General features: G+C 46.2%; 1 protein-coding gene and 1 non-coding gene across 2 annotated transcripts; both read left to right on the plus strand.

Moving 5' to 3' along the window:
- The first annotated feature begins 30226 nt into the window (after window positions 1-30226).
- On the plus strand, window positions 30227-172509 carry LOC144767644 (synapse differentiation-inducing gene protein 1-like). Its single transcript, XM_078651042.1, has 2 exons — window positions 30227-30616; window positions 172198-172509. The coding sequence occupies exons 1-2, from the start codon at window positions 30398-30400 to the stop codon at window positions 172390-172392; spliced, it is 414 nt and encodes a 137-aa protein (XP_078507168.1). The 5' UTR covers window positions 30227-30397; the 3' UTR covers window positions 172393-172509.
- Window positions 88519-88648, plus strand: LOC144771278 (small nucleolar RNA SNORA76). Its single transcript, XR_013599226.1, has one exon. It is a non-coding gene; the product is annotated as a small nucleolar RNA SNORA76 (small nucleolar RNA).
- Window positions 172510-288358: the final 115849 nt, after the last annotated feature.

Raw genomic sequence — 288358 nt, forward strand, 5'->3', positions numbered from 1 at the left:
GTCAATTCTACTCCTGGTCTGTTCGTCCGTGAGGGTCACACAGTCGTGTATAGGGGGCACATCGGGGTCATTTTCAGGCAAGGGCAACAGTGTAGCAGGATTCAAAGTTGTGCATCTCTTCAGAGTGATGTGGGGTGCAAGTAGAGTCAATTCATACCCCGTCAGTCGTGCACTAGTCAGGTGTTGAGTCTTGGTCTGGTTCAAAAGGGTGTCAACTGCGTGGGGTACTAACACCGTGAGAGAGTTCGAAAGTACAATTCCCTCACTCTGACGGATAGAGACAGCAGCGGCGGCTACTGCTCGAAGGCAGGCAGGTAAAGCTCTGGCGACTGGGTCAAGAGTGGCAGAGAAGTAGGCACAAGGGCGTTGTTTGGAGCCGATGGGCTGAGTTAGAACAGATAATGCGCATTCCTCCCTTTCGTGAGTGAAGAGGGAGAAGGGCTTGGAGTAATCTGGTGTTCCTAGGACGGGTGCCGAGCAAAGGGCATCCCGCAACTCCTTAAAGGACGCTTGGCATTCGGGGGTCCAAGGGAGTGGGAAGGGAACATCTTTGGCCAACAGGGAAAGTAGGGGCTTTATAATGAGACTGAAATTTGGTAATCATTGTCGGCAAAAAGAGGTAAGGCCCACCAATGAACGGACTTGCTTCTGTGTCTTTGGGATGGGGGTGTCTAGGATGGTTTGGATTCGGTCGGGCGTAAGTTTCCTCCCTTCTTTGGACAGGAGATGGCCTAGGTATGTCACTTGAGGCTGGCAGAACTGCAGTTTCTTTTTGGAGACTTTGTGGCCATTCTCCCCAAGAAAGTGCAAGAGTTGGATAGTGGCCGTGATTGCAAGTGGAGTGGTGTCGGCCGCCAAAAGGATATCATCGACATATTGGATCAACACCACTCCATCTGGTAGCTGGACGGCATCCAGTTGTCTTTTGAGGGCCTGGCTGTAAATGCTGGGACTTTCAGTGTAGCCCTGGGGAGCTCTACAAAATCGCTACGAACGTTTTTTTATGGTGAAGCCGAAGAGATAACGGCTGTCTGGATGGATGGGGATAGAGAAAAATGCATTCTTGAGATCAATAACGGTGAAGGTGGTGGCAGTGGACGGGATGAGGGTCAGAATGGTGGTGATGTCTGAGACTACGGTGTACTGTGGTACCACCACTTTGTTGACTTCTCGCAGGTCGATGATGAAGCGGTACGCTTTCTCATCTCCCTCACCTTGCTTCTTAACAATGGGTAGGATAGGGCTGTTGCAGACATTACTAACCACTTCCTCTACCACTCCTGCATCTACCAGGGACTGAATAATCGCTACCAATGCCTTCTCGCCTTCGGGCGATATCCGGTACTGTGGGAGTTTCGGGAGTATTGCGTCTGGTCGAACAGTTATGTGCACAGGGTCGATCATCATTCGTCCTACATCCGAGTCGTTTCTGGCCCATAGGTACGGGGGTAGGGTGTTGAGCAAGGATGGGTCAGCATCAGTTATAGAGTACATATGTCGCGCGGGGCGGGATCTGGACATGCTCGGGTTGTCGTACAGGATGACTCGGACTCCATCTGGGGAACACCTAATAGTAGCTCGGAAATGTTTTAGTAAATCAATACCCATAATGGCGTCAGGGGAGTTGGAGGAGAGCAGAAATGTTGTGTCAGTGGGGTTGTTTCCTAGGTCAAAGGAGATAGGTACAGACAGGGGATTAGTGGAGGGCGTTCCATCGAAACCTATCGATGTAATGTGTTAGCCAGACAAGGGTGCCCTTGGAATCAGTCGCTTTGATAATACACTACGTGTCGCTCCAGTGTCTACCAAGAATGGAGACTTTGTACCCAGGACCTTAGCGGTGACGTAAGGACCTTGCTGGTCAACACAGAGCTCGACTGGATCCCTCCCTTGCCCCTGGCAGTCCTATGCGAAGTCGGGAGTGTTCTCACTGTCAGATAGTTGGTACTGGTTCTGTCGGGGACGGTCAAATGTGTTCGATCTTCCTGGTCTGTCGCTGTTGGTGTCGTTTGTGTACCCCCGCCCCTGCCCTCTAGTCCTGGGGCCATTCGTCATGTCCCTCGTTTCTTTATTTTTAATTAGTTCCAGAAGAACCGGACATTGAGACTTCCAATGCCCGAATCCTTTGCAAAATGCACACTGATTATCTTCTATGTCCCTACATCCAGAGTAGGGAGTGGGTGTGCGGTCCTTTGGGGGTGGATTTCTAGGGGCGATTGATTGGTAGCTCCCCCTGTGTAGTTCTTTCCCGACTGCCACCCCTTGTATCTGGGCTATCATCACCCTTTCTTTCAAATCTTTCTTCTTTCTCTCGATTGCCCTATCATTCTCATTCTTTTGGTGTTCGTAGTACTGAGCCATTTGGAGGATAGCGGCGGGTTTGGAGGCCCCCCAACTACTCTCGCTCGTTTGTAACTTTTGGGAAACCTCTCGTGACAGACCCTTTACGTAGTTTTGCACAAATAGGTGTTGTCCGGTTGCGGTGGTCATGTCTTGGCCACTGTAGTCGGAGAACACCGTTTCAAATCGGGAGAAGTATTCTGATACGTCTTCCTGGGGTTTCTGACGGCAAGCCGTGACTATTGAGCAATCTACCTTTTTCTCTGGGATCAAGGTTTTTAGCTTCTGAACTATTTTGTCCGGAAGTTCCAGTATGTCTTTTATCGGTTTCCTTCCGGGCTCTCGTCGTCTATCTAGCTCACTGAGTTGATTCCAGGTATGTCCGAACAGATCTGTGTGATCGGCTTTCCGGATTTGCTTCCACACGTCAGCCGGCAGACATAACCCGAAAAACAAATCAATGTCTGCTAGAGTCATTATCGTTGAGCCCAAGGCTGTGCCTAATTCGGTGTAAAATGCTGTCGGGTTCTTCCTTAAATCAGGCAGGGTTTGCCTAAAGGTTAAAATATCTTGTCGATCCCATGGTTGGTAAACCCAATTGTACACAACCCTCCCTTTTGCATCTGCGTGGTTGATATCGTCGTTTGTTCCCTGACCTCTTGGGGGAACCCAGTAGGGGGCGGCTTCTCCGATAGGCATCATAGTGTTGGCTACTTCTAATGGGGACTCAGCCGTTTCAGGGACTGTGATCTTAACCTCTGGTTTCTGTTCCGTGAGGTGGCGGAAGACTTCAAGCGTTTGCATGAAGAGGTCCGTCACATCGCGCTCAGTCCCATCTCCAACATCGACCTTTCTATATAGAGCCGTCAGCTTAGCAGGACCCTTATTTTGATACTTATCCTCATATGCGTTCAGGGTGTGGTAGCTGAACCGTAAAATGAAATGCCGTCTGTGGCTACCGGCATGTGAATTGTGCATATCCATCGTATATTCTTCGCTCTCCTTCCGTTCTACCAGTGTCTTTGCTATCTTGTCAATCCCATCCCGCTCGTCTTTGCTCAACCTATTTGGTCTGGCTGTTGGTTGCTTGCTAGTCTCGAGTTCATCTGATGTTGTTACCAATGTGGCCGGTGCAAGGCCGTAAGAGCCGGGGCACTAGCGCTAGGGTCACCCTCGCCCGCACTCAGAACTGGTAGGTGCTGTGCTAGAGGCTGGCAGGGGGCATAAGGAGGGGGCATGTAGGTAATCGGAGGACCTAGCAGTAACTCGTCGTTTGCCCGTTGTTTGGAGGGCATCTCCGGGTAGAGCGTAGAGGGGGTCCTAACAGGGCATTGGTCTGCCGACCCTGATTCTTGCGTTTGTCTAACTTCCTCTCTCCTTCTTATTTCTTCATCTAGTTCCTTAGCGGCCAGGTGGGCTGCCTTTCGTAACTCTTTCCCTATTTTTGCTTCTTCTCTTTTCCTTCGTTGCTCTGCTTCTTTGCGCCACATGTCGATACTATCGAGCATGGTGGGCGTTGCCTTATTTGTTCTAACAGCTGCTTCTAACGTTTTTATTTTATGATCATCAAAGAAACCTATCAGTGGCCACTGACTTTCGGGGTCCTTTTTTGTATATTTATGCCATAACTTACTATAAGCTATAGCGACTAGTCCTTGTTTAGTGAACATGTCCTTATTAGGGGTGCCTTCCAATGGAGCTGGATGGTTCATCTCTAATAAGCGGTCCGGGTTGTACCAACTACCAATCAGTGGGGAGAAGACAGGCATGACAGATTACAACGGGGACAAAGGTCCGCACTACCTATCTTTCACTATTTGCAAAGACTAGACAGAATATTGCTATTCTACGTTATTTGCAAGCAGAGAACCTCAAAAGAACTATACTCCAAAACAATCTATGTTCGGACAATCAATCAGTGGGGAGAAAAATAGGTACGGCAGATTACAATGGGGGACAAAAGTCCGCGTTACCTACCCTTCACTATCCGCAAAGGGAGATAGAATATTCCTATTCCTCCCCGTTTGCAGGCAGCGAATATCTCAAAGAGCGACAAAGCAAATACTAGTATTTCAATCAATCAAACAATTAATAAATTCGCAATTCGTCGTGTGTCACGACCTTACCCGGACCGCATGGACAGTTTCTCGTCTTCCGCTTCCAGCGCCCGATCGTCCTCTACTCTCTTGTTGCTACCGCGGCACTCCTGATGGTTCCCAGTCAGGACCGTAGATCATTCGGGAGAGGTCTGCTCTGAACCAGTGAAGTTCGGATGATCGGCTGTCAGACGAGGGTCTATCGGACAGGAGCTCTCCCGATCGTTGCAGTCGTTCACTCTGTCGTCGGGACCTCTCCCACTGGATCCACGTGTCGCTGATGGGCCCCACGTTGGGACGCCAATTGAGGAAAGTCAGAAAAAATGGTCAGGCGATTTAGTCGATGTTTCTTAAGTAATTTTGCCCGGCGTTAAACGCCTCTAATACCATACGAAGTTTATCAAATAAAGAGGCAGGCGCTGGAGACAGGAAGACAGGAAACAAGTTTTATTCCGACGGAGCAGAACACATCAGATCGGACAACAAGGTATCATCTCGAGGTGCTCTCTAACAGCCTCTCTGAGGCCTGGCCTTTTATACACAGGTTTACGACATGTGACCGCTCTTTATTACAATAAAGACATTGTGAAGTAATGACAAATGACATCCCCGGTACCCCCCCAGTTCCGGCTCATTCCAACACGTGACTACAGTAGAGGTCCTCACCCCCCATACAACAGGAGGGGGCTATCACGCAGCTGAGTGTTCCGCCGATTCCTTTGGAATGTGTGCGCCTGATCGAATCTCAGGGGGTGGGGAGGTCATGATCAATAGTAGCTCCTTTGAAGAGGGGCGAGTGCATACAGTAGTGGGCAATAAACTGCATCCTCAGGCCAAGGGATGACCAGCGGTCCGTGCAGACAATCGGGCTCAGAGGAAGGGGTCATCAAAAGAGGGGTATTCATGGAAGGAAAGGAGGTGTTGGTCAGGCGCGGGGTGTGATTCCCAGAGACAGAGTCATGCGGAAGGGGAGGGTTCATGACTTGTGCATGTGAGAGCGGGGGCAGCCAGGGTGCATGGGGGATGCTTGCAGGGTCAGGGAAGTGCGCTGATGATCGATCGTGAACAGGGAGACCATGGTACCTAAAATGGCTGTCGTGTATGTTCATACGTGAGTCTGAGGAATGGGCAAGATGGCGCAGATGATGTTCAGTTCACGAACTAAAATTCCACAGTGGGGTCCTTTTAAGGAAACGCAACGGGAGGACGAGACTCCACCCATCGGTGACGGCACGACGTCAAAAGCAGGAAGTATCGACGGCTCGTCGGACGGCGTTTTCCCCGGAGGCTGTGAATATCGGAGAGGACGGACGGAGAGAGTCGGAGGGGATCGATACCGACAAGCCAGGAGGCCAACGTGACAACTCTTCGCCCAGCCACGTTCCCGCGGGAGGAGCGTGGCTCCAAGAGGTACGGGGCCGGGTAGCGGGTTGGGTCGGGCGGAGGAGGCAGCCCCGAGTGTAAGGAGCACCGCCCTAGAAACCCCCTCCCTCGTCACGAGCACTTCCTCTCACCCCCAGTACGTGAGAAGTGAGCACGGGTGCACAGTTGTTAACTTCCTCACTCCCGGTCCTGTTTGTTCCCAGAGCCTTACACGTACCTGACCACATTTTCCTTTATTTTTGGGAACGGTGTGGAACCAAGAGGAAGAAGGTCCCTGGGACAGACGAAGACCACGCCTGTCAAGACAGCGGGACTACAAAAGCTGAAGAAAGCCTTCTTTATTTTGGACCCGGTTATATTTACGAGAAAAGGGACTGCCACATTAATGAAAAAGACATATATCCCCATTAAACCCTCTTTAAAAGCATTATTGAAGGCGCCTGTGTTTTTGTCTTAGCCCCTACTCCTTCTGTCAGTACAGGGATCGAACTCCCCCACATCCCGACCCCATCGGGACACCCACCCGCTCGAAAGGGGTGCTCACCACTGGAAAGGGTTGGAGGGGTGCCTTCAACTTCATTCCAGTCTTGCCACTGGCTTGACAGGTTTGGCAAGACCTACAAAAGGAACCGACGTGCTTCCTCATCTGGGGCCAGTGCAAGTGGGTGACTAGCCGGTTTAGGGTCTTGTCTTGCCCCATATGTCCTGCAAGAGGCACGTCATGAGCCAGACCCATTAGGAAGTTTCTGAAGCGCTCGGGTACCACCAGCACACGGGCTGCACCGGGCTCAGCAAACTTAGGCTCACTATACAATAAGTCATCTTCCCAGTAGATAAAGTGATCTCTGGCTGCTCCACCTGCTGCCTGATCTACAGCCTGTTGCCGCAGACCAATGAGGGAAGGGCATTCTTTCTGCGCCTGGCAGAATTCCTCCCTGGAGGGACCACCTTCCTGCTGCCAATGGGTCAGCTCAGGCAGGTCCCCCAGTTTGGCCACCTGTTCCCCTGTAGGTTCCAGGGCATCCCCCTCAGGTTCTGCTCCTTCCTGGACCGTGGGAACTGCTGGGGCGGGTTTCCTGCGCCCCCTGCCTCTTCCTCTCCTGGCAGGTCTCTGGGCCACTGTTTCAGGCTCCAGATCTGCTGGGTTACCCTTACTGGCCGCCATAGCACGCGTGGTCACACAGATCCATGCAGGCAACCCCAACATCTCCAAGTGAGTTCTGTGTTCTACCTCCTTCCATGGAGAACTCTCCAGGTCGTTACCTAACAGACAGTCTACAGGCAAGGCATCACTGACAACTACTTCCAAAAGACCAGAGACTCCCCCCCATTCAAAGGGAACACACGCCAACTTGCAGAGGCGCACTGAGCTGTCAGCTGCCACTACATTGCGGAGTACATCAGGGATGATTTGCTCTTCAGACACCCACTGACACCTCACGGATGTCACGCTGGCTCCTGTGTCTCTCAGAGCCTCAACCTCCCTCCCATTGATGGTCACCTTCTGCCCATATTTCTTAGTGTTAGAGGGCAGTATGGTTTCCTGGACCATCTCTCGGTCTCCTAGAGAGACAAGGGACATAACTGCTAAGCCCACCTCCCCAGTAGAAATCAAATCCCCGCCCAAAGCTACACTTGCTTACACTGGGGCTGGAGCACCAGTGGGTGCGGGTTTCTTTTTGGGACAGCTAGGAGCTATGTGGCCCACCTCGTTGCAGTGATAGCAGGTAGGTGGACCCCTGTTGTCTCTGTTATCTCTATTGTCCCGCCTGCCCTTAGAGGGCCATGTCTGTATAGGTTTGGGGGGCTGGGATTCCTTTCCCTTGGAATTATTTTGGGGCCCTTGTGAGAACTCCTTTTGGTTACCCTTGTCTCCCCCACTCTTTTGCTGGGGACCCTGCCCACCTTTGGCTGTGGTACCCACAATTCCTCTGTGGACCCTGGTACTGGTCCAGCGGTCCGCCTCCTTAGCAAGCTCAATGGGGTCTGTCAGCTTGCTGTCTAAAAGATGCTGGCGCAGCTCTGGAACACAAAGACTACTCAAGTGCTCCCAACTGATTAAATGCAACAACCCCTTAAAATCAGTTACTTTATTGCCCTTCATCCAACCTTCCAGTGCACGCGAGTACAAATTCACACACTCCATCCAAGTCTCAGACTCTCTCTTCTTAGAGTTTCTAAACTGCAGTCTATACTGCTCTGTGTCTGGAGTAAGGCCATACCTGAGACATAAGGCCTCCTTCATAATGGGGTAGGTCATGGCACCTGCCATCTCTAAGGGCTCTAGAGCACTCCTCCCAGAAGCCTCAAAATGTTTCCACAGGCCCGCCCCCCAATGCTGTTCAGGCACACCATTCATTCTCAATGCAATCTCATACAAAGTGAACCAGGCATAAATATCCTCACTCCTATGGTAATTCTGCACCAGGTCCTTGGGAATATATACTTTACCCCCATGCACTGGCTGCGCGCTGCCACCATTTGATCTGGCATCCACCTCCTTGGCTTTAAGATCCAGTTCTCTCAAGCTCAACTCATGAGCCAAAAGCAATTTCTTTTCCTCCAAGGCGCGGGCACTTTTGCTCTCCTCCGCCGCCTTTTCTCTCTCTTTATCCATTTCCAATTGCTTCATTTTCATTTTCATGACTTCCAAGTCATATTCCTTCACTCTCTGATTTTCTTGTAACTCTTCTGGGGTGAGGCCCCTGCTGGAATGGTTGCTGCCAGCTCATGAGCCTACTCTGCCCACTGGCAGATCTGTGACTTGAAAACTATTCCCAACATTCACATCATCATTTCCTTCTTGTGCCTCCCAATGGGCCTTCAAGATTCTCTGCAGCTCCTCCTTTCTGTAGGCGCTCTTTATGGGGCACTCAAACTCAAGGCAGAATTTCCTAAGTTGCTCAACTTTGTATGAATACAAATCTCCAATGACAAACTCCAATTCTCCTTCTGCCCCCTCACTGAGTGCCTTTCCTTTCGCAGACATGAAGCTTTGAATAGTTACTCAAAAATAGAATAAAAAATAAAAAAACAGTAGTATGTGGTGGCGTAGTGGTCTGCACTCACTAGTGATGTACACCAATTACTGTGGGTCTAGTACAAATACAAGTTCAATCTGTACCGCTGACCAACAATGTTAGAACTGGGGGTCTCTAGTTGGCAGGGGTAGGTACCACTGTCCAAACAGGGACCCTTGCTTCTAGTCAGGGTAAGGAGGAAACCCTCTGAGATAACCCCTGCTCACCCTCTAGGTAGCTTGGCACGAGCAGTCTAGGCTAACCAGAGGCAATGTGTAAAGTATTTGTACCAACACTCACAGTACACAGTGAAAACACCACAAACTGAATCCACAACAGTTTAGAAAAATAAAGGTATTTAATCTAAACTACACAAGACCAAAACGACAAAAATCCAACATACACAGTTCAAGAATATGGTTTCAAAAGAGTTCTTAAGGTTTGCGATAGAATTCTCTACGTTGCGATAGAATAATCCACAGATGCGTGAAAAGTTCACAGTTGCGTCATGTTTACTCACAGTACCTTTTAGTTGCAACAAAGTTCCAAAAGCAGAAGCTGGTGTGGTGGAAAACAAGCGATGCGTTGCTCCTGAGACCCTGGGGAGGCGATGCGACAACCCCGCTGCAGCAGCGGGTGTGTTGCGACAAATCCGGTCTGTATGGGGAGGAAGGCCACTTGTATGGATTCCGGTGCGTAGGTTCCGTAGGAAGTTTGTTCTTGCAAAGGCACGATGCGACGATCTTGTAGGGGCTGCGACGATCTCCGGGGCGACGATGCGCGAACCAGCGGTGATCCTCTCTCTCGCAGCTCCTCGATGCGATGGCTCTGCGACCACAGCAACGTGATGCGGTCTGCAAGCAAGCGGTGCGGTGCTCTCACCCAGCAACGACAGGCTCTGCGACGACACTCGCAGTGATGTTCGACTTTTCCGCACCGGTCTTGGGCGTCCTGCAAACGAAGGATGCGACGGCTCTGGCAGCGGCAACAGACGCTGCGACGATCTCGACCTTCGTAGCGGCAGGAATCTTCTCGCACTGTCGGGGATGCGCTCCGCAAGCCAGCGATGCAACACTTTTCAAATGCAAAAGTCTCCCAAGCTTAGTTTCAAGCTTCCCAGCACAGGTACAACTTCCAGAGGCCCCACAACTGGATCAAGCACTCTAGGAAGGACAGAACTCTCTCAGCAGAGTTCAGGGAAGTTGGTGGTGAAGTCCTTCTGTTCCTGGGACTTCAGAACAGGGAGCCAGCTCTTCTCAGGCCCTAGGAGATTCCTTCAAGACAGGGGACACAGCACAACAGCAAAGTCCTTCCCCTCTCCTTGGCAGCAAAGCAACAGCAGGTCAGTCCAGCAGAGCAACAGCAGGATAGTCTTCCTTCTTCAGAGTGAGCTTTCTCCTTGGCAGAGGTTCCTTCTTGATTCCAGGATGATCTAATTTTCTGTTGTCAGGGTCCTGTACTTATACCCCTAAAAGTCTTTGTTCTCTTTGTGCAAGTGGGCCCTGAGCCCGGCCTGAACCAGTTCTGGGTGTTTCCTGAGTACTTTGTTTTCCTGGCTTCTCCTTTCCTTTCAGAGTGAGGGGCAGGGTCGTCAGCCGCCCAGCAGGAGGTGGAATCAGCATTGTGGAAGGCAGGCACAGCCCTATTCAGGCCCAGGTGCTAACTCCTCCCACCACTCCAGTTGCAAATGCAGTCATTCAGCCTAGGGCTGACTCAGCCAGCCTCCTGGTGAATCCCCAGCCCCTGTCACTCTCAAACTAGACAGCCAATCCACAAACAGGCCAAGGCACACAGAAAGGTCAGACAAGAGAACAGCAACTTTCTAAAAGTGCTGTTCTCAAACACAGGATTTAAAAACAACCTTTACTAAAAGATGTGTTATTACATTCTGAGTTCATGAATACTAGATACTTATGTCCTATCTTGTTCCTATGGGAAGAAATGCTGGAAGCCACTGTAGCCAGCATCCCCCATGTTAATCTATGGAGCAAGATAGCCTTACAATAGTGAAAAACGAAAATGGCTGCCATTCACTATCAGAGCATGTCATCTCCACTAGTACATGCTCTACCTTTTACATACACTGCACCCTGCCCAGGGGGGTACCTTGGGCCTTCCATAGGGGTGACTAATGTGCATGAAAAGGGAAGGGTTAGGCCTGGTCCGTGGGGACACTGACCAGGAGGGCATGGCAGTTTCTAAACTGCACACAGGCACTGCAGTGGCAGGCCTGAGACACCATTTTAGAGCCACTTCTGGGGGTGGCACAATCAGTGCTGCAGGCCCACTAGTAGCATTTGTCATCACCAGTCCTGGCACACCCAGTGCACTTTACTAGGGACATCATGGTGATACAAATATGCCAAACATGTATATCCAATCAGAATAACAATTTACATAGGGAGCACTTACACTCTGGCACTGATCAGCAGTGGCAGAGTGTCCAAAGCATCTAAACCAGCAAAAACGAAATCCAGCACATCATCAAAAATACAGGAGGTAGAGGCAAAAAGATAGGGGAAAACCACGCCAAAGATGCCAGGTCTAACAACCGCCACCACTCCTGGTAATTTCTTGGCTGATTTCAGAATGTACACCTATCTCCGCACCCTAGATCCCTGATAGCCCACACGAAAACCCTCTGTGAAACCCCACTGAATCTTAAACGCTGCCTCCCTGTCCAAGTAACACGAGAGCCACGGGGCCATGGCCTCCACCTTAACTGGTGTAGGCGCCCTTCTGTCCAGTCTGTCCCCTTCCTTTCATGGCTCACCACTGTTCCGAGGGCATGGCCAAGGTAAAGCATTGGGTAAGGGCATGCCGTCCTCCACACTTAGAGCACTCATGCTTGAACTTGCAGGGGTACCGGCAGCAATAGCCCCTGTTGTAACTCCAACACGCACCAGTAGTGCTGGTGCCTGGCTTAGCTGGCTGACCTGTGCTCCCTGTACTGGCGTTAGTCCCTCCCGTCCCACTATGGGTGGGCTGCGTCGGAAAGGACCGGTAAGTGACTGGCAGACCGCTGGCAGTGTGCGTAGATGCAGACGAGTGCGTAGACGCCATCCACTGTATCCACAACTCTTGATCAACCTCCCCCCCAAGGCTTGTCAGGGTTCACACTAATCTGTGCCCGGAACTCCTCATCAAAGCTCACCCAAGCAAAGCATCTAAAGTGCATCTGGGCTTTCCTTATGATATCCATATACTTCAAGAGTGCTATGGCCCTGTCCAGGTGTTTCTCGCAGTAAATACTAGCGTAAATGAGAAACGCAGATGTCCAGTTTCCATGTTCACCGGAACCCTATGTCTCCTCGTCAACTCCCATTCCTCCTCCTTAGAGACCTCCTTTGCTTGTACCTCCCTATGCAACAACTTAAACATGTCCACATATTCGTGTTTCCAAATTCTGTTCCTAGTCTTCTCTGACAAATGTGACCCCAGTAGTCCTACCTGCCCCTTCCGGATTTGTCACCCACACTGGAGCCACCCTGAGGTTGTACCACCACATCCCTCACTGACCCATCACCCAGACCCATCGACCGGCAGGCTTTCTTCCTACCCCCTACCAAGCTGCCCACCATGCCCTCTCACCAGTCAAGGCCGTCTGCACCTCTCCCGACCATCCTTTAGAGCTTCTGGCTTTGGTGGTTTCAGCTTTCTCCTTGCCCTTCGTTGAGTTTGTTCCCTGTAAAACACCAACTCCACTGTTGCTCTTCACCCCACGTCCTGTCATCGTCATCCCTCACCTCTCCTTTTTACAGTTCCTCACTCTATGTATCATAGTCCACCTCCACCACAGGCTCATTCTCCACAGGCGTCCACAGTACCTCATGCACCGCTCTCTTAACACCTTTACACGCCTTCACACCCACACCGCTCCCCCGTGCCACATACAACGCAGCTGCCCGCTCCCATGTTGGAGGGTAGGCCGCCGTGGACCCCCTGCTGCTTCAAGCTGGTGTCCTGAGGCCGTCTTGCACCCCACTGTGCCACCCACACCTCTGCTGACCTCCGCCAGCTTGGGTCCGCCCCATCCCCCAGGTCGCTCCAACCTGGGCGGGCTCCCGCACCATCGGGCCTCAGCCCCGTCCTGGCTCTCCCTACCTTGGGCTGTGACCCCACCTTGCAACCTACCCACTCCTACCTGCCCTTACTCTCCCTATCCCTCTCCTCCTGTTCTGCCCACCTTTCTTCCTCCACGGTGGGCCCCACCGCCTACTCTTTCCAAACTGCCCTGCCCCGGGCAAACATTTAACTCCTCCCAACACGCCTCTGTTTCCTGCACCAGGAGGCGCTACTCCCGTATTCTGTCCTCCAACGTCATGGCCTCCCACCTGGGGGGTAGGGAAGAGCAATACCCACTCTCCCTCACACCCTGCATTGGCACCCAGGGGGCCATCCCAGCAAAATGACTGGTGACCCGTTTCCCCCAACCTCCTCTGCCTCCCTGTGAATTACCACGGCGCACCCCACCTTAACAGGGGTGCTCGCCCGGGGCCCCCTGGAGAGGTCAATGGGAGCGTCTTCCCACTGAATCCCTTCTTCCTCCAATCCAATATTGCCCCCAACAAACCCTGCTGCCAGCAACTCGCCCCTAGGGCCCACCCCCCCTCCCCATTCACATTGTCTTGCTGCTTTGGCCTGCATACGGCCTCCATGCCTGGCAGAGGCCCCGCTCCCTCCCCCTTCTCAACCAACATGGAATCGGGCCTGGTGCCCGGCACCACAGAGTCCCTCCGGGCCGCCTCCGCCTGCACAAGCCGTCCCGCTCGCACACATCCAGACATGGAGGAAGGCTCTTGCGCCGGCCTCCGCGTGCTGCATCTTTTCTCGCCAAGCCCTGCCCCCTCCCAGACGCACCTCTCCTGGGCAGTGGTGGCTCCTCCATACAAGCCACCACTGCTGCCGCAACACCCACCGAGGCCGCCCTCGGTGCCCTAGTTAGCCCCACCCACGCCTCCGATAGAACGCTGGGCCAGAGGAGATCTTCCCAGCCAGCACGACCCAGCACCCTCAGTGCCTCCCTCACCTGCTCTTCCGTGACTTCAGCCATTGCGCTCTCCATTCAGGTTCACTATCCCACATCGCCTCCACCAAGCACCACCGACCAGTGGGCCCTGCCGCAGACGCCACCTACTTCTGACCCTGAAACTACCTAGGCCCTACTCCTTCCCTAACTCCCCTTTGCTAACTCGTCCCTTCCGATGATGCCAGAATGCAGGAAGAGGAAGTCACCATCCTCCCCTGCATTCTTATACCCACCCCCCAAACCCCACCCCTTGACCCCAGCCTGGCCCTCCCTGCGTAAAAGACCCCGGGCAAGAAACGTCTGAGACTTTGCTTACCCCGGGGCCCACCATTATGAGTCCCATATGTTTCTGTAAGTGATTTACCGCTATATGTATCAACAAACCATTTTGCATTTCCTAAATAGCGAATTTTAAGGAATCGCTATTTAGGAAATGCAAAACGGTATGTATGTACAAAATCGCTTTCCAATAGCGATTCCTTAGCATTCCTTAATTTGAGATTAGCAAATTGTCAATCGCAAATTACCCCTTCATTTCCATGGGCCAGGAGGCCCATAGGAATGTAAGTGCAATTTGCAATTAGCAATTTGCTGATCGCAAATTAGGGATGTTTCCAAGGGTGCAGGGGTGTCTCAAGAACACCCTGCTGCACCCCTGAAAAAGACATTTGGGGGCATATGGCGCACATACATGCCCTAAGGGCATGTATGGGCGTCATATGGCACCTTTGGTTATTATCAAAAATGATTTTTGATAAGAATTCGCAAATTACCACCAACTAGAAGTTGGTGGTAATTTGCTAATCCTTAATGGCATTTTTTGCATTTTATTTGTTTGATACATTGCATTTAAGGAATCGCAAAATTTGCAATTCCTTAAGTGCAATCGCAAAATAAGGATTAGCAAATTTTGCTATTCCTTATTTTGCATCAAACTAGTTTGATACATTCCATTTGTCTATTTAGCATTCGCAAAGGCCGAAATTCGCAGAATTTCGGCCTTTGCGAATGCTAAATAGCTTGATACATATAGCGGAAAATGTGTTCTGGAGATCCTGTGCTTGGTTGTCACATGGATGGGGCCTGGCCGACATCCTATATTGATGCTGGGTTAAACAACGCTGTTGGGATGACCGGCGGTGCACCTCTTCAGGGGCTGAGGATAGATGTCAAGAGCATAAAGACACCTATGGCGTAACATGGACGATGAAGGCGCAGATCGATTGGTGTTCCCTGCTTTTCGAAGGTGTTCCTTGTGCATTCCTACCCTGAAAAGAGATTTACTTCTGTCCGGCGAAATAAACAGCGGGCTTTCAGCACCAAAAGTTCCAGTGTGTACTTCTAAAAGGGAAGAAAGATGCACAGGTTTGAGAGGGAGGGACATGGGCCATTCGCAGGTCTTGTAGAGTACAAAATCGTGTACCTAAAATTGTTTCACTCATTTGCCTCTTCTGCCATGTGTGGAACCATTCGTCTGCTTACTAACACTCTCTTGTGCTCACGCGCACTCTGAGCTGGGCCAACATAGTTTTGCTGTCACACCTGATGCTTGAGCTAGAAGTCTGTTGGGGTTAGTTTGGGTGGGGGGGGGGGGGGGGTGCTGCTGCCATGTACCGCTTTTCAGCCAAGCTTATTGAAATCCCCAGCAGGGCCTCGTCGGAAAATAGATCAATCTGTAAAAAAATCACTAAACGTTGCAGAAAGATATATTTGTAATGCCTGCAGCTGGAAATCTTATTGTGTGGAGACAGCAGTCGTTTAAATGCAAATCCCTTATCTGAGCCGTACTCGTCACGCAGATTCCATTTCTGAACGTGACTCCGTTTCGAGAGTACTTCCGCAGGGGGCGGCGTATAAAACTCACTTCCCCTCAACCAACCCTCCCTCTCACCAGGCTCTAAACATGAACAAAATAACTCTCTTCAAAAGATTGTTTTGCTTATCTCTCCTCTTAATCATGAAAAGTCAGTAAGAAAACTCGGTGGGTCTATGCATGTTGACTCCAGGTGTAATGTGAAACTCAAGGCTTCCAGTCCCTGCTGAGATATGTTGATGTTCATCCTTCTGAGGTCGATACAGAATTGTGGCAGGAGTTCGGGTGCCTCAAGAGCCTGAGAAATTACTAGGCTCCTGTCCTTTCTGGTTATGGGGTGACTGGGGTTAAGAGGAGTGTGGGTGCTTTGAGGGCTGCTGCAAGGCGACAGGTCAGCCCTGTTTAGGCACAGAGGCCTTGGAGTTTGCTACCTTTTCCATTACCTAGAAGCCCTGCTGGCCCTCCGCCCCCCTCTCCTCCTACAGATTCCCACTCAGACATCTGCAGGTTTTGTATCCTACAGATTTGTATTCTATGTATATAAAAACAAACAATTGGTTACTGCTTTTGTTACAGATCTTTTTGTTACTTGCAGTTCATAAGCTGTAATTTTGATATAGCACAGTGAGCTATGAACCAGCATCAAGGGTCTTTGGGGCTGGGTGGGCGGCAGGAGGAAGTTCTGCTGTGTGGAAGTACAACTGCTGTGGCACAGGGCTTGGAACACCCCAGTTGCCAAGTGGGGTTAATGTGGGGTCATCTCTGACTGAGCAGGCTTGTTGATAGTGAGTTCATTGGTACATCTTCTCAGGCTTACAGGCGAGCTGCTTTGCAGGCTCATCTCTGGCTGTGCACATTTTGCTCAGGGGGTACACCTCGAGCAGAGGGGGTAGGTGCTGAAAGAGCGACCTCAGTGGAGACTCCCCTGAATGTTCCCGATAGTTCATAGACAGCAGCAGGCATGCTCGCTGTTTGCATGTTTGTGACAGGAAGTCAAAAACATGTTTATATTTTATCCGTGGAGGAGACAGGGGAGAACTGCTTGTATTTACAGCCCCCATCCAGTCTGTGTACACATATGGCCATATTCTCAAGGACTTATCGCCGAGTTATTGGCACTTTATGACAGCCAAAGTTGCGATAAAAGTATCAACCCATTCAAAAGCTGGTGTTAACAGCCCATATCACTAGTTTACCTGCGATAGCATCCGCCAAAAACATTGCCACAGATGACCCCCGCAGCTATCGCTAATGCGATGCAGAGTAGGCGTTCCCGTGCAGAAAGCTGCAACAACACCACTTCGCAATATTCTCAACAACCAGCCAGATCGGCGATATGACCACAAAACATGCGAAAAGGCACGTTAGGAAAAGTCCTGGTCAGCTGCCCAACTGGCCACTTTATCCTTTTGTTTAATTTACCTTTAATTTACATTACCATGCCTCACAAGTATTCTACCTGAGCCGTCTCCCAACACCCCTTCCCCTTCCCACAACACTGCTTTCCCGCCCTCACCACCCTCCGAGATCATTGTTATTTTTTTTTTTATATATAAATGTGTAGAATTATATAGCGTGGGTACGAGGGCAATTAACTGATGTTCCCAGATTCGCAGGATGTTGAGCTGATGCTGAGGCTTGAACACTGATCCCCACTGGTCCCGAGTCAGCAGCTCTGATGCACTTCGCCACTCTGTGCAGGGTAATATTTTTCTGGGTTATATATTTCCTTACTTGTTTTTTTTTTTTTTATTGGAGGCCGTGTTTCTCTAGGAAATTAATATAGGGTATGCTGGTTTTAATCTACATATCTCCCTAAACATCACATTTTTCACAGGAGCTGCAGTGCTTTGTCCTGTGTTTTTTTGGTGGACTTGTGCATGTTTTATTCACAGCGACTCTCCCTGGCCATAACTGTCAGAGACGCGCTTACGGTCTATTTCTCTACTCAATACCACTGAGGATAAATATCTATACTTCTCCATCCCACTTCAATATGCCACCAAATCTCATATAGCTAGAATGACCCCAGTAACACCACTACACTTCGTACGAGCACTTTCGGCATGTCCACCACATTAATGCCACACTCTCGTCCACTGCCTCTGGTACCGCAGAGATATTCAAGGGGCATATGTATCAAGACCTTTTCATATTCGCAAATGGGCCGATTCTCAGAATCGCAAAATTTTCGATTCCCTAATTTGAGATTGCATCTAAGGAATTGCAAATTGCGATTCCTTAAATGCGATGTAGAAGGCACCTAAGTTGTGCGAATTTGGCATTAGAAATCGCAAAATACCACCAACTTACAGTTTGTTGTAATTTGCGAATTCTTTGAAAAAAACACTTTTTTGCTTTTTTCAAAGTGCCATGTGGCACACATACATGCCCTTAAGGCATGTATGTGTGCCACATGTGCACACATGCTCATTTCAAGGGTGAAACAGGGTGTCCTTTTAGAACCCTTGCACCCTTGAAATTGTGTGCGCAATTTCCATTCATTCCTATGGGCCTTTTGGTCCATAGGAATGAATGGGAAGGGATTCCTTAATTGCAAGTCGCAATTTCCAAGTTGCAAATAAAGAATATGAGGGAACCGCAAAATATTTGTGATTTTTTTTATTAAATCTTGTTTTGCGATTTTCAAATAGCGATTCCCTAAAAATTGCAATTTAAAATCGCAAAACCTTTCATTGATACATATGCCCCTTAGTGACTAACTTTGCCATCGTACTCTTATAATTTCAGGTACAATGCCAACAGCTCTAACTTTCAAAAATTTGAAACCGATTGCATTATAAATCCTTGTTTTTAGTAGTCTAGAAGTGAAATGTAAACAAAATCTATTTGATTCTTTTATTTTTAATTCCCATTAAAAATATACTTCGGAAGAGAGTCCTCACACTAAAATATTTGTATGACTCCCTCTTCCAATTTAAAATGACAAATCCAAAACAAATGCAGCTGTTTCCCTTTAGCTTTTTATTTTAAATTATTTTGTTTAATTGCATGGAAGCAGTACAACCATATATCGCAAAATAACAATAAAATATTTAATGCCACTGTTAAAATGGGAATAAATGTAATAATTAAGGTAGCTTCCTCACTAAAATTAACTAAAGCATTAAAAGGGAAGCATTGATGCAAGGGCAAGTAGTTGAACAGCTTAAACTTTACAAATACAAAATGAACTCAAGAAAATAAAATAAAATACACTAGAATGCAAGAAAAGCTGAACATACTGCCAGACTGAAACTAAAATATTACTTTAAAAAGCAGACACACGAAGGTAATGACAATGCTTCTAGAAACAATTATAGGAAAATAACTCACTTAGAATGCAAAATATTTATACTTTTGAAAAAGGCTATGCTTCTGCCTTGCAGGCACGATGCTTGAAAGTTTACAAAAGGCAAAACACAGAAAAGAATGCATAATCTTTAAAACCTTACAAAACACAACACAGGATGACTAACTGAATAAACTTTAATTAGAATTCATAGCGTTTTTACGTTTAAAAAGCCTACAGACGGTCGAACAACAAACTAAAACAAACCAATTATATTGAAAGAAACGTGGCATATGCTGCCAGGGCCGGACTGGCCATAGCGGGCACCGGGCAATCCCCCGGTGTGCCGCATAGCTGCAAAATCAGCGCTGTACCAAAATCGTCCGAAAACCGGCCCCGGCAAACAGCTCAACGGCACCTCCAACCCCCCTTGTTGGGGAGGTGGGCCCGGCCGAGCACTTTGCCAGGGCCAGTTGCGGTTCCCAGTCCGGCCCTGTATGCTGCCAGACAGAAACCAAAGAAATATATTTTAAAAAGGCAACAGACGAACTACAATGCTTCAATAAACACAAGCAGAAAGCAAAGAAACAAATAGTGGCCACAGACAAACCTCCAAGCAATCAAGTGTAAGCCCACAAATAATTTTGCCATGCTGCTTGGGAGGAAAAAACAGACAAAAAGAAAGGCTATCTACATGAGAATAAACCACATACAAGCATGCATTTACAACAGACACTCCAATTAACAAATAGGAAGCAATAGGCGGGCCTTAAGCCCACAGACTATAAACAACATGCCTCGAAGAGACAGCACATGCGCTTTCTGGTTGAGACCTAACAAACTCTTTGCTCCGGCAGAGGCTTGATCACAGTCCAGCCTGGTGCACATTGCACGCTTCAAAAGAAATGATCATCTAAGCAGGATCTTAAACAGGAATCCTTGTGGCTATGCGCCACTCACCCCTGTTTACTTAATGGACCCACTCTGTCAGGGTCTCTGAAGATCACAATGGAGCTGCTAAAACATGCTCTCTGACATATACATCATCAAAAAAATAAATAACATTAAATATTATTAATTAAATATTGCAATATTGTACCTGCCCAAAAAGTTAAAAAGAAAGAAATAGAATGTGGGACATCCTTTTTAAGCAAATTAGCAGAATTAGTTAAGGAAGTCGTCCATTTTAAGGAGAAATTGGAAGCAGCTGGTAGGTTTTACTTGCTTTGTGATTACTTTTGTTCACAGGAGCTCCTACTCATGAGGTAAGGACTCTGGAAAGAAGTCGCCCAGGTCATCCAGCAATAGACATGGAAAAATTGTATCCCAAGATTGTTATTTGGTGGCAAGTTACCTTCATAGGTAAAACATGTTAGACCAGTATGGGAAAAAAATTACATAGGGTGCTCAATTCAACTACCCGCAACAATTAAAATTGTACATGCAATCGTCTCTTATCTATATGTTATGGAGTGGAGTTGGTGTATGCGGTCTGTATTGGAGCTATGTGGGTTGGATTGGAATTGTTGTGGCATTGTGTGGCATGGAATCGTATGGTGTGGAGCGGAATGTGTAGGGGAATTATGTGGCATGCTGTGCAGTTGTAGTATATGGCTAGTAATTTTGTTTTTGAGTGTATCGGAATTATGTGGAGTGGGATTGTGTGTCAAGGAATGTAATGATATGGAATGGTATTTTGTGTTGTGGAGTGTTATGTAGTGGAGTTTAATTATGTGGTGTGTTGTTGAATTTTGTGGTATGATGTAGAATTAGGTGTTATGAATTGGATATATGGGCAGTGTAGTGGAATTGTGTTGTGCCTTTGCAAGTGTACAGTGAGCAGTTTATTTATGTGTGTGCAGGATGTCAGGTGAGCCTATTTTAGTGCAGTGAAAGAGATGTGTTGGTGATCTGTGTGGGAAGTGCAGGGGGTGCATGTCTGCATAAGTGTAGGGTAATAATTGTGGCTGTGTGAGTGAGCATTGTGCGTTTTTAGGTACTGGATCGGTGTATCTGTGTGAATGCGGGTGAGAGGACTGCCTGTGTAAGTGCAGACTGAGAGGGTTTGCTTGTGTAAGTGCAAAGTGGTCAGTGTGAGTGCTAGGGTCAGAGGTGTGCTTGCGTGAGTGAAGCGTGAGCATGATATCGATGTTGTTCTAGAATGAGTGGTGCCCCAGTTGATAAATGCTCAGTGTTGGACTTTGGCCCTTAGGGCAGGTTCACCCCTAGACTTTTTGCTTGAAATGGTGACCTGGAGATGGTGATTTTTGGATACTGCGCACTTTCACTGTGTCCCAGTGGAAAGTGCGTGCGCACTCTGAGTGCATGTGCTGAGCTAGGCCTGCCCGCCCATAGGAATGCATGGGGAATGTATGTGTCCCTGGTAGTTCCTGATGCGTGGGGTGTACATGCTTGAGTCTGGTATGTGTGAACTCGTGAGAGTGAATGCTGCGAGATGGTGTATGCAGCATGTATGTGTCTAGTAGCGAAGCGCCATTTCTAGACATGGCTGTACGTGTGCTGTGAGGGTGCTGGCGTGTGATTGGCTGGAGCTGGCTGGCATGCCAGGCTCCAGGAAGTCTGGATGGGTCTGCCCGGTGGTGAGTGGGAGATTAGCATGAGTGATGTGTGGGAGGAGTGTACCTGTGTCCTGGATGGGCTGGGTTTTCCCCACACAATGCTGGCTCCGCCCCCCTGTGGTGTGTCTGATGACCCTAGCCCTGCCTGTGAATAGAATGGGTGGTTGGGCCATCAACAGTACTCCCAGACCAGCTGCGACTGGTTCTGCCCCCACCCTGCACCTACAGACAAAGGGAAAAGGTGTATAAAAGAGGGGCTGTGACCCCATGAAAATGTTCTTGTTTGCTGCTTGAATCTGCCAGGGGCGTGCTGCTGCTTGGGCTCAGGGATGGCTTGCCTCCCTGAGCCCTGCCCAGCCCCTGGCTTGCTGATGGACCCCTGAAGGACTTGCTGTTGCCCTAGCACCTGGGAGCGCTTTGGATTTCCCCTGTAGCGCTTGGGAGCGCTTTGTTGCCCCTCTAGCGCTGGGAGCGCTGTATTTGCCGTGGTAGCGCTTGGGAGCGCTTTTTGCACAGCCGGTGCCCACCCGGCATTTGCCCGTCTGATTTGCTGATTTCGAAGCCCCTGGCGAGTGCCCACCTCGCCAGGGACCGTGTCGCTATTGTCATGGCAATAGCGAGAGCCCACCTCGCCTTATATTTAAAATAGAAGGTTCACCGCCGCAGCCCGGAGTGTTTTGAAAACGTTGCCGGGCCACTGCCAAGTGCGACCCGGAAGTACCCGCCTCCCTGCTCGGGGCCGCGCTGTCATTGGCGGACACCCGAGGCAGGAAGCCAGGCAAGCTGCAGCGTGACGGGGCCAGGCGGAGAAGCAGGAAGCAGCCTGCACGTCCTGCCGAGGCTCCCGAGTGAGAGGAGAGCCCCGGACCTCTGCCAGCCGCCGGTGAAAAAGATGCTGCTGTCCGGAGGAGCCCCCACCAGAGGAAAGAGACCGGTGAGTGGGGCTCTGATCGAGGCGGTTGGGGGTGTGTGTCGGCACGCTTTCGGTGCCGCCCCCGTGACCTGGGCCCTGTCCTCCCTTTCTGCTGCCCCAGCAGGGCAGCGCTTGGTGTTCAGAGTCCCCCGAGAGGGACTCCAACGGAGTTAGAACACTTTGGGCGGCCCCGGTTGGCAGAGGGCCGCCCCGACTACCTGGGGCATTACTTGCTTCAAGAGCCCCGAGAGGCTCCGGGGGTAGTGTTGATCCTGAGCCCACGGAGGCTCCAACGAAGGGGCATTCTTTGTTGCAAAGAGCCCACGAAGGGCCCAAGGGGCATATCTCTATTTAGAGCCCTGAGAGGCTCTGGGCGCCCATTGTTCTCGAGTCCCCCAGAGGGGGGACTCCCACCAAAAAGGGGCCACAGTTGTATTCAGAGCCCAGTGAGGCTTTTGAGAGACAGTCAGTTGGGCAGAGCCTGCGAGGCTCCAGCGTTGGCCCATTTTTGATGTTGCACCAGTCGCCCAGCACTTTGTGGGCAACTGCCACGTTTAGGCCCTGACCTTGGGACACAGGGACCGCCACAGGTGGTGGCTAATGTGGATTTTGCGCTATTGTGTCTCCTTTTCTTACACCTCTGAATGGGTAGTTTATTCATCATGTGTTCTCTTGTGCTGCACCTCTGAATGTGTTTTTATGCGTCATGTGCTTTGCTTTTACACCTCTGAATGAATGTCATGCATTGCATCATGTGTATGTTCTTACACCCCTACAGGTATTGTGATACATAGGTGGTTGTTTTCTCCCTAGTGCAGGTGGTGCTAGTGAGGTCCTGTTACCAGTAGTTACTGGTTGTGTGCTATTTTGTGCTGAAGTAAATTTATATTCTACCTTCTAAGTGCTATTTCTGAAAGTGCTACTTCTGATTCCTGACAGTGGTCCAGGTGGCCCTGTCTTGTACATATCCCCTGTAAATTCTGCCCGTGCCTCTGGCACATTGTAAAGTGTGTGTTTTATCTAATGTGTTTTGGTGTAATACAAAGGCTATTTTTTATATAACCTTGTGTGGAGTTTCCTTTGTGGTGGGCCTTTGGTTGTTGTTGCTGGGGTGCGTGCGCAAATACTTAGCCTACATCGCCTCCAAGTTTAGCCTTGCTGCTCGCGCCACGTTACCTAGAGGGTGAGTAGGGGTTATCTTGGCGTGTAACTCCCTTGCCCTGACTTGGGTGTGGTGGTCTCTGACTGACTTTGGCGAAAGCCCTGGCCAGCCAGGGATCCCATTTCCAACATTGGCGGCAAGCGGTGGGATAAGGATTTGTGTTTGCGTTGTACCTTAGTAGTAACTGGCCATACCACAAAGCTCTGCATTTTAGATAAAAACATTTTGGGGATTATTGTATGGAATTTGCTAAAAATGTCATTTCTGTGGAAATGTGTTTCTTGTGCACTTTGAGTTAGGTGTCCCTAGCTCGGGAGGGTAGATCATCCCCCTAAGTGCAGTGTGTTTTCTGGATTCACCAGAAGGGTGGGATCCAGTGGTGGCAGCATAAGTGTGTCCAGTGCATGTGTCCCCCCTCCCTGCCCTCGAGTAATGGTACCTGTGTCAAGTGTGGTCAGGTTGAGAAGTCAGGGGTGGTAGAAACTGCCTTACCAGTCTGGGGAGGGGTGTGTGTGGATGAATGGTGTGTGGCACTGGACGTGTTTGTGAGTTCTCTGGATGGGGAGCTTGCTGAATGCTTGTGTACTCTTGTTTTGTTCAGATACCTAAGTCCTGTGTGTTGAACTTTTCCCAAGAACGTCTGCAGATAGTGGAGCCTGCTTTTTGATTTCTGTGGTCTGTTGAGAGACAGAATTTTGGAGTTGGTAATGTTCTGGGAGGAGAGAGGCATAGGGGATGGAGTGATTCCAAAAGGAGTGTCTGAGGTGTCTTCCAGCCCAGCGTGGTGGAAGAGGTTCAGTGTAGCCCAGCTAGGTCTCGGTGTAGGGGCTCACGTCCTGTCTCAAGAGGAGAAGGAGTGGGTGGGACTGCATGTCTCCAGGTGCCCGAAACCCAGTGTCAGGGCCTGGAGTGTTTCTGAAGGGAACATCAGGTCGGGGGCCTAGGCTGTACCAATAGGTCATTTGAGGAGGATCTTCCAGAGTGTCTGGAGAACGTGGAACCTCTGTAACCAGGGTTCCAGTAGTTCTGGTGTCTGGCAGTACCGCTCCAGTTGGGAGGGTGCAGAAGTCCAGATGGAGGGGTGCGAGGGGGATAGGTTCCCCAGTGGAAGAACCAGTGGGTCAGGGGCCAACCAGAAGGGTTGTGTCACCAGGTAGTGACCATGGTGATGCCACTTCTGTCCTGAGTGTCAGGCAGACTTGTACACGACACATTAGTTGTGTCACCCTCAAGGAAGTCCTGGTGCGCCAGGCATCTGACCAAAGGGTACGTCCCTCGGTTGGGGAGCCAGTAGCCGGTGTTTCCGGATCTGGACGTCAGGGCAACTGTATGTAGTGTCCTGAAGTTACAAGAGGGAACTCCTGCCTGATGAGAAGGAACCGGGTAAGCTGTATGGGGTATTGACCTGCAGTGGTTGCCTTGCTGCTGAAGGAGGAGAGAAAGTCTTAGATTTTTGTTTCCAACTTGTAGAAGTCCTGGTGCGCCAGGCATCTAACCAAAGGGTAGCGTCCCTAGGTTAGGGAGCCAGGTTCAGGTGTTGCCTGTCCTGGACGGCAGGGCGACTGTAGCCAGTGTCCTGGCCGGTTTGTCTTCTAGGGGTACCCCTGTGAACACAGGTGGGGCTCATCTTAAGTGAAGAGACCCTGTGTTTCCCAGAAGGGGTGGTACAGGCCTAGCAGGGATCTTTAGGGTTCTTGGCTGAGTGTTGTGGTACTACCCTGAGAGCAGGTGGGGCCTACCTTAAGTGGAGGGACCCTGTTCTACAATGGGAGGGTGCAGAACTCTGGAAGGGGGTCAGAGGAAGTCTGACCCCTGTGCATCCGGTGAATTTGAATCCCAGGTGGTAAACCAGTTAAGGGAGCTGTGACTCAGTCATGACCACCCTGGTGTCCTGTAGGCACCGCACTGAGCAACGTCCCCCTCGAGCAACGCCGCCTCTGCGCTCACCGACGTCGTCTCGACGCCGTCAACGAGCCATAGGATGCACCGCAACTGGGGGGCACCGCGGCGTGCAACGCCTCGCTACACCGTTCTGGTGGTGGTCTGACTGTGGTCACTGCTGCTGAGGAAGACAGGTCCTAAACTGGTGGGAGAGTTGTGTTCTGGAGGGTGCTTCAGAAATAGAGGTAGGGTGGGGCATTCCTGCCCGTGACCTCTGGTCAGCCTGAGGGTGCGGACCCTAGGTTGAAGGATCAGTGGTAGTTTGGAACTAGACTGAGAAAGGGAGTGGAGAATGGCTATTGTAGGCCAGGGGTTACTACCCCCCACTCTGTGGATGGGCATGGACCAGTGGTATCTGGGTGGCCTAGGGCCTGGTCCTGGCCGTGGACAGCTTGGGAGTACCAGTGGGGTAGCCCAGTTGGTCCAGACAGTGTGTTTAGAAGGAATCCCATGGGTTCACCGTGGCGTAGAACAGGAGGGTGTCCCTGCAGTTGCGGGCCTGCGTCCGTGTTCTATCGCCCCAAGCAGGGAAGTCCATCACGGTGGTGATTGGTCTCCCCTGCGTTTTGGCTGGAAGGGGGTTATGTTGGACTTTGGCCCTTAGGGCAGGTTCACCCCTAGACTTTTTGCTTGAAATGGTGACCTGGAGATGGTGATTTTTGGATACTGCGCACTTTCACTGTGTCCCAGTGGAAAGTGCGTGCGCACTCTGAGTGCATGTGCTGAGCTAGGCCTGCCCGCCCATAGGAATGCATGGGGAATGTATGTGTCCCTGGTAGTTCCTGATGCGTGGGGTGTACAGGCTTGAGTCTGGTATGTGTGAACTCGTGAGAGTGAATGCTGCGAGATGGTGTATGCAGCATGTATGTGTCTAGTAGCGAAGCGCCATTTCTAGACATGGCTGTACGTGTGCTGTGAGGGTGCTGGCGTGTGATTGGCTGGAGCTGGCTGGCATGCCAGGCTCCAGGAAGTCTGGATGGGTCTGCCCGGTGGTGAGTGGGAGATTAGCATGAGTGATGTGTGGGAGGAGTGTACCTGTGTCCTGGATGGGCTGGGTTTTCCCCACACAATGCTGGCTCCGCCCCCCTGTGGTGTGTCTGATGACCCTAGCCCTGCCTGTGAATAGAATGGGTGGTTGGGCCATCAACAGTACTCCCAGACCAGCTGCGACTGGTTCTGCCCCCACCCTGCACCTACAGACAAAGGGAAAAGGTGTATAAAAGAGGGGCTGTGACCCCATGAAAATGTTCTTGTTTGCTGCTTGAATCTGCCAGGGGCGTGCTGCTGCTTGGGCTCAGGGATGGCTAGCCTCCCTGAGCCCTGCCCAGCCCCTGGCTTGCTGATGGACCCCTGAAGGACTTGCTGTTGCCCTAGCACCTGGGAGCGCTTTGGATTTCCCCTGTAGCGCTTGGGAGCGCTTTGTTGCCCCTCTAGCGCTGGGAGCGCTGTATTTGCCGTGGTAGCGCTTGGGAGCGCTTTTTGCACAGCCGGTGCCCACCCGGCATTTGCCCGTCTGATTTGCTGATTTCGAAGCCCCTGGCGAGTGCCCACCTCGCCAGGGACCGTGCCGCTATTGTCATGGCAATAGCGAGAGCCCACCTCGCCTTATATTTAAAATAGAAGGTTCACCGCCGCAGCCCGGAGTGTTTTGAAAACGTTGCCGGGCCGCTGCCAAGTGCGACCCGGAAGTACCCGCCTCCCTGCTCGGGGCCGCGCTGTCATTGGCGGACACCCGAGGCAGGAAGCCAGGCAAGCTGCAGCGTGACGGGGCCAGGCGGAGAAGCAGGAAGCAGCCTGCACGTCCTGCCGAGGCTCCCGAGTGAGAGGAGAGCCCCGGACCTCTGCCAGCCGCCGGTGAAAAAGATGCTGCTGTCCGGAGGAGCCCCCACCAGAGGAAAGAGACCGGTGAGTGGGGCTCTGATCGAGGCGGTTGGGGGTGTGTGTCGGCACGCTTTCGGTGCCGCCCCCGTGACCTGGGCCCTGTCCTCCCTTTCTGCTGCCCCAGCAGGGCAGCGCTTGGTGTTCAGAGTCCCCCGAGAGGGACTCCAACGGAGTTAGAACACTTTGGGCGGCCCCGGTTGGCAGAGGGCCGCCCCGACTACCTGGGGCATTACTTGCTTCAAGAGCCCCGAGAGGCTCCGGGGGTAGTGTTGATCCTGAGCCCACGGAGGCTCCAACGAAGGGGCATTCTTTGTTGCAAAGAGCCCACGAAGGGCCCAAGGGGCATATCTCTATTTAGAGCCCTGAGAGGCTCTGGGCGCCCATTGTTCTCGAGTCCCCCAGAGGGGGGACTCCCACCAAAAAGGGGCCACAGTTGTATTCAGAGCCCAGTGAGGCTCTTGAGAGACAGTCAGTTGGGCAGAGCCTGCGAGGCTCCAGCGTTGGCCCATTTTTGATGTTGCACCAGTCGCCCAGCACTTTGTGGGCAACTGCCACGTTTAGGCCCTGACCTTGGGACACAGGGACCGCCACAGGTGGTGGCTAATGTGGATTTTGCGCTATTGTGTCTCCTTTTCTTACACCTCTGAATGGGTAGTTTATTCATCATGTGTTCTCTTGTGCTGCACCTCTGAATGTGTTTTTATGCGTCATGTGCTTTGCTTTTACATCTCTGAATGAATGTCATGCATTGCATCATGTGTATGTTCTTACACCCCTACAGGTATTGTGATACATAGGTGGTTGTTTTCTCCCTAGTGCAGGTGGTGCTAGTGAGGTCCTGTTACCAGTAGTTACTGGTTGTGTGCTATTTTGTGCTGAAGTAAATTTATATTCTACCTTCTAAGTGCTATTTCTGAAAGTGCTACTTCTGATTCCTGACAGTGGTCCAGGTGGCCCTGTCTTGTACATATCCCCTGTAAATTCTGCCCGTGCCTCTGGCACATTGTAAAGTGTGTGTTTTATCTAATGTGTTTTGGTGTAATACAAAGGCTATTTTTTATATAACCTTGTGTGGAGTTTCCTTTGTGGTGGGCCTTTGGTTGTTGTTGCTGGGGTGCGTGCGCAAATACTTAGCCTACATCGCCTCCAAGTTTAGCCTTGCTGCTCGCGCCACGTTACCTAGAGGGTGAGTAGGGGTTATCTTGGCGTGTAACTCCCTTGCCCTGACTTGGGTGTGGTGGTCTCTGACTGACTTTGGCGAAAGCCCTGGCCAGCCAGGGATCCCATTTCCAACACTCAGCAAGCGTGTGTTCCTCTGCCGAGTTGGACCCATTTGTTATGCCCTCCATGCTGAACCCCAGCATTTCCCGTCCTGGTACCATTAGCCTGCCTATGCTTCCCCTTTCCTATGGAGGCAGGCAAGCTACGGCTTCATTTGCAATGGATTGCATCAGGAGTCTATTGTGAGAGGTGTGACTGTATGAGAACAGGGTGAGTCTGCTGGTCCCGACTACAGGCTTTGTCTGTGAGATATGCCTGTGTGAGGGCACGGTGGGAGGGGTATTTGTGTGAATGCCGGGTGAAGGTTGTGCCTGTGAGTGCAAGATGAGAGATGAGCCGGTGTGAGTGCAAGTTGAGGGGTGTGCCTGTCAGAGTACAAAGTGAGCGGTGTGCCATGTCATCCATCTGTTATGCTGTCTGGGCGGCCACCAAACCTGTTCTGGTGCAGTCAGCCCACCTCAGATTCCCCTCCTACTTAGAGGCAAGAAACTTGTTGGCTTCATGTGCTCTCCCGCATCTGGAATCAGCATGACCCCAGGATTTGACCTAGTAGCCCCTAGCATACACTGCCCTGCCCTATATCATGGTCTCAGCACGACAACTGTTAGCCGACCAACCAGCAAGCTCTGCTTTGCAGCTGTCCCTGGCGGCACCACTCACCCTTCTCTGTAATGCTCCCCGCCTGCCTGTCAACAGTGTATCGACTCCAATAGAAGAGGTGTGCTGTGTGTGGTGCGCCTGTATGAGTGCTGGGTGTGCACGGTGCCTGAATGAATGCAGGGTGAGCTGTGTGCCTGCACAAGTCTAGGATATGCCTGTGTGAGTAAAAGGCGAGTATTGTGCGTTTATGAGTGGAGGATTGAGCAGTGCCCCTGTTTGAGTTCAGGGTGAGTAGTGTTGCTAGGAGTGCTGAGTGAGAGATGTGTCTCTGTAAGTGTAACATGAGCATTCTGCCTGTGCAAATGCATAGGTGACCATCGTGCTTGTCTGCAGTGCATAGTGAGCATTCTGTCTGTGTGAATGCGTGGGTGAACACTGTGCCTGTATTGGTGCGGGGGAGCATTGTGCCTGTGTGCACGCCTGGTAGACATTGTGCCTGGTGCAGGATCAGAGATGTGCACATGTTATTGCAGGGTGAGAGGTGTGCCTATGTGAGAGTAGTGTGAGAAGAGGTGTGACTGAGTGCAGGATGAGGTGTGCTTGCTTGAGTTGAGTGCAAGCTGAATGTCAGAGTAGATGCACAGCAGACTAAGGGGGTTACCAGAAAGCCTTAATGGTGCTTTTGAACAGAACCGGAGTGTGGGTCTGGAAGTCTGCACTCCAGAGGCTGGGCCTTACCAGGACCCGAGCGCACAGAGCACGCAGCACGGGCAACCCCGACCTCTGTGCCCGATGTCACAGTGAGGCGGACTCTCCTCCTCAGACCCCCCCTCCCCTCGGCCAGCGCCTACCTGCTCAACAAGTTCCTCGCTACACAGGTTTTTGGGGATTTTTTCAACGAAGACATTCAAATTGACTTAATTACAGCGAACTATTCTTCCTGTTAAACCAGCCACTTGAAGGTAACGCGCTGGCTGCAGAGTAAAGAAGACGCGCGAGGCCCATAGGGACCGAATCCCGAAGAAAGAGATGTGAAGCCAGGGGTCCCTTACGCGAAATCTCTCAGCATGGAGTCCTGGGGGGGCAGCAACGAGTATGCAGTGTCTATTGGTCCAGAGACACCGGCTTGGAGCCCCCCTCGGCGCGCAGGGTACCCCACGGAGACGAGCGACCCCACAGGACAACCACCGCCGCGCCGAGAGCGCGCCCACCTGCTGTACTCCATCCTCACCACGCTCCTATGCTGCCTCCCCATCGGCCTCGGGGCCCTGGTCTACTCCAGAAAGGTAGGTCCAGCGTCGGGTCTCCACAGCTGGGCAGGGGAATCCAGGCAGGCCTAGAAAAGAGGCTGTGTCCAGGGGCGTGGCTGGGGCAATGAGATTTGGGGGTGTCAGTTTCAGATTACCCGACAATCACGCTACAAACTCAGGAGAAGCATGACATGGGAGACTTAAGGGGCAGTAGAAAGAGAGGGGAGGGCAGATTGTTAGGGGGCACCTAAAACATAGCATTTTTCAAACGAATGAATATTTTTTAGGGCCTTCAAAACTGAGACGAGGGAGATTGTGTGCGTGAACATGAACAGTCTGACAAACACTTCACCATACCCAACTAAATGCACTTGTGCCCTACTATTTACTACAGAATGAAATGTTTAGGTGAGAGTAAGACCCCAAACACCTCCCCTAAAGCTACGCCCCTGGCTGTGCTGGGCCACTGATGCTAAGGAGAGGCAGTGGCGTAACGAAACTTGAGGGGGCCCCCCTGCAAACTACATGGACGGGGCCCCCCTCCCATCCTCCGTGCCAGTCTAGAGCTCACAGGCCAGCGACCCGCCATACTGCAGGGGGTGCGGGGCGATTGTTACGCCACTGTCACCAATGCACCCGTTATAAGTAACACTGGATGGTGGAGTCAAAGGTTGGGCTTAGTCTGCCCGCAGGGTATCATAGGTGGTGGTCCATTCATTACAGGGTCCCTGCCATCGGTAGACCGGGGAAGTTTGCCCGAGTTTAGGTGGGTTTCCTGATGCAGACTCCTGCCATGATATACAACATCGGGCCCACTCATTTTGACAAAAGTGCATCGACTGCTCCTTCTCGTTTTCGTTTTAAAACATTAGACAATGCAACAATGCAGTATTTCAAAAGCAGATGTAACTACAAAGAGCAAATTTTCATAATACATTTTTATTAGTAGACAATAGCAATCTTAAGAGGCATTGCATAGCTTCATACACACTTTGACCCCAATTCCATCACAGTCTTTCTCTCTCTCTCAGTGAGTCAGTCTCTCTCTCTCTCTGTCATTCAGTCTCTCTGTCAGTCAGTCTGTCAGTCAGTCAGTCAGTCTGTCAGTCTCTCTCTCTTAGTCTCACTCTTAGTCAGTCAGTCTATCTCTCTCTGTCATTCAGTCTCTCTGTCAGTCAGTCTGTCAGTCAGTCTCTCTCTCTCTCTGTCAGTCTGTCAGTCAGTCTCTCTCTCAGTCAGTCAGTCTATCTCTCTCTGTCATTTAGTCTCTCTCATTCAGTCAGTCTCTCTCAGTTAGTCAGTCTGTCAGTCAGTCAGTCCTCTCTCTCTCTCTCTCTCTCTCTCTGTCAGTCAGTCGGTCTCTCTCGCTCTATCAGTCCCTCTCTCTGTCAGTCTCTCTCTCAGTCAGTCTCTCTCTCAGTCAGTCTCTCTCCCTGTCAGTCCCTCTGTCTGTCAGTCCCCCTGTCTGTCAGTCCCTCTGTCTGTCAGTCTCTCTATCAGTCCCTCTCTCTATCAGTCTCTCTATCTCTCTTTTTCTGTCAGTCTCTCTCAGTTAGTCAGTCTCTCTCAGTTAGTCAGTCTCTCTCTCAGTCAGTCTCTCCCTTTCTGTCAGTCAGTCTCCCACAGTCTCTCTCTGTCAGTTTCTGCCAGTCAGTCAGTCTCTCTCTTTCAGGCAGTCAGTCTCTCTCTATCAGTCAGTCTCTCTCTCTGTCAGCCAGTCTCTCTCTCTGTCAGTCAGTCTCTCTCTGTCTCTCTGTCAGAGTCTCAGTCTCTCTCTGCAAGTCTCTCTCAGTCAGTCTCTCTGAGTCAGTCTCTCTCTGAGTCAGTCTCTCTCTGAGTCAGTCTCTCTCTCTCAATCAGTCTCTCTCAGTCAGTCAGTCTCTCTCTTAGTCAGTCTCTCTCTCTTTTAGTCCCTCTCTCTGGCAGTCTCTCTCTGTCAGTCTCTCTCTAAGTCAGTCTTTCTCTCAGTCAGTCCCTCTTCCTGTCAGTCCCTCTCTCTGTCAGTCCCTCTCTCTCTCAGTCTCTCTGTCAGGCTCTCGCTCTCAGCCTCTCTCTCTCAGTCTCTCTTTCTCTGTCAGTCAGTCTTCCAGACAGTCTCTCTCTCCCTCTGTCAGTCTCTCTCAGTCAGTCATTCTCTCTCTCTCACAGTGAGCCAGTCTCTCTCAGTCAGTCTCTCTCTCTGTCAGTCAGTGACTCTCTCTGTCAGTCAGTCTCTCTCTCTCTCTGTCAGTCAGTCTCTCTCTCTCTCTGTCAGTCTCTCTTTCTCTCTGTTAGTCAGTCTCTCTCTGTGAGTCTCTCTCTCTCTCAGTCAGTTTCTCTCTGTCAGTCAGTCTCTCTGTCGGTCAGTCTCTCTTTTTCTGTCAGTCTCTCTCTCTCAGTCAGTCTCTCTCTCTCTTCGTCTCTCTCTCTCTGTCAGTCAGTCTCTCTCTCTCCCAGTCAGTCTCTCTCTTTCCCAGTGAGTCAGCCTCTCTCAGTCAGTCAGTCTCTCTCTCTCTCTCTCTGTCAGTCTCTCTCTGTCAGTCTCTCTGTCAGTCAATCTCTCTCTCTGTCAGTCAGTATCTCCCTACGTCAGTCAGTCAGTCTCTGTCAGTCAGTTAGTCTCTCTCTATCTCTGTCAGTCAGTCTCACTCTCAATAAGTCTCTCTCTCTGTCAGTCAGTCACTCTCTCAGTCAGCCAATCTCTCTCTCTCTCGGTCAGTTTTTCAGTCAGTCAGTCTCTCGGTCAGTCAGTATTCAGTCTCTGAGTCAGTCAGTCAGTCTCTACTTTTTCCCCACTCTCTCCATTGTCTATCTTCATTCTCTCTCTCAACTCTGTCCACTCTATCTCTACTGTCTCTCTTTCTTTCCACTCTATCTCTACTGTCTCTCTTTCTTTCCACTCTCTATCCACTGTCTCTCTCCACTTTCTCTCTCTACTCTCTCTCCACTCTCTCACTATCTCTCTCTCACCACTCTCTCTCCACTCTCTCCCTCCACTGTCTCCTCCCACTCTCTCTCCACTCTTTCTCTCTCTCTTTTACTCCACTCTCTCTCTCTCTCTCTCTCCACTGTCTCTCTCCACTGTCTCTCTCCACTGTCTCTCTCCGTCTCTCTCTCTTCACCCTCTCTCCCTTCTCTCTCTCTCTCTACTCTCTCTCCACTCTCTCCACTCTCTGTCTCTCTCCACTGTCTCTCTCCACTCTGGCTCTATTCTCTCCCCACTCTCTCTCTCTCCACTCTCTCTCCACTCTCTCTCTCTCTCTCCACTCTCTCTCTCCACTCTCTCTCCAATCTCTCCACTCTTTCCACTCTCTCTCTCCAATCTCTCTCCACTCTCTCTCCACTGTCTCTCCACTTTCTCTCTCTCTCTCTCTCTCTCTCTCTCTCTCTCTCTCCACTCTCTCCCTCCACTGTCTCCCTCCATTGTCTCCCTCCACTCTCTTTCCACTCTCTCTCTCCACCCTCTCTCCCTTCTCTCTCTACTCTCTCTCCACTGTCTCTCCACTGTCTCTCTCCACTCTCTCTCTCTCTCTCCACTGTCTCTCTCTGCTCTCTCTCCTCTCTCTCACTCTCTCCACTCCCTCTTCCAACTCTCCCTCTCTCCACTCTCTCTCTCCACTCCCTATCTCCACTCTCCCTCTCTCCACTCTCCCTCTCTCCACTCTCCCTCTCTCTACTCTCTCCCACTCTCTCTCCACTCTCTCTCTCCACTCTCCCTCTCTCCACTCTCCACTCTCCCCCACTCTCCCTCACTCTCTCCCCCTCCCTACTCCACCTCCGCCTTGCATCCTTTTCTACCTTGCACCATTCTCCCCTCTGCCTTGCAGCATTCTCCCCTCTGCCTTGTACCCTTCACCCCTTTGCCTTGCACCCTTCTCCCCTCTGCCTTGCACCCTTCTCCTCTCTGCCTTGCACCCTTCTCCTCTCTGCCTTGCACCCTACTCCACCTCCGCCTTGCACCCTTTTCTACCTTGCACCAGTCTCCCCTCTGCCTTGCACCATTCTCCCCTCCCCCTTGCACCCTTCTCCTCTCCCCCTTGAACCCTACTCCACCTCCGCCTTGCCCCTTTTCTACCTTGCACCATTCTCCCCTCTGCCTTGCACCATTTTCCCCTCTGCCTTGTACCCTTCTCCCCTCTGCCTTGCACCCTTCTCCTCTCTGCCTTGCACCCTTCCCCACCTCCGCCTTGCACCTTTTCTATCGTGCACCATTCTCCCCTCTGCCTTGCACCATTCTCCCCTCTGCCTTGCACCCTTCTCCCCTCTGCCTTGCACCCTTCTCCCCTCTGCCTTGCACCCTTCTCCTCTCTGCCTTGCACCCTACTCCACCTCCGCCTTGCACCCTTTTCTACCTTGCACCATTCTCCCCTCTGCCTTGTACCTTTCTCCCGTCCGCCTTTCATCCTTCCCTACCTTGCACCTTTCTCCCCTCCGCCTTGCACCCTTCTCCTCTCTGCCTTGCACCCTTCTCCTCTCTGCTTTGCACCCTTCTCCCCTCTGCCTTGCACCCTTCTCCCCTCCGCCTTTCACCCTTCTCTACCTTGCACCCTTCTCCTCTCTGCCTTGCGCCCTTCTCCGCTCTGCCTTGTACCCTTCGCCCCTCTGCCTTGCACCTTTCTCTTCTCTGCCTTGCACCCTTCTCCCCTCTGCCTTTCACCCTTCTCCCCTCTGCCTTGCACCCTTCTCCCCTCTGCCTTGCAGCCTTCTCCCCCTCTGCCTTGCACCCTTCTCCCCTTGCACCCTTCTCCCCTCTGCCTTGCACCCTTCTCCTCTCTGCCGTGCACCCTACTCCACCGCCGCCTTGCACCCTTTTCTACCTTGCACCATTCTCCCCTCTGCCTTGTACCTTTATCCCCTCCGCCTTTCATCCTTCCCTACCTTGCACCTTTCTCCCCTCCGCCTTGCACCCTTCTCCTCTCTGCCTTGCACCCTTCTCCTCTCTGCCTTGCACCCTTCTCCTCTCTGCCTTGCGCCCTTCTCCGCTCTGCCTTGTACCCTTCGCGCCTCTGCCTTGCACCTTTCTCTTCTCTGCCTTGCACCCTTCTCCCCTATACCTTGCACCCTTCTCCTCTCTGCCTTGCACCCTTCTCCTCTCTGCCTTGCGCCCTTCTCCTCTCTGCCTTGCGCCCTTCTCCTCTCTGCCTTGAACCCTTCTCCTCTCTACCTTGCACCCTTCTCCTCTCTACCTTGCACCCTTCTCCACACTGCCTTGCCCCTCCTCCCCCTCCCCGCGGACGCCCATAGTGCTTCTAACAAGAGTGCTTACCTGAGGGCCTCATTTTGCTGCCTCGTCCCTTCTCATATGAGCTTTGCCCTTGAGAATGCTCTCTCTGGGGGCCACCACCCACACCCTTATCAGGGTCCTGACTCTGAGCAGTGCTCTGTGCTGCCTCCTACTCTCTGGGGTCCCCACCCCATGCTTGTCCCCGTCTCTTCTCTTGTGGGGTGGGCTTTGCTTAAGGGGAGGAGAGAGTGGCGGCCGGGCTCTGAGCTGCCTCAGAGGAGCAGTGGAGACTGCTGTCTCTGGGGCCCCCACCCCACCCCATCCTTGTCCCTGTCTCTTCTCTTGTGGGGTGGGGCCCCCACCCCCACCCCCACCGCCATCCTTGTCCCTGTCTCTTCTCTTCTCTTGTGGGGCCCCCACCCGATCCTTGTCCCTGTCTCTTCCCTTGTAGGCCCCCCACCCCATCCTTGTCCCTGTCTCTTCTTTTTTCTTATGGGGTGGGGCCCCACCCCACCTTTGTCCCTGTCTTCTCTTGTGGGGTGGGGGCCCCACCCCATCTTTGTCTGTGTCTTCTCTTGTGGGGTGAAGCCCCCACCCCACCTTTGTCCCTGTCTTCTTTTGTGGGGTGGGGCCCCCACCCCACCTTTGTCCCTGTTTTCTCTTGTGGGGTGGGGCCCCCACCCCACCCCACCTTTGTCCCTGTCTTCTCTTGTGGGGTGGGGCCCCCACCCCACCTTTGTCCCTGTCTTCTCTTGTGGGGTGGGGCCCCACCCCACCTTTGTCCCTGTCTTCTCTTGTGGGGTGGGGCCCCACCCCACCTTTGTCCCTGTCTTCTCTTGTGGGGTGGGGCCCCCACCCCACCTTTGTCCCTGTCTTCTCTTGTGGGGTGGGCTTTGCTTTTGGGGAGGAGAGAGTGGGGAGCCTCAGAGGAGCAGTGGAGACTGCTGTCTCTGGGCCCCCACCCCATCCTTGTCCCGGGCCTGCCTCCGGCTCTGACTGAAGAGAAACAATGTTGATACTTTGTTTCTCTTTAGTCCGAGGGAGGGGGTGAGGGGCTCGGAGCAGGCAGCAGGCTGCACCTGCTTCAGTCACAGAGGGAGAGAGGCTTTGCGTTAGTGCAAGCCTCTCACAGCTTTCAGAAGAGCTGAGGGGGCCGGGCCCCTTAATTAACTGAACAGAGTGTGGCCCCTGAGGAGAGGAGCAGTGCGCGCAACGAAATTCGTTTTATTTATTTAAATGTTTACTTACCTGTAAAACTCTGTAATCCATTCATTACTACCCCCCACACTGCCCCTCCCCCTCCCCACGTCACTGCCCTGCAGGTACTCCCACTGCCGGCCGTGGCTGGTGCCAGGAGAGGTCTCCTTGTCTACACAGCTGGGGGCTTAGAAGAAAGGCTCTACCACTGTCCCAGAGGAGATGTGCTAGGGCAGAATAAACATTACAGGCAAAGCCACATGCCCACTACAGCAGTGAGAATCACAAACTGAACAACATACAGAGAATCACACACATACTTACCACTGCAGAGGGAACCACATACTGTCCACTGCAGGGACAATCGCACACTGAGCACCACACAGAGAATTACACACACTGAGCATCAACACAGAGAAACGCACACAACACACACTGAAGAGTGCAAGGAGAATTATGTGCTCACCATTACAAGGAGAATCACACATAGAACTCCCCAGACAGAATCACACACTCACTACAGCAGGAAGAATCGGACACTCACTGGGTGGAAAATCACATACTAACCAAAGCAGAGAGAATCACACCCACTCACCACTGAGCGAATCACATATTGAATACTGCATGGAGAATTGCACACACTGAACACTGCACAGAGAATCAATCAATCAAACAGTACTTATTGAGCACAGCTAATCACCCTTGGGGTATCCAGGCACTGAGGCCTCTTAGGTCTTTAGTGAAAGAGCCAGGTCTTGAGTCCCTTTCTGAAGTCTGCCAGGGAAGGTTTAGATCATTCCACAACTTGGGAGTGAGGTAGGAGAAGGAACAACTTCAGTCAATGTGGGGAAGGTGGGCGAGGAAGGCAGAGTACAGTAGTGTGGTTGGTTGATAGAAGGTCAGGCAGTAGTTGATGTAGGCTGGTCCCTGGTTATGGAGGGCTTTGTAGGCGTGGGTTAGTATCTTGAATTGAAATCTCTTCTGGAATGGGAGTCAGTTGAGACTTCTGAGGTGTGGGGTGATACTGGTCCATTTGGGGAGGTTGAGGATGAGTGTAGCTGTAGAATTCTGTATGGTCTCAAGTCGCTTGAGGAGTTGGGTGGTGGTGCCGGCATGAAGTGTGTTTCCATGATCCAGTCTGCTGGTGACAAGAGCTTGCATAACTGTTTTCCTGGTGTTGATGGAGATAAATTTGAAGATCTTTTGAAGCATGCAGTGGGTGTGGAAGCAGGCGGGGGATACTGCTTTGACCTGGTGCTTCATGGTGAGTTTGATTTCCAGGATGATGCCAAGGTTGGGGCATGGTCTATGGGGTAGGTATGGGTCAGAGTTCGGGGGGGCCACCAGGTGTTATCGCATGGTGAGATGTTCTACCCGAAGATCAGCACTTCAGTCTTGTCCGTGTTGAGTTTCAAGCAGCTGGACCTCATCCAGTCATAGATGCTAGTCATGGTGTTCTGGAAGTTGGTTCTGGTGGTGGCAGCAGGGGATTAGCTTGGTCAGTAAGATTGGGGGGTGGTGATCATTATATTTCCCGCCCATCAAACTGATATAAAATGTTAAAATATATTATTTGACAAGTAGGGCACATGAGAGGGGCTTAGGAGGCAGTGGAAATGGAGAGGAATACAGATTAATAGGAGTACTAAATGAGAGAAACAATATTTTGTAAACAAAATATTTTTAGCGCTTTCAAAATGAGGGAGAGAGTGTGTGTGTGTGCATGTGTTTTTGTCTGTGTAGAATGCAATCACAGACGAAATCCAACAGACATCTCACAATGCCTGACTGAAAGCACTTGCCCCCAATTATTCATCTAAAAATACATTTATTGGGGGTGTAACACCCCAAAACCTCCCCCTGAAGCTACACCCCTGGGTGGTGTTGTCTTCTGTGAGTCTACTCACATGCTCACCACTGCATAGAGAATCACACACTAAACACCACATCGACAATCATGTAATCACCACTGCAGGGAGAGCCACCTACTCACCACTACAGCGACAATCACATTTTTATCTCTGCAGCAGGGTACCTACACATTGAGAACTGCAGAAAGAATCACTCACTGCCCACCACAGCAAGAAACACACGCTGACCACTGCTCGGAGAATCACTGTTAGAAATCAGGGTTGCTTGTTGGCAGGTTGATACCCTGTCCAAGTTGATGCTGAGGTGCTGTTGTTGGCTGATGAACTGGAGTCGATGGCGCCGGCCTTGGTCGGCCATGGCTGAGGTGCAGGATGGGGACGGTGCATCGGGTAATTTACGGGCAGTGCCTACAAACCACGGTGCAAGCAGCAGCGTCGATGTCGTGGAGCAGCCTCGTTGGGGATACCAGGATGGTGGCATGAAGCAAGGCAGTGCGGTGCCCACAGGTTGTGGTGCAAGCAGCAGCTCGGTGGCGGCATCGGGCAGCAGCGTTAGTGAGACCAGGGATGTGGTGCCCATTGTGGTGCCTTCAGGACACGAACTGCAGCGTTGTTGACTGCACCAGGTTACTTTTCCTTCTGTCGCAGCACCAAAAACACAGTTCCCGGTGCTGGTAGCAGATGAACTTGACATCTTTGCCGTTCCTGAGATTTCTTGAACATGGGGGCAAGGTCTATCTCAATACCTTGGAGAAACTCAAACAAAGAAGTTGCAGAAAGTTCAGTCCAGTCCTTTCTGTGCCCAAGCAGAAGCAGCCACTGCAGGCCAACACAGCAAAGCACACAGCAAAGTGGTAATTCCTCCTCACAGCTTTTCAAGCTCTTCTTCTTGGCAGGTTTCTTGGTCCAAAAGAGTTCGAAATATCTGGGGTCTGGGCCCCAATATTTATACCACATTTCCCTTTGTTCTCTTGTGGTAGAGACTTTCTTTGCTTAGTCCAAACCCGTTCTGTCCTCTCTCATCCAGCTTCCCGGCAGGAGGTGGAGGCAGCATTGTGTAAAGAAGACCAGACCTATTCAGGTACAAGGAAATTTCCTCCCACTATTCTAAATTGAGCCCACGTCTATTCATCCCAGCCTGATTCATCCCGGAAAGGCAGGACACACCTCAACCCCACAGTGGCTGTCATCAGTGACTGCACATCCCCAACCCCTGTCACTCCAAAGCTAGACAGTCAATCCACTACTCAGCAGAGGTCCACAGGATGTTTATACAAGAACATGCCTACTTTCTAAAAGTGGCATTTTCAAACACAATTTAAAAAACATCTTTACTAAACTCAATTTCTCCTATCTTGACCCAATGGAAAGTTGTATTTGTAAGCTATTACAAAGTATATCCTATTCTATCCTATGGGACAGATAGGCTTTCAATAGTAAGACACGAATTACACTGTATTTCACTATCAGGACATGTCACAAACACAGTGCTGCAGGCCCACTAGCACCATTTGATTTACAAGCCCTGGGCACACACAGTGCGCTGTACTAGGGTCTTGACAGGAAATCAAATAAGCCAAACATGGAAACACCAATCCATACACAAAATTTACCATAGGAGCACTTGCACTTTAACACTGATAAGCTGTGAGAAAGTCCACAGAGACACTAAACCAGCAAAAACTAGGAGGTCAGAAAGCAGAAAGTCAGGGGAAGCACCAAAAGAGGCCAGATCTAACAATCACATACTCAACACTGCAGAGAATCAAACGTGCACCATCCCAGTGAAAATTGCACACTTAGCACCACAGCGATATCACATTCACAGAACTCTGCAGAGAGTATGAAACACTTGCCACCAGTGGGAGAGTTGCATAATGACTAACACACTCACCCCCACAGAGAGAACTGAATATTCCCCAATTCAGGGAGAATCACACCCTCCACTAAAGAGAGAGTCATACAAATGAGAAAATCAGACTCACAGCTGCAGAAAGAAACAAACATTCACCATTGCCGATAGGATCACACACTCACCATCACAGAGAGAATCACAGACCGCCAACTTCAGGAACATTCTCTCACACTCGCCACTGCAGAGAGATTTAAACACTAACCACCACAGAGAGATTCACACACTCACGATCACAGTGAGAATTGCAAACTCAGCACCGCAGTGAGTATCAAACAGACACAACACTGCAGCGAGAATCAGTCACTCGCCAACGCAGGAAAGAAGTACGTTGTTGGGTTGGTAAAGTCCCTAGCATGGTAATGGACTTGTACTGTTGCTTGAGTGTCTTAGCTGCAGGGTTATCTGGATTCCTGGTGCTGGTTTTTGTCGTAGATGGACACAGATCATGTATGTGTACTATGTAATTGGCCTGTCTCACTTTGTGTGCTTTTACTTAGTCTGGGAGTGGCAATCAAAGCACTGCGCTTGTGTGATGGAAAATGACTGCTTTCACCTGGAGTTAAGTAGCACCAGTGCGGTGGTGGCAGCATACATTGTCTTAAGTAATATTGAGATCAGTATAGTAAACTGGCCTTTGTGACTGTGTCACAGCAAGGGAGACCGACTGGCCCTCTCATGTAGAATTGAGCTGCTATGTGCTTAACTCATTGGCCTACATTAGAATGGATGCAGTGCAACACAGTCAGTGCATGTCTGTGTATTGGTATGTATGTGTACCTGTCAGTGGTGCAATACACAGAAAACAACACATATTTGCAAGTGTGCACTGGGATGTATGTTTACCTGTGAGTAGTGCAATAGATAAAAGTCAGCATATGTCTGCGTGAGAGCACTGGGTTGTATGTGTGCCTCTGAAGTGGTACTATGCATGGGAGTCTGCACTCATGTGTTGCATGTGCTGGTAGTGCTGGATGTGTGCTTGTGAAGGGCACAATACATGGAATTCTCCAGTTTCCATTTTGTGAGTCCCAGGGTCTGTTGCAGAACTATGTGGAGTTGGATGAGCTTCCCAGACAGAGTTGTGGATTGTTATATTTCTGAGAGATGGTTAAAACACAAACTGGAGGAAGGAAGAGCCAGGCTATACAGTACACTAGGTAGGAGAGGCCTAGATACATCTTAGGATGGAGATAGGGCTGATAACAGAATCTCAAAGAGTAGGACTACAGGCCTTTGTAACCTTTTGATGAACATACATTGGTGAGGCTGATATGTCAAATTGCGATCCTCTAGTCACTCTCATGGTCTGTATTTTGGGGCACTCAAATTTTGAGACAATGCTGCTGTTAGAAAAGGGATTCCTGGCTGGCCTAGGTATGCACCTACCTAGGCCAGGCACACACCATGACTGTACTCAGGGTAAAGTAGATGCACACTAAAAGATAAACTGTGCTCACCCCCTGGTAGGTTGGCACAGACCAATCAGTCTTATCTAAAGAGGTAATGCGTAAAATATTTGTGCAGCACACACAGTAACACAGTGACTACACCACAAAAAGACTCCTCACAGGTTTAGAAAAATAGAAAATATTTATCTGAGCAAAATAAGACAAAAACGAAATAATTAAATCAGTAGAAGTGGAGAGATGAATTTTTAAAGGTTAAACGCAAAAATGGCACTTAGAAGTCACTAGCGGTCAAAAGGTTAATTGAGGTCGTGAGGGACCGGTGCAAACTCAAAGTTCAGGCTGACTGTGATGTAGGATAGGCCAGCAACTGGACCCATGGAGGGCCCACTAATAAGTACCTTAGATGGAGCAAAACATAGATGCTGAGGGCTCGATGCATCAGTCTTTTCCACGCAGTTGGTTGCTGTGTTATCGTCGCGCTTTGTTGAAGTAAAGGCAATGTGTCACCGTTTAGCCACGCAGAGCATTGTCGTTGGGCCGTACAGGCTGAAGAACTGCTGTCATCGAACAGCTCTGCATCAGTGTTGAAGGATGATGCATCAGTTCTGATCGGCGTAGCGGTGACAATGCATCGGTTTTGAAGAAAGCAGCTGCAGAACCCAAGTCTGTGGCACAGAACTTGGAAAGGGCCTTTCAGACGGTATTATGACTCATAGAAGGCAGAGTCAAGCAGCACCAGCAGAATTGCAGGAAGTCTTTTGTGTCTCCGAGACTTCAGAAAACAAGGAGGCAAGGCAGCAAGCCCTTAGACATCACTTGGAGGGAAGGCAGAGTCCACCTCTCCTTCAGCAGAGTCAGGGAGCATCAGCCAGCAGGGTAAAAAGCAGAAAAGCTGTCCTTCCAGATTAGCAGGCTTGTTGAGTCATTTGAGCAGCACAGAAGTCCTCTGACAGAAGTCCAGGTCAGGATCCAGAATTGTAGGATTTTAGGGGTAGACACCCAGTACTTATACCCAAAAGTGTCTTTAATGTAGAAAGTGACTTCAAACAGCTCTCTGACGGGCACAAGAATACCCTTTCAACCCAGACCTGTCTGCCAGGCTGTCTGTGAGGGGTAAATCAGTTATTTGTGTGTGAACAGAAAACTACCTCCTAAAGTGTAAGTGTAAGCCCCTCCCATTCCTCCCTCCCAGGATGACCCACCAGAATGCAGATGAGTGCAAAGAATGCAGATGTGCCTCTCTTTCCTGTACTTGAGATGTCTAGAGGGACTGCATAAAGTTTAGCTGTCACCCAACCTAGACGTGTATTGGAGACAGTCTGTCAGGCACAAAGATAAGTAAGTACAGAGAAATGTCCACTTTCTAAAAGTAGAAGACAAAAAGCCCAGATAAAGTATCCAAGACTACTAAGTGCACTACAACAAGTCACTGAAAGTGTACAACCATTCCAAATAACAGATAGACTAATTGTTAAAGTGAACACAATTCTTCATCCAATGAATCTGAAGTAAGCTCATGAAACCCCGCTTTCCATCAGTAACCAAACTTGAAGAAATGTTCAATAGCTTTTTATTGCCATAAGTTGAAAACAAAGTCGAATAGCGATGAAGAACACTCAAAAGCGCTTCATGTCAGCAGAAGGTTAACAAAATAATTGCTCCCAATGTATTTCAGGCTCTTTCCTAGCCCTTCGTCATGGGAACCTATAATGACCATGCCCGGCTAGATGGCGGGATTTCGGGAGTGTGAGACTCTGGTCCATCGGGACTCGCGAACCAATGGGGCCTTCCATCTGTGTGCGTCGTTTGTGACCCCCAAAACAAGAAGAACGGTCACCCAGGCCCTCGTAAGCAGCAGGCTAGACTACAGTAAAGCCCTCTACGCACAAGCCTCGGCCAAACTCCTGAAATGACTGCAACGCATACAGAACGCCTCGCACACATGATCCTCGACATCCCTCGCTGTAGCCACATCACGCCCCACCTTAAAGACCTGCACTGGCTTCCCATCAATAAGAAGATCACCTTCAAACTCCTCATCCACGCACAGAAAGCACTCCACAACACCCGACCAACATACCTCAATAGCCGACTCACCTTCTACACTCCGAACTGACAGCTCCACGCCGCCGGCCTTGCCCTCGCCACCGTCCCTCGCATCCGAAAAGCAAACACCGGCGGCAGATCATTTTCCCACCTCGCCGCCAAAACCTGGAACACCCTCCCCATCCTCCTAAGGCAGACCCAGGACCTACTCACCCTCAGGGGGCTACTCAAGACCTGGCTTTTCGAGCAGTAGCAGCACCCCTTCCCTCAGTGCCTTGAGAACCTCACGGATGAGTAGTGCGCCTTACAAATGTTATGATTGATTGACCCCAATATGCCAGGTGATGGCAGCAGGGAATCCTGTGGGCCATCACCCTGGTGCAGTGCTGTGAGGAAGATAGAGCCATCGTCCTGTGCAGTGTTGTGACTGCAGAGGGATGCTGTCTTAAGTGTGTGGTTCAGGAACCCCAGTTCTGAGTGGGGGCCGCAGTGAATCTTAAGGGACTTTGTCCTGTTGCAGCATTGTTAGGAAGATCGGGTCAATACCCTCTGCAGTGTTGTGACTTGAAGATGGACACCGCTTTGAGTGCATTGTGCGCTACCTGTGTATGCCAAGTAGGGCATGAGGTGAACATTAAGGGGCAGATTTACGTAACTGGCGCATCCCCAGGGATGCGCCAGTTAATGTGCGCCACAGTGCACCACAGCTCCGCCACCCATGGTGCGCCGCATTTAAAATGCGGCGCACCATGGTGCAAGGCAGGGAAGATGCGTGACGCATCTTTCGGCGGACGGGCGGCGCATTGCTGGAGTCATGTTGCAAGTGCGACATGACTCCTGCAATGCACAGGGGCCACCCCTACATTGCATGGTGCATCACCCTTACGCCTGCTTCAAGCAGGCATAAGGAATTGACGTAGAAAGTGACTCAGTGAAATCTTGTAGATTTCACTGAGTCACTTTCCAGGGGCGTTCCTGCGACGGAACGCCCCCCCCCCTGCACCGGAACACCTACATGAAACCTGACGCAGGTTTCATGTGGCGCAGGGCCTTACACCGTGACGCATCTCCATAGATGCGTCACGTTGTAAATGCCTCGTAGGGATGCGCCACGTTTACGCCGCCTTGCGTGACGCAACAGCGGCGTAAACGTGGTGCAAGGGCCTCATAAATCTGCACCTAAGTGCTGTCATGCTGGTCCACCACTGTGCTGAGAGGGTGTTTGACGCCCTGTTCAGGGTGGTAACATGATGGGGCTTTTGCCTGGTTTTCTGTTGTACACTCACCCCATATGCCAGGGTGGGCACCAACAAAGAGAGAGGGCTGTCACCCTCACAGGATGGTGCAGCCTTGCAGAAGTTGCAGGTTGCGATCGTAAAAGAAGAGCATCGATCAAACCACCCAAACCCAAAGTAACCAAGACCTGTCACCAGATTCAGTGAGATTTACTGCAGGGCTGGAGGAGCATCGTGGATGTCCATAACCTCAATCACAGCATGCAGTCATCTGCTCATCAACAGTGGCGTAGCGAAAGTTGAGGGGGCCCCCGGCTCGGTACATAGAAGGGCCCTTGCTACTGATTTAATCCAGAACTCTCAGGCCAGATAACTGTGCTAAAGGGACCCCCTGCAGCTCAGACCCCCCCGCACCACCGGGGCTGTGGCGGCATGTGTTACGCCACTGCTCATCAACAGGCTGCTGATGTATGCTTGGACTCTCTGAACTGCCACTTCTGCAGGAGCAGGTTAAGACTGAAAATCGAGCTGGCGGGCTCCTCCAGGAACTGACTTAAGTGCTGCGGCGTGAGAACACTTTGACTTTCCAAAAGTCATTGTTGAATTATTAAGAATGGAACTCACTCATGGGTTCTTGCCTGTGTGTTGCCTCATGTGAATGGGGAATAACCGTGATCCTTAAAAGGGGAAGTTGAACAGGAGAGCTGACCAGTGTAACGCTAGTTTACCTGCCTTAAGTAGATTGTGTATATTATTTGTGGAGGGTCATATTTCATTTTGTGCTGGTATGTAAATACTACTTTTACATAAAAGTAATTATCTGAACCACATTTAGTGTGTTTGCTGGATGTATTTTGAGCCTTGAGCCTGTGTTCACCTTACTCTTGCCTTGTCCCTGAGACGTCTTGCACTACCTCACCCATGCTACCAATGAGAGACAAGTGCTGAAAGGGTACATGGCCCAGTTGCTCAGAACTCATCAGAAGTTGGGTCCCAGGACCTCAGGGGTAAATGGCCTCATGCACAACAATTTGGGCCCAGTAGCTTCTGCTTGTATTATGGCCCTCTGAGCAGATACTTGCCACTACTTGGAGAATCACACAGTCGCCATCACTTGGTGAAACATAGTCATACTCACCACTATCACCAGAACTGCACACTAACCACCACAGAAAGAAACAAACTTTCACCATTGCAGGGAGGACTACAAAGTCACCACCACAAAGAGAATCACACACTCTGCACAACTGTGACAATCACACCCACCACTTCAGGGAAAATCTGTCCGGACCAGTTAATGGATTGGCTCTCCCTTATGTTCCTCGAACTCGCCAACAATGAACTCAAGGAACAGATTGCCTATGAAGCGGGGTTCGCATTCATGGACGAGTAACTACGTTCCTGCAGCCACATCTGATTGTCACTCACAGCACAGCTCCCCACACCTTGTTGCGTCTTGGGGGATACTCACATTTGCCACAACAGCAGTGGACATGTCTGCCTTCGCCTGGACTCAGAATGCATGTGCATGGAACTACGTGTGTGTACATACACCTGTGCAAGGTGATGCAGTCCTGTGGGCGGAGCTGCACAGCGTCGTTTGGCAACGTTCCCAATTCGGACATACTGCCTGCGGGAGAGTGCACACATGGCAATGTAGTATGACATGTGATCTTGTAGGACCCTTTCCCCTGCTCACTGTCGGCAGAGCAGACAGTCGGCGCAGTCCGGTGGTACAGCACCATGCAGATCCCATGGGCTGTGAGTCATGTCCCCTGACATGGGTCACTGAGCATACGTCAACCAGCACATGACTCGTCCAGCAAGGCAAGGTGAGGGAGACCGTTGCCATCCTTAATGATTTGAGTTCATGTTGTTCCTCCCCATGTCTTGCAACTCGACATGTTTCTATGCTTCCTGTAAGTGTCTTAAGCATTTCTCTGCATGTTGTTGTCCTTGCCTTGCCTGTACTGACACACAAATGCTAATAAAGCCTACACAACTTCACTTGTGTTCAACTGTAATGAGTGTTGATTAGAATGACAATTGGTGTGCCTCAATTAGCATTGTTTGTACACATGGAGGGTCTGACTGGCACCTGCACAATGAGGGTAGGTCCCTTTTGACAGCTCCACCTTTGTGAGCCAAACATTGTTTTTGGGATAGTTGCTGGCAGGCCTGTTCCCTTACTTGTCTTCAGCAATGTGAATATGGTGTCCGACTTCTGGCCATGTGGGGCAATGTTATCCATCAAAACAGACCGTGTCCAAGAAGATGTGTTTGAGTAGGCACGCATAGAGACATTCTGTTGTCACATGTGATGGGGACACCACTTCTGGCCTGCTACCACTTATATAATTTCCACTCACAGCCCTGTTTAATACATGGACGTGGGGCTATGTTGGGGGGTTGCGAGATTGTTGTTCATGTGTGATGAGACCACAGCTAGTTCACGTCTTCACAGTCATCTAATTGGCCATGTGGTTCAGGGTCCAACATGCCTATTGATATCATTTACCAGGGCGTACCTTTCAGTGCAGTCAATGTCCCTACATTCATCCAAACTTTTACACTTAAATGAACATAGACATAACACATCTGTGTGATTTCGAATGTTTAATTCACATTCTGGGGAATTCCAGGACTGGAGCAGTACATGGGCATGCCAAGCTCACATTACATGCTTGCCCAGTGGTGGTCCAACCAGAGTCCTTTGGGGAATATAAAGTGAATTGGAAGAGGAAGAGTTCAGTCTGCAGATGGTCTCCTGTGTCATTGGTAACCAGAGCAGCTATGGCAGTCCATGTAGGGGTCCAGGTGAATGTTGCAGAGTGTTCCGGGGGACAGTGGGAGGTGTTGTCCCAGGGCATTATGCATGGGGCTGAACTAGGCAAATGTTAAAACCTCCTTCCTCACACAGTCCTTACCCTCCACATCTTACTCCTCTTATATCTCTTCTCTGTCCGGTGTGTCAGGTGTGTGTGGTGGTGTAATGGTTGCATCACTTTGTGCCACTGGCACATCAGGGGGCGGAGGTGATAGTGCTGCATCACTGTGTGCCACTGACACATCAAGGGTCAGAGATGTGTGTGTCGAAGTTCCCGCAGCAATTATCTGGGACAGGCTCAGTGGCAGCAATGGCAAAATGAGGAACTGCAAGGCATGGAAGATCCCGGCTACATCTCTTGGCAGCCATACTTCCAGCCTGCGTCGACACCCACGTATGGCATTGAGTTTGACTGCCACGAGCTTGAAACCCACCCGCTGCTGATCAGCCATCTCCTCCTCACAACCCAACACAGCATTGAAAATCCATGTGTTGGTCGGGATGGTCCTGGGAGACAATCGGGGTGGTGTGTGCTTCAAGCTGTGTGGTCTGTGCAGGGGGTGGGGTCACCTTGAGGCAGCTGGGCTTTCCTGCTTCTGGGTGTGGGGTGTGGGGTGTGGGGTGTGGGGTGCGGAGGTGGAGGCTATCCATTAGCCATTGGAGGGTGTCTGTGCATATGTGCAGGGTGTCCTCGTCATCATCACTGATGAGATGCGTGATCTGCTCTGCAGGAGGTGTTGATTGTCCCTCTGCATTGTGAAGGAGAGATGCAGGTTAATAGTTAGCATTGTAGATGTTTACACACAGACTGCATGACAATGTACATTGTGACTGTTTTGGTGGAGCTGGCTATTTGATGGGAGACAGTGGACATTTCAACTACATGACGGATGTGTGGTTGTACTCGTACCTGATCATCTCACAGTGTCATGCAATGCCAGATATAGGTGGCCAGTTACTAAGCACAAGCGGCACCAGTTGTGTCATCTGTCCTGTGGTGTAAGTGTTACACTTTCTACCACATTGCCATCAATGTAGATGTGCTGTGATTGCTATGTGTGTGTGCTGCATTGTGGGAGAGTCGCCCTTGCAGCTCTGATTTAGCAGCCCCTTATCCCTTTGAGGCGGTGTGCCTTTGACTTGTGTGCTTTTCGGGTGCATGGATGTTTGTTACTTGGGTCATTTGTGCTCTTGGACAGGCAGATTTTGTACTCTTGTGCATTGTTTGTTTGCAGATGTGTTATTGGCGTCATGGGTTGTAGGTGCACGTCGATGTGTCAGAGTGTGACCTGCACCTTTACGGTTGTGATCCACACTGAGCCAACTCAATGTCGACTCATGCACCATGTCAAATATTTTGACTGGAGCCATGCTATCAGTCATGCAGTGTCACTTGCATTGTCAGTGTGACTCATGGAGTCGCTGATTTTCTGGATCCTGCACATGTGCATGGGTAGGCTGTGGCATTGTTGATATGGATGGGGACCATTTACTTCAGGCTTGTAGTGAGCTGTCAATGCCATGGAGGAATATGGAATTTAACATTATTTCAATGATTATGAAGGTTAAAAAACTCAAACCATGACTTTTGACACAGGCTGCTTGCAGGGATGTATGGTAAGAAGAACGATAATGTGAACAAAAAGTCAGCTCAAACTCTATATAATTGTCATTTGTGTGTTAGTAAACTGTATGATTTGCATTCAGTCAAGGCATTAATCAAGGCTTACAATTTCAAGATGTATCAAAGTTCATTTATGGTACTACCTTAATGTTACATTCATTCAATGACCTAGAACCCTCAGTATGTCTTTGGAGGATCAGCAGTTGGATTTGGGTATGAAGTTTTTCAACTAGGATTTTTATATGAACTAAATCACTATCAGGATGTCTGCAAAGCCCTATGCCAGACGATTGTTCTACTGTTTGTAGAGACCTTTTGCAAGCACTGAATGGGCACTCCTATTGACATTTGTGAATTTGTGTCGCTTGTCCAGGACATACATATAAACCTCATAAAGATGCATTGGGTACACATTTTATGAAGTGTATGTATGTCAGAAGAGCAGTCACGTGGCTGCTAACTCTTTGGTTTTCTTTGCTATCCATAACAGTCTTGAGATCCTTTGACATGCTTGTAGGAAATATGTTTTTTCTGCATGGTCACTCTGAATTTGTTTTATCTTTGCTGGACTCTATTTTTGTTTGCTGTCTTTGGAACTCTGTGAACATTACTCCTGCTAACTGATAGAAAGGTGCCTATTATCTCCTTTAAGCATGGTTGAATTGACTTATCCTATTTGGTAAATTTAGCTCTCTAGTATGGTGTACAAAGTGTACACAGGACCTGAAAGTTAAGTGCCACTAGTGGACTGCAGCACCTGTTAAGCCAGTCACTACAGTGGCAGTGTAAGCATGGCCTCATGCCTACTATGTGTAGCCTGATTGCTCTAAAGCGACCAAGTAAAATATTACTCTTTTTAAAAGTAATAACCTACCTTGTTAAATATTGGTAAGTCACCTCTGTGTAAACCATGAATCCCACAAGGTAGTGGGACATGTAGAACATTAATATTATTATGTACCTACAGTGGGAAGGCCCTAAAAGCTATTTTCACTGTTGGAAAAAAACAGAGTACAGACTAAAATACTAATACTTTATCTTGAGAATGGGACTAGCTAGTTATTTGAATCCAATTCAATGGTGAAGTCAGAGTTTTAGTAAATATTAAGGAAAAGTAATGTTTAGAAAGTCAAACTTCACCATCCCGAACTCTCAGAAGGCTAATTAGCATAAGCTCCTGCCAGCTATCACCCTGTGCTCATCCCGGAATAGGTGTGACATAGGTGTGAACAGTCTCACAGGAGCAAACAATAGGCTGGCCCTAATGGACAGATATTACTTTACTGAACACTGCATACAATTCAGATTGGGGGCTGTTGTCATCCTTTTTCACACTGCAGTGTCAAATCCTGCTTAAAGCCATGTGTTGAACAACATGTAACACTTGGGGACTCATGAAAGGCAAACGGGAGAGAACAGAAGGCCAAATCTATTTTTGTGGATCTCTTGTCTGGTTGCTGAAGGGCCCTGCTTTTGTCCTACCAGACATCTCTGCCTGTGGGTTTGTGGTGGATAAAGTGTCTGCCCCAAATTAATTTTTAGTGTTAGATGTGGAAGGGCACTAAGATTTCCTTAGTACACTCCCCACACACACCCAGCCCTCAGATCCCAAGTTGAGTGGGCCCGAAAACATTTGCCATCTGGGATTTGTCATGACACATTCTATTCTGAGCATTCTTACAGTAAAGCAAACAGAAACCACTTAAAACGTAGCTAGGTAAGGGCCTGAGATCTTTTATCTCATCGATTACAGAGAATTCAGGAGTCAAACCCACCCACTAGCTAGTGGGTGGGTTTGACTCCTGTGAAATGTGGCATCTCCAGTCATCAACTTTCTGAGGGTGCAGAAGATGAGAAAGGAACTGGCCCTGTTTTCTCTGACCTCAGAGCAACCCGGAAATACTACATCTTCTCCCTCTTATACCCAAAACAATGAAATGGACTCTCAGGTTAAGTTTGCTGACCTCCTGTGTAGCTACAGACTCATAACAAGGCACTAGAGGTATTTTTCTGGACTGGAAGTATCCAGCTGCCCAGTGGCAATTGGACCAGGACTGCATCCTGCTGTTGACCTCTGCCTGACACCTTTTGAGTTTATACGTGCCCTTCCATGAGATCCTCAGGGTTTTAAAAGAGTACACCTGTGGTGGATTAGGAGATAAACAACTAAGTTATCAGGTAAAATCTTTGACCAGGGCAAACCTGGTTGGTGTATTCAACCCGTCCACCAATGCGCTCGGCCTCAAATCACGTTTAGGTCCTGGTCTACCACGTTCATTGACTATCATTGGTGCTTTGTTCCTTTTTGGAACTGTTTTTACTTTAAGGTTTACAACTTGAAAAAAATAGTTCTCCTTATTGGATTTTTGTAACTTTGGTGTTGTGTTTATTAAAATTAACTAACTTTTTCTCATTCAGTTTGGGATTTTTATTGTTTTGGCATTTTGTCTGTATCACTGTATATTACCCTGCATAAATACACATTGTCTTAAATGAAGGCTGTCTGGTATGTGCTTTAGCTACCAGGGGGTTGTGTACAATTAAATTTAGTGACTTTCAGGCACCCACCTCAAATAATATTCCAATTTTTTCCAGTGCTGTTATATGATGAGACAGAAAAGAGTAGTGGTCATGTAATACTTCCATCCGTCAATAATCGCTTAATGCTATGGATCTTGGTGAATTGAATGCAAGCCATCTATAATTAGGTACTATTGAGACACAAATAAAATATATTGAACTGAGAACTCTTTATGTCAAAGACTTACACATTTTATATACGCTCATAATAGCCTGCCTACCCTATGAGAGCATCTTCTTGATTCCTGCATAGAATTACATACCATGATGTGAAGAAGGCTATAAAAAGTTTAATTTTGAGTGCTTTCATAATCGGTCAGTTACTGGGTCTTGGATCACTCATCCTAAAAAAAAACTAGCCTTTTTATTGGTACTGATTCTAATGCAAATAATGAATATATGGTTTCACTGTGTGAAGTTTACCAGTGTAGAAAACCAAGGCTGCAACCATGTACAAGACTGAGAATTAACACATTATTAGTGTTAATATAATAGCAAGTCATGTAATTAAAAAAAAAATACGGACTCCTGAGTCATAGTAAATGCATAGAGTGGGTGATTTAGACTTAAAATTTATTTAAAACCTTTTTTAGAACTAACCCCCACTTATTAGTAACAGCACATAAAGGAAGAACACTATGCCTAAATTGCAAATAGAGTTTTTTAGCAAGTGAAGGCTGTATGTCATCTATGCTAGATTCTAAGGTATAGTGCAGTTTAGCTTCTAAAAAGGATGATGTAAGTGTGCCTGTCCTGGGGTCACTCAATAATAAATTGAGATGGTGATCCTTAAAAAATGTCATCAAGGCCTTTCTTGATGTTAACAAAGAACTTTCTTCCGGACTATCCCATAGATCTCCCATTCCAATGGATAAGAAGGAATTCTTTATATAGGAGAGCCAAGGTATTTTGCTTGCTCCATTGAGGTTTGCCAACTCCCTCAATTCCTCCTTATACATGGATAACTCTGGGTTGCACCATATACAGCGCCAGTAAAGCAGAGGTCTTAGCGCTACCTCTAGTGCCATTGGGCTAACACCCAGATCCATTCGGAGCGGAGTTAGTGGGGTACTATAGGGAGGTCCCAGCAGTTGTCTAAGAAATGAGTTTTCAATCCTAGCAAATTGTTCCGATGGCCTGTGGCCCCATAGTTCTGTTCCATACTGGGCAGCCCATCTGGCTTGCGCCTTATATATTTCCAACACAGGCCCCAGTGTCTTAAGTACACACTTCCTCTGCTATTTTGCTATGCCCCCTGCCATTTGCGCCAGCTTAAGACAAGCCTTCTTAGTTTGATCATCCCACTCCATTTTCTCATTAAGGGATAATCCCAAATATTCACATAGAGGGACTTTCTCAAAAAATTCCCAGCTAATAGTGGATTGGGTCGTTTTGATTGCCCTGTGTTAAAGACCATATATTTTGTTTTCATGGTGTTGATTTCCAAACCCCTGTTCTTGCAAAATAAATGAAAAATATCCAAGACCCTTTGAATACCCATCGGTGATCTTGACAGCAGGAGGGTATCATCTGCGAACATCAAGGCAGATACCTTGCGGCCCGCTAACTTTGGAGCATCTATGTCCCCTCCCGCTGTCAAGGCTCGCTCTAGGCCAATAATAATAATACAAAAGAGGGTTGGAGCCAAAACACAGCCCTGTCTTACACCTCTCTCTATGGGTATGCAGTCAGTGAGGTCTCCATTCTTTACATATCTAATTTGAGTGTAGTTATTCACATGTAATCTTTTCAAGATCCCGCATAATATGAATAAAATAACCCTTAGTTATTCTCTAGGGACTAAATCGAAAGCCGATTTTAAGTCCACAAAGATCATGTAGAGGCTCCCACCCTCCAAAATCACTGTATTTCAGTGCAATAATTGCAACCTGAAAGCTTGATCTATTGTAGACATTTTTTGTTCGGAAACCGGCATGGCAAGGGCTAAGAATTGAAGACTCCTCCTAGTTTCAAATTGCAAACCACTGTAATTTTCTTATTGCTGTAACCCTTTTTAGTTTTAATAGAGTTTATGTTTTTATAGGTGAACATTTGACACGACTGCACATTAATAGAGCTATTAATCGGTCTTGATTAAGATGGAATAAATTGTGAAACCATCGAAACGCCCAAATCAAATACACAATCTGTTCACCCCACATTGGTTGAATAACAGGAAATATCAATGCTATCTATCAATGCCAGGACTATCTTTTGATAATGGATGCGTAATATATCAAGACTAAGTGAATTGGTCTGATTGTGAAACTCTCTAGTATTTTAATGTCTTTTTTGAAAATTTTGATTGTAAGTGTAATGTGTAGGCTTTGTTTTCAACTTTTATAACTGAAGCTGATTGTTCAGCTGTTTTAATCTTGTGTTTTGGTCGAACTTGGAATCAATAAATGTTTGCGCAACTTAAGTAAATTCAGTGGTCCTCCAGTTATATATGGCACAACCTATTGTGGTATGTTGAATGAAAGGTACTAGTGTGAAGTGTACATGCTGTAAATTAGTGGCTGATACCAATTATCTACTTAGAAATCTACCCCGTGGGATTTCTATATTTCTCTATATGTCTGTCCCTGTCCCTGTCTATGTCTCTATCTCTCTGTCTGTCCCTGTCTGCCCCTGTCTACCTCCCTCTGTCTCCCTCTCCGTCTCTGCCTCTATCTGTCTACCCCTGTCCCTGTCTCTGCCTTGATCTGTCTCTGTCTGTCCCTGTTTCCGTCTGTCTCTGTCTCTATCTCTGTCTGCCTGTCTCCCTCTCTCTGTCTCTCTCCCTCTGTCTCCCTCTCTGTCTCCCTCTCACTCCCTCTCTGTCTCCCTCTCTCTCTGTCTCCCTCTCTCTCCATCTCCCTCCCTCTGTCTCCCTCTAGCTGTCTCCATCTCCCTGCCTCTGTCTACCTCAGACTCCCTCCATCTGTCTCTCTCTCTCTGTCTCCCTCTCTCTCTGTCTCCCACGGTTTCCCTCTCTCTGTCTCCCTCCCTCAGTCTGTCTCTGTCTGTCTCCCTCTCCCTCCCTCTCTCCCTCTGTCTGTCTCCTTCCCTCTGTCGCCCTCCTCCCTCTGTCTGTCTCCATCTGTCTGTCGCCCTCTGCCTCCCTCTCTGTCTCCCTCTAGCTGTCTCCCTCTCCCTCCCTCTGTCTACCCCGGACTCCCTCCATCTGTCTCTCTCCCTCTGTCTCCCTCTCTCTCTGTCTCCCACGGTTTCCCTCTCTCTGTCTCCCTCCTTCAGTCTGTCTCTATCTGTCTCCCTCTCCTTCCCTCTCTCCCTCTGTCTGTCTCCTTCCCTCTGTCGCCCTCCTCTCTCTGTCTGTCTCCATCTGTCTGTCGCCCTCTGCCTCCCTCTCTGTCTCCCTCTGTCTCCGTCCCTCTGTCTCCGCCCCTCTATCTCCGTCCCTCTGTCTCCCTCCCTATGACTCCCTCCCTCTCTCCCTCTTTCTGTCTCCCACCCTCTTTCTCCCTCCCTCTGTTTCCCTCCCTCTGTCTGTCTATTTCCCTCAGTCTGGCTCCCTCTGTCTGTCACCCTCTGCCTCTCTCTCTGTCTCCCTCCCTCTGTTCCTCTCCCTCTGTCTCTCTCTCTCCCTCCTTCCTCTGTCTTCCTCCCTCCGTCTCCCTCTGTCTGTCACCCTCTGTTACCTCACCCCAGCTTCCCGGGCACTTCACAGGTCTTTAAAAGACGATTTACTTGTTAATGAGGCTTTGTTGTGAATCGCCTGGCCCCCATAGAGCAGAGTTTCTAGGAATGCCTCTTAATTAGCAGCAGTGCTTAGTGCCCGTGACACACCCACCATTTGAAAGCGACACAGTACTGTGTCGGGACACACAGTTTGGAAAGCTCTGCTGAAGGGTGTGGAAGGTGCTAGGTCTGTCCTTTAAAGGTGGACTTCTGGTCTTTTGGAATAATGGAAAACAGCGGCATCCTGTCCTCAAAGTGGGGCTGTATCGGTTCGCACCGATTATGAATGTAAGCTGTGAAATGACGATTTTATGTGTTTTTTGTTAAGAGCCTCTCTGCCAATATTTTCTGACATGCCAGCTGTAGAGACTATCTTCTCTTCCACAATCCCTTGTTCAATCTCTGTTACAGTGGCTCACCAGTCTGCCACTATATAGTGTAGTGAAGTCTTGGCATTGTCATGTAAAAGTTCTATTCCCTCCTTTTCAGTGATGGGGATTCCAAAGAGGGCCAGGCAACCCAACTCCTTTCCTGTATGCAGTAAGTGAGTGTTGCCTGTAGTTGCAGAAGATGATGATAACGCACAGGATTATAGTACCTATGATTCATAGCAGCAGAAGATCCTATCGAAACAAAAGAGACACTTTGTAGAAGTAAATTAAAACAGAGAAATTATTTTGAAGGATAAAATGAACTCATGATTGTGAGGATCTGGGCGTACTCTATTATATGGCTGTGGGGCCTTATCATGAAGTACACTCACAGATACCATCCTTGGTCCAGTCAGTATTATTTACTCAACCTAAGCTCAAGCATGGGTAGATGTGGCTGCTAGCAGTAAGGCTTGGCAAAGGAACTTGTGCAAAGCATTTAACAACACCATACAACAGAATAGCAAAATCACACACCAATACAAAAACACAGCAACAATTTATAAAAATAGAGCATATGATTATGGATTCTTGATCATCAGATTTTACAACCTTTTATCACTTTTAAATGCAATTGCAAACAATCAATGGTCAACAAGAAGTTTATAAAAAATTTCAAAAGTTTGGAAAAGTTAGTGCGGGTATCTGGCCAGAGTTGGGTGATTGAATTCAACAGGGACGCAGTCTAGGGGCCAATATGGATACTTTGGCCAGGTATATGGCCACTAGAGTGTTTTTAGAGCAAGTTTCAAAGTCTACAGCACGACTTCAATAGAAGTATATGGAGTGGTCCTGAAGCTGATGGATGCAGGCAAAGATCCTCAAATGTATGCTCCAGTTTTGGTGCAGTCGACGGGGGGTGACTGGTGGTGGTTACTTGGACTACGGGTCTCATGGGGAAAATTTGGACCCAGACATTGGGTCCCTCGAAGTCCTCTAAGTTGCAGTAGTCTGGCAGCCAATGCTGCACTACTGGTCTTGTGGCACTGTGGTTGGATAAAGACTCCTTGTGGGGGCTGATGTCCCTTGGGTGTGATGAATCTGGACTCTGACAGAACTCCTCTGTCCAGCAGAATCTGGTCCACGTTTTGGCTATCTCGGATTGTCTCTTTGTTGTGCCCAGAGACTGGCAGGAGCACAATGTCTGCAGTGGCTACCAACTTGTCTGTTTGGGCGCTTTCAGCTCTTGTTGTCTTGGAGCTGGTTCCAGGAGATCATCAGACTGATTCTCAGAGTCACTGGGCTTGGTGAAGGAGGGAAATCAACCTTTTCCCAGTTGCATGAGCTAGTTGCATGAGCTCCAGGCACAGTCCCAATCTTGCTAGCCCAAACGTGAAGCAGGTGCAGTCTTCAAGATGGTGCAGACTCTCTTTGTTCAGGTAAAAGGCAGCAGGGGAGTTCTCCTTCGATCCTCTTCTCTTCTCATATGTAAACCGAGGAGCAGGGTGCCAGGTGTGCCCTACTTATCCTAGGAAAGTGCCTCGAAGGGACCACGCAGTCCCTAAACAATGGTTTACTGGGTCCCCTCCTCTCTAGTGATTAAGTTCCTGTGATGTGTGGCACCTGGCTATCCCAGAGTGTCCCATTCTTGCTCCCCTTAGTCATTGGGAGCAGGGTAGCCCACCTTAGATGTGTGGCTACCAGTGGGTTACACACCTTGGACACAGGTTCCCTCCTTTAACTCTCTCTCTTAATTATCTTCAGGAAGAAAAGGCATCCTTCTCAGTGATGTTGTCACAAATGGACCTTCAAAGGCAGCTTCACCTTTGTAGCCTGCATTTTGAGCTAACACCCACCACTGATCAGATATGAGAGCAGGCCTTGATTCTGATTTCCGCCAAGACGTGATTTATTGGGTTAAGCATTTACATGTGGTCCATAACCTAAATGCATAGTGGAGTGTCAAGGTCCACTCGCCCGTATTGCGTGCTACAGAGCATAAGGCTACCTCTATGAGCATTTATGGGCCTTCAGTTTGAGTCTTTGTGTGCTTCAGACGCCTTTGTTCCTTTTCTTGGGCCGGAATGAGCATAAAAGGGAGAGGAGTCCTCTGGACTTGTGGAGTCATTAGTCAGTCCTAGCATGTGTGCGGCACAAAGCCTATTGCCGACTGGATGAGTCTTCTGGCTGAGCTGGATTGTGCCTTCAAGGTTGTAGGGTAAACGTTGTTTACAACGCGGTGTTTACACCGCACGACCTTTACCACGCTGCCATTACAATGCAAGTCATTACTACGACTTGCGCTGGATGGCGCTCTTGGTTAAGGAATATTGTGATTTTCTATTCCAACACCTTCCCTACTGTTACGTGGGCTGGAGTTGGAATAGAAAATGATAATAATCCTCAATCCGCGCCCTCCAACGCAAGTCGTTTTAACGACTTGCGTTGTAAGATACGCAATGTATAGTACTGTTGTACTATCATACATCCAGGTTGTAGTGCCTGGGGTAGGAACTGGTGATTCTGCCTCCAGTGCCTTAGATGCAGCGGTAAGGACTGAGTATTGCCCCTACTCAGTTTTGTGTCAAATGTGACCCACCTTATAAATGTGAGGACGAATCTTGCTTCCTTGAATATCGAATGGCTTTTCTTGGCCCTTCCTCCCTGCACCCACTCTGAGTACTCTATCCCAATTGGTTGTTGCAACTGAGAGAGCGCAAACTGACCTAAATGTATGAGTGCATCACACTTACCCGTAGTAAGCACAAATCATGAGGAGAAATGCCATGAGTGCTAGTAGTATCTGCAATTATATTCTGAATGTATAGCTAATGTAGAGATTTAAGTAGAAGTGGAACTAATACAGAAATGTGTGACACTATATGATTTTATTAGATGTGATTATTCTTGAATCCATGTCGTGTAGCTGTTAAAATGTAAGATGGCATGTGGTTAAACGCAGAATGTGGTAGGCCTCAGGGCCAGAGCTAGAAGGGAAGGTGTTTCTTTCCACGACATAGATTGAACTAATGTTTTGGTCATTGCATTAATGGGCCATGATTATAGATGTGTTTACTGAATAATAGAATAAGAGTATTAACATGCTTTAATTAATGAAGAAGTTGAATGCTATAATTATTATGAAAAATGCTGTAGGCCTGAAATGTTTTAACATTGATTTACACATACTGGTCTGGGCCAAGAAATGTTGCGAACCTTTTTGGAAGTCTATGAGAGTTGGGTTCTTGGCTGCAGATGTCTGTCTGCAAGAGAAAAGGGGGAATCCAATTATAAATAATATGAATAGAGGTCTGTTCAGTAGACGGCCCAGACATGGAGGAGGGTTCTGGAATGTTTAAGGGGTATCAGCGGGCCGGAGAAGAGTCTGAGAAGCAAGGTCAACTCCAACGTATGAGGCCCAATACAAAGCAGCATGGAAAAAGCCAGAAGCTACACCACGTGAGGGGCGTCTCGTGAGGGGCGTCTCAAATGTTGTTGACTGTTTTGTATTAGGGACAGCACCCCTGGGTGGAGTTAGAGCAGATGCCTGAGGACCCTTTAGAGAGCGGATGGGTAGGCAGAGAGGGGTCATGACTGGAGAACTATAGGTTTTCACCAAGAGACTAAGAGTGAGTGACTTCCCTTGGGGGTCATTCACTGCTGACACTTTTGTTAGGTTGAGACTTGGTTAAGTAGGGATACCATCTAGAGCAGGGTAGGGACAGCCTAACCTGTGCGTTTTTCCTCCAACTTAAATGAAGGAGAGATCTCAATATGCGTCAATGCTGATAGCTTTATTATTCTTAGAACTTGTGTTAGTAATTTCCGTTGCTCGTCTGAGGGCTTTCAGAGAGCACATGTATGTAGTTGGACCTGTGTATCTCGTGAATCTCATTCTGAGATGCCTGTATTTGCAGCTTATCCTAAGCTTACAATAAACTTTTGAAAGCTAGAAGTTGTTTGTGATCTTTGGGAGCGGAGTCTTTATTGGGTGAACTAACTTGGTAAGAGATGCACTTTCTTCCTCAAAGACAGGCAACAAAGGTTCAGTCGACCAGATCGAGGTTTAGATCAATAGTGATAAGGTATCGATCAAAATCTCGCCCTTCCAGTTGGTAGCTATAGAGGATGGTTGCCTTCTTGAGGACGGTGACCTAGGCCAGGTTAGCTTACCCCAAGGCCCCTAGAAATCGATGATCGGAAGAACCGCCCGCTGAAGAAGATCCGGATGACGTGAGACAGAAAAAGCAGCAGTATCGGTTGAGAGTGAGTATAAAGGGTTATGCGTGTTAGATTGCGGTGTTTTGTATTGTATCTATGTTGTAATGTCTGGCGGAGTTGAATGTCTGTAGAGTGACTGTGGAACAGGTTGTGAGCGCGCGCAACCGGTGGAAATCTTAAGTTCAAGGAGAGCTTAAGTGGTTCGGGTGTATCGGACACCCAGAGTAATTGTCAAACTGGAGTGAAGGGGGTCATGAGGTACCATTGATCACCCGAAAGACCGAGATAGGGGGAACGTAAGAGTGAGTGCGTGAGTAACGGACGCTGGTCGGAGGTTACTGTGTGTGTAAGCAACCTATCAGAGAGACGATAGACATTTCGTCAGTTGTGTTGACAATTACATATAGACTGTGGACGTACAGTCGAGGGAAGTGACCGCTTGGTCGGAAGTAGTCATTTTTCGGTGTATGAATGGGACGCATGCATGACCGGGAGACGAGTTGAGAAAGGAGGGGTGCTGCTGCGAAGCGGAGAAAAGTGACGTCAGGAAGTGTCGCGCAGTGATTGGCTGACCGGAGAAAGACCGCGCTGTGATAGGCCAGCTAGCAAAGACGTCAGAAAGTGTCGCGTTGTGATTGGCTGACCGGAGAAAGACCGCGCCGCGATAGGCCAAGCTAGCAAAGCCGCGTTAGGATTGGTGGATTGTCATCAGGAAGTAAACAGAGTAGCGAGGCTGGATATTGTGCGCATAATTATGAAGTGTTTTAAATGGCTGAGAGCGGCGTTTAAAAAAGAGAAGCGGGGATCGGATGAAGGGGAAGAAGCCCCGCCGGAGGGTACGCCGGCTCGTTACATGGCAGTGAATGTTGGGCTGCATACGATCCTTTGGATATCAGAGTGGAGTAAGATTACGGAAGGAAATGAGGAACTGACGTTCCCGAAGTACGGGACGTTCAGATTAGAGGTGTTACATCGATTAAAATCAGTCATGACCTCAATGAGACCCTTGCCTAGACCGACCCAGTTTGAAGCCCTTGATGCATGGATCAGGGCAGCGCATGAAAAGAATATGAACAGACGACAAGAAAGGGTGAAACGATCGGTAAGGGCAGTGCAGGATGCCAGGTGGGATGCGGATGCTAAAAGATGGAGAGTGCATAACATGGAAGTAAATAAACTGTACCCGGTGTTAGAGGTGCCCGGAAATAAAAGCCCCCTAGAAGAAGATGATGAGAGCGAAACAGAGGACAGCCTGATAAACAGATTATTGACAGACAGGCCACCCCCGTATAATAGAGCAGGGGGGGAGGTCGAGCATAGTGAAAGAGAAAAGGGGGGCAATGCAGGAGAGCATGGACCGCTTCCCAGTTCAGAGTGGGATCCTGAGGCAAAGAAAGAGCTGTCCCAGCCTAGTCAGGTGCAACAGGTAGTCGGGAGGTTTGTGGTACAAAGAGCGCCGGAAACGGAGAGCGCCACATCCTACGCATTACCAGATGCACTACAGGTACCTGTTACCATAGGTCCTATAATATCGATATATGACCAAGAGAGAGCAAGAGGGGAAGAACGGGTACGGAAGGACAGAGAAAGAGCAGGGACGGCAAGGAGGAACGATACGATTAATTCCCCAAGTCAGATGCCGATACCAAGAGAGTGGAGCACCCCGGTGCACCCAGCAGGGGATCCAGGAGGGGATCCTGGGGGCCCTAGATGGCCAGTGGATCTGAGGGGATCTGGACGAAAATCCTTTCAAGAGCTAAATGAGTACATGAAGAAGTGGGATGAGGCAGTGGAGGCTCACAAGAGCATCATAGCTGCAGAAGCTGAAAGGGAAAGTCAGGACAGCAGAGCTCGGACTCACTGCGGGGCTGGGGAGAGCAACCCGGAGTGGGACGGGAGAGAGAGAGATAGTAGGGGAGTCACCCATTGGGCCCGGAGTGGAGATAGAACGGACCTGGAAAACGGGGGCCCCGGGAGTGGAGGGGTGGCGCGCCCAATACTCAGTGAAGGGGAGAGGAGAGCGCAAGAGTACAGGAACAGCTTTAAGTGTCCACACTGTGTGCCCGGCACCAGAGAACTGAATGGGAGTTGTGAGAGGTCGCACCATAGTCCCTGTGATGACGGAAACGAGCGCAGCCCAGGGAATATGGGGAACCAGGAAGGATCGTATCGGATACTGAGCGATACTAGGCAAAGGGAGAGTAGCGACCAGAGGGAAAATAACAGAGAGGAGTACGGTGAAAGGAGAGAAGCAGGAGAGAGTGGGCAGAGCAAGAGTGGGGGTAACAGGCCCGTGTTCCATCACCTTCCAAGATCGGATGGCCGAGCATGGGACCTGGAGAGATGGGAGCAAGGGAGAGCACTCATTAACTCTCCCGAGCCCAAACGTAGAGCTCGGAGTTGGGATGGTAGGGAGACCAGTGAGCCCCCTTCGAAAGACATATTGCGAGCTGAGATAAAAGCTAAGAGACTCGATGTCGCCAGCTTAAGGTCAGACCTGGATGACATGATAGATGGTACCCTGCCTTTAGAAAGAATGGAAATGTATGAGCAGGATGAAATACTGTATATGGCAAAGGACATCACTCGAAAAGCGAGAGCAATCCATGAGAAGTTAGTCGAACTAGCAGGCAAATATATGGTGGACTTGTCAAGAACCAAAGCATTACAGGGTAACCACAGGCTACATTACACAGATCGAGACCTAGATGAGAGGAGAACGATTGGGCTGAAAACGCACATAAGGGAACTGATCACTGGAATAAGGACATGGAGGGCACTAGATAAGTGGGAAGAGAGGTGGTCCAAGAAAGGGACCGTCAGGAGAAGCACGCTTGGTATGACACCAGGAAGGCTGCAGGGAATAGAAGCATACCCTTTGCGTGAAGTCGCAAATGGGAACTATGTGCATGTCCCTTGGAGTAGGGGAGATTTAGCTGCTTTTACCACCTCCTTCCCCAAATTGCGGGAAAGCCCAGTGGAGTGGTACAAGCAAGTTGAGAGATTTGTAAAAATCTCAAAGGTCCTATGGATAGATCTGAACACGCTGTTTGACATTGTAGTACCAGGAGATCTGTGGACAGCATGCAAGATTAGCGCTGAGTGGCCCACAACGGAGCCGGAGAGAGATGCTAAGACTAATGGGCCGTCCGAGATTGTGATGGCAAAATTCGAGAGAGTGATGACTTGGCTGAAAGAGAAAGTGCCAATGCAAGACATAGATTGGGTCAAAATAGACCGAACCAGACAGGAACCCAAAGAGACAGTTCACGAATATTATGAGAGATTGCTGAAGGCGTTTAAACAGTATAGCGGCTTGGATGTAATGGATCCAAAAGACATAGGGCAATTTGTGTCCAAGTTCGTCCTGGGACTGAGACCGGATATTAGTTTAATGATTCAGCAACACTTGATTTGTTGGCAAAATAGACCCCTAGACGAAATACTGAGATATGCCAGGTACTGCTGTGATGAGATAGACTCCAAGGCTAAGAAACTAAAAGAAAAATTGATGGTGGTACAGATGCAGGCAGCAGGGAAGGGGGGACAGCAGCAACAGCAGCAAGGAACAGGTACAGGAGGAAAGAAGCAGTACAGTCAGAACAAGGGCAATGAGGAGAGTTCCACCTTTAGACCCAGAATAGACATAGCTGCCTTGAAGAAAACGACTAGGTGCCACCAGTGTAACGAGGTGGGGCATTGGAAACGCGAGTGTCCCTACAATGTAGAGATAGGAGAACAAGAGGAAGAGGAGGAAGAGGTCCAGAGAGCGCCTACGAGAGGGGTGACGCCATACCAGGGAAAGGTGCTCAAAGGGGGGGGGGCTCCTCCCCGAGCCCAGTTCCCGCAACCTCCCCGAGTAGGGAATATGGGTAAGACCTATAGACAGATGCCCCTGTTTGTAGAAGGAGAAGAGTGCTATTATGTGGACCCATTAACCGGACAGAGAGTGGAAAGAGAAGACTGCACCCTCGGGGCAGCCTTGGAGGTGGACCAGAGGGGACCCTATGTCGAAGCAGAAGTAGCAGGGTGCCCCACGACATTTCTGGTGGACACAGGAGCCACTAGGTCCACGATCAGATCAGCTGCAGTTCCAGACCTGCCCATGTCTGGAGAGACCATACAAGTGGTGGGGGTCGCAAACAGGAGAATAACCAGCCAATTGACAGAACCGGTACAGGTGAAAATAGGGAAGTACAGCGATGAGCACCAGTTTGTGGTTTGCGATTCAAGTCCTGTGTGTCTGCTAGGGAGAGACCTGTTGTGTAAATTGAATTGTACAATATACTGTACACCTCAGGGAGTGGAGGTATTGACCAATGATGATGACGCAGATTTCAAAGTTGCAAACTCAAGAATATGCGTGGAGCTGTACCCTACTTTGACAGTAGATGAGCTCCCCTGGGACTTGAGAGAGACAGTGGCACCAGAAGTATGGGACTTCACTGGGGAAGAGATTGGATTGGTCAAAGGGGTGGACCCAGTGAAAATTGTAGTGAAACCGCATGCTGAGTTCCCAAGAACACCCCAATATAAATTGACTCCAGAAACGATTGCAGGCATAAAACCCGTGATCGAGTCCATGATTAAACAGGGAATACTGAAAGAAATCGTGGGTAGTCCATGCAACTCCCCGATTATGGGTCTGCAGAAACCAAATGGGAAATTCCGGATAGTACAGGACCTTCGAAAGATTAATAACATAGTCGTTTCGTGTTGTCCAGTGGTACCGAATCCATCAGTGATACTGTTTCAGATTCCATTCCAAGCTGAGTGGTTCACTGTGATCGATCTTTGTCAGGCTTTCTTTTCGATCCCTCTGGACGAAGAAAGCCATTTTCTTTTCGCGTTTAAGCTGGAAGGTCGCGTCCTAACATGGTGTCGTATTCCTCAGGGGTATACAGAAAGCCCATCGATCTTCAACCAGCTTTTGAAGAAAAATCTTGAAAGTCTAGTGCTGCCCCAGAAGTCAGTTCTGGTCCAGTACATAGACGACCTCCTCGTGGCGTCAGAAACAGAAGAAGCTTGCAGGGAGGACTCCATTGCTTTGTTAAATCACCTAGCTGCCAATGGGCACAAGGTGTCCCCGGGAAAGTTGCAGTACTGCCTGACAGAAGTGCAGTACTTGGGACACAGAATAGAGAAAGGCAAACGAAAGGTGTCACCAGACAGGATAGAGGCGATCATGAAAATGAATGCGCCTAAGACACAGAGAGAGGTCAGGATGTTCCTAGGGATGGTGGGTTATTGCCGACAGTGGATCGCGAACTTTTCACTGAAAGCAAAGCCCTTGCAAAAACTGACGCATAAGGAGGTGAGCGATCCGGTACCATGGGACAAAGACTGTTTGATGGCATTCTTACAGCTGCGAGAGGACCTGTGTCGTGCTCCGGCATTGGGAATGCCTGATTACAATAAACCATTTTTGCTTTACTGTTGTGAGAGAGAAGGTTGCGCGTTGTCTGTGTTAGTCCAAATCCATGGGAATGCCCGTAGACCAGTTGCTTATTTCTCGGCTACTTTAGACCCAGTAGCCGCAGCGTTGCCCGGATGTCTCAAATCCGTTGCTGCAACGGGTGTCAGCATTGAGAGATGTGAAAATATCGTCATGGGGCACCCGTTAGAGGTGTGCGTGCCCCATTCTGTTGAACTGTTGATGACCAGGACCAAAACACAGCATCTGACCAACAGCAGGCTCACGCGCTATGAGCAAGTTATTCTTGCTGCAGAGAATGTGACCCTCAGGAGATGCTCTGTTTTGAACCCTGCCACCTTGATGCCACTCCCAAATGATATCGAGGATGATGATGAATGTACAGACCATGACTGCCTCGATGTGACTGAACTATGCACCAAACCCAGACCCGACATCGTAGATGAGCCACTGACCGACCCAGACGAAATTTTCTTTGTCGATGGCTCATGTGTAAGAGACGAAGTTGGGCAGTTGAGAGCAGCTTATGCTGTTTGTACAATTACTGGGGTTGTGGAAGCTGGGTGCCTGGAAGGAGTACACTCCGCTCAGGTAGCCGAGATTATTGCCTTGACACGTGCTTGCTTGGCAAGCAATCAAATTCGAGTCACCATATACACCGACAGCCAATATGGTTATGGGGTGGTTCATGATTACGGGCAGTTATGGTCTCAAAGAGGGTTCATGACCTCTTCAGGCTCTCCCATTCGCAATGGAGAGTTTGTGCGCCTGTTGTTAGAGGCGTTGCAATGTCCAGCAGGTATCGCAGTTGTAAAGTGCACCGCACATACCAGAAATGAGGACTTCGTTTCGAAAGGCAATAGATATGCCGATGAAGTTGCGCGGTATTGCGCGGAGCAAGGGTACTCTTTCACAGAGGTGGAAGTGGGTGGAATAAATGTAAGGACTGAATTAGCCATGATATTGGAAACTGTTGATACTTGGGACGAACTGGCAAACATGCAAGAAAATGCTCCTGATTTTGAAAAAGAAACATGGGAAAAGGCAGGATGTGTAGTGGGTGAGTCCCATTTTTGGGTCTCAGCAGACGGCAGAGCAGTGTTGCCCAATGAGATGGTGAGCCCAATGGCCAGACACATACATGGTCCCGTACACCTAGGGAGAGACGCTATGCTGAGAGTGTTTAGACAGACCTGGTACAATCCTAAGTTTAGAATAGCAGCAGAAGCAGTGTGCCAGCGTTGTGTGACCTGTCAGCAGCTGAACGTAGGAAAAAGAACACCAGTTGCACTGAGCCACATAGGAAGGTCTGGAGGTCCATTCAATCGAATGCAGATAGATTTCATTGAAATGCCGAGGTGCAACCGCCTCCGCTATGTCCTGGTGGTTGTTTGTGTATTCTCCAGATGGGTTGAGGCATACCCTACACGTAGGTGCGACACCCTCACAGTGGCCAAGTTACTGCTTAGGGAACTCATTCCGCGCTTCGGGGTGCCGGCCTCTTTGGAATCAGATAGGGGAACGCATTTCAACAGCGAGCTTGTGAAGATGATTTGTGCGGCTCTGAACATAGATCAGAAATTGCATTGCAGTTACCGACCAGAAGCCTCAGGAATTGTGGAGCAGATCAATGGCACGATCAAGGCCAGAATTGCAAAAGTGTGTTCCTCAACGACCCTGAGTTGGCCTGACGCCCTGCCATTGGTCCTCATGAGCCTTCGTAGTACCCCAGACAGAAGAACGGGGTTGTCACCACATGAGGTGTTAATGGGGAGAGCAATGAGGCTGCCATCTGTCCCAACTACTGCACTGTTAAATATCACAGATGATATGATCCTGGACTATTGTAAGGGGCTGTCTGACGCCATTCGTTCTGTGTCCCTTCAGGTGCAGGCTGCCGAGGTTCCATCGTGCCAGGGCCCGTGCCATGACCTGTACCCTGGGGACTGGGTCCTGGTGAAAAAACATGTGAGAAGAAGCTGCCTGGATGTTCGTTGGCGTGGGCCCTTCCAGATCATCCTGATCGCGAATACGGCTGTAAAGGTGGGAGGCCTGCCCAATTGGATCCACGCGTCACATACGCGAAGGGTTCCAGCACCTCGGGAAGAAACAGCTCCTCTCTCGGATAGACGTCCAGCAGAGGACCGAGAAGCCATAGAGGGGGCTAGCCAAGCTGAAGAGGTGCCAGCGGAAGCAGGGAACGAGTCTGACCAAGCTGAGGACGGTCAGTACAACAGCGAAACAGACGACGCTACAGAAGGAGAAAGTAGCTGGGAGTACGAGTCAGACACTGACAGGTCTGACAGAGAGCGAGAACAGACAAGAAGGAGAAGGAGTAGAAGGGCACGTGGAGAAGCTAATTGGCCGCAAAGAAGGAGCTCTAGCCTGAGGTCAACTCCAGAGATAACCCTCCCTCCGATATCAGAAGACTCAGACCCGGAAGAAGGTGCTCAGGGCGCTGAAGCACCGGACCGAAGACGGTCAAGAAGAGTGCGTGTGCCAAGCAGAAGATACTCCACCCCTGAGTGGACATATCTGGCGACAAATGTCTTTGAAACAGGAGACAGGGAGGATTCGAGCGGTGGTGGTGTCCAGTTCTGAGCCCATCGTCACCGTGGAAATACGACTGTTGGTACCCGGAGTCGAACAAGAAGGGTCACTAACATTCATGCTCCCCAGACCTCCCCGCCTCAGCAAGTTAAAACACATGTTTCTCTCAGAATTGCAATTCCCCGACTTTGGTACAACGATAACAGCACATGAAGAGCACAATCTTCGTTTGGAAATACTGAACTTTGCTATCGAAGCTGCAGGCACAAACCTGATAGTAGATGCTTAAAGGACTTTGTAAATAAAGCGAGCAGAAAAAGAAGATTACCTAGCGCCCAGGAAGCAGAGAATATTAGGGAACTTCCCTTGAGTTGATGGAGAAGGGCTAGGGTTGTCTTTATTGAACTGTTAAAGGACTTTTGCGAAGAAGGTTGTCAGCTTCCAGTTGTGTGGATTCTAACGACAAAAGGAGTAAAAAGAGACTGTAAAGGAACGAGAAGAAAGGAACTTTGTGCCAAGATAAGAGAGAGCTATATTGTCTGACGAAATGGAAGCCGGCACCCAGAACCGCAGAGCTAAATGTATAATAGGTACACTAATAGTAGGAGTGATAATATTGATAGCTTTAGTGGTAACAATTTCTTATGTAAAGGGACATGAGGAAGAGGCGAAGGTAACTGATGTGAAATCTGTAGAAACGCTTACACCCACTGTTGCTGGTGAGAAAAGGGAAAACACTCAAGAGAAAGCGTTATTAGCTGCAGAAGCCCGCAGGTTACACGTAGATGAGTCCCAAGGAGACTTTAGGTCAAATGCTTATGCTAAACTTTTATATGAATACGTGGATGCCATGGAGGTTAAGGACTGTTACGTCTGCATGCAGTTGCCGGCGTCTGTAGATGAAGGCATTAGATATCATCACCTCCCGCTGACATATGGCATTACATGTAGCTTATTGCTTAGTATATTTTATGAGAGAGATAGTTTTGAATACTATTTCTCCAACTATGATTCAGTGTTGCCAGAAGTCCCAAATTATAAGCAGATGAACAAATGGGACTACTGGAAGAGTGAAGACAGATTGGCCAAGTTCTTCATTCCTTGGATTACCTTAGATACTTCACATGCCCGTAGAAATAACCTGACATGCAAAGTGTCAGAAGTCGAGAAGAAGTTCATAGGGCAGGTGGATGATCGTTACAGGAGACAAAAGATTTTGAAAAAATCAGGACAATGGAAAACAGATTGGACCGAGGAAGAGAAGGCACACAAGAGAAAGGGTAGTAGTGGTCCAATAGCTTTAGATAAGACGCAGAGAGGAAAGCTATGTCTTCACCGAGCCAAAACGTATTATGAAAATGTATACGTGGGAGAAGTCGACTGTGAACATGCTTTCAATATAGAGTACTATACTAAAGATTTCCTGAAGGGAATGCAAGTGATTCCAAATGTGTATTTTGTATGTGGAAGAAATGCCTACGTGAGACTACCTGACAACTGGTATGGATCATGTTACCTAGCAATTGTCTTCCCCAAAATATATCATGCACAAGACTTAGAGATCATCGAGGGCAAGACATCATCGAGGGGAAGGAGAGATATAGGAGATGCAGAAATGGTTGGAGATGTCTTTGGAGCTATGTTCCCTCTTTTGGGTCTAATCCTTAATGATGTTAAAATTAGACGACTGGCAACAGTCGTCGACAGGTTGTCTGCCAGCACTGCTCAGTCCTTAATGCTGGTAGAAGGAGAGATGCAATCGATAAGGGCTATGGTTCTTCAGAACCGTCTTGCGTTAGATGTCCTACTAGCAAAAGAGGGCGGAGTCTGTAAGGCTTTGAAGGTCCAGGAATGTTGTACTTACATTCCAGACAATTCAAAGCCCCTTGAGAAAGTTATTAGGAACATAACTGATATTCACAAGGAGATCGAAGACTTGAGTAGAGAAAATGTCTGGGAAAAGGTGGGCCACGGAATGAGTGAAGTTGGAGGGTGGATCTCCACCTTAGGCAAAAGCTTTGTGTGGTATATACTGAAACCTATCATCATAATATTGATCTGTGGGATCATATTGTGGGGATTGGTGAGGGTATTCAAATGGTACAGAGCAAAAAGGTCAGAAAGGGCCCAAAGAGAGCAGCTGCAGAGATTGGCTGCCATACAAGATAATCAGTACAGGAGTCTGAGGGCTCTGGAAACGCAGAGACAAGTTATGCTAGCAATAACTGCAGTTTAAATGTTAGTGATGACCCCGAGAGGTCATCAAAGGGGGGAACTGAGAGAGCGCAAACTGACCTAAATGTATGAGTGCATCACACTTACCCGTAGTAAGCACAAATCATGAGGAGAAATGCCATGAGTGCTAGTAGTATCTGCAATTATATTCTGAATGTATAGCTAATGTAGAGATTTAAGTAGAAGTGGAACTAATACAGAAATGTGTGACACTATATGATTTTATTAGATGTGATTATTCTTGAATCCATGTCGTGTAGCTGTTAAAATGTAAGATGGCATGTGGTTAAACGCAGAATGTGGTAGGCCTCAGGGCCAGAGCTAGAAGGGAAGGTGTTTCTTTCCACGACATAGATTGAACTAATGTTTTGGTCATTGCATTAATGGGCCATGATTATAGATGTGTTTACTGAATAATAGAATAAGAGTATTAACATGCTTTAATTAATGAAGAAGTTGAATGCTATAATTATTATGAAAAATGCTGTAGGCCTGAAATGTTTTAACATTGATTTACACATACTGGTCTGGGCCAAGAAATGTTGCGAACCTTTTTGGAAGTCTATGAGAGTTGGGTTCTTGGCTGCAGATGTCTGTCTGCAAGAGAAAAGGGGGAATCCAATTATAAATAATATGAATAGAGGTCTGTTCAGTAGACGGCCCAGACATGGAGGAGGGTTCTGGAATGTTTAAGGGGTATCAGCGGGCCGGAGAAGAGTCTGAGAAGCAAGGTCAACTCCAACGTATGAGGCCCAATACAAAGCAGCATGGAAAAAGCCAGAAGCTACACCACGTGAGGGGCGTCTCGTGAGGGGCGTCTCAAATGTTGTTGACTGTTTTGTATTAGGGACAGCACCCCTGGGTGGAGTTAGAGCAGATGCCTGAGGACCCTTTAGAGAGCGGATGGGTAGGCAGAGAGGGGTCATGACTGGAGAACTATAGGTTTTCACCAAGAGACTAAGAGTGAGTGACTTCCCTTGGGGGTCATTCACTGCTGACACTTTTGTTAGGTTGAGACTTGGTTAAGTAGGGATACCATCTAGAGCAGGGTAGGGACAGCCTAACCTGTGCGTTTTTCCTCCAACTTAAATGAAGGAGAGATCTCAATATGCGTCAATGCTGATAGCTTTATTATTCTTAGAACTTGTGTTAGTAATTTCCGTTGCTCGTCTGAGGGCTTTCAGAGAGCACATGTATGTAGTTGGACCTGTGTATCTCGTGAATCTCATTCTGAGATGCCTGTATTTGCAGCTTATCCTAAGCTTACAATAAACTTTTGAAAGCTAGAAGTTGTTTGTGATCTTTGGGAGCGGAGTCTTTATTGGGTGAACTAACTTGGTAAGAGATGCACTTTCTTCCTCAAAGACAGGCAACAAAGGTTCAGTCGACCAGATCGAGGTTTAGATCAATAGTGATAAGGTATCGATCAAAATCTCGCCCTTCCACATCTCTGTCCTAACAGGCATCTCTGTACCTTCAGTCTCCTGTTGAAGTCCCTCTGCCCACAGCGCGGTGAGCTCTTTGCCTATTCAGGGGACAGCCTGCTCCGGTGTTGTGTGCATTTGGGTGTGTTAGTGCAACCTAGACATCAAAACACTATCCCTCATTCAACCACCCTTTTGGGAATTAACACCGATGGTTTGGGAGACATTTTCAGCCCATGGAACACCGAAGTCAGTAAACTGGTGCTGGGTCTCCCGAGCCTGTCATCAGAAGACGGTCATCTTGAGCATGACGCAGTTTCCCCTTTCCCCTACTATTCACTCTCTACGGATACATACTGGTAACATGTCTCACAGAAACCAAAACATTTCAACAATTAATATGCTCAAATACTGTAGCTTGGCTCTTGAAACAAGTGAAAAGAGAGGAAAAACACAGGACGTAATTAACTATGGCTAAGTTAATGTGAGCATCACTCACTATGGCCAGTTTTAACGTGGAAATCACACTGTGTATTTTTATATGTAAAGGAAATTAAATATGTTAAGCAAAATGAAAAATAGTGACCATGCGTCAACACTCCCTTGTGTCCTTTTTTTTATTACAGTCTTCTTTTTAATTATATGTAAAAACAAGGGGACTTAATTATAGAACAACTTTCTATTTCACTAAATCTCCTGAGGCGGAAGCCGGGAGCGCGACCTGCACATTTTTAAAATTTGAGAGTCACTAATTTTCGTGTGTTTTAACTCACCTTACTCTTCTCTTGGCATCATTCAGGGCACAAGCTCGCTCCTGAACAGCCCGCGCAGCGGATTTTAGCGCTGCCGCGGAATCACAACAAACACACTTCTTGCCGCCATTACCGGCGATCCTCGAGGCCACGCCCCTTTCGAGGCCATGCCCCCCACCCAAACCTATAAAAGACGCTGACTGCAAGCGCCTTGTCAGAATCACTAAATCTCCTGAGGCGGAAGCCGGGAGCATGACCTGCACATTTTTAAAATTTGAGAGTCACTAATTTTCGTGTGTTTTTAACTCACCTTACTCTTCTCTTGGCATCATTCAGGGCACAAGCTCGCTCCTGAACAGCCCGCGCAGTGGATTTTAGCGCTGCCGCGGAATCACAACAAACACACTTCTTGCCGCCATTATCGGCGATCTTTGAGGCCACGCCCTCCGCCCAGACCTATAAAAGACGCTGACTGCAAGCTCCTTGTCAGAATCACTAAATCTCCTGAGGCGGAAGCCGGGAGCGCGACCTGCACATTTTTAAAATTTGAGAGTCACTAATTTTCGTGTGTTTTTAACTCACCTTACTCTTCTCTTGGCATCATTCAGGGCACAAGCTCGCTCCTGAACAGCCCGCACAGCGGATTTTAGCGCTGCCGCGGAATCACAACAAACATACTTCTTGCCGCCATTACCGGCGATCCTCGAGGCCACGCCCCTCCCATCGTCGCCCTCCCGTCCTATTAATCATGTGCATCTTCCGGACGCACAGCGGGCGCGCCTAAGGCAAGCCCGTCTGCGCCCGTCCGCGACTGAACGGGGCTCGGGGCAGGACCCTCTCGCTTACCTGTCCTCTTTGACGCGACGGAATCCGGAACTCCCAGACACAGGACATACTACTCCAGACAAAAACTACTATCCCTACGCCCAAAACTTAACAACAACTGCTACCATGCCTTGTCAGCCGACTCCTTACCTGTCCCTTGCGAGACCAGTAAGTACACGACTCCTCTCCTGAAGAAATATAATAGGCAGACTACTAAATTAAAAATGCTGCTGCTAAATTGCAGATCTATGAAAAAGCATAAAACAGAGATCTATGATCTACTAACGGATAGCACTCCTGATGTACTATTCCTTACCGAGACGTGGCTAGACGATGCTTCGTCGTCTGAAGTCCTCGAAGCCACTCCTCACGGATACTGCCTACTCAGATTAGACAGACCTAAACAGAGAGGTGGAGGATTAGCTCTCATCTATAAGGCTGAGTTAGAGTGCATTTTATTGAAGGCCACGTTACCTAATTGCGAAAGTGGCTTTTTCACCATAAGATCAGGTTCTGCTAATATCATTAACGGACTCCTGATATACCGGCCGCCTGGAGGGGCTGCACAGTTCGGCGAACATCTTACCGAATTGATAACCCAGCCGGCGCTTCGGTACAAAACATTTCTTATCTTAGGTGACCTAATCCTTCACTTTGATAACACAGCTTGTAAAGAGGCCCAGACTGTGATAGAAGCACTCAAATCTCTAGAACTCAACCTCCGATCCAGATCCCCCTCGCACCAACTAGGGCACCTTTTAGACCCAATTTTGTCTAACTGGGAGGGTGTCAATGTCTCCCCCCCCCCGATTACAATAACCTGGTCTGATCATTTCATCATCCCGTTCGAAATAGAAGTCATTTCTCATGACAATAAAACCAACAATCCCCTACCCCGGAAGCGTAGAGATTGGAAAAAGTTCAAGCAGGAGACATTCAAACTTGCCCTACTTAAAAAAACCACCGCCTCCTAGCAATACCCTGCAAGAGGCGTGGAATAATTACGAAAGTTGGATGTCCAATGCCTTAGATAAGGTAGCTCCCTGGACACTTAAACCCACCGCTAGATTGACCAAAACTGCCCCCTGGTTTTCGCAAGAACTTAAACTTGCCAAAGTAAAATGCAAAAATCTTGAAAGACTTTGAAGGAAAAATTACAACCCAGAAAGCAAGTCAAACTACACATCAGAACTTAAAAAATATCACAAATTAGTAAGAGCGGCAAAAAGGGCCTACTTCAAAGGTAGAATAGAATCTGCCGACAACCCCACTAGAGAACTCTTTGCTATTTATAAAGAGTCAACGGTCCCGAACAGACTCGAAGCACAGGACACCTACTCCAGCGAGCTATGTGACTCCATAGCTGACCACTTTGTCAGCAAGGTTGACAAAATATATGCCACTTTTCGGACGGAACTGACTCCTCTAGCACACAGAGGACAGTTAAAAATAGTCCTATTGCCAGATCCCGCTTAACATGCTTTAAAGTACCTGAGAGAAAGGAATTACTGAACATTGCTCAAAGCATACAGTCTGGATCACCCCGCGATGTGTGCCCCCCTAATCGTTGCAAGGGAGTCTTGGAGAGTATGATTGATCAAATCTCTCATATCATCACTCTCTCTCTCCAAGAATGCCACGTTCTCGATACATGGAAAACAGCCCAAGTCATCGCTCTGAAAAAAAAACCTAATGTCCACATTTCCCAACTTCACAACCTTCGGCCCATCTCTCTTCTTCCTTTTGTTGCCAAAATAGCGGAAAAAATGGTTAACGCGCAGCTTATGAAATACTTGGAAGAGAATTCCCTCCTCCACCCCACTCAGTCAGGGTTTAGAGTCGGCTACTCAACTGAGTCCACCGTCCTTTACTCAACTGAGTGTCTCAGACAAATGGCAGACAAAGGACAGACAGCAGCGTTGATTTTATTAGACCTCAGTGCAGCATTTGACACCGTGCTGCACACAACGCTGCTGTCTCGCCTCTCTGACATGGGAGTAGATGGACCTGCCCTTGCCTGGTTAAAATCCTTCCTAGCTAACAGAAGCTTCCAGATGTACGTCCCCCACTCACATCCTCCCTCCGGAAGCTGAGACATGGGGTCCCACAGGGCTCCAGCCTAAGCCCAACTCTGTTCAATCTTTATATGGAACCCCTGGCTCATATAGCTGAAGCTTCCGGGGTGGATATAGTGACCTATGCCGACGACACCCAACTGATGATCAAGTTGTCACTCGACCATACGGAAGATGCCGCTAATTTCTCCAAATGCTTGTCTTCCGTAGCATTATGGATGGACAACAACTGTCTACGCCTTAACGGTGAAAAAACTGAACTATTAATTGTCGGCAAAACTGGGCAATCTTCCCTCCCCCGTGGACTCTGTCAGAAATCTCGGAGTAATGCTTGACTCCGATCTCTCTTTCAGATCTCAGGTCAATAAAGTCACGGGAAGGTGCTTCAGCACATTGAAAACCCTCCGCAAAGCCCTCGACCTTCTCCCCATCAATGCCAGAAAAACACTAGTCCATGCGCTAGTCACACCCCACCTTGACTACGGCAATGTCCTGCTCCTAGGTCTAAGCAAAAAATGCTTACACCAATTGCAGTGCATGCAAAACGCTGCTGCCCGCCTGGTACTCAACCTGCCTCGCAGAGATTCTGGGAAAAACGCCCTAGCAAAGCTGCACTGCCTTCCGGTCAAAGATCGTATTAAATTCAAAGCTTTATGCTTTACGCACCGCATTGCCCAGGGCAAAGGCCCAGGTTATTTGCAAAAACGTCTCACAATTCATCGCCCCACCAAAAACCTGAGATCGTCCGGAGCTATGCTGTTCAAACTCCCTCGCACCAGCAGTCTCAAGATGGGTGGCCGCTCTTTCAGACTTTTGGCCCCCAAGTACTGGAATGAACTACCCTTGGATCTTCGTATGGAACCCTCAGAAATGAGATTCCGAGCCAAACTCAAGACTCATATATATCCAGGCACCTAATCCCCCCTCCCTCTTTTCAACTGTCGCTTCCTTGTTTTTTTCTGTTCTTGAGACTTAGTAGTATTCTAGCGCGGGGACACACTATCTTTAGTGCAGCCAGGCGCTTTAAAAATGGCTTTATTATTATTATTATTATTATTTCATTGAAACAAAAGTCGAACCATAATGGAATCTTTCTTGTCAGCAGTTTTTTATTTGACATAGAAATACAAACAGGACTGTAAGAAATCAAAAAGTACCTTCAATACAGACTCCCTTTTATTTTTTTTTCCAGGTGTTAATGTGCGTCCTCTGCATTCATTTATCATAAGAAACCCATGCTCTTTGGCTTTCCCAGTGCTTGTTTAAACAGAGCACACACGATTCATATGAAGGAAGGGTTGATTTCATTAACTTAAGGTGGTAGCAGCAGGACATGTGTTATTAGACATGCAATTCAAGAAATTGCATTTAGATTGAAGTACTGAAAACTGTTTTTTCTGGCAAGTTGTTTTAACAAACACGGATTAGATTCAAATAATCCAGATAAACTTTTGATCATGAGCAGCCATCTAACATATGCAGGCTTTACTTAGGAGCATAAAGTAAAATGAGAGCTACTCCTGCACTTTTCTCCACATTACAATAGACTGATATATCAACTTCTGTTTAAAACTGACCTAGGCGGCGGCGGAAGCATCATGCTACTGATTACATTTGGTATCCCTATGAGAATTTTTGGGACAAAGACCGTTATCTTGCAAGGTGATGTGCGAAGCCCTGATTGGTTACAGACACCATGACATCATTTTCACCTTCAATTTATGCTCTACTGTTTGCACATTCAATGGGACACCTCTGCTTTGATCCGGACAGGAACCTGGTGTGTATGTCTTGGGAAATGGCAAGAGTGCTAAAAGGGATATCTATGCAAAATTGTTCTAGGATCCTGGTAAGTTATAGATAAGAGAAGTCATATTCAACTGTTTATATAGAGTAGGTGCATGCGCAAGCTAGCCTTGTAGGTTAAGAGGTGGACAGCAAAGAAACAAAATTGCAAAACAAAAAGCCTGTGTTGCACAAATGAGTTAACAAATTAATGGAAAGCCAAAGTTAATCTAGAAACTTTGACCTTCAAGTGTTTAAATGAGCATGCGAAAGAGCAGCCGGAAAGTGATTGCTTTTCCTTTTCTTTGGTCACCTTGTATGTATAAATGCTTCTGGCAAATCTTGCCTTGTAGTTGCAATTCTTCATGGTTAAGAAGAACATCTACACTGTTGACCATTCCTACACCTTCCATCAAAGAATCATCAAAACCCTTCACAACCTTACCCTTGACAGGAAAGGCAGAAGGAAGATGGCGGGTTTATTCCGCCATGAGCCCGGTTCTGCTCTGTGTTTCCTCGCTCTCTGCCACCACCACGAGGCTTGCAGCGGCACCGCACCATCCAATTCCTGCCAATTTTTGTCTTGGTCTCCTGAAATCAACAGATTAGCCAGGTCTCTGCCATATGGTCTCAGATGCTGCAGCTCTACAGACGGAGGGGGCATGCTTTCTGGCTGTTTGCTCCCGTTTGCAGCTTTGGAGAGCTATTGTTCAGCCTTTTCCAATGGCCCCACCAAAGACCAGTTCGTCCCGCAGAGGCCATGAGGTACGAGGCTCAACAAGGCATCATAATTAGGAACTTGCCAGCCACTCAGAAAGAGGAGGCTGAAGGACTCAATTTGGCAGTGATATCCCAGGCTACAGTACCTTCACAAGCGGGACTCTCTATCCTGAAACTGCTCAAAACAGGGCAGTATTAAATCTGATTGAGGCCACATCAAAGGAATCGACCCCGGGAGGAGTATCGCCTCTCGCCGAAAATCTGATGGCAGCAGCTAATACAACGGCAAGTACCCCCCCCCCCCCACACACACTGCCATCACTCCAGGAATGGGATTGGGGCCAGGACTCGGACCAGATTTTGAGAATTGTCTGTAGGGCCGCGGTGGCATCAACTCAATCTTGATCCCTCTACAATCAGTCACCCCCTGCAGCCTGACTCTCTTCCAAACAAGGGTACTATCTGTGGGCAGTGAAGCGTCGGATGTGAAGCCAGCCTCACCAGAGGTTTTACCAGATATGGCACAGTCAATGCATGTAAGTACTGTTTCCCGTATTTCTCAACAGCCCTGGAGGGATATGGGCGCTGACGACCAGCTATGCCAGGTCTATGAGGAAAGTATCGAGGATGATGAGGGCCCATTGTCAGGAGGCAGTCTGGCTGTGTTAAGGTGCCACTCTAAGGGCTGGGGAGAGGCGGATAAAAGGCAGTTTGCTGAGAGTGAAAGCAATCTTCAACCTCCCCCATTAGGCTCGGAGGCTCCATTACTGCAATCTGAGAAAAGCATGCGGCAGGTACCACAAGCAGAGGTTGTTTCTACCCAAGCGACTGTGCCCCCTAAAAAATGGAATACAGCTGTGCAGTCTAAGCAGAATTAAATTGTGGATCAAGCTACTGCTCCGTCTTCGTCTAAATTAACAAAGTATCAGCTGCCTGGCAAGGTTGTGCTCAGGGCATGAACAGCAGCCCACTTAAGAAGTGGGTGACTACTAAGGGGGAAGTTAAGTCAATATTACTCAACTATCAGCTCCTTTCTCAGCCTCTTCTGGCAAGCTACAACACTCTGAGCAACAAATACAATGCCCTCAGCAAACACACTCCACTCCTAACATCGGTTCTCCCTCAGATTTATCTTCAGGGACCTTATCTGATCACTCTCCTGTGTTTATGACTACGGAGCCAGTGTGGGAGAAAGAAGAGGCCGCGCATGAACCATCTTTAAGATCTAATATGTTAGTCCTACAAGAGCAGCGGGTTGAGGCAAAGCCCTATTACACTCTGGCAAGAGCATATCATGCACAGATGCAAAAATCGCTGGAAGTGTTCTCCGGGCAGATCTGTAATCTTATGACAGACGTAAGTGATTTACAGCAAATAGAGGCCTGTAGTGAAGAGACAGCAATGATAACAAATAAGACTGTGGAGAGCCCTGAGAGCCAGCTCAAATCCCTTTAAATGATGATAGAGGACATCGAAAATTGGAATAGGAGAAACAATTGGAGGATTTTCGGGATATCAGATGGCAAGGACGGTGCTGATCCTCAGCAGTAAATGGTGCAATAATGCAGAAGGGCTTTTCTGAATCTGAGTAATTGGGACTGGGATTCACAAATACAGTGTGCTCATCAGCTCCTTCTCGACTGTAATGCCAGTAGTGCTAAGAGGGTACAACCTCGGCGTATGTTGATGTACATTGGGAAATTTCTTCTGAGGCCGGCCATCTCTCTCAATGCTTGTCCAAGATCTCCTGTGTTAGTCGACAATATATCAATTGTTTTTCGGTCAGATTTATGCAGCTCTACAATGGACCAAAGGTGGAGGCTGCATTAGTTTATTGATCCAGTGAAAACCGTTGGCGCACAAGTAGTTCTACAAGAACCTGCCCACCTTAAAATCATTAAAGATGGATGCTCTCAGATGTGCTTCTACGAAGAAGATGCTGCCCAGGTTCTATCTCTCAGATAAAGGGGACAAGTAAGCATACTTGAGAAGATCTGCAGAAGGAAAGGGGCTGGATTCTCGAGGTGTTAGCTGGATGGGGATATCATATAAGGCGGACACACAATGAGCCGGAAATATTATTTGCCCTTTCAATCCCCTTCTCTCTTCTTGGCTTATGACTTTTGTGCTTCTGGTTGCTCTCTGCCCTCTTATTCCCTTTTTTCTCTTTGGTAATTTAGTTTCACTGGGTGGTGTGGCGGTTGACAGTGTTTCTGGGAGTAGACGGGGGCACATTTGTTGGCTGCTTTCCATCAACTGCCTAGATGGGAGTGGTTTCTTCCTCAAGGAATGGGGAGGTCGGGGGCGTCTAGAATGATGGGTGGTGTGGGAGGAAGGGCCAGGTTGGGAATTAAAGAGCATGTTGGGATGCTAAGCCAGCTCATTTTGGGGGGTTGGGATGGGCATGGGGGAGGGGGTGGTAGAAATGTGTTAAAAAAAGTTTTTGAAAAACAAAACACAACCTGATCCTCATTGAGCAAGTGTCCTGTTCAGATGGAAACAGCCTCATCCTTCTCTTTCCCATTACTTCAAAACATCCAAAATACACCATAATTAGATCAAATATTCCTAAGGGCAGCTCTGCACCAATTTGAATGAGAGGACTGAATAGAAGCAGGCATGGCTTCAGAGGAAACATCAATTCAGTGCCATTGACGATAGAGCTACAGATCACATGAATTTCCCACAACCCACCCCCCCCTCAATCTCCACAGACACCTGATCCTCACCCACACTCAATGTATAGTAATCGGCATCAACCAAATAGCCGCCCCCTCAAGCCTTCCAAACCTATGCACAAACATGAGAACAACTCTTTCAGTGGTCTTTACATAATCTACACCAAATGAAAAGGTAGGCTGAATACACAGAAAACATGTAAGATATCCCAAATCCACTGAGACCATAGGAATAAAATATTCAGGTCCATAGACAAAAGCATGATAATGAACATTTTCAGACTTGCACCAAAGTAGCAACCATCCTTCAACAGCCACAATCTGACCTTGTTACTTCTCTTAGATCTCTAAGAGTTAAAGTCTTTTTGTGCTATAAAATTGATCACCTCAATTATGAGCAGGACACTGAGCGCCTATGCCCAATTATATTTCCGTACTTCATGCAAGTGCTCATAAACAACTTGAACATACAGCCGTCTTGGTCCCATTGACCCTGGACGCAGCCTAATTAGTTACTAACGTTTGTAGGAATTTTATTTAAAGTCCTAACAAGGAACACTTACACTACAAATTTCGTAAAGTTTTCATCAACACTTTGCAAGTTTATTATCCTTCACAAACTTTGGAAATTTCTAGTGCTATTAAAAATATCAGCAAATACTGTAAAAGTTGATTTTGCAGAAAGCTACCATTTAAGAGAATTTTTTTCCTGAACCAGTCATCACATAACTTCTGAAAACATTGTGAAGTACAAAGTTGTTGATTTTGACAATGCTTACTGGCAAAATGTAAGTGACGACTAGCAAAGACCCTAACTGGTTTGCCGTGTTCTTGAAACTGACACTCATAGAGTTAAACTAGATTAATTTCAAAACAAAAATAAAATGAGCCATACATTTTGAATGTAAACAGAGGTATTTGTATAGCACGAAGCTATCTAGAGAGGAATGGAGCACTGAACAGCAGGTGTGAGTCCTGGGATATAGTTGATGATCATCACAATCACAAGATGGTTATTTACAAGGAATTGTCATTCTTATTGGTCCTTTCAAACAACTCCAGCGACCTGCTGGTCCGCTTCATCGAACACTGCAGCATAAGCCATGCTGGGAAGCAGATGCTGTACGGGCATGCTAATACTGCAGCCCTGCAGCTAAACCTACAGGCGGTATCAGGGAATAGATATCATTGGCGTATCTCAGCACTCCCATTCCTGGAAGCACCAAAACTGTCTGCATCTTAAAGAAAACGATAAAATCCTACTCATGGGCACTTTTCAACCATCTCCTCATTTCAACCGGCTGGTACCAAAATAACCATAGGGTCTAAACACGTGTTCCAGTCTCTTCGGGCCCAATTCACAGAACTAACTAAAGACAAAATCCTAAACTTACTACCATTTTGGTATTCACAGAAGGCAATTACTCATTTCGGTATTCACAGAAGTTAGGAGTCCTAACTTTAGGACTCCTAAATGCCTTCTGTGAATACCGAAAGTCTTAAAGTTAGGATTTTTCTCACTTTAGGGGTAGTAAAGGTAGGACTCCATTATTGCGGTACCCTTTTTAGAGCTATCCCACTGGCCTTGCCGATGCTTGATGGAATGGACTTAAACATCACTCACTTGTTTGTCGGTGCTCCTTTATGTACACCCAATCGTAACACTATAAACATGCACCAACGATCAAAGGAGAGGACCTGCCACTGGTTCAATGAACCTCTGACATCAAAGTGTGGGTAACAACCGTCAAAGGTCAAGCTCGAAACTCGCTTCTACAGACTGTAACCTATGCTTCCATGATGGAGCAAGCAGAAGGAGAAGACTAATTTTATGAAAGCATGACCTAGCTCTACTAAGCATAGGAGCACCTTCCAGAAGATGTTTATTGTAGAAAGACTATTTGAAACATGAGGTGCTGTGCAAAGGACATTGTGGTGTGTGTGTGGTCTAGTTGAGATCTGGTTACAGAAACCAAGAGGTGAAGGAGAAGGTTGAAAATGGTGGCGATATTTAATTAAGGCACTTTCAACAATCGATGTGTGTATCTTTACTTTGTATATGTTGCCTATCCTGGATTACCAACATACCACACCTGGGGTGACAGGTAAATAACTTCAATGTCCAGCATATCCAGTTAGCACAGAGCAACGTACCAACCACTGTTAATCAAGAACAAAGTAGCAAGGAGCAAATGCCATCTTTGAAAGGTTAACATAACCTTTCCCCCGCCCAACAATCTGTTCTACAGTTTGATCGGAGCTACGTTTGGAGTACAATGCTGTAATGTCTATATAGCTATTTTAATGATACATGCAATGTTTTAGGTGCATGATGAGAAGCAGTTTCAGATTCAGTTTTGGGGAGTGATTCCTGAAATAGCTAAGAGGAGTTTAACTAAAAATGAAACACAACTCAATCAATGGAAAGTAAATGTTGGCATAAACGAATTAGACAGACTTCTAAAAAACACGTATTGGCAGTGCTTATTTTGTGCAAGTGTTTGCCGGTGCCGATCACCAGTACTTATTTACAAACAAGCAACTTATTGTGGCATTAAACCACATGGTGGCTCTGTCTTCTTTTAAGTGTTTCACTGTTCCATATACTTACACATAATGAACTAGCACATCTAATTCAGTCATGAAACTTGAGGTGGCTTGGAATAGTGCAAAATGTCACACTTGTATCAGTGTGATGGCCATTTTCCTTGCTTACTCTAGGGCCCATGTTAGCCTTGCTACGCTATTTTCCTCTGGTATCTTGGCACAAGAAGTCATGACTAGCTAAGAGGCAATGGATAAACTATTTGTGCAGCTCTTCAGTTATAACGTGAAAACTCAACACAAGAAAAACTTCACATCAATATAGAAAAATAGAGCAAAATTTGATATATATCTTTTGTGACAAAAATGACAGAACTCCAATCAGTAGAACCGGAGATATGCGATAATAAAGATTTTAGTGAAAATGGTGCCTAAAAGCACAAAATGCCAACAGCTGTCATCTGGAGCACCGGACCAACACAAAGTCACAAGTTCAGGTTAGCCACAATGGAAAACTGGCTGGATAAAGGGACCAAAGTAGGTCCGCTGAATAAAGTATCATAAATCCTGGTGCCGGAGCATTCAGATATCCCGCCTCAAAGATGCGTTGTTCAGTGGTGGTTCCAGGGAGCCTGAGATGCAATACACAGTCCTGCATTCAGGATACATCATGCAGCTGCAGTTCTGAGGAGCTGCAAGACTGCAATGCGAAGTCCTGCATTGAAGGTGTGTTGCTCAGCTGCGCTTTTGAGAAGCTGCGGGGCTGCGATGTTGAGCTTGTCATCTAGGATGATCCATAGAATTATTGCGTGGTCCGTTAGTGTTGGTCCTAGCTTCAATGGCCACCAGATAAAGTCCCATGGGGAAATCTTGTTGTAGAAGGAGAGTATTTCCCTCTTATTGGAGTTGAGATTCAAGCAGCTGGTTCACATCCAGTCTGCTACCATGGCCTTGCAGTTGGTGAAGTTGGTTCTGGTGGAGATTGTCATGAGAGGGGTAAGCTGGGTGTCATCGATGTAGGAGATGGCAGTGATGTCTTGTGATCAGATGATGTTGGTGAGTGGTGGCATGTATGTTGAAAAGGGTTGGGCCTAAGAAGATTCCCTGTGGGACTCAGCGTATCAGTTTCTTGGTCTCTAATGTGAAGAGTGGCAACCTGACCCTTTGGGTTCTTCCCATGATGAAGGAACAGATCTATTTGAGAGAGGATCCTTGTATACTAATCTCATGAAGTCTTCTCATGAGGGTGTTATAGGAGTCACTGTTGAAGTCTGTGGAGGGGTTGAGCAGGATGAGAGCCACTGTTTATCCTAGGTTTCTTCATGGAGGTGAACTCACACAACTCTCAACACCCCTATATCCAACTCTAACCAAGGCCATACAACTTTAAAGCCAGAAACATCTGTATCTCCAAAGCTTATGGGATCGCTTAGTCATGCCTTCTTGTACTTCTGTTGTAGAAGTTTGTATGCAAAGTGAGAAATTAAGGTCTCTCACTAAAGGACACAAAATCCCTTTTGGACAGTGGGATGAAAAATAGTCACCTTTGTTTCCAATCTTGCTAGAGATGGAACTGGGCAATTATATTTAGGATGACTTCCCCTGGATCTCTTTAGTAAACATGAAATAGAAAATTCTATACTTGTGCATCATTGGATCATGTGTTGGATACCCAAGAGTTCTCTTTAGATTTAGATCTGGAACTTTTCTGCCACCTCCACATCAGGTTGAAAATTGTGAGGATACGGCTCAACTTATTTCTGTGACAGATGGTCAATGTGTGGCTGAATGACTTGCACCACATCACTTTGCATCCCACCCTTCAGCTACCTCAGAGACATTTATATATTTACTGTAATCATAGCTATAAGAACAGCTGGCAGGAAAGCTGCACTAAATATTTATACAAGTTTAAGATAGAGAAATTCTTGTGTAGTTTTGACTTTCTCCAGTAACCTCTTTGATGCTAGTGCTTGTTACTCACTATCAAATTGATCAGAAAACAGCCCATTATCTATAACAGAAAGGATGACCTTTTCTCTAATTCTTCTAACACTAGTAAAATGTTTCTGACTGTCTTAGGACTTATCACTCATACAGGGGCATAGCCTGATCAGTAAGAATGGGGAGTGGCGTGAGCTTCAGATTTTCTGACAATCAGGCTGGCATAAAATGTTTATATACATTATATAAAAAGCAGGGTCCATGAGAGGGGCCTAAGGGGCAGTGAAAAGGGAGAGGAATGTGGATTGGTAGAAGTACTAAAAGAGAAAACACAATCTTTTGAAAAATAAACAATATTTTTAAGGACTTTCAAAACAGAGAGAGAGAGAGGGTATGTGTACTTTTTTGTCTGTGTGTATATAAATATCGCTGGTGAAATCCGACAGACATATCACCATAGTGGACTGAAAGAATCTGTACACAACTATTTATCATAAAATACATTCAAGAGGAGGCAGTACCACCCCAACCACCCTCACCTCTCCCCCCCCCCGAGGCTACGCCCCTGCACGTGTTGTCTGAACCTGCACCTGAACTTGTGTATTACCGGCTTAGTTGCTGAATTTGGAACCTGAAGATCTGCATTCTCCTGGCTGTGGAATGCAGGTCAACCAATGAAAGGTTTGAGGAAGATTTTTCATCTTACTCTACCTGGAATTGTAAATATGTTTATGGTAGAAGAAAACAAGAATGCATTACACTATCCAGTTTGTCACCAATCACCTCATTGACTGATCTTTGCAAGCATTATTCGCCTATCATTCTAGGACAGCACATTGCAGGAAAATCACTGCTGCACACTCAATGCTGGTGGCCTTTTATGATGTACTCCTTAGAGGTTTTTTTTGTTTGGCCAATAACTTTGGAGTTAGATGATGAATCTTCACTAAACTTTCCAAAGAAAAGTTCACCCACCCCAGATCCTACCTGGAAATCTTCGGGATGTTCTGTCAAGTGACTGAACAGCCACACTAAGAAAAACGCTGAACAGAATTACACTAAATTTGACAGACAGTTATTTATTATTTAGTCATACATTGTGCTTTTTGTGACTTGGTGTAAACCTGTTCAGTTTTTAAAATAAATTAAAGTTTTAACTAATAGCAATATCTGTTGCCATTGGAGTCCAGCGGGTAAAAATAAGCAATGTGACAGGCTGGGCGCAACAAAGAAAATGATTGTGCCCACCATTACAGGACTTGGGTACTTGGTACTTGAGTACTGAAACTTTAAATAAAAAACAATATAAGGGGACAGGGTAGGGCAGAGGTCTTCAAACTTTTGTAGGTTTAGCCCCCCCCAGCTGAATTTTTTTTAGATGTTGGGCCCCCCCACCACCTGACAGAAATTTCGCCACGCGCACATTCCAGGCATATTCAGCGAATAACATTCAATAAAATAAGAGTGTTTAGTAAACTGCAGGTTTGGGAGTGGGTGTGGTGAAATGACAGAGGCTTATTACACAGCTCAAAACACCACTTTCCAAGATAAAATGTGTGCAAATTGTTTTTACTAGGATGCTTTGTTTTACACATGACATGGATTAATAATAACACCACCAACATAAATGCGACAGGAGTGCCTTATTTTCAGAGACGGTCAATCTCACATCCTCTGGTTGTGCTCCACATCCAGTCTTGAACGGTACTTAGTCTTTAATTACGCAAGTGCTGAGAACCCAATCTCACATAAATAGGACGAGCTGAAAGGCAAGAGAGTTTTGATAGCAGTTTCTCCCAAAGTGAGGGTTGAGTAGTGTGCTCGTGTGACTGCAGGGTGAGGTACAGGGTGAACAGCGCAAGTGCATTGGGAGTGCAGAGTGATCACTGTGAGTGGAGGGTAAGTGGGTGAATGGTGTGAGATCAAGGTGATTAGTGGGAGTGCAGGTTGAGCGGGTGAATGGTGTGAGTGCATGGTGATCAGTGTGAGCACATTGTGATCGCTGTGAGTGCAGAGTGATCACTGTGAGGGGAGGGTAAGTGGGTGACTGATGTAAGTGCATCGGGATCAGTGTGAGTGCTGGGTGAGAGTGAAGGGTGAGCATGAGGAGTGAGTGGTCTGAATGCAGGGTGCATTCCCAGACACTTGAAGTAACTCAGCATGTTATTGACGGCAGTGTAGGGTTTCAAATGTGTTGAACTTTTGCTATTATGGCAGTAACCAGGGATCAGGGTGGAGGAAATAAATAATGTGCTGATCCCTCAACAAACTTCCAGTCTTATAACTAGGGTTGCCAGCTCATTATTTTGATGTCACAGATAGTATAAAAATAAGCAGTAACCTAAGGCTGTATTTTCAGCACTTGTCTGTGCATACTTTGAACAGCAAATATAAATAGAAAGAACTTTTAATTGTTTTCTAGAGCTGCATGAATGATCCATGACTGATAATAAAAGGGAACACAGATAGAAAAATCACATTACAAATTAATCAACAAAAAGAAGGGGGGACCGGGAGCTCGTTAACATTACAAATGAATACATACTTCTTATTTATAACCATATTTAGCAATTTGCAAGCTGTTTAAACAACACATGACTGGCTGGCATTTTGCGCGCCTGATGTGTAATTTTAAAAGAAACTTTCAGGGACGTTTTAAGGATTTTGGGGCCTGTGGGCCAAAAAACTATTTTTGGGGCCCGTGTTCAGACCAGCTTTGATTTTATGATCCAGTCTCAGCTCTTTCATGCCTTCTTTGGTCAAATACTGAGGGGCAGATTTACAAATCGCTTGCGCCTCCTTTGTGCCGCCGTTGCGTCACTTTTGTGACGCAGCGGGCTGCAAAAGATGCGCCATGGTGCGGGGTATTAACAACGTGACGCATCTGGGAGATGTGTCACGTTGTAAAGCCCTGCCCCATAAGGAGGCGTTCCGGCGCAGGGGGGGCGTACCTGCGCAGGAATGCCTCCTAAAAGTGGCTGAGTGAAATCTACAAGATTTCACTCAGTCACTTTTTGGCCAATGCTGCGTCAAAACCCTGTGCCTGCTTGAAGCAGGCGTAAGGCTTGACGCAGCATTGTCCAGATAGGGCCCCCCAAAGCATTGCTGGAGCTGCGTCGCGCTTGCGATGCAACTCCAGCAATGCACCGCTTTTATGGCACAGATGCGTGACGCATCTGTGCCGTTTTTGCCCCATTATGCGCCGCATTGTAAATGCGGCGCATCATGGGTGGCGGAGCTGCGGCGCACAATTACTGGCGCATCCCTGCTAATTTGCAGGGATGCACCAGTAATTGTAAATCTGCCCCTAAATGTGTGTACATCGGATATTCAGGGATAGTGATATGTGTTTTCAGTATGTAACACAACAGCAGTTCACTAATATTACTGCAAATAATCTGTCACACCCTTCTATTTCTCATATGTGAGGTCATGTATTGATCTAAAATATACTTTTTATATGGATGTCGCATGACACATAACACCTTTTGTCTGCAAAATGTCTGTAATAGACTTTTACACATTAAAAATGAATGATTGAAAAACGCTATTTACAACATTGTGTTTGAAAATGATTCAAGGTCATGATGCAAGACAGTAGAACAGAGCTGGCTCTTTCAACCCCCCCCTACACACACAACCCCCCTTTGAAAGGCTGGGGCCCTGGATCAGACCCCACTTTGCCAATGCCTTAAGCTTCTCTGGAAACGTTGTCTCCGTTCTGAGAAGAGCTAACTCTCCCAGGAGGGGGTTAATTCAAAGAGCTGACAGCTTCAGCTGCAGTGGGAGGCAAGGGGTCTCTTCTGCTAAAACCAAAAGCATGTCTGTTTGTTTTTGTTTTAGCAGAGGAGACTCTTTGCCTCCCACTGCAGCGGAAGCCATCAGCTCTGTAATTAACCCCTTCCTGGGACAGTTAACAAGACAAAAGTACGGGCACCTCGTGCCTCATCGATCTCCCCTCCCTCCCCCTTCCACCCACCGGAGTCCTCCAAGAAGACTTGCAGGGAACAAAGGTCAGATTGGCGTGGAGTGCGCGCCCCCCCCCCTGGGATGGTGTCTCGCCCCCTCAGGGGGGCGCGCCACACAGATTGAAGAACACTGGGGTAGGGATACCTTGATGTCTTAGCTCTTGTGGGAAGTCTCAGAGGGCTCAACATTTAAAATTGAATTATTGGTTGTCATGGACCCGTGGGATTCCCATTGGGCTCCTAAGAAAGCTAGTTCCCGTGGGAGTCTTGAGGGACTAAATTCAAAAAAGAAAAAGGGAGAATGTAGGGTGGTGGGGGGTGGAGTGGGTCTGTGGATGGTTAGCTGCTCATGGGATATGGCCATCCATGAGTGGCTATGTGCATGCTCTGTAGCGGGAGGGTTAAATTCCCCCCCCCAGGGAGGTTAGTCGCAGGGCCTGTGTAGTTATACATAAGTAAGAAAGTAAAAGTTTAACTTACCTAAAATAACAATCTTACAACTTCAGTGAAAAATCAAAGGTTAATGTGGAGTTATGCGTAGGTCTTCTAGTAATAATTAAAAAAAAAACTCCAGTTTTAAAAACTAAAATTAACAGTTCTATGCAGCCGACATAAGTATAACTTGCACAACTATAATGCATTGCTTAAAACTGCACATAATAAATCATTAAAAACATCTGAAATCTATTGTGGTGCAAGTTATACTTATGTTAGTAACAAATAACTGATGAATGTCAGTGTTTTTAGTTTTAAAAAAAGTCGTCGGTTTAAAATATTAGAATACCTACTCATGCCTCTACATTAATCATTTTTTTCCAGTATTTAGGGGAAGCATTTTGCATCTGCCCCCTTCAACCATTTATCTACTTAACTGTAAACTGTTAAAGATGCCAACACTAATTAGTTTTCCACCAGAGCACATTGTGTTTTTTAATTTTTTTTTAATTTGAGGTACATAATCGAAACTAGGGCATAACCGGTCCTGGGTTACTTGTGTGCCGGTTCAGAGAGGATTTGTTTTGACAATTCAGGCTGGACTGTTTCCATTAGAGCAGGGTCAAGGCTGATTTGCATATAGTTGGTTCCTAACTGAGGTGGTATGGTGTGCAAAATAACAATACACTGGAATGCGGCCCGAGTAATAACAGTTGCTGAGATTAATTCAAGCATTCCATCCATCATTTTTCAGTATACTATGGTGAATCACCCTAAGTGGGATGGGTACGCCCTGACGTAGACCCCGTGTGCACTGTCTGCCTGATGAGCTATAACTAGGGCAAACCTGGCCCTGGGTTGCTTGTGTTCCAGTTCTGAGAGGATCAAGCTTGTCGGTTAGGGCTGGGCTGTTTCCCTTGTAGTAGGGTTAAAAATTATTTGCATATGGCTGGGTCCTAATTGAGGTGGCATGGTGTGCAAAATAAAGATGGACTGGGATGTGACTCAGAGTAATTACCAGTGGCTGTGAATGTTTCAAGAATTCCATGTATCTGGTTTTTATATACTTTGGCACATTCGAGACTATAGCTTGTAAATGTTATAATTTGTGTTCACTTTGCATGTGTCCTATTTTCCCCTTTTACTCAATGCATCTTATGAAAAGATGAGTGGAAATTGGTGCTCACTCATAGTATGCTACTATTAAAGTAGCATGTTGGTTTTTTTTTTTTCCAGGATGTAGGGACCACGTTCTTGAGTCCTGTAATGGTGGCTCCAATACTTTTCTTCAAGTTGGAAGCGGTCAGCTAGAGGCATTCATGTCTAGGCAGGGTCAGCTTTACCGCTGGTGGTGCTTGGTGCGACAATCTTTTTTGGCACCCCCAATATGACCCCCTCTTCTGATTCCCTCACTACCACCCAGCAAAAGTGCCCCTCATTTCTTCATAGCACCTCTCTCAATTGCATTTCAATTGTTTAGAAGCACTGGTAAAGTCTGACTTTAACCCACTCAGCTGTCCACATAAAATACAGATCTGTTCTTTGCAGCAGGCATTTTAACCATCTGCGCTATTTTATGGTGAGTTAAAACTGCCACTAGATAAAACTCTGATCTCTCTCTCTCTCTAACAGAAACATTAATCACAAGAGCTATCTTGGCATTTTTATTGCTAGCTGGATGCACAAGGAACTCTGCAGCATGTACTTTTAAATCCTGTGTTATTGCTACACTCAGGACCACCATGAGGTCAGCGCCCCACTCCAGGTCAGTGCCCAGTGCGACCGCACCAGTCGCACCATCCTAGAGCAGACTATGGGTCTAGGCACCCAGCTTTGGGTCCACAGACCTAAAATGGGTAGTGAGAGAAAAATGTTCCTCATCCAGTAGAATCTTAATATTTTTAAAAATTATAATGGTGATGGTCTTGAACCAGAACTCATTGGTACTCTATGGATTAATGGTCCAGACAACTCTAACTTTTTAACCTTTTGAAACCCACATTTTTAAACGCTAATATCTGGACAACATCAGAGTAATAAATAATAATAATCCACATTTGTAAAGCGCGAACAATCACTCGTAAGGGTCTCTAGGCGCTGGGAGCCATCGGGAAGATTAGCAAGCTATTGCCCAGAGTCACATGGTGCTGGGCTAATCTGCTGCCGACGCCGGGGATCGAACCGTGATCCCCACATTCCAGCGTCTGTCGCCCTGGCTGCGGCGCCACACCTCTCCCTTGGAGATTTAAACCAAACCAAAAAAAACACTTCTCTGAGTAAAGTTTTACTTTCATGCCAAGTGAGGTGTAATTCTGTTCAGAGTTTTTTTTTCTCTATTGAAGAGTAAAGAGTCCTATGGTCCCCGTCCTGTGTACGTACTTTGTCAGGTGTGCACACTGCTCACTCAGTACAGTGCCCAGTGTATTTATCCATTCAACACATTGACCACTGCTGCCTCACTCAACACTGCACAGGGCAGCATCCTCCGTACTCCATATCGTATACCCAGTTTCATCTTCAGCCTGCCTGCCCCAGGTATCCACTGTCCATCCTTCTACTTAGATCCGTATGCAGTCTGACCAATGTACACGGCCTGCCCTGTGCAGCTTCCTCCTGTAGACTCACTCACCACTGCAGAAAGCCTCATGCCTTTCCCTCTTACTGCTAAAGGTTCAATCCCCCAACTTTACTCTGTCCCTACACCATGCTATCATTGCATACACTGTATACGTTGTCCTATTGTATCTGCCAAACATTTACAATGAGCTGCGTAGACTACCTCTCTGCACAAGGTAGATAGTGTTGTTGCCAATTTTATCGTGCCACATGGCGTAAACTGCATCGTGCTTCATGTCCAGACGCCGAATGTAGGGTACTGTGCATCCTACCCCGTGTACACGAGTTGTACACAGTGACATCGACTCCATGTTCTAACTATGACCTGGTCACATACGTCTGTGTGCAGTCTGATACGCATGCACAAATGGTTCAGTGTCTAGACTATGCAGCACACACCTATGCAGACTACTCAATCTACACAAGCATGCTGCATGTTCTATGTCCTGTGCAACAACTGCACGGATATTGTGTGCTTGCACATATACAAAATGCACTGTACGACCATAGGGCTCAAGTCCTAAAAAAAGAAGTGGGAGGGACTAACCAAGTTAAGCAGTATGCAAGTGACATCATTAGAGTGACATCGCACATGGCATCAAAGATCTTTGCACCTCAAACATATGCTTAGCAGTTCTATCATGAGTACATATGGATACATTTGAGCACATTACGAGATTTAATAAGTGAGATTTTATGTCAGGGTTGTGCGGTCAGACTGTCGCAACCGCAACACAAAATCTGGGCCTCTAGTTATACATTTTTTTTTTCATTCTGCCACAAAGAAATTGGCAGCAAGGAGAAACGTGGCAGTTTATCTGTTCTGATACATTAATTGCAAAGTCTGCATTTTAATATATCTTATAGAGCTAATTCACCTCCTGCAGAGTTCTTTCTGTGCTCAGTAAGTCTCGCGGAATAAAAATAAGGTAAAATAACTCTGAAGGTTAACATATTTTCAGGAGAGATCTGTGTTTTTCTCTAGCCCCAGTTTTGAATCAAAGTGGCATAGATGGTTAATGTATCTCCTGCAAAGCACATCATGCAAAATGCAGAAGATAGAATTGTATTTTAAGTAGCTAGGTAAGTGGGTTACTGATTTTAACACACATTTCGATTAGTCACTTGCAGTTTATACATGTTATTGCTTCTAATACAGCACCGTGAGCTATGAAGGGCATGCGACTCCTTCACCTTGTAATCCTCACTTTATATCCTGTACATTGATTTACACACATATAATTTATTGTCAATATATAATGTTTAGGTGTGATGTAAGGTGCTCTGACACCCTGCATTGGGATGAGTAGCACTTTAGAAGAAATAAAACGAAATAGTGGTCTTTAAATTGTTATTTGTGTAAATACTGGAACAGACCAACACACCTGACATTTACAGCGCAAGCAGATGTCTTCTATACCGGGAGTTAACAAAGTCAAAAGCATGCCTCTTAAGTACCTACTGAGTGATAAGCTGTGTGCCTTTCTTTCCCTCCATTGCATTTAGATGTGAGACTCCAGATAGCTCCCAGCCAGGATACTCGAACAAAGGGAGGCCTGAAAGCCCCTTAACTGCAGCCTTTGTTTTGTGCCACTGGAATTTAAAATAACAAAGCACCCTCTCCGCCTGCATCGTGCTGCTCCAACCGAAAGCAGACATTGTGCTGGCGCTGCTGAAAGTCGCAGAGGCTGCCGCTACCCCCCCCCGAAGGAGGGGGGGAGAGGCTCAGGGGCTGGCGCCATAACCCACGCCGAGCCCCAGTGGGAGAACCAGTTCTGGGCGCCCAAAAGCAGCAAGAGAGGACACCACCCCTCGCGGGAGCACCACGGTGGTGCCAAAAAAACCCCGGCCAATGGGGGGGCCCTGCTAGGTACAAACTCCCCAATGGGGGGAGAAGCACCTGGGTGGCGGGAAAAGCGAGGGGAGGATATAAACAGCCGCTCCCCCAGATAGCTCCTAACTTCGTGGAGCCGGAAAGCGGCGCACCTTCATTTTCTGGACCCACCCACCCGCACCTAGGAACCAGCAAATGTTGCAGTGCTGGACAGCAACACAAGCGTTGGCGGAAATTGGTACAATGGTGGGCTAAGGAGACACACCGACAGGGCGGTGTGTAGGAAGAAGGCCACTCATTTTGGGATGCCGCACGGCAGGGTGAGGTGGCCGGGCCAAGGAGGGGAGTAGCAAAAGGAGACGGCGCTCGCGGCCCAGACCCGGCCGGACGGCAGGGCACGAAAAGGTATCGAGTTGGGGGCCTAACTCCTTGTAGAAGCTACCCCTCCCTACACGCAGAGGGCGTGGGTGACCAACCAAATGGTGGTCCCAGAAGTAACACAACAAAGAGGACTACCAAGGACTAACAAAAGAACTGGTTTTTGGCGTGCCATTTACGAACTGAATGTACCGCAATATGATCTGCACAGTATGATGATGACATGTATGATTTATGACCCACAATATGATCTGTACAGTATGATGATGACATGTATGATTTATGACCCGGATATGATTTATGACCCAGATATGGCAGTTCGCAAATGACACAATGTGACCAGGGTTCATGCTAACGATGACCGGATAACCAGTTTGTGTATAATCCTAATAAAACTGCGGCCAACAACAACCACAACAGCTACAACTCCCTGTTGGCTACTTTTATTGGGATACCAGGGCGATGGGTTTGGGGAAGATATTTCCCACGGTATGGGCGCAGTGTGGGGGTTATATCATGGTATCTGAAACCTACACCAAGACAAGTTGAGCATATTTCTGTGGGACCCAACCTCTTTGGTAGCGTGGGCGCTGTTCACTCAGTGAAAATAGTAGGTGGATGCCCTCTATCCACAAGTACCCCAGATGTGTGCCCCGGCACTACTATTCAATTTATTTAAGCTGTGCACACGCAGTGCAAACTCTGCCCCAGAATCCTCTTTTTTGTGCTATTATTGCACAAGATCTTCATGTGTGCGACCAATCGCACACCCCGTGCTCCCACCGTCTGTACACGCAGTTAAACATTTTTTGCAAATCCCTCTGTATTGTTCAGCTTGCCTTAAGGGCACTCATTTTGCCAATTCCTAATTGATGCAGCTCTACTCCCTGCCAATTCAGTGCACTGTAGAGTGCACCAACTCTACAGCCACTACCTGCACCATTCAATGTGCAGACCGTATGCATTTCATCAGCACTGACACACTGCCCTGTCTGTCTACACTGGAATTGTTTTTACCTTTATCACGTAGTACAAAATGTATATTAAGTGCATCTATCTTGCAGCAACTGCCTCCTGCATATGGATTAAACTAAGTGTGTGCATGCACGTTTACATTTTATGTATTACCATACGAAGATGCAGATAACACAAACTACGCGCGCATTTGCTCTTCATACACTCCCTGTGCAAAAAACTCTGTGACAATTCACACTCTTTCAGGCCCTAAAGCGATAGGAATAGCTTGGATGCAATCAGGGCTCGAGTCGGGGTACCAGGCGGGTGGACAGAATCCCCCCACTTATGTTACAGGGTGGACGCCGTCCCCCCTGCCAAACAGCTGGACTTCACTCTTTGGCCTCTCTGGGACGAGATTGGAGCTCACAGCACGCTGCCCACACGCTGGCTTCTCAGATGCAATTGCATCTAAGGGGTGAGCGAGGGGAGGCAATGAGCCCGATGGTGTAAGCCACCTTTTGTGACGTCACTTCATGTTGTGACGTCACTTCCGGTGACAGCGTCCAGCCACTTCTTTTTTTAGGACTTGTGCCCTGAATGCAATGTATTAGTCATTCGTAATGTATTTTGAATTAATAAACTTGTGCTCACGTCTAAATCAGACAACAGTGTCACCATGTGGCAGACAGCCATAAGTGCCCGTGTTGACAATTAAGTTAGGGAGCTGAGCACCTGAAACCACTAGCACAAATTAAGCGCTGGTTATCACTGCATTGAAACGAATTTATTAAGGGTGGAGTATTTAAATGTGTATCTAGGTCAGAACCTTAACGTGCTGTACTATCTCAAAAGCTCTGAATGATGGACATTGCTCTTTTTAAATTTAGGTTTATCCTCCACTTTAAATGTCAACTGGGCGAGACAGCTGGTGTGGCTTTTCCAGTTTACAAAAAATCCATAATTTGAGTAAAATTTATGTTTTACTTCCTGCATTAGAGCACTAAGAACTCAAATGTGAAAGCTCTCAGAGCTGTTCTGCGCAACATAAAATATATGCTTAAAAGTTCATAATCACACTGAGTTCAGCGTGTTTATTCCTCGTGTCTTGCCTTCCCTGTATAAAACACTACTCCAAACCCAATATTCATCTTTTTCCAGGTTGGATGCTGTAGCATCCTGCCTTGGATGATGAAGCGTTGGCCGGTCAGTGGTCCATGAGGATTGGCCCAGCACCAGAAACCATGGTAGTGGGTATTGACTCCTGCCCACAGAACCTTATTGTCACTAAGATTCCATGGCGGCCTCCTAGAGGTGACTGTATTGTGCTGAGACAGTTGCTTGGAGGTGGATGTGGTGTGATAATAAACTTAACGTCACTCCTGACTCCTGTGTGACGTTTCTTCTTATACTTACGTACCTAGATAATTTCCCACTGGCGACTACAATGGAATGGGAAGGGCCAGTACATGTCACACCTCTACACGCCAATGGGAAACTTTCATGACAGCTGAACCCCTGAAGATGATGGCCCCCAAGAACTAGGATACACACACTAATGGGAGATTAAGCATACCTGTATCAGGGGATCCGGCCGGTGTCGTGGAAGCACTCATTCTGTGGGGTACCTCTCCTCCCTCATGCCTCTAAATGCAGCTTCCATCTTCCTTCTTTTTTTGTTCATTTCTCTTTGACTGCCACTATGACGTACCTGTCTGCTGATCATCTCCCTCTTTCCTCCATTAGGTCTCCCTCACCCTGGTTTCAGGCTATCTTACTCACTGGAAATCCTTAAGTCATTAGTGGTAACTCTTGACCCTTGGTACCACATTCTCTCTATATTACTTTTTTCTTTCTCTGATTTTCCCTTATTTGTTCTCTCACTTTCTCATAGGCACCTTTTTTTGCCTTTCCTCTTTTATGAGCTGCGTTCTCTCATTTTCTCTCTTCCTTTATCAATCTGCCAACGCTCCTGTCTGTCTCACTCCTCATTATCTCTCTTTATTTCTCTCACTTTCTCTTACTGTCTCTCTCTCTCTCCCAAACATTCTTTAAGACTGTTCGTGTATTACTCGCTCACTGTCCCTAACCAATTTGTCATGCACTGTCCTTTTCAATCTTCTTTCTGTCTCTATTGTTGACTACCATCTCCCATCCTCTTTCCTTCTCTTCCCTGGTTTACATATATTATCACCTTTATGTAACTATTGCTGTACTTCTGCAGTTTTTTAGTTCACAGTGTTAATGTTGTCACTGACCTATTCACCTTACTATAATGTTACTTTAACCTTTGTTTTTCTCAGCTCTAGTTGCTTGGCGCAGAGCAATATGTAAAGCGTTTGCGCAACACACTAAAGAAGAAACACAATGAATACACCACAAAAGAGAGTCTACACAGTTTTATATCAAAATATAGAGTATATTGTACATAGAACATAGACCAAAGAACAGAAACCATAAATAGTGTGCAAACTATGCAAATCCTGAGATAGTACCCGCTATCCTGATAATACAATATACATTAGAAAACATCAGGGCATGAAATGCAGGAGATTATGTAAATGCACATGAATTATCACATGAGGGTCAGTACTGTTAGGTTATTTAGTAACAAAACATGAAAAAAAAACAGATCTTTTTATCACACCAAACTAACGTCGCTTCAACTTTTGCTTTTTTCCGTGACATATATATATATATATATGAATAAACAAACACCCTTGTGCTTCGAGAGGTCACTCGACGATGTGCCTACCATCCGGTTTCTGTCCTCTCAGCTGCTCAACAACCTGCTTCCCATTGTATTGACAACCATGCCCGACGCGTTTCAAGGCCACTACGCCTCTTCCTCATGGGCTCTCTAACAGAAGCATTGATGACTCACCTCAGCATTCATCACTTTTTTATTGATTGAATTCCCGCCCTCAGTGGGCGTGGCTCACTGGTTTACAGGCATGCTGGTATGCGTAGTCCACAGAGGTGAGTATTATTTCATTCCTTGAGTAGGTTCACTGCTTCTGTTACAGTTTAGAGTTCGTTTTTTTGTCCTTTAGTAGGAAAGGGAATCGAAGGCTTGTGAGCTGTCATTTGCATATTGGAACATCGTGCCACATGACGGGAAAGTTTCCATCACAGCCTTTCCATCCTGTTGGAAATGGTGCCCCTCTCCACGGCCAGGGCAGCCATGTTTTTCATAAGAATAAACAAACACCCTTGTGCTTCGAGAGGTCACTCGACGATGTGCCTACCATCTGGTTTCTGGCCTCTCAGCTGCTCAACAACCTGCTTCCCATTGTATTAACAACCATGCCCGACGCGTTTCAAGGCCACTACGCCTCTTCCTCATGGGCTCTCTAACAGAAGCATTGATGACTCACCTCAGCATTCATCACTTTTTTATTGATTTATTTTATTTATTTATTTTTTAGATTTATACAGCGCGTACAATTGCCCGTAGGCGTCTCGGCGCTAGAAACTTTGAATGTATTCCCGAGGTTAGGCCGGTAACTATTCTTGATCAAACAGCCAGGTCTTTATCTTTCTGCGGAAATGCATCAGGGATGGGCTGTCTTTGATGGAAGCTGGCAGGGAATTCCATAATCTGGGAGCTGCCACAAGGAAGCGTCTATCGCCCCAGTTAACTGTTTTTGTTTGTGGTATTTGTAGGATTTTAAGGTTGTTAGATCAGAGCGATCTTATGGAGGACTGGTATCTGAGTTGGGATTTCAGGAAATGTGGGCCACAGTTGTGCAATGCTTTATAGAGTATGCACAGCGCTTTAAACTTGATCCTGTTTCGAATCTTGAGCCAATGCAGGTCCCTTATAGTCTCAGAGATTGGTGAGAACGTTGGGATTCCAGACAGGAGACGGGCTGCAGCATTCTGGATGGTCTGCATTTTGTTGGTCACTCTTGCTTGTGCGTTGATGAATAAGCCGTTACAGTAGTCAAGAGATGACAACACGATGGCGCTTACCAGCGTCTTACCTGCTGAGGTTGGTAGAAACTGCATGATTTTCTTGATCAGCCTGAGTTTATGATGGGCTGTTGCTGCTATTTTGTTTGAGTGGGCCATGAAATTTAATTTATCGTCAAAAATCACCCCCAGATTTCTGACGGTGATGGCTGGTGTAGGTGGTGTTCCGTGCGTAGGGGGCCACCAGGTGTTTGACCATCCGGGGGAGAGATGTCCAAATATGACGACCTCCGTTGTTTCAGCATTTAACTTTAGGCAGTTAGAGGCCATCCACTCACCGATCGCCCGCATGCCCTCTTGGAAGTTTTCGGCTACCTTGTCTCCATTCCCGTTGATTGAATTCCCGCCTGCAGTGGGCGTGGCTCACTGGTTTACAGGCATGCTGCTATGCGTAGTCCACAGAGGTGAGTATTATTTCATTCCTTGAGTAGGTTCACTGCTTCTGTTACAGTTTAAAGTTCGTTTTTTTGTCCTTTAGTAGGAAAGGGAATCGAAGGCTGGTGAGCTGTCATTTGCATATTGGAACATCGTGCCACATGACGGGAAAGTTTCCATCACAGCCTTTCCATCCTGTTGGAAATGGTGCCCCTCTCCACGGCCAGGGCAGCCGTGTTTTTCATAAGAATAAACAAACACCCTTGTGCTTCGAGAGGTCACTCGACGATGTGCCTACCATCCGGTTTCTGGCCTCTCAGCTGCTCAACAACCTGCTTCCCATTGTATTAACAACCATGCCCGACGCGTTTCAAGGCCACTACGCCTCTTCCTCATGGGCTCTCTAACAGAAGCATTGATGACTCACCTCAGCATTCATCACTTTTTTATTGATTGAATTCCCGCCCTCAGTGGGCGTGGCTCACTGGTTTACAGGCATGCTGGTATGCGTAGTCCACAGAGGTGAGTAGTATTTCATTCCTTGAGTAGGTTCACTGCTTCTGTTACAGTTTAGAATTCATTTTTTGTCCTTTAGTAGGAAAGGGAATCGAAGGCTGGTGAGCTGTCATTTGCATATTGGAACATCGTGCCACATGACGGGAAAGTTTCCATCACAGCCTTTCCATCCTGTTGGAAATGGTGCCCCTCTCCACGGCCAGGGCAGCCGTGTTTTTCATAAGAATAAACAAACAACCTTGTGCTTCGAGAGGTCACTCGACGATGTGCCTACCATATGTTTTCTGGCCTCTCAGCTGCTCAACAACCTGCTTCCCATTGTATTAACAACCATGCCCGACGCGTTTTTAAGGCCACTACGCCTCTTCCTCATGGGCTCTCTAACAGAAGCATTGATGACTCACCTCAGCATTCATCACTTTTTTATTGATTGAATTCCCGCCCTCAGTGGGCGTGGCTCACTGGTTTACAGGCATGCTGGTATGCGTAGTCCACAGAGGTGAGTATTATTTCATTCCTTGAGTAGGTTCACTGCTTCTGTTACAGTTTAGAGTTCTTTTTTTGTTCTTTAGTAGGAAAGGGAATCGAAGGCTTGTGAGCTGTCATTTGCATATTGGAACATCGTGCCACATGACGGGAAAGTTTCCATCACAGCCTTTCCATCCTGTTGGAAATGGTGCCCCTCTCCACGGCCAGGGCAGCCGTGTTTTTCATAAGAATAAACAAACACCCTTGTGCTTCGATAGGTCACTCGACGATGTGCCTACCATCCGGTTTCCGGCCTCTCAGCTGCTCAACAACCTGCTTCCCATTGTATTAACAACCATGCCCGACGCGTTTCAAGGCCACTACGCCTCTTCCTCATGGGCTCTCTAACAGAAGCATTGATGACTCACCTCAGCATTCATCACTTTTTTATTGATTGAATTCCCGCCCTCAGTGGGCGTGGCTCACTGGTTTACAGGCATGTTGGTATGCGTAGTCCACAGAGGTGAGTATTATTTCATTCCTTGAGTAGGTTCACTGCTTCTGTTACAGTTTAGAGTTATTTTTTTGTCATTTAGTAGGAAAGGGAATTGAAGGCTGGTGAGCTGTCATTTGCATATTGGAACATCGTGCCACATGTCGGGAAAGTTTCCATCACAGCCTTTCCATCCTGTTGGAAATGGTGCCCCTCTCCACGGCCAGGGCAGCCGTGTTTTTCATAAGAATAAACAAACAACCTTGTGCTTCGAGAGGTCACTCGACGATGTGCCTACCATACGTTTTCTGGCCTCTCAGCTGCTTACCAACCTGCTTCCCATTGTATTAACAACCATGCCCGACGCGTTTCAAGGCCACTACGCCTCTTCCTCATGGGCTCTCTAACAGAAGCATTGATGACTCACCTTAGCATTCATCACTTTTTTATTGATTGAATTCCCGCCCTCAGTGGGCATGGCTCACTGGTTTACAGGCATACTGGTATGCGTAGTCCACAGAGGTATTATTTCATTCCTTGAGTAGGTTCACTGCTTCTGTTACAGATTAGAGTTCGTTTTTTTGTCCTTTAGTAGGAAAGGGAATTGAAGGCTGGTGAGCTGTCATTTGCATATTGGAACATCGTGCCACATGATGGGAAAGTTTCCATCACAGCCTTTCCATCCTGTTGGAAATGGTGCCCCTCTCCACGGCCAGGGCAGCCGTGTTTTTCATAAGAATAAACAAACACCCTTGTGCTTCGAGAGGTCACTCGACGATGTGCCTACCATCCGGTTTCTGGCCTCTCAGCTGCTCAACAACCTGCTTCCCATTGTATTAACAACCATGCCCGACGCGTTTCAAGGCCACTACGCCTCTTCCTCATGGGCTCTCTAACAGAAGCATTGATGACTCACCTCAGCATTCATCACTTTTTTATTGATTGAATTCCCGCCCTCAGTGGGCGTGGCTCACTGGTTTACAGGCATGCTGGTATGCGTAGTCCGCAGAGGTGAAGGCTTGGAAAGGAACTTTTTCTCTCCGTTTAAGCATGCAGCCCCTTGGCAAAATGAAGCCTGCAGTTTGGCAACCAAACCTACTTAAGGACTAAAACAAGCTTTTAATAATTACACAGAGACAATGAACTTTTTGACTAACCTTAGAGACTACATGAACCAGCATGCCATTGTGCAACTCTTGTGTGTAACGCCCAAAGTGGGTGGTGTTCTCAATAAAGCAACTAAAGAGACAACACTGGTGAGTCAGTCATTTCCCCTGTGTAGCAGCCCATGAAGAAGAGGCGATGGCCTCGAAACGCGTCGGGAACAGAGAAGGGAATCCTGAAATGAAATGGATGCAGAAAACTGCAATCAGCCTCGAGCTTTCAGACCGGATGGTAGGAGCTGCATCGTGTGACCTCTGCAAAGCTCAAGGCATTTGGGAGGATATATATATATATATATATATCTACCTTCAAGCATCCTTGGACACCTTCGAGCATTGATATATATATATATATATATATAGATATATATATATATATATATCTATATATATATATATATATATATCTATATAGATATATATATATATATAAAGGCTCCAATTTCCAAAAATACCCAGCCGGGTTTACAGGAAAGCACAGCACTCACACGGGCAGCAGCAGTAAATTAGCAGATCGGTTTATTCAGAAAAATAAAGCAGACGCGTTTCGGGAGTAAAATCCCTTCGTCAGTGTTATCGTCAGAACGCCAACAATTACACCCTTATCTATATTCATGCCAAATACCGACATCAACAAAGGACTAATGCATTTAGAAAAAGGTAGCGCGCCATCTTTAAACGCCTTTGATATTTACATTTCGTCAGCATGGGATATTGCAACGCATAGTATTTACATTGTATTCAGAAACATCAATAAAGACATTGGTGTGTAATTATTTCAAAATCTCGCCGTGTATCGGCAACAGTTATAATGGACACTGAAGTCCCAACAAAGCACGAACCTGAGAAACAAAGCATTACATGTAATGCATATTTCAAGCGAAAAACGCTACCATTCAAAATAAACGCTATATTTTAGCTAAGAATTTGTTACATAATATATGAGTAATCCTATGAAACTGTTTGCAATACCGGTGATGATCTGACTGGATATTATTCTGAAGATGTATATAGTGAATGTATATTTTTTGTTTTTTGGTCATAATGGGATTTATTTGTGGTGTGTTTTTTCTTCACTGACCTGAGAATTTAGCAACCTGATACTGGGTTGCAACTGCCGATCCACGGCAAGATCATGCTAAAATATAGCGTTTATTTTGAATGGTAGCGTTTTTCGCTTGAAATATGCATTACATGTAATGCTTTGTTTCTCAGGTTCGTGCTTTGTTGGGACTTCAGTGTCCATTATAACTGTTGCCGATACACGGCGAGATTTTGAAATAATTACACACCAATGTCTTTATTGATGTTTCTGAATACAATGTAAATACTATGCGTTGCAATATCCCATGCTGACGAAATGTAAATATCAAAGGCGTTTAAAGATGGCGCGCTACCTTTTTCTAAATGCATTAGTCCTTTGTTGATGTCGGTATTTGGCATGAACATAGATAAGGGTGTAATTGTTGGCGTTCTGACGATAACACTGACGAAGGGATTTTACTCCCGAAACGCGTCTGCTTTATTTTTCTGAATAAACCGATCTGCTAATTTACTGCTGCTGCCCGTGTGAGTGCTGTGCTTTCCTGTAAACCCGGCTGGGTATTTTTGGAAATTGGAGCCTTTATATTTTACGCGGACACCACCGCGTTACTCGGCACCCGCCCTGAGAGTGACTCATGCACTTGGTGTTTTGGAGCGTGGATATATATATATATATAGATATAAATTACCTACTGGCGGTCGGCAGTAGATATCTATAGTCAGGATCTAGTTTCCATAGGAAAATCGCAACATACTATTACCAATAACTTTAGTGCCGGATGACGAATCTTCGCGAAATTTTCAAAACTTGTGGGGCGCTTCGGTCCGCTCCTATCTTGAAAGGTTCGGGGTGATTCAGCAAGCGGGGACCAAGAAAAATGTAGGGTCCCAAAACGTGTTTTCTCAATGTTATTTTCCATAGGAAACTTTAGCCACGGCTACATCCCAAACTGCTGAATGGAATTACACCAAATTTGGCAAAAAGTTAGCCCTTGTTTCAGAATGAACTCGTTTTGTTAAATGGTGTAAATCCGTTCAGTAGTTAGCTGAGAAAATCAAAATAAAAAAATATTGATATATAGAGGCACGCAAGATCCGCGCACCCTCCCGATCACGAGCTTCATGCTAATTGGCTGTCAACACTCCAAACCAGGAAGTGTTTGCAGCCATGAGGCGCAAGAAAACAGAAAAATTAAGGCGCAAAACAAGAAAAGTGGGCAGGGTAGAAACACCCTGGCACCCTAGGCCTGCTTAGGGGAACCCCAGGGCCAAAAAATGAATTAAAAAAAGAAATCGTGGGATACGCGGATCCGGCCGCAAAGATGAAAAAGATGAAGCGCGGGCTCGCGCACTTCATTATTAATTAGCCCCCGGGTGGGCCAAGACCGGAGGGCATCTCAAAAATGGATGTATGCCGTTACAGCACATACTTTTACATCGCATGCCTTTACCACGCGGTATTTACTACGAATACCATTACAACGCATAGTGCTTTGGGGCGCTGGATAGTGAATAGTTTAATTTACTATTCCAACTGAGGTTCTGTGATTTTGTGTACTTTTAAAAGTGCACGACTTTCTTTTCTAAACATGGGTTTTTGCCATGCGTCGTGACTGCCATCTGGTGTTGCCTTTTACGTAGGCCTCAGAAGTTAGTCTGCGAGCAAAGCAGTCTGACCTTTTGTGGGTCATGTGTACATTAACTAAGGTTTCCTTCGTGCGCTGGAGTTAATTTCAGAAGCTGGCCTTTCACCTGGAATTGACCCTGCCAAGCCAATTTCCCTGCAAGATCGTTATCCACTTTCCCAATCACCATTCAAGACATTTGTTAACTTTTAAGTTTCTTTACGTTTCTGTTATCTTGCACATTATCTGAAACTACTTTTCTTTACTGTGTCTTCATTTCATGGGTTACGCTTTCAATTAAGGGTTTGTCCGGGCCTTTCAGATTATTATTTAGAGATGCCTAAATATTAACTTGTGGGTTGGGACACTGTAAAATGAGCTTTACTATATGATGCTGTGTGATGTCATGTATTTTCTATTGGTTGAATTTTGGTGCAGGGGCGTGCATTTTAAATGTACCTTTTTGTGTATAAATAGGGATGTCTCGCCTTAGTAAAATTGAGCAGTTTCTTGAGTTGTACATCGTGTTGTATTACTGGGATTTCTGCTACTAGCTGCCGCTAATAAATTTGATCTCTGACGCCACCTAGAAGTATTCCGTGTCTCTGTATACCAAGGCAAGGGAACCCAGAGGACTTTGGGCGTGTCCCTGGCGCCTCTGGGTACTTGAAATCCCAGTTCTTCAGTTGGCGCGGCCAACGTTGGGCGACTTCAGTGGTCCCGGTCCAAGCCCGAAGATTGCGAGGAGCCACGTGTGGAAACTCTGGAGGAGGGCCCCCACTTCATCGACCCCTGCATGTCGACGTGGACCGAAGGTCTTTTCTGCGAGGCTTCCCGCTTTCCAACGGCTACGAAGGACTGCTGCCCTGACTGTCGCCTTGTCTTGGACCCTCCGATTGATGTTTGTAAAGCGAGACGATAGACGGTCTTCTGGTGGCGTGACAGATATTTGGTTAAGTATAAGTGGGTCGCTCCCACAACTTTGTCTGGTTCCTTGGTTTTGATTTGGCTGCTGCAGTACCCAAAGCCGAAGGGCTTGTATATTTACGAGTGTATCATTTTTTGATTCCGTTTGAAGTTTGAAACCAGACTAGTGAGCAAGATGCCTGGTCTTGGTAAATTTGGTAATTGGTTTGTTTGTGGTAGTAACAGGGATTCCCGATTGGAGGATTCATGTCCGATACCTCCGGTTGGAACTCCGACTTATGAGCTCTATTCTAAACACGGAGTGGGTCCCATTACTTATAATGAAGTATGGGTCCGCTACACTAAAAAGGATGCTGTTTTGCAATGGCCCACACATGGTAGTTTTGAAACAGAGATTTTAGACAATCTAGAAGCTATTTAAGAAGAAAGCCCGGCCTGCAATGTTTGACTCTTTCCGCCTTTGGCGTAAGGAAGCCAAACAGAGAGAAAATAAACAAGCAAAGAGAGATAGGAAAGATAAGAATATGTCAGTACTACAAGCTGCTAGACAGTTTAAGGAAGATGGAGAAGAGCGTGCGACTGAAGTTTTAGATAGACAGCGTTGTATGGCCATAGATAAATGTTAGCCGGCCTTGCCGTCTTCTCCTCCAAAAGTGATTGAAGACCTTGAAAAAGATCCTTTGATCTCTCATTTACTGAGATTGCCACCTCCCTATGTACAGGGTGCTACTGCACCTCCATTATCCCCGGTTGTTCCACCCTTTGTTGTTCAACCTCCTGCTGTTGTTCAGCCACCCGGTGCTCCACAGATGGTTTTGCCTCCTCCTGCGCAACCCATTCTAGGGTCGCCAGTCTTGCTACCAGCTTTGCCTCAAACTCCTTTGCCTTCTGCTTCTGCATCTTCGGTTTCTACTGTTCTTGTCCCTACACCTTCTTTGCCTCAAAATACTTATTCTCCTGTTCTTATGTCTGCTTCTTCTCCTTCTGTTCGAAAACGAATGACAGAAACCGTTTCTGATTTGTTGTCACCATTGTTTGGGTCACTGAATATGACCCCTGTTTCGGAGCGTAAGTCAGCTTCCTGGTTCTGAGGAACGGGCTGTGTTGGATTTGTTGGCTCGTAAATGGATTACAAATGGCCCAAGGTATAGTTTGCCAGCGGTTATGGATGTTTTCTTTCAATCAATCAATCATTGACACTTATAAAGCGCGCTACCTACCCGTAGGGTCTCAAGGCGCTGGGGGGGGGGGGGTGCCGCTACTGCTCGAACAGCCAGGTCTTCAGCTTCTTCCTGAAGGAGAGGTGGTCTTGGGTCAGGCGCAGGTCGGTCGGGAGGGAGTTCCAGGTCTTGGCGGCCAGGTGGGAGAAGGACCTTCCTCCTGTAGTCGCTCTTCGGATGCGGGGGACGGCGGCGAGGGCGTGGTTGGCTGATCGGAGGTGGCGTTTGGGAGCGTAGAAGTTGACTCGGCTGTTGAGGTAGCTCGGGCCTTGGTCGTGTAGGGCTTTGTGTGCGTGGGTGAGGAGGCGGAAGGTGATTCTTTTGTTGACGGGGAGCCAGTGAAGGTCTCTCAGGTGCCCGGAGATGTGGCTGGTTCGTGGGATGTCGAGGATGAGTCTGGCTGCCGCGTTCTGGATCCGCTGGAGTCTCTTCTGGAGCTTGGCGGTGGTACCGGCGTAGAGGGCGTTGCCGTAGTCCAGTCGGCTGGTGACGAGGGCCTGGGTGACGGTCTTCCTGGTCTCGGTGGGGATCCACCAGAAGATCTTCCGTAGCATGCGTAGGATGTTGAAGCACGCCGAGGAGACGTTGTTGACTTGCCTGGTCATGGAGAGGGAGGCGTCCAGGATGAAGCCCAGGTTGCGTGCATGGTCTGTCGGTTTGGGTGCGGTGCCCAGGGCGGGGGGCCACCAGGAGTTGTCCCAGGCGGAGGGCGAGGAGCCCAGGATGAGGACCTCCGTCTTGTCCGAGTTCAGTTTCAGGCGGCTGGTCGTCATCCACTCGGCTACCTCTTTCATCCCTTCGTGCAGGTTGGCTCTGGCGGCGGCGGGGTCGTTGGTCAGGGAGAGGATCAGCTGGGTATCGTCGGCGTAGGAGATTATGCTGAGGTTGTGTTTGCGTACGATGGCCGCGAGGGGGCTCATGTAGACGTTGAAGAGGGTGGGGCTCAGAGATGATCCTTGGGGGACGCCGCAGATGACTTCGGAGGCCTCTGACTTGTACGGTGGTAGGCGAACTCTCTGTGTTCTTCCGTCGAGGAAGGAGATGATCCATTCCAGTGCCTTCCCCTGGATTCCGGCGTTGTTGAGACGCTGTACTAGGGTGCGGTGGCAGACCGTGTCGAAAGCCGCGGAGAGGTCTAGGAGGATGAGGGCCGCTGTTTCTCCCTTGTCCATCAGGGCTCGGATGTCATCGGTGGCGATGTTCAAGTTCAAGTTCAAGTTCAAGCATTTGTATAGCGCACTACTCACCCAGAGGGTCTCAAGGCGCTTGGGAAGGGGGTTGTTATTTGTCGAATAGCCATGTTTTAAGTTCTTTTCTGAAGGCGATGTGGTTTTGAGCAAGGCGGAGGTGAGTGGGGAGTGAGTTCCAGGTCTTGGCAGCCAGGAATGAGAATGATCTGCCACCCATGGTGGATCTTCGGATGCGCGGGACAGCGGCGAGGGCTTGAATGGAAGATCTTAGTTGGCGGGTGGGTTTGTAGAATGACAGTCGAGTGTTGAGGCATTCGGGTCCTAGATTATGGAGGGCTTTGTGTGCGTGGGTGAGAAGGCGGAAAGTAATTCTTTTGTTGACGGGAAGCCAGTGAAGGTCTTTTAAGTGTCCTGAGATGTGATCTTGGCGAGGGACGTCTAATATGAGTCTCGCTGATGCGTTTTGGATGCGTTGGAGTTTTTTCTGTAATTTTGCTGTGATTCTGGCGTAGAGGGTGTTTCCATAATCCAGTCTACTCGTGACCAGTGCGTGGGTGACAGTCTTTTTAGTCTCGAGGGGGATCCAGCGGAAGATCTTTTTGAGAATGCAAAGTACGTTGAAGCAGGAGGATGAGACTGCGTTGACTTGTCTGGACATCGAGAGAGAGGAGTCTAGGATGAAGCCAAGGTTACGTGCATGGTCTGTGGGTGTGGGTGCTGTGCCCAGAGCGGAAGGCCACCAAGAGTCGTCCCAGGCAGTGGGGGAAGATCCTAGGATGAGCACCTCCGTTTTGTCTGAGTTGAGCTTTAGGCGGCTATGATTCATCCATTCGGCTACATCTTTCATGCCTTCGTGAAGATTCGTTTTGGCGGTGTTGGAGTCTTTGGTGAGGGAAAGGATAAGCTGGGTGTCGTCAGCGTAAGAGATGATGTTAAGGTTGTGTTGGCGCGCGATAGAAGCGAGTGGACTCATGTAAACGTTGAAGAGGGTGGGACTGAGAGAAGATCCTTGTGGTACGCCACAGATGACTTCGGTGGCTTCAGAGTTGAAAGGGGGAAGTCGGACTCTTTGGGTTCTCCCAGCGAGGAATGAGGTGATCCAGTTCAAGGCTTTTCCTTGTATTCCAATGTTGCTGAGGCGTTGTATAAGGGTACTGTGGCAGACTGTGTCGAAAGCGGCTGAGAGGTCGAGTAGAATGAGGGCCACTGTTTCACCGTTGTCCAGTAGAGTTCGGATGTCGTCAGTAGCTGCAATTAGGGCAGTTTCGGTGTGTTTGGCTCTAAATCCGGATTGGGATGGGTCTAGGGAGTTGTTGGATTCAAGGAAGGCGGCGAGCTGGTTGTTGACGGCTTTCTCGGTGACTTTGGCCGGGAATGGGAGGAGGGAGATGGGCCGGTAGTTTTTAAGTTCAGAGGGGTCTGCTGTGGGTTTCTTCAGGAGGGCGCTGAGTTCGGCGTGTTTCCAGCTTTCTGGAAAGGTGGCTGAGTTGAATGAGCCGTTGATGACATCACGGAGATGGGGTGCGATGATGGAGTCTGCTTTGTTGAAGATGTGGTGGGGGCAGGGATCAGTTGGCGAGCCAGAGTGGATTGAGTTCATTAGACGGATGGTTTCTTCAGTTGTGATTGGGTTCCAGGCGCTAAGGGTGTTAGTTGGTGGGGTTGTATCTGAGGGGGGTGGGGAGGGATGAACGCTGTGAGTGTTCTTAAAGCTGTTGTGGATGTCGGCAATTTTGTTGTAGAAGAAGGAGGATAACGCGTTGCAGAGGTCTTGGGAAGGAGTAATGTCGTTGGATGCTGCGGTGGGGTTGGTGAATTCTTTAACGATGTTGAAGAGTTCCTTGCTGTTGTGGGAGTTGTTGTCGAGGCGATCCTTGAATGCTGATTTCTTGGCGGATCGGATCAGTTGGTGGTTTATTCGGGTGGCTGCCTTAAGTGTGGCCATGTTGTCTATGGTCGGGATTTTTCTCCATGTTTTCTCCAAGGTGCGGCATAGCTTCTTGGATTTTTTAAGGTCATCGTTGAACCAGGGAGCCTTTTTGTTGGTTGATTTGATCTGGTGTTTTTTCAGGGGTGCTAATTCATCAGCACTGTGGGTGATCCATTGCTTGAGATTGGTGGCTGCTTGGTTTGGGTCCAATGAGAGGGTGGGAGGGTTTTGATTGAGTGATGAGAGGAGTTGGTCGGCGGTGATTTTATTCCAGTTTCTCCGAGGAGCGGCTTGTGGGCGGTTGTGGTTTAGGGTGGATTTTTAGCTGAAGTTAACACAGCTGTGGTCAGTCCAGTGGAGGACTGTGGTGTAATTGAAGGAGATGTGCTTGCTGGAGGTGAAGATAGGGTCGAGCGTGTGTCCGGCTGCGTGGGTGGGGGCGTCAACGAGTTGCTTGAGTCCGAGATTGGCCAAGTTGTCCAGAAGCGAGGTGGTGTTGCTGTCGTGTTTGTTTTCAAGGTGGTAGTTGAAGTCGCCTAAAAGAATGTAGTTATCGGAGACGAGGGCATGTGGGCTGACGAAGTCCGTGATGTCATCGTTGAATTGGGTGCGGGTGCCTGGGGGCCTGTAGATGAGGGTGCCTCTAAGTGTGGTCCTAGGGTCTGTGTGGATTTGAAAGTGGAGATGTTCTGCGGATGTGAGATTATCATCGGTGCTGGTCGTGATTTTTATGGTGTTCTTATGGACGATGGCGATGCCTCCTCCTGTTTGGTTGGTGCGATCTTTATGGGTAATCTTGTATCCGTCCGGTATGGCTATGGCGATGTCGGGTGCTGATGATGTGTTCATCCATGTTTCTGTAAGGAAGGCGATGTCAGGTGAAGCAGTGTCGAGTAGGTCCCAGAGTTCCGTAGCGTGTCTGTGGACCGATCGGGTGTTGATTAGGATGCACTTCAGGTTGTTAGCGTCGGGGCGGTGTGTGGCGGAGGAGTGTTTGGTGATGGTCCTGGAGCAATTGAACTTGCAGGAGAGGCAGGTGAATGGACCATGGGTACGTCCTGGGGTGGCTAAGCAGCATTGTGGTGTGCGTCCGGTGTTGAGGGCGAGGAGGGACGCGGCATCATATGTGATTGTAGTGGACTGGGTGCGGCGGGGGCCAGGGGGTCTGGCGCTGGGCGCGGTCCAGGCGCGGACGGGCATAGACGGGCTTACCTTTGGCGCACCTTCGGCGCGACTGGGGCGCGATCGCTGCGCGGAAAGGCATCTGTCATATGTGGATAGTGGGTGGGGAGGGGCGAGGGAGGGTCAGCTGGGAGGCGGGAGCGAGGCTGAGAGGACGGGGCTCCGGATCACAATAACAACAAGATGGCCGCAAAAACAAATCGGGAACAGGAAGGGGCACACAGACAAAAGTGGGATCTGTAAGCACTCTCACAACAAAGCGCTACGATTTTCAATGTATACAAGCGAGCAATGCTTGATTAGGATCAAGGCTATGAGCGCTAGACAATGAGCCTGAGCCTGCGCATAACATTCAGCAGTTAAAATGAAGCACTCGATACATTTTTACAAATGTAGCGCTATGACAAGCAGCCTTCTAACAGTGTAGCGCTATGGCAAGTAGCAGCTGGCGGGCACAATTGCAAAGCGAGAAAGCAGTGGATGCAGCCAACAATACCACAGAGGAGCAGGGATCACGGGAGCGACCGCTTCTGGAAGCGCCAGGACGGTCACAGCGCTACAGAGGGCGGGGGTCAAGTTATGTAGTCAGTGGGAGGGAGGGTCAGCTGGGAGGCGGGAGCGAGGCTGAGAGGACGGGGCTCCGGATCACAATAACAACATGATGGCCGCAAAAACAAATCGGGAACAGGAAGGGGCACACAGACAAAAGTGGGATCTGTAAGCACTCTCACAACAAAGCGCTACGATTTTCAATGTATACAAGCGAGCAATGCTTGATTAGGATCAAGGCTATGAGCGCTAGACAATGAGCCTGAGCCTGCGCATAACATTCAGCAGTTAAAATGAAGCACTCGATAAATTTTTACAAATGTAGCGCTATGACAAGCAGCCTTCTAACAGAGTAGCGCTATGGCAAGTAGCAGCTGGCGGGCACAATTGCAAAGCGAGAAAGCAGTGGATGCAGCCAACAATACCACAGAGGAGCAGGGATCACGGGAGCGACCACTTCTGGAAGCGCCAGGACAGTCACAGCGCTACAGAGGGCGGGGGTCAAGTTATGTAGTCAGTGGGAGGGAGGGTCAGCTGGGAGGCGGGAGCGAGGCTGAGAGGACGGGGCTCCGGATCACAATAACAACAAGATGGCCGCAAAAACAAATCGGGAACAGGAAGGAGCACACAGACAAAAGTGGGATCTGTAAGCACTCTCACAACAAAGCGCTATGATTTTCAATGGGAGCCGCCTAAGCAAAGGTATGTTTTTAATGTGATGTGTATGTTTTTGCGTCAGGAATGGGAAGATAATGATTTGGGTTTGATCCCGCAGGAACTACTTGATGTTCAGTCGGATTTTGCTAAAGGGATGATAGTGGAATCTGATATTACAGATGCCGTAGAGACGATACTGGCTTTTAGATCTAGCCTTCCGCCTCAGACATTGTACGAACCTGATTCCTCTGTTAGAAGAAAAGTGAGACAGTATCCTATGAGAGAAGTTCCTCCGGTATGGAAAGAAGCAGTTCAGGCTAATGTAAATTTGGGTATTCAGGCCGCTCCGGCTCATTTTCAGCGAGTATGGGTACATGTCCCTTGGAAGAGAGCGGAGGTCTTGGCTCTTAAGCAGACCTTACCTGACCCTCGTAAGAATCCTGTTGGTTATTACAAGGAGTTGTCCCAGACAGTTGAAGCCTGTATTATGAATTTAGCTGACATCGATATGTTGATGGTTAATGTAGTCCCCCAACCTTTGTGGGCAAAGATTCGTCATGAGAATCATGCTGCTGAATTAGGTGATACCTGGGCGAATATTGTTGCCGCAGATGGTAGACAGCAGGGAGGTGCTAAACCTGAACCTCTAGTTTCAGAATTACCAGGTAGAATTATTAATCTGATGAAAAAGATGATGCCAGGTTTACGAGTAAATTGGGATAAGTTAGCAGCATGTAAGCAGAAGAGAGACGAGAGTGTATCTGATTTCTTCACTAGGTTTGAAGAGACGTTTATTGATCATAGTGGTCAGGATATGAGTACGGAGGGTGGTCAAAGGTTGTTTGTGGATAAATGTGTCTTTAATTTGCTTCCCGAGCTTTCTAATAAGTTAAAGGACTCTGAGAGTTCATGGGCTGCCTCTTCGTCGGCCCAGATATTGGCTACTGCACAATATTACGAGAATAGGGATAATGATGAGAAGGATAAAGTGGAGAAGAAAACTAAAGAGTTAAAGACGAAAGTTCTTTTGCAGCAAGCGTATCCGCCTCGTCAGAATCAGCCTCAGTTTCAGCAACCTCCACAATTTCAGAGATTGTTACAGAAGCCTGAGCCTTATGTTCAGCGATTCTTTCCTGGCCCTAAACAGTGTGCTTATTGTAGAGAGGAAGGTCATTACAAGAATAGTTGTCCAGCTTTGTTACAGCATGCGAATGGTGTATCTGGTCAGAGAGGTCGTGGTAGTTTTCAGCAAGCTCCTAGGGGTAGGGGACGTGGTGTGATCCCTCAGAATGAGCGTTCCTCTTCCCTACAGAATTCTGCGAATTATTTTGACAGACAGAATGTTCCGAGTGGTCAGTCTGCCCAGTATTATGTTGAGGATTACTATGTCGAAGGTGAGAGTTCTGGTTATAATGATAACTAGGACAGCCAAGGACAAAGAGAGGGAGTAGTGTCAGTTCCAGTAGACCAGAGTGGACCTTATGTTGAAGTGAATACATCAGGTGTGGTAGAACCTTTTCTTTTGGATACTGGTGCGATGAAGAGTTCTATTATGCACTCTAAACTTCCTGGCGCACCTTTGTTTGGCTTGACCAATGTTTCAGTAGGATTTTCAGGCGCCCCAGTTCGTAATCCGGTTTCTAGTCCTTTGTCCCTTACCATTGGCCCTTGTGAATTGGAAGCTCCACTTATTTTAACGACTGGTTGTGGTGAGAATCTGTTGGGTTTGGACTTGCTGAAAAGATTGTATGCGACATTGCATTGTTCTCCTTCGGGAGTACAACTTACCCTTGGTAAGAAAGTGATTTCTCCAATGTATTTGTCTAAAGATTGTTTGCCACTGGAATTGCGTTCGCTTCCTGATACACTTTGGGCTACAGGTCCAAATGATGTTGGTCTTTTGCAGATTCCACCTTATGTTGTCACCCTTAAGTCAAATGTTAGGCTACCTCGTATTCCCCAATACAAGATCTTGAGCGATGGTGAGAGAGCTCTTGTAGCGATTGTCTATGATCTGGTTGAGAAGGGTGTAGTTGAGGAAACTAGAGGTAATGTGTGTAACAGTCCTGTTTTGCCTGTTCTTAAACGTACTGATGCTTCTCAGCCACCTGCGTACAGGTTTGTGATCGACCTTCGAGAGGTCAATAAGATAGTCGTGCCACAGTTTGCTGTGGTACCTGATATCACTGCTTTGTTGACTTTGATTCCTGCTTCGGCAGCTTGGTTTTCTGTCATCGATTTGAAGAATGCTTTCTTCAGTATTCCTATTGCTGAGGAGAGTAGGGATATTTTTGGCTTCTCATTAGGAGGCCGAAGCTTCCGGTTTAACAGAGCTCCCCAAGGTTATTGTGAAAGTCCCTCTATCTATAGTCAAGCGTTGAAAACTCAGCTTGACGGTTTTGTGTTACCTGTTAGTGCTACTCTTATTCAGTACTTCGATGATTTGTTGATTACTGCTGATGATGAAAAGATTTGTTAAGAGGCTACTCTTTCTTTGTTGCGGTATTTGTCTGACCTTCATCATAAAGTGTCACCTTCAAAGTTGCAATATTGTCGCCGAGAAGTGACCTACTTAGGACATCTCTTGTCGAAGGAGGGAAGGAGATTGACCCAAGAACGAATTCAAGCGATTGCACAAATGAATGTGCCATCCACGCAGAGAGAAGTGCGTACCTTTTTAGGTATCACTTCATATTGTAGGCAATGGATCCCCAATTTTTCCTTGATAGCAAAACCACTGTTGGCATTGACTCTGAAAGATACTCCGCATCCTCTTCCTTGGTCTGACGAATGTCAGAAAAGTTATTCTGAACTACGCGATGCATTGTGTTCGGCTCCTGTGTTGGGTACTCCAGATTATTGTAAGCCTTTCACGTTGTACGTGCACGAGAGAGAAGGTTGTGCGTTGTCAGTGTTGACACAACCATTTGGGGACAAGCAGCGTCCATGCGCGTATTTTTCAGCAACGTTAGACCCAGTTGCTAAGGCGTTGCCGAGTTGTCTGAGAGCTACAGCTGCAGCGGCTGTTTCTATTCGACAGTCTGCTGGTTTGGTATTGGACAATACGTTGATTGTGATGGTCCCACATGGAGTGGATACCTTATTGAACAGGACTAAGACACAGCACCTTACTACTGCACGCCTGTCAGGTTACGAGTTGACATTGTTGGCTAGTCATGTTCACATTTAATGATGTAATGTGCTGAATCCAGCTACGTTGTTACCGATCTCTACAGAGACGGATCCTCAGGAACAACATGATTGTTTTCTTAGTACAGAGGAAGAAACGAAAGCTAGAGTTGACCTGAGGGATACTCCCCTTACGGATGTTGATGGTACCCTATGGGTATATGGTTCGTGTTTAAAGCTTCCGAATGGTGAAACGACTGCAGCGTATGCTATTACAACTTAACATACAGTTGTTGAGACGCACGCATACCACAGAATTCTGCGCAAGCAGCAGAGTTGATTGCATTGACGAGAGCGTGCGTGTTGTCAGAAGGAAAGCGAGTGAATGTTTACACCGATAGTCAGAATGCGTTTGGTGTTGCCCATAGTTTTGGGCGTTTGTGGAGAGAGCGTGGGTTCCTTACTTCGCATGGGACAAAAATACAGCATGGGCAGTTGGTGAATGAACTTTTGGAATCTCTCACTCTCCCAAAGCAGATTGCAATTATGAAGTGTAGTGCGCATAAGAAAGTTGTGGACGATGTTGGTCGAGGGAATGCGTTTGCAGATGAAGTTGCGAAGAAAACGGCGAAAGACATGATGAACCGTATGTATGTTGCAGGCCCAGCTAATTGGGTTATGGTTGGTGGAATGTGTGAAGACACAATAGAAAGTGTGAAAACGATTCAGGCTGAAGCGACTGAGAAAGAAGTGAGTGTTTGGAGAGAGACTACGGTTATGTTGGATTCGACAGGTTGGTGGGTTGAGTTGTCAGAACACCAGCGATGGTTGTTGCCTGATGCGTATGTGCTCCCAGTGGTTACAATGGCTCATGGAATGGCTCACATAAGTTCGAAGGGAATATGCAAGTTGTTGGCTCCAGTTTGGCAGAATGCTGGAATTCCGAAATGTGCAGAGAACGTGGTGAAACATTGTATGATTTGTCTGAAGTATAATCCTGGTAACGGAACTCCAATTCCAGCTGGTCATTTTGCTCCTCCAACGTATCCGTTTGAAGTGATACAGTTAGACTACATTCACATGGAGAGATGCAATAATTTGAAGTATGTCCTTGTGGTTGTTTGTGCCTTTTCCAGGTGGATAGAGGAGGCCTACCCCCTAAAAGATAATACTGCCTTGTCTACAGCCAAGATTTTGCTGAGAGAGTACTTCCCTAGGTATGGTTTACCGAGAATTGTATGGTCGGACAATGGGAGTGAATTTGTGGGTCAAATCATGAAGAAAGTGTGTGCTGGATTGGGAATAAATCAAAAGTTTCATGCAGCGAATCACCCCCAGTCTGCTGGACTTGTTGAATGTTACAATGGTACCTTGAAGCTGAAATTAGCTAAGGTACAAGTTAGCACTGGTCTTACATGGCCGGATGCCTTGCCGTTGGCTTTTTTGTCAACAAGGACGACTGTGCATTCTCGAGCGGGACTTAGTCCGTATGGAATTGTGTTTGGTCGTCCTGCGAATGTTTGGGGTGTGCCTCATCCTAAAGAATACAGCAGTATTGAGTACCCTATGTTGGTGGATTACTTACATGACTTGACTGCTAAATTACGTGTTCTCCACCAACAGGTCTATGACAGTCTACCGACAGCAACTGCGGATCCAGGGCACACAATTCAACCCGGCGATTATATTCTCATGAAGAATTTTCAACGAACAAAGAATTTGGAGCCGAGGTGGACTGGACCGCATTTAGTTTTGTTAGTGACTCGAACTGCTGTTAGAGTAGCTGGCAAGAAGAACTGGGTGCATGCCACCCATTGTAAAAAAGTTAAATTGCCCTTACCATATGACAAGTGGGTGAGGGGAGGTATAGCCGATTCTGAATGTGAAAAAACTCCTAGATTTGTTCCATTTAGTGATGCACATTTGACATGGACACGGTCAGAACGTGAGGATGATGATGTTCTGCAAGCTGCTGTGCCTCCTCATCTAAAGATTGACACCACCTATCCAGAACTTTTATTTAAGGATCCAACTGTACCTAATAAAGAACGCTACGATCTAAGACCGCGAAAGACTGTACATATGGACAAATAAAGTTGAAACTGGAAATTTTTTATATAGTGAATTACACCTCGTCAGATCAGGAGACTTTTTTGTTTTGTTTTTTCCTTTTTCGAGTCACCATCCGGACTCAGCTGTAAGGTCGCGGTGTAAAGACTTGGGAGTGCAAGCCGAAGACACAAGGTCGAGGTTCTGGTTAGTCTCAGGGCGTTCCCTGGACTGACAGACGCATTCCTTAGCACGGAACACCCAACCGCCGCGAACAGCACGGTTAGATGATGGAGTCTTTTGGGTTTGAGAAAGGTGTTGAGAAAAGTGGTTTCAAAATGAAAATGTGTACATTGGTTCGTAGCAAATGTTTCTTAATAATGTGTTTCCTTATGCTTGTGAATATTACGTTAGCTTGTGTGGGTTGCATTTTCTATGTCACACAATTGCCGCTTACATCTACCTCCCAACCTACTCTTTCTTTTTCTACTGCATCTCCACATGAGTTTCATACGTTACCTGAACATGAACAGACAAGAAGATCAGAATTTGTGAATATTTTGTTTATACAGATGTTGCATCAGCATCAGCTAGTCATAAATACCAAGAATTGTTGGGTGTGTGGTCTTATGCCACATACTACAGACAAGGGAATGCCATATTTGGTTTTGCCTTTTTCACCTAATGGGTCAGTTTGGGCACTCCAATCGATGTTTATCTATGCGAACGAAGCCTCTCCAGTACGTTCTGTTAATGATAACGTGAGCAAGAATGCTTTGATACGGGGAATAGTTGATATGATTAGAGATATCGATGCGTATAACGCTATCCCTAAAGATGAGGTACGAGCATATGTCGGTTGGAATAAGACTTTTGTATACAGGGAGATAGGTCCTGGGACGTAAGGACAGCTGGACTATATATAAATTTTTGAAGAAAAATAGTGCTGCCCATACATGAAATTTACAATGTCTCCTTATTTAGAGTAACAAATCAACTTTAAATGAAGATTTGTTTGGTATTGTTTATTTATACCTTTTAAATCATTTGTTTTTTGGATAGAAAATAGTTCATACGAAAAGACATACCATATACATACACTTATTCAAAAAAAGGACATACTTCAAATGACTGTACTTCATCACAACAACATTACATAAGACATAAATCAGAACATTTCATATGTACAATATCTGTATTTTCAATACAGTTCAATTCCAATCAAAGAATAAAGAAAAAATCAGGTGGAGAAAAGATAAATCAGTCTGATTTATACTGTGCATGCTATTGAAAAAAAACAAATGATTTAAAAGGTATAAATAAACAATACCAAACAAATCTTCATTTAAAGTTGATTTGTTACTCTACATAAGGAGACATTGTAAATTTCATGTATGGGCACACTATTTTTCTTCAAAAAAAAAAAAAAGGTTGGAATAAGACGACATATAGTGTTAGCTTGACGGAGAAAGAAAGACAGCGAAGGTCTCCTCCTATTTGGATTGTACCCCACCGAGGTCATCTTTGTTTGCAAGGTAATGGTCAGAATCCGAGAGCTCATCTTGGTAAGAGTGTGTGTGTTCACACATACGTTTATACGTCCCAGAAATCTCCTCCGTTCGTGCCAGCCAAAGGCACGTATTTTGTTTGTCTCGATAGAGCAACACATGGTTGCCATCTGATTTTTCCGGCACATGTTATGTAGCGTTTTTGCTTCCCCCTACATACACTGCTGTTTCCGATTACCATAAAACAAGATATGGTAGAGGTGTAATTGATGCGAAAGATACTGTCGCACAAGAAGCTGGAGACTTCTTTAAGGGTTTCCTACCCTTTTGGGGTCCTATGGCTAATAGTAGGAATATTCGTCAGCTTACGAGAGTGGTTGAGGCCACTATAAATGAGACTGTAGGTGCCCTTAGCAATATTACAGCTGAGCTTCAAGCGGATCGCCTTATGACATTACAGAACCGCTTTGTTCTAGATATTATACTTGCAGATAGAGGTGGGGTATGCAAATCGATTAGATCTAGTTGCTGCGTTTTCATACCAGATAATGCCCCGACAGTGTACCAAGCCATCTCTAGACTACATAAGATCTCTGAGTCTATTCATGTGGACGAAGGAGATTGGTCGTTGATGGGATGGTTATGGGAATTGTTGTCCAAATGGGGATGGAAGATTCTGATGTTCCTTGGTATGGCGTTAGCTATCCTTTTCTCGTGTTGTTTATGCATCCAGTGTGGTCCCGCCATTTGTAGTCTTTGTGCTACGATCTGTGTGAGAAGACCAGTCCCGAGAGAAGTGAAGGATAATAAGATGATGTTACAGCAACACCTTGATGACCTGATGAGAATAGATATAGACCTAGATTCAGATTGACATGAGTTTAGGTTATTGCCTACGTAATGGCAAAAGGAGGGACTGAGGTTCTGTGATTTTGTGTACTTTTAAAAGTGCATGACTTTCTTTTCTAAACATGGGGTTTTGCCATGCGTCGTGACTGCCATCTGGTGTTGCCTTTTACGTAGGCCTCAGAAGTTAGTCTGCGAGCAAACCAGTCTGACCTTTTGTGGGTCATGTGTACGTTAACTAAGGTTTCCTTCGTGCGCTGGAGTTAATTTCAGAAGCTGGCCTTTCAGCTGGAATTGACCGTGCCAAGCCAATTTCCCTGCAAGAACGTTATCCACTTTCCCAATCACCATTCAAGACATTTGTTAACTTTTAAGTTTCTTTACGTTTCTGTTATCTTGCACATTATCTGAAACTACTTTTCTTTACTGTTTCTTCATTTCATGGGTTACGCTTTCAATTAAGGGTTTGTCCGGGCCTTTCAGATTATTATTTAGATATGCCTAAATATTAACTTGTGGGTTGGGACACTGTAAAATGAGCTTTACTATATGATGCTGTGTGATGTCATTTATTTTCTATTGGTTGAAGTTTGGTGCAGGGGCGTGCATTTTAAATGTACCTTTTTGTGTATAAATAGGGATGTCTCGCCTTAGTAAAATTGAGCAGTTTCTTGAGTTGTACATCGTGTTGTATTACTGGGATTTCTGCTACTAGCTGCAGCTAATAAATTTGATCTCTGACGCCACCTAGAAGTATTCCGTGTCTCTGTATACCAAGGCAAGGGAACCCAGAGGAGTTTGGGCGTGTCCCTGGCGCCGCTGGGTACTTGAAATCCCAGTTCTTCACAACTCCAGTCCCCGTGGACACTAGGGTAGGTGTTGGACAGTAAATTAAACTTATTCCCTATCCTAGAGCGCCCCCCAGCGCAATGCGTTGTAATGGTTTGCGTTGTAAAAGTTGCGTCGTAAAGGCACTGCGTGGTAAAAGTTGCGTTGTAAAGGATGTTTCCCCTCATGTGCGGGGGCCAAGGGGGACACCCGCAGGCCCGGGGACTGCCACCCCCGGGGCTTTCTAAAAATATTTGGGGGGACACACAGCCCCCACCAGCCCCAGTGACCCCGTCTTGTTTTATTAAATGAGTGGGGGCCTACAAGGCCCCCCAGGGCTTTTCTAAAATATTTGTGTTGGGCTCACGGCCCCCCGCAGCCCTGGGGACCGCCACCCCCTCCTCCCGGTGCTTTAATTTTTTTTTATAAACAAACCTGTGTGGGGGCACTAAGTATGCAAATTGGGGGGGGGTCCGTTACGGACCCCTGAGCCCCGGGGACCACCACCTCTCGGGGCTTTGCTAATTTTGGGTGGGGGGCCTCGCGGTCCTCCTCCTGGAGCCAGTGATGGCCCTGAGGACCGCCAGTTGAGATGTCATCAGTGATGTCATCAGTGATGTCACTGACCATGTCATGAGTGATGTAATATGTGACATCATCAGCAGTGCATTGCGGGCGCGTGAGTTATAGTTAGCTGAACTAACTATAACGGGGAATTTCTATGGTTTTGTACGAGTGAAATGTTCAACTTACTTTTTCAGTGAATATATTTTTATATATTTATAATCAACACACACATATGTAGCTACATAAATTCTCTTGACTGATGCAAAAATGTGAAAGACATTTGTTGGACTAAATGATTCTGTAAGGTGCGGGACATACATTCAGGGCCCTACTATGTAAACCAATCTCATATTGCCAACTTGTTTTTATGTAGCATTTTATACTGCTGTAAATGGCACATTCCTGAGAGATAATATGGAGGTAGTAGACGGCAGCATGTGTTGTAGGGGGGTCCCCTCAGTTTATCATGTGGGCGGTGGGGGCAGGGGCTTTTACGTTTCGTTACGACACTGCCACAAAACATTTCACTTTCGTGCTCCTCAATGCCATATGTCTAATCAGGTGAAAAGTAGTGATTAGCTAACCGAATTTACCGGATTTCATAGTATTGTTTTAGCAGCAATAGCATGTTGGTAAAATATATTTGTACAAGTTAAAGAGAGCAGATTGCAAACGTGTGAGTTCCTAACCCTACACATATGTGATTTACCAATTGCCTACATTTCTTTAATCATACAATTATCGAGTTTCAGAAAATAAAGAAAGTCAACTTTCACAGCAAACACCTAAATATTTCTGTATGAAAAGACACACATTTGAAAGTGCACAGGAGTAGAACAGGGGCAGCGAAATTGCTTTTGATTTAGTGAAAGCCATAACCTCCCCAGATGTTTATACTTTGTGGCATTTTTTTCAGAAATCTTTACAAATCGAGCCCTTTGACATTTCTGCAAATGCTGAGGAAACAACATGAGGCAATAATGTTGCCACCGGTGTTTCCATATTTATTTACAAACGAATTTCCCCTTGTGACAACCAGTCGCAATATTGCAGGAATACAGTATCACTGAAGAGGTATTTCTGTAGGAAGCGGGAAATGTGTGTTAACCCAGTCACCTCACATTCTTACCAATAAATTCCGATACTGCGTCCGTTCTCCCATTTCCAAAGTAAAATCCACTGCAGGCATCATCTGGGGCAGCATTCAGCAGTTTCCCAGCACAATGATTGGGAAAAGCACTGGCAATGCCAATAGGTCTAGCTTTAAAGGAATAGAATATGGTAATGTGAAGCATTACAAGTAAAAAAACAAATAATAGGAATATATATGCATTTGTGTGGAAGCAAAGAACCATAGAATAACATTGGTGTAGGTTAAAAGGTCGTGTGACAGTTGCACCGTCAAGCCAGACCAAAACATTGGTAGAGGTTAATGACTCCCCTCCCATCGGGGCTGCTGCCAGAGAAAAATATCACAAATTATCTAGTTAACTAAGACACTCTAATATCATTAGAATGTCATGTGTGTGCTCCTGAAAATGTAAGCTCAGGCTTAAAGAGCAAGCCCTTTTTTGTGGAAGCACACAATTTCTGCCCAATCAAAACGTACTCCTGGCTCCCATATAGTGGTGGAGCTAAAGTCCCACTCTAGTGATGCTTACATAATTGTCTGGCCACAGCTGCACTGCCAAGCAGTTCCATATAAAAAGCCCAAGTAAGTAAACAGTTGACTAAGGTGATCAACAACTCTACATCTTTTATTTTAATTAATTTTAATGTCAATGTCGATCCTTTCTGCTCACAAGTCTACCTCCCAATGTAAGTTCAGAGAAAAGTAAAAGAAATTCCAGTACATAACAAGCAATTAGTAGTGAATGAAAATAAAATTCTGGTTAAGGGTCCGGGTTGAACAGCATCTTTAAAGTTGGATATCATTCAACTCAGAGGTAATACGGACAGCGCGTCAACATTTTCATATCCGAGGCGGACTGCTCTTACCACCATAAAGGGGAGGCAAAGGTGTAACCTTTAGGGGAATTTGTAATGTGGTTGTCATAGACACAAAGAACACAGAACTGCAGGACCCAACTGTTAAGTAATGCTCAAGGCAAGTGCATTTAAACGTACTTTTATTCTTCGTATAAATGACACACCGGTACGCAAGGCTGCGCTCCGGTCACCAGCTCACAACATGGACCGACCAACACTCATCGTAACTGTCAAAACGGCTGGACTGTCATAGGATCAAAACCCTCTGACGTAACATATGCAAATACAGTAAGTCGCTGGGCAGGGACGGGGGTATGCAGGGGACAATGCGCGATAGGAAAGACTAACAAGGTAACACATCTCCTTCCCTAGAAAAAAAGAAAAAACATGAACTGAAGTAAAACACAAAGGGCCAGATGTAGGTCGGTCGGTAACGGCCAAAAATCGGTATTTTTGGCCGTTACCGACCGGTATGTAAGAATTGGTATGTAGGGGCATTATTTTACAGAATCGCTATTTTTACCGATTCGGTAAATCCCAGATGTAGGTGGGACTCTTCTGAGTCCCAAAGGCCCTACAAATTCGGTATTTTACCACCCAATCCAATTGGGTGTTAAAATACCGAATTCAGGCGTGCATGCACATGTGTGCATGCACACCTAGCCATGTGACAGACAGACATGCCCTTAGGGCATGTCTGTGTGCCAAATGCCGCACATGCCTATTTTTGGGGTGCCAGAGGTTGTCAAAGTGACACCCCCTGCACCTTTGCAAAAATCGGTATTTACCGATTCGGTAATTACTGAATCGGTATTTCCCATTGATTCCCATGGGCTTCACAGCCCATAGGAATCAATAGGGAATACCGATTCGGTATTTACCGAATCGGTAAATACCGAATTCTAACGATTCGGTATTTCAACATCTGGAAATACCTACATCTCCCCCTTCATATTTACCGACTCTTAAATACCGAATCGGTAAATATGAATTACCTACATCTGGCCCAAAGTCCTTGTACTTCATGAACCTGACCACCAGGCGTTCTTGTCAACCATGCGACTGGTTTCTTCCCCGTTGTAATCATTCTTGTTATGTCCCACATCGGCCCTCTCATCGTTCTCTATTCCAGATTCACTGGTGTTGTCCCTGTCGACAGGGTCCATACCATCCAGAATGGCTTCCACCAAGTCCTGATCTTCGTTCAACGTGGGCGATTTAATTCCGCAAAAAAGGTCGGCAGAGTCCTCAGATCCCTTGAACTCGTGCTTCTCCACAGACTCTATTTGCATCCATTTAGCTCCCAATTTCACTTCTGGATGTGGACGCTGTAGGTGTTATTGTGTCTCTTCACTTCCGTTCTCTGACTCCTCATGGTACAACCATTCATAGTAGTCCTTCATGTTGTTGTGCACGAGACTTCTCTTACTCGCACATTCTTCTTCACGCTGGTCTGTGACACTTGCTAAATAATCCTCTTCCTTAGGATACTTCTTGAAACTGGTTACCATCCAATCGTCTACATCTGTCCTCTTGTTGCACTCAGTGCTAGGACCACCGGTGATGTTACTGTCCATAGGATCCATTTAGTCCTTTCTGTGCATTTCGCTCATCCCAATATCAACCTCAGGGTGTAGATGTTGTAAGTGTTCTAGTGTCTCTTCACTCTCATTCTCTGACTCCTCAAAATACAGCCAGTCATAGAAATCCACTTTGTTGTTGCACTCTAGTTCATCCTGATATACGTCCTCTTCTTCCCCCTTGAATTGTGTTGGTATACATTGTCCCTTTTCAACCAGTACACTCTCTTCCACTTTTACACCTTTACCTTCCCTGATCTCACATTCTTTGCTTTCGTGTTTACCGTTGCTTTTTCACTTGTAAGTACCTAGTTTAATTTTGTTGTTTTCCACAGTTGCTTCACCTGTTCTTCCAGCTCTACTTGCAGTTTTTTCCCATTCATCATTGTCCTTAACCTGTGAAGTCCTCTCGCTCAATATCGCGGAATGGTTATACTGATTTCTTTCGTTTTGAACCACCCAACTCACTTGTTGAGAATTGTTGGGATTTAGTGTTATTCCTCATTTACTCTGCTCTTTCCATCCCAGTACCGAAAGGCCTTTTTTAGAGATGTATACCTTACTCCAGGTACTTCTCCCTTGGAAACTCAATTCCATCTCTCTGCATCCAACCAGGTCAATGATTTCACCAGTGTATGTTCTTAGGGTTAAATTTGCTTCCATTAACTCTTCTCCTAGTTCTCTTGCCAATTTGCTTTTCCACACCTTCTTGTTTACAATTGTGCAATCTGACCCAGAATCAGCGACCATGTCAATGTCCACCCCACCTATGGTGATGACACACTCAGGTTTTTTTACATACTCTTCTTCCTTGTCATTGGTATCTCCATCTGTTATGATGAGCACACATACATTGTATTCTGACTCGTCCGAAGATTCTGATTCTTCCTCCTCGCTCACTTCAACATAACTCATTTTCCCCTTAACTCTCCTGTAGCACACCTTCTGAGAATGACCTATCAGTCCACATTGGGTACATTTACTGTTCCTTGCGGGACATTCCCAATTATCTGCCAAGTGTTTTTTGCTCCCACATCTGAAACATTTCAGATCTTTGTGTTTTCTAGTTTCACTTTTTGTATCATTATCTTCCTCCTTCACATACTTCCTTGTTAAGTGCTTCTTACTTCTTCCACTTACTTTAGCTACTATTCCTGTTTCTTCCTTTTTATTCTCGTCTTCTTTTATGACTGCTTTTGCACAACGACCCGTTAATTCTTTTTTCTTTACTATTTCAATTACTTCCTTGAGTGGTTTCTCTCCTTTAGCCCATAATGCGTCCTGTATGTCGGGATTTGCTGCACACATTACAATTTGGTCTCTTATCAGGTCATCATGCATGTTCTCGAATTTGCATGTCAGAGCCAAATTTTTTAATACGGAGACATAGTCTTCTATACCTTCTTCCTTCCCTTGTTTACGCCTATAAAATTTATATCTGTTAACTGCTACACACACAGTTGGCTTGTAATAATTGTCCACGTCTTCCATGGCATTATTGAACACATCTCCTTCATTTACGCCACGTGTTTTATTTGTAATGTTGTTGTACACCTTCAGGCCACCTGCCCCTAAACAGTGTAACAGTATCTTTTTCTTTTCCTCAGGCGGAAAAGCTTCTTCTGCTTTGTCAAAAGTCGTTATGTAATTATTGAAGAACTCTCTCTATTCTTCCCATTTTATTTCCGGTTCCCCTTTACCTTTTAAGAATGATTGTGGGGTGGTAGATTGTATAAGTTGCCTGTTGCCATTATGATATATTTGGGATATTTCCTTAAATGGACTTCTTAAAATCTTGTTCTTATTTTATTTTATCCTAATACAGTCCTTCTTTTTTTTTTCCTCCTTTCCAATGAAGTTTCACAATAAATTTCTTGTTTCAAGTATTCTTACATGTATTTTCTATACACACGTGCTGTTATATATTTTGTTATTAATAAAGAACTGCGCGGTGCTGTTAATGCTTCATTTAAGTTTTACCTCACGCTATTATTTCCCTCACTCACGTAACTGGCTCGGAGACTTCCTGACTCAAAATAGCCCCCAGACGTGAGTTACGTCATCACGTTTACACCGGCTGCGCGCTGGAGATCAGAGGCGAGTTTTTCCTCACACGCTTGGCGCGTCTTCTCAAATCAGTTTCACTCACGGCTGCAGGGTATTAACTGTGTTCCCTCACCGATCACTCAACCTCACCTAGCGTTCACGGCTCACCTCATTTACAATTAAGCAGATGCCAACTTCTTTAGCTTCAGGTCTTCCTCAGTTTTATTTGTTTCCTTCGAACACCCAAAGTTCAATCATTAATCTTGAAGATCCGGTGACAGCACTTTTCCTCTGCTCATAAATCGTTCGTGTATGTCCATACCCTTTCCGATGCCTCGCGCTGCCTCCCTCTTCAGTTTAAATTAATATCCCATAGTGGATTTTTCAGTATGTCATCCCGTCCTCGTCGCAAAATTTGTTAAGTAATGCTCAAGGCGAGTGCATTTAAACGTACTTTTATTCTTCGTATAAATGACACACCGGTACGCAAGGCAGCGCTCCGGTCACCAGCTCACAACATGGACCGACCAACACTCATCGTAACTGTCAAAATGGCTGGACTGTCATAGGATCAAAACCCTCTGACATAACATATGCAAATACAGTAAGTCGCGCCGCAGGGACGGGGGTATGCAGGGGACAATGCGGGATAGGAAAGACTAACAACGTAACACCAGCGTGTGCCTAAAGCATCCAGGTACTAGCCCTCTTGTTGTGTATTGATTTAGATTCCGTATGCATTTCCCGATTCATGCCCTTATATAGGCACATTTCACATTGCCCTTATATAGGCATAGATATCCAGTCCTTATTTAGGCATAGTCCATGCTACCCAAATACAGGCATGGCTACTTCCATCCGTTCATCTACGTCACAACGAGTTCTTGGAAAACCAGACTCTTAAGCCATTATGGACTTCCCCTTGCTTGGATATTGATTTCTCCAAGAACTCATTTATTATGCATGAACATCTATTCCTTAGGGGTTCGTTCATGATGCTCATATGCCCGACTTTACGTCAATACTGGCATTCCTCAACACCTTAAAGTATAAATATGCCTCACTTGCTATGGCAAAGCGCAGTGTGGTTCGGTGCAGTTCGACTACCTACTTGCACGACGCAACTCGCCACAGCAATTCCCGAAGGAAGCCAACTCTCCAGCTGACGCACTGACTATATGCTGTCATCCTCCTGCCGAGAATCCAGCTCCAGGGTTTCTGACTCCCATTGCGGGGTGTTGGGAAATCGAGTCCAGGGAAAGAGATACCAACCTCTCTCATTCTAAGGTATGGAGCTGATTAGAACCTAGAAAAACCTTTGGCAATTCTTGGCAGAACTAAACTATAGCTAAGGCTTTTTAGACGCACCAGTTGAGTATTTCAGCCTGTATGTATTTTTATATGTCATAGCAACAGACAATGCTATTACAGTATTATTTCAAATGACAGTTTACGCATTATACTTCGCACTTTGTCTAACAATTGTAGCAGTTCATATCTCTTGCATGAGAAATAAGACTGTTCAATAAACCCTTTTATTGAAACGCCCATCTCACTATTTCTGTGCAACTCTGTAGAAACAAAGCTTGCACGATTGACTGAATGAAATTGTTATCTATTCTTTTCACGACTCTGGAGATATTGTTTTGATTCTAGGGGAAACAAAGTTGTCATGTTTATACGGGTGTCAGAGACTAATCCCTTCTTGTTTATTCAAGAAAGTTTCTAGTGACCTCTGAGTTAGCTGGCACACACACAATTAAGTTTAATATACTCGATAGAGACATACTGCCCAGCAGTCCTATGTCAAATCTATAGTGTATATTATTCTAATGTGCAGAGTCTATTAGGAATATAGGAACTACACTACACTCTGCACGGCAAGGAAGAAGTTTGTCAGGTAGGGTCAGTGCTTACTTTGTAAAACAAAAAGTGCCAGGGTCCTCGTCAGGAGATCACAGCAGCTTGCACCACCTATTGCTTCTTCCAGGACAACCACTAGCCATCACACTGTTATAAGTGTGACAAGACTATACCTGGCCCCTGAAGCTGTAAGACTGGCTTGGATGGCACGTACAAGTCATTCTTAATGTATATAAAATTAATAAACCACTCTTGTGCTCATCTCTAAATTAGACAGACAACACCACAATGTGGCATAAGTGCCAGTGTAGACAATTAAGTGCAGGTGCTGAACACCAGAAACCACAGGCTCAAATTAAGCACTTGGTAGAGTGATCAGTCAGTTCTCCTGCACGTATAGATGATACACAGACAGACCAGCTCTGAACTCGTTTAATATACAGAGAAACCTTCCTGGCACTCTTTCTGACATCATGCTGTCATGCAGTGCAGTGTGTTGCCAATGGTTAACTGTCCAAGCAGTAAAAGTGGCGTACATTTGTTGAGTGAAGCAGGCCTTGTTCCCCTTTCAGAATGTATTGCATTGTGAAGGCTGGTGCCAACATGGCACTGGGCAGGAACACAATACAGGGAAGGATCTGGTGGAGAATCTTTTGTGGACACTCGAAGCCGATCCTGGTGACAAAGTAATAAACCGGGTACAGGCTGGGCTGTCCCTGCTGCATCTCTTTTGGCAGCCTTCATCCTCCATCAACTCTATAGCAATTGTGTCTGCTGCCAATATAAAGTGGCGAGATAGCGCAGGGGATAATAAGACATTTTTCAAAAAGAATTACCTGATGCTGCTGGCTGCCTCGTGCCTTGGTGCTCCTCTGCTTTCCTGCTTCCGGCAGTCCCTGGGACACCCTCACAGACTCCCCAGCCAATTCAGTAGCACAAGGATTGGCCTAAGTGGGCTGGTTTGATGCTCGCTCAGGCAAAAAGAGTCTGTACCTTTTCTCTACCCAACTGTGGAACACAGCTGGGTTGGAGAAACCTAAGAGAACTTTCATCACCCAGCCATACTATATCAGTCTCACTCTATAACTGTTTGTATTAATTATATGTATGTTGATGTATTATATGTATATGCTGATGTTCAATTAACATTGTTCTGGATTAAGTGCTCACCAATCGTAACTTGTGGTAAATACATTGTATCAGATGTAGTATGCACCTATTTGTAATCTTTTTGATCTCTCTTTGTTTTTTATTATGTCTCAATTTTTAGAAAAATCTCAATAAAGAAAGAATCCTTTATGTTTTAAATAGTTGTTCATCTATTGCACTCAGTCTGGGTTATCCCCCGTCATGTTAAGAGTAGATTAATGTAATTTGAATTGTAGTAACTGCCTAGGAATTTTTCTTCCATTGGAGAAACCTAAGTACACACTTACAGTGCCCACTAATCCTCCTCCCTGCCATGGCCGGGCCCCTTCCCACACACACATGGCTCACAGGCTCAGCCAGTCACTTAAAAAATAAAATGAGAATAAAATAGTTTTATTATCATTTTATTTTTCAACTGCTGGCTTTGAGCAGGGGGGCAACGCTTACCAGCTATTACGGAGGAGCCGTTACTGCTCTATAGCATAAAAATATGTCCACAATATTCTACTCTAGTCTAACTCTACAGTCAAGTGCACTGAAGATTATCTGCACTTGTTCCATGTGAACTATCACTGAAAAGGCAATCTAGAAATGTGTTCACAAACACTCCAATTGAATAAATAGAACCACAAAGGGGGCATTATTTACTTGAGTTTACTGACTTAATTTGCACAAAGAGACTTGCAGGCATCACTCCTATGTACAGTAACTGCACTCCACAATGACAGACTCAGCCTGGGCAAAACTGAGGAGCGTGGGTGGCCCATCAAGATTATATAGGTGGAGTGAGCTTTGGTGCTCTCTGACTTTTGCTACAGCTAAACTATCTCACGTTTCACATTTTACTTTTGCTGCAGGTGGGGCTCACAAGCTGAAAGAGTGAAATAAAGAGGCAGAGTTGAGAGTGGTGGATTAAAGATACTTGAGGTGGAATCAAGATTATATTGTACACCCCAACCATCCGTACTACTGGCCAGGGGTCTTCGGGGGCCCTGGCACTTATTCTTTTATAAATTAAGCACTGGTTGCAATCATATACTTATAATGTAAAATACAGCGGAACACATGCAAAACAACTCATTATTGCTTAAGATCCTCCCACCTAATTTAGGGTAATTTATAATTGCAGATTCATTTAGAGTTTGGCAGATGTGGAGTGTTGGACAGGCCCCACGAAGGGCTCGCTCCCTCCCCGCATGACAGGGCCCAGACACCGGCTCTCCGGGGCCTACCCGCAGAAGCAACCCACAACCCGTCCCCTCCGGGACGCCTGCTCCCGGATATCTCTGTGTCACGGGCCCGGGCCCCCGGCAGCCCCATTGCCCGGCCCAGCCGCCATCTTGGACACTGCACCACGCGGCCGCGTGGCCTCAGCTTGACCCCAACCCTGGGCCTGGCCGGGCCCAGACATCCCGGCACCACCATCCATCCAGGAGGTGAACGGACCACTTGGCAGGCTGATGGGAGAAAGAAGTGTCGATGGCTCTCCCCCGCCAGGTGCCGATCGCCCCCAGCCTCCCCGGGTGCTGGCTCCACCCCCTGCTGGGTGTCTGGACTCCCTCATCCCGGACCTCCCGACCTCCCAGTGCGAGGGTCCGGACATCAAAGGGCGCCAGACCTATAATTGAGGCAGCCCCAGAGCAGGAAGGCAGTTGTATCCGGGAGTCGAGAGACACCGAGAAGAACTCATCCTTGACGGACTGCTGGCGCTGCCGCAGCCCTGCCTTGTGAACTATTGTCCTGCCTGCTGGCGCTGCCGCGGCCTTCTGCAACCTTCATCCTCGTGGGACCTGCTGGCGCTGCCGCGGCCCGTTGTAACCGTCATCCTCGTTGGGACCTGCTGGCGCTGCCGCGGCCCGTTGCCACCTACGACCTCTTCGGGACCTGCTGGCGCTGCCGCGGTCTGACCCGTCCGAACGCCGAGCTCGAGGATTGTGAGCTACCACCGTTTCACCTGAGTGCCTGTAGGTACCAAGACTGTCCCGCTACCCCCTTTCCCTAATAGAGACTAGAATTGAGAGGATCATCGTGTCCTAATCTCCTTGTATCGTACCACCTTACTCAAAGAATTGCCTATAAAAGGTGTTAAGCTGACCTTCGTGTGGTGTCCATCTGTGGGGGGGAAGTTACTCGTCTGTACGATCGCTGGAGACGGCCCTCACCGGAGGCCTCTCCCCTTGTGCTCGGCCGACCCTCCAGGTCCCCGTCTAACATTGGTGGCCAGCGGCGCGATCCGAACCAACGCGTAACCGTACAGAGAGTAACTCACCCTACGACTAATCCACAATAACGACCAGAGAGAGCGGATCTGCAGAGAAATTCCAGATGGAAAAACTGGAAGAGTACAACCACCGAGAGCTAAAACAATTTTGCATAGAACTAGGCATTGCTACCACCGGTCTGAGCACGAAAGAGGACTTCAAACACGCCCTAGAAACCTGGGCAGAGACGAATACCGCCGAAGCCCCGGAACCAAACACCACTCTGACAGAAGAAAGGAGAACGGATCTCTCCCGGGAAGAGATCCGAGAACGAGAGAAAAATAGACTTCACGAGTTAGAGCTGGTACGGCTCAAATTAGACGGAGAATTGAAACTGGCAGAACAAAAAATGAACTTAGAACACTTACGGCTCCAAGAAGAGCGAGAGGAGAAGCAGAGACAGAGAGAACTCGAAGAAAAAAGACTGGCATACGAACACGAGTGCAAGCTAGCGGAGATAGAGATGCGCAAACAGAACAAAGACCTAGGGGTGCCCGAACAACCGCGCCCCCCAGGTACTACCGAACAGAAGGTCCACATCCCCAAAGATGTGGTCCGGGAATATTTTCGGAACGACGACATACAGCAGTGGTTCAAGGCCTACGAGATCGCCATGACTGCCCACCGGATCGCTCGAAGTGACTGGGGAGCCGGTCTATGGGGGAGATTCGTCAATGAAGGCCGTGATGCCCTGCTGCAGCTTCCGGACCATCAAATGACGTCCTACGACCACATGAAGGCCGCCCTCCTCAGTCGATATGGGCTGACGCCCGAGATGTACCGCCAGAGGTTCCGCAACTGCACCCGCATCCCGGGTACAACCTGGATAGAATATGTGAACTATTTCAGCCGAGCCTTCGAGGGATGGATCAAGGGTAGCAACGTAACAACCTACGAACAGCTCTTTAACCTCATTGTGTGGGAGCACCTCTCCAACAACTGCTTCGTCGAGCTCAGGCAGCACCTCCTCGACAGTAAATTGACTGACCCCCGGCAGCTCGCCGCCGAGGCTGACCGATGGGAGAGCACCCGAGTGGCCCGAAGTGGGCCCAACGAGCAGAACAGAACCAACCAAGGTCATCATCGTCCCCGAGGAGGAGGAGGAGGCCCGGGCCGGGGGAGAGACGCCGTCCCAGCCGCTCCCGCAAACTACACCCCGCCCCCGGCCGGCCGGGGCAACCCCCCGATGCGCCCGGGGTTCCGAGCCAACGTTACGTGTCATCGATGCCAGCAAGTCGGCCACTATGCCAGTGACCCGACCTGCCCAAAGAACCAGACCCCCGGGCCCCGCCAGGTGGCTGCCGCCGCCCTAGGAGAAGAGCAAGTCTCCGAAGGATCTGAAGAGTACGAGCAGGAGCAGCCCGAGTGGGAACCTGCCGCCATGACCCTGGCCTGCCTAGGGGGGAGATACCTGATCCCGCGGGCTCCCCTACCAGCCAACACCAGGAAGTACAGCCAGTGGGTGAACATAAATGGGCGTAAGGCCGAAGCCCTGCGTGACACAGGGGCCAGTGTGACGGCCGTCCGTTGTCACCTGGTGACCCCAGAACAAATCCTGCCAAATGTTCTTTGCCCCGTCCGATCGGCCGACAATTCGGAGAGCCTGTGTCGGATGGCCTGCGTCCCCTTCGAATGGGGAGGAGTGTCCGGGATGCTAAAAGTGACTGTCCGCGACGATGCCCCCGTGGACTGCCTCCTGGGGAACGATCTCGAGAGTTCCCCGTGGGCAGCCGTTGAAAGAAGAGAGCACCTGGGGATGTTAGGCCTCCCGGGCTGGGCGTGCGTAACAACCCGGTCCATGGCCGCCGACACCATCCCTAGATCTGAAGAACCCGCATGGCCAGCACCTCCTCCCCCAATCGCTCCGGAGGGAGACTCCATCCCTACCGACAACCCGGAACAATCCCAGGAAGAGCCCGCTCAGCCCCAAGACCTTCCGGGCCTGTCTCAGTGGCGTCAGGAAGGGGGGCCCACCCAAGAACAATTCCGGCAAGAGCAAAAGACATGTCCCTCCCTCGAGGGACTGCGACAGCAAGCGCTCGCCCAGAGCGCAGGAGACACCGCAGGGGCCCACTGGATCTATTGGGACAATGACCTACTGTACAGCGAACAAAGAATAGCGGAGCTGGGGGCCAGTCGAGTGCTGGTGGTGCCCCTCCGTTTCAGGGACTTCCTTCTGAACTTGGCCCATGATGTCCCCCTGGCTGGACACTTGGGGCAAGACAAAACATACAACCGCCTGGTGACTCACTTTTACTGGCCGAAAATGAGAAATGACGTCTCCACCCACTGCCGGTCCTGCCCGACCTGCCAGGCCAGCAGGAAGAGCGGCCGCAAACTCAAGGCACCTCTGCAACCATTCCCCGTTGTGACCACCCCGTTCGAAAGGGTGGGAATAGACATTGTGGGGCCCCTGGACCCCCGAACAGCACAAGGGCATCGATTCATCCTGGTCCTGGTGGACCACGCCACCCGCTATCCTGAGGCGGTTCCCCTTCGAACTGTAACAGCACCAGTGGTAGGTCGAGCCTTAATGGGGATCTTCTCTCGAGTGGGCTTCCCCAGGGAGGTCGTCAGTGACAGGGGCACGAACTTTTTTTCAAAATATATGAAATCCCTATGGCAACAGTGCGGAGTCACCTACCAATTCACGACCCCCTATCACCCGCAAGGAAACGGACTGGTCGAGCGATTCAACCGCACTCTCAAGGGGATGATCATGGGGCTGGAAGAACCCCTACGCCGCCAGTGGGACGTGCTACTACCGTGCCTCCTCTTCGCCTACCGAGAAGTCCCCCAGAAGTCCCTCGGCTTCAGCCCTTTCGAACTCCTGTACGGACACCCTGTTCGCGGGCCTCTCAGCCTCGTTAAAGAAGAGTGGGAAATGGCCCCCCTGAAGACCCCTCCAGACGTCTACAAGTACCTCCTGACCCTCCGTAATCAGACCCGGCGATTCAGAGAGCTCGCCAAAGCCAATCTTGAAGCCAGTCAGGAGGACATGAAGAAGTGGTACGATCAACATGCCTCCTCCATCGAATTCGAGCCTGGCCAGCAGGTATGGGTGATGTCCCCCATCGAACCTTGTGCCTTACAGGACAAATGGACGGGGCCCTTCAAGGTGATCGAGCGTAAGAGCCCCGTCACCTACCTCATCGACATGGAATCCCCCCGGAACCCCCTCCGGGTCGTCCACGCCAACAGACTCAAACCCCACTTCGTGCGTTCGGAGCTCAGCCTGCTGATGGCTACAGACAGTGGGGCAGAAGAGGACTCCGAGCCCCTCCCTGACCTACTGGGGGCCGGGGAAAAAGATGGTTCAGTGGACGGGGTCCAACTCTCCGAGGCTCTGACCCCGGAGCAGCGCCAAGACTGTCGGGCCCTCCTGCTGCAATTTGCACGCCTATTCTCCCTCACACCCGGGGTCACCCCCTGGTGCCTGCACGACGTGGACACTGGCGACAGTCCTCCTATCCGACACCGGCCGTACCGAGTACCAGATCGGGTACGCACCTGCATCCAAGAAGAAGTCTCCAAGATGCTCGCCCTCGGAGTCATCGAACCCTCGGACAGCCCCTGGGCCAGCCCGGTTGTACTGGTCCCCAAAGCTGCGGCCCCGGGCACCACACCCGAGCTCCGGTTCTGCGTCGACTATCGGGGTCTGAACGCTGTCACCCGAACCGATGCTCACCCCATCCCCCGAGCCGACGAACTAGTTGACCGCATGGGGGCGGCCCGCTACCTAAGCATCTTCGACCTGACGGCGGGCTACTGGCAGATCGGCCTCACCCCCAGGGCACAAGAACGATCTGCTTTCTCCACCCCAGATGGACACTACCATTTCAGAGTGATGCCATTCAGCATGAAAAACGCTCCAGCCAAGTTTCAACGACTTGTGAACCAGGTATTGGCGGGCCTCGAAGAGTTCAGCGCCGCATACCTGGACGACATCGCGGTGTATAGCCGCCACTGGTCAGACCACCTCCGCCACCTCCGAGGGGTCCTGCAGGCCCTCCAACGGGCCGGCCTCACAATCAAGGCCAGCAAGTGCCAAATCGGCCAGAGGTCCGTGACCTACCTCGGACACCAAGTGGGGAGCGGTCTGGTGGCCCCCCTCCAGCTCAAGATCGCTGCCATCCAGTCCTGGCGCCCCCCCGTAACCCAAACCGAGGTCCGAGCCTTCTTGGGGCTCACCGGATACTATCGGCGGTTCGTAAAGGACTATGGCAGCATTGTGGGGCCCCTCACGGAACTCACATCCAAGACCAACCCAAAAACAGTCAACTGGACTCCCGACTGTCAAGCGGCCTTCGAGAGGCTGAAGGCCGCCATGTGCACCGCCCCTGTGCTCCAGGCCCCCGACTACAGCCGTGAGTTCATCGTCCAGACTGATGCCTCAGACCATGGCATCGGGGCCGTCCTCTCCCAACTGAACCCCGAGGGAGTCGACCAACCAGTGGCCTTCATCAGCAGACGCCTCCTGCCCCGAGAACAGCGCTGGAGCACCATTGAGCGAGAGGCCTTCGCAGTAGTATGGGCCCTCAAGAAGCTCCGGCCTTACCTCTTCGGAACCCACTTCTGGGTACAAACAGATCATCGGCCCCTGCAATGGCTAATGCAAATGCGGGGGGAGAACCCCAAACTATTGCGATGGTCCATCTCCCTGCAGGGGATGGACTTCACTGTGGAGCATCGCCCTGGCCAAGACCACGCCAACGCGGATGGCCTGTCCCGCTTTTTCCGCCTCGACGAGGAGAGTCCCCAAGAGGATGGGTGACTCTCCCCGCCTTCAGCTGGGGGGGACGCATGTTGGACAGGCCCCACGAAGGGCTCGCTCCCTCCCCGCATGACAGGGCCCAGACACCGGCTCTCCGGGGCCTACCCGCAGAAGCAACCCACAACCCGTCCCCTCCGGGACGCCTGCTCCCGGATATCTCTGTGTCACGGGCCCGGGCCCCCGGCAGCCCCATTGCCCGGCCCAGCCGCCATCTTGGACACTGCACCACGCGGCCGCGTGGCCTCAGCTCGACCCCAACACTGGGCCTGGCCGGGCCCAGACATCCCGGCACCACCATCCATCCAGGAGGTAAACGGACCACTTGGCAGGCTGATGGGAGAAAGAAGTGTCGATGGCTCTCCCCCGCCAGGTGCCGATCGCCCCCAGCCTCCCCGGGTGCTGGCTCCACCCCCTGCTGGGTGTCTGGACTCCCTCATCCCGGACCTCCCGACCTCCCAGTGCGAGGGTCCGGACATCAAAGGGCGCCAGACCTATAACTGAGGCAGCCCCAGAGCAGGAAGGCAGTTGTATCCTGGAGTCGAGAGACACCGAGAAGAACTCATCCTTGACGGACTGCTGGCGCTGCCGCAGCCCTGCCTTGTGAACTATTGTCCTGCCTGCTGGCGCTGCCGCGGCCTTCTGCAACCTTCATCCTCGTGGGACCTGCTGGCGCTGCCGCGGCCCGTTGTAACCGTCATCCTCGTTGGGACCTGCTGGCGCTGCCGCGGCCCGTTGCCACCTACGACCTCTTCGGGACCTGCTGGCGCTGCCGCGGTCTGACCCGTCCGAACGCCGAGCTCGAGGATTGTGAGCTCCCACCGTTTCACCTCAGTGCCTGTAGGTACCAAGACTGTCCCGCTACCCCCTTTCCCTAATAGAGACTAGAATTGAGAGGATCATCGTGTCCTAATCTCCTTGTATCGTACCACCTTACTCAAAGAATTGCCTATAAAAGGTGTTAAGCTGACCTTCGTGTGGTGTCCATCTGTGGGGGGGAAGTTACTCGTCTGTACGATCGCTGGAGACGGCCCTCACCGGAGGCCTCTCCCCTTGTGCTCGGCCGACCCTCCAGGTCCCCGTCTAACATGGAGCAACCATCGAAAAAACGGCAGCTGCCTGTCCACCTAGCCTGCTGTTCCCTTGCTCTGTGTAGAGTCTGTGGTGGTGCCAGTTTAAAGGTCTCACCTAGCGATGCAGCGCATGCGTTGCACGCCTTGGCGAGACCTATAGTTGTCGGTTTCTCTGCCAAAGGGGGACAGGAGATGTGCACGCGTACGGACAGGAGATGAGCACTACGTATGCGTGCACATCTCCTGTCCCCGCGTGAACACAGCGCACGCATGACGCCCTTTCACTTTCCCTCCCTCCCTCCCCCGTCCTCCTCGCCCAAGCCGTCTTTGAAACCAGGATCCGCGCAACATGCAAAACCTATTGCACCTTTGCGTGAAGGGAGCAGCGTTGACACACACACAGTTATGCTGCAGAACGTGCATTAATTTAGTTAGCATAACGTAATTGCCGCCTGCTGTTGCGGGGAAATCTTGAACCAGGAAGTATACAGAGCACTGACTCCGAAGTTGGACATTTCCCGATCCCGATGTGGAAAATGACAATGTATATGTACATAAGCGGCGTTCATTTGTGTTCACCATACCCCTCGCTGTAAGCAGAACGAATACCGCGAAGCATTGACCGCATCATCCCGCCAGCATAGGCCCATGCACGCACGTACACGACAGCCATTTTAGGCACCTAGGCCTCTCTGCCCGTTTGTTAAATCCCCAGCACGCCCCCCCCGTTGAACACCCCCGCTCTCTCATGCATAGGCCATAAAACCCTCTCCCTCTGCGCGACCCTGCTCTAAAAGTGACACCCCTGCCTGACCGACACCCCCTGCATTCCTCCCAGGAACACCATCCCCTCTTCTGATGACCCCCCCCCGGCTACACCCGGCCTCTCGACCCGGTCCCAAGTCATAAAACAAAGCCTCATGGATGTACCCCCCCTGGCCCTGCATAGCAAAACATGATACACCAACCGAAGTGCCCGATCTTATCGCCTGCTCAACCTTAGATCTGACCACCCCCTCTTGCCCTCGTGTCCTGTTGGAATGTCCGGCTGCATGATTACAATCACATGTTACATTTGGGAGGGGAAACGACATCCGAGCGACAGGCATGGGAATAGGCCTGAAGCTGGGATTCCAAACGTGCCTTTTCGTACTTCAAAGTTTCTTTATTGGAGGAGGAGCCAAGCTCGCGAGCGTAATGGTCGCCTTTTAGCTCGGCTCCCGCAGCCCTCCGGCCTGATCGTCTATCCTGTATCATATCCTGTCCGGAGACGACACATTATCGTAGAATTGGAGACGGAACACCTCACTTGTACTTACCGTTTGGCCCGGAGGTTTCGACGTGCAGCGGTTCCGAAGTTGTGCCCTCCGCAAGACCGGGGCCTCCGTGGAACCTAGACCGGGACCTAGCCTGTGGGATCCGACGACTGTCGGCCCCGGTCGAGAGAGTGAACCAATGATGAGAGCCGTTGTGCGAACATCCCGGCGATCCTAATCCGGGCCTGCCCTGGTGGCCGCGAGGCTGATGTGGGTGAGATGCACCGGGGACTGATTCTGTGAAGGGGTCCCCCCCGCCGCTGCTGTGTCCGGCGGCTCTGGACCTCTGCACCCGGACTCTGCTTGTTTGGGGCGCCGGTGCTGGCGTAGGCGGAGACCCGCATTGGGCGGACATCCTTTCTGCACCAAGGCTGCCATTGCTGGGAGCCCCCCGGAGCTCTGTAAAGTCCTACATTTTGGAATTGTTTTTGAGAGTCGTGGAGGGTGGCGACTGGGCTGACTTCGCGAAATGGCGGCCGACCATCTGGAACTTGTATCGCCTCGTGGCGGCGGGCTTGGGTTGCTTGATTGCGCGGGGGTCTGGTCTGGTGAGCGGGAGCTTACCCTCAGAGATATCCTGGAAACTCTGCGATCCCTGCGCGCATTCCTGGCCCCCGATGTCCCCGTGAGCCCGCCACGATCTGCCGCCATTTTGAGCAGCCGTTTCTTCTTGCCTCCCTCTTGTTTCAGAGACTCCATTGCCTCGCCCCCCTCGACTGCTGCAAGTGTTGCCGCCGCTGATCGACGATCATTTGGTGTGCCGGTGACTTTGGAGCTCCCTGCTTTTCGAGGTTCTGACCCCAGGGACTTGGACATTGTGCCGCGGCCCTGTTCGGCTGGGATGCCCGGAAATATTGGTGGACTGCCGCCTGCGCCTGCACCGATGGCTTCGCATTTGTCTATTGCAGAGAACCCCTCGCTTTCCCAAACGGCGAAACTAATCTCCTGCTCTTCATCACCCGTGCTGCGCTTGCTCATGCTTATAAACTCTCTACTCGGACTTTTGCTCACTTGCGGACCGATTGACCCCCCTTGTCTACATGGCAGTCAAAAAAAATTTCGATTGTGTGCTGGTCTTGTATTGAGTAGCTCACTTTACATTGTCATGTGGTGGGTGGAATTTGTGGTTCGGAAGGGATGGGGGTGATATGCGCGACTCCTGGGGATTCTTGCTGTACGACTTCGTGGCGCGATTGTTTGTACCCATAGCGCGGTGGGAGGTCCTCTTCTCTGTAAGTTTTATGGCGCTTGAAATGGTGTCGTCCTGGTCTGTTTTTTTGCTGCGATTGTTTGGTTGGGCGGAGGGCTGCGGCCGACCGTATTGATTTCTGTTCTCATGCTCCTCCCTCCTGTTTTCTTTATTTATGTTTATGTTTCTTTTTGTCTCGTTCTTCTCTCTTTCTTTCTTGCTATATTTCGGGTTCTGGTTTAGGGCGACAGGCACGCTGTCTGAAGGGTAGGCCATAGCCTTCTACAGGGGTGTAGGGTGGGATGGGTGGGTTGGGATCTATTTGTTGTTTGTTTTATGGTTCTATGGCCCTTTTGTATCTCTTTATAGTAATGCCGCGTCTGTCCTTGCATCCCGTGGTATGTTCGGGGTGGGGTATGTGGCGTCGTCGATCCTCCTCTTCTGGGTTGGTTACTTTTCATCTCGATTGCTGTACCCTCCTTGTTACGGATGCTCCTGTTTTCTCCTGTACTCTCGCCACGGGACGCCTGTTTCGGCGTGGTCTTCTTTCTTTCGTTTTTGTGTTTCATTTCCTTTTATCATTTTTCCGCTTCGTCCTCCTCCCCTCCCCCTCTTTTCCCCCTCTCTCCCCTTTTCCTGGCCCCCCCCCCTTTTCCTAGAGGTCACTATGACGGGTTAGTTTTGATGTAATGTTTGTCCGATCCCTCTGTCCTGGCTTGGCTGTGGTTTGGGTGGTGGGCATGTAAAGATGATAATGAACACGTGTCGATTATGTCTAAAATGTCCCTGTCTCCCGGTGTGTATTGTGTTGCCTCTCCTGTATTGCGGCCCCATGCCCCCTTATTGTCGCTGAGGATGGTTTTGGGACTTCGGACGCCTCTATATTGAAAGTGAGCCTATCGTACTCCTTATCCCCATATTATAAAATTAACCTTTTTTGCTCCTGTTTCTTGGCCGTCTGGTTCCTAGGTGTCTTCCTCCCTTTTTTACGATTGTTTTGCCTCTGCTTTTTGCTGATTGAATCTGTACTGTTTGCCTTGGAACCTTTGACCGCTTTACATATTGATGCCGGCCGATTTGGTTGTAGGCCTAGAATTGTATATCCTTTTGATGCTAATAAAGGTTTAAAAAAAAAAAAAATAAAAAAAAAAAGTTTCTTTATTGCAATAAGGAATGTTTGTGCACCATAAACCTGTGTATAAAAGACGGAGCCTCAGAGAAACTTGTTAGAGCACCTCTTGAAGACATTGTGCGCGTGTCCGAAATGACAGGCTCTCCTCATGAGAATTAAAAATCTGTTCTTGCACTCCCGCTTCCAGCGCCCGTCTCTTTATTTGGTAGCTGATCAAAATGGGAACTAAGAGGCGTCTTGTGCCAGCAGCCTGGGCATCGGTTGTAATTTGGGCTGTTTTTCCTCAATTGGCGTCCCAACGCGGGGCCCATCAGCGACATAAGGTCCGGTAAGAGAGGTCCAGACGATGGGGTGAACATCTGACCGATTGGAGTATACCTGCCTTGAGAGGGCCCTCGTCCGGCTGCCGATTGAATGAACTTCACCGATTCCGAACGGACCTCTCTCAAGCGACCTACTGTCCTGACTGGGATCCCACAGGAATGCTGCGGTAAAAACATGGAGTAAGAGAACGATCGGGCGCTGGAAAGGGAAGGCGAAGAACTGTCCACACGGTCCGGTCCGGGTAAGGTTAAGTAGGACGTCTTTACGTCTGATAATCGGTATTTAAATACTGGTATTGTTCATTGATTGGTTCATTTAGCCTTGGTTGCTACTTGAAGTATTGGTTCTCTTTGAGACATTCTCTGTTTGCAAACAGCGACGAATAGGAACGTTCCTCTCTCTTTGCAAATAGTGAAGGATAGGTAATGCGGACTTTTGTCCCCCGTTGTAATCCGTCATGCCTGTTTTTCTCCCCACTGATTGATTGGTTGCTCTGTTGCTCTTTGAGACATTCGCTGTCTACAAACGGGGAAGAATAGGAATATTCTGTCTCCCTTTGCAGATAGTGAAGGGTAGGTAATGCAGACTTTTGTCCCCCATTGTAATCCGTCATGCCTATCTTTCTCCCCACTGATTGTTTGTTATCGATTTTTATTGATTATTGCTCTTTTGAGATATTCCCTGTCTACAAACAGAGAAGAATAGGAATATTCTGTCTCCCTTTGCAGATAGCGAAGGATAGGTAATGCGGACTTTTGTCCCCCGTAGTAATCCGTCATGCCTGTTTTTCTCCCCACTGATTGATTGATTGTCTGGACATTTATTGTTCAAGGAATAGTTCTTTTGAGGTATTCTCTGTTTGCAAATAACGTTGGAATAGAAATATTCTGTCTAGTCTTTGCAAGTAGTGAAGGGTAGGTAATGCGGACCTTTGTCCCCCGTTGTAATCTGTCATGCCTATCTACTCCCCACTGATTGGTAAACTAGTTCCACCCGGACCATTTATTAGAGGTAGATCATCTGGCTCAACCGGAGGGCGCCCCTAATAAAAAGGACATATGTAAAATACGAAGTAATCACCGTATCCTGTTAACAGAAACTTTAGCACGAAACACACTAGAGAAGGAAGGAAAAAGAAATCGAGCAAAATCAGTAGGCCACTGATGAGTTTTTTTTGACTTCGCTAGAAATAAGAAACGTTAGAAATAGCCCGCAATAAGAAACATGAAAGTGGTGAGAGAAGCCAAGCTTGACATCACGGCAGCCACGAGGTAGCTAGGCTCCGCCGCCCCTCACTGCTCCAAACATGTCTGTCCCACCGCCCGCCACGCCCAATAACGGTAACATAAGATAGATACAAGTCAGCAGATACCTACCCCCATTCCGGAAGCTCCCGAAGTGCAACAGGTCCACGGTTACGCCCATCCGGAAGACGAGGCCTCGACACGTGCAGGGCGGGGCCCGGCTGGCCGCCATCGGCCGGAGAGGTCGTGGGGTGGATGGCCCGGAATGTACTGGTCTTCCCATCCTCTTCTTCTAGCGCCTTGCAGGCCACGGGGGGGGATGTCTTGCTTATGCCTCCGACCCCCCCCCTCTCTTATCGCCTGGTCCGGCCGTCACGAATGTCAGCGCCAGGAGACGGCGTGGGGTGCACTGGGAGGGAGAGGCGGCGCGGACGAGCCTCTCCCACCTCCCCAGGTGGAGGCCCCTCGCTCCACTCACCCGACAAGGGTTCGTCCACTCTTGCGGTGCAACGCCACGCCCGACAGGCTGGAGTCCGTCTGCTCTTGCGATCCAGCGACTGCCAGTTGCCGCGGAACTCGTAAAATGACGGTCGACTCTGCAGGATTTGGGCCTGGCATGCAAAGATGGCCTGGTCGCTTGTCAGCTAGAAAATGAGTCCCCCGTCCAGAAGCGTTCTCCTCAGCTTTGAAGATTCTACGAGAACCGCAGGGGCCCCCGACCCCCGCGGCCCCCCCCGATGGGGAATGACTGCCATGATTGCCCGCGGAACGACCAAGACGTAGCCACGAGACGTTGGCGCTCTCATGCTGGCGCCAGCCTCAGTTTGAATGACCAAAATCCTGCAGACTACCAATTTGATCAGTTCCGGTGGAACACCAGTATGACCCGGTAGAAAAGATTGTTGCCTCCCTCCCCCCTTTGACTGAAGGTTCATATCGACGGCCCCTTCTGTTGCCCTTTAACGAAACTTTTGGACTGCCGAAAGAGGCTCTGGTCCAACCACGAGTTGGTGGAGACATTTTGACTATACTTGGACCTGCCTGACCTCACCCAAAATGGCGCCGGTACAAATGAAACTCACAACTCCCTGTTGTGTTCTGGTTGCTCAGCCTTGAGATCATGAGATATGTATGCAGTTTTTGAAGCGCATGGCGGGAGGGGATGGGTACTGAGTGAACATTCGGACAATGAATTGATATTAAGTTCTGACGCGTCATTGATTACCGTATTTTTGAAAGTTCAAATTTTCGACACTTATGGTACTTGCCCACAATGAATTTTCGATATGATTTTATTGCACTTGTCGCACCTTTATGAAATCAACGACCACCGACTCCGTTACGTTTTCCTCAAATAAATATCCCCTCATGTACAGTTCCAGTCTGCTCCGTGGCTGGCCCACGTGGTTGTAGGCCCGAATTTGTGCGCCAACATTTTTAAATAAAGGTTTTTTTGAAAAGCAAACATAGTTGTAGCGCTTAGATCGGTAAGTTTCGAATAAATGGCCACTGTTTCCGATATAAGTAAAATACAGGTGAAATGAAGCAACCCGATTACTTAAAGGTTAAAAAGCAAAGTACACAGAAATATTGCAAATGTGAATGGTCCTGGCTTGTTGTGTGTGTGTTTTTTTTTAATATATTTTTTATTTTTGTGCAACGTAAAGCAATCGATAAAGGTCCCGGTATTTAGCCTTTACTTTATGTGCCACATGTATCAGGGAAGTTGTTTCAGATGTCCCTAAGCCACTCCGAAGGAATGCCACCTAGCCCCTCTAGTTTCCGTGCCTGATGAACAAAAACGACCCTGTACCACTGTAGACCATCCCTCCTCCTCGAAGGAGAGCACGAGTTCACCCCCCACTTTACACTGACTGCCCTTTGTTTTGACCCTTCCCTACACACGATCCGTAATACCACACTTGGGCGATCTATGCAATACACAGTCCATCAATGATTATCTCTCCCGCACTACCGGTCCCTCTGGGCTTAAATGCCGAGATGAAAGGGACTGCATCCCGCGGAGATAGGTCGAGTATGTGGTAAGTAAAAGCATTTTTGGGTTTATGCGCGCGGATGTGTTTTAAAAGGCTGCCCCCACCCCTTCTTTTTCCCTTCTTTTCTGCAGGTCACATCGGAATGTCGACTAAAGTATGGAGAAGACCTAAGCAACACGCCATGGTTCCGCACGGAAAAACTGTATATTGTCTATGGGGACTGCCCCTGAGAACGTGACGAATTTGTGTGATATTAATGCACGCGTGTATGCCCTGATGTGTATAGCTCAACTGAATACACGTTGCACACGTTTGGATTGATAAGAGAAATGTTTTATGTATGACTTAAGTGATGATCACACGGCCGATGGAATGGTGAAAGGGGGTGTGAACATGGTGCCTATACACGACGAACAAACAAAGATATAGCACTCCCTTACTTAGAAACGACTGTCTCTCTCTCTGAACCCAGCGACTGGGAGGGTGGCCTGAAGCAGAAACTTGGCGGGTTATTGCAGTATGACAAAATATGACTCCAACCGGCACCCCAAATAATGCAACCAAGAATGACGTGCACCCATGAGTAAATTCATACGGTAACTAAATAGGGAAAGGTTCAGGAATATTCCGGGGTGAGGTTTACCCAAGTACCCTCCTCCTGGAAGACTAGGAATATTGTCAATGTTTAAGATTTACCACCTCCTTCTTGCACCCTCATAGACATGAAACTCAAAGCTGCCCCATTGTTCTCCCGACTGACACCCTCCGTTGCCTCAGCCTGGATACCCATTCGCTAAAAATGATTCGAAGATCCCACCGTGAGTATTAGCCCGACCAGGTTAGTTCCCGAACAATTGACAAAGGTGTAAGTATTTGCAACCGAGGCCACCAGCAAAGGCAGCCAGATGAATTAAGTAGGATACTAAGGATGCGCAGCATGCAGGAAGAAATCTTTTTGGCCAAGTACTGTTCTATGTTTTGTCTTGGATTTTTGTATATAATACATGTACTATTCCCCCCCCGCCTGAATTCATGTGTACGTAATGTATGGATCTACGTCGTCCCTCAGCCTGTGTTTCTATATAACTTGACCCCTGCTGTTCTGTGTTGTGTGCGCACTAAATGGCCTATTATTGTACACGTTTCTCTCTCTCTCTCTTTTTCTCTCTCTCCATGTCGTACGTGTACCGAATAGTTCGTTTAAAATGCGGACGACTCTCTCTCTCCCTGAGGGTCCCCCTGTTCCCTCTTCCTTTGTGTGGTAACGTTGTGCCCCGCCGGCACAAGCCTAATTGTTTTTTTTAACACAAAGGTGTTCGGCAAAATTGACAGAAACTAAAACAATTGTAATTTGCCATATTACTACCTCTCCTTTCTGTAAAATGATGGAACTTGAATTGGCTAAGAAGGAAAGGACAGGTAAGACGACTGATGTCCCCTAATCTGGCCTTTTTTATAGGGGGACTATATGTCAGTGGCCTTCTGTTCTCAGTTCGTTAGAAACACAATCCCCAATGCCCAGATTGCCCCACCTCTCTGCACCCAAGTACGGATGTCCAAAACGTCCTCGTTTCTCCCGATTGACCCCAGCTCCATACCCCGAAGTATAACTGATGACCCTGATTAACCGTTGCTCCCCGAAAAAAGAATGTTTAGCCTCTGTCCCTCTCTCATGATGATAGAAGACTGCCAGGGCTTGGGTTAGAAAGACGAGTCTCTACCGAAGGATCCGATTTCGAGTTTGATGGAATACGCAGTTGATAGGAGTCTGACTTCTCTCCATATACGTCATGAATGAACGCCAAATAGACTTAGTACAAACTCAGTAGAAATACCCGCATACATACTCCATAGTGATAACTTCTGACCGTGACCGATGAACGTATGCCCAACTACTTAGGATTGGGGGCGGAATCGAAATGTATAAATGTCTTCTCCTGCCAGTTTTCTAAAGCTTGTTTTGTACCAATTCAAAGATACACAATCACCGGAGGAGAGGGGCTGGACGTGACGCACAGCCTAGCCGCAGATCATGAAGCACATGTGACCTCGACCAAAGGTGGAGCTGCAGAGCAACGAGACGCGGGACGAGGCACTACTCTCAAACACGGAAAATGAAAGGATGGAGGGCTGCCTTGAAGCCCTCTGCTTGCTGACCCACGCGTGCCAGAAGTCCCCGCCCCTTTGAGCCCGACTGATGGGCCTGCCTGCTCGTTATCCTTTGCTCCCTTGGTTTGTCTCAAAGATCTGATCCCACTCCGCCCTCTCTTCCCTCGATTATCCGACAACCCCCCCCCCTTTTTTTTCACATGGATTTTGACTCAGAGAAGAAGAACAGCATTTAGGTAGAATAGGGTTTGCCACGGAAGGAGAAAGAAATGCAGGTGCCCAGCATGAGGCACCCTTAAAGAGATTAGTTAGGAAACATGACTGTGGTCTAACAGCAGAGGACAGATCGCACCCTGCGACGTGTAAGGATGGATCCGAGCTGGACCTATAGCTCCACCGCCGGTGCTCAACAGCGCCAACGGAAGAAAACGAACTACTAGAGCCTACCAGTGATGGCTCGCTGCTAAAAAGACACTGTGGCGAAGACCCCCCCTCCCCTTTCTGAACTTTCAACCCCCCCCTGACTATTTGCTTGTATTGAACTGAATTCCTCCCTCAACCACTTTGTATTGCTTTCAAAATGTTTCATCGGTCACCTTTAACTGTACATTGATACCGCCGGAGAGAGAGTCAGAACATGGTTCCATAATGTGTCGGAACATTTCCTTGATTGACTCCGACTGAGTTGTATACCGATCTTTAGACTCGTATATATAACACGACAAATGTAAATTCATATGTATTGCACCTCGTCTATCGCATCGACTGCACATGGTTATATGCAATCCGCCAGTATTGACAAACGCTATTTCATTGACCACACATGGCTATATGTACACCCCGTCAGTTATGATAAACACGGAAATGAACTAACTTATGTTAAAAAGCGGCGACTGTGGAAAATGACAATGTATATGTACATAAACGGCGTTCATTTGTGTTCACCATACCCCTCGCTGTAAGCAGAACGAATACCGCGAAGCATTGACCGCATCATCCCGCCAGCATAGGCCCATGCACGCACGTACACGACAGCCATTTTAGGCACCAAGGCCTCTCTGCCCGTTTGTTAAATCCCCAGCACGCCCCCCCCCCCCGTTGAACACCCCCGCTCTCTCATGCATAGGCCATAAAACCCTCTCCCTCTGCGCGACCCTGCTCTAAAAGTGACACCCCTGCCTGACCGACACCCCCTGCATTCCTCCCAGGAACACCCTTCCCCTCTTCTGATGACCCCCCCCCCCCCGGCTACACCCGGCCTCTCGACCCGGTCCCAAGTCATAAAACAAAGCCTCATGGATGTACCCCCCCTGGCCCTGCATAGCAAAACATGATACACCAACAGAAGTGCCCGATCTTATCGCCTGCCCAACCTTAGATCTGACCACCCCCTCTTGCCCTCGTGTCCTGTTGGAATGTCCGGCTGCATGATTACAATCACATGTTACATTTGGGAGGGGAAACGACATCCGAGCGACAGGCATGGGAATAGGCCTGAAGCTGGGATTCCAAACGTGCCTTTTCGTACTTCAAAGTTTCTTTATTGCAATAAGGAATGTTTGTGCACCATAAACCTGTGTATAAAAGACGGAGCCTCAGAGAAACTTGTTAGAACACCTCTTGAAGACATTGTGCGCGTGTCCGAAATGACAGGCTCTCCTCATGAGAAATAAAAATCTGTTCTTGCACTCCCGCCTCCAGCGCCCGTCTCTTTATTTGGTAGCTGATCAAAATGGGAACTAAGAGGCGTCTTGTGCCAGCAGCCTGGGCATCGGTTGTAATTTGGGCTGTTTTTCCTCACCGAGGTTATTTGTGTTACTAATTCATGCCCAGGGGTTTTAACTCTACATCCTCCAGCTCAAACGGGTGCCAAGTGAAGGAAGGAAACTTTTGGATTTTCCTGTTATATAAGTGATATATAAGTGTGTGCACGGTGACCCGTGCACTAAACATTTCGTAGCTGCAGTGTGTGCAACAGGTGCAGTGGCACAGGAGCCCAGGTGTGTGAAGGGCTTATTACACCACTGTTGGGACTTTCTTTTACTACCAAACGGGACACAAAGGGGCCAGGGAGCATTTTCCTCACTTTCACTAGGTCCCTCCCTCGTCATCCATTTTCTGTGTTTAATAGATCTCATTTGAAGAAAGAGGCCACCGAGTGCTTCGGCAGGGAGGTCACCTTGAGATGGAACATCATACCCGGCGCTGTAACAGCTCGACAAAAAGGATCAGCGTTTTTACTTTCCGAAAACGAAGACAAATTTGGTTTCCGGCATAGATTAAATTTCTCACAAAGACGGTTCAAATACATCCTGTGTTGAAATATAGGTAAAACAATTACAATTGAAGAGGCAGAAGGGCATAAAATGCTACTTTCTGGGGCTTGTTACACCATTCCTGTACATCAGTGTGGTGGCTCCTACCTCTCCCCACCTCAGAGTCACTGACACACAGATACCAAGAGAATCAGTCAGGGGATGCTGCAGAATCATCTGTAGATCCCTGAGTCTGTATGTTTCTGCTTTTATTGAGAAAACAGCTGTTATCTTTTTCCAAATGTATTTTCACTAAGACTTGGACATGAGCTCAATTGCTTTCTTTATGTGAAAGGGTTTTTTGCTGCATGTAATTGTGTTTCTTTTTCATGTCTTGGGAGATTAACTGATTTGCTCAGAACCAAAGGGATGTTGTTCCAAGACTTAACAAGCATTGACAATAGATATAGCCTTTGAGACTGGTGGATCTGCCATTGCCTTTTGTTTCTGATGTACAGTATGGGCACTGACAACTTTGACAATGATTTGTAGCCATGCTGTGTATATAGCAGCATGGCGGCTGTGCAGCATGCCTAAAGATAATAATGAAAAAGGGACTATGATGCAACCAATGCTAATGCACTTAAAAAAAAGTGTGTTAATCCTGGCTTCAACATAGCGCTTTTTAAAATTAGTTTTAGCCACACTGCAAAGTGTCTGTGCTGCTGTACAGCTTGGCTACAAAACATGCCAAAGCCAATAGCTCTCATGGGGAGACATTTTGGCTTTGCCAATGCTTGTTTTAGAAAGGGAACCCCCCTTGAACGACAAGCCCACACAAAATGAGTCACTTTTAGACCCTGTCTATTCCTGTGACACCTTAAACAAGCATTAAAAATGCAATAGGTTTCGCCTTTCATTAAGTTAAAGCCATTTGCTTTGCTATACAATACTATTAGCAAAGCAAATGGCTTTAACTTAGTCAAAGGAAAACTTTGTCCCCTCGAGGGCTATTGGTCTATGTAAGACAGAACTTCTGATAGCATTGTTCCTGCAAGGAATGCCAGGGAGGGTCTTTTGAGGGAAACATCCTTTACAACACAACTTTTACCACGCAGTGCTATTACAACGCAGGTTTTACAACGAAAACCATTACAACGCATTGCGCTGGGGGCGCTCTAGGATAGGGAATAGATTTAATTTACTATCCAACACCTTCCCTAGTGTCCACAGGGACTGGAGTTGGAATAGTAAATTAAACTATTCGCTATCCAGCACCCCAAAGCGCTATGCGTTGTAATGGTATGCGTATTAAAACCTGCGTTGTAACAGCATGCGTGGTAAAAGCATGCGTTGTAACCTCATACATCCGTCTTTTGATCTTCAACAGGACACAAAAAACTAACATCCCCCTCCCCACCCCCACCGCACCCGCATCCCTCCCAGGGAGAAAAACTCGAAGCTCATCACAGCCTTTATTTTTTGTTTTCAGTAACAAACTCCTGCTCTGAATTTTTTTTATTGAAAAACAAAAAGACTTTGCCAAATGGGAACACTTTAACATGGCATCCACTCAGCAAAATGTCAGGCCCTTCAGTGGAGAATGCGGTCAGCCACCTACAAAGAACTGGAACGAGTGACAGAGGGGCTCTGCTCTACATGGCAGGGAAGTGCAGTCCAGGCCTGTCCTTCCAAGCTCTCATGTTTCTTTATTTATGTATGCTTTTTAGAGCTATGCAACCATTGTTTAAAAAGCTCACCCCTATTAATCTGTAACTTTTGCTTCCTCGTTGATATTACCTTCTTTTAGTCTCTGTTATACAGCAGGGCATGCAACAATGTAAAGTTTTATTGTCCAACTTGACATGGTGTTATGGTCATTCAGTCGATGCAGAATTAATTGTTTTGCTATTTGTCGAATTCTCCATCTTATTTCTAATGAATCGTTTTAAGTACATGTGATACCTTTGGTTGTGGATTGTATCGGGAGTGAGTAGAGAATAATGTTAATGTTCAGATAGTCTTAATTGCATAATTTATAAGTAGGCGTGGCTGAATGACGCAACCATGCATTGTTTTTTTGGGGTGCTAACATTTTCGATTTTACGAATTTGAAATGTGTATAATATTTCTAAAAGAATATATCTCTTGGAAATAAAGTATTTCCGAATCTGATGCATTCTTGATGCCATTTTTTGGTTGTGGCCATTGAGGAAGGAGCATTGATCTTGGGTGATGTAACCCCATGTTCATTGTACTTTAACAGAGATGGTAGCATCCACAGGGGCCTCCCACCCCATGCATAACTTCGTTCCAGCCACTTAGCATGGAAATGTATCCCCTCGATAACTAGTCTTGGTGTATCTCAAGAATGCAATCTTTTATTTTTTTATGTTTCAAAACAAACTTTAAAACAATGTCAGACTCGTAAGGTAGAATATGTCGCCCTAAGCAATGCCAAGAAAGGCATTCACTTGGGCCAGTTTCTTGAGTATATTTCAGTCCAGTATCACCTTGACTTCGTTTACTTCACGCTGGTGTCACGAATGTCTTGTTTTCAGCTCTTTTCCTTCCCAAACTCCCCACTGAGATGGAAACGCATGAACGGTTTATGTCACGTGATTCCCCCATGCTGTAGTTATATACCAAGGTATATAACCAAAACCAGATCAAAAGCGATTTAATTCATGCAGTGAGACACAATAGCTGAGTTTTGTATCAGGCCAAGCTGTTTTTTTCTTCTGACAAATTATTCTATAATTGAACCTTTGAAAGAATAGGCATAGTTGAACCGAATCATTTATGCTGTACCTCTATTGTAGTAATAATGAGGACTTTGAACTGTAATAATTCAGTGAAAGTTTATAATGTGCTAATGATTGTCTCCAGACACGGGGGAAGGTGGAGCCGCCTTTGTGAGGGCAGAGGAATGTTTAGGTAGAGGAAGGCTGGAAGAGGGAAGCCTGCCCTTCATATACCCCTATGAAGGCTGACTGTCGCTCCTTTTTTGCAGTGTATGAAGGCTAGATTTAGAGTTTAGGGAGGACGTTTAACTGTCCAGGTGAATGACTTCCATCGGTCCTGCAGATAACAAATCTATAAGGGATTCTCCTTGCGTGAGAGAATTGAAGCAACGTTGGGTGGGCTCCATTGTCATGCACTATACTCCAACCTAATCTGTCAATTTGGTTTCACCTTCCAGGTGGCCGGCCCTGGTTGGGGGAAGTACCCTTAGGTGGGTAGGTTATAGGGACCCAGTCTTAAAGTAATGCCACTTAGATCCTCCACATTGATAAAAAGTGTATGCATCAGGCCCTGGGAGTAGAAATGTAGTTCTACTGAAGAGTAACATTCCATGGTGGTCAGTATACTGACCAGGCATTTATTGAGGCTTTTTTTTAAACAAATATTAGTCCCTGCAGCTAGAAAGACTGGTTTAATATATGTTTGCATAAGAGGGGCGTGCTTGAGGTTTGAATCTCTTATAGTGTGAGATCGCTCTTAGGCACAGCCGGAGAAATCTTACCTAAAGTCTTTGTGCTATCTTTGTCATCTCGACATATAGTCATCAGTAAAGCCAAATGATGTCCCTTGACAACATTTCCACACAATAGCGAACAATATGGTTTCTTGGTACACAACAGTTAGCCACAGGAATCTGTATGTCTTGCTTTGTTGATTTTTCCCTTGCTTTGGTCTGGGTTCGTAAGGTGTGACTCTAGAGGAAACTGCAAAAATGAAAATAATATCAGGCAGTGATTGCGGCTCCCAGCAGAGCTCCATTCTCCAGAGTGATGGGAAACCCGTTAGGTCTTCTTCAGGCGGGCAACTAGAGCCAACTTTCGGGGGGGGGGGGCTGAAAAATATTTCCAACCACGGAAAGAGTGGGTGGAAGAAGGGGTCAATAGACAACAAAAGCCTAATTTGCAAGTAAATGGTCTTTTAAAGATCTGTTAAGTTCTTGGGTGCGGCTGCAATGAGATGCTCGCCAGCCCGGGAAGCTGTCTCCGCCCGGGCTGACACACACGACGGGGGGGGGGGATAGGGAGTGGGCTCAACCCCCGTGAGCCCAATGGGTGTTGCGCGCCTGGTCTCCTTGTGCTTTATAACTGCCTAGCATAGCATACCATTCTAACACATGGACACAGCTTCAAGCAAGAGGGGACTTTTCGGTCAAGATTCCCTATGTGGCAATACCCACCTCAGCGGATTCCCAGACCCCACACTGTCCACTGTCCCCATCACCCCATTAAGGGGGTTCCACATGCTGCAACACATCTTATCCAGGATCAGAAAAACTAGCGCAATGAAACTTGAGGGGGACCCCCTGCAAACTTAATGGAGGGGCCTTTCCTCCAGACTCCACTGGAGCTCTCAGGCCAGGGTACTGTGTTTAGGGGACCCCCCTTAAGCCCGGGCCCCCTGCACCATGGTGACTGCGAGGGCCTATGTTACTCCACTAATCAAAAGACAGGTGACCACATCATCACCATACTGATGGAACTCAATTGACTCCTGTTGAAGCTCACCCCATCTTCAAAATCAGCTGAATCATCTACAAAGTCATCATGCATTGCCTATTGGGCTTACAGGCTCACCATTTTGGTGGCTTTGGCTTCACGTGCAACCTTGACACAATCGGACTGAAGACTAACAAGTGGGAAAAAGAGAACAAAGGTAACAAGCGTTCTCACTTTATGCAGCCAGAATGTGAAATAACATCTGTGCATACACCTGGAGTGCCTGGACCCTGGTCAGTTTAGTAAAGAGTTGAAGACACACATCTTTCAGGGATATTATCACAATGCTGCAACATTACACTTCGGCTTCCTCTCTAATCATTCGTTGAAAGTATCCTCACTCCTGCCTTTCGACTTCATTAATGCAATGCAACAACCTCATTCATACATACATTAATATCATACACAGTAGCAGCTCCTCCGCTAAGGCTGTGGAGTGTCGCCCACTGCTTTTCAGCAGTGCAAGGAAAAATAAAATGATAATAACTCAAGGTTATGATCATTTCATTTGTTCTGTTTTTCGGGCGCGGCTGCTTTGTTAAGCAGGGTGTGGCTGCTCTGCTGAAAGAGCAGGGGAGGAGTGGTTTTCACTCTCTGAGTGTGCATGAATGTTTGGATGGCCATTTCTGGCCGCCCAAACATTCATGCGCACTCAGCATGTTTCATTACAGCCTGGGTAGAGCACATGACCAGGCTCCCTGTCCCCGCCGGAGTGCCGAACTACGGCACTCATACTCGCTGCATTGTAGTTGTTAGAAACGGGATCTCTGGCTGGCCAAGGCTTGTGCCAAAGTCAGTCAGAGACCACCACTTCCACGTCAGGGCAAGGGAGTCACACACCAAGATAACCCCTGCTCACCCTCTAGGTAACGTGACGCGAGCAGCCAGGCTAAACTTGGAGGCTATGTAGGTTAAGTGTTTGCGCGCGCACCCAGCAACAACACCCAAGGCCCACCACAAAGGAAACTCCACACAAGGTTATATAAAAATAGCCTTTGTATTATACCAAACACAATAGATAATAACACACATTTTACAATGTGCCAACAGGCACGGGCAGAATTTACAGGGGATATGTACAAGACAGGGCCACCTGGACCACAGTCAGGAATCATCACTGTTGGACTTTGGCCCTTAGGGCAGGTTCACCCCTAGACTTTTTGCTTGAAATGGTGATTTTGGGATTCTGCGCACTTTCACTGTGTCCCAGTGGAAAGTGCGTGCGCACTCTGAGTGCATGTGCTGAGCTAGGCCTGCCCGCCCATAGGAATGCATGGGGAATGTATGTGTCCCTGGTAGTTCCTGATGCGTGGGGTGTACAGGCTTGAGTCTGGTATGTGTAAACTCGTGAGAGTGAATGCTGCGAGATGGTGTATGCAGCATGTATGTGTCTAGTAGCGAAGCGCCATTTCTAGACATGGCTGTACGTGTGCTGTGAGGGTGCTGGCGTGTGATTGGCGGGAGCTGGCTGGCATGCCAGGCTCCAGGAAGTCTGGATGGGTCTGCCCGGTGGTGAGTGGGAGATTAGCATGAGTGATGTGTGGGAGGAGTGTACCTGTGTCCTGGATGGGCTGGGTTTTCCCCACACAATGCTGGCTCCGCCCCCCTGTGGTGTGTCTAATGACCCAAGCCCTGCCAGTGAATAGAGAGAGTGGCTGAGGTAAACAGAGTACTCAAGAACCAGCTGCGACTGGTTCCGCCCCCACTCTGCACCTTGAACAAAGGAATGCACTGTATAAAAATGGGGCTGTGTCCCCACAGAAGTTGTTCTTTTCCAGGATCCTGAGGGGGGCTGTTGCTGCTGTCGCTGGGCCAGAGGACCGCCACTTGGGGTGTCTCCCTGCCTGGAGACCCAGTGTGCTGGCTCTGGGCCCAGCCTTGTCCCCCCTGCCTGCCCAAGGACTGCTGGGACTCTGCCCTGCTTGCTGAGGGCACCTGGGAGCGCTTTATTTTACTTATAGCGCTTAAGAGCGCTTTATTTGGCTTGTAGCGCTTGGGAGCGCTGTGCCTTCACCCCAGCGCTGAGAGCGCTTTATTTTGAATTATAGCGCTTGGAGCGCTGTGATTATCTGCCTAGCGCTTGGGAGCGCGCCAATTGCTGTGCAGGTGCCCACCCTGCTCGTGGTGGCCTAGCGAGTGCCTACCTCGCTTTATATTTGCTTTGGCGGCGCGGGTGCCACCCCGCTCCTCGCCGCTTTGTTGTGCCCGTGGTTATCGATCTACGAGGGAGCCCACTCCTCGGATCATCTGGGAAGCCGCCTGCCTGCCTAGAAGCGAGCCGCCGCGCTGCCCGCGGCGACCCGGAAGTGGTGAGGCGGCCGACCAATCACAGTGCGGCCCCGGAGAGGCCGACCGGAAGTCCCGCCCCGCTGCCGCGACCCGGAAGTCAGGCAGGCCGGGGGCAAGACGAGAAGCAGCCTGCCGAGGAGAGCCCCGGGACCAGCGGGAGAGACCCGCCGTCGCTGGAGAACCCAGCGCGAACCCGGTGAGTGCAGGTGCCTGCAGAGGAGGGGGGGAGCGTCGGGACACATTGCCGGTGTCCGCCCCGCCCCCTCTCTGTAGCGCGACCTCGCGCCTGTAGTCAGTAGGAGCCTGCGAGGCTCAGGGGCATTTTTCTTGGAGCCACGAGGTGCCCCGGGGGCACCAGTTGTTTTGTCAGAGCCACGAGAGGCTCTTGGGGCATGATTGTGCTTCTGAGTCCCCCGTGAGGGACTCCAACAACCCCACAATTGTGTTTTGAGCCCAGAGAGGCTCAAGGAGGGCATTGGGATTTACTTGGAGCCCAGAGAGGCTCAGGGGACCAAATTAATTCTTGAGAGCCCAGCGAGGCTCCCACATTGGCCCCATTGTTGTTTTAGAGCCCTGAGAGGCTCTCCCTGGTTACCCACATTGTTCTGGCCAGAGCCTGCGAGGCTCCAGCAGTGGCCCAACAGTGATTCAGCTGCCCAGCACTTCGTGGGCAGCTGCCACGTTTAGGACCCTGGACATTGGACACAGGGCGTCCTAGCCCCAACAAGGCCAGTTGGCCTAGGGACAGTCACAGGTGGTGACTTACGTGAGTTGGCGCAATTGTTCATTTTGCTTACACCTCTGAATGTATTGTGATGCATCATGTGTTTTCCTCTTTACACCTCTGAATGAATGTTATGCATTGCATCATGTGTTTTCCTCTTACACCCCTACAGGTATTGTAATACATAGGTGGTTGTTTTCTCCCTAGTACAGGTGGTGCTAGTGAGGTCCTGATTACCAGTGATTACTGGTTGTGTGCTATTTTGTGCTATATTCTATGTACTAAGTGCTATTTCTGAAAGTGCTACTTCTGATTCCTGACAGTGGTCCAGGTGGCCCTGTCTTGTAAATATCCCCTGTAAATTCTGCCCGTGCCTCTGGCACATTGTAAAGTGTGTTTTATCTAATGTGTTTTGGTGTAATACAAAGGCTATTTTTATATAACCTTGTGTGGAGTTTCCTTTGTGGTGGGCCTTTGGGTGTTGTTGCTGGGGTGCGTGCGCAAATACTTAACTTACATCGCCTCCAAGTTTAGCCTTGCTGCTCGCGCCACGTTACCTAGAGGGTGAGTAGGGGTTATCTTGGCGTGTAACTCCCTTGCCCTGACTTGGGAGTGGTGGTCTCTGACTGACTTTGGCGAAAGCCCTGGCCAGCCAGGGATCCCATTTCCAACATTGGCGGCAAGCGGTGGGATAAGGATTTGTGTTTGCCTTGTACCTTAGTAGCAGCTGGCTGCACCACAAAACTCTGCATTTTAGATGACCACATTTTTGGGGATTATTGTTTTTGGTGAAATTCCATTGTTTCTTCTCCTGAAGAGTGTCATTTGATTGTGTTCAGTACATTTGTCCCCCGCCCTGCTTCCAGAGTTTGGTACCTGTGTCGCTTTTGGTCAGGTTGAGAAGTCAGGGGTGGTAGAAACTGCCTTACCGATCCGAGGGGAGGGTGTGTGTGGATGAATGGTGTGTTTTCCTGGACGCATGAGTATGAGTTCGCTTTGATAAGGAGATTGTTGAAGTTTTGGAATTGTGTCCTCTTACTTCAGATTGTTCCGTCCCCTGTGTTGCACGTGTCTGTGAGCATCTTGCCAAGATGGAGTCTGCTTTTAATGTCTGGGGTCTGTTTTTGCATGAACTGAGAGAGTTTTGCGAAGAGAGAGACATTGCAGTGAATGAGTCAGACACCCAGTCCCAACTTAGGGGTAACCTGATCCAATGGCAGAAGGATGACTGGGAGCGTGAGCACAGTGCGGAGAGGGCCCGGGTCTCACACCATGAGGGTGGTGGGTCAGAGGGGAGCCCTGAAGAGTCTGAGGAGGAAGAAGATGATAGCACAGGGACGCCAGCAGATAGTGAGGACCCCATAGATAGGGAGTCCCTTGCTGGGTCCAGTTTAGGAGGCAGCGCCTCATCCCTTTCCCTGTCCCCAGAGGAGCTGGAAGATAGGAGGAGAGAAAGGGAGCACCAGCTGGCTTTAGAGAAGCTCAGGTTGGAGCATGCCCAGGCTATGGCACAGCTGGGCATTAGAAAGCAACAGCTGGAGGTTAAGAAGCAACAGCTAGAGACCGAGAGGGTCTTAGCGCAGGAAAGGATAGAGGAGGCTGAGAGGGCCTCCACCAGAGGCGAAGTAGCTCTGGAGGGTAGACTATCCCCTGCGCGCAGTGTTGAGTTTCTGGATCCCCCAGGGAGGGTTGGGTCCAGTGGTGGCAGCTATTTAAATCTCAGTCTAGAAAGTCCCAGTTCCCAGAGTATGGTTCCTGTTTCCCCAGAGGAGGAGAATAGGTTGAGGTTTAGGAACCTTAGGAAACCGTCTCATCAGTCTTGGGAAGACTTTGAGGATGACTGTTGTAGAGCCCTGTGTGATTGGGTACGGGAGCCCACGAAATGTGATTGGGACCTATTGCTCGATATGTTTCTCAGAGAGCAGTTGCTCAGTTGTTGTTCACCAGGGTTGCGCCAACACCTGTTAGGGTGTGGATTGTCTGAACCATGTGAGCTGGCAGAGGAAGCAGACCGCTGGGAAGGGACCAGAGGTTCTGTAGAGTCATTGGTGAGTGACTCCAAAAGTAGTGGGTCAGGGATCTTCCAGCCCAGCGTGGTGGAAGAGGCTCAGTGTAGCCCAGCGAGGTCCCAGTATAGTGAGAAGGGTGGAGGGGCTGACTGCCTGGCTCAGTGGAGCAGGAGTCAGTGGGTGGCTGAGAGCCCCCAGAGGCCCGAAGCCCTGTCTCAGAACCTGGGTGGTTTCTTGAGGGAACACCAGGTTGGGGACCTAGGCTGTCCTGTTAACCCAGTTGAGGAGGATCTCCTAGTGAGTAGAGGACCTGGAGCGTCTGTAACCAGAGCTCCTGTGGTGCTAGAGTCTGGCAGTACCGCTCCGGTAGGGAGGGTACAGGAGTCCAGAGTGAGGAGTGATTGGGGGAGTTCCCCAGTGGAAGGACCAGTGGGTAAGGGACTACCCAGTTGGGCTAGGTTCCCGTGTAGTGACCATGGTAACACCACTTCTGGTCTGGGGGATCGTCACGCACTGTCAGGTGGACAGAGGGCGGGAGATCTGCGCCAGACAGACAGTCACGCAACAGATGTGACATTTGTTAGCCTCAGGGGGATTGCGTGTAAGTCCCCAGAAGTCCTGGAGTGCCAGGCAATTGTTCCACCGAAGGTTTTAGACCAGAGGTTGGAGGGCCAGGTTCAGGATCAGCCTGACCTGAAGGGTAGGACGACTGTAACCAGTGTCCTGACCGGTTCTTCGTCCAGAGGAACTTCTCCAGGTGGGAGAGGGCAGACCTCTGGAAGGGGGTGCAGAGGGTGGGAGAGCCCACCTCTGACCCCGGTGCAACCTGAGTGGATAAGTCCTGGGTTGGAATGGCGTTCTAGGTGTACCCCTCGCCGGAGGAGGAGGAACCCTAGAAGAAGAGGTAAGGGGAGGAGAGCCTTCCCTGAGACTCCTGGTCCGCCTGAGGTTGTAGGCCTTAGGCTGGAGAACCAGTGGCAGTCTAGTCCTGTCTTGCAGACAGGAAGAGTGGAAAATGGCTCCTATGTGCCAGGGGTTACTACCCCCCGCTCTGCGAATTGGCATGGACCAGTGGCACCTGGGTGGCCCAGGGCCTGGTCCTGGCCGCGGACAACTTGGGAGTACCAGTGGGGTAGCCCAGTTGGTCCAGACAGTGTGTTGAGAAGGAATCCCATGGGTTCACCGTGGCATAGAACAGGAGGGTGTCCCTGCAGTTGCGGGCCCGCGTCCGTGTTCTATCGCCCCAAGCAGGGAAGTCCATCACGGTGGTGATTGGTCTCCCCTGCGTTTTGGCTGGAAGGGGGTTATGTTGGACTTTGGCCCTTAGGGCAGGTTCACCCCTAGACTTTTTGCTTGAAATGGTGATTTTGGGATTCTGCGCACTTTCACTGTGTCCCAGTGGAAAGTGCGTGCGCACTCTGAGTGCATGTGCTGAGCTAGGCCTGCCCGCCCATAGGAATGCATGGGGAATGTATGTGTCCCTGGTAGTTCCTGATGCGTGGGGTGTACAGGCTTGAGTCTGGTATGTGTAAACTCGTGAGAGTGAATGCTGCGAGATGGTGTGTGCAGCATGTATGTGTCTAGTAGCGAAGCGCCATTTCTAGACATGGCTGTACGTGTGCTGTGAGGGTGCTGGCGTGTGATTGGCGGGAGCTGGCTGGCATGCCAGGCTCCAGGAAGTCTGGATGGGTCTGCCCGGTGGTGAGTGGGAGATTAGCATGAGTGATGTGTGGGAGGAGTGTACCTGTGTCCTGGATGGGCTGGGTTTTCCCCACACAATGCTGGCTCCGCCCCCCTGTGGTGTGTCTAATGACCCAAGCCCTGCCAGTGAATAGAGAGGGTGGCTGAGGTAAACAGAGTACTCAAGAACCAGCTGCGACTGGTTCCGCCCCCACTCTGCACCTTGAACAAAGGAATGCACTGTATAAAAATGGGGCTGTGTCCCCACAGAAGTTGTTCTTTTCCAGGATCCTGAGGGGGGCTGTTGCTGCTGTCGCTGGGCCAGAGGACCGCCACTTGGGGTGTCTCCCTGCCTGGAGACCCAGTGTGCTGGCTCTGGGCCCAGCCTTGTCCCCCCTGCCTGCCCAAGGACTGCTGGGACTCTGCCCTGCTTGCTGAGGGCACCTGGGAGCGCTTTATTTTACTTATAGCGCTTAAGAGCGCTTTATTTGGCTTGTAGCGCTTGGGAGCGCTGTGCCTTCACCCCAGCGCTGAGAGCGCTTTATTTTGAATTATAGCGCTTGGAGCGCTGTGATTATCTGCCTAGCGCTTGGGAGCGCGCCAATTGCTGTGCAGGTGCCCACCCTGCTCGTGGTGGCCTAGCGAGTGCCTACCTCGCTTTATATTTGCTTTGGCGGCGCGGGTGCCACCCCGCTCCTCGCCGCTTTGTTGTGCCCGTGGTTATCGATCTACGAGGGAGCCCACTCCTCGGATCATCTGGGAAGCCGCCTGCCTGCCTAGAAGCGAGCCGCCGCGCTGCCCGCGGCGACCCGGAAGTGGTGAGGCGGCCGACCAATCACAGTGCGGCCCCGGAGAGGCCGACCGGAAGTCCCGCCCCGCTGCCGCGACCCGGAAGTCAGGCAGGCCGGGGGCAAGACGAGAAGCAGCCTGCCGAGGAGAGCCCCGGGACCAGCGGGAGAGACCCGCCGTCGCTGGAGAGCCCAGCGCGAACCCGGTGAGTGCAGGTGCCTGCAGAGGAGGGGGGGAGCGTCGGGACACATTGCCGGTGTCCGCCCCGCCCCCTCTCTGTAGCGCGACCTCGCGCCTGTAGTCAGTAGGAGCCTGCGAGGCTCAGGGGCATTTTTCTTGGAGCCACGAGGTGCCCCGGGGGCACCAGTTGTTTTGTCAGAGCCACGAGAGACTCTTGGGGCATGATTGTGCTTCTGAGTCCCCCGTGAGGGACTCCTACAACCCCACAATTGTGTTTTGAGCCCAGAGAGGCTCAAGGAGGGCATTGGGATTTACTTGGAGCCCAGAGAGGCTCAGGGGACCAAATTAATTCTTGAGAGCCCAGCGAGGCTCCCACATTGGCCCCATTGTTGTTTTAGAGCCCTGAGAGGCTCTCCCTGGTTACCCACATTGTTCTGGCCAGAGCCTGCGAGGCTCCAGCAGTGGCCCAACAGTGATTCAGCTGCCCAGCACTTCGTGGGCAGCTGCCACGTTTAGGACCCTGGACATTGGACACAGGGCGTCCTAGCCCCAACAAGGCCAGTTGGCCTAGGGACAGTCACAGGTGGTGACTTACGTGAGTTGGCGCAATTGTTCATTTTGCTTACACCTCTGAATGTATTGTGATGCATCATGTGTTTTCCTCTTTACACCTCTGAATGAATGTTATGCATTGCATCATGTGTTTTCCTCTTACACCCCTACAGGTATTGTAATACATAGGTGGTTGTTTTCTCCCTAGTACAGGTGGTGCTAGTGAGGTCCTGGTTACCAGTGATTACTGGTTGTGTGCTATTTTGTGCTATATTCTATGTACTAAGTGCTATTTCTGAAAGTGCTACTTCTGATTCCTGACAGTGGTCCAGGTGGCCCTGTCTTGTAAATATCCCCTGTAAATTCTGCCCGTGCCTCTGGCACATTGTAAAGTGTGTTTTATCTAATGTGTTTTGGTGTAATACAAAGGCTATTTTTATATAACCTTGTGTGGAGTTTCCTTTGTGGTGGGCCTTTGGGTGTTGTTGCTGGGGTGCGTGCGCAAATACTTAACTTACATCGCCTCCAAGTTTAGCCTTGCTGCTCGCGCCACGTTACCTAGAGGGTGAGTAGGGGTTATCTTGGCGTGTAACTCCCTTGCCCTGACTTGGGAGTGGTGGTCTCTGACTGACTTTGGCGAAAGCCCTGGCCAGCCAGGGATCCCATTTCCAACAATCACTTTTTAGGAATAGTAATTAGCACATAGAACACTTTTAGAACAAGTTAGCACACAACCAGTAAATTCTGGTAAAGGGTAAGTACCTCCTAAGCAACCCTAACCACCTTAGGAAAATATTGCGCAGGGAACCAAGACCTCACTAGCAACACCTGTACTAGGAGAAAAACAACCACCTAAGTATCACCAACATTTAGGGGTCTAAGCATAGGAACATTACACATGATGCATTAACATTCAGAGGTGTAGGACAGAAAACACATGATGCATCAAAACACATTAAGAGGTGTAAGCAAGGAAAAACACATGATGCATCAAAACACATTCAGAGGTGCAAGCACAAGCAATTGCGCAAAACTCACATGAGCCACAACCTGTGGCAGTCCCTAGGCCCTCTGGCCTTGTTGGGGCTAGGACGCCCTGTGTCCCAAATGTCAGGGGCCTAAACGTGGCAGTTGCCCACAAAGTGCTGGGCAACTGGTTCAGACAATGATGGCCCAACGCTGGAGCCTCGTAGGCTCTGGCCAAAAGCACTGTCCCCTGAGACCCTCTGGGCTCTAAACAAATGGGGCACTCAAGAGCCTCTCAGGGCTTGTGAGAACTGATGCCCCCAGGAGCCTCGCTGGACTCTTAAAACAATTGTGACGCTTCTGAGCCTCTTGGGGCTCTCAGAAATAAATGTGCCCCCACGAGCCTCTCTGGGCTCGAAACACAAAATGCGGCCGTCGTTGGAGTCCCTCCTGGACTCAAAAACACAGAGATGCCGCCTCGAGCCTCGCAGGCTCGTAAATACAAATGCCCCCGGGAGCCTTCTCAGGCTCCACACACTTTTGGAGCGGTCCGCTGCCATCCGGGGCCGCTCTGACCTTTGCACTGAGCCTCCAGCCCTCCCGCACTCACCGGCTGTCTCTTGAATCCTCCGGTGGCGGTCCTGGGTGGCGGGACTCGACCCAAGAGCTCCCGCTCCTCTCTCTGGGCTCTCTCCTCGGTGCGGGGCTCTCCCCTCCTCACGCAAGCACCGACAGCCCTGCTCCACTCGTCAACACAGTCAGGTCCCGGGCCGGCAGCCAATCACAGCGCGGCCCGGGAATGACATCACGGGGCTGTCCCGCAGTCCCGCCCCCGGCCTGCCTGGCTTCCTGGTCACGGGCCGGGCGGCGATTTTCGGCTGTCCCGGGCCGCGGTGGAGATGCGGGGAGACACACGAGGGGAAGGCTCCCTCAGTAATTTAAATATAAAGCGAGGTAGGCACTCGCTATGCTCCGCAATCTCGGGCAAATGCCGGGTGGGCACCGGCTTGGCACACAAAGCGCTTCCCAGCGCTAGATGAAAATGAAAGCGCTCCCAGCGCTTAGCATTGAAAATAAAGCGCTCCCAGGGCTACAAGCAAGCAGAGCCTCAGCAAAAGTTCTTAGGTAGGGAGGGGGGCAAGGCTGGGCCCAGAGCCAGCTCACTGGGCCTCCAGGCAGGGAGGCAATCCAAGTGGCGGTTCTCCTGCCCAGCAGCAGCAGCCCCCTCAGGATCCTGGAAGAGAACAACAGGTAAGGGGACACAGCCCCTTCTTATACTACTAAATCCTTTGTTTGGAGGTGCAGGGTGGGGGAGAAACCAGTCGCAGCTGGTTTTGGAGCACCCTTGATGGCTCAACCACCCCTTTCATTCACTGGGGAGGCTAGGGTCTTTAGACGCACCACAGGGGGCGGAGCCAGCATTGTGTGGGGAAAGCCCAGCCCCATTCAGGAACCAGGTGAAGCCCTCCCTCACATCACTCACGCTGATCTCTCCACTCACTCCTGGGCAGACCCATCCAGACTTCCTGGAGCCAGGCTTGCCAGCCAGCTCCAGCCAATCATGCTCCAGCACCCTCACTGCACACACACATCAATGTCTAGAAGTGGCACTTCCCCACTAGACACATACGAGCCGCACATACCATTGCGCAGCATTCACTCTCACGAGTACGCACATACCAAACTCGAGCCTGCACACCTCACGCATCAGGAGCTACCAGGGACACAGATATTCCCCATGCATTCCTACGGGAGGGCAGGCCAACCTTACTCCACGCACGCACTTTGCCCTGGGACCCAGGGAAAAAGTGCGCCAAGCCAGAAATCAGGAACGCCAGGTCGCCATCAAAAGCGAAAAGTCCAGGGGTGAACCAGCCACAAAGGCCCGGGTCCAACAGTAGTGTTGTGATTGGCTCAGGGGAGCCTAGCTGCTTCCTGTTCCATGTTCCAGCTGGAGCGACGAGGAGGACGCAGCGAGGAGGTAAGTTTAATTTCAATTTAAGTTTCCCTTTTCCCGCCTTCCCGCCTCCCTGCCTCACCACCCCATATCCGTGCCGACTGCCACTGATCGTACATCTGCTTAAGGTTCCTTAATGCAGCGCGAAAGGTATCACAGGTTAATAATCTGTAAGGATTTGAATGGTGTGGCAGGCCAAAATGGCAAAAGACTTTGCCAGCTTTGGTGCTTGATAGTCTAGTGGTAAAGTTCTGATGTTCCACCTGCAACTTGAAAAATAATAGCCAGGCATTGGCGATCCACTATGAACCTGAGGTCTGGAGTATGAAAATGTGGACTATGTGTGCAGTAATGAGTTTAAGATTGCATACCTGAATTTTGAATCGGAGCTCCCTGCTTTATCAGGTGCTTTTAGGAAAACACAGCTATTTGAAAATATATTTAGTTTGTCTTTGATGCCTGGCTAACTGGAAAATTTAGCCAGAATTCACATTCCAAAAGGAGATGAAAGTGGTCAAGACTGAAAAGGGAGAGGCCTGTCAGTGCCCCTCCATTAAACGACCACAGCTTGAAAGATGTGTTATGACCTGAAAAGTTTGCCATGATTAATGTAAAGCCCGGTTTTGCTATTTTAGTACATTGGGCTTTGCGTTAAAAAGTATGCACTGATCCACCTAAGTTATACTAAAGTAACATCCCTTTGACGCAGAGTTCTGGTAAGAGCTGTTTGAGCTGACAAAGGGGACCCCTACCAGTGCAAAATACTTTTTGCACTAGAAAGTAAATACACTTACTTGAGTTTTCTCTGCTTTACATAATTTTGTCCTGGCACAAACCTTTAGTAATGCTGGCCCAGAGTCCATCCTCCTCCAGGTCCCTTGATTTACACATTTTTTATGGTTATGTCTCACTTTGCATTCCATCTAATTTTCCTTTCTTCCACTCAACATTCACATGAGACAGCTTCAACCAGATATTCTTCCCTCCGATCACTCAAATAGTGAGCCAGTGATGTGACAGTACTAGCCTCGTGGCCTTTAAATTTACACATGTGTAATACTTGGCTTGAATTCCAGTGAGTGCAGCCTGACTTCTTCTTGCAGGGTTTAATAGTTCACTCACACTCGCTTGGATTCAGTCCTACCCTCTCACTTAGCCTCATTCACTTAATCCCAGGCACACTTGCACTCAATTTTACTTACTTTGACTCACTCAGTGTCACCAACTCATGTAGTCTCACTCATTCTCACTCTGTCCCACTCAGGCTCACTCATGCTCAGTTGCTCCTATTCCCACTCATTATCCTTCATTCTGATTCACTCAATCTCACTCTGGCCCACTCTGTCACACTCATTCTCACTTAATCTCTCTAACTCACTTAAACCCTCTCTGACACACACAGTCTCACTCACCTGCAGTCACTGTCACTTATTCTCACTGAGTCTCACTCTGTCTCACTTATTCACTCAGTTCCACTCATTCTGATTCACTCATTATTAACCCTGGGCGAAGCACTACGCTCCGCTCGCGGAGTTTGCGAAGTTTTTGCAACTTCGCACTACGCGAGCGGCACGTAGCACAGTGCGAACATGCGTAGTGCAGCGTAGCCTAGTGCAGCGCTCATTTTTTGCTTGTTCGCGGTCCTGAACGTCATGTTCGCGACCGCGAGCAAGCAAAATGACATCCCGGCGAGATTCTCAACGCGAGGAGGTCAGGTTTCTCATTGTGAGTGGTTGCGCATTCTCGCGACCGCTCTCAATGAGGAAATACCTGTTCGCGTTGAGAAAGCTGCCGCTCGAGTAATAATCTCCTCGAGCAGCAGAAAACTACAGCTCGCACTGTGCAAGATGCCGTTTTCAATGCTTGCACAGTGCCGGATGCTTGTCCGCACTGTGCAATCATTGAAAACGCATCTTGCATAGTGCGAACATGCTACTACGCAGCTCGCGTAGTGCTACGTGAAGTTCGCGTAGTGCGAAGTGCACTTCGCGTAGCTTCGCGTAGCGCTACTTCGCGAACTACGCCCACCCTTACAGTCATTATCACTCTGGAATATGCGTCTCCCCTTATTCATTCTAACTCAGTCAGTCTTACTGACTCATTCTCGCTCGGTCTCACTGACCCACGCAGTCTTGCTGATTCTCGCACTGACTCACTCAACCTTACCCATACTCACTTATTCTCACTGAGTCATATACCTTCTTACTCGTTCTGATCAGTTCAATCTCTCTCACAGTCTCATTCAGACCCATTCACGCTCACTCATTCCAACTCAATCTCCATCTGACTCACATTCTCCCTGATCCACTCATTCTCATTCATTTCAAGTCACTCAATGTCACTCATTGTCACTCACTCCCAATCATTCTCCCTCATTCTGTCTCACTCAGTCTCACTGTGAATCTGTCTCAATGATCTCAGTGCTAAAAGCAGTAACCCACCTTTTTACCTACATAAAATAAAAGTCTGTCATCTGTGTGTTAGATGATGCGCTTTGCAGGAGACATATCTACCTTCTCTACTACTTTCATTCAAATCTGGGACTTTACAAAACACAGATCTCTCCATCAAGTGCATTAACCACCAGAGTTATCTCACCATTAATACTATTTCCTGAGATGTACAGGGCACTTTCACATCAGTTGCCTTAACCCAATCAAATAATTTAAAATGTAGTCTATGCAACCAATTAAGCATAGCAGGTGTACTACACTGCTTCTCCATGTTGCCAATGTCTTTGTGGCAGGGCTTTAAAACAAAATGTAGTAGTTGTGGCCCTGGTTTTGCTTTGGGATTGCACCACTTATTTGGCACAACCCCAAAGCCAAATCGAATTCGTTAAATCTCATAATGCGCTTAAATGTACTCATGACATACCTGATAAACATATGTGTGAGGCCTTAATATCTGATGTCACTTCTTGTGATGTTACTTCCAGTGAGGTCACGTGCAATGTCATGTGTAGTGACATCATGCGCTTTGATGGCACGCATCATTATTTCACTTGCATACTGCCTAACCTGGTTAGTCCCCTAACTTCTTTTTTAGGACTTGTGCCCTGTTTACAGTATCAACTGAAATTTAGATAGAACACTCTTGAAATGCAGAAGTTGTGTTACAAAATGACTAAATAAATAGATGAATGCATGAATACATATGGGGAGAGATGGGCTAAATGTATAGGGAGTAAACCTGGGGAGAAGAGCCCATCACTTCAGACAGAGAGCAAATGAGAGCAGGACGTTGTGCGATGCCCTCTGTCATTTATTGGGGTACACAGCTGGGCGCGGTGTGCATCACCGTTTTGTTGCCTGCACTAAACCCAGCAAAGAAGGCTTATGATGTGGAGGTATACTCTGGCTAGCTTTTGCTGCTGAGTACAAGGCACAGCCTTCACCAGATGCGTCGGCAGTTCTTGCGCGCCACCTGCTGGTTGTTTTTGAGAAATATAAAGCGACTAATTAAACTCTCGTGGCGCTGGTGCTAGGCGAAATGTCACGCATACACAAACTGTATATGTAAATGTTTAGAATCTGTCTACCGATGGATTTTCTAGCAAAGTTATCACAGGTGAAGCACCTTTCATCTGAGCTCTCCAATCTCTGTTTGCTCTTTCCGTGTATGTAATCTTGGCTTTTCATGGTATTATCGGCACTCCAATGTATAGTTATACCCACTTCTTTAGATGAATTCTACGCCGACCACACTTCTAACCTAAATATCGTTCTAGCTGCTAGTCTTCTCCTATCTGTCTTCCTCCACATTTCACTTTTCCTCACGATACCCGTCCTCGCCGTTCTCTTCCATCCTCTCTCCATGCCTGTATCATGTTCTGATGTTATTCCACTCATAACCCCAAACACTCTTTACCTTTCAGTTCCCCCATGACCTCGTTCTGCTGTCTTGGTGAGCTTTTGTTACACATACTTTAAGCAATTTATATAAAAGATGTAAGACACTTGAGAGGTATCTATAAATGAGAGGTATAACGCAGGCGCAGCCGATAAAGGTGAGAGCAGCGGGGCGGTGGAGTGCGAAGGGGAAGTCCACATACGCGGGATAAGGAAAATAAATAAAAAAATATATAACCAATTACCTTGCACCCGTCGCATCGCCGAGCCAATGCCAGCTCCCACCTGTCTTTACTGCATTTTACTTTTTATTTCGATCCCTGCTTTCTTTCTTCTAGCACTTCCCCCTTCTGTTCTCCACTTACATATCTAGTCTGTATATGGCTTTGTTCCTACATACTCATCTCATTATTTCCCATTTTTTCTGTTCATTTCCTTCACTCCATCTGGCACATGGTATTCCCTTCTCAGATTTTCCTTTCCTATTCCCCTTCCTCTCTTGTCTCCTTTCTCTCATTCCCTTTCTCTATCTCCCAACTTCGGGGCATATCAGCAAGGGCCGGCGATAATTATCGCTAAGCGCACTTGGCGCTAGGATAATTATCACCGGCCAACTCTGAATTTTATTGCGGAGATAGCATGCTATCAGCAACGCTTATCTCCAAAGCGATAAAGTTCAGAGCGCAAGCAGCCAACTGTGCGATTATTGCTGGAAATCCAGGGATAATCGCACAACTTTTGGCGATAGCTTGCTGATAGGGCTACACATACTTAGCCATGATATCCACCTTCCATAGAATATCATGGCTAAGTCAGTTTCAAAGCAGGCGTAAGGAAAGTAGCGATAACAGAGGTTATCGCTACTTTTCTTGTTGCTATGCTTCTTTGCGTGAGGCTTGATAATAGGAGAAATGTCTCTTAGCGACATTTCACCCGTTATCCTGGGGAGGAACGCCCACTTTGCATCTCATTAGCGATGCAAACCTGGGCGTTAAGGGAAAGGGCGAAGAAGAATGGATTCACGCGTTAGCCTGTCCTTGCTTGTAGGGCATTAAAATGATCGCCGCTTTTCGTCCGAAAACTGACGCTAAAGCGGCGATAATATTAACTCCTGCCCTTGCTGATATGCCCCTTCGTTCTTATAATATATCCTATGCTCCTCTTTCAGCATCCTCATTTTTTACCACCTCTTTCTCAACATTTCTGCAGCAAACTTCTCTTCTTTCCCCTCATCACTGCTGTCTTTCATAGTCCATAAGCTACTCGTCAAATGTCTCCCTTTCTTTAATTTCTAGTCTCTATTTGGACTTCTTCTTTCATCCACCCATCTCATTCTCTCACTCATTTTTTCTCAATCTTTCCCTAGTCTTCATTCTTTCCCCTTTCACATTGCCTTCGTTTCCCCAATTCCTTTCTTAATTGTCTTTCCTATCTCCTTTACTTTTCTTTTTTCCTTTTTTTCTCCCACTTTTCCACGTTTGCTGCAATTCTCTGACTTACCTCCTGATCCATATCTCCTTCTTCCTCCTCCCGTACCTTTCTCCCTTCCTCACGTCCTCTTCCTTCCACCCCTTCCTCGTCCCCCTTTCATTCATTCCTGGCTAGTGTTGTGCATTGGTGCACTGCACATGATGTGGTGCACAGAGTATACCCGCTATTCACCTGCCTCAGTCTGTGTTGCATTGTTTTGTGTTGGTGGTGGAGTTCTGTATGTGGTGTGATGAGTCTGGTGTATTAAGCTGCACTGTGCCTGATGGGGTACACACACAAAGGCTTCACTTTCCTTGCCTCTGTCCGGGTTACCTTGTCATGAATGTGGTGGTTTGCATTTAGTATGTTGTGTGCTGTTTGTGGTATAGAACAGCAAAGCATTGCACATGATGATTTATGGACACAGTGGGCTGTGTCATCCCCGGCTTCACTCTATGTTGCCTTGATTTATGTTATGTATATCATGTGCTGAGCGTGCTATGCTGTGTTGTATTTTGGACACTGCATATGGGGGCATAGCGCATAGTTATCCTTGCATTGCTTGCCCCAGTCTATGTTGATCTGTGATGTATTTGGTAGTTTTTGATTTGTAGGTGATGTGCTTGAGTGTGGTGCATTGTGGTGCACTGTACATCACGAGGTGCAGAGAGTTTGCCCTGCATGTCCCCTGCCAGATCACCATATCAGCGTGCCCCTGTCCATGTGGGTCAACGTTCTAACCTCCTCGTCTCTTTTTCAGACCATAGCAGCCAATCAGCAAGGAGACTTCCTGAAAGCGCGGCGTGCGTCAGACAGAGCACTGACCCTGAACCGCGTGGCCCTCACCATCGGCGCAGTCATCTACCTTGCCGGGACCAGCTACCTGATATTTGGGATTTTAGCCAAATGGGACGCCTACAAGGACCCGAGAACCTACAAATTTTACCTTGGATAACAGGCAGCCCAGCTTCCTTCTTGTCTCCGGCTACCTGTATATGTATACAACTGTTCCATATGTTCCTTCTGCTTGCTGTTTGTGTACCATGGCAAGTTCTATCCCTAATACTGTCAAGGTCGTAGTCATTGTCAACCATGACATGGTATTTACATGTGGCTTTGCTTTATAACTAATTACGTATATACGTGAACATTTTTGAACATTATAGAATGTCTAGGTCCTGCCATTCAGGGTCAATTCAGAAAATGCCCACATAATTCTGGAGATAACTTGCTGAACCGAAATTAAATAAAAAAGAAAATTCAAAGGGTTTGAAAGTCAAAATGCAACTAATGCATCATTAAATCACATAAACATATATGTATATATGGATCCTGCTTTCATATTTTCATCAAGTTTGACCTCGAATCCAGACCATTTTTATAAACTCGTGCTTTCTAAGTTTGTGTTTAACAATGTTCGTTAATTGTGTCTATTTCCATTTAATGGCACCACAGCAAATACATCATTTTAAGTCTCAGCTGCGCACTACTTTGGCTGTCTGTTTGTAGACCTATTGTTTCCGATATAACAATAATTAACAAGCATTTACAATGCAATAGGTCTCGCAGCATTAAAGTTTGAGCTATTGGCATTGTAAATGACAATGCCTTTTATTAAATTTTTTTCAAAACCTGCAATCGGTGCATAAACACGCACTTTGAACGTATAGTCCTTGTTTTTTAACTGTCGCCTGCCCAAGATCAGGAAGCAGGCATACCAAACCGGCACCTCCTCACCACTTCTTGTCAGCCAATAGCAACCCCCCATCTCCAGCATACACAGAGAACTACACTGCTATGGCACAGCACTACCAACTGCCTGCATTCCTGCCCCTACACTATTACCCCGCGGTGCAGCCACAAAACAATGGCTACATTGCCCGTGTCTGCCCCGCAAAACGTTGTTCCTGCCATGGAGGTTTCCCACAGCCGGGTGCAGTTAATAAATACAGGGACCCAAAGATATGTGGCATCAAAGAAGAAGAACGGACGTGGTACAGGTAGGCTTTATTTATTTATTAGTTTTGAATTTTATATAGCGCAAACTTTACCCGCAGGTATCAGAGCGCTTTAAATCTGCATGCTTATAACAAGCAAGACTAGCACTCTATATTACTGACAATTTTGCTTAGCATAAGCAACAGCTAACCATTCACAAACAATGTTTATATACCAATTGCAAATTTAAAAAAAATGAATGCAAAGCATTGTCATTTACAATGCTAGTAACTCAAACTTTAATGCTGCGAGACCTATTGCATTGTAAATGCTTGTTTAAAACAGCCTGCCTACCTCATAATTTGACAGTCAGTAATTCGATGGATGCCAAATCCCTATAAATAAATAAGGAGAAGAGGGAAATCAGATCTTGGACCAGGTTCAGCATGGATCATGGACCAGTGGCCAACAAACTTGTCAACTATGCTCTCTTGCATTATACAGGTCATTAGCGTTTTAGCATTGGTAATGGATTCACTTTCTCAGAACATGTCAAAACCATCTGCACCCTGGTTTTGGTCTTTTCAGATTTTCAGGAAAATTCTCCCTTTCATTCCTTCATCTGGCAGAAAGACTTGGTACAAGCACTTATTTACATAATTGACTATTGTAACAACTCACTGGTTGTCTACCTAAAAATCTGACCCAAAGCTTGTAGCTTTTTAAAAATGCCTAGAGTGATATTGTGTCTAAGGAAAGACACCACTTCAAAATCTGCACTGAATGCCAGTACACAAGAAATGCAACTTCGAGGCCCTGGGTTTGGGTCATAAAACGGCTCATAATACAAGTCAGATTACTTACATGGCCCCTTTTTTTCCATGGTACATCCCTTCTGGAGACTTACTATCCAAACTTTGTCTGGTCAAAATCCCAACATTTTGAAAAGCCAGACAAGGAAGATAATCACTGGATGTTGTAACCTCTAGAGATTGGAACTCCCTACCACTAGCTGCAACCACATTGTCTTGCCATTAGGTAACAGCTTAAGACTTTCCTGTTTACCCACAATCTTTAGCATTTGACTGAGCTTCAGTTACTGACAGTGCCTACCTAGCATTGCTGTTCGCCAACTTAAATTCTTCTTATAGTATAAGGACACCTGAGGGATTTTTTTTGTTACTTTTCATTATAGCGCTGTAACACTTTGTTTGAAGTCGCTGTTTGCCCTTTATAAATGGCTTCAATCAGGTTCTTCTCATCACCAACAAGAATATCAATAACGCCAGACCCAGCTTCAACAAAAATATCAGAGATGCACCTAAAAAGGGTGCTCTTTTCAGTCAGAATTTTTTTTTTTCGGCCGATCATGTCCATAAAAGTTCAGAATGATAAAAACATTTCATAAATATCACCTCAAGGTTCAAGAACATATACATGGCAGTGAAGTTCTAATACAGTTAATTTCAGAGAGAACATTTCATAGAAGGCCTACAAATTATAATATACATAAAATATATACAGAAAGCCCGGAGGATCTCAAATTAAAAGTTAACAGGGTCAGTTCTTAGAAGACTTATGACAAAGGGTAGGCATATTACACTGATCCCTATCAGTTTCGGACCAAATCCCCCCCCCCACCCACCCACCCTTCCCCCCGGCAGACAATACGCCCACCACCAGATACACGTTCACATTCTCCAGCCTTTGCAGTTGCTGAACAGCCTCCTTAAGGAAATTCATGTTAGACGAGCGAAAGATAGGACCAAAAAAAAAATTTGATTTCTCGCATAAGCATACTGAGCGCAAACTACAACAAAGTGCTATGTGCTTTGAGTGGTAGTATTATTGCACGGACATCTAGGCAATGGTTCTCCCCAAGCTATAGTCCAAGGGAAGGCAACTACAAGGTGCAATAGGCTTAGTCGGAATATAATTAAATGAAACCCAAGGTTTCAATTAAAAAACCAAGAAAGGTAAGGCTCACACCTATGTCAGATTGATTGGATTGTAAAAGCTGCTCACATGAAATTTGTTAAAGGCTACTTGGTAAGCTCTGCCCAGCTTGTGCCGAAAAGGCTCCAGTGCTCTGGAAATAGCTTGGCCCAACACTTGCCGGGTTTTCAGCGAATTTCCTGCAGACCCAGCTGTACGAATGGTTTCCTTATATAACTAAGCCAGGGTATAATAAATGCATTGGCCAATTAAAGAAAATCCTACAAAACATCCATTGATAGTTGAGCATCGGAGTTCCCCCAAATCCTTAGCCATAAAAGCAGTGGTGCAGACATTATCTTATCCCCTACTGGTACCGGACCCCACTATAACAAGCTTTGTGCATGCCGCGCTATTTACAAATGACCCCCCCATTCGCACTACATCTCCCAGAAGCCTGCACTGACTGCCCGCAGGGTGTTCGTGGCTTCTCAGTTCCCAAACCAACTGTGCTCATAATGCAATAAAATTAATGAGGGTGAATAAGAACACATGCGCATAACGCCTCTTCCATTATCATGTCAGTTCACTAAGCATGTATGATTGCATGCAAAATAGTAGTTAAAATTATAAAAATTGCAAATCCGTTTGTACTTCCATGATAGTGTTCTGTAAGATGTTCAACTCTTGACCGGAAACACCTCTCCAGTGCTACTGCGATTTCATTCAACTATCAGTTTCATTCTATTTTTATCCTCTCGATCCATTTGACCAATACCAGACTTGAGCCAAACACCTCTCCGTTCAAGCCTCCATTGTATGGAGTTCTTGACAGATTTTAGTCCTTTAGGAATTTCGAGACGATCTAGAAACAGCCCAGTTGCAATCATTTTGCCAATGCTCACCGCTGAGGAGGCAAGGCGCCATACTGCTATACAAGCTAACATTTACAAAGACACATAACAACTCTCAAGGCAGAAAGTTCGGGGCCCGTGCAATAAACAACGACATCAGCCTCCAGGAAAACATGATAAGCGGTCCGAAGGGAGCAGCATTGTGTTTTCAGGTTTTCACGACATTTGTGGGCAATGCTCACACGTGCACGCGGAGATGTTTTTCGGCATCCGCCCTCTGTGCCAACAGTTACCGGTGTTCAGCCTATGCCCACCTTGCTGACTCTTCACTTAAACATGATTTAAGTAAAGGTGTGGGCGTAGAAAGTGAAGATGGAATTAATGCAAATGACTCAGGATGGATGTGGCAACCAGCAAATTGCACCTAGAAGATGGGCCTGCAGGAAAGTGCTACAAACACCCTCCGGGGGCTTTCTGTTCCTGCTCAAACTGGGAGTTCACTGTAAAACCGGAACCTGTCGTGGGGCTGGACTTCCGTTTTCTGCTGGAAGCCCGGGCCTGGCCAGAGGAGCAGTGATGACGCGGGGCTCCCATGCCCGAGGAGAGCCCCGCGGAGGCTGCAGAAGTCCGGTTTTGCACTGATACGGTGAGTGGGGCTTAGTTGTCCTGGTGGTGGGGTTGGCGGCTAAGGCGGCGGTGGGGGTGGGGTGGGGGTCTCTGTATGTGTGCGCTTGTGTGCACGTGCGTGTGCTCGTGCATGTGCTTGTGCGTGCGCTCGTGCGTGCATGTGTCTCTCTGCATGGGCTCGCGTGTATGTGTCTCTCTGAGTATGCGCATGTGTGCGAAGCGAAAGTGTGGGGGGTGTGGCTGTGTGTGTTGGAGGCTTTCAAGGGAGGCAGGAGATGGTGAACGCGCGCGCGACCTGATCCAATTCCTGAGGCTGCGCGTGCCCATCTCCTGTCTCCTTGTAAGCAGAGCCAGCAGCAATAGGTCTCTCGCTGCGACAGGGCTTCGTCCTGTATCGCAGTGCGAGACCTAAAAACTGATATCCGAGGCTTCCGAAGCGCTTGGCCATTCGGAAGTACTATTGACGGAAATGGTTTTAAAGAATTAATCATGTGGATATTATAGGATGCTGTCAGTTTGTTTTAGTGTTCACAGTAATTCCTTGATCTGCAATCTTATGAAATTTCACAATTAAACTTATTTTATGTCAAACAAGTTAGACAGAGTCGGTAGCATAACCTATCAGCCAACAGTTAGCTTTTTAGAATTGGACTGCATTCAAATTTTTTACAACGGGGGTGTTTTAGTAAAGATTATATTAGATGGTCTAGTTTTAGGATCTATGGTAATCAATGATTAATACAATAAAGTTCTTACTACTACATGGGATGCCAGGGATCTTTCAAAAGGCTGACCAGTGCTTTACCAGGGAAATAAATCTATGGGAAATGGGAATCTTTGTGCATTTAAGACTAGGGGCCAGGCAAACAATGTAGAAACCGGCATGCCAACGTATGCGTTACATTCTTGGGCAATATCAGAACTAAACAGCAAACCATTCTTGAACTACTAGAGTAATGTGGAAAGTGTCATGGCACAAAGCACCCAAGATAACATGCCTGATTTGTTAACACGGTCACAGAAATGTGGGCTTTTCTTACTTGGGCAATAAGGATAATGGAAAAGCTAGGGCACATTGCATACCAGATGCTGATGTGGATAATAGGATCATAACGAGGACTGAATCAAATCTTAGAATGCAAAGAAAAAAAGCACTGGCAATTCTCATAGGTTCAGCCTTCGCAATCTGGTACAGTTATTACAATTTTAAGTTAAGAAATTTAGAGGAATAAAATAGGCACTGAAAGAGGACAGACACCATATGCTTGCCATAAAACGTTAAAATAAATTTGAAAACCGCTCATTTGGGCATTTTATTAGTGATGTATATTAAATAGCAAGTATTTCAGCCGGGCCATGCATTTTGAAATTTGTGAAGGAGATCATATCACCTAACCAAGTACCCTTTTACAACAGCTGCAATTTTGTAACAGCAACTTTAATGAGATACAGAAAAATCATAATCCAACTGGCCACCTGAAATATAGGCAAATAAATACAACATATTTAAGGTAAACATGAAACATTAAACAAAATACTTCAAACTAGATCTGTCACTTAAGCAAAATAATTAAAAGTCAGTCCTAAAAAATCTAGAATGGGAGAGCTACTCAGGCCTGGGACTGGGAAGCGTGTGTACTATCATCTTGGAAGTGATACAGCTAGAATATGCGATCTCTTCTCAAAACTATACCGTCATTGCTGGAATTTCAATTACTACGATGCCATAGTCGTGACAAATATTCAACCACTGGATGAAACTAACCACGGACCGACAGTTTTACGGAAAAAAAGTCAGCATCGCTCAGGCAAACAAGTGATGCCTGGAAAAACATTGAAACAAACAGGAACACATATTTGCATGAAATATTGCATCAAATTAAAATTAAAAATATTGTGGCACTTAGAGGTGTAACGAATATAATGAAAAACATCACAAACGAAAGTTATTAAAAGAAGCATTAACAAAAAGACAGGGGGATTCAGTATTTCCAAACAAAGTCTGGGCCCATTTAAAAAGGCACTAACACATGTCAGAACCAGAGGGCACATAGCTTTAATTTTTGAAGTGCCTGTGGTATAGACACTTCGAGTTTCATTTACATATAGTATGAGATAACGTGATTTTAAGATGCCCTGTCGGGAGATTTGTGGAAATGTAGATAATCATAATTCGGGGCACAAAGTTGTTTGTATCCAATGTGTGTAGTAAATCATTTGGTTCCACAATTTTTTTATTATTGCCTATACTGCTTAAAAATTCCAATGTCTTCAAATCTAACTTGATGTTTCTAGTAACTGCGCACATCTTACTGATCAACTATTTTAAAGCGCGGTTATAGAGAACTGTTCAACGAAATACTGTGCACTTGCAAGATGAGCTGGCAGTTTAGGGCTCAATTAGGGAGTAGCGTTTCCGTTTCCTGTGGCTTCATTCCGGTTTCTTCTTGGCACTTTCTGAAAGGTAAGGCAAAGCAGTTTTTCTTTTGTTCTCACTGGGCACATATAGCCAGCAGCTTATCAAATTCTGCCGCAGCAGAGACATTTTTGCTGGCGTTTGCAGGGAGTTAAAATTGTGTATGCATTCAAGCCTAGAAGGAGAGAACCATAAGTGAGAGCAAATGTAAACAGACAATGAAACACTGGTAACATGCATAAACAGGAAGACTTGATTTTTTTTTTTTAAACGACAAAATAACTTTAGGAAGGGACCTCAAACAAGCAGGGTTCACTTAAATTTTAAACCCGAAAAAAAAAATTTAAACCTGCGGCAATGAAAACCAAAATGATTACGTTCTGTATACAATGCATCAAAGAGTAATGTAATATCTGATAAATTCATTATTGAAATGTGAATTAGTCCCTCCTACATTACAATGCACGCACCCCATAAGAGGTGGAATAATAAACCAAACAGACAATAGCAGGAGGCGATAGAGATATACTCTTATGGGCCGGGGTGGGAACGCCTACTGTGTGTATTTTAAAGTACTATTAACAACTAGCGGAAGTCAGGCAGCCTTCGTTGGGACGTGGGCGGGGCCTGCAAACAAACAGGAAGGAACTGCCGGGAGAACGTCCTGGAACCCTGCACGCTGAATGCTGGCTGCCGAGGGACACGCAGAAAGAGCCCGGTAAGTGGAGGGGGAGGGGAGGGGGGGTGTACGCGCGTGTGTCTGTGTGTGTTCGAGTGTGTCTGTGCGTGTGTCTGTCTGTGTGCGCATGGGTCTGTTTAAGGGGGGGTGCGTGTGTGTATGCAGTGTGTGTGTGCCTGTGTATGCGTGTGGCTGTGTATGTGCGCATGCGTGAGTGTGGCTGTGTGAGTGTGTGTGCGCATGGGAATATGAGGCACAAGATGGGCACGGCGCCGTGCGCGCCCATGAGGTGAAATCTGCGCTCGTGCCCCTCTCGTGTCTACATTCCCAGATACGGGCAGCAATTAGGTCTCGAGCAGACTCTGCTCAACCTAAAAAGGGCGCAGCCTCCATTAACCTGAAAGCGCAGCATGAGGAGCTTTATAAAAAAGCAATATATTTGCACTGCAATAGCTCAAACTCACGTAAATGTGAGTCCTGTTGCATTGCCAATGCTTCTGTTTAATTATACAGTAATTACAAGTTTATTTCCACAGTGCTGTAAATCATGCTACTGCCCTTTCTAAGTGCTGTACAGGAGGACAGGGCTTCTCTATCCTTGGTCAAGTCAGCGAGATTCTTTCCCGGTACTTGTCAGAAAACATCCCGCTTCCTGCTTTTGAAAGACTTGCAACCCGGCCAACTTCATTCTATGCCATCAACACATTTACTGATTTCATTTTCCACCCAGTCCCTGCAAATCTTATCCCTCTTCTGGGGTCTTGTAAGACTGCTGTGGAAGTGTGACATTATGCATTTAACACCCCATTACATTTAACGTAGTGCTCAGGCCATTAACATTGAGAGGTTATTTACAATGGTTCCGCGTTGCCTACAGGGCACTATTGTGTATGTTATGTTGTCATGTTGTGGCTAAATGGGGCTGAGTAACAGTAGAAGTGAAGCATTTGTGTTCTTTGTGGTAGTTTGTCCCCTGATATTAAAAAGACAAGAAATGGCTCTGAGAGGACCATTTAGCTTGGCAGTGTATGAAACTGTTCTGGGGATTGTAGTGACCTGGGTCAAGGGGTGCTAGGACCCTGCACCCGAGCATGGTGAGGGGACAGGAACCGGATACCACATCCAGTCAAGGAGTGGGAGGGCATTACTAGACACGGGATCAATGAGAATGGACGTGCGTGTGGGCACTTCAAAGGAGCCAAATAAACAAGCATGTAATCACTGACCTGTCTCGGCGTGCATTAAGTGAAGACACAACAAATGGCGATAAGGAGGTGGGTCAAGAATAGCCACCAGAAGCGAGTGAGGAGCGCGTGCCATGTTCAAATGGAGCCAGCAGCCCACCATGGTCCGCCAATCCGGGAACCAAAAAGCGGCATCGGGCGTTTGCTAAACTGCAGGAGAACGAAGCCAGGAGCCTACCCTGGTCCGTCGGGTTCATCGGAAAGAAACTGCGAAGTGGGGAGCCCAACCCACACATGAGGAAAGTGGAGCCAGGAGCCCACCCTGGTCCAGGTATGAGACTGCTTCATCGCATGCAAGATTGCTGACATCGGGAACCTACCCCAACCGCCTTAAGCAGAGGTGAGGAGAACAAAAGTAAAAGCACCTAAGCACGAAGAGAGCCGACCGCTGCCTGTCTGGAGAACCCCGAGCATCCCACACGCAGATTTCAAGCCAAAATTTAGCGAGAGTCCCGCGGCCATCTTGGAGTCAGGCGGGACATCCAATGAGAGGCTAAAGAAGTCCCGGTGACCATTTTGAGGTCAAGCAATACAAAGTTTAGCAAATCTCGCCCTCCAAATCTCGGCGGCCATCTTAAGGTCAGGCGGAAGAGTCAATAAGGAGCAAGGAATAGTAAGAGGCCATTTTGAGGTCAGGCTAACACCAAATATCCCCCAAAAAAGACAAAAGGGGGCAATAAAACTAAAATACAACAGAAGAAAAGGAAATAACACTGCAATAAAAGGAAAATACAGAGGAACAAAAGGAAATAAAGATGGAAATAAAGGACGTAAGAGAAAGTGTTGCACAAAAGTGATAACAAGGAAAAAGGAAGAACGCACGAAGAAGACATGCACAAGACCTGCACATCAATAAAATGACTGAGCCCACAAGTGACAACAACAGTGTACAAACCATATTTCACAGACCACTTCCATTCAGCCTATCGGAACCATAGGCAGGCATCAGGTGGGAAAGATGGGTTTGGCAGTTTGAACGATACATGTGCGCCACAGACATCACAGAAGCCAAACACCTTGATCTTTTTTAAAATTTCGTAGGGGATAAAGTGGTAGACCTGCTCATAACATATCCCGGCGATCAAATAGCAGCCTACAAGGGACTGTTAAAGTGCCTCAGAGATAAATTTGACCCGCAAAGAAACATTGACTTTGAGAGGTACACATTTACCACCACGTTTCAACGAGCAGAGGAGTCCCTTGCCGATTTCGCAACAAGACTGCGAAAACTGGTCACGTATTGCGGGTTCGATAAGTTTGACAATGAACAAGCGATACGACTGCGCATCATTGAAGGCTGCCAGTCTGTGGTGTTCCGCGCACATGTTCTGAAGGAACCAATGACGCTGGAGAAAATACTGACCATGGCCTGAGCGGAAGCAAGAACAATGACACATGCCAAACAGATGGAGCTGGGAAAAGAAAGAAGGGTGGAGCAAGCGAACCAGGTTACTGGAAACAGCGAGAAAAAAGACAGTACGCCGCCAACAAAGTAGCGCGAAAGAACATGCTGACTTGAATCAACACACGTTGGTGCGTGCCCGGCAATGGGCCAGAAATGCAGGAAATGTAACAGAGGCAACCACTTTGCGAGCGCCTGCATGAGTAAACAGTTTAAAAGTGAGCGAGGTAGACCGGCGAGACCACTGGCGGCAATGAGCAGGTATGCCATGTACATGGAAACGGCAAATCACAGTTCCTCAGATGAATCAGAAGGAACAGTAGTGCCAGAGAGTGTGGAATGACTGTATTTGATGTCAGATGCATCTACGGAAGACCGAAGGCCAGAGCACATTCATCTCGTGGAGAAGCATCAGATCAAGAAAACAGCAGCAGTGGACATTGAAGTAGGGAGACACAATACACATTTCGTGCTTGATAGTGGGGCCACATGCAACATAATGTGCATGTCAGAGTATGAGAAGATGAAAGTGAGATTGCCACTATCACCGTCCACTGTTGATGTGTTCACCTGAGGCTCGAAAAAGCCAGTAGAAAACATGGGGACATTCACAGAGACACTAATGTACAAGGACAGGTCATGCAAAGAGGAAATACTTGTACTATGGGGAGATATCCCAGCACCATGCTTGCTAAGCAATGTCACAGCGCAGGTGATAGGTCTCCTAGCGATGACATACCACATGTCAGAGAAATGAAAATTTTTCACAAACATCTGGCCATACTACAAGGCCTAGGTAAACTAAAAGGGAAACAAATCACACTGCACATCAACAAGGCAATCAAACCTACAGCTCAGCACCGCCACCGAGTGCCCATACACCTACAACCACAGGTCGAAGAGGAAATAAAAAGTTTACTTGCCTAGGACATCATTGAGCCTGCAGAAGGGCAGACGCCCTGGGTGTCTCCAATAGTGGCGGTTCTGAAAAAGAACACCTCAAAGATTCTCATATGCGTGGACATGAGGGTACCAAATACATCAATTGAGAGGGAAAGACACGCAGGGCCACTCCTTAATGACAGGATCAGCTGTCTCACTGATGCATGCCGATTCTCGATTCTGGACCTGTGCAAAGGGTACCATCAACTGGAACTTGACCAGCAGTCAAGGTACATTACCACATTCTCCACGCACATGGGCCTGTTTTGATACAAGCAACTGAGTTTTGGCATATCATCGGCTCCGGAGATATTTCAGGAGACCATCAGATAGGTAATAAGGCCAGTTTAAACTACAGTGATGGCATCCTGGTGTTTGGACGGTCAGATGAAGAACATGACTGTGCCCTGCGTGAAGTGAACCTGCAACTAGAACAAGCAGGACTAACACTGAGCGCAGACAAGTGCAATCTGGGGAGAAGTGAACTGGTATTCTTCGGAAATATGTTCTCCAAGAAAGGGACGACGCCGGACCCCAGCAAAGTAGAGACATTGAGAAAGGCGAGTCTTCCAACAGATGTCATAGAAGTGAGGTCATTTCTTGGTCTTGCTAGCTACTGTGTTGGCTACATAAAAGACTTTGCCACGGTGAGCACACCGCTTCGGGACCTAAGAAAGCAGTGTCAGAAGTTCATCTGGTCACAGGAAAGCAGACAGGCATTTGAGGCCCTCAGACATGCGGTGATGGCTTTGGATCATCTTGCCTATTTCGATCCATTACTATGCACTGAGCTGACTGTGAACACCAGCCCAGTGGGACTATGAGCAATACTAGCACAACATCTGCCGGGTAGAGACTCACCAAGAAAAATTGTTGCATATGCAAGCAAAAGTCTGTCTGACATTGAAAGGGCGTACTCCCGACCGGAAAAGGAAATCCTAGCAGAGGTATGGGCATGTGAACAATATCACATGTTCATCTATAGGAAACCGTTCACCATCGTAACTGACCATCAGACCCTGGTGGCAATATATGGCAATCTGACTACAAAGATGCCGCCGCGCATTGAGCCCTGGGGTATACGATTGATGAACTACGATTTGAAGACTGTGCACGGCCAGGCAAAGAACACAACCCTGCTGACTACATGTCACAGCACCCCTTACCAAAGGCACCAGAGAATACATCAAGGGCAGATGAATATCTCAACTTTGTGTAAGACAGAACACTCCGGCGCCAATAACAATGGGGGGAACTAGAGCAGGAGACAGCGAGGGACGCCACAATGCAAGCAGCTATAGTTACGACAAGACATCAGAGATGGAGACATATCAATGTCAACTGCACCATGGGAGAAGGAGTAAACAAGGAGGAGATGTTAGCGCTCAAAAAGATACATGAAAAACTATCAGAGACTGAAAACAGAATAATAATGCGAGGAACAAGGATAGTAATACCAAGTGCACTACGTCGACAGACTGTTGATTTGGCACATGAGTCACACAGAGGCATGGTCGCAACAAAAAAGATGTAACGGCAGAAATTATGGTTCCCTGGCCTAGATACAATGGTGGAGGACACCATCCTAAATTGTTACATCTACCAAACAACAGGACAGCCAGCAAAGCCTGAACTGTTACAAATGTCGGAACTTCCAGGGGCAGTATGGACAATGTTGGCAGCAGACTTCTATGGGCCCTTGGACACGGGCAACTACTTGCTCGTGATCATGGAAGAATACTCAAGATTTCCCATAGTGTGCCACATCTCATCGACATCAGCAACCACGACACTGCCAATACAGGATGACATATTTGCGGCCTGGGCTCCCCAGAAACATTAAAGACGGACAACGGTCCTCCGTTCTCAGGGGAGGAGTTCCACAAATTCATGACCTACCTAGGCATTTATCACAGAAAGATAACGCCTCTGTGGCCACAAGCAAATGGCATGGTGGGGAGGTTCATAGAGAACATAAAGAAGGCTTTCCAAAGAGCGAAACTGACACAATTCTCCATAGGACAAGCACTCTGTCAAGTACTACGAGATTATAGAAACACCCCCCACAGCTCCACAGGACAATGTCCCACTGAATTAGTGCTGGGGAAGACAAGCAGGACGAGGTTACCACAGTTGGAAGCAAAGATGCCACTAGAGCACAGCAGCTTTGCGGTCAGAGACCGTGAGGCAAAAGAGAAGATGAAAGCGTATGCAAGCTCCAGGCGACATGCCACTCTGTCGCACCTCAAGCAAGAGGACTCAGTGGTGGTGCATCAGCGGCAACAGAGAAAGTCTGACATCCCGTTCTCAAAGGACCCACTAATGATAACAAATGTCAAGGGGCCAATGATAACGGTGGAGTCGGGTCACTATGGAATAACAAGGAACAATTCTCACTTCAAAGGACTGACGACCATGGGTGATGACGGAGAGGACACGGCAGTAGAGAACCTCGGCTCACAGGAGAAAAATGGAGCAAAGGATAACAAAGGAAGAAGAACGAACAACGGTGAAAGGCAAGAAGAGGGATCACAGTAAGGAATGGAGGGGACTGATCCAAGAAGAGTGAGCAAAAGGCCAAAAAGAAAAAAGACTGATTGAAGAAATGTAGTGATGGGGATGTATAAATATCTCTACAACTTCTTTCTGTTTCTCTTTCTTTCTTTTTCCCTCTCTATAAAGATATCTCTCTCTTTCTTTTCTCTTCTCTCATTGTTTCTTTCTTGTGACAAAGGGGGAGATGTAGTGACCTGGGTCAAGGGGCGCTAGGACCCTGCACCCGAGCATGGTAAGGGGACAGGAACTGGACCCCACATCTGGTCAGGGAGTGGGGAGGGCATTACTAGACATGGTGACATTCAGAACGGACCTGCATGTGGGCATAGCAAAGGAGCCAAATAAACAAGCATATAATCACTGACCTGTCTCGTCGCGCATTCATTGAAGACACAACAGGGATGTGGAGTCTCTGCCTATTACTAAAAGTGGAACAGAGAAGCCTTCAGTGAGTAAGATGTGGGGAATGAGATTAAGGAACAGAATAATCATCTGACAGGTGGGTGTCGAGGGAATGGTGCCAAATACTCTAACCTGAAAACTCTTAAAACTTGAAGTATGGGTTGATGATGCACCCAGAGCATCAAGGCCCCAGGCGGTAAAAAAATGTTTGCACATACACGATTGGCAAGTAATAGCATAAAAACGAACAAAACACTGTTACTAAGTCCTCAGGGATTAAAATGTCCTATGTCCCGAGACAATGTATAAAGAAAGGGGAGAGAAACCCCTATTAAAGAGGCACAGAAAGCATGCATAACAAGAATGAGATGCAGAAAATAGCATACTGTGCTGTGTTTCACCACATAGAAGAACGTAATCGAGGGTCGCCAGAGTCCTGGCGTGTTCCTAAATAGCGACATTTCTTGCGACCTTTCCAACACCATATCCCGGTGGGTATATATTAGACAAGCACTTGGAATGCAATAGGTCTCGCATTTGCGAGAGTTTAAGCTATTAGCATTGTAAGTGACAATGCCTTTTTTTCTGTTTTAAAAACCAAAATATAAATCAAAGGCATTGTCATTTACAATGCCAATAGATCATACTCTCGTAAATGGGAGACCTATTGCATTGCAAATGCTTTTATTTATTTTTAGCTCCCCATCTCACTCCCCGTGTTTTTCCAGACACCCCATGCTCTCTTAATCTTCTAATGCTCCCTCCCTCTCTCATCCCATGATCGACAAAAAAAACGTGGCAAACCCAATAACTTGGCCTGTCCGAAGCCTATTAGCTTTGCAAATGCTCGTTTCCTCTTGATGTCATACTAATTGGCTCTCTGACATCTATTGTCAATTTTCGAAAATGGCTAGCAGTGCTCCATAGTAAACCAGGGTGTGCCCCAGTGTATATCTGGACCAACATCGACGCTATCACATTGGAACCTGCTTCCAAGGAAACGTGTAGGTGAGAGCACTACTGCAGGCAGGTTCAGAAACAAGGCAGTGATTGGCTACTTATGGCCACATCTTTGAAGCATGGTGGTATATATTTATGTATTTTAATTATTTTTTAGAGTTTTATATAGCGCGAACAAGACCCCGTCGTGTGTCAGAGCGCTTTACAAAAACAACAAAAGTTAGTTATGAAAGACGATATTGATAAACAAGGTGTTGGTCAAAAAGGCAAAATTAAAGAAGCGAGTAATGAGCAGCAAGATGGGAGCAAATTGTCACTTATAGGTAAAGGAATGGGAAAATGGCAATGGGTGTCATGATGAACTTCAGACAAGTGGGAAATAATGTCACGCCTGAGAGGAGAGAGGAGTGGTTTCAATGTTAGAGGAATCTGTTTGACAGTTGACGTTTTACTTCTTTTCAAAGAAGGACATTGAACAGTTGGATTTTGAATCTGCAGGAAGAGAGTTCCAGATTTTTGTGGGAATTCCAGAAAAGGGCCAATAGCAGGTTTTCTTTTAATTGAATTTTTGTGGTTTAAGTAGAAGGGGGCTTGTGCTTCAGGCAGATCTGTTTCCGCCCGATAGACTCAGTTTCTGTGCCAGGTAAGTAGTGAGAACAAGAGCTTTATGGGTCATACAGGCACTTTTGGGATGTATCTTAGCCGCAGAGGGCTGCCAATTCAATGATAGGAGGTCAGGGGTAATATGATTCCCTTTTTTTGAGCCAGTGATTAGCGTCGCGGCCGCATTCAAGGTAGCCTTCAGTAGTGCAAGTCACATTTTCAGAAGGCCCACAGGGTGGCACAGCCATAGTCTAATTTGGAAATCATAGGGGCTTGAACTGCAGTTTTGAGATCAGACTTTGGAAGGAAAGGTTTTAGTTTCCTTAATGCTTGTAGTTGATAGTTAGCGCCTCTGGTACAGGGGCCAATGTGATTTTTCACGGATAGGTTATTGTCCAGAGTTATTCCTAACGATTTAGCTGAGTCAATGATGTGTTGGGTACAGTTCAAAGCGGTGAGATGTGGGAGCCAGTCTTTGACCTAGGGGCGATACTGGGGTCAGAGATAATTGTGATTTGTGTTTTTTGTGCATTGAGGGCCCGATGTAGGTAGCCCTTTACCGATCGGAATCGGCCGAAAATACCGATTTTCGGCCGTTTCCGATCGGTAAAGGGCTATCGAGATGTAGGGGCACATTTTCGGTAATTTTACCGAATCGTTATCATTTCCGAATCGGTAAAGTTACCCAATCGGTAATATTTACCGATTCGGTAATGATGACGATTCGGTAGAACTACCGAAAATGCAATGTAGGTAGCCAATGTTCCATCAGCACATGGCCTACAGAATCGGTATTTTACCATGGAATACAAATCCATGGTAAAAAACCGATTCCTGTGTACATGCACATCTGTGCATGTACACATGTGCCATGTGACAGACAGACGTGCCCTTAGGGCATGTCTGTGTGCCACATTGCACACATGCCCGTTTTGGGGGTGCTAGAGGGTGTCAAAGTGACACCCCCTGCACCCTTGTGAATTCTTTAATTACCGATTCGGTAAATACCGAATCGGTAATGCCTAATCATTCCTATGGGCTTCAAAGCCCATAGGAATGAATGGGCATTACAGATTCGGTATTTACCGAATCGGTAATTAAAGAATTGTTAAGGATTCGGTAACGAATCCAGATGTTGGGACCTACATCCCATTTACCGATTTTTTGAATACCGATTCGGTAGGATTCGGTATTTCAAAATCGGTAAATGGGATTTACCTACATCGGGCCCTGAGTTTGAAGTAGTTACGAGTCTACCAGTGTTGAGTTTTTTTTTAGTGTGCTATTGAGGAAGCTGATGTCTTCGGGAGAGGTAATTTTCAAGCAGAGTTGAGTATCATCACCATACATGTGGTAGAAGATGTATGAAAGTCTGAGGATTTGTGTTTGGGGCTCCATGTACAGGTTAAACAGAGTAGGGGCAAGAGTAGAACTCTGGAGGACACCCAGCATAACAGGGTATTGATCAGCTAGAGCATAGTTGGTTAGGATGCGCTAAGATCTGTTTTGTACGAATGAGGAGAACCATTTTATTATGGTGCCGGAGAGACCCATCCTGCGTTCTAATAGGTTCAGAAGATTCTCATGACTGACAGTGTTGAATGCAGCTGACAGGTTACTTGGATTATAGACAAGATTTGTTCTGACTAAGTGCACGTAATGCATCATCAACAATATGTACCAGGGGGGGGAGGAGCCAAGATGGCGATCGAGATGGCTGCGTAACCGCTCGGCTCCTTGAGCCTCCTCACCCCGCACGTACATCCTGGCACTTATCCTGAGCTGCAACGGCATCTACACGTAGGCGAAGAGTCACTTTTACTTATCGCTTGCTCCTGAGGCTTCTGCTTGCTGCAGACCAGTTGGAGTGTCCCCGACTGTTTTGAGGCCTTCACGGAGCTGGGACCGGGGTCTCGAGTGCGGAGAGTGGCCGGCTGCGACTGCAACAACAGCGGCCTCTGGTGATGGTGAGGACTCGGCCGGAGGGAACTAAAGACCTGATTGCCGATGGCGACAGTGCCGACCCAGCCCAACTGGCGGAGAACCATGTGGGGAGTGTGATGCAGCTGGGTCGAGGGCGGTTCATGATTCTTAGCCCCCCATTCCGGTGTTGTATCCGGGCCCATTACCGACTTTGCCCGGAGTCAGCGTGCTGCCCCCAGGGTGCGGCAGAGTTTCTAGCCTTTTGGTGACTCTCCGCTGAGAAACCTGCCTTGGCTTGTGAGATTCCCGCTGTGAATCCTGTTCCTCCCTGATGTGAGACCCGGTCCCGAGGTGAGGTGGAGAAGGACGAGGCCGGAGCAGCTAAGATGGCGGAGAGCGCCCTCGTATGCACTCCTCACCCGGGCAGTGGAGTCGCTATGCGAGAGAGTCCTGGGGTCTGGCGACACAAGAGAGAGCCCACGCCCGGAGATGTTTTGGCTGCGTTAACAACTCTGCATAAGACCCTGATCCGGGATGCCCGGGATCTGGGAAGGAGGATGGCTGCCATTGTTGTCCCACCGCTCCACATGGGTGGGGATGAATCACGAGGAAGCGCCGATGTGCCCGCCTTTGCGTCAGTGATGAACGTTCCAGCTGCGCCTACGTTTGTGGAGACGCCGATAGCCCCGGTCCGTGACATCGCTTTGGATTGCTCTGTCGTGTTTGGGAGTGACTCGTCGGGGCCCTTCTCTGTACGGCGGCGGAAGAAACAACATCGATCCATAGTTTGGGTTGCCCCGGCGGCTTTTCAACAATTGTCGGATTGTGTGTCCTTCTCCTCCTGGCTGGTGAGACTGTGTTCTGCCTGGGGGATGTTTCCGGTATCGGTACTGCCACATACGGAGTTCCGCCATGTGTATTTGACTGGGATTTGGGGGCTACAGTCCCATGGAGTATTCCCGTACCGCCCGGTTCGGTTGGACCCACCACACTGTACTGTATGCCGATTGATGAACGGCCGTTTGTGGGTACTATTGATAGAGAAGACCTGGGATGATAACGTTTAGGATATGATGGAACACATTGTTGGCTGACGGTGTTTTGGAGAGACACTCCATGGGGATGTTACTGGTTGACTTTATGGTTCTTGCTTACTGTGACTCTTCTGACTTTGCTTCTGATGTATATTGTGCGCGATAGGTGAGGGGGGGCCGGGTGGTCTGATCGATGGCCCTTCTTCATATTTTTTCCTTTCCCTTTTCTTCCTTTTTCTTCTATATTTCGGGTCTCTTCTTTAGGGCGATAGGCACGCTGCTGGGGGGGGGGGGGTAGGCCGTAGCCTTCTGCAGGGGTGCAGGGTGGGGGGTAGAGGGAAGAGGGTTGTTTATTTGTCCTTCATTTGTCTCTATGGCCCTTTGCTTTTTCTTTTTCTGGGTGTCGTCGTCTTCATGTTTCCTACAATATGTTTTGTTTTTAAGGGCTGGGGTGCTGATTCGACATGACGTGTATGTGTTGTTTACATTTATCCTGACTCGTATGCCTTGCCCCCGTGTCCTCAAGTGTATTCGCCCTCATTGCGGATTTCTGTTTCATGTTGCTATTGTAGGATCATGTGTGACCGTCTGGCACTTCTTCTGATATTTTTTCTGTTTTATTTTTCTTCATTGTAAATTAACCTTCTTAAATCCTGCTTACTACGCTGTACGCTTAAATACGAGTCGTATCCTGGATACTTACCTGACCCCGGCTTCTGGACCGCCGTTTCTTTTTATATTGCTCTGATTACCTTACGAAGGGATTAGCGGCCGGCCGGGATGGTTGTAGGCCCATGCTTGTATTTATGTGACGTGATAATAAAGGTTTAATAAAAAAAAAAAAATCAATATGTACCAGGGCCGATTTAGTGCTGCGGCCCAGTCAGAAACCTGATTGATGCTGGTCAAAGAGTTGGAATGGCTCAATGTGATTTCAAATCTGTGGACACACACATTTTCCCAAAGTTTGGCCAAAGTTGGGATGCTGGAGATAGGCCAATAGTTGTTCGGATCATAGTGGTCATAGTAGACTTTTTTTTAAGATGAGAGTAACCTGGCCACCTGTTAGACAATCAGGTATGGAACCTTGGTTAAATGAAGCATTGGCTATTCTAGTCCATAAGGGTAGTAGGAGGTGAGTGATCTCATTGAGGAGTTTGGCGGCAAAAGTATTCTTGAAGTGGTTGGAAGGTGTCAAAGGAATCAGCAGTTTTGAGATGTCTCTTTTATCCATGGTTATAACGCTGGACCAGGCAGCATTGTTTTTAGCTTTATGAGAAAGGTTTCTTGAGTATTCTTTCTGGACATAAGGGATGGGGTGTGTGTGGGGGAGTGTTCGAACATCAATAGCTGCATAATGTTCTGTAGATTGGTGATGATTAGCATAGTTTTCTCATCAAAAAATGAGGCAGAGGTTTCCCTTTTAGATAGGGTTTTGTTGTCTGCAGAAAGGACATTACTTTTCCAGTTTGGCTTCTGACAATTTTGTAAAAATTTTTGGTTTATTTATTGCTTTAACTGATTATGAAAGAATGCTGCTTTGGAATGCCTAATGTGTATATTGTAGGTGCTCCATCTTTGTCGAAGGACTTTGAGGTTCACTATATAGTGGGTAAGTCTCCATGCTCTTTCAGCAAGTTTGAGGCATTGGCGTTCCTGATTAAGGTTACAGTTAAACCAAGGGTTTGATTTCTTGCACTGGACTCTCTTAGTGGTTTGGGGGCAATACTATCCATGATATATGATATGGAGTTGATGTAGTGATCAGTGAGGGCATGAGCGTCATACATGTTGGGGGGAGGGAGCAGCCTACCAATACTAACAACCGAGAGCATGATTGGGTTGATGTTACATGTGTGTCTGACCCAACGTTTAGCTTTTACAGGTTAGCCACTGGAAATGACTGCCCTTTCAGTTATGAGGAAAGTGATGCAATGGTGGTCAGCCCAGTCCCAAGGTAGAATACATTCTAATTGTACGGTGTGTGCTTTTGCAAGTGATTAGATCTAAGGTGGCCTCCTCGTTATGGGTAGGGCTGTTGCAGGCGTGGGTAAGGTTGAGGAGGAAGGATTTGAAACTGTTCCCCAGAGGGTTGTTGGAGTTATTCCAATGAATGAATGTTGAAGTCACCAGGAAAAATCTGGTTGTTATGGTCTTCATTATTGGAGGAGGTGAAATCAATGATCTGTTCCAAGAATGAGTTGTTGTCGCCAGAAGGATTGCATGTAGAGTTGTTATTGTTGGTGATGTTGATCCTAAGGTATTGGCAGGAGTGCAGTGAAAGAGAATGTGTTTGATTGATACCTTGGATACAGGCTAGGCCACCCCCAGGATGACCTGATCTGTCTAATCTGGTGATGTAGTGACTGGGAGGAACTAATATGCCGAGGATTGGGGATGAGGATTTGTTCAACCATGTTTCAGTAAGTATAAGGATGTCAAGGTTAAGTATATGATCATTTATATCAGCGGCATGTTTCACCACTAAGCAACAATTGAGTAACAAGCATTTGAGGAAAGTGTTGATGGTAATCTTAGCAGAACATGAGGTGAGTACTTGTTTGAGGTTTGTAATATTAACGTACCTAGGCCTATGGCGGTATTCTCTGATAGGGTGAGGGATAATAGTCTGAGCGCATTATATCACCCGAGAGGGCATTCTGGCGCTATGCAGGTGTGAGTCTAGCCACATTGAGGGCCTAGTGGGACTACTCATAAAAGCTAGATATTCAGCTTCTTGCAGAATTCAAGAAGTGAGGAGGAGGCTCTTAGGTAAAGTGTCAGGTTGTCCCATGATTTAGGAGTGATGTAGTAGAAGAATCGACCGGTGTACCTGGTTTTCCGTATGTGTGGGATTTGTGCAAGTAGAAGTCTGGATGAGCGGAGGTGTCTGGAAGGTTTGTGAAAGCAGACGTGATTGTTGAGGTATGCTGGTCCAGTCCGCCATATTCCTGATGACTGAAAACATGCTAAAATATCATAAGCTGACCTGAACCAATTGAACAACCTCCAATTTGTTGGTTAAAATGATTGAAAAGACCATAAACAAGCAACTCACTACCTATCTCGAGGCCCACCAATGGCTGAAAAACACCCAATCTGGATTCAGAATGAACCACAGCACCAAAACAGCACTCATCACGGCCACCAAAGACATAAGGACCATCATGAACTGAGGAGAAACAGCAGCCCTTATCCTGCTCGACCTATCTGCTGCTTTAGGCCCTATCTCACACAGCGCTCTCATCAGAGGGCTTTACAAGATTGGCAGCCAAGAATCTGCACTCAACTGGATCTACTCCTTCCTCATGGGAAGAACCCAAAATATAAGCTAGATTGCCACCCTTGACGTCAGAGACCAAGAACCTGATCTGCAGAATCCCCCAGGGATTGTCCCACAGCCCCACCATGTTCAACGTCTACATGACACCGCCCACCAACATCATCCGATCCCAAGACACCACCATCATCTCCTATGCTGTCAACACTCAGCTGTCTCTCTCCTTGACAGATAAGACAACCACCACCAGACCAACTTCACAAACTGCATGACTATGGTAGCAGAGTGGATGAGAAACAACTGCTTTAAACTGAATTCTAACAAGACGGAAGTACTGGTTTTTGAAAAAAGGACCTCCCCATGGACTCTACCTGGTGTCTGTCAGAGCTAGGACCAACACCAGCACCCGATGACCACACAAAAAATCTGGTGATCTTCCTAGACAAGCTCAACCAGACAGCACGGTCAATGCAGTTAGCTCCTCATGCTTCCAAGTCTCAACCATGCTATGAAAGATCTTCAAGTGTCTGCCACAGAACACCAGACGTGCTGTCACGCAAGCATTCATTACAAGCAGGCATGACTACAGCAACGCACTCTATGCCGGAATCTCCACGCAACTCCTAAACAGACTGCAGACCATCCAGAACACCGCTGCAAGACTTCTACTCGACCTCCCACGCCAAACCCATATCACACTGCACCTCAAGAAACTTCCCTGGCTCCCCATTCACAAGTGCTCGGGGAGCGGGTCCCATGAATTTGTTGTTAATAAGTTTTGAAGAGAGATGAGCAAGGTGGATCACTAACAGAATATCCACAACAATATCGACCTACAGAAATAGCAGTACATAAATACCGTTGTCAAAAATATCGACCTCCTATCTTCATAATTGTAAGTACAAATATATCGAGAAAGAAAAAGTTTATTGTAATTTTTTTTATAAATATCGTTTTTTTACATGTATAAAAATATTGTTAAATAAATGTAACTTTAAAAAAACTTATTTAGATTTATTAGTAAATGTTAACAATTATCAGTCATACATTTTATGTAAAAAAAATAAACATACACATATATAAAATGTAATATATCTATATTTACTTAAAAACAGTTAATAAATAATAATTTTAACTAATTTTAAAATGTTATAAATATATTACGTATTATTATTCAATATATATGCACATACACCTGTAACATAACATTTTTTAAATATATATATTATAAATTAAAATATTACATATTTTTTAAACCTACATTTAGCTCTACATTGAGGACAACAGTAGAAAAAGTGTTGGAATGCGAAGGTGTAAAAACTACTATTCCCACTCCAGCAAGTGCAACATTAGGGAAAGTGTTAGATAGCATAGAAGTAAAAATTACTATTCCCACTCCCAGCAAATGCATCAGTAGGGCAAGTGTTGAATAGCGGATAAGTAAAAAATACTATTCCCACTACTACGAATGCAGCAGTAGTAAAAGTGTTGGATAGCGAAGGATTAAAATTTACTATTCCAACTTCAGCGAGTGCAACAGTAGGGAAAGTGTTGGATAGCGGAGATGTAAAAATTAGTACTCCCACTCCAGTGAATACAATAGTAGGGAATGTATTGGATAGCGAAGGGGAATCATTTACTATTCCCACTCCAATGAGTGCAACAGTAGGGAAAGTGTTGGATAGGTGAGTGGAAAAAATTACTATTCCTACTCCAGTGAGTGCAACAGTAGGTAAAATGTTAGCAAGCGGAGGGGTAAAAATTACTATTCCCACTCCAACGAGTGCAACAGTAGGGAATGTATTGGATAGCAGAAGAGTAAAAATTAGTATTCCCATTCCAGCGAGTGCAACAGTAGGGAAAGCGTTGGATAGCGGAGGGGTATAAATTACTATTCCCACTTCTGGAAATGCAGCAGTAAGGAAAGTTTTGGATAGCAGAGGGGTAAAAAAATACTATTCCCACTGAAGAAAATTCAAATTTAAAAACAAACCAAATATCAATTACAATACAAAGCATAGTAAGAAAACAAAATATATATAAAAACAAAAAAAATTACAAAACACACAAAGATAATGTTAAAAAAATCTAAAAATGACATACAAAGATGAATTTAAAGACATTTAAAATAATGTACCAACAAATTGATATTTTGTAATAGAAATAATTTAGAATCAAAAATAATAACTATTATATAAATATTATATTTGTTGTACCTACCCAATAACACCACACAATTTAAAGCACGCATCTAAATAAAAAAAAAAAGTACACCTCCATAATTACCACAAACAGTTATCAATTAATCAAATAATATTAATTCAAAAACATATTAAATAAGATAAAGATTAATGTACTAACCAAACGTTACCCCTATAGAACCGAAATCCACAAACAAAATAAAAATAAATAGCAAAATACCAAAAATATCTATCAAGTAATAAATTAATCTCAGTGATCAAGTAATAATTAATTTAAACTAAATTAGTTTCCACCCTCTACCCCAAGAACCACCACAACACACACCTACAAATAATTACACAATTTCCATAACTAATTTTACATTAATAAATTGATATCAATTAGACACAAATCATGAATTATTTAAAAAAAATTACTTTCCACCATTTACCACTATAAACTCCACAACTCACACATCGAATTAATTACACAATTGCCATATTTAAATTGTAAATAATAAATTAGCATTAATGAACACATAATAAATTATTTATAAATACATTTCCTCCCACCCTATTCGCCTATAAACCCCACCACCCATTTCTAAAAACATGACACAATTAACTTAATTAATTAGCTAATAATTAATACCAATTAACAAACAAATTATAAATGTTTATTAATAAATTAATTCCCACAATTGACACTATAAAATAAAATAAATAATATATAAAATAAATAATAAATATATTAAAATTAAATTACTTCCCACCCTACTCCTCTATCAACCAACAACCCATCCCTAAAAAATTACACAATTAACATAATTACTGATTAATTGATAATAATTACCAATTAATAAATAATTATTAATAAATTAATACCCACAATTAAAAGTATAAAATATTAAATAAATACATATGAATTATTAAAAAAAAAAAATTTAATTATAATTAAATTACTTCCTAACCTATTCCCCTATAAAGCCACAACCTGCTCCTAAAAAATTACACAATTAACATATTTACTATGTAATACAAATTAACAGCCAATTATTAATTAATTAATAATAAATTAATTCAATAGAAAATCTAAATTAAATACATACTAATAAATAATAATTCATATTTAATTTATTATAATTAAATTACATCCCACCCTATCCTCATAAATCCACAACCCGCTACAGAACAGATACGCAAAATTTAATTAAAATAAAATTAAAAACTACTAACAAATGTAACACATTTATGAAAAAACAAAAGCAATACTTAGACAAAAATACAGAGCACATACATTTAAAATACATACCAATAACAAAAAAAACTATGGGGGCCATTAGGATGGCACGGTATTTGGGACCGCCCGCCATAAGGGCAGAGGTCCAGTAGGGGGTATTAGGATGCGCCTGCCACAGTGGCGGGCGCATCCTGCATTTTTAATATTGTGGCGGGCGGTGCTCTCAGCACCGCCCACCACAATGCTAAAATGCATTTGCATACACAAAGTGGCAGGCACCTGTGGCATGGGGGTACCACAGGTACCCCCATGTGCACCCCCCACCTCGCCTTCACTCCGGGGGCCCACAGGGGGCCCCTGAAGTGAAGACCGCCTGCCTTTCCGTGGCGGCATCGTCGCCACGGAAAGGCATCTGTTGCAGACCATACTAATATGGCTGGCGGTGTCTGATAGACTCCGTCACCATATTAAACGTTTTCGCGACCGGGGCAGAAAAGCGGCGGACGGTCTTTCCGTCCGCCGCGGACCCCCCAGCCATGCTAATATGGCGGGGGGTCATTCTGGTTAGGATGGCGGGCGGATTGCCCCCGCCAGGCCGGCGGTGGCTACCGCCAGCCTGGCGGGGGAAATCCGTCCACCACCCTAATGGGCCCCTATATTTTTAACAATATTCTTGAAAACTATATTAATGACTTTGATATTAAAATAAACTATGGGGTCGATTAGGATGGCGGACAGAATGCCCCCTCCGGGCTGGCGGTAGCCACCGCCGGCCCAGAGCGGGCAATCTGTCTGCCATCCTCACTTAAATGACCCCCTGCTACATTAGGATGGCTGGGGGATCTGCGGCGGATGGGAAGACCGTCCGCTGCTTTTCCGCCACACGGAAAAGGTCTAATATGGTGGCGGTGTCTATGAGACACCGCCATACTCGAACAACAAGTGAGAAAGGGTAAATCAGATTACTCTCACACCCCTTGGGATAATTTATCAAAAACAACTAGAGAGTATCTACAACTATAATACAAATAGAACACAAAAAGGTAGAAGGAGTGGGACAACCTATCATCACCACCATCACCTGTAAGTGCACTAAACAAACATTGACTGTGTCAGAATCAAGGTTGTATATTCACAGTGAGGAAAAAGGAACCCTCAGGCACCCACACATGGTAGGTAGCCAATCGTCCTCATCGGGTTCCAGTTTTTAGTATGTGCAGTGATACAGAACATAAAGTGCAGATTAAAATGAGTATAGACCACTCCCTCAACCAAAACATTTTAATAAGGGGTGATTCGAACTCAATTAAAAACAAAGTGAAAAAATCAGACACATGAGGGTTGTGCCAATTTGAACACAGTGTCCTAAAAAACGGTCGACATGTTTCAGCTTATTAGTCGTATTCGACTCAGCATTCCTCAGGACCAATAGTTTATTCTCACCTAGATGGAGGCACACCCTAAGGAGCCTACTCAAACTAGGAGGAAAATTATTTTCTATTAAAAAGCGTTTACCAACTTGGAATCGCTGCACTGGAAAACTCAGGTGCACACCCTCTAATCTCTGAGGGTTACGGAATCTGAAAAGAGACCAACAACATAGATAAATAGTGAAAAATTGTTCATATTCCTCACTCACAAATTGGTTACATTATAATCACCATACGCTTATACAACCCATCACCTGCCCAGTGACACAGCCAAAACCAAGTGTAAAAGGAGTTAAAATAGGTGGCCGCCCCTAGCCATTCTGTAAAGGAGCAGGCCTTCGCCAGACTTCCTAACTGCCAGCATCGTAGTAGTCATGATTTTCTATCATAAACTAGTGCTTTGACACATTACCAAGAAGCACTCAAAAGGCATTGCTCGCCTGATTCATAAGTTCTTGTTCTTACCCAAATTCATTGCATGTATGCAAATTAAAACAAACATTTCCTTTTAGAAGTGACCTGGAGGTCAACTGTCCTTAACATCTTTAAACTTTAATCATATAACGCCTTTGTAATAGGAGGACTCAGGTAGGTTATATCAGTGTAAGTCATCGATTAAACTTACTCAGTTTACATTCCAACCGGCTTCCTAAGCACCAGGAAAGGGAAGCCTTCACCTCAGGATCTGTATTGAGAAGTAAACCGCACATCATTATCAAAATCAATCAATCAATCAATCAATCATGCCATTTGTATAGCGCACTACTCACCCGGGAGGGTCTCAAGGCGCTAGGGGGGAGGGGTATGCTACTGCTCGAACAGCCAGGTCTTGAGTTGTTTCCTGAAGGCTTGATGGTCCTGGGTCAGCCGAAGGTGGATGGGGAGGGAGTTCCAAGTCTTGGCAGCCAGGTAAGAGAAGGATCTTCCTCCGGCGGTGGCTCTTCGGATGCGTGGTACGGCTGCGAGGGCGAGGCTGGTGGACCGTAGCTGGCGGGTGGGCGTGTAGAAGGTCAGGCGGTCGTTGAGGTACTTGGGGCCCAGGTCATGGAGAGACTTGTGTGCGTGGGTGAGGAGCCGGAACGTGATCCTCTTGTCGACGGGGAGCCAGTGCAGGTTCCTCAGGTGGCTGGAGATGTGGCTGCGTCGGGGGACATCCAGGATGAGTCGGGCAGAGGCGTTCTGGATGCGCTGGAGTCTTTTCTGTAGCTTGACTGTGGTTCCGGCGTAGAGGGCGTTTCCGTAGTCCAGTCGGCTGGTGACGAGTGCCTGGGTGACAGTCTTCCTGGTCTCGGTCGGGATCCAGCGGAAGATCTTGCGAAGCATACGCAGGGTGTTGAAGCACGATGAGGAGACGGCGTTGACTTGTCTGGTCATCGAGAGGGAGGGGTCCAGGATGAAGCCCAGGTTGCGTGCGTGGTCGGTTGGCTTGGGTGCAGTGCCCAGGGCTGGGGGCCACCAGAAGTCGTCCCAGGCGGAGGGCGAAGATCCCAGGATGAAGACTTCCGTCTTGTCCGAGTTCAGTTTCAGGCGGCTGTCCTTCATCCACTCGGCGACGTCTTTCATCCCTTCGTGTAGGCAGGTTCTGGAGGTGTCGGGGTCTCTGGTGAGGGAGAGGATCAGCTGGGTGTCGTCGGCGTAAGAGATGATGTTGAGGTTGTGCTGGCGTGCGATGGCTGCGAGAGGTTTCATGTAGATGTTGAAGAGAGTGGGGCTGAGTGAAGATCCTTGCGAGACGCCGCAGATGACTTCGGTGGCCTCGGAGCGAAACGGGGGGAGGCGGACTCTTTGTGTTCTTCCGGCAAGGAACGAGATGATCCACTCCAGTGCCTTCTCTTGGATACCGATGTTGCTGAGGCGCTGGACTAGGGTGCGGTGGCAGACCGTGTCGAACGCAGCGGAGAGGTCCAGGAGGATGAGGGCCACTGTTTCCCCCTTGTCGAGCAGGGTCCGGATGTCATCGGTGGCTGCGATGAGGATGGTCTCGGTGCTGTGGTTGGCTCTGAAGCCGGACTGCGAGGGGTCGAGGGATCCTTTCGTCTCGAGGAAGGCGGTCAGCTGTCTGTTGACGATCTTCTCGATGACTAGCAGGAAAAGGGAGGAGCGAGATGGGGCGGAAGTTTTTGACATCGGTGGGGTCCGCTGTAGGTTTCTTCAGGAGGGCGCTGATCTCAGTGTGCTTCCAGCTCTCCGGGAAGGTGGCGGTGTTGAAGGAGGCGTTGATGATGTTCCGGAGTTGGGGTGCGGTGGTGGAGTCGGCCTTGTTGAAGATGTGGTGTGGGCAGGGGTCGGTCGGTGATCCGGAGTGGATGGTGTTCATCGTGCGGGCTGTGTCTTCGGTGGTCACCGTGGTCCAGGTGTGAAGGGTGGCGGTGGGGGGCGTTGGTTTGACGGTTGGGTGCATAGGTGGGGCGCCGAAGCTGTTGTGGATGTCGGCGATCTTGCGGTGGAAGAATGAGGCGAGGGAGTCGCAGAGGTCTTGTGACGGAGTGATGTCGTTGGTGCCGGTGCTGGGGTTGGAGAACTCCTTGACGATAGTGAAGAGCTCTTTGCTGTCGTGGGCGTTGTTGTCCAGTCGTTCCTTCAGGGATTTCTTCTTGGTGGTGCGGATGAGCTGGTGGTGCTTGCGGGTAGCGTGTTTGAGGGCGGTCATGTTGTCGGTGGTCCGGTGGAGGAGCCAGGCTTTCTCGAGAGTGCGGCAGGTCTTCTTGGAGTCCTTGAGGTCATCGGTGAACCAGGATGCCTTCTTGCTTCTGGGTATGCTGGGAAGGTTCTTTAGTGACGCGAGGTCGTCGGCGCAGGCGGTCAGCCACTGTGTGAAGTTGCTGGCTGCTTCGTTGGGGTCCGTTGTGTTGGCGGGTGGGCTTTGGCTGAGGGAGGTGGTGAGCTGGTCTGCGGTGATCTTGCTCCAATTCCTGTGAGGTACCTGTTGCGGGTGGTGGTGGGTCGTGGATCTTTTGAAGCTGAAGTGGACGCAGCTGTGGTCGGTCCAGTGGAGTCCGGTGGCGTGGCTGAAGGTGATGTACTTGCTGGAAGAGAAGACGGGATCAAGCGTGTGGCCGGCGTAGTGGGTGGGGGTGTTGACCAGTTGCTTGAGTCCGAGGTTGGCGAGGTTTTCCAGCAGGGCGGTGGTGCTGCGGTCCTTGTTGTTCTCCAGGTGGAAGTTGAGGTCCCCGAGGACGATGTAGTCAGTGGAGGGGAGGGCGTGCGGGCTGATGAAGTCTGTGATGTCTTCGCTGAATTGTGTGCGTGGTCCCGGGGGTCTGTAGACGAGGGTGCCTCTGAGGGTCGTCTTAGGGTCGGTGTGAATCTGGAAGTGGAGATGTTCGGCTGCGGCGAAGGAGTCGTTGGCGTTGGTCGTGATGCAGATGGTGTTCCTGTGGACGATGGCGATGCCACCTCCAGTCTGGTTGATGCGGTCCCTCCTGATGATCTTGTACCCGTCCGGGATGGCGATGGCGATGTCGGGTGCAGAGGAGGCGTTCATTCAGGTTTCCGTGAGGAAGGCGACGTCCGGTGATGTAGCGTCGAGGAGGCTCCAGAGTTCCACGGCGTGTCTGTGGACGGAGCGGGTGTTGATCAGGATGCTTTTGAGGTGGTTGCTGCTGGTGTGTGTCTTGGCGGGTGCGGGGCAGGTTCGGAGGCAGGTGAACTTGCAGGTGCAGAAGGTGAAGGGTCCGTGGGTGCGTCTCGGGGTGGCTCGGCAGCAGGCGTGGGTCCGGCCGGCATTGAGTGCGTTGAGAGTGGCGGCGTCGTAGGTCAGTCGGGTCGTCTTGTCTCGGCGGGGAGGGCCAGGGGTCCTGGCGCTGGGCGCGGGCCAGGCGCGGACGGGCGCAGACGGGCTTACCTTTGGCGCACCTTCGGCGCTCAATCGGCGCTCCCGCTGCGCGGTCGCTCTGGGGGCGTCATAAGTAAGGAGCCGGGAGGGAGGAGCAGCTGGGTGGAGGGAGCGGGGCGGCGAATGGAATCACAGGGGGGCGGGGCCGCAGAGAGGCAGCGGCGGGAAATTCCAAGAAGCAGCGGGCAGCGGGAAATTCCCAGGAGCAGCGGGAAATTCCCAGGAGCAGCGGGCAGCGAGCGAAGGAATCTGCAGGCAGGAGGCGGCAAAGGCAGGCAGGAGCGGCAGCAGTGAGTGGGGCAACCAAGCCCTGTGGAGGGCTGAGCGGTCACAAAATTAGAGCAAGTGGCATTTTTCAACACTGCATTTGTTTTAAACACGGTTGCCGATACATATGAACACCCTTCATAGACCAATACTGCTTCTCAGTTCTAAAACCACCCTAGTGAATCATGAATTGTCATTGCGACTTACTAGGTTTATCCTGTTACCCGCTTCCTGGACACGCGGTGAGGGAAAAACCTTCACGTCAGCATCTGTTATAAACAAGATTCACCAAGAGTCGTTTATGAGCTGTTCAGAGAGCATTGCATGGACGCTACATTGTTTTTACAAATATCTACATTTATATGTGGTTTAACTGCTAAGTGCGCCGAATGTTATCTGCACACTGTTCGGATAGCGTTGTGTTGTTTCCGTATTTATTTTACCCAATAATCGCTGATATACGTAACAAACGCCCACAAGAGGCCTCGACTCGTACTTACTATATGGCTGACGACTCCCCGCCTGTCCACCTAGACTCTACTCTTCCGCGGCCCGTATACAACGGAGCCCGCGGAGTCTGCCAGCTTTTAGCTTCGCGTAGCGTAATGTGCACTGCGTGCATCGCGATCACGTGGTCGTTCACGATCGCTTTTTTTTTTAGATGAAAACAAAAGTCAGCTTTATTTAAACATGATTGCACAAAGTACAAGCTGAGATCGAATATCATACATTGCATTAGTAATTATAAAGGGCTCCCTCCGGCCTCGAACACCTTGCTATTCATATAAAACCACTAGAATTAAGGGTGTGTCAATTATAACTCGGTATTTCTATATATTAGTGTGTGACTACATATTAATAGTAAACGTTGATGTCAAGCACGTTTAACTAGATGTCTATACCAAATGTCTCTGACCCTGCCAATATATATCCATATATATCAGTTCCATACCGTGTGAGTATTATCAGCCACATCCATTTATTTAGAGTTAAACAGACCAGCACATAGGATCTGGCAGCTGTAAAGACATAGAGTACAAGGGGGACTCTTCTGTTGATACTCCCAAGCCAAAAGTGACTGGTATCAGATGGATACACACACATATAAACTAGTATTCAATGTTTCACCTCGTGGCAACTTGATCCTAGCTATACCATTTGTATTAACCAGAACCTCCCTTGGCCACCCTCACTACAGAAGTGCTTCAGCGCCGCATCACGGACCCCCAAGGGATATCATCATTGAGTCAGTGACGATGCGTTGCCAGACGATGAATCCACCTTGGCTCTTTTTCAAAGATGGCCCTCTCACTACTCAGCTTCAGGTGCTCTATTATGGTCCACTTTATGTCATTTGGGCAGTGTCCCTGCTCAATGAAGTGTGCAGTCAATTTGGTTGTGTTTCTCTGGCACCTCACGTTGCTTCGATGTTCCCCTATACGTAGTTTTATTTTACGTGTAGTCATACCCACGTATTTTAAATTACATGGGCAGACAATTAAGTAAACTACGTTACTGGAATTGCAATTTGTATGGCTCCTGAGATGCTAGATTTTATCTTCTTCTAAGTCAAGGGTTTTGGTTGCTGATGTTAAATGACACACACTACACCCACCACACGGGTAATGCCCTACAATTGGTGGTAAATGCCAGGTAGTGAGTACATTTTGATCCTGTGTTGAGTCTTTGATTCTGGGACGAGTGTGGACTAGGGCATCTTTTAAGCTCCTTTCCCGCTTGTACGAAAAAGGGGCTTTTGCCACTCACGTCCGCTGCTAGTCAGTATCCGCCAATGTTTACTGATGCAGCGATTAACAGCATTTGAAATGTCGCTATACGTTGTCATGCAAGTCAATGGTATTTCAGCTTCGCTTTCTCTCGTGACATCTTCCAATAGGGCCTCCCTGTTCTGATTTCTGGCCCTCTTGTAACTCTTTTTCAGGATTTTTGCAGGATACCCTCTGTGTGTTAACTTGTCAGTCAAATCATGTGCCTGCCTCTTATAGTCAGTAATACTGCTGCAATTCCTACGGATGCGCAGGTACTGACCATAAGGTAAGTTTTCCCGCAAGGGACGCGGGTGAAAACTAGTATAATGGAGCAAGTTGTTCTTACTAGTGGGTTTATGATACGTCTTGGTCGTTAAGTGGTCCCCAGTCCTGGTAATAGTGACATCCAAAAACTCAATAGAATCTTTACTGTACTGGTGGGTGAACCTCAGATGGGGATCACAGGTGTTCACCCATTCGAAGAATGCCAAAAGGCTCTCCTCTGATCCTTTCCAAACCAACAACACGTCGTCAATGTACCTCTGCCACAGGATTACATTGCGAGTGTATGGATTGGTGTTGGCCAGAATGTGAGTTTTTTCAAAATTATAGACGTATAGACCCGCAATGCTCGGGGCAAAAGTGCTGCCCATCGAGGTCCCTGTCTTTTGTAGGAAAATCTGATCCTGGTATTGAAAAAAGTTGCGCTTTAGGGCCAGGGTTGCACAATCAATAATGAAAGTGCGTGAAGTTTTGTATTCCCAAGTAGTATGTTCAAGGGCATCCGCCAGAACTTTCAATGTTGCATCCTGCGGGATGCAGGTATACAAGCTTTCTATATCTAAAGAGACAAGAAAGCACGGGTCTTCAGGCATTTTAACTGTCAAAAGCATTGCCAATAAGCTCTTAGTGTCCTTAATATAGGTACTCGTAGATTGTATGAGTAGTTTGAAGAAGAAATCACAATACTTAGAAAGTGGTTCCAAAAGGGACCCCATACCCGAAACAATTGGTCTTCCTGGAGGTGGAAGGCGGTTCTTGTGAGTTTTGGGTTGGCAATAAAAGTACGGGATCTTTCCCTCCGAACTTGTTAGGAAATCTGCTTTGTGTTTACTGATATAATCATCATGTTCAGCAGTCATCACTAACTCAACAATCTCATCCCTTAGTGATGCAGATGGATCATCTTCCAATATCAAATAACTCCTTGTGTCCCCAAGGAGGCGTCTGCATTCAGCATCATATGCGATAGTGTCCTGTATGACGATCCCTCCCCCCTTATCGGCGCTCTTAATCACGATATCAGGGTCATTTTGCAGGTATTATATGGCTTTGAACTGTACCACCGTTAGATTATTAAACGGTGTGGGTTTTTCAATGTGTTCCACTTCAAGGAACACCGCTTGCTCAAAGGCAATTATCTCTGCTGGGACTAAGTGTGCCCGAAGTGTATAGGTAGACTTGTTCCTATACTTGGTATCACTACTAGAGGCTTGGCTTTCGACAGAGTCCTGATGTTCATAAACTGATTTCAACCTCAATTTTCTAAAAAACTCACTGAGTTCACAAAAGAGTTTGAAACGGTCAAGGCGTGGTGTTGGTATAAAACCAAGTCCCTTCTCCAAAACTGCTAATTCATCAGGGTTTAGAATTCTGCTTGACAAGTTAGTGACTAGACTTAAACATTGCTGGGGCCCGCCCTCTGTTCCTGAGTTTTGCTCCGTGTATTGTCTCCCACTGCCTCTGGTGTCTGCCAGTGGACTTGGTTCCCGCCTCGCCTCTTGCCCCGGCCTCTCTGGCCAAACCCTAAAAAATGTGGGGGATACATATTAGGTTGAAAATGGGGAGGTGGTACAAAGTGTGGGTTCCAGCCCATTTGCGGTGGGAACGGTGGATGGCTATAAGGATTTGGATGGAAACCGCCATTCCCTTGTTGTTGATATGGGAACCAATTGGGGTTGTTTTGTGGTCTTCTGCCTCTGCCCCTTTGTTTATTGCCAGAGCTACCCACACTTGACCCACTGGAATTAGAATCTTCTGAAACATCAGAATTATAGTTAGTGCGGTCAGGTGGTGTATACTCAGCACTTGCATAGGGATATACTTTTGCATGCAACCATTTCTTTAAATCCTTTTGAAACTGTTGAATTTTAGACTGGGCCAGATTGTCTTTATATTCGTTCAGTTCTTTGTTGAACTCATCTAATTTCTTCTTAAAACCCGTTACTGTAGTCTTAATGTGGGTTTCTGTAGCCTGGATTTCTACAAGAAGGGCCTCCAAAAGGCGAAGAGCAGTTTTTATAATGAGGAGAGCCCAATCATGCGTACAATGCCAGGCTATCTGGGCCCATTCTTTTCTGAACACGCTATCCTCTAGGAAAATGCGGGGGCATTAGTCACCAGTAAGCCCTTGGGAGCAATCTTGTTGGTCAAATACTCCTTCATCATCGTACCATGTAAAATGGCTCGAATCCGACTCCTTTTCTGTTCGCCCAGTTTGTCCCAATCAGAAGTCTGGGATATTGTGTGAGCTACCATTGGGTCTGCGAACACGGAGGGGTCATTGAGAATGGTATCTGCCTCTTCTCTTGAACAAGAGAGACCAGAGTCTTCCATCATATAGGCATAGAAGGTACACTTCTCTAAGGAAATGGATAAATTAGAAAAATAATTTTTCTTTTATCACTCTAGCAGCTGTGCGCTGCCAAACATACTCGAACAACAAGAGAGAAAGGGTAAATCAGATTACTCTCACACCCCTTGGGATAATTTATCAAAAACAACTAGAGAGTATCTCCAGCTATAATACAAATAGAACACAAAAAGGTAAAAGGAGTGGGACAACCTATCATCACCACCATCACCCGTAAGTGCACTAAACAAACATTGACTGTGTATAGACATCTAGTTAAACGTGCTTGACATCAACGTTTACTACTAATATGTAGTCACACACTAATATATAGAAATACCAAGTTGTAATTCACACACCCTTAATTTTAGTGGTTTTATATGAATAGCAAGGTGTTCGAGGCCGGAGGAAGCCCTTTATAATTACTAATGCAATGTATGATATTCGATCTCAGCTTGTACTTTGTGCAATCATGTTTAAATAAAGCTGACTTTTGTTTTCATCTTAAAAAAAACGCGATCGTGAGCGACCACGTGATCGCGATACACGCAGTGCACGTTACGCTACGCAAAGTTAAAAGCTAGCAGACTCCGCGGGCTCCGTTGTATATGGGCCGCGGAAGAGTAGAGTCTAGGTGGACAGGCGGGGAGTCTTCAGCCATATAGTAAGTACGAGTCGAGGCCTCTTGTGGGCATTTGTAACTTATATCAGCGATTATTGGGTAAAATAAATACGAACACGACACAACGCTATCCCAACAGTGTGCAGATAACATTAGGCGCACTTAGCAGTTAAACCACATATAAATGTAGATATTTGTAAAAACAATGTAGCGTCCACGCAATGCTCTGAACAGCTCATAAACGACTCTTGGTGAATCTTGTTTATAACAGATGCTGACGTGAAGGTTTTTCCCCCACTGCGTGTCCAGGAAGCGGGTAACAGGATAAACCTAGTAAGTTGCAATGACAATTCATGATTCACTAGGGTGGTTTTAGAACTGAGAAGCAGTATTGGTCTATGCAGGGTGTTCATATGTATCGGCAACCGTGTTTAAAACAAATGCAGTGTTGAAAAACGTCACTTGCTTTAATTTTGATAATGATGTGCGGTTTACTTCTCAATACAGATCCTGAGGTGAAGGCTTCCCTTTCCTTGTGCTTAGGAAGCCGGTTGAAATGTAAACCGAGTAAGTTTAATCGATGACTTACACTGATATAACCTACCTGAGTCCTCCTATTACAAAGGCGTTATAAGTTTAAAGTTTAAAGGTGTTAAGGACAGTTGACCTCCAGGTCACTTCTAAAATGAAATGTTTGTTTTAATTTGCATACATGCAATGAATTTGGGTAAGAACAAGAACTTATGAATTAGGCGAGCAATGCCTTTTGAGTGCTTCTTGGTAATGTGTCAAAGCACTAGTTTATGATAGAAAATCATGACTACTATGATGCTGGCAGTTAGGAAGTCTGGCGAAGGCCTGCTCCTTTACAGAATGGCTAGGGGCAGCCACCTATTTTAACTCCTTTTACACTTGGTTTTGGCTGTGTCACTGGGCAGGTGATGGGTTGTATAAGAGTATGGTGATTATAATGTAACCAATTTGTGAGTGAGGAATATGAACAATTGTTCACTATTTATCTATGTTGTTGGTCTCTTTTCAGATTCCTTAACCCTCAGAGATTAGAGGGTGTGCACCTGAGTTTTCCAGTGCAGCGATTCCAAGTTGGTAAACGCTTTTTAATAGAAAATTATTTTCCTCCTAGTTTGAGTAGGCCCCTTAGGGTGTGCCTCCATCTAGGTGAGAATAAACTATTGGTCCTGAGGAATGCTGAGTGGAATACGACTCATAAGCTGAAACATGTCGACCGTTTTTTAGGACACTGGGTTCAAATTGGCACAACCCTCATGTGTCTGAATGTTTTCACTTTGTTTTTAATTGAGTTCGAATCACCCCTCTATTAAAAGTTTTGGCTGAGGGAGTGGTCTATACTCATTTTAATCTGCACTTTATGTTCTGTATCACTGCACATACTAAAAACTGGAACCCGATGAGGACAATTGGCTACCTACCTTGTGTGGGTGCCTAAGGGTTTCTTTTTCCTCACTGTGAATATACAACCTTGATTCTGACACAGTCAATGTTTGTTTAGTGCACTTACGGGTGATGGTGGTGATGATAGGTTGTCCCACTCCTTCTACCTTTTTGTGTTCTATTTGTATTATAGTTGGAGATACTCTCTAGTTGTTTTTGATTATATATCAGACACCGCCAGCCATATTAGGATGGGCTTTGGGGAATGCCTTTCCATGGCGGCAATGCCGCCACGGAAAGGCATACAGTCTTTGCTTTGGGGGCCCTTGCGGGCTCCCAGGGTGAAAGGGGGGTGGGGGTGCACATGGCCCATGCGTTTAAAAGTACAACATGGCAGGCACCGCGCGGTGCCTGTCATGTTGTGCTTTGAAACGCACAACATGCATTTTTAGCATAGCGGCGGGCGGTGCTTTCAGCTTTCAGTGATTCAATGATATCAGCATTGGAGGAATGGAGAGGAGTCAGAGAATTATGAAGACAGATGTTGGTTGATTCAAGCCTGAAGTTGGGTTAGCTAACTAGGGAGCATGGGAGAGGAGGGAATAGAGGTGGAGCCATGTATGTGAGGGGGGATATATCCAGAGGAACATGAGGGCTGTCTGCTGTGTTAGGATGTGCTTGTGACAGGAAGGAATCTTTATTTGTCACATAGCTTTTGTAAGTGAGAATGTTTCATCTAAAATTTCTGGATTGTGCTCAGATGCGGAAGAGAATATTCCTATTGGGAGGTTGTAGAGGATGCAGGAGCACAGTTCGAATGGGTTTCCTCCATTTTGCATATCTGTTTATGTAGAAGATAAGGTCACTGATGGTAGCGCCTTTTTTGTGCAGAAATAGGGGTCGGAAATACGGGTTTCTGGGTGAGATTTGAGAAACCTATGTTAAATTCTTGGAAATATTCTTAGATACATTAGGGGGGGTATATGATAGTGTAAGCATTACAACCAGCTGGAGTCAGTATGGGGTCCAAAGATGTTCTGTAAAGAGGATCCACAAGGAAAGGGACAAAAAGACCAGATTGGTAACAAAGGGAGGCCCAGGGGTACGTGGATCTCCCTTGGAAGAGGAGGAAAGGAAGACGAGGGCAAAAAGAACAGATAAGGGAGGAAGGGAAGAGGGAGGGTATGGTTAAGTTAGAGCCATCCAGAAACTGCATAAAACTTGGCACCTAAGTAGAGTTAGTGAGAAACATCTTAACACTCAAAGGTGGCCGCTCCCTTGTAGAAACCTTTGTATTGAACAAGATAGTCTTTCTTTCCTTTCAGTAGATGGACATTTTTCATCCCATGTCGATGGCTGTCTTCCTAGACTATTGGAGGTGCCACCATTTTGGGATGAGATGGGCCATTTCAGGAAGGGGGAAGTCCAAGAGGGCGAGCCACCAAGACCCACTGAGAGTCTCTCTATTAATAAAACTGCATAAAACAGGCCCTCTTATTATAGCCCATACTCAAAAGGAAAGGTCCATAAAGTGCTGCGAAGGGCAGCAAAGATTCAGTGATGCAACTTAGGGGTCTATTCCGATGTCGGACGGACTCAGGTCCGTCTGACATCGGTCAGGAGCCGTAACTGACCGACCTGATATGGTTGGTTATGGCCCTGCTAGTATGATGTGACCAAACCCTGTTCGGTCGCATTCATATGGTTCACAATGCAAGCATGCATTCCGAGCGGAATGCTTGCCTGCATTGAGAAAAGCAGGGGTGCAGGCATGGTGGCCCAGTGGCAGGCACCCCAAGGTGCCTGCCACTGGGTGCAGGGGTCCACAGACCCCAGGCTGCCATTCGGCAGCCTTGCACCCATGGGGGCCCTGATGGGGGTCTCCAAAGACAGTTTCCGACTGCCTTTTCATGCCAGACAGACCGGCACGAAAAGTTAGTGAAAAACTGCCATCGTACTCCGTCGGTTGTAAAGAGGTGACAGGGGGAGTACTGGAGGATTTCCGGATGGCAGATAGGCTCACCGAGCCCGTCATAGGCCATCCGGAAATCCGAGTCAGATTCCTTTCCGACCGAGCCCATGGTAATGGCTGTCGGAAAGGAATCTGTCCGACACGTACCGATTTGGCCAGAAGGGCTCCGAACGTGGTTCGGAGCCCTTCCGACCCAAATCGGAATCGGCCCCAAAGGGTCTGATTTATACCTTGGCGGTATGTCTACTCCATCGCACCAGCGACGGAGTACACATGCTGGCAAGATAAGGTTCCGTCCGCCCGATTTTAATGTGGGTACACCTTAAGTTTGACTACAGCAGTGACTACTCCATCACCACCATAGATAAACATTTCTGATGGCCCAACACAGTAAGGGCCATAGGAGAAATAGCAATATATAGCTGATTTGTTTTACTGTCCATTGCCGTGAGAAAAACCCTGGCAGTAAGGGACAGTAAAAATAGAATAGTGCCACACTCGTCATGGCAGATGGCTCCTATGGCAAGGGGGCATTTTTTTTTATTTATTAAAAGTAAATCCCGTTCCAGAATTTTCTTTTTAAAAAGAAAAAAGAAAACTGTTTGGTGAAGGCCTACGTTATGTAGCTGAAATGCAGCCTCAAACAGCGAAGAGCATTGACAGGACGGTTACTGCTAATGTATTTTAAAAGACCACCTGTTAACGGTGCACCTGGGGACCTATTTATGACTGGAGTTGTGCTGCTCTTACACCACACAATGTGGTGAATGCACAACGTAAGCCCAAAATTGCCTTCTGTGGCCCTGAATAGCTTCATAAATCCAGAGAAAAGCAGCGCAAATGGCTGTGTTGCATTACTTTGCCCTGGGAAGGCATTGCTTGGGCATTCCCACACAACTCCCATGGATTTTGACACATTCCTAGATTGACTATTGCTGGTAGACCTGGGAATGAGCAAAAAAGACCCGCCTCACCAGGATAGGTGTAACGAGGAGCAACATCTTTATTTCTCCTTGTTACTTCAACTTTCTATATGTGATGTATTCTGCAGTGCACATAGAAAGAGGAAAATGCCACAGGGGATTATTTTTGTGCAGGAAGGTATAATGCAGGCACTCTTGCTCTATAACGCAATGGTGGCAGCGTTGGTAAATGTAAATGTGAATGTACCTGTAATGCAACGCAGGAAGGTGACTTACTGTGCAGCGTCTTTCTCATAAAAATGTCCCCTTCTTTGAAAATGTGGCAGACATTACCTTCACCAGGAGTACGGAGTTATTTGCTCCGCCCCCAAGTTGGAATGACAGTCTGTCTGCCGATTATATAAATCAGCCCCCAAATCTTGATATGTTTTTGTGCTACGTCTGTCACTGCGAGTGCACTGTTTCTCCCATTCTTCTAAACAGGGCAGATTCATCCAGCAGTTAGGTAGGGCAAATTATTTAATCTCCCTGTTCCTAACAAAAATGAATGTGTCTTCATGTAATGCAACTGGTGCAATCTAAAGCGCTCTGATACTCGATTTGGGTCAAGTTCGTGCTATATAAAACTCTATAAAGGCTTCTGTGCCTCAGAGAAGATAAACAATGGAGGAAACATCACAGCGCACTCCCTTCAGCAGTTCTAATGCTGCAGGTTAATACGCTGAAGGAGGAGGCGAGTTCTTTTTGTGCCCTTTTAAAAACAAATATTTTATTGTGTGACAAAAAAGAGGGAAGCACAGTACAGTCATCTTGAAACTCTCTCCCACACATTTTTTTTTAATTATGCCCCGTGCAACCCTCCCCCTCCCTACCCTCAATCCTAAAGACAATCCACATGGGTTCAACTAATTACAATCTTACATTTTCATTGGTTCAGTCTATTTTTCTTTGCCATATAGCACACCATATACCCATTTTCTTTTTTAATTCCTGGTTCGCTAACATTAGGATCTACATTAGGATCTACATCTTTGCTTTAATTCCATAAAGTGCATATGCATATAATATTGGCGACTATTCCATCACTCTACTAAAATTGCCAAAGACAATTTTTAAAGTGCATCCATGTTATGTTTAAACCAACAAATAAAGTGCAAGTGCATACCCTATCAGCTATATTAGCAGCCCTATACTTAAGGGTGCGTCATATCACCTAGGTGTATGTACAAAACCTCTTAACAGCATTTGCCTAATTTAACACAAATTTTCACTTTCCTACTTGAGCAGCCTTCTAACATCTGACGTGATATACCTTACCCATCCCTATTGCCACCAATGCGGTAGTACATACAAGGCCTATGTCCATCATAGCAAAAAGTGCACGTGCATACATTATACATTGTACAATCATACTAGCAGCCTGATTCATTAAAGGTCGAAATTTTCAAAATAGTACATCCCCATAATCCCTAAAAACATTTAACTTATCTTGCCAATACATCTAAAATCAAGTTCATCCACTATTCTAGAATGTGACATAGCATAAAGTGTTTGTGCATACAATATGTAATGTCCCTATATTGTGAGCATTCCTCTCTCGACCTGGTGTGTGGCCCTTTTCAGTGTCCATGTGGCAACTTTGTTCTTAACTCCCCAACCCCTATTAGAGCTCTTATTGAGCCCCCTCCTATTGCTTCCCTGCCCACCGAGCCTTCGGGTCCTAGGGATCTCAAGATTTGGAATCTTAATGTTAGGTCACTGGTTAAACACCATTCCGCTATTCACGACCTTATTTTGGAGGAGGCCCCGGATATTTTTTTCATGACCGAAACCTGGCTCCATGATGAGGCCATGGCCGAAGTGAACTTAGCACTCCCTCCAGAATATTCCATCTACACTCATAATCGTAACTCTAGGGGTGGGGATATCGCAGTAGTAATTAAATCATGCTACCCGTGTATTTGGAAGAAACTAGCAATGGATGGATGCGAAAGTGCTAATTTCCGTATTACGGTAAATCACCATTTTACCTTTTCTGTGCTTCTGATTTATAGACCCCCTGGTAACGACACCACCTTTAGAAAGGCTCTCCCAGAAACTGTGAGCTCTCTTGCGATAGGTTCGGCTAACTTCAGTGTCCTCGGTGATCTTAACCTCCATTTTGACCTCTGTCATACCCCAGCTATTGGTAGTACATTGGCTGATTTAGGAGCACTGCATTTAAGTCAGGTGGTTACTCACCCCATGCATGTGGGCGGACACATTCTGGACCCCATATTTACTAATCTGACAGTGGTAAACACCTTACAGCCGATTCCTGTAGCCTGGTCAGATCATTTGTTTGTGGAATTACACCTTGCGATTAGAGACCCCCCTTTTAAAACCATGGACAGAGTAGTCTTTAAACGTCCATGGAAGAAACTAATACTTGAGGACTTCCATCGGGTGCTAAGTGAATTTCCGCTTGGCCCTTTTAACGACGTTGAGTCTGGCTATGATCTCTTCTGTGATTGGGTCTCCCAGGCACTTGACTCCCTGATCCCTGCTACGTGGAGTAAATGTCACTCTTTTGAACCCAGTCCATGGTATGACAGCGCCTTATTGCTCCTAAAAAAATCCTGTAAACAAGCGGAAAGAGAATGGCGTACAACCTATGATGCCGAGAAAAAAACGCAGTACTTAGCTAAAACCAAAATTTACCATAGAGCCATTTGCAGGGCGCGTGCGGCCTACTACTCCCTAGAGTTCAAGTGCAGTCCTAATCCTACGAAGCTGATCTTTAAAGTTCTTAAAGACCTGACAGCTAAAAGAGCCCCAGCAGCTGAGATATGCTCAGAGTCCCACTGTGAAGAGCTCGCTATCTTCTTTTTGGAAAAGGTGCATACTATCTATCGCTCCTTTCCTAATACCATCCCTCAGAGTGAGGACCAGAGGCCTAATTCTACTCCTAATGTGGTCCTATCTAAATTCCCTGGTATTTCAGAGGTAGAGTTTGATAGGCTGGTGGCCAAAGTAAAATCCGGGTCTCCTGCCGACCCGCTTAGACCTGCGCAGTTTAGAGAGTCGGCTGCACTCTGCCACCCCCCCCGTGCGCCAACTCATCAATCTTTCATTCTCCTCGGGGACTGTACCTACTAAGTGGAAACAAGCATATGTCATTCCTATTTTGAAGAAGCCCACGTTAGACCCTCTCAAACTGGAGAATTATCGTCCGATTTCTCTTCTCCCATGGGCCGCGAAGGTTGCAGAGGCTCATGCCAATGGTATCTTATCTAAACACCTCCAGACTGCCAATACCCTGGACCCCTCCCAGAATGGATTTCGGGCAGGACATAGCACAGAGACTGCTCTCCTTGCTATGACAGAACATCTGCGCTCCGTGCTCGACTCTAGTCAGACTGCGGCCCTGGTGTTACTCGACCTCAGTGCCGCGTTCGATACGGTCTCACACGCGATTCTGCTGCAACGTCTGGGAGAAGCAGGTGTCTCTGACTTAGCACTTGAATGGTTTTGATCATTTCTAGCGGATCGCTCATTTCAGGTTGCTACACCTCCTTTTGAGTCTAAGCCCTATTCCATCGAGCAGGGAGTGCCTCAGGGGTCGGCACTTAGCCCCACGTTGTTTAATATCTATGTGCAGCCGCTGGCTGCGGTTGCCAAGCAGTGGGGCCTGACCATGGTTTCATATGCTGACGACATGCAGCTGGCAGTTGCACTCAGTGGGGACTCCGACTCTGAGGCCCCTAAGTTCAGGGAGGGTTTGACAGCAGTGGCCGGCTGGATGACCGCTAACCGCTTACAGCTCAATGCTAAGAAAACGGAGGTCCTTATTGTTGGTAAGCATAGCAACCTCTGGGGCGTTCAGTGGTGGCCTCCAGAGCTGGGTCCAGTACCCATCCCGGTACCCGAGGTTAAAAACTTGGGTGTCTGGTTAGACCCCGCCCTCAGTTTCTGTGGAAACACAAAAAAAGTGGCCGCTACATGCTTTGGCATTTTGCGTGGGCTGAGGCCAATCCTGAAATTCTTTGATGCCCCCACTAGGCAGCTGATAATTCAGGCCACCATACTCTCGCGGCTTGATTACGCGAGCTCGCTCCTGTTGAGGGCCAATCAGAATGCGGCGGCCAGAGCCTTGGTGGGTCTACCCAGGTTCTGTTCCGCGAAGGAAACCATCCGGAAACTCCATTGGCTGCCCATGGTCCAAAGGATAGAGTTCAAGACGCTATGTCTTTCTTTCAAGATTCTTAAACTGTCCTCTCCCCAGATCCTAGAGCATCTTCTCACCCCCTATGTCCCCTCTCGTTCTCTGAGGTCATTGGGTTAAAATCTGGCTATAATTCCACGGTTCAAATGCTGCAGGGCGGGAGGACGTTCCTTCCGCTATCTAGCGGCTAGGCTTTGGAACTCATTACCAGCTCACATTCGCGCCTTAGATGATCTGCTCACATTCAGGAGGGCGATCAAAACCTACCTTTTCCCCCCTGGACTCTAACTTACTGCCCGCTGTTACTACTCTCTGGTTTTTCTTTTGTTCTGTATGTCCCTTCTGCCAGTCAAAGCGCCGGGACGCCCCTTTGCTGGGGCAGCTGTGCGCTATAGAAGTTGTGATAACATAACATAACATAACATAACATTTTTCAAGGTTTACAATAATGTGCATACACGAGGCCATTAACAGTGTCTTGTAAGGTCTATATGGCCTACCCATTCACTTGGTCTCTCCAGTTAGAAAAAATCTGCCATATTTTTACCCCTTTCTTCTTGGTGTTGTAGTCCCTTCTCTCATAAATGGCTTTCTCAACGCTATATGTTCTCTATAGGCGAGCTAACCATTGATGAAATGTTGGTGGATTAGCGTCCTGCCAAGCTGACACTATACAGATTCTATATACCGCCATTGCTATTCCGACAATGGCCTACCTTCATCTATATTAAGATTATTTATACCAAGCAAAATTACCTGGGGGGTAAATTTTACCTGCACCAAAAGCTTCTTCTGAAAAAATATCCCTACTTCCCCTATCAGCGGGATAAGCTCTGTGCAGGAGGCAAACATATATATTAAGTCCACCTTGTATAACGTGCACCGTGGGCAGAACATACCTTTCCCCTCCCCAATTTAGCAATCCGATATGGGGTATAATACAGTTCAAGACATGTTTTATAAAACTGTGCTTGAAGATTAGCAGGCATTAAAATCCCTAGGGTGTTTAAAAGCGCCTCCTTAAAATCTCCATCTGTAATTCCCAGGGTCTCTTGCCACTTTGTAGAGCATTTGCCCAGATCATCATTCATGTAATTATTTAATAATACATATAATACCCCAATCCTTGGTATTTCAGGTTGTCTTCATTTGTCCACCAAATCACAGCTCTTCAATTTCTCTTTGCCTCCTCCCTTTTTTAGCAGCAAGTCCCTAACTTGTAAGTATTTAAAGAATTCTCTATTAGATAAATCATAGCTCCCTCTCACCTCGTCAAATGACATTAAACCACCTGTCTTGAAGAGGCTCCAACCTGTGTTATACCATCTTTTATTCGCTTCTCAAAATAATGATCAATAAAAAAGTCAGAGAGGTCCTTATTCTCTACAAAGGCTATATAGTAGTTTAATTTCCCTATCCCAAATAAGCGCTGTACAGATGACCATACCCTAAACGCTGTATGTAGAATCTTAAAGCGTACTCTTTTGTAATATCCTTAATTAAGCTGTTGCCATAAGCATCCTCTTACTTTGTAGCCGACCTCTTGTGCATAAGGGTAGCTATCCCTAGAAAACTCCATCCCAGGGCTTGCATTAAAAAATACTGTGTAATGTTTAATAGAGGCTGCCCACCAATATAATTTAGGATTAGGTATGCCAAACCGCCACGCTCTTTAAGTAAGAACAAATATTTAATCGCTCTTCTAGGTCTAGAATACGCCCATATGAACTGGGAAAAGATGCTTTCAAATTGTTTAAAACAGGAATTCATAAAAGTCAAGGAAATTGCTCTTAAAAAGTATAAAACCTTAAAAAACATACCATCTTGATAATATTTACTCAACCAATCAATGTAAAGTGCAAGTTATCCATTCTTTTAAGTGCCTTTTTTATTTCCCTGGCCCACGGATCCAGGTTTTCCTTAACATCTCATCGATTTTCGCAGGTATAGCCACCCCCAAATATGTGGTCTTCTTAACAACCCTTTTATCCAAACTTGGAGCAAATTTGTTAACCACTATTTGTGTTTTCTCCCAATTCAGGGGATAGCCAGACACTCAGCCGAATCTTTGAGCCTCCTTTTCAATTACTCTCATTGCCATTTCGGAATGTGATATAACTAATGCAACATCGTTAGCATATGCCAACACTCTCTGCGTGCTCTGTTTCAAATTGCGGAGGTATATCTGCGGAATACTCAAGATATTGCAAGAAAGGGTCTAAATATATGGAAAACAATAATGGGGAGCAAGGGCACCCATGCCGTGTTCCTCTCATTATTTTAAATGCTTGGGTCAGTTCCCCATTAACCCAAACTCTAACTTCTGGATCTTTATACAGGGCTTTCACTGCACGAATAAACAGTTTCCCAATCCCTTTCCATCTGAAAGAGGCCCAAAGAAACTGCCAGGGCATCCTATTTAAAGCCTTTTCAGCATCTAAAACAATTGCAGCCATAGGGGCTCCTGCCACTTCCCTCACACCAAACAGTGTGATGATCTTCCTAATATGTTTTATGCTATCTCTCCCTGGAATAAACCCATGTTGGCTCTGGGACACAATTTAATGTATAACTAGTGACAACTGGGAGGCTAATGTTTTGGAATAAACTTTCACATTCACAATAAGGAGGGTTATAGGGCGATAAGACCCTAGCGCCTTACAAGGCTTGTTTTTTTTGGGACAGATACAAATCTTTGCTATAGCCCATGATGCCGGTTGGCTCATCCCCTCCATAATTTGTACAAACAACGATCCCATAACTTCTCTCAGTTGTTCTTGGAAAGACCTTATACAATTCAGTGAGAATCAGATCCGTTCCTGTCACTTTCCCTCTCGGTAAGCCAGCCTTGGCAGTAGTAATCCCGATCCACGCTAATGGTTGGTCTAGCTGACCCCTCTCTTCTCCTGTTATTAGCACCTCGGCAGGTTGATCCAGATTCTTCTCTATCAACTCTTCCCTCTGCCTTTCCTCCGCTTGATCTTCTGTATACAAAGACCAATAAAAGTTACAGAAGGCAGTACGGTTCTCATTTACCTCTAATCTCAGGTCTATCAGCGGGCCTTTTATCGCTTTAATTTCATTCCTAGTGACTTCCTGTCTTGTCCTAACTGCTAGGAGATGACCAACCCTTTCACTGCACTCATGCATCTCCTCACGATGCAAGGTTGCCTTGTCAACAGCCTTTTTCACGAGTTTCTCCCCTATTGCTGCTTTATTTATTGCAACCCCTAGACAGGCATCTTCTATATTATTCTTTTGATGTATAGCCTTAATCAAGTCGCCTTCTGCCTGTGCCAGATTATTTTGTAAAGTGAGAAGTTCCATTTTTTCTGTCTTGTTCTTCCTTTTTGCATATTGCATTGATTCCCCTCGTATCCAGCTTTTAATGTATCCCAGACTATGCCATGGGAGGCAGAACCAAGGTTCCTACCCAGAAACTCCGGAATCCATTCCTTCATGTGTTCCACATAGCCTTCATCCACCAGTAACGCTCTTTCGAATGTCCATGAAGAAAAGACTTTCTCCTGGTCACACCCTCTTTGGATCTCAGTTATAAGCAGATTATGGTCTGAGAGGTATCTGGGGGCCATTTCAATTGTGCTTCTCTGCCTGATCGTGTGCGAGACGAAAAAATTATCTAGTCTCGCATGCTTCTAGTAGGGCGTAGAGTAGTATGTAAAACCTTGATCCTATGACCTTAATTCTGCCCAGATATCACAAAATCCATGCTTTTGACACGTCACATAAGGCTTGATAACATTATGGTTTCTTGCCTGTATATGGTTCACCGTGCTCCCATCCACTATTAAGGTTAATATTAAAATCCCCGCACGCCACTATCGGGAATTGCCAATGTGACAGCTCATTCGATAGCCAGCCTAATAGGGCCAGCTCATCAACTGTAATACCATAAATGGAGCATAAAGTAAACTTGGTAAACCCAGGAGCACTACAGCTAGCAATAATCCAGCGCCCAGACATATCAGCTTTAACTGAAGAAAAATGGTTAGCTTTATTACGGGCTGGAATTGCTACCCCTCGAGTATGCGTGCCTTGAGTTGTTGCTCCTATTATGCTGTATCCCAAGTATTTGTGGTACAAAAGGGGGTGGTGATGGACGGAGCATCTGAACCAATCAAACACTCACACTCAGTATACAGATCTGGGTTTAATCCATCACCGTTCTTTAGCCCACTCTGCCACCCCAGTTCAGACATGGCCATATGCAAATCAGTCTGACCCTGTGCCTCATAGGAACAGTCCAGCCCGAACTGCCAAGTCATGCCTTCCCTGGACCGGAAACAAGCTTCCGAGGACCGGTTTCTGGCATTTCAGCCGTCTTCAGCCCGGCTTGCTTGAATCCAGTGGCAAAGTGAGCAAGGGACTCACGTCTGAGCATACCCTGCCAACTTATGGCGAACAAAGTGGTACAAAAGGGGGTGGTGATGGACGGAGCATCTGAACCAATCAAACACTCACACCCAGTCAACAGATGTGGGTTTAATCCATCACCTTTCTTTAGCCCACTCTGCCACCCCAGTTCAGACATGGCCATATGCAAATCAGTCTGACCCTGTGCCTCATGGGAACAGTCCAGCCCGAACTGCCAAGCCATGCCTTCCCTGGACCGGAAACAAGCTTCCGAGGACCGGTTTCTGGCATTTCAGCCGTCTTCAGCCCGGCTTGCTTGAATCCAGTGGCAAAGTGAGCAAGGGACTCACGTCTGAGCATACTCTGCCAACTTATGGCGAACAAAGTGGTACAAAAGGGGGTGGTGATGGACAGAGCATCTGAACCAATCAAACACTCACACCCAGTCAACAGATCAGGGTTTAATCCATCACCGTTCTTTAGCCCACTCTGCCACCCCAGTTCAGACATGGCCATATGCAAATCAGTCCATCACCCCCCCCCCTTTGTACCACTTTGTTCGCCATAAGTTGGCAGGGTATGCTCAGACGTGAGTCCCTTGCTCACTTTGCCACTGAATTCAAGCAAGCCGGGCTGAAGACGGCTGAAATGCCAGAAACCGGTCCTCCGAAGCTTGTTTCCGGTCCTAGGGAAGGCATGGCTTGGTAGTTCGGGCTGGACTGTTCCCATGAGGCACAGGGTCAGACTGATTTGCATACGGCCATGTCTGAACTGGGGTGGCAGAGTGGGCTAAAGAACAGTGATGTATTAAACCCAGATCTGTTGACTGGGTGTGAGTGTTTGATTGGTTCGGATGCTCCGTCAATCACCACCCGCTTTTGTATATCCCGAGTATTTCGCAGATCTTTTTGTCTGCCTTCTACTTGAGTTTTTTGAAGGCAGACTATGTTGGCTTGCAGTACATAAGGCCTTGAGATACAATTTTTCTCTTTTTTGGATCGTTTAGGCCACATATATTGATCATTGCGATCCTTAACTTACTCATTATCAAGCTTTTTTAGCTTTACTCCACCAAGAGAAATTATTTGCTCCAGCATTAACCATTGCACCATCCCAATGTCTTGACCCATTCCCCAGAACCCACTCCAAGGTTTTTCCATTTACCTCCCACCCCTCACCACCCCTGTGCCCCGCCACCCCCCACTCTCCCCATTGTGTCCAACCCCCACTCCCCCAAATACCTAAGCAATCAGGCAAAGCAATGTGGTTCTAATATACTGCCCCACCGTCCCCCGTGATAACACAAAACTAAATCAATAGTGATAATTCAGCATTACTTTTCCTCATTCTTAGTCCTCTAGGTAGTGCTGCTAGTTGCTGCTTTGTTCCCATTGCTAAATCCCCATTCCGAGTCCTCTAGACAGCGCTGCTAGCTGCTTCTCTGGTACTCGCAGTAGTTCCATTATTCTAAGTCCTCTAGGCAGTGCTGCTAGCTGCTTCTAGCATCCCAGTGGTAATGACTCATTCTAAGTCCTGTAGAAAGTGCTGCTAGCTGCTTCTGTGGTACCGTCATTAATTCCTCATTCCAAGTTCTCTATGCAGTGTTGCAGCTGTGTCTCAGGTCACAGTGGCAATTCCTCATTCCAAGTTCTCTAGACAGTTCTGCTAGCTGATTCTCTGGTCCTAGTGGTAATCTCTCATTCTAAGTCCTCTAGGCAGTGCTGCTGGCTACTTCTCGGGTCCCAGTGGTAAGTCCTATAGGCAGTGTTGCAGCTGTGTCTCTGGTCCCAATGGTAATTCCTTAGTCGTAGTCTTCTAGGCAGTGCTGTTAGCTGCTTCTCTGGTCCTGTCAGTAATTTCTCATTTTAAATACTCAAGTTGGTGCTGCTAGCTACTTATCTGGTCCCAGTGGTAATTCCTCATTCTACGTCCTCTAGACAGTGGTGCTAGTTACTACTCTAGTCCTGTCTGTAATTCCTCATTCTAAGCCCTCTAGACAGTGCTGCTAGCTGCGTCTCTGGTCTCATCAGTAATTCCTAATTTGATGTCCTCCTGCCGTGGTTGCGTCTCTATTCCCAGTGGTAATACCTCCTTACCTGCTTCTTCTGTCCCAGTGGAAGTTCCTTATTCTTAGTCCTCCAGACAGTGCTGCTAAGTGCAACTCGGGTCCCGTCAGTAATTCCACATTCCAAGTCTTCTAGGCAGTGCTGCTAGCTGCTTCTCTGGTCCCTGTGGTAATTCCTCATTCTAAGGATTCTCATTGTTAATTGCTAATTCTAAATCGGCTAGGCAGTGCAGCAGCTGTATCTCTGGTCACAGTGGAAATTCCTCATTCTTAGTCCTCTAGATAGTGCTGCTGCTCTGGTGCCACTTGTAAATCCTCATTGTAAGTCCTCTAAGCAGTGTTGCAGCTGTGTCTCTGGTCACAATGGAAATTCCTCATTCTTAGTCGTCTAGGCCGTGCTGCTAGCTGCTTCTCTGGCCTTGTCGATCATTCTTCATTCTAAGTCCTCTAGAAAGTGCTGCAGCTGCTTCTCTAGTTCTAGTGTTAATTCTTCATTCTTAGTCGTCTAGGCAGTGCTGCTAGCTGCTTCTTTAGTCCCATCAGAAATTCATCATTCTAAATCCTCTAAGCAGTGCTGCAGCTGCTTCTCTGATCCCAGTGGTAATTCATTCTAAGACTATAAGCAAAATTGTTGCAGGTAAGAGATCCCTTCCCGATCCTAATGACCCCACTGCTCTCCACAGTGGGTACATTGACGAACTTAATAAGTGTGGGGGTAAGAAATTAAGAAAAAGTAACAATTTGCAACAAGATAGCACACTTGGAGGTCCAAGCACCTCAAACCTATTGGGAGGTTTATGCAACTCACAAACTGAAGGAGGACTAAGCACCTCAAATACTAAGGGAGGCCTATGCGCCCCAAAAAGACCATGTGTCCATAACGGCACAACTCATTTGGATGCCCTATGCGGCTCACACTATCCAAGTGCTCTAACTGATCCCCACGATGAACATGTTACAAATGAATCCTTGGACGAATATATTTTCGACCTAGCTCAGGTCAATAACAATGATGATTTTGATCTCTCAGAAGAGGAACATCTCTCCTCCTCAAAGAGATTAATTTTGATCCCTTCGGCAGGGAAATGTTCCCCCCTGATAATATTCAAAAACACGTGGCCAAGTTTATAAAGAGGTGGATAAAGAACCCCCTTGAAAAAGAGACTAGGAATTTCCTAAAGGCAAAATGTCCAAGACCCATGGTCCAAGATAAATTCAGTCTCAGCCCTAATTTGGAACCTGAATCTATCAAGTTCTTATTCAAATTGGCAGGGACCCAAGGAAAAGGATAAAGCGCTCCCTCAAAAATTGTCAAGATTGCATGCTTGACATGCTTGGCCCTTTATGCCGAATGATTGACCTAATTGAGGAGAGCTACATCAATGGTTCTTCACCCACCATTGACCTCTTAAGAGGATGGAGCCAGAGAACACTAATCCTCCTTGGTAATGCCAATGCTACAATTAATACTGAGAGAAGGAAAGTTGTTTTATCGAAAATCAACCCCATGTTCTGTGACATGGCAGAGAAAGAATCATCGAGCAAACCCAATGGCCTCCTCTTTGGGGAGGATATGATCAAGGGATTGGGTAAATATGTTGCAACCTTCATGTCTTTGGATAAGGTGCAAACTAATATGCACAGATTCTTTAATCCGAGTGTTTTTGCTAGGGCCGGCAGAGGAGTCGCTCTGACGGCCACCCAAACCAAAGACCCTTCTTCAGGCAAAGAGGTTTCGGTCGCGCTACCAAACCATCCCTTCCTTCTACCATCTACGAGGATGATCCTCTCGCTCAAGAGGATGCAGAGGCGCTAACTCCTCCAACACTTCAAGTAAGTACCATTTCTTCTCAACCTTCCTCTTCAACAAGGAAAGTGGGGGGGCCGCCTAAACATTTCTTACACATCTGGAAAAAAATTACACACGATCCTTGGGTACTGGAAACTGTTCAGGGTTTCAAAATAGATTTAATGGAAAAACCCATTCAAGTTATAACACCCAAAGTGTTAAATCTGACTCTAGAGCAACAGTGAATCGTGGCAGAGGAAGTACATTTTATGTTGACGAAAGGAGCAATTGTAGAAGTCCCATGAGAATGCAAGAATTTACTGAGCAATATTTTCCTGGTAGAAAAGAAGGACAAAGGATGGAGACCAGTAATAAACCTAAGGGAACTGAACACCTCACTCACCTACAACCATTTCAAGATGGAAGTTATCCATCTTCTCAGGGACATGCTTTTAGAAAAAGACTGGTTAGTCAAACTAGACTCAAAGGGCGCTTACTTTACAATTCATATGGCAGAGGAATCCCAGTCCTTTCTTTAATTTGCATGAAACAACCACCTTTATCAGTTCCAAGCTCTCCCCTTTGGTCTATCATCTTCCCCTTGTTTCATCAAAGTTGTGAAGGCCATTCCCACAGTGCTGAGAGAAAGGGATGTCCGCCTTATAATTTATTTAGACAATATCCTCATCATGTCTCAAGACCACTCTGAAATTCTGAAAGACTTGAATACTACTGTAGAATTATTAGAGAGTACAGGCTTCATTATAAACAAGGAAAAATCCATCATGACTCCCTCAAGGGCTCTAGAGTTCCTGGGCTACACAGTAGACACTGTGAAGTCTATGCTGTTACTTCCCCCGAAAAAGATTTCCAAGATTTTGAAAGAAATACCTCACGTTCTGAAACTCGACCTTGTAACCTTAAGGGAATTGGCAAGATTCCTGGGGCTCCTATCATCATCAATCCAAGCTATTTTCCCGGGTCCTTTACACTACCGGGCCCTTCAAAGGCTGAAGGGCAGAGCCCTCCAATCTGGCCTATGGTACAGAGACAAAATTCACCTAGACACAGAAGTCAAGACAGAACTGACTTGGTGGATAGAAAATCTGGAAGCATGTAATGTAAAAGCCATTTTTGGAATTTCCCCGGAATTTGATCTGGAATCAGATGCCAGCCTTCATGGCTGGGGTGCTTGCTTCCAGAGTCAGAGCACAGGAGGTTTATGGTCCTCTTCGGAGAGTTTGCACCACATAAACTTTCTTGAGTTAACCGCCGGGCTTTATACCCTAATAAGCTTCAAACATTCACTTCAGGGGAGGTCAGTGATTCTCAAAATGGACAATATGTTGGTCGTTGCCTACATAAATCATCTAGGGGCTGAAGGTCACCAGACCTCTCCAACCTAGTCAAAAAACTATAGATCTTCCGGGTCAAAACAATGCTTGTGGGGATTGGAATTCAAGATTCCTCGTAGATCACACCGATTGGAAATTAAACTATCTTTTGGGCCCCTTAGAAGTAGATCTCTTCGCGGCCAGACTCACATTCCAACTTCCCAGATACTTCAGCTGGATGCCAGACCCGGGTGCTCTGGCAGTGAACACCTTTCTCCAACCTTGGAAAGGAAATCAGGGATACGCTTCCCCCCTTTGCAATGATCCAGCACATCCTTCAGAAGTTGAGGATGGAATAATCTTCAATAGTCCTAATAACACCATTTTGGCCATCCCAAGCCTGGTTTCCAACGACCTTGGAATTAACTTCCGAAATTCCCATTTCTACTTCCAGCTTCACCAGCCCTCCTAAGAGACATAGACAGTTTGTAACATCCTCTACTTCAGAACGGGACTTTGAACCTTCTTGCCTGGAAAGTGTCAGGCGAGCCAATTAAATCTCTGGTCTTTCGGCGCAGGCTTCTTCTCTCCTCCAAGAATCTTGGGCCCCTGGTACATACTATAGCTACAACAGCATCTAGAAAAGATGGTTTTGTTGGTGCTCGGAAAGGAACCAGGATTCTGTGGAGGTCCCTTTTGTGCATGTAGCCAATTTCTTGTTGAACAATTTGAAAGAGGTATTTCCTATTGGTCAATTAACTGTTATAGATCAGTCATTTCTGCAGGTCACTCCCTTTTAAATGATAGAACTATCAGGAAGAATACAATAATATGCAGAATTATGAAAAGCATCAGGCTCAAAAGACCTCCTAAACCTAAATATGAGACCCTATGGGAAATTATTACTTGACCTTTTTTGTAACTGGCCCATTAAAACTTGCTAGAATATAAAAGATTCTCTATTAAGCTAGCTTCTCTCCTATGCCTAATATCCTGCCGTAGTGTTTCAGATGTTAAAGCACTGGAAATATCTAACAGATGTTATGACGTTTGCGGCGTCATATTTGAAATTATCAAAAGAACCAAAACAATGTCTGATATGATTTTCCACCCAAGGTTCGATGAGTTGTGTGTGGTGGATTGTATGAAGGAATACGATTCAAGGATGAACCAACATCAATCCGCAGGTGTAGATCAACTTCTTATTCCCTTTGTTAAATACTTGAAGCAAGTCTCTTCTTCCTCCACAGCTAGATGCATTAAACTGGCTATGGAATTGGCAGGCATTGATCACCAAAGATTTCAGGCAAACTCTTTAAGGGGTGCTATGGCTAGCTAGACCAGTAGGTAAGTTAGATGACATTTTTAAGGCAGCAGACTGATCCAGTTCTTATACCTTTGCAAAACATTATTGCAAACCCGTCGAACACATGTCTGACATAGTTTTACTAGACAACCAACATGCATGATGGTAGCCTCTGGTCGTGTAATGAAATTGTGATTCTCCTATTACCATTACCAGAGAGTCTGGATTTCATTAAAGACACAGAGGCTAACATTATCCCAATCCTCCCTCCCGGGAGAGGATTTTAACATCTATCAATGTATTGCATTTGTATTGTATTTGCGTTTTATATTATTTTAATGTTTCTTGTTAAGAACTTAACTCAGTTTTCATTGCATTTTGCCTTTTTATGCAATGTTATCACCAATTCTCTTTTCCCCTTCTCTTATGGTGTTTAGTTCAACTCCTAATACCTTGTCCTTTTTCAGATAATTCAATTTGATTGGCTCTTCATCAAGATATTATTCAAGCAAGTCTCGACATCAAGCCTTCCTTCTTCTTAGAACTCTTCATTGCTTTATGGAGAAATCTTTGCCATAACGATTCTGTCTCTTGGATTTCGTTTCCTTTAGAAGAACTTTATGCTTTTTTTCTCATTGCATTTAAAAGAGGCAGATCTGTGTGTTCCAGTCGCCATCATGACTTAATACATTCTAGAGCTTTGCTTTATGATATAACTTTAGAATGGCTGCTTGAAGTTGCATTAAAAGAATAATGCATAATATTAGCCTCCGTGTATTTAATGAAATCCAGATTCTCTGGTCATGGTAAAAGGGGAATCGCAATTTGTAGTGGTAGGCTAGATATCCTAGATATGACAATTGAGATAAGTACTTAAACTTCATTGGTTCAATATAATCTGTGAGCAATCATGATGAGTTTTCAAGTTCTATACATCATACATTATAGTCGTTAAGGAAAATATTATTTATATTGGTTCACCCTCAATCAGTAATAAAGTGTTAAATACACTGTGCAACCTTAATCGAAAATTGGACATTAAATGTAAGGTATTCTAAATTTACAATACTTAAATCCTCTTTGAATCGTACCTAGTGAGCAGTAATGATATTCTTGTGTCAATAAAGTTTTATTGACAAAATTGTCAACTTGACTGGAAAGGATCGGTATATACCTACCTCCACCTCCCGATTTCTCCAAAGTGTGTTTTCAAAATCTCCACATAAATCTTTCGGATCCTCATACAGTTCCTAAGTTTGACCATTGCTTTGCAGTACTGTATTTTAATCATGGCCCCTATATGTGGGGAAAACACCACATATGTGCTCGTCCTCTAAATAATACAAAATAGAGAAAGAGGAAACCCCATTATTATCTAAGTGTCTATTTTTGCAATGCCCATTAAACCATACGTTTGTCAGTGTCATCCCAGGTATAGCCCAGCGCGTACCGGTTTGTGAGCTAGTTGCAGTGTTGCCTGACATGAGTACGCCGACTTGGGAGGGAGGTGTGTAGGGAACAGACCACAAACCAGCTTTTGTGTGAAAAAGGCTGCTTTATTGAAACAGGGGCACATTAACAAATTATAAACCTCGGCAAATGCCTTACACAACTAAACCTCACTAAATAACATACTTCCTTAACCCCAATTAGCGTCCCACCCCTAAAATGTCATTGACCCCACCCATACATTACATCATTACAAAATAAGAACAATGCAAATCCCTCCATAATTGTTTAAACTTAGCAAATCTCACAAACCATTACACAAACTCCCCTGCTTGCCCCTCAACAACTCTTGGTCCCCCAACCTATGGAACCACAGCAACAACTTATCCTGCCCAACTCACCCTGTCGATGACACAACTAAGCAAATGACATCCACAATCCTGCCAAACCCGGCAAAAACACCACTAACCCCCACACCGCACCTGTTCCAAGCAACGTTACAGCAACAAAACGCATGTCCACCTGATCCAACAAAAACCACCCAAAAAGGGGAAAAAGAATAACACTAAGAAAAATATACTAAAAAATATACAAAAAATTGGAAGGGAGGGAGGGAAAAAATTATCAGCACAACTCCCGGCCACCTGGTCACCGAACCCAAAATGGTGGCCGGGAGGAGGAGCCCAAAGCATTTATGCTTGGGCTCCTTTTGGGCTACGCACAACAAGCCCAAAAATAGAAAAGCCCGCCTTGGCTCAAAAGCCCCCTCCCCCTACCATGCCCCTCCCAAACAGCCGGGGGTGGACCTCCCTGCGGTCGACTGCACCCCCTAGGCCCCCCTTAGGAGGGAGGGGTGGAGGGGAGCAGACCACAAACCAGCTTTTGTGTGAAAAAGGCTGCTTTATTGAAACAGGTGCACATTAACAAATTATAAACCTCGGCAAACGCCTTACACAACTAAACCTCACTAAATAACCTACTTCCTTAACCCCCAATTACCAACCCACCCCTAAAATGTCATTGACCCCGCCCCCCGCCCCCCACCCATACATTACATCATTACAAAATACAAACAATGCAAATCCCTGCATAATCGTTTAAACTTAGCAAATCCCACAAACCATTACACAAACTCCCCTGCTTGCCCCTCAATAACTCTTGGTCCCCCAACCTATGGAACCACCCCAACAACTTATCCTGCCCAACTCCCCCTGTCGATGACACAACTTAGCAAATGACAACCACAATCCTGCCAAACCCGGCAAAAACACCACTAACCCCCGCCACCCAGAAAGCGGGGGGAAGAAACGACCCCCCCCTTTTTGCCCCCCAATTGAGCTAACAAAGAATGCAAACCAAAATGCAGACATCTAAACTGGCAAACTCCTGTACTTTCAAACACCTCGACAAGGCTTTCCTCAGCTCCAAAAGATACAAATTCATACCCATCTTGCAGAGGTGGACCCCATCACTTTGAAAAAACTCAACAGCATCAGAACGAATATCTCTGTGACTCACTCTCCTAAAACACAGACCTCTACAAAATCTAGAAATTTCTAAATATACCTTCTTGTGCGCCCTATCAATCGCTTTAGGCTTGTGCGCACCTCTCCAAATCTTCCGAGGAACCAGTTCTGTCCACAAAACATGGCAACCTGCCCACTGTTGTTTCAAAAGTGTAAGGTCTCTTTTCATTGCCCTCAACAAAACCACTCCCTTGACCCCACACAAATCATTTTCCCCCAAATGAATCACCAGCACATCCGGGCATTGGCCCCCGACCAGTCAGGAATTAAGTGCAGGAATCAACTCCCTCCACAGCATCCCTCCTTTACCCTTCCACACCACTTTAAACAAGCGTTCATTAAAACCCAACAAAGACCCAAAGTAACTATGACCTGCTTGAACATGGGCACATTTAACGAAGGAATGCCCAACAATCCAGATGGTCATTGCCGCTGAGAGGGGGCCAGCCACAGAACCTGAAAAGAGAAAAGCAGTATCAGACTTATGACAAAGAGGATGACGCAGGCGCCTCCCCCACATCGTTCCTTACATAGCGCTGAAAGCAGTTTGAAGACCAATGACCCAAGCGCATAATGTCCTGTTGTTGAACTGTATTTTAAAATAACCCACATGACTCTATTTTGTGTTGCCATTCTCTCGGCAACATGATGAAGAATTGCTTTCCAAGTCCCTGTTGAAACTTGCCCAACCCTCCCTGCTCCTTGTGGTCGAACCGATTCCGAGAAGCTGCCTGTGTGCCTCACCCCCTAGTTGTGCCAGAGACTCAGCCACATTCTGTCCATTGTTGGTAACTCAACCTGTCACGACCAGCTGCCCTGTGACCACACCAACTGATAGAGGAAGCACAAGGCTGTGCCCCATGACCACACCAGTTGGGCAAGGAAGCATGGGGCTGTGGATATTGTGCAATCAGAGAAAATATGTCCCCTGACCACGATTGCACCACAAGACTGACGAAGAACTTGTCAGAATGAGGAACTTATCAAAATGTGGAACTGTGTATTGTACAAATGGGCGTGGCTAGCGCTATAAATATGTGTAAGATGTGGATAAAAAGCAGCAGTCTCCGTAGAATTGTCTTTGTACCATTCTGGGACCTCTGTCCTTAGATCGAGCTAAATAATAACTTACTTCCCTCCATGGCTGGTTGTCCTGGTCTCTTTGGTAATGCATGACTTGAACAAGGAGAACCCGTAGATTCTAAGGTGTGCCCTGCACCACTGGCTTTGACTCTCCTAAGGGGGAGAGATCTCCAAAAAGCCGGTTCTACAATCTGGCGCCACAACGTGGGGCGTCTTTGGTGGTCGTCATCAAGTCTGGTGGTCGTGAGTGGTCCGTGATCAAATTCCAAGGGAGGCGCGCCACTACATTGGCTGAAAATTGTCTTTGTGGGCCCGAGGTCTCCAATTGCTTGATTCCTCCTTCCTATGGGCTACCTGACTGCGGCCCCGACTGATGCCCCAGTTCCGGTTCCTAGTCTTTGGAGATCGAGACCTTTGTGACACTTGCCGTGTGACGGAAGATTAACGGTCAGGTAAGAGTGGGAGTGGCCCACTTCTTTGGTGAATTGTATTTTGGTTTTGGTATTTGATTCGACTTTTGCAAAAGTCGAAGCCAAGGGGTAAGCACAGTTATAGGCTGTAAATATTTGATTGTACCCTTTGACATTTGGATCCAGGATACACATCTAGAGATGCCTGGACTTAGTAAATTCCGGAAAAGGTGTTGTTGTTATTGTACACAGGACTCCGCATTGGAGGAATCTTGTCCGATTCCTCCTTTGGGGACCCCTAATCATGAAGTACAAAGGGTAATACTGAATTGCAATGGCCAATATATGGTAGTTTTGAGCCTCCTGTATTAGATAATTTAGAGGAGAAATTGTTTCAAAGAAAAGTTAGGCCTGCAATGCTTGATTCCTTTCGGGTTTGGCACAAGGAGTCCAAACAGAAAGAAATCAAACTCAAAAAGAACGAAGCTAAAATAATGCGTATGAGTGTGATTCAGAAAGCCCAGAATCATGATAATCAGAGAATAGAAGAGGGTATAGTAATACATGATAGATTAAAAATGATGCAACTCACTCTAGTGATCCCTCTCTGTGTGCAGCATATTGTGGTGCTGATGAGAGTGCAGAATACTGTGGTGAGGTGTACTGGGCATGGTATTTTGATGCTAATAATGGTGCGTCTTTCGTGGTCCCGTGCACTGTGCAGGGTACTGTCTTGCTGAAAACTCTGCATCGTTTTAGGGAAGAGAACTTTGCACTGTATCGTGGTATTGGAGATCTCATGGTAATGAGGATGAGTGTGCATGGTATTGTGGTGCAGAGACATCAGCAGCCTATCGTTGTGGTGTGGACAGTGCAGGGGACTGTAGTGCAGATAATGGGTGTCTCGTATAATCCATTTTAAGGTGGCGAGGAGGGCTGTGGTTGGTGTTGTAGTGCTGACAGCTATACATCTTGTTGTGATGACGAGGATTGTGCAGGATAGTATGGTGCTAACAATGGTACATCCTCTTACGGTGATGATGTCTGTGTAGGGTATTATGATGGACTGTATTGTAGTGATAACCACGTGCAGCATAGTGTGGTGCCGATAATGGTGTAGCAGGTTGTGGTGCGGAGGACTGTGCAAGTGTTTGTCGCCCAACTGCTATTGCTGTGACAATGAGAACTGTGCAAGGTTTGATGATGCTTACAATGGTGCATCTTTTCTGGAGCTCATTACTTTGAAGGGTATGGTAGTGTTGATGAGAACTTGAGCCTAGGTGATCTTATTGTGATGACGGTGACTGTGGAGGGCATTGTGCGAGCAAATCTCTGCACTCCTTTAGGGAAGTTCACCACATATCCGAGGAGTGTGGTCTCGGGCATTGGGGTTAGGGTCAATTCTGTCATCTCTCCCAGTGTTTTGTGTACCGCCTCCCAAAATGAGTGTAATTTAGAGCAAGCCCACGTAAGGTAAAAGAAATCTGCATATGGTGCATTACATTGCGGCAATTGTGTGATCTGGATGGATCTAGCCTATGCGACTTAGCCGGTGTGACATATATTCTGCGCAGAAATTTAAAATGAAGCAGCTTGTGTCGACAATTGAGGGACATGTCCTTTGTCACTGTGCAACATTTAAGCCATTGTTCGTCTGTGATTGCGTGCCCTAGGTTTTCCTCCCATGCTTTATGAATTTTGTCATCAGTGACCTGGATAATGTCTGAACATGCCCTGTATAGCTTAGAAATTAGATGGGTCCCGCTCTGGTTCTCAATTACCATGGATAAGGGAGAGAATGGGTCTAGTTAAACAGGAAAACTGGATAGGGTAGCTTGTAGCGCTGAGTGGATGCGTCCGAGTACAAAGCAGTCCATGAATGTGGCTGTGTTAAAACAGTCTTCGTCCTTGATGGAGAAGACATGTTCATTAGGAAAAAGGTCTCCCATTTTGGTGGAAATTTGCTCAGGGTGCGTTATACCAGCTATTCTCCAGTGATCCAGAGCCAGGGAGAATTGGGGATGGGGAGTGCAGATGAATATAGCATGATGGTGCTGGTAATGCACCGTAGTTTTTCCCATGCCCAAATTGTGGTGGAGACGGTTTGAATGTCAGTGGGGTCTCTAGGTAAACCTTTAGGTAATACTGTGGAGAAATTCTCTGGAAGTACGAAGTCGCCCTCAGGGCTGAGAAATGGGATCAGAGCATCTGAGTGAAACCACACATAGGGATAGCTGCATTGGGCGACCAAGGAGTACAATTGAAAGTCAGGAATGTTATTCCTCTTCTCTCATATGGAAGTGTCAGCACTTGCCAGCGTACGCGGGGCTGTTTGCCTCCCCAATATCAGCCTAATCAAATGTGAGCATATTGTAAAAAAAACTGTTCGGGAGGGGTATAGGGATGTTATTAAAAAGATATAAAAATGTGGGGAATACAACCATCTTGATAATAGCCACTCTGCCAGCGATGGATAGTGGCAACCGCAGCCACCTCTCCACCTGGGTTGCAAGAGTGGAGATTGCTTGACCATAGTTCAGACAAATGATGTGTTCTTTGTTTAAGTGGATATGGACGCCCAAATATTTCACTCAGTCGGTGCACCACTCAAGAAGGAATTCCCATTCCCATTGTAGGGTACTCAGAGTCAGTGGAAAAATTACTGATTTATGCCAGTTTATTCCCAAGCCAAAGTGTTGACCAAATTGGGTTATTTCCCTGATGAGGGGGTCAGGATTAATATGGGGTTCCCATACATAAGGAATGGTGTCGTCTGTGTAGAGGGAAACCAGTAGGGGGCCAGTAATAAATTGGAGACCTCGCTGGAGATGTTTCTCTTGAAAGTGCTGGTTTAAAGAGTCCATGGCGAGTATTAATAGTAGAGGGGAGAGGGGGCAGCCCTGGCGAGTACCGCGGGATAGAACAAATGATTGGGAAAGAATACCGTTCAGCCATAAGCGAGCTGTGGGGTGAGTATAAAGTAATTCAGTGGTGGCAATGAACCCCTTAGGCATGCCCAGGCGGCGCATCACCGAGAGAAAGAAGGGCCACTCCAGAGATTCGAACGCTTTCTCCGTGTCTAATGAAATAGCTGCAGCAGGGACCTCTGGATTGATCCTGTGCAGTATGGAAAAAAAGCGTCCGAAGATTTAAGGCTGTGGAGCGATGTGGGACAAAACCTGATTGTGCCAGGGAAATAATGAATTCCATCAGCTGAGATAGGCGCATAGCCAATATCTTCGCCAGGATTTTGTAGTCTAAGATTAATAATGACAGTGGCCGATATGAGCCACATAGTGCTGGGTCCCTGCCAGGTTTGGAAAGGAGGATGATGACTGCCTCACATAAGGGTGGGGGGGGGGATAATTTGCTTTTCGAGGGCTTCAGAATATTCTCCAATCAGTTATGGCGCTAACAAGTCTTTATATGACTTATAAAATTCCCCTGTGAAGCTGTCCAGGCCAGGGGAAGATGAATTTCTAAGGGCCATGATGTAATGTAATGTAAGGGGAATTTTGTATAGCGCAAACTATCACTCCAGGGAGCATCTTGGCGCTTTGAGGTGGCTATGCATAGATGGAAAAGCACAAAATCAGCTGTACATCAGGGAGAGCAAATTGCTTTAGACTAGGCTCTTGCATAGTGTATCGGGTAGGCTATATATCCAGGTTTTTAAGGTCTGTCTGAAAGCGGCTTTGGATGTAATTTGCCGAAGAGGCAATGGCAATTTATTCCAGGCCTTTGAGCCCAGGACTGCCAAGGCCTTTCCTCCTCTAGTCTTTACTCTAAAGGTGGGGATGGTAAGGAGGTTAGCTTCTGATGATCTCAGATGTCATGAATGTTTGTATCGCTCAAACATGGCCTGGATGTAGCTGGGCCCTCTTCTGTGATAGGCCCTAAAAGTAATCAGGAGGATTTTGAAAAGCACCCTCTTGTCTAACGGCAACCAATGGAGGGCATCCATTGCCGCTGTGGCCGATGTCCTCCTATGCCATCTCAGTACCAGCCTAGCGGCTGCGTGTTGTACCATTTGTAGCTTATGCCCTACCGTTCTATTTGTCCCTGCATAAATGCTGTTGCAGTAGTCAAGTCGCGATGTAATGAGCGCTACTGCCACCGTTTTCCGAGCTGAGAGTGGTATCAGATCGAAAAATTTTCTCAGGCCCTTCATAATATTGAAACAGGTTCCTGCCACGGTAACTGCCTGCTGTTTAAATGCTAAGGTGTCATCGAATTTGATGCCTATGTTTCTGACTGTTTTGATGGTATTAGGGGGCGCTGAAGCATCTTCCGGCCACCATAAGGTGGGACTGAAAAGATAATCTTTTCCATATGGCAAGATTTCGGTTTTCCCTGAATTGCACTTGAGATGGTATTTCTCATCCATTCAAACGTAGCTCTGAGGCAGTTTTTAAGATTCATTTCAGCCTCAGAGGTGTTGTGATGATAGCAGTAACGACCTCGTCTCCACTAATCGGTTCCGCTAAGAAATCTTGCATGTGCTTCTCCAGATACATCAAGGCAATTTCAGATAGATAAGACTCCTGAGCAGTAAGGTTGTGTCCTACCCTTGTTGTGTATAGAGAGGTGTAAAAATGTAGGAGCTCAGTGCGTATCTCCGAGGTGCCTTTGAGGGTCTGGCCAGAAGAAGATCTCAACTCAATGATGTAGGCTGTGCTGTATGTTGGCGCAGCAGTTGTGTTAAAACTCAACCCGGACGCCCCCCCTCCCCATAGCGCCGAGCTGTATTGTATTTGATCAAGTACAATATCTCGCAATTTTCTGTATCCCTGTAGTCAGTAAGAATGGTTAACCGGTGTTTGGTCTTATCAGGGTCGAATTGCAACATGTATCGTTATCGATATCTCGCAGTTCGGACTCCAAGCAGGAAAGCATTGTCCGGAGGTCCTTTAGCACCACGGCGTGTTGGAAATGCATACTCGCCTTATGTATGCCTTAAACCCTTCCCACTTGACCACCCAGGAGTCTACGAGCCAGTATTAATAGCAAAGTATTCGTCAATCGAATCGTGGATCTCGGAGTGGAAGAGGTCATCATTGAGGGCTTGGCCTGGGAAACGCCACTGACGCTCATACCCATCCGGTCTGGGTACTGCAATTCGTAGCTGAATCGGGGAGTGGTCGGAATACGTTCTCAGGAGAGTCATGATTGATTGGTACCAGGAGGAGACAGCTGGGGAAAGCAACCAGTAGTCTATCCTTGTCCATGCATTGTGCTGCCCAGAGTAATGTGTATAGTCAGTGGTGGAAGAGTTGCGCCTGTGCCAGATGTCTAAAAGCAGAAGCTGCTCGCAAAGATCTAATAGGGCCTGCTGCGCGTGAGGCTTCATTCTGGGAATAGGGGTGGTGTTGTCCAGTGCGGGATTTAAAAGTAAATTGAATTCACCGCCTGTTATCAATAAGGCATAATCCAGTTTAGCAAACTGGGCATGAAGTGAATGGAAAACTCAGGGGAGTCAGTGTTTGGGGCATAAACACATGCCAGGGCAATATTGTGATCCAACATCGATCCTGTTACCACACTGTATCTACCCTTGCTGTCATTAATCATAGAGTGAAGGCTAAAAGGCAGCCGTTTATGGATTAGTATTGCTGTGCCACGGGAGTAATTGCTAAAATTGGGAAAATATCTGTGTGCGCCCCAGCTAGCAGTGAAGCGTCCGGGATCAGATTTGGGCAGGTGTGTCTCCTGTAAAAAAAACAATGTCAGCATTATGAAGCATCAGAAAATGTTCGACATGCCTCCTATTGCGGTTATCATTAGGGCCTCTGACATTCCAGGATAAATGGATAATCCACTCGAACCTGTAACATTGCCTAACTGGGCCATCTAACAATCATGATGGCTACGGGAAGAGGTTGCCAATGTGTGTGAATATGGATTTTGACAGTGAGCACAACTTTAAACATCACAACAATACTTAATAGTGAAAATGCTACCCTCCGACCCCCACCCACCCTCACCACGCGAAAGGCTAGGTTGTGCCCCCAGGAACAGTAGAATACGATATACCAAGCAATCTTTGACAGTAAGAACAGAGCCCTGAATGGTATATCCAGAATATTATTAACAAACTAAAGGTGTACACCATGGGGGAGTGGCAACGCAACGATAGTCGTCCAGCTATCTTAAGTGTTTTGTGCAGTTAGATACTGTTATCCCCCCAAAAAGTTATTGAGTAATGTAAAAACCATGACCAGTTCCTGAGTTCGAAAAGAGGTCTACGCAAGCATTAGAGCCACTGCATTGAGGAGAGGACCCAACGCCATCCGCATTCGTCTGGGAGTTAGCTCGTCTGTATGATTGGCAGAATTCTTGCGCCACTATGGTCTTATCAAAGATGCGAGGTCTGCAGTTAAGTCCACCCTTAATCTGGCTGGTTACAGCATGCCGTATTTTAGACCCAGGTTCCGTAGAGTGTCCTTGACCCCATTGTATTTCCGGCGGGCTTCCTGATCCATGATCGTGAAATCAGGATATAGTGCTAGTTTAGAGCCCTGCCAGGTGTCTCCACGTTCCCTAGTGAGGCGGAGCCCTGTGGCTCGTTCCCTAAAGTTCAAGAGGCGGGCAAAGATGGGTCTCGGAGGAAGGCCAAGGTTAGGTCGGGGTCCCAGTGTGCTGTGGGTGCGCTCCAAAACGAACCCAGAGGTGAAGGACTCTCTCCCAAAGAGTTCTGTGAGCAGCGTCTCAACGAAGACTTCTAGGCGCCCTGTGGCGGCTGTCTCGGAGAACCCTAAAATGCTGATGTTGTTCCACCTACTGTGAGCTTCAAGATCTTTTGATCACCAATTCCTTGAGAAGGTGTTCCAGGCGGTCCTGGTGTTTGATGGATTCCGAGGTGCCATCTTCTATATCAGAGATACGAGCCTCTGTGACATCGAGGTGCTTGTCGTGGGCTTGGATCATGGCCCCCATGATCTCAGGGCTCCTGTCTAGGGCGTCAATCCTCCCATCTAGCACCTAAAAGCCATCTCTCATCTCATTTATCAGGGATGCAGAAGGGGCGGTGGAATCCTCGCCGTGTTCCGTGCCCTGGCCACCCTCCGCCATGTTGGAGTCTCCTTCTGGGGGTCTATCAGCCACTTCTTCGAATGGGAGGATGCATTGCTTAGGGTATTTGCAGCCCATACCGCTGTGTGGTAGTTCATGGGGGAGGCAACGCAAGTGGTTGCAGCTTTGTTGCCCCCAAGCAGTCTAGTTGGTGCAAGCAATGTGTGGTGAACAAAATGTGCAAAGAGATGCTGGGCAAAGGTGGTACCACTCAGCAATAGTCAAAGAGAGCAGGCGGAGTGCAATGTGAAGAGGCTCACTGATTTATCAGGGCAGCGGTAAGTGCAGCGTGATTGGAGAGTAAACCAATGTATTTATCAGCAGAAGGCTACCACGCTGGAGGCTTTGAAGGGCAAGCGGCAGGCAGCGCCGGGGCCGCACGGCAATACAGACGTTCTCAGGTATAATATGTCAATGTTTGCTAATCAATGTTATGGGCGCGCCAGGAGCACAGTGCCGGCACTCCCCGCACCGTCAAGCAAATCTGGGATAGTGCCCGGTATAGGAGGTCTGTGTCTGCAGGGGAAAGTGCTGGGTGCCGAAAGCGCATGAGGAGGAAGCCGGCTCACTTAGTTGTGGATATGCGCCACACCCCCAATGCCTGACCGTCATGACCAGGTGTTAGTCTCCTGGGCCCACCCGCGGGTCCTGCCCCCGCAGGGCCTCAGTGAGTGGCCCTGATGTAACACAATGGGTCTGGGGCATCCAAACACGGCAGTGCCCCGTATGAGGCAGCAGATAAGGGGGAGGAGGCGCTTGCAAAGCGATCACGCACCTGGTGCACTCACCTCCGGTTGGATTCAGCACCCCGACGTGTCCTGGTCCCTGATCGCAATCTCCCATCTGAAGTGAGATCCTAGGCAGCCCAAGTACGGCCGATGCTCACTCCTCTTCCGCTGTCACCAGGCACCGGGAAACTGTCTCATCAAGCACGGATCCTCACGTGGAAGGTAGCGCTGATCTCGTGCGATGCTGACTGTGTTTCAGGCCATTTGCATGAGGGAAACTGCTGCTGCCCAGGAGGCGGCTAGCGCAGCTTTCATGCCGCGTGGTCATTTCAGTTTGTGGCTTGGCCACGCCCCCATATTAGGCAGTCAAAGCAGCAACCTTTTTCTTCTGAAATGGGGTAAAATATTGAGGTGGAGCCACTGCTTGACTTTTACATCAAACTGGCACTGAGGGTCACGTCCTGCTTGTGTAGACTCGCCCTCTTTGTGATCCTGTGGCCCTTCTCTGCCAAATGGTTGATCTGACGATTCCTGAAAAGAAACGAGGAGAACAAGGATCAGGTACCTGGAACTTCTCAGGTGTCTTAATTTTAGAGCGGTCACACAAATCATATCTACGTTCAGAAGCGTCATGTGGAGGCGAACCTGCACGTGAACTAGGCTTTCGTTATTGCTTCCACTGATTTCTGTTCCAAGCCTTTTTAGGAAAAACTGGATGACCCTCCTTGTCAAGAAAGGGTTTAATTGCTGGTTGACTAAACTGTTGAAAGCCTAAGGTATTTCGACCCAAAGAAGTATATACATCTGCTACGATAATCGGCAACTGCTGCTGCAGATTCACTTCCGCCACCGCTGATAGGCGTTGACGTACTTGTAAGCAAACCGCATCACCTTTAATATTGGCCGGAATAATATCGGAGACAATAGGGAACATGCCCACTAACTTAATTCCCAAATCCAGGGCTGGTCCAGCCCTGTGTTCATCTTGTACCTTCTTTAGAATGCTTGGCAAATGCTCATGGATGGGGTGCCAAAACACAGTGTATACTCTGAAGCAAACACTGTCCCTCAGGTGGTGCAATCTGCTAACGTACAAATCAGACCACTTAGCAAACTCATTGTAAGGATCCTGTGTTTTTCTACATGAGTGGTATTTGGAAAAACAGCATCATGTTGCTCAGTTTTTTTTGCAAGCCAAAATGGCAAGTCATCTCTATTCTGAGGACGTTTACCCATCCTGAGGGGACTAATGACAAGACCACCACATTGACCCGTTGGTTGAGGAGCGGCTCAAGCCGGAGCCACTTGAATAGCATGTGACATAAACTGTATGACACTTCTGTGTATGTGAATCAATGTTGAATGTCACTGACATAGCTCTGCAACTGTAAGATTAAGATAGTTCGGATGTGGTGTATAACCAGACTAAACTGGCCATGTGGCGCCGTCAATAGATAAGAGGGCCATGCGAACAGCAGAAACAGGGTAGGGAAGGGCACCATTAAACCAGATGGTATGCTCCCAGGCTGTCAACGGAACTTCAAGTAATGCATAAGGACGATCAGCACGAGGAGCTGCAGCTCCCGTGTATCCATGAAACACATTATCATTCCCATTAACAGCTGGAAATTTAACCCAGTAATAGAGAACCTTGAAGCAGTAAGCAGGGTCCGCTTAAACAGAAAAAATTATGTTAGCCCCTGCATTGGGGACTCGGTGTTGAGTTAAGAAAGCTGTAACCGCTGCAGGGTTATGTGCTGCTATAGCGACTGGTCGTGCTGTAGTGTAGTTCCTATATTCCCAATAGGCTTTGTGCATTGGAATAATATATCCTATAGATTAGACATAGGACTGAGGTCAACTAGGTCTCTATCGAATATATTAAACATAATAGTGAGTGCCAAATAGCTCAGAGGTCACTAGAAACTTTCTCGAATTCACAAGAAGGGATTAGTTTCTGATAACCGTATAAACATGACAACTTTGTTTAACAATAATAAGAAATATTTCTCTAGAGTTGTGGAAACAATAGATAAGTATTTCACTCAGTCACTCATGCATGCTTCGTTTCTACAGAGGTGCAGCGAAATAGAGAGACTGGGGTTTTCAATAAAAAGGTTTTATTGAACAGTCTTCTTTCTCATGCAAGTAAAGTGAACTGCTACAATCGTAATGCAGACTGCAAAGTATAATACGTACAGCGAGAATAATATTATAAAATAATACTGTAAGAGCATTGTATGGTTTCTCAACCATTTATAAATACATATATAAATAACAATGGATAAAATTACTCAACTGGTGCTTCTAAAATACGCCTACCCCAATGTTCCTAACCTAAAACTAGTACACGGGAAGAAGTAAGTATTGTGTAGCATAGGTTTAGTTTTCTTTGCCAATAATCTATCCAAGATGTATCTAGCTTCTAATCAGCTCCATACCTTAGTTTAGAATGAAGGAGGTCTGGTATCTCAGTCTAGGGACTCGATTTCCCAACACCCCGCAAGGGGACCTTGGATTCTCGCCGAGAGAAATGCAGCCTCTCGATCAGTGCGTCAGCTGGAGGGTCAGCTTCCTTCGGCACTTGCTGTAGCGAGCTGTGTCGGGCAAGTAGATAGTCGAACTGCTCCGAACCACCGTGTCTTGCTAGAACAAGTGAAGGCATATTTATACCTTGAAGGTGTCTAGTTTGACGTAAAGTCAGGCATAATAACGTCAGGAAAGAACCCCTAGGGTTTAGTAGTTCTTTGTAAAGTACATGAGTTCTTGTACAAATCAATATTCAAGCAAGGGAAGGTCCCTGACTGCTTAAGCTGATTTTCCAAGAAATCGTTGTGACGTTTGGTACAGGTGGAAGTAGCCATGCCTGTATGTGGTCTGCATTGGCTATGTCTAAATAAGGGATTGATTTCTATGCCTATATTAGGGCACTGTGAATTGTACCTATATAATGGCATGAATCTGGCAAATTCAATCGGAGCCTAAAACTCCATACAACACCCACTCCACTTGATATTGTACGATATTACTAAGTTCTAAAATACATAAAACATATCTAAACATGACTTGTTAAAAACCCCACCCAAAATACATAAAACTGCATTCAAAATGGTTGTACAAGAAAAGAGCATTTGTGCTGTACGCATTTAAAAGCAATGTTTAAATCAAAGCATATAGATGACATTTAAAAAAACGCTATCCGAATGAATCATGAAAATACATTTATGAAATGTCTCTTAAATACAGAAGAAAAAGTCGAGACCATTCCATGACAGAATATATTAATTGTTTGGTTGTGGACAAGGTCAAATATTGTCTCTCTGAAGTATTCAAATAATTCTTGTTCTCTAGGAATAGTTCTACTTTAAGCAGATTACTTTGTGCCAACAAAAAAAGTTCAATTTTGGAAAAAAAAGTTAAATCATAGAAAAATAGAGTTCCAAAGTTAGAAGTTTGTTTTGGAAAGTGAAGGTCAAATTCAGAGTCTCACAGAACACTGTGTGCTAACTTCAAAAGTCAGTGTCATTGTTTGGAGAAAACATCAAATCTTCTAAGCTGGTAAAGAATTTGTCTACTACTGTAGATGAAAGTTGGACTACCTCGTTAAGCAGATCAACCGCACATAAATGAGAAGCATCGCCATCAGCGTCAGCCGCATTAGCAATGTTTGAAGTAGATGGTAACTGTGTGCCTGTTGCTCCACGTATCTCACAGTCTGCAGTTTGCATCTGTGGGATCTCAACAAATGCCGTCATCAGGATTGGTAGCCGCTGGGGACAACACCGTGCATGAGCCATTACCGGTTCAAGCAAAGCATCAACTTCTGTTGTCAGAACTGATCGGGGTGTCAGACAGATGTCTAGCACGCATTCTTCTCCACATAGCAGGCATCGTAGAACAGGTAAGATGAAATCTTACCAGATTGGTCAGAATCATAGAAACCACGTGGTATTCAAATCTCTTAAACGAGTCAAGCCCTGTATTGTATCATGCACTCACGACACTTCATTGCCAGGAGGGTGTTCTCCAAGGTGATCTGGGTGTCGATGGTGACTTGGTTTGCCATATCGGAGCAGAAGGAGCAAAAATAGTATCCCTGCTACGAGTCCCAAAACAAGAGGCAGGCCTCCAAACACAGAGTGCACGAAGTTTGGAAATATGCCTAGGACTGCATCAAAGGGTGCTAACAGTCCTGAAAAAATCGTCTTAAATACATGTAAAATACTACTCGTATCAGACATGTTTAAGATACGACCTAACATTTCTGAGAAATGTAGTGGGCAGTTTGTCGATAAAAGGGCATGTATCTCTGCAGAAGTCCTTGCAACCTGCAGATCATACGTCTCTTTGGGCAAGGTCAGTGGCACAGTTTTTTAGGAAAGAATGGCTTTCAGTCTGCTTAAAGTATCAATTCATATAGAGGAGATGTTCAGTGAAGGCAATAATGGCGACTCCCCGTCTGTCTTAGTTTTAGGAAACAATACTTGCATACAGCAAGTGACCCTGGCTGACACAGTTACTAGATAGGGGGTTCCTGGCAACATCCCACAACAGCTGTGATCATTCAACATATTGTAACTTCCAGTAGAAAGCTGCCTAAAAATTGGATCTATCACTGCAGCCAGAGTACCTTGCAGGTGGCAGGATAAGTTGTTCGAGGAACCATCGCAGGCACCGTGTAAATTAATACTCTGACATAAGCGTGAACCGCTTAGTGCATTTTTGCAATTTGTACCACTAAGAAACACTTCTTTTCCCCCACTCCAACATTTGTGTGTATAAGGTAATTCCCAGGATTTCTTGATGTATTCTTTACCCAACCTTTCATATATTCCTGCTGGTATATGTTTTAAACGGATCACTGACTAAATATCGAGGGACAAAATATACACTACCCAAAATATAGATTCCAAATTATCGACAGACAAAATATCGAATTCCTATCTACAAACAGGTAAGTACCAAAATATCGAACCCAAAATATCGTTTATATATATATACTTTGTAAAAATATCGAATTTCTTAAAAATAATGTAAAATTAAAACAAAACTTAAAAATAAATAGCTAAAATATACTTAAAAATACTTAAATTACCTTAAAATATTAAATAACTTATTTCACCTATAAAAAAAAAATATACAATCATATCTGTTAAAACATATATAACCTACTGGCAGTCGCCAGTAGGTATATATAGTTAGGATTTTTTTGAATAGGGATTTCTGAAAATTCTATGTTGAATAACTTTGGCGTTGATGGACGGAATTGGCTGAAATTTTCAGGAAAATGGCACATTTTGTTTCTGAGCGTCCCCTGAAAGTATGGGGGGGTTTTGTCAAGCGGGGGCCGAGAAAAAAGGGGGTCCCAAAACGTGTTTTTAACATTAAGTTTTCCATAGGGCGGTTGGACTCACTTTTAGCTCGAACGGCTGAATGGATTTCCACAAAACTTGGCAAAATTGTAGGGACTGGTAGCCCGATGTGCCTTTGCTATGTCTCAAGATATATGCTCCAGTGGTTTTTACGAAAATTACCTTTGAAAAATATATATTGGGCTACATTGGGCTATATATATGTTAGAGCCCAAATGTAGCCCTAAGTAGCCCAATGTAGCCCAATGTAGCCCAAAGATGGCCACCAGAGACAAAAAAACGAAATGTAGCCCAAATATCAGCCAGATGTAGCCCAACTATAGCCCAGTGACAGAATGTCCCAGAGTGTTCTAAAGAACAACTAGAGCGCTAACAGTCTTACTTATGACAAAAGTATGGCACACCTGAAGTCATCTTGATTGGAATAAAGTGTTAACACTTAAAACATTTAATTTGCAAAGGAACAAAATGAGGGGGTTCATTTTGCCATAGAAATTATGATTAGTGCTGAAGAAAGAAAAATGAGGGCACATTTTGAGTGACTTCTCAAATCCTCTTATATTTCATAAAAAAAATTCTGATATGCAGTCTCCCAAGATGGCCACCAGAGACAAAAGAGCCCAAATGTAGCCCAAATATCAGCCAGATGTAGCCCAACTATAGTCCAATGACAGAATGTCCCAGAGTGTTCTAAAGAACAACTAGAACGCTAACAGTCTTACTTATGACAAAAGTCATCTTGATTGGAATAAAGTGGTAACACTTAATACATTTAATTTGAAAAGGAACAAAATGAGGGGTTTCATTTTGCCATAGAAATGTTATATATATATATATATATATATATATATATATATATATATATATATATATATTACCTACTGGCGGTCGCCAGTAGGTATATATAGTTAGGATTTTTTCTCTATGGGTTTTTTGAAAATTCTATGTCTAATAACTTTGGCGTTTGTGGACGGAATTGGCTGAAATTTTCAGGAAAATGGCACATTTTGTTTCTGAGCAGCCCCTGAAAATTTTGGGGGGGTTCGTCAAGGGGGGGCCGAGAAAAAAGGGGGGTCCCAAAACGCGTTTTTCCCATGTTAATTTCCATAGGGCGGTTGGCCTCACTTTTAGCCCGAACGGCTGAATGGATTTGCACGAAACTTGGCAAAATTGTAGGGACTGGTAGCCCGATGTGCCTTTTGTAGGTCTCAATATATGTGCTCCAGTGGATTTTGAGAAATTAACGTTTAAAAAAAGATATATATCTGTAACAGCGGACCGGGCAGCGGCCCAGGACGCGTACTTGTCGCGCAACGGAGCTTTGTGAAGCGAAGCTGATTGGTTCTCCGGCGTCTGTCAACATTCCAAACAGTCCGTAGCGGCCGCCATCTTGTCTCTCGGTAGGATCGAGAGACAAGAGGAGGCCGAAGCGAAGGGGCAAATGACCATAAGGGGGCATAGTACATTGTCGCTCACCCCCTAGGTTTGATGTGGAGGTTTTAAAAGGGCCCCGCGGGGCAAAAAAAAATAAAAATAATAATAATCGAACAGCTGAATGGATTTGCACGAAAGTTGGCAAAATTGTAGGGACTGGTAGCCCGATGTGCCTTTGCTAGATCTCAATATATGTGCTCCAGTGGATTTTGAGAAATTAACGTTAAAAAAAAGATATATATCTGTAACAGCGCACCGCTTCGCGTACTTTTCGCGTTACGGAGCTTTGCGAAGCGAAGCTGATTGGCTCTCCGGCATCTGTAAACATTCCAAACAGTCCGTAGCGGCCGCCATCTTGTCTCTCGGTAGGATCAAGAGACAAGAGGAGGCCAAAGCGAAGGGGCAAATGACCATAAGGGGGAATAGTAGATCGTCGGTGACCCCCTACGTTTGATGTGGAGGTTTTAAAAGGGCCCCGCGGGGCAAAAAAAATAATAATAATAATAATCGAACGACTGAATGGATTTGCACGAAACTTGGCAAAATTGTAGGGACTGGTAGCCCGATGTGCCTTTGCTAGGTCTCAATATATGTGCTCTAGTGGATTTTGAGAAATTAACGTTCAAAAAAAGATATATATCTGTAACAGCGCTCCGCTTCTCGTACTTTTCGCGTTACGGAGGTTTGCGAAGCTGATTGGTTTTTCGGCGTCTGTAAACATTCCAAACAGTCCGTAGCGGCCGCCATCTTGTCTCTCGGTAGGATCGAGAGACAAGAGGAGGCCAAAGCGAAGGGGCAAATGACCATAAGGGGGCATAGTAGATCCTCCCTGACCCCCTAGGTTTGATGTGGAGGCTTTGAAAGGGTCTCGCAGGGCAAAAAAAAAATATACCGTTTTTTTAGTTTTTTTGCGTGGAGTGCGCCCGGTTCGCGAACCGGGAAGCGGTCTGGGGAGCGTACTTTCTTGAAAATTAGTGAAAAAAGTTAGAGTAAAATAATAATTGTGAGTGATCAGATGTAGGGTAGCTCTGAGAAGAGCTTTTGGGTTTATGGTACATTTAGGTACTTATAAGTAGGTACCAATGCACAGTCTTAAATTCAGAGTGAAAACTCTGTTGCCCTCATCTGAGAAGTGAACTCCATCTGCTCTGTAGATATCTTGCATGTAGTAACGCAAGTTATTGTTGTACAGGGAGCCCATTCCATGGTCTCTCATGTAAGCTGAAACAGATTTGTTTACATGCTTCCTCGATTTCTCAATTTGTGGACAAAATTGGTTCGACCACCTCCATTTCTGTCTTTGGCATATATTTGAATATACCAAGGCAGTCTGAGGAAAAAGTGCCATCAATTGCTCAAAGGTGTCCTTTAAAAGCATTTCCAGACCTACCCCAGTCAAAGTGCCCAAATCATTACCTCCACAGTGCACAATTAACAGGTCAGGTTTTGGCAAATGCATAAAGGTTTTCACGAATGGTATCAATTGGTGACATTTTAATCCTCTGTGGCCAAACCACTTAATTTCCACATCTTGTAAATTGAGGTTAGGTAAATTCCTGTTTTCAGCGTACCTTTGAGCCCAATAGATGTAGCTATGTCCAACAATCCAGACAGAAAACATGGCGAGAGAAGGTTCTCCTGCAGTCAGATGAAGTGTGGCAATGAAATGGCAGTTGAAAAAATGAGAGTGTAAAATGAAAAAAACTGAGGAGTTTCTGTGTTAATGAAGCAGTAAGAGTGATTGGTGGATTTTGATTGCTGAAAACAGAAAGTTAGTGTGCATGGATGAGTTCGTTAAAAGATGTATTTTGAGTGGCGAAGAAAAAATCATTAAATGAAAGAATGCTCTGGATATGCAGGTGCACTGAGAGTTCAGAGTTCAATTGCAACATTGTTGTGTGAGAGGTCTTGCAAGAGGTGGTTGCTATGCAGAAAAAGCAGAGAGGGGGCAGAGGGGGGAAGGGTTTTGCTTTGAAAAAAAGTGAGGGAAGAGTTTTGATTGGGTGACATGAGAGATCTGTGTGAGGAATTACAGCATTTCTGTGCTTTTGATAGCTGCAGACTCTGGAGTGCATACCTTTTGCTCTGCTGAAGACAAATTGGTGTGTTTCTGAGACTGTTTTGAAACTCAAAGTATTTGCTAAGGTGAGAAAAAATTTCTTTAATTTAGATAGAAAATAGTGTGCTTTAAGGAGAAAATTATGAAGAAAGTTGTGTTTTTCAAATGTTGCTTTGTCTCAAGTGTTTCACAAATAGATTTTGTTTCTTTGAGAAATTGTAATTGGAGAAAATGTGAAGTATTAGTACTGACAGGGCTTTTATGTGCATAGGAGCTGTGGAGTGTTTTCAAATTATGAATTGTAAATCGTTTTTGAGAAAAAGCAATGGTTTTAATATTGATGAGAAGGACATAATGGTGTCTGCTTCTTTATAAGGTAATTGAGAGTCTCTGATGTTATTTTTCCCATTTCAATGTAAGAAGTTTGTCTGTGGAGCAAATTGCTTGTAAATATGCTCCCACCTGTGCATGGCAAATTTAGATTTTGAATGTTTCCGTTACATAGGCATGTTAAAGGTGACTGAAACATGCTGCAAAGGCAATCAAAAAATGCTTTTATGTGTCTTAAGGACATTTTAAGTCATTTCCCCATGTGCAGTGTTTTCAAATTATGAGTTGAAAATCGTTTTTGAGGTAAAGGAATGTTTTCAAAATTTATGTGCGCCATATGACCCCAAATTTTTTTTTCAGGGGTGCAGCAGGGTGTTCTTGAGACACCCCTGCACCGTCGGAAAAATTCGTAATTTGCGATGAGGTAATTGCTAATCGCAAATTGCACCTTCATTCCTATGGGCCTCCTGCTGCATGGAAATGAATGGGTAATCTTGCTGAAATGCAAAGTCGAATCTGTATTTAAAAGGGTCTGCACCTCTGTACGGGTGTTCGCTATGTGAAGCACGAAAGTTTCACGGGCCGAACTCAAGGCCACCTCTCTCTGAGACAAAAGAGCTCTTATTCTTGCCATGCCGTTGAAATGTGCTCCCAAGGTTGGTATTTGTGGCCAGATTGAAAACTCCCTATGTTCATGTGTGGGAGGAAATAGAACATTTCTGCAGCAAATAACCCGTTCATTTACTGTTACGATAAAATGAATACTTTTAATTAACCCAGAACAATCTTCATTATTGAGCATCAAATAACTACCATTTTCCAAGAACTTGAACGTGGGGATGATAGCAGGAACTGGCGTGCCTTGCAACACGCAAGCCATATTTGGTCGGTGTTTGTTGCATGAACCGTGTAACTGTATGTGCCTACACATTAGTGAATGATCTGGCGTCTCAGTGCATTCCTCTCCATTCAGATAAAGGTCTTGATCATCTTTGAAAATCTGTATGTGTATGGAAGCGACCAGACCTCATGAAGAAAACCACTACCTAAAGGTTAATAACGACCTATTGGTATATATTTCATACAATTTGAAAACTTATATAAAGCAAAAGGCAGCGTTATTAAACCGTGGATAAGGCACGTTGCCAAAGCAGTGAACCTTTTGGATTTATACTGGAAATGTTAAAGGAAGAATTACGGAGTAGGGCCTGTAAATCTTTAATGGACAACGAGTAAAATTACTCCAACCATCATATTCCTCTAACTCCGGGATAGTAGGGGTGTTTAATTTTTTAGAAGTAGCCAATCCAAAGCATTTGGTCTGGGAAATTGTTTCATTCACAAACCACATATGTTTTGGGATGAGACATGCACGGTGGAAAGCCTCAGTGCCTTGTACCTGCCAGGTTCGTGAACCCCAAACTGATGTAGATCCTGGATATTTTTACACTGTGTTACGTTAGCATGGGCTCATTACTGGTTTAAACGCCATTTTTCCTTTTTTGTAACTTCTGCAGACGATACTTAGTTGTTGCTTTAGCTTTCAGCCTACCTGCGTCAAGATCTATGCCTGCTTCAAGCAGGCGCAGGGTTTTGATGTAGCTTTGTCCTATCTGATTGTAAATGCGGCACACCGTGGGTGGCAGAGCAGCGGTGCACGTTAACTGGTGCATCCCTGGGGATGTGCTAGTTAATATAAATCTGCCCCTTTACATTTAATTATGTGCAGGGGACACAGAGTAGGTGAGGTTTATCCAAGGTTAAGAAGAGATGAGTCCTGTTCAGTGAAAAATTGGAGATAGGCTTCAGTATATTATATACTTAAGTAGTGTGTTAAGTTTTTGATGACTGTTATTAATTTACTGTTGGGTAATAGTGGTTAATAACATTTTTTATTATATTTTACCACAGATTCAACTGCAGATTATTTCAAGATTTTAGGATGCCTAGCAAAGAAAGAGTAAGAAAGGCTGCAAAACGTCAAAGACAGCAGGACCATGGAAGAATGCAGCAGTCCTCTAACAAAAAGATTTGTCAAGTCACCAAGAAAGCACCGGGTAAGAGTCGAAAAACAGTCATAAGAAATATGTGTAGTAAAAAAAATATTACTACAGAAAATGTTTCAGTCCAGAAAAGGAGACAGAATTCAAATGGTAAGGAAAGGCCAATGAGAAATGTTACTGCTAGAGTAAGAGATAACTCTATGCATGAAAGTAGAAGGAAACAAGAGTTTAGGGATATTCGTAAACGAATGTTCCGCAACAGGATAATTGGGAATTTGTTAAAAAATATTAAGAAAGGTCAGCAGAAAGTGGTTTTTTATAAGAGAAAAAAAATTGTTGAGAAAGTTATTGATCAGGCATTTGAAATTAAACGTAAGTTATTTATTTTGACAATCAATAGAATTCGGAAGCTAAACAAGGTAATTTATGATTTCAAAAGAAATAGTAGATGGAAGAGAATAGTTAATCGTAGTAATTTTTGTGAAGTTTTTTCTGGAGAATGGATGCATAGTTCAAGCTCTGAGGCATTTTTTAATGAGGAGAGTTATTTCCAGGATAATGATTTGGTGCATGCAGTTGACACCAGTGGTCGAGCTTATGAAGTGAAAGATGGTTGTCCAGTTGAAAAAGAAAAACTTGTGACAACAGAGATAGAAGAGGTGTTAGGTAATGAGGTTTTAGGGAGACGTCCTAAGGGTCCTGTGTACACCTGGAAGTGTAGTAGTATTTGCAGTGTACGACAGGATTCCATCAATTTGCTTTGTGATTTTATACGGTCATTTAGTAAGAACAGTTTGAAGCAGAAAATGAAGTTGTTGCAAGAATTAGATCCTTGCAGAGTGAGAGAAGTGATAGGTTTGCATGGTCATTCACTGGCTTGTCTTTCCAGGAGAGTATGCCAGAGTGTTTTTCATCATTTCAGGATGCTAGCAGTGCATCATAATAAAGTGAGGAAATTAGTTAGAATGTTGTATTATGCTAAGAGTCCAGCAATTATGCTTAAACAATTATGCGCTGCTCTTTTGCATGGTTCTGAAATAGATGTGAAGAATATATGTGAAGAAATTGAGTTTTGTTACTTTGGAAGTAAAGAGGAGAATGTTGAAATTGACCAAGAAGAAGAGAGTAATGTGGAAGATAGTGTACAGGTTTCCAGTACAGATAATTTCCAGAGGGAAATTGCGACGTTTGAGGTGAAATCAAGTGAGAGGCCAAATTTCACTTGTGTGTGTTGTCGACGCACTTATTATAAGAATCAGACTAAGTTAGTGGATTTATATGGAAAAAGTGAAAGGGAAAATAATAGTGAATGGAAGGATTTTACAACATACTTGATGGTAGAAAATTGTTTTGATTTGGGATTGGATCAACGTGTGTGTACTTATTGTTGTAACAAATTAAATCAAAACCAGATGCCTGCTAGAGCAGTTCATAATAATCTGGAATTGGTTGAGATTCCTTCTGAATTGAAGGATTTAAATACTTATGAATCTATTTTGATTCAAAGTATCCATCCCTTTCAGGCTATTGTAAGAATGGAGCCAAAGACAGGGAAATTGCCTCCATCAGATTTACAGAGAGGATTAAAGGGAAGAGTTGTTTATTTGCCTCTAGATTTGAAGAAAAACATTAACACAATTGGAGTAGAAAAAGTGGAAGAGGAACCTCTTGTTATCTTAGTTAATGGGGTTCCGACAAAGAATAAGAAAATATGGCAAGATTTAGTAGATGTTAGGAAAGTCAAAAGGGCAACATTGTATTTGAAAAAATATAATAAATACTATAAAAATGTATATGTTGCAGAAGAGGAAGTAAGTGAGGAAGAGGATAGCGATTTGTGTGCTGGTCAAATTGAGAAAGTAGAACCCTGTACTAGTGAAGAAATATATGAACATTATAGTGTTCATCCTTTGCATTCCAAGGAAGTCATGGGGAATGCTATTGAGTTGTTTCAAATGAAACAAGCGAAAGGGAGTCCCATTAGTGTTTGGGAGGAAAGTTTGGAAGCTCGGTGTTTCCCACAGCTTTTTCCAACAGGTCAGGGAGGAAGATATGATGAGCGACCTCATCAAATTCCTGCTTCTGAATACCGGACTTTGCGATTGTATGCAGGAGATCCTAGGTTTCGACAATGCATTCCTTATTTGTTTCATCTCCTGTTTGAAAGCGATCTGTCTGGACTGTCATATGCAGTGAACCACATCTTGAAAAGTGGTATACACATGCAAAACATCTCGGCAAGTGACTTTATGGATAAAGTCAATGTCCAAGACAGTATTTTGGATTCTCACCTGATTAATCTCATGGCGTGTCAGCGTGGTACTAATGAGTACTGGTACCGTCGTCATGGTGATTTAAAATGTATGCTGAGGAACTTAGGAACTCCCACATGGTTCCTCACTTTGAGCTGTGCTGAGTATGGCTGGGAAGACTTACTTGAATTTCTACGAGAGGCAAATGCTAACGTAGAAAACATCGAATTCAAGACACCCGGAGAACTGTGCTCTTTGGATCCAGTCAATGTATGTAGGTACTTCAATCATAGATTTGAAGGTATGATGTCTTTCATCATGAATAAGAAGAATCCACCTCTTGGAGAGGTGTTGGATTTCTTCTGGAGGAAGGAGTACCAAGCAAGAGGTGCTCCTCATATACATATGTTGCTGTGGATCAAGGATGCACCTAAATTTGGAACGGATGCAGACGACTCAGTGATGAGTTTCATAGAACAGTATTCTACGTGTGCTGTTCCAAACGCAAAGGAGAAAAAAAGCCTAAGAGAAAAAGTTCTACGTTTCCAAAGCCATCGATGTGGAAAGTACTGTCGTCGTAAATTCCGGAACAAAGACAAGTTCTACACCAAATGTCGTTTCGGCTTTCCACGATCGGTGATTTCTAAAGGAAGAGTGAACAGTTTGATGTCTTCGCTGCGACATAATGTGATGAAGAAATCACCTAAAAACACATACAATTTGAAGAGGAACGAAGAGTCTAAGTACATCAACGACTACAACCCGGTGATTTTGTCCATGTGGAATGCTAACATGGATATACAGTTTGTGGCTGATAACTGTATGGCTGTGGCTCGGTATGTGACATCTTACATCACCAAAAAAGAGAAGACAGAATTGAAGGATATGTGGGAGGACATTTCCCATGAAAAGAGCCTCAGCAAGAAGTTGTACAGTTTCAGTCTGAAGATGTTGTCGCATCGAGAAATCGGAGCTTACGAATGTTCTGACCGGTTGTCTTCAGCAAGTCTCTATGCCAAGTCCAGGAGTATCGTTTGGGCGAGTGTTGGTCTTGCTGCAACGCGTAATCGAGTTCTGAAACCTGTGCGGGAAATTGAGTATTTGGCGGAAAAGGAGCCAAACAGTACCGACATTTTGAAGAGCAACATGTTGGATACATATTATCCAAATCGAAGCAGTCACCTCGAGAATGTTTGTCTGTATGAGGTTCTGCAAAATTACATATTCAAGAGGAACATCAAAGAAGATACTGAGAAAGGAGTGTATGCTGTAATAGGAAGTGAGGGATGTCTGGTCAAGCAAAGAAAATGCCACTTGATAAACCATCGAAAATTGAGTGGCGAATCTCCTGAAAAAAAGGAGTTTTTCTATTTAGCACTTTTGCAACTTTTTAAGCCTTGGCGTGCAGAAGAGGAACTGCTTGGAGATTTCCTTTGTTACGAAGACTCATTCAATGCTGCCAAGGAGACCATAGAATGTCCTGCTTTTCCCAAATATGTAGAAATGTTGAATGTGGAAATTGAGCAGGAAGCAACGATTGCAGCCGAGATTGCCAGAGACAGTTCTCAGGACAGTCAGAGTTCTGCTTCATTGAGTCAGGATCCACTAGGAGGACCTCTTATCGAAAATGAAGCTGCCACTGCTATGAATGAAGTGGAAAGAGCCATGGCACATGCTCAGGAGGATGCGGTTAACTTAGAAGAGTTGGAAAGACAACTCAACGTTGAGCAGAGGAAAATATATGACGAACTTACCATGCAAATTGATCATGGATTAAGTCATGACAAGAAAGAGTGCTCATGTACGTCGTTGAAGCCTGTCCGACTGTACGTGAGTGGAGAAGCGGGAACTGGAAAAAGTTTCCTTATTAAAGCAATTTCATGTTATTTGCAGGAAAGGACAGAGTCATCGCTGTCTTGTGTTGTCACCGCTCCAACTGGACTGGCAGCACATAACATTAAAGGGATTACTTTACATCGTTTACTGATGCTGCCAGTGGAGCATGACAACAAATTAGAATATCACAAGCTATCTGGAGATGCTTGTTTTGAAGTTTCAAGAGTCTTGAGGAAAATGAAACTTCTTATCATTGACGAAGTAAGCATGGTTTCCAATGTCATGCTTGCCTTTGTGCATTTGAGAATGCAAGAAGTTCTCAAAACAGAGTATGATGTGTTATTTGGTGGCAAACACATCATTGTTTTCGGAGATCTTCTGCAGCTGACACCAGTGAAAGGGCAACCTGTGTTCAAAATGCTCACGCATGAAGATACCAGGAAGTGCTTAGGGAGTATTGGCAACGTCAATATATGGTTAAACTTCAATTATGCTGAACTCTATGAAAATATGCGTCAGGCAAAGGATGAAGTTTACAAGACTATTCTACAAGATGTTAGAATTGGAAAAGTGACCGAGCATGGGAAAGAAGCTTTACATGCACGATTACTGACAAATTTATATCCAGACGAAGATGTTGTGCCTGAGAATATTTTTCAGAAAGTTACTGAGAAAAAATCTGGAATATGTTTGATGCCAACTCTTGCAGAATGTGCCAAATTCAACAACAAAATGTTGCATTTAGAAAAGCAAGAGATTGTGAAATTGGAAGCTATTGACAGAGTAGAGCATATGGGATCAACAATTATTTTGTCTGAGAATCTGAAAACAAAATTGGATTCATTAGAGAAGAGTATATCTAAAACTGCGGGTTTTGAAAAGACTCTGAATGTGTGCTTGAACTGCCGTATAATTTTAAGAAGGAATTTACATGTTGAAAGAGGTCTGGTAAATGGATCAATGGGTAATGTTGTTGATTTTGTGAAATACAGAAATAGAGATGGAATTGAATTTTTAAAAATTAAATTTGATGGCATTGAGGAAGTACAGCTAATTGCTCGTTGTTCTGCTAGATTTTTGCTTGTAAAAGACTTATATGTTCGTCGTAAGCAGTTTCCTGTTTGCTTGGCATATGCGGTGACAATCCATAAATCGCAAGGTTTAAGTGTAGACTGTGCATTGGTGAATATTGGCAGTTCTGTGTTCAAGGAGGGTATGGCATATGTGGCATTGTCACGAGTTAGGACTTTATCGGGATTGTACTTGATTGAGTGTGATGTCACAAACATTTGTGCGGATCTAGATTGTGTTAAGGAATACAATAGGTTGAGAAGAGAGTATGCGCCACATTTGCCTCAGTATCCTTTGTTTGAGAAACGTGTGGTAGGCCGGAAACGAAGAAATGTGACCAATACTGGGGAGGTTGTAGCAAAAAGACGAAAAGTCGATGAACCTGAAATTATAAGCAGAAACAAAAAGGATTCTGTTGAAGATGTTGTTGGTTTTCAATTTGAAAACAGTTCTGGTGTCAACTGCTATGCTAATGTAGTGATTAATGTTTTGTTTTCTCTACAAAATGTAAAAGAAGAGATTGTGGTCAATTCTGATCAAAGATTTTGCAGTTTGTTAAATTCTGTGTTAGAGAAATGTAGCACTGATAGAACAAACATAGAAAGTGTGTCTGAAATTCGAAATCTGTTAGACAGATGTTCAGGCCAAACACAATTCTCTCAAAATAGTCAGCAAGATTGTCAGGAGTTTTTAATGTATATGCTTGATGTATTGTATGCTGAAGGTGTAGATGTAGATCATCTGTTTGGGCTTTCTTATCAATGGCAGCATGACTGCGAGAACTGTAGGGTATCAAGTAGTACTAGTGTAGACTCAGAAAGATTTATATATTTAACTTTGCCAGACAGTAAATCAGTCTCTTTTAATATGTAAATGTAAATGTAAATGTATTTCGATTTATATAGCGCACTAATCACCCAGGGGTCTCAAGGCGCTTGCTTAGGGAACCCGTCCTGGTATTCCCCTGTGAGATACCCCGGCAGGGTATTCACAAGGTGAAAGCCAGGCATCCCGCCGCGAGGGGCCGTAGTGGAGATTAAGCAAGCTATTGCCCAGAGTCGCAGAGTGTGACCCCGTGAGTCGAGTAGGCACCGGAGCGAGAATTGTCAAGTCCGTGGAATTTTTGAGACCGAGACCCGCCGAGGCGGGGAATCGAACCCTGGTCCACGGCTGATCTCAGCTTCCGGGTCTGCCGCCTCTAACCACTGAGCCACGCTTCTCCACTAGTATAATAAGCTAGTAAAAGCAGCTGATCACAATATGGAGTGTAGGCAATGTAATCTGAAATGATGTCCACATTATTTATACGAACATATGGCCAGTATGTCATTTTAATGTTCCAACGATGTAGGCCTGATGGAACAAAATTGACAACTTTAATTAAACATTTTGTGGCTTCACAGTTGTCAATATCAGGAAGGACTTTTGTAACTGTAGCAATTATATATCATGATGGTTCTTCAATAACATCAGGACATTATACAGCTTATTTAAAGTGTAGGAATGGCTGGTCATTCTGCAATGATTCTGTTTTAATTTTCAAAAAAAAATTGCCATATGACCTTAAAAACTCTTACCTGGTGTTTTTAAAACCAAAATTTTAGGGAAAGAATCTCGGGATGTGCTCTGAGGAATTTCAAGAAGTTCTCATGGCTCCTACACTATTTGGCCTTGAAGATAAGTGTAGTACAGAGACATAACTTTTTACCATAACACTGGACATTATTGAGAAATATGTGCACTTTGAATGAGTTCAGAAAAACTATTTCTTTTTATAAGCTAATTGAAGCAGCGAATCAAAACATGGAGTAGAGGGAATGTAAGTCTGCAATGCTGTCTACTGTTTTACATTGCTTTGTGATTAAAAGTGATGTAGAGAATTAAATTATTGTACTAGTCATAAAGGTAGTGTAAGTCTGCTTCATAGTAAGCAGTATCAGTGTGATAGGAAATGTAGAACATGATTGAGCAAGAAGGGGAAGATATTACTAGTCCAGGATTGTGTAAATGATCTTCAACATTTTAATTCTGAAAGTTGTGGAAATGCGAAAAGACGGGATTGGCTAACAAGAAATCCAAGAGTTATACATGGCTCTGACAAGATTTGGCCTTGTGGAATCTTGTGGTAGAGAGCAAGAAGTCATTTATTGCATGTAACGTGTTTTTAAAAACGATGGAGATTTTCTTTCAGAAAGTGGCGGGTTGAAAGTAATAACAGCACAACAGAGTGTAAGCTGTTCATAGGACATCCTTGGCCGTCATGGAAAGTAAGTTAACTTTAAGGAGTTCTGAATTCTGATTTCTAATGTTGTATGGGTTTTTTAAACACAATCATTTTGATTGTGTTTTTTTTTCCCCGCTGTTATATGATGAATACCTTCAAGTCACTGTTTTAGTGAAATTTGATACATTCTGAGAACAGCAAAAATAAACCATTTAACATGTATAATTAATTCTGTTCTGTTTGCATTTATGATGTACATGTAGAACTGTGTAGGAGGCATGGAGAAGGTGAGGCTTCTGTAAGTGTCAAAGTTGTTGCATACAGTGCTCATATTCTACGTAGTCTTTTATATTTCATTACTTTCACTGTTTCTGACTGATCTAAAAAATTTTTTTTTAAAAGAACAGTAAGTATAAGGGAAGGAAACAGACAGTTATGTTAAAAGAAACACAGCTATAGGGAATAAACTAGGGATACTGTTACCCGCAATCCTCTGCTGATGATGTCACTGAGCATGTCATGAATGATGTAATATGTGACATCATCAGCAGTGGATTACGGGTAATAGTATCTCTAGTTTACTCCCTTATAGCTGTCTTTCTTTTAACATAAGTGTCTGTTTCCTTCCCTTATACTTACTGTTCTTTTTTAAAAAAAACAATTTTTGGGTTCGCTTCCGGTTCGCGTACCGGGGAGCGAACTGGGAAGCGAACTAAGAGAAATAGAGGTTGGCACAGTTGCAAATATTGTACCAATTTTTTAATAACGGGGAGGTAGTTCTGAAAAGAACTTTTTTTTAAATTGTTTTTGTTGTTTTATATTTTTTTTATTATTTTTCTGAACATTTTTTTACTTTTTTTGAATTTTTCTGAACAGTTTTATATTTTTTTTGTTTTTTTTTCGGAGGGGGCAACGAAAACGATTCATTGTAAAGGGCTCAACAGGAGCAAGAAAACAAAAAAAAAGAATTTATTGTTTGGGGAGTTTCGGACAAACATGAGCATGATTGTCAATAGCTCTGTTGATCAGAGTGATGCTACTTTCTGCGTAGCAAATGAATCCACTGCAATGTACGCAGACTTGTTTTACTTCACGAAATCTCGTTTGTATATTTGGCACCATCTCCCTGCCCTCTGGTCCCGTTACTTCCGGTACAACAGATCTTCTGGCCATAATAGGGAGATTATCTAGGTCGTCCTGTTCCTCTTCTTCCTCTTCTTGCTGAATTATAACTTTAGCAGGTGGTCCACTCTTCCTTGGATGTGGTGGAGGTGGTGGGGAAGCACCAGCTGAAGCTAGTAAAGAAGCCATTGCTCACTGGTAACAAAGGGTCTTTCTCTCACAATGATGAAAGTCAGAGTGAGGAAAGAAGGAGGGATTTTCACCATTTGGGAAAAAAAATAGTTCTCAACCAATGAAAAGTGTTCATTTTAGATCATATGACCTAGTCTTACATCATTAGGAAACCGAAAGTGAAATGAACCAATGAAAAGTGTTATTACCAAGTCACATGACCTGCTGTGTGTATGTTACGCGCTTTGCAGGGCCTCCCGGTTTGCTTCCAGAAACCTGTGCTTTGCGACTCGGTAAGCGTATGAGTTCGCTAACGTAGCACGTCATATGACGTATCACGCGACAACGCGAAACGTCATGCGGACGGGAGGCGTCACGATGTTGTTTTCTAACGCGGCAGTTGCGGTAAAGAAACGTTTACCGGCTCGCGGTCTATTTCGCGGCATCAAGGTCAGCTAACGGGAAGCTTCCCGATTCGCGAAGCGGGAACGAAGAAAAAAATAAATAAAAAAAAAAAGTTATTAATAAACATATAAAATATATTTTTGGATTTAAAGAAGAATACATTTTACAGCTACAGATATTAGCTGTTAAAAAACCAATGAAATTCACTGAAAAAACCATAGGTTATAGACCATATATAGTTAGGAATTAGCATTTACAAAACCTTGAAAATTCACTGAAAAAACCATAGGTTATAGACCATATATAGTTAGGAATTAGCATTTAAAAAACCTTATTTTACTCACACAAAACCATTGAAATTCCATATATAGTTAGTTGCACTAACTATATATCGCGCAACCGCAATCCACTGCTGATGATGTCACATATTACATCATTCATGACATGGTCAGTGACATCACTGATGACATCACTGATGACAACATCCAGTGATTATGTGTTTCTGTAAAGTTTAAATATGTTTTACATATTGAAGAAAGAGTGGATGTATAAGTGTCTGAATGAAGGTTTTAGTAGGTGCGTGATTGACTGTATGAGTGAGTGATTAAATGCGTCTTACTGAATGCACGGGTTAGTGACTAAACTGTCTGAAAGTGTGCATCAGTATGTCTGTTGTTGTGCAAGCTGCTGCATGTGTTGATCAGTAGCTATATAAGTAGCTATATGGGTTATTGATTGGTTGCACAAGTATTTGTATGGGAGACTGAGTGTGTGTATGGCTGGCTGGGAGGTGTGTGACTCTGTGCAGATCAATGTGTACTTGTATCAGTGATTCTATAAGAGAGTAACTATGTGTTAGTATATGTTTCAAAAATGTAAGGTGTTCTGTGTTTAACTGTATAGATGAGAAAATGGAAGTGTGATTGATTCTTTTCAGGACTGACTAGGTGTGTGAGTAACTCCATGGATGAGTGGCAGAGTGTGAGTGTCTGTATAGGTGTATGAGTGCATATGATAGTGTTGTAAAGATGAGTGATTGTATGTATGAATGATTGTATGAGTGAATGTGTGTGTAGACATAGGAATCAGTGAGTGCGTATGTAGTAACTAGTATTGGTGTGTCAATGGTTTCAAAAATGATACTCTCTATTTAACACTGGGTGTAACGGAGGTTATATTACAGTGTGAGGAGATGCATTGTATTATCACATGAATGATATCATCAGTGATGTGATCATTGATGTCAAGTGAGATGTCATCAGTGATGTCATTTGAGATGTCATCAGTGATGTCATCAGTGATGTCATTTGAGATGTCATCAGTGATGTCATCAGTGATGTCACTGACCATGTCATGAATGATGTAATATGTGACATCATCAGCAGTGTATTGCGGGTGCGCGATATATAGTTAGTGCAACTAACTATATATGGAATTTCAATGGTTTTGTGTGAGTAAAATAAGGTTTTGTAAATGCTAATTCCTAACTATATATGGTCTATAACCTATGGTTTTTTCAGTGAATATATATATATATATATATATATATATATATATATTACCTACTGGCGGTCGCCAGTAGGTATATATAGTTAGGATTTTTTTGAATAGGGATTTCTGAAAATTCTATGTTGAATAACTTTGGCGTTGATGGACGGAATTGGCTGAAATTTTCAGGAAAATGGCACATTTTGTTTCTGAGCGTCCCCTGAAAGTTTGGGGGGTTTCGTCAAGCGAGGGCCGAGAAAAAAGGGGGGTCCCAAAACGTGTTTTTAACATTGAGTTTTCCATAGGGCGGTTGGATTCACTTTTAGCTCGAACGGCTGAATGGATTTCTATGAAACTTGGCAAAATTGTAGAGACTGTTTGCCCGATGTGCCTTTGCTAGGTCTCAAGATATGTGCTCCAGTGGATTTTGAGAAATTAACGTTCAAAAAAATATATATATCTGTGACAGCGTCCCGGTTAGCGCCCCGGTTCGCGTACCAGACGCGTAACGGAACTTCGCGAGGAGAAGCGGATTGGCTCTCCGGTGACTGTCAACATTCTAAACAGTCCGGAGGGGCCGCCATCTTGTCTCTCGGTAGGATCGAGAGACAAGAGGTGGAAATAAACAAAGGGGGAAATGAATGAAAGGGGGCAAGGTAGACCCCTCCTGACCCTCTAGGATTGATGTGGGGGCTATTAAAGGGCCCCGCGGGGAAAAAAAAATAAAAAATTTTGATTTTTCGCGGTGGAAGCGCTACCCGGTATGCGAACCGGGTAGCTCACCGGTAGCGTAACGGGAGTCCGCCATCTTGTGTTTCGGACGAATTTAGTCACAAGATGGAGGATAAACAATGTTGGGAACGGGTATAAGGGGGCACGGGAGACATATCCTGACCCCCTAGTTCTTCTGAGGGTGGCTGAGGAGGCCCATATATGTAAAAAAAAACACTTTTTTTTTCAAATTTTCGCACGGTTAGCGCCCAGTCCGCGCACCGGGTAGCGTTCCGGAAAGCGTAACAAGGGGAAAACCAAGGGAAATATTAAAATAATATTTTAGAGTGCTTTGAGGTAGGGTAGCTCTGAATAGAGCTGTTGTGTTGTGTGGGTGATGTAAGTACCAACATGTAGGTACCAATGAAGAGTCTAAAATTCAATGTACACCGTCTCCTCTGTAGATATTTTGTATGTTCTAATATGGGTTATTTAAATGTAAATGTGTGGAAAAGCACTTCATGCTTTAAAGCAATTGTATTTTTGAACTGATTGTTCTTTCCTCTTAGTCCTCCTCTTTGTTTTTTTTTCCCCACACTCTTCTTCAGCATGATAGTTGATAAATTCGTTCCCTCAAAATATTTATATACATAAAAAAATTATATTAAATACATATAAAATATATTTTTCCTTTAAAAGAAGAATACATTTTACAGCTTTTGATATTTGCTATTAAAAAACCATTGAAATTCACTGAAAAAACCATAGGTTATAGACCATATATAGTTAGGAATTAGCATTTACAAAACCTTGAAAATTCACTGAAAAAATCATAGGTTATAGACCATATATAGTTAGGAATTAGCATTTACAAAACCTTATTTTACTCACACAAAACCATTGAAATTCGCATATATAGTTAGTTGCACTAACTATATATCGCGCACCCGCAATCCACTGCTGATCATGTCACATATTACATCATTCATGACATGGTCAGTGACATCACTGATGACATCACTGATGACATCTCAAATGACATCACTGATGACATCACTGATGACAACATCCAGTGACTGTATGTTTCTGTAAAGTTAAAATATGTCTTACATATTGAAGAATGAGTGGATGTATAAGTGTCTGGATGAAGGATTTAGTAGGTGCATGACTGACAGTATGAGTGAGTGATTAAATGTGTCTCACTGAGTGCATGGGTTAGTGACTAAACTGTCTTAATTTGTGCATCATTATGTCTGTTGTTCTGTAAACTGCTGCATGTGTTGATCAGTAGCTATATGAGTAACTATATGGGTTATTGATTGGTTGCCCAAGTATTTGTATGGGAGACTGAGTGTGTGTGTGGGTGGCTGGGAGGTGTATGACTCTGTGCATAGATGTGTGAGCAGTTGATTCACTAGATGTATGGGTTCAAAAGTGCATGTGGAAACAGCTGTATGGGCGGTTGACTGTGTGCATGAGTGTATTGGTGAGTGAATGGATATCTCAGTGCTACATGTCAAAGTAAGTACATATGTAAAACACAGTACATGTGAGCGTTGACATATATAAATAACTGTGCATAAGAGCCAGTGAATGTGTGAGTGGCTGTATGGATCATTGTGAACTTGTATCAGGGATTGTATAAGAGAGTAAATATGTGTTAGTATATGTTTGAATAAGTAAGGTGTGTATAACTGTATAGTTGAGGAAATGGAGGTGTGATTGATTCTTTGCATGACTGACTAGGTGTGTGAGTAACTCCATGGATGAGTGACAGTCTGTGAGTGTCTGTTTACACTGAGTGTATCTAAGGTTATATTAGAGTCTGAAGAGGTTCATCGTATTATCACATGAATGATGTCATCAGTGATGTGATCAGTAATGTCAAATGAGATGTCATCAGTGATGTCATCAGTGATGTCATTTGAGATGTCATCAGTGATGTCATCAGTGATGTCATTTGAGATGTCATCAGTGATGTCATCAGTGAAGTCATCAGTGATGTCATCAGTGATGTCATTTGAGATGTCATCAGTGATGTCATCAGTGATGTCATTTGAGATGTCATCAGTGATGTCATCAGTGATGCCATTTGAGATGTCATCAGTGATGTCACTGACCATGTCATGAATGATGTAATATGTGACATGATCAGCAGTGGATTGCGGGTGCGCGATATATAGTTAGTGCAACTAACTATATATGCGAATTTCAATGGTTTTGTGTGAGTAAAATAAGGTTTTGTAAATGCTAATTCCTAACTATATATGGTCTATAACCTATGGTTTTTTCAGTGAATTTTCAAGGTTTTGTAAATGCTAATTCCTAACTATATATGGTCTATAACCTATGGTTTTTTCAGTGAATATATATATACATATATTAACATAATATTAATAAAAAATACACAATAATATTACCATTAGGATAGCGTAGGGGTAAAAATTACTATTCCCACTCCAGAGAGTGCAACAGTAGGGAAAGCGTTGGATAGCGTAGGGGTAAAAATTACTATTCCCACTCCAAAGAGTGCAACAGTAGGGAAAGCGTTGGATAGCGTAGGGGTAAACATTACTATTCCCACTCCAGAGAGTGCAACAGTAGGGAAAGCTTCGGATAGCGTAGGGGTAAAAATGACTATTCCCACTCCAGAGAGTGCAACAGTAGGGAAAGCGTTGAATAGCGTAGGGGTAAAAATTACTATTCCCACTCCAGAGAGTGCAACAGTAGGGAAAACGTTGGATAGCGTAGGGGTAAAAATTACTATTCCCACTCCAGTGAGTGCAACGGTAGGGAAAACATTGGATAGCGTAGGGGTAAAAATTACTATTCCCACTCCAGAGGGGGCAACAGTAGGGAAAGCGTTGGATAGCATAGCGGTAAAAATTACTATTCCCACTCCAGAGAGTGCAACAGTAGGGAAAGCGTTGGATAGCGTAGGGGTAAAAATTACTATTCCCACTCCAGAGAGTGCAACAGTAGGGAAAGCGTTGAATAGCATAGGGGTAAAAATTACTATTCCCACTCCAGAGAGTGCAACAGTAGGGAAAACGTTGGATAGCGTAGGGGTAAAAATTACTATTCCCACTCCAGTGAGTGCAACAGTAGGGAAAGCTTCGGATAGCTTAGGGGTAAAAATTACTATTCCCACTCCAGAGAGTGCAACAGTAGGGAAAGCGTTGGATAGCGTAGGGGTAAAAATTACTATTTCCACTCCAGAGAGTGCAACAGTAGGGAAACCGTTGGATAGCGTAGGGGTACAAATTACTATTCCCACTCCAGAGAGTGCAACAGTAGGGAAAGTGTTGGATAGCGTAGGGGTAAAAATTACTATTCCCTCTCCAGAGAGTGTAACAGTAGGGAAAGCGTTGGATAGCATAGGGGTACATTTTACTATTCCCACTCTAGTGAAAATAAATTAATATAATTCACATAATTATCAATTAATCAATTAATAAAAATTAATTATCAATTAAGAATTAATTAATTATCAATTAAAGATTAATGAACAATTTATTCAAAATAAATACCAATAAATTAATTAACATATTTAATTAATTATAATTAAATTACTTCCCACCCTATTCCCCTATAAACTAACAACCCGCTACAGAAAATAAATTAATTTAATTCACATAATTATCAATTAATAATAATTAATTATCAATTAAGAATTAATTAATTACCAATTAAAAATTAATTAACAATTTATTCTAAATAAATACCAATTAATTAATTAATTTATTTAATTAATTATAATTAAATTACTTCCCACCCTATTCCCCTATAAACCCACAACCTGCTACAGAAAATAAAAAAATTTAATTCACATAATTATCAATTAATCAATTAATAAAAATTAATTATCAATTAAGAAATATTTAATTAGCAATTAAAAATTAATTAACAATGTATTCTAAATAAATACCAATTAATTAATAAACATATTTAATTAATTATATTTAAATTACTTCCCACCCTATTCCCCTATAAACCCACAACCCGCACCAGAATTAAATTATGCAAAAATTAAATAACATAAAATTAATTACTTAAAATAAATTACAAAAATATATACACTTTTCACTCATATACTAACATACAAAACACTTAAAAAAATTCAATATTATTAAAAATTCAATATTTTTAATAAACTATATTATGTACTTCGATACTTTGACTGTCTATATTTTTAAAATCGATATTACTTGACTTACCTTCAAAACGATATATTTGATGTCTGTATTCAGTCCGTTCGATATTTTGTCCATTCTATATTTTGGACTCGATATTTAGGTTAGTCTATATTTTGGAATCGATATTTTGACGATTTACCGTTTTAAACAATACTGAAATGGAAAATTGTAACAGGTAGAGTGATTGTACCGTGTATTATCCATTCTGTTGCTGGTTTCTCAGAAACAGTTAATGGTAATCTTTCCAGTTTTTCAATGCCCAGCACCGTATAGTCTGCTCGCCTCTGTGCCAAAGTGATTTGTTTATCTGTAAGGTTAAATTCAGAAAACAATGACGTGGTGTTGATTAGACGCCATCGCACATAGCCTGAATGAAGGTTTTGTAACGTCCAGCCCAATAGCATTATAGAACGCAATTGTGACTGACCATGTTGTAACATGACCAAGTCCTGTTCCATTGTGTCAATGGCAGAGGATACTATGCTGTCCAAAGAATATATTCTAGATCACAGAGTTGTTAACCCATTGTCAACTACAGAGAGAGATTTCTTTAAATTAATACAATCAATTTCTCGTATTCGTTCTGCCGTCTCTGCTTGCGTTGTTTTCCATGCTTCATTATAAATGGCATAGATACCGGCGTATATAAAACGTTTATGACGCGGTTTTGAAGGTCCTTGTAAGAAGTCCCTTAAATCAACGCCATCTTTAAGTAATGATAAGTGTTATTATACTTCCTTTAGGGTAGATTTTTGTAGCCACTCAAGGCACAGTTTTCCCACACTGTATGATGTTATTATCCCTGGATGTTGTCTCTGGTCATATCTTGGATCTGGCCTAGTGAATGTGAACCCTTGTGCCTCATTCAGGAATCTATCTTGACAGTTGTCTGTGTCTGTGGGCCAGATTACCCATTTTTTCGAATCTGCATCCGTTATGTTGTTAAGTAAAGTAGGTTTTACATCAACCACTCCTTCTGTAGTCTTATTACTATCTGGTGTAGGTGTAGGTATGGGCAGTTTGTTTAAATATTTTTTCTTAGCTAATCCAAGACAAGATGTCTGTTGGACAGTGTTATTTGAAAACATTATTTGTTCTGGGATAATGCAGGCTCTAAATAAGGCTTCTAATCCCTGGACCTGCCACTCTTTCGTGCCCCAGACAGTTTTTGTCTCAATGTTCTCTTTCCAAAAGTCGAAACCTAACGAAGACAGCTGAGCATAAAAGGCCACAGAATAAATTTGCTTTGTATTTGTCAACATACTTTTCATTCCTGTTCTATTAAAATTTTTATAGTAAAATGTTTCTGGATTTGAAACATTAAAACCTGAAAAGTATGGAAATTTGTCATAAAGGGGCCAATTCCGATTCGAGAAAAAAAGCGGCCGTCCGAATCGTATCCGGAGCCCTCTCCATCCGAATCGTACACGTCCGTCTGAATCGTGTAGTACGATCCGTATCTCGTCAATCCGTACCAAATCGTCGTGAACCATACGAATTGCAAGGCTGAAACCGAACGACACGGACCCTCACAGTGAACCGTATGATTCGTAAACATGCCATACGACCCCACGAGTACGATCCGGACCGGGGTATGATTTCGCGATTCGTACGGTCCATGTCAGGTAAGGGCGATTTGTATGGACAACCACACAATCACATACACACCGTACGATGCGTACACCCCATGCCTGCAGGGGTATGGTGCATACCCCTGCAATCATAGGGTGTATGCACTATACCCCATGATCGCAGGGTGTACGTACCGTACACCCTGCGATCATGGGGTACGGTGCGTACACCCCATGATCGTGGGGTACAGTGCGTACACCCCATGATTACAGGGGTACGCACCGTACCACTGCAGACATGGGGTGTACGCACCGTACCCGGGGGGGGCTGTTCCGTACCTGTTTTGAGGCGTACTCTGCTTCTCCGGACGTTTCGGGCTCCCGTAAAAAAAGCGTTGTACGGTGCGTACCCGACACGGATCATACTTGCTGGGTCGGGAAAACCTGCTTCGAACCGTACGGATGTCGCGTACAGCGGGTTCCGAGGGAGAATTGTGCGGAGATTAGAGTCGTACGGTCTTTGTACGATCCGTACAGAGTCCTGCTCCTGGTACGAATCGTACTTCATCGTACGTACGGGGAGGTTGCAGTGTATGACTCGTACGGGAAAAACGCTCTGTGCTGCTATTCGGAGTGGTTTTTCCCGAATCGGAATCGTCCCCAAAATGTTTTTGAGCTACCTTTCAGTGGCGTTGCAGATTTATGCAAGAATGATGACCATAGTCATTATAACAATACATTTGTTCCTAATCTGATGAACCTTCTAAGTATTCATGATTTGTAAATGTTGCAGACATTTCTAAGTCTGACATCATATTATTAACAGTCTCAAAGTCCTAATCATCAGAAAAGGTGCTGGGTGAAACAAAGTCACTCAAGGAAACCTTGAATTGGTGTAGAATCTTCAACAGCTCCGCCGGACCAAAAATGTCATATTCAGTTCTGTCCCAAGCTATACCACCTGGTATAGGAACGGCTGTGATGTTCACTGCTGACAAGTCTCTTTGTTCATGATGGGATGATTTGTGTGGCATGAGGAGTAAGTTGATGTTCTTTCTTACTGTATCCTCTGTACTATATTTTCCTTTGATCAGCATTCCCAAGGTAAATACCAGAGTCAACCAAAGTAGAAGAAAAAGTACACCTAAGACAATCCATACTTCATCCCATGGTGAAACCAGATATGTTTTTTCCAGTTGGTAAAAGAGTTCCGTTGCTTGTTCGTTAAAAGTTTTTTTAGCTGGCGTCATTTCAGGTTCACTTGGATCCTCGGAAAACATATCAAAGTTAATGAAATAGCCAGAAGCAGTTCTGTCAACTGTAGGGATTGCTTCAGGATTCAATGAAATCCCTGGAACCACTTGATCACTTGTCATATTAGTATACTCGGACGTTATATCATTGTAGACAGGCGTTTCTTGAGGAACTGGGTTTTGGGTCTCAAGAGGTACAAGTTCCATGGCTTTGTAACATAGTCCTTTATTCTGTACTGCAGAGTCTTCAAAGGTTTTCAGTCTCTCAGTTTGAACCTCTTGGATTGTAGCCAGATTCGGGAGTCTGCTACAATTTGGAGTCCACTTGGCCTACTACTTATGATCGGCCGCTTGATGTGGTTTTACCAGGTCAATGGATACGAACCTGTTCTCTTTTCTTCCAGCAAGGGGTGGCAATAACACTGTTCTTGATCCGTGGATTGCTAGCACAGGTACTGGTTGTCTGTAAGAAGGCCCAAATTCCTTCTTGTCCACGATCTTTTCTCTGACTAGATCCCCAATCTTTGGAATCCAGGCAGGTACTGCTGGGACGGGTGGTTTTTCTTCAGTGGTGGTTGGCTTCTGCAATGTGTTGCTTTGACTTTTTCTTATTTCATTTAAGTCCTGCAAAACAGCCAAACGGTATTTGATATCAAAAGGTTTTTGTTCTACCACTGAAGTGTGACGATCAAGGTCCTAGAAAATCATTCGAGTTCCAAAAAGGATTTCATATGGAGTGATTCCCCCTAGAGAACTTCTTGGCAGATTGTTTAGACTACGTTGGACACTTATTAGATGTTTGAAGCACCCGTCACCCGAGCCTAGTACCGTAGCTGTTATAGATTGCTTTATGTCCCGTTTTTTGTCTCCACAACTGAATTTCCCTCAGGATGAAATGGACTACAATACCGCAACGCAACGCCCAGATTGGCCTTGGCCTCTTTGTAAGCTTTTGAGCTAAACGCAGGACCCTGGTGAGAATGTAGCGTGCCGACTGCGTATGTGCCGATAAAGACTCGCAAATCTTTTATAACAGTTCGGGCGTCAGCCGAGCGCTGGGGCCACATCCAAATGAATCTTGTCTTAATATTTGTGGAAACGCATTTGTCCATAGGGACGTCTGCGTGTAGACAGTCTATTGCGGTCTAACAATGGTTTCTGTACTGGGCTGGCTACAGTGTAGTCAGGTATCTGGCGGCGTTCTATGCTGCGATCTCTGTTGCAGTCATGGCAATTAATTGCAAATGTGTATATGTGACTATTTATCCCTGGCCACCAATACGTCTCTTTTAATTCTAGTATAGATTTAGAGATCCACTGATGCATCAGACCCTCTCCCAAATGTGCTTCGTGTATCAAAGCCTTTCTACATTTCGTATTTGGAATTACCCTATCCCCCACTCCAGTGATTTGGCATCAATTATGTATGAATATTCGAGTGGATAGTTTAGAGGTAACGCTGCACCGCTGACTTTGCTTGTGGCATTGACAGCTAGCATTATTTTGCCGTCTATTTTCATTTTAGAACAAGTGATTGCAGCCAACAAAGCCGTTTGCACAGCTGCCTTCGCGGTTTCATCAGCCAATGAATTCCCTGCAACGTGAACGCCATCACATTGATGACTCAGTGTATGGATCACGTGAGCTTTTTGTAGTTCTTTTCGTAACTGAACTACTTGTTCCAAAAGCAATTTATGCTTGATTGTGCCACCTTTTGCATCTTCGAAACCGTTTTCACTCCAGTTCTGCAAGAATTCATTATAAGCTTGAACACAATAATAGGAATCACACACTATGAGTATGTGGAAGTCGAGATCCGTATTTTTAAGCGCCATCTTAAATGCCTGTACTTCAGCTCACTGAGCTGTACAATCTCTGAGAGATTGCGTTTTTGTGACCATAGGGCAGGATTTACAATCGCGCCAGCGACCTTTAACGATTGCGCATGCAGCACTATAAGTTTGTTTATCCCCAATTACGGGTTGTGCCGATCCTTCTGTATAAGTTATACATCCGTACTGTTCTAGAGGTTGAATCTCAGTGGGGAGAGGACATTCTTGTTCCTATTGTAGAAATTCTTGTGTTTTCAAATAGGGGTCAAAAACGTATTCAACGCCTGTTGCAGCAAGAGAATTAACCCATTTTATCCATCTTGGATGTAAAGTCGTTGCATTCGGAATGCTCGCTTTTGTCACTGCCTCTAAGGCAGGTACAGGAGTTACGACCATTATGTGTTTACCCTGTGCGAGGGCTCTCTCTTATGCTACTGAAGTTTGAATCACTGTCAGAATTTTTACTGTAGAAGTGAATTTCTTTTCTGCTTGTGTGTACAAGTGTGATTTATAAGCAATAGGTACTTTTTCTCCTTCATTAAAGGTTAAGTATGTGAATCCGCATCTTCCTGGAATGATTCCGATCACTAGGTTGCGTACATTTACGCGTGTTTGTAAATGTGTTGTCGCTAACATGTCTGTTTGCACTGAACGTAAGATTTCTGTGTGTTTTTGAGTTCAATTAACTGTTTTCAAATCAGGTTTGATTAATTCGTAGAGAGGTTTAACCCTTTCTGCGTAATTTAGAATGTAAGTCCTTCCGAAATTTAGGAAACTTAGAATTGACTGTAAGTTTTTCAGCGTTTTTAGAGGTTGGAGCAGCGCACATTTCTCTAGAAAATTTGCTGCCAGGCTTTTGCCTTCACTTGATAATTCATATCCTAGGAAAAGGACGCTGAGGTGGGAATTCTTGATTTCTTCAAATTGAATTTATACCGTTCAGAGGTGAAGCCAAGTATTATGGTGTTCACATTGTTCAAGTGCCTATCCAGGTCATTGTCTGTTAGATAGATGTCATCGACATATGATAATGCCTCATCATCATAGGTTTGTAGTAACTCAGTTACTCTGGCTGAGAATAACCCTGGACTATTCTTGAATCCCTGGGGGAGACGACAAAATTGACCCTGTGTCCCCATAATTGAGAAAGCGGTCTAATACCTGCTTTCCGGTTCAATGTTTTGACAAAAGAAACCATTTGAAATATCTAATGTAGTTTTATATTTTTTACGCACAATGTTATTCATTAATGCTGCACTGTGTGCATTTTGTGCTGCAAAAGTTTTGCAACAGGAGTTTAAATGTCTGTAATTCAAAACAAGACAATATGTATTGTCTGGTTTGAAGACAGGAAACAAAGGATTGTTCATGGATGAGGTGCATGTTTCAATTACCCCTTGGTATTCAAGTTGATCTAAAATCTCACTGACCTGTTTTTTAGATTCTTGCTTAACTGGGTACTGTCTTTGTGCAGTTGGTTGAGTTTTTAACTGGATTTTATGTTGAGGAGAATCCTCATCCCATCCTACATGATTTTTATATAATGCAGAAGCCTGGGCTACTGCTCATTTCTTGGCATAAATATATTTTGTATGAATTGGAATATGAGTAGAGAAGGCTGGCATAATGATGTCTTCACTCTCTGACAAATTCAGGTGGCCAGTCTTGTTCAGCTAGAAGCATGTCATAACCCTTAGAGAGCTTCTCCCAAAAGAGTGCTCTTATTTTTCTAGTTATATACCCTCCATCTGGAGTGTTACTTCATATAACTTGTGTTGGACGCTAACCAAGGTATCAGCAGTTTCATCCTGGATGTACTCATTCAGGTCCACTGTCTCCAGATGATCCTTCAAGATCTTGCGAGCTCCAGTTACTTCTGCTGCGCTGTCCAACATTGTCTGAGCCCACTCACCGTTCTTGAGTTGTGTCCTCAAGATCCTCGGCATGTCTGATTTTTAGACCTGCTACGTTCTTTTTGGTGAATTGAGTTTTCTTATTTTTTGGAACGTGCTGATCGTCTTTGGACTTCGCACGTTCTTCCTTGTGTTTTGATCGTCCTCTTCTTTCGGATTTCTGTGATGAAGTCTGAAAGGTACGAGAGGAACATGCATCAGTATCTTGATATCTATCAGGTTTTCTCAAGTTATCCTTGTTCTTGAGGTTATACCTCCTTTCAGAGGGCTCCTTTTGAGGAGGTCTACCTTGGGATTGAGAACGCTTCTCTTTAGAAGTTTGTTTAGTGTTCTCCCACTTCTTTTTAGGAAGAGTGAGAGTGCTTTTAATAAAAAAGACCTTTTCAAGACTTTCAGTCAGTTGGGGTTTCACTGGTTCACCACCCAAACTGTCTCTACCTAGTTCTTCATAGGATTTCTCTATTATTCTGGCTAGTTCCTGAGGTTGCTCAGTTACATCAAATTCTCTTAACTTTTTTGGATCGCCAAGGATGGCTGCTTCACCTTTAATATTAGCTAATATTATTGTTGAGACCTGTTTGAAATCTTTCAGTAATTTCATACCTAGATTTAAAGCAGGTTCTGCCCCATATTCATTTTGAATCTGTTTCAGGACATCTGGTGTTACCGTCATAGACGGAACACTATTTTGTTTTGGTGTAGATTACAGCAAAGACTGTAGCCCAAGCGTCGCAGTCTTCCAGGTGTGGTGCGATCCCCATTGGTAAACAGATTGTTAAAATCCTGTGTTTCTCATGAGGGGTAGTATCAGGAAATACTGCCTCTATTTGAGTGATTTTTTTGAGCTATCCAAAATGGAATTTGTTCCTTTTTTGCGGGTAATTTACCTATGACTGATTGTATAGTCAGTGGTGTAATTGTTTTTGTGTTACCCTGGTAAGAGGTGTGTTGTGGAATCGTTATAGGAGGTAGAAATGTAAGAGTCTGCATGACATATTGAACCAATTGTCTGTGTATTTTTATTAGTTGTTTTATTTGAACTAATAGTTCTGCACTTGTTATTTCTTCAATGGCAGGATGTGGTGTATAGCTGGCTAATACCGGCCATGTTGCTCCTGGTCTACCTAGTGGACCTAGCCTGGTAATGTGATTTTGATGTTGTATGGTGCCTTTAAACCAGAGCGCATGCTCTTGGTAAGTTAGAGGAATTTCAATATCCTTGAAAGGAATGTATTCCGTTGGATGTTCCTCTACTTTCTACAAGTGAAACATATGTGATACTGGATTTGCTTCAGGGAAGATAATCCACGAATAGAATACCTCTGTCTGACGATATTCATGTGCCTCTATCACAAAAATTACCCTACCACCTTTTGATGATAGGCCATTTGTTAAAAGTTTTATAGTGATGGTTTACCTTACATTTTCTGGGATAATTATAGCATCCGGGTCATCTTCTTGGAAACCTGTAAAGTCAACGCCTGGTACGGTATTATTGCCTGTGGCTCCACCATTCTCGGTGCTGTTGCCGTTATTCGACATTGTTTAATGGAAGTTGCAGAGCAAGTTTCAAGGAAACAAAGATAAGATGCACAATATTTTGGAACACTGTATCCTTCAACGTTGAACAAACCAAAAAACTAATACATAGGATTTTTGTTCTACTCAGTTATGGTGGATATTTGTTCCTTTTACCCACTCCAGACATCTATTGGAGTATTTTACAGGAAAAAGGGGTCTCTGAGAAAAGCACGACTAAGTTACTTTAGTATATAGCGTTAAATTAGTGCCTTACCAAATGTTGGGCGCCATGTAGTGTAGTTCCTATATTGCCAATAGGCTCTGCGCATTGGAATAATTTATCCTATAGATTAGACGTAGGACTGAGGTCAACTAGGTCTCTATCGAATATATTAAACTTAATAGTGAGTGCCAGCTAGCTCAGAGGTCACTAGAAACTTTCTCAAATTCACAAGAAGGGATTAGTTTCTGACAACCAAATAAATATGACAACTTTGTTTACCAAGAATAAGAAATATATCTCTAGAGTCGTGGAAACAATAGCTAAGTATTTCACTCAGTCACTCGTGCATGCTTTGTTTCTACAGAGGTGCAGAGAAATAGAGAGACAGGCGTTTTCAATAAAAAGGTTTTATTGAACAGTCTTCTTTCTCATGCAAGTAAACTGAACTGCTACAATTGTAATGCAGACTGCAAAGTATAATGCGTACAGCGAGAACAATATATTTAAAATAAAATAATACTGTAAGAGCATTGTATGGTTTCTAAACCATATATAAATACATACATAAATAACAATGGCTAAAATTACTCAAATGCTGCTTCTAAAATACGCCTACCCCAATGTACCTAACCTAAGTCTAGTACGCGGGAAGAAGTAAGTATTGTGTAGCATAGGTTTAGTTTTCTTTGCCAAGAATCTATCCAAGATTTATCTAGGTTCTAATCAGCTCCATACCTTAGTTTAGAATGAAGGAGGTCTGGTATCTAAGTCTAGGGACTCGATTTCCCAACACCCCGCAAGGGGACCTTGGATTCTCGCCGAGAGAAATGCAGGCTCTCGATCAGTGCGTCAGCTGGAGGGTCGGCTTCCTTCGGAACTTGCTGGAGCGAGCCGCGTCGTGCAAGTAGATAGTCGAACTGCTCTGAACCACCGTGTCTTGCTAGAGCAAGTGAAGGCATATTTATATCTTGAAGGTGTCTAGTTTGACGTTAAGTCGGGCATAATAACGTCAAGAAAGAACCCCTAGGGATTAGTAGTTCTTTGTAAAGTACATGAGTTCTTGGACAAATCAATATTCAAGCAAGGGAAGGTCCCTGACTGCTTAAGCTGCTTTTCCAAGAAATCGTTGTGACGTTTGGTACAGGTGGAAGTAGCCATGCCTGTATTTGGTCTGCATTGGCTATGTCTAAATTAGGGATTGATTTCTTTGCCTATATGAGGGCAATGTGAATTGTACCTATAAAAGGGCATGAATCGGGAAAATTCACTCGGAACCTAAAATGCCACACAGACATAGAGAAAATCGTAGCACAAAATAGGATAAAGAAAAACCTTTTAAACTTAAAGCTTAAAAAATATATAAATATACAAATATAGGAGGTTAAGCACTCCACCAGGGAGGTCTCTGGAAACCGGTGAGAGGGAATTGTGGACAAGCACAAACACTACGTGAATAAGTACCAGACCAACTGTTGGTGGCGCCATGTTGCAGACATTCTTCACAAACACAGAACTATGCGCAGGATTATAGGACTGGGTCTTCTTATCACCTTAGTACCCACAAGCCTAGGACCGACTAGCTATAGTGTCTCACTTGCTCTCCTACTCACTCACAGAGAAACAAATGATTAGACACCCCAGAACACAACATTCCCAGATCTCTCAGGAATTGCGGTAGCAAGACACACCCTTTCACTCGCACTCTTTTACTTGTCCACAATAAGATCTGACAGAGACACTAAACAGTTTAAAATATTTATTTTAACTAACGTGCCCTAACATGCAGTATACGTGCCCAACAAGCAGGAAAATGGATAGTACAAATACAGTGAGCATTGCAGCTAGTCCATAAATCGTGAAGGGAGATGTCATCATAAAAAGACAATGGAGTCTAACCTCCCTCCTGATGCTAAGAAGAAGTATTATTATATAAGAGAAGACCTCTTGGCTTTGTCAGCAGACCCTATACCTTAGCCTATAGAGTGTAGATCTACATCATAGGTGCTGTCTCTCTCTTCTCCCGGGAAAAGACTCTCTCCAAGTGTGTCCTACCTATTTGTGTATCCCACTAAAAACCAAAGTACGTTGTCCAAACAACAACTGCATCGGCATGTTTTGGCTAAGGGATAATCAATCAATCAATCAATCAATCAATCACTTATAGGGCAAGCTACTCACCCATGAAGGTCTTAAGGCACTGGCGGGGAGGGGGTGTAGCAGATACTGATCAAACAGCCAGATCTTAAGAAGTCTCCTGAAGGTCAGCATGTCCTGGGTCTGTCGCAAGTGGATGGGGAGGGTGTTCCATGTCTTGGCGGCGAGGTGGAAGAATGATCTGCCGCCGTTGGTCATTCGGCGGATGCATCGGATGGTGGCGAGGGCAAGGTCAGCGGAGCGAAGCTGGCAGTTCGGGGTGTAGAAGATGAGTTATTCAGTAAGGTATGCTGGTCCGGCATTGTGGAGTGCTTTGTGGGCGTGGGTTAGGAGCTTAAAGGTGCAGGTCTCTCAGGTGGGCGGTGATGCAGCTGTAGTGAGGGATTCCGAGGATGAGGCGTGCAGAAGCGTTTTGTATGCGTTGGAGTCTTTTCTGGAGTTTGCCCTTGGTTTCCCCATAGAGGGCGTTGTCGTAGTCCAGCCTGCTGCTGACGAGGGCTTGGGTGACAGTCCTTCTTGTTTTGGTGGGGATCCATCTGTAGATCTTGCAGAGCATGCGGAGGGTTTTGAAGCAGGAGAAGGAGACAGCGTTGACTTGTTGGGTCATGTAGAGCGTCGAGTCCAGGATGAAACCTATGTTGCAAGCGTGGTTGATGGGTGTCGGGCAGCTCCCAACCTTGCCGCCACCAGGAGTCCTCGCATGCGGAGGGGGTGGAGCCGAGGATGAGGACCTGTGTTTTGTCAGAGTAAAGGTTCAGACGGCTGGTCTTCATCCACTCTGCGACGGCCTTCATTCCCTTGTGGAGGTTGGACTTGGCGGTGGCCGGGTCCTTGGTGAGGGAGAGGATCAACTGGGTGCCGTCGGCATACGAGATGAGGTTGAGGTGGTGCGCTTGGACGATGTTGGCGAGTGGTGCCATGTAGATGTTGAAAAGTGTCGGGCTGAGGGATGATCCTTGGGGCACACCGCAAGTGATCGTGGTGGCTTCAGATCTGAATGGGGGGAGACAGACTCTCTGGGTTCTGCCGGTGAGGAAGGAGGTGATCCAGTTCAGAGTTTTGTCATGGATCCCTGATCGTGTGCATAGGGTGTGGTGGCAGACAGTGTCGAAGGTAGCTGAGAGACAGGCCTTACAAGGGGCATTGTTGTTCGACCTTGCACATAATGTTCAGTCAAAATCCCAGGAACATGCAGAGAGTGAACACAGCGATGAGTTGTCATGTGAAAGCAACTTTAAAAAATACTGCAAAAATAAAGACGTGTAGTAACGTGCGCAAAGCAGCAGGCAGGCTGCAATTGGCTCATATTAACTTAGTGAAGATGACAATGTCCCTATGCGCCACGTGACACGCTTTGCAGAGCGAGCTCACTTGTCAACAGTACATGCATTCCGGTTGATATGTTTCCTTTTAAGTTACTGTTTTATGGCCCCCCCTGCTTTCCGGGATTGGTTGCTCAGTCTTCGTTGGGCATCTGATGCATGAGGACCGGATGCGTGTGTCCTCCGTATTTATTACCTTGTACTCCACTAAATAAATGCTGTACTTATTTCTTCTTGGCTCCTGAAGTCTCTAAGTAACTGTCCAATAAATGTCTACGCCTGAAACCCACTCTTCTGGTAGAATAGTATGAAAAACAGTTTTTATCAGCAGGCGACTTAGTGAAATCCTCCTCTGAATTATCCAGATACGTTACTTACCTGTCTCCTGCTTTCACATCTGCATTCTACAGAAGCCCAATTACTCTCTCTGTCTCACTCAATGTAACTGCTGCAAGGGTCTCAAAGTGCTGGTCTCAAAGTGCTGGGCTGCCAAATGCCAATTATCTGCGGTAAGTGTCCCTCCCTCTATGCCCCAGATGTCACCTATTTCTCAGCATTCCCTGTTTGCTGCTGCTTGTTAACTGCTGCTGGAGGACTGTGCTAGCAACATCAAAATATTCTCATGAGTGAATAATAAATGTATTTAACATGCTTGAAACCCATATTAATTATTTTTTGCGAGCCAATATTCCTAGACTGCAGCACAAAATATCTGTATGCGATATCCTGAAACGGAAGTTTGATTCATACATTTCGAATTTTAGTTTTAAAATAAATGTGTTTATACAAGATTAACTGTACTATTTTTCATCCTAAACAGCTTACTTTATGTCATGTACTCATCCTTGTACACAATATTGTACATGTTCATAATTATGCACTTACTTTCGAATGCTTCCCATATGCTGCACCGCCATTACAAGGTGGTCACGGCCAACATCTTATCTTTGCCTGGAGTCCCTTTTTACTTCATGATCAGCTAATTAAAGATCCCTTCATACTATTTATTTGGCAGCCAGACAAATAGTACATCATTGCTAGCATTTAGCCTGCAGAAGGCTAAAAAGCAGAGATAATGTACTATTTGCCTGCCTCTGGGTAAATACCAGAGATTATGCAGTATTTGGCCAGTGGCCGGGTAAATAGCCACTTATAATCACTCAATCTCCCCATGCATGAAAACAATGGATGTGTCCTCAGGTAATGTAACTGATGTTCATATAAAGCACTCCTAAACCTTTGGGCCGAGTCCAGACTTTATAAAACCGCAAAAAAAAAACATGACCTCACTCACCCTATTGTTGAAAGATATCTGTGAAGTGTGGAAACGAATAGTACAAACAAGTGTTCGCCCTTTACAATGAACAATAGTTTCAGCTCTTCAGAGCAGGGATTACAGTCTGACACCAGGGGCAACAGAGCTAAATATGTGCAAAGATGGCTTCCTCTTAGTTTTGTTGTTTACAAAACCAGAGGCAACAGAGCAACTTATCCATAGAGATGGCTTCCTTTCGTGTTTTTTTGCTCATAAACCCCGAGGCAACAGAGCTACATATCCATAGAGATGGCTTCCTTTCGGTTTTGTTGCTTATAAAGGTGTACAGGGAAGGCTAATGGCTAACATTTGTCTCAGGTTGATGGCCAGGAGGAATGCAGGCATTGGTCTAGGTAGGAAGCTAGCGAAGCAAAGTCTGGCTCACAAGGGAATCAGCTGACACAGAGTTAAGTTGAGAAAAAGAGTTAAGAGATGGAAGAAAAGGCAACTTTTAAGACCGTTCAGCATCCTCCAGCTTACAGCCACAGTTCACCAGCCATGGCATCCAGTCAGCCTCCACCTTATGAAAATGTAGTGACTGTCCTTCCTGCCACGATGCAGACCACGATACAGACCACGACGGTGACAACCACTCTGCCTCTCTATGTGCCCGACTACATGAGATTATCCACCCAAACCATACTGTGGTGCTTCCTGCCGCTGGGAATAGCAGCTCTTGTCTTCTCCTGCAAGGTAAGCTCTTTCTCCTTCATCCTTGTAACACGTGGCTAACCTTGCAGGGTCATTCGAGAAACCATCGAACACCTACTCTTGGGAGGATGACTTCTACCCTAACGTGTAGCTGTCCTCCCGGTCCTCATCAGTGACTCCATGGGCCCGAGTCTCAAACATAAATGTAGCCGTGAATGTACAGGTATAACCAAATTTAAGGCATCATAGTTTTTCACCATGAGTGCGGAGATCTCCAAAGCTGTAAATTTCAAGCAAGAGGTGGAAGTGAGCGTTCCAAGGCATTTGGGATTCCTCTAAAAAAATGTACATTTGTGGCATTCCCAAACTTAAATCTATCTCTTTTCCACTGTGGAAAAGATAGAGCATTTACTCCAACACAGGGTTGACATAAATCCCCCTTCAGTGTGAAAACTGAATGGGTGGGGGTGTAGTGCTCCCTCCATGGGGAACACTATTTCTCCGCTGGGAAAACAATTGCATTTTGACAGCGGATCCTATTGCTCCTTTACAGTGGAAATAGGAGTCTGGATAGATAATCAATTGAATTCAATAAAGCTTTATTCGACAGCTTGTCATGAAAGCATAAACCACCCTATCATTACATCAATAAATACTAAGCTTAAAATACAAACAAATGTTAAAACTCGCATTAAATTAATTGTGCTGTCGCTTCATATTTAAAATAAAAAACATTATTGCTAAAAGGGACTTAACATCCAAAGTTCATCATTAATTAACATGGGGCACATAAGATCATATTACATTGTCTGCGTCTCCGCAAACTAAGGTGCGAGTGCGTACGATCCATGCCCACCCTAAAAATGTTGCTACTGCAATCGCTGTGTGAGGGTTACAGTCTGTTTCCAATATTCTGAGCGCCACAAGACACCTGCGTGTCCCTAAATTCTGGCACGCAGGTTTTAACCACCTTTTTCTTGGATGATCATAGAGAGGGCAAGCAAACAAAAAGTGCGAAACGTCCTCGACTGTGCCTTTACAGTGATGACATTTATTGTCCTGATTCGGCCGCCACTTTTGTGTAAAAGCATTGAGGGGCAGAGTTCCAGTTCCAAATTGAAAATACAATTTTCTGTCCATGGGTCTAGTAATAAGGTCCCAATATGCTTCACAAGATGGAGCAGATTTGATCTCCAAGAATCGGCAGGTTAGCTTGGAGTTAGGGTTGGAACAAAGAACAGATTGCCAAATCATGTCCCAATAAATTTTTTTCAGGATCTCCTTAGATGGAAAAGCGGTTGTGTCGGAGTTGGCCCAGAGATGGTCAAGGTGGAGTTTTGCTAGCAGGCTCCAGATTTCTTTGAGCCATACAATTTTGTGAAATAGGTCCAACTTGATGATGTCCATCAATGCAGAGGCATAATGGTCTAGCTCCGGCGTCGACATAATCCGTCTCCAGAATAGTAATGGGCGCAGCCGAGCCAGGTCCTCAATCTTTTTCCTTCCCAGATCATACAATAGGGGAACAGTTGGTGTACTCTGCGGGACACCGACCAGGCGCCGCAGAAACTTGTTCTCGGCTAAGGACAGCTCACTTAGGTTAGCAAAACCCCACAATTCTGAGCCATATAGACAAGCACTTAACACCTTCATGCTATAAATCTCTAAAGCTGGAGATATAGGTTTAGTTAATGAAGTTTTATGTTTAAGAGCTACAACCCCTGCTAATTGATGGAACTTTAAGACTGCAGTATCTATGTGAGTCTTCCATTTCATGTTGCCCTGCAAGGAGATACCTAAGTATGCGAAAGCGTCAACCCGTTCTAATGCAGACCCATTAAAAGTAATTCTGCCCTTGAATGCACATAAACTTTGTCTTGGAAGTGTTTATCTCTAAGCCCCGAATTTTGCAGAAATCCCCAAATGCATTAATTGCCTTCTGGAGGCCGCTAGGGGTTCGCGAGACCAACAACGTGTCATCGGCAAACATGAGTACGGGCACGCGAACCCCATCTAATATTGGGGCATCAGTAGGGGATTTCCTTAAATAGTCCACTATGCCATTAATGTATATTGAAAACAAGGTGGGAGCCAGGATGCATCCCTGTCTTACCCCACGCTCTATGGGGAATAAATCAGTTACTTCGCCCTGTGACCCCCACCTGATCTTGGCATAATTGTTTTCATGCATGCGGACTAACAATGTCAGTAATTCGGGACTGATGCCAACTTCCGCAAGAACAGTCCACAGTTTTTGTCGCGGGACTAAGTCAAATGCTGACTTCAGGTCAACAAATACTGCATACAGCGAACCGGCACTCAAGGTCACGTTTCTCCAATATAAAGCTAAAAAATAGAAGACCTGGTCGATAGAGCTTGTTAGTGGGCGGAAACCAGCCTGGAAAGGAGACAAATGTCCTTCTCAGTTATCCATGCTTGTAGTTTATTTTGCACTAAACGCCCCATCAGCTTTTGAGCAGAATCAATAAGACTAATGGGTCTGTAGTTACTAGGTAGTGCCTTATCGCCTTTTTTAAATACTGGGATAATTTCCGCTCCCTTCCAGGAATGTGGTATAGAAGCGCCCTGGGCAACCGAGAAGGCCAGCCAAACAAAGTATTGGCACCATGAATCCCGGTCGCTTAAAAATACATCGGCCGGGATTCCGTCCATACCTGGCGCTCTCCCCCCAGTCACCCCGTCTAGTGCAATATTCACGTCACCTATGGTAAACAATTCCCCTTTAGAGAAGACCATGGGGGGTGATGCATGCTGACCTGTGTCTAAATTAGATGCATACTGCGGCTTAAAAAAGTCTACCCATAAATTCTTTGCAACATAGTTTTGGGGGCGCTCTGCTACTCCCCCTCTGTCCCATTTAACGTTTGCCCAAAATTCTTTTTGGTTCTTGGCTGCACATGCAAGCTTTAAATCAAGCCAATGATTTTCGTCCCATTCCCTTTTCGCTCTGGTTTGGGCTTTTCTATATGCGTCCCTGGCCTTCCTCACTTCTTCAATGTTTCTCCTCCTGAGTTCAAGATGAAGTTTCAGTCGTGCACTTCTGCAAAATTAGTCATACCACCCCTGCCTGGGAGGTGATTTTACCGCCTTCCTTTGGCCTGCTGGTTTTGAAAAGAACCCTTGAAGTTTAGAAAAGAACTCAGTATGAGCCGCTTCCATAAAGCTAGTAAAATTAGGTTTGGTACAGTGTTGCTTTATCATAGCTACCTCAGTGAGTACTACTTTCTTTAGGTCCTCTAGTATCTCAGGCCTTTCAACCAATCGGCCCCACCTAATGTGCCGCTGATTATTAGTAGAAACTATATCTAGGGTTACTGCACCCCTCCCCAGACTCGGAACTTGAGACCCCTTATTATGTTGTAAATCCATACATAGTGGATTATGGTCACTTTCCATTCTAGGTATAATACTCATATCTAGCAGCCTATGCCAATCCCTCACATCCACCAAAATGTAATCTATGCGGCTTTTGGCCCTTCCATTGTCAAATGTGCAGCTCCCCTGTTGGTCCGAGGGGGTACGCCCGTTTGCTGCTCTAAGTCCCCTTGCTAAACACATGCTCTTAACTTGGATTGCTACATCCGTCCATCTCCTGACCAACGGCAGTTCCAACTGGGGCACTCCCCATTTGCTATCCTCTTCCGAGGATAGAGCGCAATCCTCCTGTCCCAAAGGCTCAAAGGTGGTATTCATGTCACCTCCCACCATGATGGAAAGATGCGGTGGGAGATGCTCAAGATTGTTATCAAGTTCTGTTATCACCGCAGAAGTGTTCCCCCCAGCTACTCCCCATGCATATATATTAAAGAGGGCAGTCCCTTGGCCATTTGCCCAGGTGATCGTGATTGACAGTATGTCACTGGATTTAAGAGAACTTTCCTGGATTTTACAATGCAATGATTGTCGTACCCAGATTACCAATCCTCCTGATGGCCGCCCTTTGGGGTTCTGTTTTGCCGGGACATAAAAGTTTAGAAATCCAAGCTGGTGGACTGGGTTCAGTGCCCAAGATTCCTGGAACAACATTATATCATAGCGTTCGATAAACTCACACCATTCTGGGGAGGCCTGTTTATTTGCTATTCCAGCAAGGTTCCATGAGAGCAGATAATCACATGACTATCCCAGGACTGCTCCCGGAAACCTGTGTCTAGTGCAACATTCCAGGTATACAAGAAATCAGGAAAAATACTCTCTGCCTCTGTTGTTCCTACTTTTTCATGAATCGTGCCATGTCTTCATAGACACGGCATCCTAACCAATGGTCGGTAAATCAAATGCTATGCTGGAGTCCCAAAGTAGTTACTCACAAGATTATTTAGTTTGCTTTCCCCTCTTGGGCACAGTACCTAATTTCTTTAGAAGTAAAATGGCATAAAAGAACATTCATATTGTTTTTCCCTTTCTGTAGAATGACTCCTTTCTCACTATCAGCGTTTTCCCTCTTTACCTGGTATGGAGGCAGATGAGCAATTCCCATTGCACTAAAAGAGCTTCAGGCTCCCCCTGCTACCATTAGGGCAGCTGTAGCTTCCAAGACACACACAGTTCATCAGCTGATGTGTACTAGACTTTGCTGGATATGGTGCCTCAGTGACAGTCTCTACGAAGTATTTTGCAGTTCATCCAGAGGGCAAATTGCATAAAAAAGTATTGGAAATGTGTCAAAGTAATCGATGGGGAATGTGTTTTTTAATGTTATGACAGCTCTGTTTGATAATATGACCAATGCATATGTTTTTTGTGTTAATAGTGCTATGAGCCCCCATCCTTTGAGTGAAAACACTGAATATGCAATTAATTTTTTTAAAGTATATTGCACACTTAGAAGTTGACGTTTATGGTTGGCAGAGTATACACCCTGTTCAAGCGGCAGCCACAATCCTAGTCAGGGTAAGTCAGATACACTTAAACTATCCTGTGCTCACCCTCTAGTAGCTTCGCACAGAGCAGTCATGCTTAAAGTAGAGGCAATGTGTAAAGTATTTGTGCACACTTTAATTTCCTTAACACAGTGAAAATACCACAAAAGACTCCACACCAGCTTAGAAAAATAGAGAATATTTATTTGTCTAAAACAAGACCAAAATGACAACAATCCAATAAGTAGAATTTGAGATATGATTTTTGTAAAGATTGAAGGCCAGATGTACAATCCTTACAATTTGTGACTCGCAAATTGCATTGATTTGAGACTCGTAATTTGCGAGTCGCAAAATGTAATTTACAACAGTGTCTCAGACACTGTTAGCGATTCCTAATAGGGTCCCCATTAGGAATGGCAAGCACTCCCTGGGATGGAAGCTTGCTTGGCTCAGCTGACCACCATGTCTGTGACTGCTTTTTAGGAAAAAGCTGTTTTTTTTAAAAACTCTTTAACCGCAGCGCGAATTCTGCCTCGGTGCGGGAGTTTTAATCAGTGAGCGGGGCTGCATCAGCCAACGGACGTGCGCAGCACTAGCAAGGTAGTGCTCGCGATGGCTGTTGGCCGACGCGCACACGGAACAGGTTAATGCAGCTCATTTTCCTTAAAGGAAAATGGGATGCACTTAAAAAAGAAAAATTAAACGTTTTTGTTTTATTTTTTAGGAGTAGGCTGTGGTTCCGTGAGACCACTGCCTGCTCTTAAAAAATATTTCCGCACACACTCACAAAGGGGCAAGGATGCCCTTGAAGTAGGTGGTCAACTGCAAGTGTTTTGTGACCGCAATTGCGGTCGCAAAACAATCCTACATTGCAGTGTGAGTCGCTATTAGGAAGGGACACCCACAGCACTCCCCTTCCTAATAGCGAGTCCCAAACTGTATTTTGCGAGTCAGTAAAACGTTACTGACTTTCAAAATATGGTTTATACATGAGGCAGAGCAATTTTGCGGTCACAAACAGGCCGATTCCCCGTTTGTGACTGCAAAATATTGTTGTACATCTGGCCCTAAATGTGAGTAATAAAAGTCACTAGCGGTCAAAAGTCACTTGAGGTCGCTGGGGACTGGTGCAAATCCAAAGTTCAAGTCGACCGCAATGGAGGGCAGGTTGGCTACAGAACCCACGCAGGGTCCACTAAAAAAGTATCTTGTATGGAGCAAAGCATCATGTCAAGAACACGATGCGTCGAAATGTTAATGCAGTGGGATCACTGCATTGGAAAGGAGCCTTTGCCTTGGTGTTGAAGAATCGGCGCAGCGTTGTCGTCGAGCCCTGCAGCCGGACCTGCATCATCATCGATTCAACACTGTGTGGACGTCTAGGAATGATGCAGTGGTTTTTCACATGCAGTTGGGTGGATGCACCAGTTTTTGCAGGAAAACAGCTTCAGGAGCCACTTCTGAGACCCAGGACTGGAAGGGGGCCCTCAAGCAAGGGTAAGACTCAAAGATTGCAGAGTCCAGCAGCACCAGTGGAGTTTGAAGAAGCCTTTTGTGCCCCTGAGACTTCACAAAACAGGAGGCAAGCCAACAAACACTTGGAGAATCTTGGGTTGAAGGATGTAGAGAGCATGTCCAGTCCCTCTCACTCACAGGCAAGAAGAAGCAGCAGGCCAACACAGCAGAGCAAGTTGAAAAGTGTCAGGGCCTACAGTAGCACAGCAATCAGCAGGCAGCAGGCCAACACAGTAATGCGGGCAGCAAAGTGGCAGTCCCTCCTACAGCACTGCAGCTCTTATCCATGCAAAGTTCTGTTTTGGTGGTGTCACCGGTCCAGTACTTTCCAAAGAATCCTTTGAAGTGGTGGAAACATCAAAGAAGCCTTTGAAGAACACAAGGTCCCTGCCTTTCCTGCCCTGGCTCCAGACTCACTACATGGGGTTGTGCAGTTCTTTGTGTGAGGACAGGCATAGTCCAATGCAGGTGGAAGTGTCAGTGCCTCCCTCCCGATCTACCTCAGGAAGGCCCATCAGCCTGGTGATGGGCCATCAGGATGCAAATGTCACACCCCTTCTCGCTTTTTGTAACTGTCTAGAGGGAATGCACAAAGCCCAGCTGTCACCCAACCCAGATGTGTATTCAGAGACAACACACATGCCAGTACTGATATTTGGTTACACACCATTTCATAAGATCATACGTGACACTTGATGTGACCGAATAAACCAAACCATACTGTGGTGCTTCATGCCTGTGGGAATAGCAGCTCTTGTCTTCTCCTTCAAGGTAAGCTCTTTCTCCTTCATCCTTGTCACACATGGCTAACCGTGCAGGGCCATTTGAGAAGCCATCGAACACCTACTCTTGGGAGGAAGACTTCTACCCTAATGTGTAGCTGTCCTCCCGGTCCTCATCAGTGACACCATGGGCACAAAGATAAATGTAGCCGTAAATGTACAGGTATAACCAAATTTAAGGCATCATAGTTTTTCACCATAAGTGCGGAGATCTCCAAAGCTGTAAATTTCAAGCAAGAGGTGGAAAGTGAGCGTTCCAAGGCATGGTTTCATTTAAACATTTGGCATTCCTCTAAAAAATGTACATTTGTGGGCATTCCCAAACTTAAAACTATCTCTTTTCCACTGTGGAAAAGACAGAGCATTTACTCCAACAGAGGGTTGACATAAATCCCCTTTCAGGGTGAAAACTGAATGGGTGTGGGTGCAGTGCTCCCTCCATGGGAAACAATATTTTTCTGCTGGGAAATCAATTGCATTTGCATCATGCGTGACACTTGATGTGACCGAAAAATTTATGTTTTTATTTCCTTTCTTTCAGTTTGAAGAATTCATTTTCTCATTAAAAAATCAAGTTTTTGAGGGTTTCATCGGTTTTCACAAGGACAAGATATCAAACAATTTTTCAACAGACCACAAACTTGATTTGACAAATATTACATATACTTAACAGCATAATTATAAGGCTGGACAAAATCTGGACATGACATGGACAACAAATTCAACATTACAAATGTATAAGCTTGAGTTCAGTACTTCAAAAAGTGAAAACACGTTGAAAAACAGAAAGAAAGAATAAATAAATAGGTGAAACAGAAAGATAGAGCCCAAACAGGTTGATACTTTTTTTACTGTATTTTACAACAACCTTGATATGGCCAGTGACCAGACA

The sequence above is a fragment of the Lissotriton helveticus genome, chromosome 7 (assembly GCF_964261635.1).
Source record: "Lissotriton helveticus chromosome 7, aLisHel1.1, whole genome shotgun sequence".
NCBI classification, from domain to species: domain Eukaryota; kingdom Metazoa; phylum Chordata; class Amphibia; order Caudata; family Salamandridae; genus Lissotriton; species Lissotriton helveticus.

Coding starts and splice junctions, on each gene's coding strand:
- LOC144767644 (XM_078651042.1), top strand. CDS start 30,398: ATGGAGTCCTGGGGGGGCAGCAACGAGTATGCAGTGTCTATTGGTCCA. Junction 30,617..172,197: donor CCCTGGTCTACTCCAGAAAG/GTAGGTCCAGCG, acceptor TCTCTTTTTCAG/ACCATAGCAGCCAATCAGCA.